Raw genomic sequence first — 284,433 nt, forward strand, 5'->3', positions numbered from 1 at the left:
TTCTTTAGCTACCTTATAAGCATAAGCGTTGCCTAGAACAATGGGATCTGACACCTTTTGATGGCCCTTGCAGTGAATGACTCCAGCTTCCTTTGGAAGTGAAGCAGCCTTGAGAAGGGTTTTTATTAAGGAGGCATTGATGATAGAGGACCCTTGCATAGTGAGGAAACCTCTTTGTGCCCATATAACAGCATGGTGATGGAGGATATGGAAGGCATATTTAGAGTTAGTATAAATATTGACACGTAGTCCCTTTGCAAGAGTGAGGGCTCAAGTTAAGGCAATGAGTTTGGCTTGCTGAGAGGTAGTGCAGGGGGGCAGAGTGGTAGCCTCAATGATAGATGTGGAAGATACTATAGCATAGCCTGCCTTAGCTGGTGAGTGGTGATTAGGCCTGGTGGAACTGCCATCAATAAACCAAGTGTGATCAGGGTGAGGAACAGGAAAGAAGGACATATGGGGAAATAGGGTGAATGTCAGGTGGATCAGAGGGATACAGTCATGGGGGTCAGGTGTGGTATCCGGAATAATGTGAGAGGCCGGATTGAAGTCCAGGCCAGGAACAATGGTAATTGTGGGAGACTCAACAAAGAGTGAGTATAGCTGAAGGAGCCAGGGGGCAGAAAGTTTATGCATCAGGTGTGAGGAAGAAAATAGATTTTGGAAGTTATGAGAGCTGTAGAGAGTCAGTTGAGCATAGTTTGTGATTTTGAGGGCCCGTAAAAGTATTAGGGTGGCAGCAGCCATCGCACAGAGACATGATGGCTAGCCTAAAACAGTAAGGTCAAGTTGTTTGGACAAAAAGGCTACAGGGCACGGTCCCAGTCCTTGTGTAAGAATTCCTACTGCACAGCCCTGCACTTCGGCTGTGTGTAATGAAAATGAGTGGGGAAAGGATTTAGGGTCTATGGGGTCAGCTAGGTTTCCTTTTGTGAGTTTATATAATGGTTTTTTTAGGATAACAAAATCAGGTATCCAAAGGCAAAAGTATCCAACCATGCCTAGGAAGGAAAGGAGCTGTTGTTTTGTAGAAGGGATTGGGGTTTGAGAGATCAGTCAGACACGATTGGCAGGGATAGCATATGTGTTTTCATGAAGAATTATGCTGAGGTAGGTAACAGATGGAGAAGAAATTTGAGCTTTGGAGGGGGATGATACCCAATATCCTTTGGAGAATAAATGTTGAAGGAGCAGGAGGGTGTCTTGTTGAGAAGATTCAAAGGAGGGGCTACAAAGTAGAAGGTCATCAATATATTGAATCAGGTGAGAAGCAGAGGGGTGGAAAGAAAGTAAATCATGAGAAAGAGTTTGGCTGAAGTAATGAGGGCTGTCCCTGAAGCCTTGCAGCAGTACGGCCCAGGTAAGCTGCTGGGACTGATGGGTGTCAGGGTCAGTCCAGGTAAAAGCAAAGAGAGGCTGGGACAAGGGGTGCAGGGGAATAGTGAAAAAAGCATCTTTAAGATCAAGAACAGAATAGTGAGTTGTGGAGGAAGGTATTGAGGACAAAAGAGTGTACAGATTGGGCACTACAGGGTGGATAGGCAAAACAATTTGGTTGATAAGGTGCAGATCCTGAACTAACCTGTAAGACTTGTCCGGTTTTTGGACAGAAAATGGAGGAATTGTAAAGAGGGTTTATAGGTTTTAGAAGCCTATGCTGTAGCAGGCAAGTGGTAACAGGCTTTAATCCCTTTAAAGCTTGTTGTGAGATGGGATACTGGCATTAAGCAGGGTAAGACTGATTAGGTTTTAATGGGATAGTAATGGGCGTGTGATCAGTTGCCAGGGAGGGAGTAGAGGTGTCCCATATTTGTGCGTTAAGGTTGGGGGATATGAGAGGAAGACACAAAGGAGGCCTTGGGTTGGAAGAAGGGTAGCAATGAGATGTGGCTATAGTCCAGGAATAGTCAGGGAAGCAGATAATTTGGTTAAAATGTCTCGGCCTAATAAGGGAACTGGCAGGTGGGGATAACTAAAAAAGAGTGCATAAAAGAATGTTGTCCAAGTTGGCACCAGAGTTGGGGAGTTTTAAGGGGTTTTAAAGCTTGGCCGTCAATACCCACAACAGTTATGGGGGCAAGGGAAACAGGCCCCTGAAAAGAAGGTAATATGGAGTGGGTAGCCCCTGTATTGATTAAACAGGGGATGGACTTACCCTCCACTGTGAGAGTTACCCGAAGCTCGGCATCCGTGATGGTCCAGGGGGTTTCCAAGGTGATCAGGCCGCATCAGTCTTCAACCACTAAGCCGAGCAGATCTGGGAAGGAGTCAGTCAGAGAGCCTTGGGCTAGAGCTTTAGGGGCTCTAGAAGTGGCTGCCGGGAGAGCTGGGCAGTCTGATTTCCAGTGGGTCCCTGCACAGATGGGACATGGCTTGGGAGGAATTCCGGGCTGCGGGCATTCCTTGGCCCAGTGGCCAGATTTCTGGCACTTGAAGCAAGATCCTGTTGGAGGAAGTCCTGTAGGAATGCTTGACTGCTGCGGCTTAGGCGTGTGCGGCTTAGGCTTGTGCAGCTTAGGCATTTTGAAGTTCTTGTGTGCTGGAGGTGTGGCTGGGTTTTGTCTCATAGCAGAGGCAAGTAATTGTAACTCAGAAATGCGTTGCTGTCTGGCTGCCTCCTCTCTGTTATTGTACACCTTGAAGGCGAGGTTGATTAATTCCTGTTGTGGGGTTTGAGGGCCGGTTTCTAATTTTTGAAGCTTTTTTATAATGTCAGGAGCTGACTGGGTGATAAAACGCATGTTTAGAATGAGACAGCCTTTTGACCCTTCAGGGTCTGTGTCTGTAAAGCGTCTCAGGGTTGTTGCCAAATAAGCCATGAACTGGGCTGGGTTTTCTTCTTTACCTTGAGTAGTTTCTTTAAGCTTGTCATAATTAACAGCTTTGTAAGCTGCCTTTTAAGCCCTTCAACTAGGCAGGAAATCATGTAATCTCACCTAGCTGTACCTGGGGAATCTGCCTGATAGTTCCACTGGGGATCCTCTCGGGGAACTGCTCTAATGCCTTCCTGAAGGTCTGGCTCGTGGAGCCAGTGGTTGTCAGCGTGAGATTGGGCCAGAGAAAAAACTATTTCCCGTTCACCCGAGTCATGGCATCAAATTTCATGCGTGTCCATGTGAAGAGACCACCAAACAGACTTTGTGTGAGCAATAAAGCTTTTTAATCACCTGGGTGCAGGCAGGCTGAGTGCAAAAAGAGAATCAGCAAAGGGAGAGATGGATGGGGCCGTTTTATGGGATTTGGGTGGGCAGCGGAAAATTACAGTCAAAGGGGGTTGTTCCCTTGCGGGCAGGGGTGGGGGTCACAAGGTGCTCAGTGGGGGAGCTTCTGAGCCAGGAGAAGGAATTTCACAAGGTTAATTACTCAGTTAATGTGGGGCAGGAACAAATCACAATGGTGGAATGTCATCAGTTAAGGCAGGAACCGGCCATTTTCACTTCTTTTGTGACTCTTTACTTGCTTTGGGCCGTCTGGACGTATACGTGCAGGTCACAGGGGATACGATGGCTTAGCTTGGGCTCAGAGGCCTGACAGCAGTGTCCCTTCCTGGGCTCAAGCTGCACAGCTTTGTCCCTTTCCACTCCTCCTCATGCACCTCATATCAGTAGGGAAAGCAGCAGCCACATCACAGTCAACCAGCCCCAGGGGATAGAGAAACCTTTCTTACACCATGTGTACCATCTCCAGGCCCAGACCTGGGCCCCTCTGTACTGGGAGGCAGCTCAGTGAAACTTCAAAGAAAAGCAAATACTATCCCATCCCCAAAGTGGGTGTGCACACATGTGTACATGTATGTACGAACCCATGAACATACCAGTGCCTAGGCGGTGTCCCAAGTCCAAAATCAGTATTTTAAGATTATGTTACAGGGTGATTAATCTCAGAATCCTTTCTGGTGACTGATTTTGCAACTGACTGCTCAGCCTGCCTGTATTTGGGGTCTATGTAATGAACAAAAACAGAGAAAATATGAAACAGCACCTTGTCGGCCTTAGAACTCAGTTGGGTGATGCCAGTCTAGTGCAAACTAAGTGTACTGACCAAAAGGCGGATAGCAGCCAGACGATGGAGTTGTGCCAGCTGGGGGCAGCCAGGAGGGCTGCATGAGGAACATGGAGCTCCACCAGGACTCAGAGAGTGAGGAGGGATTTGTGCAACAGAAGATGGACAGAGGCTTTTTGTTGTTTTGTTTTTGGGTTTTTTTGTTTGTTTGTTTTTGAGATGGAGTCTCACTCTGTTGCCCAGGCTGGAGTGCAATGGTATGATCTCAGCTTACTGCAACCTCCACCTCCTGGGTTCAAGTGATTCTCCCAGCCTCAGCCTCCTGAGTAGCTGGGATTACAGGTGCCCACCACCACACCCAGCTAATTTTTGTATTTTTAGTAGAGATGGGGTTTTGCCATGTTGGCCAGCCTGGTCTCGAACTCCTGACCTCAGGTGATCTGCCTGCCTTGGCCTCCCAAAGTGCTGGGATCACAGGCCTGAGCCACCATGCCTGGGCGAGGCTTTCAAATAGAGAGCCAACCAGGATACCAAGAGGAGGCCGAGATGGTATCACCAGCATCTGGAAGCAATTTATTTTACTAAGCGCATCTGTTCTCAAACCTAACTGGTGTCTGCTTACCTGGCAGAGTAAGGCCAAAACGTCCACACCAAGGTTTGCAGCAGATGAAAGGAAGGCATTTATTTGCAGGGCAGCAAGTAAGGCGAATTGGGCGGTCACACTTAAAACCCCAACTCCTAGATGGCTGTCAGGTAAGGGTTTTTAAAGGCAGGGAGGCAGAGGTTACAGGCAAAGTCATAAATCAATACATGGAGAACATACATTAGTTTGACCTAACACAGTGGGACATCTCAAAACAGGAATCCACAGGTCAGAAGTGGATTCAAAGATTTTCTGATTTATTGTTGGTTTAGGAAGGATTGCCTAAAAATGTGGGATCAGCAAAAAGGGATGTTAGCTCTGGCTGGAGGATGTGACTTTCTCCAGGCCCCTCAGGGAGAAATTTAGAACAAAGAAGAGTGGTCAGAGTCCAGGCATCAGTTTCCCCTTACCTGAAGTCTAGGTGCCAGCAGATCCATTTGGTGGGGATCCAGGTTTCTGAAAAACAACTCAGTGACCTGTGTTAAGATGTTATCTCTAGTTTCTACCAGGGAACCAAGCATCCCATGATTCTAACTTCCTTGGCTATGGTCTTAAGCTAGTATTACCTTCTTCCTTATCACATTTACTTCTCAGGGAAAGCTAGGTGCCTGAAATTTCCCTTGAAGGAAAGGAAGAAGTTTTTTTGTTTTTTTGTTTTTATGCTTGGGGGAGCCCATAGGCTCCTAAGAGGTCCCTGTTAAGTCTCACTTCCATTCAGCAAGTGATAAAAATCCACGTGCATCTGTGTCATCCTCTCAGGAAGCCGTGCATTTATGCATCCACGTGGCATCTGTGGACCACCACCAAATGTGCACCAAGCATGGTGCTAGGCCCAGGAGGGTACAGACAAGGAGAGAGATCTTTCATGGATGGGAAAGTTGAGTCTCTGAGACTGACTCATGCAAGATCAGGGTCTAAGTGGTCAGGACTGGAGGCCAGGTCAGCCTAGCTTCAAGTGCTATACCCTCTGCATAAAACTTATTATGGTGGAGGAGGTGGGAGGGGGACCTGGTAGAGTGGGATGCCAGGCTGATTGAGGAAGTCATGCGGATTAGGCTGAATAGGCTGGGCTTATGTGGGTTGAGGGGACAAAGATAATGTCCTGGGCTGCCCTGATCTGGATAAGGACTTGTGGTTTTCTTGAAAGGTGTCCTAGAGCTTCCAGGAGCTGCTGAGACTGAGGAGTTGGCATCACAGCAGCAGGGATGAGGAGGAGGTGGGAGTGCAGGTGGTGAAGGTGTGTATGGCACTGTGGCTGGTGTTCAGGGGTGACTGTGTCTCCTGAATGCTGATGCCATCCCCAAGGCATTTGTAATCAGCCCATGAAACCTGCCCTGGGTCTGAATCCATGAATACATTTATAGGTCATCCCTGTTCTTCAAGTGCTGGTGAATGGTCCCATAAAACACATCTGATTACAACCAGCAGGGCTTCCCAACTCTAAAACCCCTTTTTATTTTGAAAACAAATTCTTAAAATCATTCCTTGATGAGGAAAGTACCCATGCTGACATTTCCAAGGGTGGATAGTGGAGGAAGGAGTTCCTGGGTGTTCCTGCAGCTGTGCCAGGGCTCTGGCAGCCTTCTGGGACATCATGCAACTCTCCTGGTCCTTTTTCCTCTCCGTATCTTAGCAAGGAAACATGCATGCACATTCCTGTTTCTCAAGGTTGCTGTGAGGATAATTAGTTTACATTCATCTGTCACCGTGCTCCCTTTACACCCAGCATCTGAGATTGTCTCTAATTATTATGACAAATCTCATGGAGCCCGCTGAGAGATCTGAGCCATCTCTGGACTTTAAACCCACGTGTGGCTTTTGTTTTCACTTGGTTGCTATTGGCTCCAAAGTTTATATCTCCCTCCAGCACCTCTCTCCAAGGCTGCATGTCTGGCAGCCCACAGGCCAGCCTGACATGATGGTCCTGTGGGTATCTTAACGTTGACCATACTGTGAACACCCCTCCAAGCCTGTTATCCTTCCCTTGGTCCCCCTCCCCACTGCTGGCATCAAATTCATTCAACAAATATTTATGTATTGAGCACCCACCCCATGCAGGCCCTGTGGGGTGCTGGGATGGGGTAAGGGGAAAGGATGAGGCCTCAGCCTTTGTGGAGTCTAGAATCTCCCATTACTTTCCTTCCAGATAGTTCTGGCAAGAAACCAAGAAACCATCTTAGATGTTTCTCTCCCTCTCCTCTCACTCCCAACCAGTTATCAAATCCCCTCAGTATTACTTCCATGACTTTTTAATCTGCCCCTTCCTTTTCACCACTCCAGCCTGGTTCAGACTTCCTTTGTCACTGGAGTGGACCACTGAGAACTTGCTGGCCTCCCCGCCCCCACCCTAGCTTCCTCCATCGTATTGCTCTAACTCCCTTAGGGGTCACTGTCTTCATAATAAAAACCAGACTCCTCCTGACACCAAAGCAACAACCATCTAGACCCAGCCTGTCCTAGGTCTCACTTCTCACCATGCACCGCACACAGGATGCTTCACACACATAGATCTACTCTCTCTGCTGAACCTCTCAGCCCTCCTTGCCTCAGTGAATGCAGTTTCCTCCAGGAGAAACTCCCTTATCCCTCCCCCAAGCCCCCTCTCCACCTACACACATACTATCCCCCTTTCTCCACTGGGTAACATCTACCCGTCCTTTCAGGCTCTATTCAAATGCTGTGATTCTACAAAGCCTTCCCTGATTTCTGGGTAGAAATAATTCATCTCTCTTTCTTCTCTAAATGCTTCATCTGCACCTTTGTGCCAGCATTTATCACACTTTATCCTGTAGTCAGCTGAATGCTGTTCATGTTCTTTTCCCTACGCTAATAATAACAGTCATAACAATAATTAATGCTGATTGATTGCTTGTACTAATCATTTAACATGTATTATCTCATTTAATTCTCAAGAGAACCTCACAAAATAGGTGTGTTATTTTCCCCATTTTGCAGAGGAGGAAGCAAGCTCATGCTATGTAATCACATGCCTGAGGTCACCCAGACAGCGAGATTTGGGCCCAGGTGCTCTGACCCTGGAGCTGGCACCCTTTCCCACTCCCAAGAACTGCCTTCGGGAGGCTAGAGGTCAACAGGCAAGGAGTTCAACTCACGTCGCTGTGCCGCTTCTGCCTCCTTCACAAAGCCAGGCACATGGAGGCAGGACACCGATGCTTATTGATTAAGAATTAAAGATCCATTGGCTGAAGAGTTGAAAGGAGGTAGAGGATAGAAAATAGAAAAAGACATGGGGGTAGAAGAAAAGAGATTCCAGGGTTCCCTTAAACAGAATTCCCTCCTTCCTCCCAGCCTCCTTCCTCCCACTTAAATATTTTTTTTCCTACTGTATTCATTTCCTGGGGTTGCCAATTAAGGTGTTGGCAGGACCATGCTTCCTCTGCCACCTTCAGGGGAGAATATTTCCTTGTCTCCTCCAGCTCCTGGTAGCCCCAGGAATTCCTTGGCTCGTGGCTGCATAATTCTAACTTCTACCTCCATCTTCACATGACCATCTTCCTTCTCTCTCTCTGTCTTCTCTTCTTATAAAGATAATAGCTATATGGGGTGGAAGCCCACTCTAATGACCACATCTTACCTTAATTATATCTTCAAAGACCCTGTTTCCAAAAAGATCACATTCACAGGTTAGAACCTCAACATCTCTTTTGGGGGGATGTAATTCAACCCCAACACTGCCTATTAATCAGATCATGACACATGAGGATATAGGGCTTTCATAGCACCAAGAAAACTGTAATCATCCACTACTGAGATACAAATCCCTGGTTCTGCTTTCTGAGTTGACATCGCCATATGATAAATCCCTAGTTCTTTAAGATGTTTAACTCGTGTCATTTTGAGACACATGAATTGACAGCTGGGGATGAAGACAGAGTGAGCAAGAAGAAAGGAGTGACTGATGGCCCCTCCGGGCTGGATGAGTGCAGCCGGGGCAGAGTCCTGGCTTGGGACAGCTGCTTATCGGAGCTAACCAGGTGTTTTGTACAGCATTAGCCCCACCTGAGCTTCTTGCCCATCTTGGGTTCCACATTTGAGTTGGGTGATAGTCACAGCACAATCTCCCTTCCTCTCCCACCAGGGAAACTGTTTTTTCCAAAGTAAGACTTGTTCACTCTGCATTATCTATCGTTTCCCCACTGTCTGCCTCAGTTTACCCTTCCATCAAATTAGGACACCAAGAACACCTAAATTTAAATGATTGGCATTGTACCTCTTCCATTACAATCCTGGGTGTTCCCATGCATGTCTGTGGGGCTCTGGCTGCCTTCCAAACACAGGTAGCGCTAGCTGCTACAGAGAGCTTTAAGGGCTTTTCTTCTCCATCTGAGCATCCTGACTGCTGTGTCTGGGGCTCTGCCCAGAGTCTAGAAGCTCCCGTGCCTTCTCATAGGGAATGGGGGAAAAGACTGTGAATTGTACATTGACTAGGGAACAGAAACAGTGCTGGGATATTTTATTAAATAACTACAACCCTGTTAGGTTATTATTATTAGCTCCATTTCACAATGAGGAAACTGAGGCCAGGGAAGTTAAAGTACCTTGCCTGCCCTCACATGGCTCATAAGTGGGGGCTCTTTGTACATTGGGGTGCTGTGCCTGGGCTCACAGTGCCAGCCTCCACAGGCCAGCTCTTGCTATGGCACCGCTGTTCATGTTTACAGTTTCTCTGCTTCTGACATTTTGGGTGGACTGGTTGAGCCACTGTTCAGCAGGACCGCAGGAAATACCTGTTCCCCATTCTTCCAGTCCAACCCTGATTTCTGTCTCACACAGGGTCACTGAAGCCACAGGGCTACCACCGTGCTTCCTCCATCACTTTGTATCTCCTTTGCTGCCCCCAACAGGGATTCTGGGGCCAAAGCACACACTGGCTTGCTTAGGCTCTGGTCTCAGGCATAGGAAGAAAGCAAGGAAGACGGTGGGAGTTACCCAGGGCACTGGCTCACATGGACCTCCTCCCTGCCACCCCTCCTTAAGGCTTTACTTAACCAGGTAGTTGTGGGTGCAGTAAGGGAGGCTCAGCTTGGATGACAGTTGAACACAAGCACTGGGCTAAGCTAATACCCACTTATGACCAGGGGCTCCAGAGAATGACTAGGAGGGTGGTGATGGGGAGAGCAACCCTCTGCAAAGAGAAACCATGCCAGGGTGGGCTGTGAGCTCTGCCTGGTCTGCTGGTCACCCTTCATTCCTCTCTTTCTGGCTCCTCCTTCTTCATTTTCTCCAACCCTGTGTCTGCTCTTCTCTCTCTTTCTTGCCCTATTTTATAATTTCTCTCTGTCAAGAGGTCTTTGTCCCTGTCTTTTCATCTCTTTCTCTGTCTCTCCTTCACTTGCTTTCTCCCCCCATCCCTAAACAAAACTTAGCCCCACTGGTCTCCAGGACCAGATGGATTGTGAAATAGGGTCCCCTTCCAAGGAGGAACACTCTAGGCTCAGGTCAAGGCAGGAGCTGCTCACGTGTGTGTGTGAGCACACACACACACACACACACACACACACACAGCGGTAGTCTAGGATGGCACAGGGAGACGTGGCTTCCTTCTGTTCCCACATTCCCTGGGAAGCATCCTTCCTTTTCACATCCCTTCTACATGATGAGTGGTAGTTGGACAAGACGATGTTACACTGTCTAGTGTCCAGCACCGACACTCTGTAATTCTATGGAAATGGGTATAAGTGACAGCACAAGAGGCTCAAGGCCACAAGTCCATGAACTCCTCTTTTCTCCTTGGGGATTCCTGGCAGGGGTCTCAAGTCCCAAGCACTGCAGCCTGTAGGATACTTTCTAGTGTCTCATGTTTGACTTCCAGTTGGACCATTTTGTGGTGCCATAGCCCATTTCCTCTGGGTAGACCTTCACAAATAGGCGAGCAAGAAGAACGCCCCAGCTGCCATGTGCTCAGGGTAAGCAGATCTCTGTCTGTGGCTCCTGAAGAGCACTTGCGCTATCCCCTATACTCTGCACCAGCCTCCCCTCCCCAGAACTGGAGCTAGGGTCTGAGTGGAGAGCTTGCTGAGGGATGTGAGGTAGGGTGGGGGCAGGACTGAGGGAGGGGGCATATGGAGGGACAGACATGAGACAGAAAATGGCAGAAGCTTAGGTACAACCTGTTTCCCTCACAGGACCAACTCCTGCCTGGGGGAGGGCTGGGGGTGGGCAGAAGGACTCTCTCAGCTTTGGGATTTCTCTGGTCAAGGGAGCCCAACCCACCTTTCTAAAGAAAGAAGCCCCAGAAAGGAAGATGAAGCCCAGAGAATCCTTTGCCCAGGATGCAGTATAAATCTCAACCTGCTCCACAGGAAGGAGGAGAAATCTCATTTATAATCTTGATGAACTGGAAACTTAGTAAGCCCAGGCCCGCCCAGATGAGTGCTCAATTAATGAGAGGAGGAGAGCACTGCTAATTCCCTTCTCCTTGGGTGGTTGGAATCGCACCGTTCAGCCCTCCCTGCCCCTCCAGAAACTCCTGGGAAATGGCAACAACTTTGAACATTACACTGGCAGCCCCCACCTCAGTGAAGGTCCTCGAGCAAGTCTGAGAGAGCAGAAGTGACTTCTCTTTCTCCCTCCTTTCCTTCTTTTTTCTTTCTTCCTTCTTTTTCTGTTTTCCTTTCTTCCTTTCTCCCTTCCCCCTTCCATCCCTCCTTCCTTCCTTCTTTCCTTCCATTTTCCTTTCCTTCCTTTCTCTTTTCTCCCTTCTTCCTTCCCTGCCTCCTTTCCTCCCTTCTTTTTTCCTTTCTTCCTTCCTTTTCTCTATCTTCCTTTCTCTTTTCCTCCTCTCCTTCCTTCTTTCTTTTCTTCCTTCCTCCCTCCCATTCTTTCTGTGCAGGTATGTGAGTGTTAAGTGTCTTGGCCAGGTCACTCAACCTTCTCAGATCATCATGCAGGACCCCTCTCCCACCCACATTGCCATTACCACCCTTCACCACCCCCACCATAGGCAACCACTCTATCTTTTGTAGTGTACCCTGAGATTAGATTTGTATATTCATGCCTTTTTAATTCATACACATGGTATTGCATTACAGACTCTGTTCTTTTTACTTTGCTTTTTTTTTACCTTCAGCACTATTTCAAAATGTCTAGCAGAGAAGCTATGTGCAGATGGAGTTCATCATTCTGGCTGCTGCTCAGAGTTTGCAGGAGGTTCTGCCACATGCCACCTCTCTATTCCTCTAACGATGGACACCTGTGTTGCCTCCAATCCCAGCTGCCACAGCATCACTACACAGAACATCCATGTGCATATCCGCAATGGACCCTCATGAGGTCACCCTGTAGCTCATGTCCAGAGTGCAGTTCTGGCTGAGAGAACACGCACAGCCTTGATCTGCCCAAGGACTGTGCGTGGGTAGGCTCTGCATTGGCACTAGGAAAATACTCATTTTGTTTGGTGGTTTTACCTTCATAGACACAGCTAAGCCTAAGAAAATGCTGGAACTTTCCTGCTTGTGGTCCCACAAATGTCCATGCCCCTTCAGGGTCGAGTAGCCCAGTTCCAGGGACACCATGCACACTGTGTTCTTCTGTGTTATGCCCAGGGGGCCCTTCACATGAGTGCAAGTCTGTGGTCCCCATGCCAGTCACTGCATGATTAAAGTTCCTTGGGAGAGGTGAGGCCCCTTGGCTCATCTCTGACTCATCTCTAGAAGTGAGTAACTGCAGTCTTGTCTCCACCAGGGTTGCTCCCCAGCCTTCAAACCCCCTGCCTCCTCCACCTTCACCTTTTCTGTCAAGTCACAGCTCAGCACTTTGATGCCACCACACCACCACCCTGCAACTGGCTCACCCTCCTCAGACTGAGGACCAGCATCCCAGCCTGACTGCCACTGGGTTCTCAGGTGTGTCCCCATCACTAAGTCTCTGGTGGCAGCCAGATCTGAGACCCAGGTAGCTAATCTGTACTCTTGGAGAGACCAGCTGAATGAACAGACTTTTCAAAGTGCTAAAACTTTATTTGTGATAGCCCAAAACTACCACCAACCCAAATCAACCTCAACAGTAGAATGAGTGAGCCTACTGCAGTATGTTCATACAATGGAATACTACATAGTAATGACCAAAAAAGCAAAGAACATCTTGGATAAATTTCACATGCACTGTATTGAGTAAAAGAAACCAGATATTAAAGAGCTCATCCATGGCCAGGCGCTGTGGCTCACGCCTGTAATCCCAGCACTCTGGGAGGCCGAGGTGGGTGGACGTCTTGAGGTCAGGAGTTTGAGACGAGCCTGGCCAACATGGTGAAACCCCATCTCTACCAAAACACACAAAAAAATCAGCTGGGTATGGTGGTGCACACATAATCACAGCTACGTGAGAGGCTAAAGCAGGAGAATCCCTTGAACCTGGGAGGCGGAGGTTTCAATGAGTCAAGATCACGCCACTGCATTCAGCCTGGGTGACAGAGCGAAACTCTGTCAAAAAAAAACCAAAAACAAAAAAAACCTCATCCAGTACCATTGCTTTGAGGTTCAAAAGCAGACAAAACTAGTCTATGGTAATAGAAATCAGAATAATAGTTACTCAGGCCGGGCATGTTGGTTCACACCTGTAATCCGAGCACTTTGGGAGGCTGAGGCGGGCAGATTGCCTGAGCTCAGGAGTTCAAGACCAGCCTGGGCAACACGGTGAAACCCCATCTCTACTAAAATACAAAAAAAAAAAAATGGCAGGGCGTGGTGGCATGCGCCTGTAGTCTCAGCTACTCGGCAGGCTGAGGCAGGAGAATTGCTTGAACCCGGGAGGCAGAGGTTGCAGTGAGCCGAGATTGTGCCACTGCACTCCAGCCTGGGCGACAGAGTGAGACTCCATCTCAAAAATAAATAAATAAATAAATAAAAATGGATAATAGTTACTCTTGGGGAAAGAAGTTGACTGGGAAGAAGAACAGGGGAGTCTTCTAGGGAGGTAGAAATGTTCTGTATCTTGATTTGGGTGATAGTTACACGAGGGTAACTTGACACATGTCAAAATTCAATGAACACTTGAGTAGATATTTATTCAAAGAAGATATACAAATGGTCACTAAAATAAGCACATGAAACAATACTCAACATCACTAGTCATTCAGAAAATGCAAAAAAAAATGTGCAATGAGATACCACTTCACTCCCACTAGGATAGCTATAATTTAAAAAGAAAATAACAAGTGTTGGCAAGGAGGTAGAGAAATTGGAACCCTCATATATTCCTGGTGAGAATGTAAAATGGTGCAACCATTTTGGAAAACAGTTTGGCAGTTCCTCAAAATGTTAAAGATATAATTAGCATGTGATCCAGGAATTCCACTCATAGGTATACACCCAAAAGAATTGAAACTACATGTCCACACAAAAACTTATACATGAATGTTCATAGCAGCATTATTCATGTCAATAATACCTTAAATGTGGAGACAACCCAAATGTCCATCAACTGAAGAATGGATAAACAAAATGTGGTATATCCATACAATGGAATATTACTGAGCAGTAAAAAGAAATGAAGTACTTATGCATGCCACGACATAGGTGAACCTTGAAAACATTATACTAAGTAAAAGAAGCCAGAAATGAAAGGTCATATATGATTCTACTTATATGAAATATCCAACATCCACAGAGGCAGAGGCAAATCCATAAGACAGAAAGTAGACTAATGGGTGCACGGGTGAGGAGCAGGGAAGAACAGGAAGTGACTGTTAATGGGTACAGGATTTATTTTGGGGGTGATGAAGATATTCTGCATTAGACAGTGGTAAAGATTGCACAACTGTGAATATACCAAAAACTACTGAAACTTTAAAACTGTGAATTTTATGATCAGTGATTGAGATTTTAGATCTCAACAAAGCTGTTATTAAAAATTCATTGAGCTACACACTTAATATTTTTCATGTTACTGTATAAAAGTTATACATAAGTAAATAAATAAACAAATATACCTGAAAGAAAATGTTTTTAAAAAATCAGTGCTAGGATTTAAAAAGTGAAATACAGAACAAGGTTCATAATACTGTACTATTTGTGTAAACTCAAAATCATATACATATAAAGCAACACTGCATTTCTATAAGAATTCATGCTAATTCAAAGATAAATGCTAGATTGCCCCTCAAGAAATCTGAATTTCTGCCTCTGAATTGAGTTGTCCTCTCAGTCCCAGATGATGGTCGCTGGCCCTGATTCTCACCCAGACGCCACCTGAACCCATTCCCTTGGGCTGAATTAGGTCCCTGGGTCTCTTACCCATTGTGTATGAACAGGGATCTCAGTGCTGATTGCTGCCCCATTTGCCTTCTGAACTGAACCTCCTCTTGGAATATCTTTTACCTGATCCAGATATCCTGGTACTGGTGATTGTCCTGACCATCCATGAGAGATCTACACGTCCTCTGAGCATGCCAACAGGGACTACCTGGTCTTCTCCAGGGCAACCTTCTGGCTGAGTCAGTCTCCTGAGGCTATCCCTAGCCTGAGGAGTGTCTGCACCTGCCTGGATGGCTGAGGGATGCACAGGGTCCACTGTAATTGATACCACAGTCTGCTTGGTGCCCAGGCACAGAGACCTAGAAAGCAAGAGGTCTGTGTTGATGGCCTGATCACACTGACAGGGGCTAGATCTTGCCACACAGTGCAGCAGACTCTGTCTTTGGAGCATTTGAAATGACGGACACAGCCACTTATCTCATCAAGTGAAAGGACTGGTGATGAGAAACCCCCTGGATTGTCAGATACTGATTTATCTCAAACATCCCTTGAGAAGCTCTTTACTTGCTGAAGACACTGGCAAAATTGTTGTATGTATTGGTCGAGCTTCTCAGTTGCAGACAACAGAATACTCTCTAGGTAGTTTAAGCAGAGAGCAGTTTAGTACAGTTATAGAGAGCTCACAAAATCATTGGAACTGCAGAAGAAACGCCCTCTATGCTCAGTTACTGGAAACAAATACCTGAACAAACCTTAGAACTGGTCCAGTAAAGAAACCTATACCTGTGTCATGGTTGGCAAGCTGCCATCACTACCACCGCCCCCACTCCAACACAAACACACACACACACACTAGCCACCAGCACAAAGAGTGTTCTACCCCTTGCCTGGTCTCTCATTTAACTCACTCCCCAGTCAATGTCTCAGTCACACCTAACGAGAAGTCATATTGGAAGCTAGCAATAGGGTTACTAGCCATCCCAGCTGGTCTGGGACTGGGGGTTTCCCATGTTGCAGGACTTTCAGTGCTAAATCAGAAAAGCCCCAGGCAAAACAGGACAGATTGGTCACCCTAGCTAGGAAATGTAGTGTTTTTGGAGTAAGCACTGGGGAGGTAGGAGTCACACTGTGGGGAACTGTCAAAATGTGAAGAGGAGGTCAGATGATTTGGGCCAGCTACAATGACAGATTATCTCTAAACTTCATGATAAAAATAAATTATAATATTATAATCACCACTTATTGAGTATTTACTATATGCCCTGAGCTTGCTTGCCAAGTGCTTTAGTATTACTGCTATTTATTATTATTATTATTCTCTCATTTTATCTTCACCACAAACCTATGATAGTACATTATTTATCTAATGCTCTTCTAGGTCCTGTTATGGAGCTTACGTTGTTGTGGGAAAAACAGACATTTAAGCTGAGGCATGAGCAATGGGGAGGCAGCCAGACACACAGTGATCTGCAGAAAGGATGTTCTAGCCAGAGGGAACAGCAAGTGCAAAAACCTGGGGACCGGAACAGAAAGGAGTTTTGCCTACTCAGGGAACAGAAGGAGCTCTGTGTGGCTGCAGGAGAGCATGTGAGAACAGGAAGTGGTATACAACAAGGTTTAGGTCTGGTAGACAATGGTAAGGAAGATGGATTGTATTTTAAGAAAAATGAGGAACCAGGGGATGGTTTTAAGCAGGGGAGTGGTATGATTAGATTTTCATTTTATATCCAAGGTCACAAAGCTGGTGAATGAGAAAGGAAATTTGAAGCCAGATATTTATCACTACAGATTGCGTTATCACCTGTTTTCAGCTACCATGCAAGCTGATATCATCCAGGACTCATAAGCAAGCGCCCCTAGTTTGTTCACAAACGCTCATTCTGTGTTGATTTCTCTACAGCAATGATTCTTCATCCGGGGCAATTTGTCCCCCAGGGGGACATTTGACAATGCCTGGAGGTATTTTTGGTTGGTACAACTTGGGGGTAGGAGGTGGTGCCAGCATGGAGTGGGTAGAGGCCAGGGATGCTCCTAAACATCCTACGGTGTACAGAGCAGCCCCACGACAAAGAATTGTCTAACCCCAGATGTCAACACTTCTCTGCAGTAAGTAACAGTCATTTTCTCATATGTACAATGATGGGCGAATTCAAATGAAAGCTGAGGCTCCTTCCAACTCCCTGAGTGTGTATTCTTTGCTTGGGAGACAGGAGTGCTTCAAAGCAGGCAGTGGCCCTCAGCACACATCACAGGGGTTTCTGTGACACAAAGTCTTTCATTCATTCTACCACAAAACCAGGCAAGTCCTGGCAGCATGGGAAGAAAGAAAAACTGCTAGTGAGTGTGGAGTGGAGAAAAACCACTGGTTTGGTTGGACTTTTCACCTCCTAGGAACAGTTGCTGTGTTTCCCAGTGCTCCAGCAGCCAGGCAGAGTGGCAATCAATCAAGCAATTCCTGGCAGCGGGCCAGCTGATGGTGATGGGCCCGGCTCTGCCTGAGTCTGGGTGAGCTCTCCTAGGGCTTCCAAACACTCAAGGCTGGGCACTGAGGCTGCAAGGGTGAGGGGATGACCAGCTTCCCCTTATACACTGCACAATGACATTTGTACATGTGTAGATACTCCCTATAATCTGTACTCTCACATGACATCTAAACACAGTACTCCTACTGCACACCCAGAGTACACTTTTCAATGCCTGCATATCCACACAGTTCCGGCTCTCTCCCGGTGGCCACATGACCAACCCATCAGACCAGACGGTGCATGAATTATAGAGTGGAGATTCCCTATTCACACTATGTTACCAACTTTGGAGGCTGGGTGCACGCACATACACCTTCCATTTCCAAACACCACAGGCTGACTGCACATCATTTATGCTGCAGGAATGCAACATCAGACTCACTAAAACAAATTGAGTGCTTACCATGTGCCACATGCTGTAAGTACTTCTATACATCTTCTCTTTGAGTCATTCTATCTTCATTTGGGTTCCTTGGAAAGCAAACCTTGAAACAAAAATTCGGGAGCAAGTAGTTTAGTTGGGAGGTGATGCAGGAATTACTATGAGGGAATGGGGAGCAAGGTAGTGAGGGAAGAAAAGCTCATAAAGGGTATGTAAATGTAGAAGTCACTGCTCTGGGAAACTGGTTCAAGCCTCAGGGAGACCATATGAAACACTGCTCAGGTTTGTCCCCTCATCAGAGGAGAAAAAGCTTTGGTCCCTCACTGCCTGGTTGGCTAGAGGAATGTAGACAGAACACTCACAGCCTCTGCCACACCTCCCAATACCACTAAGGAAAGTATTAGATAACTCTACTTTAGATGAGGCATCAGGGGTTAGAAGAGGTTAAGCTAACTTGTCCAAGGCAACATGGCTAATGAAGTATGGAACCAGGATTCAAACTTGGGTCTGGCTAACTGCAGAGCCCACATTCATACTCAGTGTGTTAGCTTCCTCGAGCTGCAAAAAAATAAAAAAAAATAAAAAATAAAAGAGTACCACAAAGTACCACACACAGGATGATTTTACACAACAGAAATGTGTTGTCTCACAGTACTAGAGGCATGAAATTCAAGACCAAAGTGTCACTAGGGTTGGTTCCTTCTGAGGGCTGTGAGAATCTGTTCCATGCCTCTCCCCTAGTTTTCTGCGGTTTGCTGCCAATCTTTAGTATTTCTTGGCTTGTAGAAGCATCAACCCAGCTCTGCCTTCATCTTCACATGATACTCTCTCTGTGTTCACTTCCATGTCTAAATGTCCCCTTTTTATAAAGACGCCAACCATACTGAATCAGTGCCAATCCTAAGGACCTCATCTTAACCAACTACACCTGCAATGACCTTATTTCCAAGTAAGACTGCATCCAGAGGTACCAGGAGTTAGGACTTCAACACAGAACTTCTGAGGAGACACAATTCAATCTGTAACACCCTCCATGCCTGTCATCACTCCTCCATACCCTATAGGCCCTTGTTCTGCAAGTCCATTTTTATCCTTTGAGCTTGTCCACTGCACGCTGGACAAAGACCCCTGTAGCTTGTGTCCCTCGCTTTTAATGGCCCTAGCCTTCAGGCGATGGCATGACTAGATCGTGGCCAGAGGGCAGAGGACTGAATGAGATGGACAAAGTCTGGGAGAAGGCCTCAGTGAGGGAGCTTGGGCCTGAGGTCCACCTCACTGTCACCTTAATCACTGAGATTCAATCACCAAATACAATAAAGAAAAGTATTACAGAAATAAAACACTGCCAAAAATCTTTCTCAAATTATAAGTCCGTGCAATGAGCAGTCTGGGTTTATAAAGAACAAATTATGCCAGACAACACTTGATTGTGCCTTTGAGGGAACTAAGAAATTAAGAGATGGGAAGGATGGAAAGGATGCAATACATCTTGATTTTAATACAGCAGTTGATACACTGTCTTGTGGAATTGTCCCTACAAAATTAATTCAAACTGGCCTGGTGAGGAGAACTGTCCCTGGGGTTAAAAACCAGGGAAAAGATAAACAAACAAATAATGATTAGAGGAGAAACCAAAGCCCATAGCCCTAAGGTAGGGAAAGGAAGGAGGGTGACTTGAGAGAGGGGAAGGCAGATTTTGAAATGTGCAGAGGTGCGGAATACGCCTGGGTGTTTGGGGAGCTGGAGAGGGGATGGCCCAGAGAAGGGGGTTGACCAGGAGCCTGACAGACAGTGGGATTCACCAGCGGCTCTACGACAGGTGGGTCACATCACCAACCCAAAGAGACTAGGAAACTGAAGGCTGCGCCCTGGAGAAACCCACAACCTGAATGGAGGAAACCTACTAAAGGCAAGAACAGTTGACTTCAGGCGCAGAGTCAGGTGCTAGGTTTTGCTTTCTTCAAATGTATGACATTTGAAGTGAAGTAGCCCGTTCTTCGGAATCCTAGAATCCTGGCTTGGGCTCAGAATGTTAGAGTTGGCAGGAACCTTAGTGAAGGGGTCCTCTCTGTGCAGACAAGGAGACTCAGAGCCACAAAATGAGAAGTATGTCTGGGGAGCTTGTCAGAAATGCAGATTCATGGGCTCAGAACTCAGAGGTTCTGATTGTCATGGAGTTTGGATAAGGCCCAGGAACCATCGTTTGTAACAGATCAATTAGAGATAATTCTGGTATGTGGATCACATTGAGAAACACTGGCCCAGGAACCATCGTTTGTAACAGATCAATTAGAGATAATTCTGGTATGTGGATCACATTGAGAAACACTGGCCCATTGTTACACCCTGGTCCTGCCCTTCTATTCTCTTTGTTTTTCTTCCTTCTTTCTTTCCTTCCTTCCAAAGTGTTTTTCTCATGTGCCTACTGTATGGAAGGCATTGCTCTAGGTTCTAGAGATGCAGAGATAAAAGGTGACTTCCATCTTTGAGAAGTGGACAGTGAGACTACCCAGTGGAATCATTTATAGAAGCATGAGGAGCTGAGGTCATGTTAAAGGACTCTATAAAGACACCATCAGCAAAATTCAGACAGCGGGAAACTACAGGGCAAACACCGGACTTCCTCAGTAAATACACTACAACGGGCAAAAGTAAGAGGGAGGGAAGATCTATAGATTAAAGGGGACTTAAGGGACATATCAATCAATCATCATGTAAGACCTTATGTGGATCCTGATTTAAACAAATGCTGTTAGAAAGAACTATTATAAGGCAATCAAAAAAACTGGAACATTTGTGGATATTTGATTATTTTAACTAATTATAAGGTATGTTGAGATAGTATTGTGGTTTTTTTAAGTTCCTTATCTATTAGATATAGAAACTAAAATGTTTATGGATGAAATAATATGATGTTTAGAATTGGCTTTAAACTCGCCGTGTGTGTGTGTGTGTGTGTGTGTGTGTGTGTGTGTGTGTGTGTGTAGAGTCAGCAGGGGGGTGTCTAGATCAAGCAAGATTGTAAGATTGTCTATGAGTTACTGATTGTTGAAGCCAATTATGGGGAGTTCATTATACTATGAGGAGTTTATTACTATTCTCTCTGTTTTGCATATGTTTGGAATTTTTATAACAGAGAAAGAAGAAAGATAGAGAGAGGAAGAGAGAGAGAGAGAAGGGAGGTAGGGAATCCTGGCGACAAGTGGTGGATGGAATCGTAGACTGATGAGCACACAGGATGAGCTAGGAAGAGTCTCCATTCTGGCAAGAAGGTTCAGCTCAGAAAAGGAATCGGCATTAACCAGGCCAAGATGCGAGGCAGAAGTATGGAGGAGGCCCGTGTAGATGCAGAGAGAATGTGCCGGCTGTAGCTGTGGAAACCACTGGGGAAGAGCAAGGACCTGACCCCCAGCGCTGAGTGGGTTGGGTGCAGGAGCTCAGGGGATTCTGGTAGGTGAGGGGAGTAACCAAGGGATTTCAAACAAAAAAGACATAGAAAGATACACATTTCATTAGCTCACCTGGGCTTCTCTGTAGTTTGGACCTGGATAGGGAGACCAGTGGAGGGAAAACAAGTTATACCAAGGGGGTGTGGATAGAAGGGGACACTGGAGATGTTTAGGAAGTAGACTGTACAGGATGTAGTGTTTGGAGAGTCTCCTGTGCTTTTTGTTGGATGTCTAAAGGGATGGTGATATCATCTCTCAGCCAAGGCAGGGAACACAGGTGAACGACCTGGTGGGGTAAGAGGTGACAGATTCATCTGGACACCTCGGATTTGTGGGAAAGCCAGGGAGAGATGTTTCACATGCTTTTGGATGTATAGAATTGCAGCTCAGAGGAGAGATCTAAACCAGGGAATGTAAAACATAGCCTTGAGGAGAGGGAGAAGAGGAGAGGAGGGCCTGAGTCAGCGTCTCGGAGCAACACTGGTATCTCAGCTGATGGTAGGGGGAGCCTGCACCTGGTCCCAGTCTCCCAATCCATTCTCTGCCAGCTCCTCTCTTACAACTTTTGCACTTAAGTTTTGGGGTCCACTAGTGTCTGGGGTCTCCTGAGTCAGGCTGACTGGTGGTGGCAGCTGCTTTCTGTTGGTCCCCTCACTGACCATTCCTGCCAGGTGATTCTTGTACCTGCCTGTGAACCAACACTTGCTCAGGAAGCTGAAGGATGCCTCCATCACCAAAGCCCTTTTTCATCACAGTCAGCCCAGCCATACTTGCCTGCATATTATTTCTCTGCTGCTTGCTTCACTTGGGCAGAATGGGGTGGTAGTAACACACCTGTGCTCTAGAGGCCACTGGACCTGGGGATAAGTCCCAGCTCAGCCATCAGGTAGTGCATAGATTCCGTCGTGTTATTTTACCTCTCAAAGTCTGTTTCCTCATCTGCAAAAAAAAGGAATGAATGAGACTTGTACTAGCCTCTTAAATGCAATATGCACAAATAGCACTTCGCTGTATGCTATATAAATGTTGGTTTTGTTATTCTCCTCGTTCTTACAGACCTGCCTGTCTGGACAGTTGAGCAGGCCCTGCTCTGCCCCTGTGGCTCCTGCAGACAGCATTGGTTCCTCTCTTCCTGGGTTACAAGCGCCTGCCTGGCCCTCCGCTTGGATACTGATGTTCTCCTAGCTCTTGGCTGTCTCTCTGGCGTCTCACCAGCTGGGCTTCTCTGCCTAATTCTGAATGTTGGTGTCTCTGTAGCTCCTTGCTCTGAACCAACAATCTTCTGAGAATTGCAGCCCAGCAGGCGTCTCCAGTTATTCTTTTCAAAACATTAACTGTACACATCTATGTTTGTGATACTAATTCCTCTAACTTTTAACTACTAAAGTGATGGAGAAACAAATAAAAGAAGACTTTGCACAGATAGTGCCCCCGACCCCACGTGAACATAGCTGTCATTCCAACTACGGATTGGGGTGGCCCAGGGGACAGGGCTGCTTGGTAAGGCCTGGATGTGGCAAGCAAAGCCACACCTTCCATTCTCTCTGCACAAATAAGACAAGAAAACTCATTTGTGCTCATGGGAGCCAGCCCCCTCCTCCATGATACCCCAGACATTATCCAGATGGCCAGTTTCCAGAGCATTTATTAAACAACCATTTACGGACAGCCCACCATGAGGCAGCCACTGAGTGCTGAAATTGAATTTATTTTCTGGATTAAGTCTCAGGAAAGATTGGAAAGCCTTGTCAGTGAGGCCTCGAGGTAGAATTGCTATGCCTTTGCAGAATAAAATGTGTGCTGTTTTGTGTACTGCTATTTATTGTTCCTCTTGCTTCCTTGGAGGGAAAAATAAGATCTCAGTCCTGTGGGGTGCCGCCAAGCAAGGCAGCTGCAAGGGTTTAGAGATCAGCTTGAAGGGGCAAGAGTTACCTCTTTTTTCTGAGGCCATCTTAATTCACTGCCGTGGTTCATTTAAAGTCGTATTTTAGGGGAAAGGAGAGAGGGTGTTTTTCTGTTGTTGTTTTTAAAGATAAAGTAAGGGATTGATTAGAAGACTTTTTCTTCTGTAGTAGAATCTACAGATCAGCCCCTAGTACGCATGCTCCCTTCTTTTTGCCAACAGAACCCAGATTTCAGCTCTGGCCTCTCATCTAGCATGAGTTTCCCAGGCCCCCCGGCAGCTGGCTATGGGGCCAAGTTCTTTCCCAGGGGATTTAAGGATAAATTATGTCCTGAACTTATGGGTCTTACCCCTCTAATGTTTCAGTGTTGACACCTCTATATCACCCAGACACAGTGCCAGGAACCTGCAGGGACTATGAAGACAAGGGCAATGATCTAGAGAAGCAGTCTGTGACCCTTGATGACCTTATGAGCTGGGCCACCGGCCCACCATGAACCAGCTGCCTCTCTCTGGATGGCCACATAAGAGAAAAGTTAACCCACTGAATTTTGAATGTTTCTTTGTTACAGCAGCTTAGCCTCTACCCTAACTAATACATTCTTTACTACAGTAAAATTGTTAAAGTCCTAAATTCTTTAAGTGTCTTTGTTACAAATTATCAGCCTTCCCCTTCCCTTCACCCCCAAACTCACCACTCTGTAAGTCTCCTCTGCTCTGGGCAGCACACTCGAGAATCCTGTTACAGCTACTTGCAAAGTTTTTGCTCTTTTACATCCTGGCTGCTAGAGAAGCTTTATTTCCCTGCAACACCTTAAAATGTACATGTAAAACAGTAAATGGCTTACTACTGAAAACACAGCTTACCCTTGAGAAGTTCCATTTTTTCATGCCTTGATCTCTCTAGGTCGAAGAGTATGTCTTGGTTATAGAAATTCACGTCAGAGCAGCGAAGTGGCTTCTGTTTAAAGCAGAATGTTTTCAGGAGTGACGTGTCAACCTGGAGGATCTTGGGATCCACTCTTGCCCTTCCTGGCCCCACCTGCAGCTGTTCTGGTTACACCTTCAGGGGTGTGAGAGGATTGTTACTTGATGAGAAGCACCCCACCAAGATGAGAGGTGGGGGGATTGCATAAAGACATATTTCCTTTCACGTTAAAAGAGAGAAAATAAAAGAGCAAGGGAAATCACAGTAATATAATTTTTTAAAATCCTTGTTAGGCAGCACTTCAGGCAGGAGAAAGGTGTTGAGAAATCAAGTAAACAATGACAGCACACCAGGACTCCCAAAAGGCTAGGTGTTGCTTGTGGAAGCCGCCTGAGAAACAGAAAGGACACACTCAGGATAAAAATGAAATAAAAAGTGGATCATGGTGGTGAGAAGAAAGGAAATTCCACCTCTGATCCGCATCTCACAAATGCATAAACTGCTTTATTGTTTTGCTGAGAAGCTCACAAAATGCATAAACCACTTTACTGAAACAAAGACTAATACCCTTGATGGCTCCTGCCACCTCTGCCAGCCCTGCTCAGAGGGATGAGAACCTTCCATCTGCCCTTGGCCCATCCAGACCCTCAACCAGTTTGGGTCAAGATAGCCTGCAAAGTTCTGGGCTCCCAACTGGCCAGCCAGTGGAGTCTGGAAGCAATTCTGCAGCCGTGACATCTAATGCATATGGGGTGAGTCTCACATACACCCATGTCCACTGAGCAGCAGCTTCCCCCATGACCCTCGCCAATCTGGCAAGTAGAAAAACAATGGCTCTGGGCACGGGTTCAAATCCCAGCTCTGCTACTTCCCAGTTGAATGATCTTGGACAAATTACCTAACGGTTCTCTGTCTGTTTTCTCCCGTCAATTCACAAGGCTATGTTAAGGATTAAAGAGATGGTAGATATTAAATACTTGCCCCTGTCTGTGAAATTTCTTTCCTTCTTTTGTGGTCTTTGAGTTCATAAGGCATCTGCCCTGCCCTGAGGCCTGGGTCCTTTACCCCCACAACCCCATTTTCCCGATAGCTCACTTTGCTCCTGTTCCAGATATCCCTTCAAGACTTGGTCCCTGCATCCACCCCAGACCTCTGTGAAGGCTGCCTCCCCTCTTCCCCCACAGACATCCCTGTTATGGTCAGCCTTACAGCTAAGGACACAGGCCATCAGCCCCATCCCATCTCCACAGAGGCTGTGATGCCACCCTTGCCTCACTGAGGCCCAGAGGGGCTTGTGCTGAGCAGGGTGAGCTGAGGAAGGTGCCCAGGCCTCCCCGCTACATGTCAGGGTCCCAGACCTGTTAGCCAGCTTCCAATCCTGCCTTTGCTGCTCTCAGCTGTGAGGCCCTGAAGCCCCTCCCTGCTCTGGACTGCTCCTTACGTGAGATCAATGCACATGCTGAATGTTTGAGCCAGCTTGATGGAGGGGCTCAGATCCCCACTCCTAGAAGAGCTACATTTGAAGTTCCCATTACTTCAGCGAGACACGAGTTTCTCTTATGCTGTGCTGTGACTCTTGGTTTTCTTTCAGTGGGGTTCACTCTGGGGTTCCTTCTTGGTTTCTGGTGGCCCTTGCTCCCCTCCTCAGCCTCTGCTGTTGCGTGACTCATTGCGCCCACCTTCTTCTCCATGATGTCCCCCATTGAGGCTAGGACAATCGTGGCTCGTCAGAGCGATGGCAATGGTCTTAAAGCAGAATCAGGAGACAACGAGTGCTTCTTCCACTCTGGATGAGACTGAGGACTCATTCCCATTTGAATGAGGTGTCACTCAGATGAAGCACCATCCCTGCCTTAGTGGGGGAAGCATGCAGTGGAGAGGGGGACACTAAAGGACCTCCTGCTAATTGCTGCTGTCAGGTATTCCCAGGAGGAACAAGAGCAGGCTTCAAGGGGCAGGGTGGAGCCACCCCCTGGCCTGTCTGCACAAGTGTCCCAGCTCCCCACGTCCTGGCCACTTCCTCCCACTGAGATGTGCTTCATGCTAAGACCTTTCTCAAGTCTGTCAGTCAATAATGAGTGAGCACCTACTATGTGCTAGGCACTGTGCCCTTTGCTCCCCTCAGAAGCCCCACAGGTGTCCACAGACCTTGGTGAAAACCTGCCAACCAGGTGATGATCACAATCTTCTTGCTGCTTCTGGTTTCATGCAGAACTCAATAACTTGCATTCCCAGAGTATTCCAAATGCGTAGTACAAAACGGCTGATCTTGGCCAACATTTTGAGGGGTTATGGAAAACCAAATTGAGACCTGGGAGCTGAAGCAACAGTGCCACGATCCCAGCCCTGGGCTCTTCACTCATTCTGTCTCTGCCTGACATGCTGGCACCAGCTGAGAGGAGCTCCATGTCTCTCCAATTCTGTGCCACACAGGATGTCCCAACATCCCATCTGGTTCCTATCTGACTGTTCAGGATCTGGGAGGCAAGTCACTTTGCAGGAAGTCAAGGCTGTGAGCAAGGATGTGGAGGGAAAAGCCGAGGTGCCAGCTGGGAGCTGAGACCAGACCTTCGCCTCGGAGAGCAACTATCTGGGACAACGCAGGCTCCAATGTCAGTCTAATTACAGGCCTGTCATTATTCATTAGTCCTGTGGAGCGGCTGGTAGGGTGGAAATGAAAGAAGCGTGAAGGGAAGCTGGGAAAGCGGGTATGACCTCAGCCAGGAGGGCCCTGGGGAGAGCAGGGGTGCCAGCCACGCTGACCCAGGCACCCCATACCTCTCATTCCCCACCTCTCTCCATGACCTCCACTCCCCCTCAGCACCCAGAGAGTAGCCAGGCAACATCTTGGTGCACAAGTCCTCTGTTCCTCTCCAAACTTGTGCTCCTGGGTCCTGAGGTCTCTTTCCCCAACCCCCTTTAATTAGGGCAGTTCATTCCTTCACAAATATTCCTTCAATCCCTACTACTTGCCTGCCATTTTTCTAGGCCCTGGGATATAATGGTGTTGGGGTCTGATTTTAAGTGGGGAAGTCTGAGGAAGTGACATTTGAGCAGGGCCCTAATGTTCGGGAGGGGGAGACTAGACCAACAGAAGTGCAGGTGCAAAGGGCATAGGGCAGGCTGCGATGCACTTAATCTGTGAAGGGAAGCCCAGGGATGGGGCAGAATGAGCTAGGAAAGAATGGGAGGGAAGCAAGTCAGGTCACACACAGCCGGCAGAAGGTGAGGTACAAGGGTAAGAACAGGGAGACGGACCACAAGCCGGTGCAATAGTCCCGGTGTGCGATGGTTTTGACTTAGACTGGGTTGGTGAGGAGCGATCTTTCTTAGAGTTTATATTTCAGATACTCTGAACTCAGCTCTCACCACCTCCCTTAGCAATGGCTCCCCACCCCTAAAGCGACGCTGGACCCATCATTTCACGTGCCCTCATTCCAAACGTCTTCCTCATGTGGCTGAGGCTCACACACATGCAACTAGCCACCATCATCAAGGCTGCCAGGCCATCCTCAGGATGGGGGTCCAGCCCTGCAGTGAGGCTGTCTGCCCCTCCTTCCCACTTCTTCACATATTTAACTCAAATGACGCTTACAGAAAGCAACCCGAGACTGTGTCAGCACAGGGCTACCGTTACAGAAGAAGACATCGCAGTTTACCTGTGACAATGAAGAGTAGGTGAACTCTGTGGCATTTAACTAGATGGTTGTATTAAACAGATCATATCACTTTTTTCCAATTATTTAGACTTTTTAAGCAGTGAGCAGGAACTGGATGGTGGCAGAATTCCTGAGGTGCCCACAGGCAGCCTCGCTTCTGGTTATAGAGGAACTAGGAAGCCCAACTGGAGGACTTAGATCCTTTGTGTGTGTGCCGGGCCCACCAGCCAGATGCCAGGCTCCTGAGCTCCCGCCACGCCCTTCATCTCTGTGTCCTCAGCGCCTGCCATAGGCAATGCTCTCACAGTGCCTGCCGAACCAATGGAGGAATAAATGGAGAGATGACATGAGTGCTGCTTTGTGACCCCACCCCAGAACAGTGCCAGGAACACAGGAGAAAGTGAATTGAGGATGGTCAAGATGATTACATTTCACCCATCCTAGTCCCACCCGTTTCAGGGGTCTCCTCTCTGCTTCCTAAGGTGAGAGCCAACCAACCAATCAGGGAAGGGAAGGAGGCTTAGGTGTCAGGGGCTGAGAAAATGTCACCATTACCCTTTTAAGGCAACAGACTACCATGCTTCAACAGGTCCATTATGCGGAGGCAAGCTTTGCTGGGCCGGGCATAGTTTGGACAGTTTTCAAATCATAGGGTGACTGCCTGCCTGGATTGAGCACAGATCTGGCCCTCCTGCAGGATTCCCAGCCCTTGGGCAAGGAGAACGATGGGAAGCAGGCCTTTGGGGGCTTCTCTGTTCCAATAACGATGCAACAGTAACTACTAACATCCAACTGGCCCTCTCGGGCATAAGACGCTGTCATATACGTTCTTTCTTTTGCCTCTCATTGCACCCTGGAGGGAGACAGACAGTGTGGATTGCCCCAAAGGTCCTGCAAGAAGTAAGAGCCAAGACCAGGTTTGAGCTCTGGTTTTCTGAATCCACATTCTCAGCTTCCTTCCCCACTCCACTGAGCTCCCCAGTAACAGTGTGGAGTTCAGAGCAGGAGGAACCGTCAGTGATCATTGATTGTGAGCTCATGATTGCACAGTGGGGGCCCAGGAGGGAATGGGGCCTCCTGCACCTACACCCACCCTTCACACACCAGGCCACCTATGCCTATTTTCCCAGGGGTTTTTGGTCTCTTGAGATTCTGTCCTGCTATCACCATTTTACTTTCTAGACTGTGTTTCCTCTTCACCTCTAAGACAGCTGAGGCGGTTTACAGCTGTTTACTAGCAGTCAGATAGAGGAGGAACTTAAGTGGAATATAAACTATTGAATTAAATTATCCTCTTCAAATGCCACCTGGTACTCACTCTACCTGAGAATTTCAATCAATGCTGGTAACTTCCTGCTCTCTAATGGAATGCACCAGACAAGTTTTTTTGCCTGCCATTTGAGCTGGGCTGCTGCTATGGCAGATGCTGTTACAGGGGACAGAGATGTTCGTGTAGACCGGCATGACAATGCGTCACCTGAAAGCATAGCTTTCTTGAGCTCCCAGCAGTGCCATTAGCAGGTTGGGAAATGGCTTCACTCCTCAAGCCTGGGTGTTAGAGGCAACCACAGGTGGGTCAGTGAGGCCCTCCAGGAGATGGGGGGTGGAGTTCTGTACTTCAGGACACCTTTTAAAGACTCAAGGAAACAGTGGTGTGGGAGAGGAAGAGTAGTGGGGAAGGAAGACAGATTCCCTCCTAGCACCAAAAAATATGGGTAAAGCTCATAACCATACATACAACACCCACTAATTACAAGTCAAAGGGATGGAACGTTGTGCCCTCCGTATTTATAAAACAGAATGTCCCTGGGCTGGGAGTTCCTGGGTTCAAGTCCTGGTTCCAACATTTATTAGCCATGCTGTCAGAAGCAGGTCTCTTCTCTGAGGCTCCATTTCCCTTTTCTGTAAAATAGCTTCCCTGCCTACATTATGGGGAATGCAAAAGCGTTTTTGACAACTTCCAAGTGCTGTACAATTGTGAGTTACGATATATTGGGCGGTGGGAGGGGCCCTTTGAGAGATATCCCTCCGGACCCCCACAGACCTCTTAATCGGCCTTTGGGTCAGGTGAAGCGGGGCCAAGGCCATTTGTATCTTGGAAGGAGGGCTCCTCTGGGACGGCCATCCTGGAAGTGACCTCTGGGAGGCAGCAGAGGAGGTGCTACGGAGCCGCCACAACTGGAGTTCACAGTCCCGGGATCCTCAGGGGACAGGGAAGGGGAAGGAAGCATTGAGACTGAGTTACTGGCACTGTTTCATAGATAGGGAAGTCAATGTGGGAGTTCCACAGGGCCTGCTGGGCCCGCGGTTGTGGGTCACCACCACAAAGCTGTGCCCTGATGCCATTCCTTCCCCAGGGCTTGGGCCTCTTCCTTTCTGCCCTGACCCTGGAAACATGATCCTTCCAAGTTCACTCATCAGCAAAATTTTCCATCCTCAGAACGGGTTTTCCGGACAGGACAAAATATGCTTTTAAGACCTTCTTCTCAAGGGCAATAGAAACTTCCTTACTTACGGCACAAGGAAAAACGAGGCAAAAATAATTACTGAGTGCCTACTATGCGTCAGCATTGTGCCAGCCAGTTTATGCACACTAATCTCATTTACACCACATAGTAACTGGCTGAAGTGAGTTAGCCCATTTTACAGATGAGGAAACTGAGGCACAGGGAGTTAAATAACTTTGACAGGATCACACAGGTGGGTAAGTGATAAAGCAGGGACTCAAACCCAGAGTTCTCTGACTCCAATATGCATGTTCTTTCTACCATGCTAATTACATAAACATGACAGAATGGTCAAGGAGGCAGAGCAGACTCCACAAAGACAAAATGACAAAATATTTGTCATTTCTTCATGCTAGAAACATTTGAATTGCTAAGAAACAGCAAAGATACAGAATAGTTGTAGGACCCAGACTTGGAGTTCTTCATACTAGTTTCCGCCTCCATTTTGGATCTCTCTATAACCAGCTTCCTGTGGCCAGTCTGTTCTTCATTGAGAATCCTTTTGCTTTTGTTTCTGTGATGTTGCCTTTGTTGAGAGTCCTAACGGAGCTCTTCCCAAGATAGCTCTCTGCTTATCTTTCACACCCTGGTCTATGCTTGCTCCCTTAACTCTTGGCAAGCCCATGCTCCTCCAGGTTTTTTTTCACTAGCAAAATTATTTTCCCTTCTTCCTTCAAAACATGATGCTAGAGCTCCAATCTTGAGCTGGGTGCTAGAAAAGGACCTCAGGGCGATAGTGATTACCAGTTAGCAAGCACTTGCTACTGGACAGGATTCATATATGCTGAATGTTCGCATGCAGTATCTCATGTAATTGTCTGAACATCCTTAGGGTAGGTGTTAGTATCTCTGTTTGATGGATTGGGTAGCTGAGGCCCAGAGTCACTGAGTAAGCTGCCCAACATCACACAGACAGCCAGTTCTCAATCTCAGCTCTGTGTGGCCCAGAACCTGTGGCATCAACCCCACCCACAGGGGATGGTCAGGAAGATAAACTGCTTCCCCATCCTCTCTACTGTGGATCTTGATTCTTACTATAAGTTAATATAGATTCTCAATATAATTTAATATACCAAATAGCTGACAGTGGGACTCTGCTGGGAAGAAGAGAAATATGTAATACGTCTGCTAGGATCCTCAGTCCATTTGAAGAGACTAACACATGAAGTGCACTCCATGACCTCCCTTGGGTCCTGGGACATTCTCGTGTGTTCCTTCCCACCTCCCTAATGTTCCCTTTGATCTCCTCCTCAAGCTGCCCTGTTAATGCTGGTGTTCTATAGGGATCCACCTTCAACCTACCTCTCTTCTCCCCCCACATCAGGGCTTAGAGATTTGAATAACCACAAGCAGTGTGCAGAAATTCACCCAGCAGGCTGAGCATTAAACAATAGCTGCTTGTACAGCAACCAAACAAAACCTTTGCCTGGCTACAGGCCTTGAACCATACCCAGCCTGATAAAGCGTCCAAACAAAACAGAACATTTTGGCAAAATCCAAACCATGCTCAGAGCTGCAGGGTTGTTGCTCTTATTTCTATTTTCCCGGGACAATTTCATCTATCGCAAGTATTTGTCTATTATCTACTTCCTCCATGATGATAACCTCTGCACCTGCTGTCTTCAGCCCAGGTCTCTCTCCTGGCTTCAGACTCTGTGCATGTGAGGGCCTGCTGACATCTCCAGCTGCCCCTAGATCCAACTTGGCCAAATTTGAATGCACCATCCTCCATTTCTCTCCATCCTCCTGCCTGTATTTATTTCCCCCCTTTCCCATCCCACTTTCTTACTTTCTTGCTTGGTCTCTCTCTCTCTCTATCCAGCCCTCCAGTACCTGCCCTAGTTCAGGCTGTTGCCCTAGTCCCCTTGAATATTGCTGTAGCCTCCTACATGGGTCCCACCGCCCCCCATCCACCCTTCTCATTGCAGCCTGAGTCACTGACCAAAAATAAAAATCTAGGGCTACCTTCAGCTCAAAATTCATAGCCTGTGGGAAAAGACACAAACCCCTTAGCTCGATATCCAAGCCCGCCCCAGCCTGGCAGCACATACGTCTAGAGCCACCCCAGGTTCTCACTTCACTCTCTGGGCACAATCAATTGTGTGTACTTGTCCTACATAGACCACAGAGCACCACGCTCCAGTGTCTCTAGGCCCACTGCTGCCTCTGCCTGGAGAACCTTCCTTTCCCACCCACCCACACTCTGCCTTTGCCGAGCCACTGCTATATATTTTGAAAACCTACATCAGTGCCACCTCCTCTGAGAAGCCTTCTCTGACATCCCCCAAGTCTGGACCAGGCACCCCTCCTGTTGAGGGGGGCGGCGCACAGTATCTAGTACCATGGCACAAGATTTCAACATTGCTTGTTTACTTGTCTGTGAACCGGAGGGCAACCGCACATGGCAGGCACTGGAGTTGTCCATCCAAAACCTAGGACCTTTTCCTGATTTTATTCAGGCAAGAAATTGCTCAGTCTTGAGGATGATCGTTATTTTTTTTAACTTTTTGAAATTTTATTTTTTATTGATACATAATAGTTGTACATACATTGGGGATACATGTGATCATTTAACACATTTGAATAACTTGTAAAGATCAAATCATCATACTCAGGATATATATTGCCTTAAATATTTGTCTTTTCTTCATGCTAGAAACATTTGAATTGCTGTCTTCTAGCTCCTTTGAAATATACAATAGATAATTAGTAGTTAACCTTTACTGTGAGCCAAGTACTGTGCTAAGCACCTTATGTACATTAAACATTTAATCCTTACATCAACCTGTGAAGTATCATTATCACCATTTTACAGATGGGAAAACTGAGGAACAAAAGGTTAAGCTCCTTGCCCAGGGTTATATAAATCAGAAGTGATGGAGCCATGATTTGAACTGTGGCCATCGGGCTCCAGAGCCTGTGCTCTTAGTGGACATGATAGACTCACTGCTTTTCCCATGAACAGCACATCACAATTGGCCCAAGGCAGCCATTTATGGCATCCCATTCTGGTTTGCCTGTGACTGGTCTAGAAACAGGCATGTGATCCAGATATGGTCACTGGGTTATAATAAGAAGGCACCTGGGCACTTCTAGGAAAGGTGTTCTTCCCCTATGGAAAAAAAAAAAAAAGAGCAAAGTGAAGGTCCCTGTTCTGTCTTGCTTCTGTCTTTGAGCATTAGGATGTTGTTGGGGGCTATGATGGCCATCTTGCCATCTGAGGGGAGATATCACTGACCCACCAAGAATGGTTCTTGATGGCACTGCTGAGCTGTGGACCCTACAGCCTCTAAGGACCACAGCCCTGGACTTCTTTCTTATTTTAGATGAGATAATGAATGCCTGCATTGTTTTGTCAGAGGTGTTTAAACTGGAGCAACTCCATCTTGAATAGAGGCTGGGTAAAATAAGGCTGAGGCCTACCGGGCAGCATTCCCAGACAGTTAGGCACTCTAAGTCACAGGATGAGATAGGAGGTCAGCACAAATACAGGTAATAAAGACCTTGCTGATAAAACAGGCTGCAGTAAAGAAGCTGGCTAAAACCCACCAAAACCAAGATGGCGATGAGAGTGACCTCTGGTCATCCTCAATGCTATACTCCTACCAGTGCCATGACAGTTTACAAATGCCAAGGCAACATCAGGAAGTTACCCTATATGGTGTAAAAAGGGGACGCATCAATAATCCACCCCTTGGTAGCATATAATCAAGAAATAACCATAAAAATGGGCAACCAACAGTCCTCAGGGCTGTTCTGCCTATGGAGTAGCCATTCTTTATTCCTTTACTTTCTTATTAAACTTGCTTTCACTTTACTCTGTGGATTTGCCTCGAATTCTTTCTTGCACGAGATCCAAGAACCCTCTCTTGGGGGTCTGGATTGGGACCCCTTTCTGGTAAGAGTTTAGGCCACTACTGGCTGAGTATTGTAACTTGCAGCCAAACCCATACACCCATCCAATGCCTAAACGGTGCCTGGCACACAGTAGGCCCTTCATAAAGGGCTGTTTAATGAAGGAAATGGAAAACCACGTGAGCATATGTGGCAAAACAGGATGAACTCAAAGCACTACATGAATATGAAGAAAGTTTCATTTTCTTGAGCCTCAGTTTCCTCATTGAGGGGGCTGGGCTCAGTGGGTTCACTTAGGCACCCACTTTCTCTATTTTGAGTACAAGAAAAGATGAAGTTTCAGGTAGGCAGGACTGACAATAAATGTTATGGGAGAAGAGACCCTGGGAATCCCTCACAACTGCACACTGCTTATCCTTGGCAAGCTGAGGGAGCCTGTCAAAGGGCATCACTTTCTGCGGGAAGGTTCAAAGAAACACATCTAAATAGAAGAGAGTATGATAAGGGACTCGCCCAGGGGCCACCCTCTACAACAAAGAACTGCAAAGACCTCTGCTCTCTTGGCCTTTGATTTAACTCAATACAATCTGAAAACATCTGAACGACTTTCTTTGTTCACTATAGAGTCCTGAGGGCCGCCCAGAGGCCTGCCTGTTTATCCACCACAGGCAGCTGGCAGTAACTCAGCAGGCGCAAAGCACACACCTTGCTCTGTCAGATCAGCCACTCAGATAAGGCCACGGGGGTCACTCATGAGTCCAGGGGCATTGGCGTGGGCTCTAAGGCACCTGATGGGGCAGGCCAACCATTGGCCAAGTAATAAGGACCTCTGAGTCCTACTCTGAGGCTTCCCTGGCTCCCTTTTACTGTCCCTAGTCATCCTTTGTGGGACCCTTTAGGAAATTATACATTAGTTCAATGTTCACTTCAATTTCTCAACTAAAAGTCTGTGTTCTGCACTCAGAAACATCTTAGTCAATTGCATGTGAGTATGAACTGAAGTCTTTCTCAGGGCTATCTGCTAACTAAATCTCATCCCCCCAAGATGCCTTTAATGTGTTTGTCTTGCAAGCTTTGTACCAGTTTTTAACCATTGTTTACTTAGGTTTTTACCTATTTTCTAGTTCCCAACTAGACTATAAATTTCTAAAAGACAGAACCCACATCTTCTATCCATACTTAGGATTCAATTATTCATTCATTCATTCATTTATTCAACAAACATCTATTAAGAGGTGGGCTTTGTGCTAGGTCTGAGCTTTCAAAAACGAGTAAGACATAGCCCCTACTTTCAAGATATGAAAGTCTATTTAGGGGAGACAGACTGTCGAAGCAGAGAGTTAGGTCCCCTCCTCATCTTCATCCTGGGGTTCATGTTCCGAGTGTCACAACCCCACTCAACCAGCCTTTATTTGATCTACTCTGAGTAACTCTGTTTCTTGCAATCAAGAGAAACCAATTACGGCATCCTCTAGGGTAAGAAATGCTTAAACTGACTCTTAAAGGATCAGTATAAGGGAAACGAGGGCATGGGGAGGATATTCCTGGCAGAGGGCACAGCACGAGCAACAGCATGAAGGCCAAGAACAGCTTGTTATGGGCAATGCCAAACACATGTGCATTCATTTCTATTTTTGATCCTTCATTGTGGAATGAAAGGCTTTGTCCACAGTAAAGCAGTCCCAAACACCAAAAGACTGATAAAGGAGGTATTTTGGGACTTGCGTAGGGAGGAAAGTCCCTTCCCTGAGCCTGCAAAATCACACTGAGTAAGCAGCTGTCTCCAAACGCCAGTGCTTAAAACCAATCCTACTGATTCACAGCAGCTTCTTTGGTGGCCAAAGATGCACGAGAGAGAAGGAGCAGCCCAACTGCAATGGCCAAAGTCCTGGGAATGAGAGAAATGTCTCAAAAGAGAGAATGGCGAGGTTGAAAGGGACACTAAGAGATTACTTCATTCATTTGAGTCCTGAAGGCCTCACACCAACGTGGGAGAAATGCAGACCTGGAATCCAGCCTTCCATCCCTGGAAAATCCCATGGAAGGTACTTCCTTCTATGCAGAGAAATACCATTTCCCCTGCAATTTGGTACTTACACATAAGAGGAATACAGACTCCCAAAGCTTAGGAGAATGGGGAATATTAATATGATACAATGCTGGGTTCAGTCTACCCTTTAGCTTCCCAGAAAAGGCTGGTTCCAGCATGCAGAGCCAATGACACATGCTCTAAAAAAATCCAGAGCATCTAAACAAGGCAATGTTATCCCCCTTCTTCTGCCAGAGCTCCACTGGGCTCCATCTAGCCCTTCATCTCTCAAGCTCCATTTCTAGGAGCCCACATCTTGATAAATGACTGGTAAGAGTCACTTAATCCCACAGAAATTAAGTGACCTACTGTGTGTAAGACTTTGTCATTGGAGAAGTGTGAAAAGCTCAGATTTTCTTACTTGGGACCCATCCCAATCCCCCGATGCCAAGGGCTTCAGATGTGGTTAGCAAAGACACCCTTGACCCATAAGGACATTCACTCCAAGTTCTGGCTTCCAATCAGCTCAGGGGATTGTCTTTCCATGACCTAAAGTGGCATCCTGCTTGCCTCTCATCTATCAGGAGCCACAGACCTGCTTTGCTTTCTAAAAAAACTGGTGCCCCTGTGCTTACCTTCAGCTTTAAAGATGGCTACTTAAGGGCAAAACATGCTCACTCAAATGTAAGTTCAGTGAGGGCAGTGGCTTTATCTTGTTCATTATTGAACCCCCAGAATCTAGGACAGTGTCTGGCACATTGTTGTTGTTCAATAAATGTCGAATGAGTGAAAGCATTTGTTGGCTGCCTTCCCCAATAGACTGTAGCCTTGTGGTTACCACTGTATCCTCTGTTTAGAACAGCATCCAGCATCTTGTAGGGACTCAACAAGTATTTCCTAAATGAATAAGTAAGTAGTAGGTTACTGATTTTTTTTGACAAATAATTTTTCTTACAATGTATTCAGTATTTATTCAACTAATTATTGAGTTTCTTCCTCATGCCAAGCCCTGAGCCAGGCTTGGAGATCCAAAGATGCTCAGGATAGAGTCCCTGCCTCTAGATAGTCACAGTCTAGTGGAACAGATAAATATGAAAACAAATAAAGTAGAGGCCAGGTGCAGTGGCTCACACCTGTAATCGCAGCACTTTGGGAGGCCAAGGCAGGAGGATCACTTGAGCCCACGAGTTTGAGACCAGCCTGGGAAACATAGAAAGACCTTGCCTTTACAATAAAATAAAATAAATTAGCCGGGTGTGGTGGCACATACCTGTAGCCCCAGCTACTCAGAAGGCTGAGATATGAAGATCACTTGAACCCAGGAGATTGAGGCCTCAGTAAACCATATTCACACCACTGCACTCCAACCTGGGTGACAGAACAAGACTCTGTGTCAAAAAACAAAAAATAACAAAGTAGAAGCCCTTGAATCTGGCAGGACTTAAAACTCAAAGTTTGCCAGAAAATTGAAAATATCAAAATGGAGAATCATAAAAATTCCTACCATGCTGGACAACTTCCACTTGCCCCCAATCCCCTCTCCTCCACCCTCTGTCTGCTCTCTACACTGGGGGTTTCAACTCTGTGGACTGTATCAACGGACTCCTGTTCCTTCTTCCTTCTTGATGGGTTTGTCCAATAGGAGACACTGGTAGAAGCTTGCAGGAAGAAAGAAGGGAGAGGCCAGGGCATTTAATTCCCTGTTTCCCCCCTGCAGCACCTTGGCACACTGGCTGCCTCCCTCATCCCGAAGCTCAGCTGCTGTCAGGAGCCCTTCTGCATTCCCCCAACTTGAGGTCCTATCCTGTGGTTTTCCTAATTTCTACCTACAGTTTTATAAACAATCCTTTTATTTTATTAAACCCTCTTCAAAGTATCTAATTTGAGCATGTAATTTTTTTCCTGCTGTGATTCTACTAACATATACCCCTTCAACATTTTTTCAACTTAAAAAATATATATACACAAACACACGCACACACGTACTAATTCACCTGTTCCTTAAAAGGCCAAGATCTTTTCTTTGGTTGTGGGTCTGCTAGTTGAATTTCCATGTCCTCTTTCATTCATAAACAACATCCATGATGTGTAGACTATGAGTTGCCTATTTCTTTTTATTTAAATTGGAGTGAGAATTTAAGGACACTTGCTAATGCAATTCAAGTGCAGAATATCTTGAGATTTTTGCAGGCTGTTTTCTAATATTTTACAGTTGTTCCACCCACACCTAATTTTCCAGCAGTTTGATTTCATGACTCACATTTAGGGAGCCTTTTTTCCCTTTGAAAATCTCAACATTGACTTATTCATTCATTTCTTAATCAACATCCATTCATCAACTCCTACTCGTCTCAGGCTGTTGGTTGGAACATGAGGCACAAAGATGGGGCCACCATGGTCTCTGTCTTTGAGTTCAGTCTTGAGGAGATACACATGTGACCACACAATAGCATCTCATGAAAATGAGCTTGCTCAAACTCCTTCATGCATCAGCTTTTCCATGTGTCTTCCTGAAGCATTCAACTTTTAGGTTGTATAAAAACAACTCTCACTCTTTTTCCCCTGTACTTCATTGGTCCGTGCCACACTCAGTTAGATCATGCAACTACTATAACAGGTAGAATTAGGCTAGGCAGGTTTGGGAGCTCATGGTTTGTGTCTAACTCAATAGGTAAGAGCAGAAGTGATAGCTAGAAGCCGGTCGACTGTAAGGGTTCACTGGGCCTCAGACATTGATTAGCATGCATCACAGGGTGAGCAGAGAGCTTGCCTTATGCCAGAAGTTTGGGCTTTAAGTAGATGCTATGGTATATATGTTTGTCCCCCCAGATTCATATGTTGAAATCCTAACCCCTTTAAGTGATGGTACTAGGATGTGGGGCTTTTGGAAGTGATTAGGTTATGGGGCCAGAGCCCTCATGAATGGGATTCATGATCTTATAAGAGAGGCTCAAGAGAAACCCCCTCACCCCTTCCCTCTGTGAGAATACAGCAGGAAGGCACCATCTATGATCCAGAAAGTAGGACCTCACCAGACACTGAATCTGCTGCCACCTTGATCTTGGACTTCCCAGCCTCCAGGTTGTGAGAAATAAATCTCTGTTGCTTGTAAGCCACCCAATCTATGGTATTTTGTTACAGCAGCCTAAATGGAATAATAGCAGCAGAGGTTACTTAAGAGAAATGCCACTACACTTAATGTACAGAGTGAGAGAGAGGTATACTAGGATGCATCACATACAAGTGCTAAAATGTATGGATGGCCATTGTTTTGGACTGAGCTCCTGCAGTAAGCCTCAAGAGACCAGACCAAATCACAATGGAACCACTCATGCTAGGTACCGCAAAATCAAACATACCTTTAAGATGAGCTGGTAGGAAGAAAAAAGAAGAGAAGAGAGAAGAGAAGAGAAAAGAGAAGAAAAGAAAGGAAAGGAAGGAGATTTACAGCACCAGGCAGTCTACTTGAGCAGGCATGATAAGGAAGTCCTCTCTGTGAACTCTGTAACTTTGAAATGACCAGTCTGCTTTTTGTTCCTCGGTTTTGGTTTCTTCAGCATTTTCTGCTTGTAAAGCCAACTGCCTCTACTCAGGTCATCAGAGCTGATATCTATTTTCCAGAAGGGATGCTGCCTGATTCATGAATTGCTAATAAAAGCCAATTACACCTTTAAACTCAATTTGTTGAAATTGTATCTTTTGACAAATAATAAGTTTCAAGACATAGAGAGGAAGCTTTCTCAAAGAAGGTGACATGTGAGTTGGTCTTAAAATACCAGCAGGAGTTTGGCAGAGGAGGAAGAGATTCCAAACTTAGTGACAAGCATATATAAAGGTAGTGACAAAAGGCATGTAGATAATGTGTACGCCTATGACTTAAGTGCATGTGGGCACATGAGCCCTAGGACACATATCCAAAGACAAAATGTTCATAGTGGCCCAGCCAGTTTGAACAGAAAAAAAGCAACTAGAAGCTACAGTGGGAGGATGTCTTTTTAAATGAGGAACGATTACATTCTGGAATACTATACAGTAGTAAAAATGGATGAATTATAGCTACATAAAATACCATGGATAAATCTTAAGAATAGGGAAATTGATTAAGATGGCAGAATTTGTACAGTATGACTGCACTTCTAAAAAGTTCAAAAATGTGCAAAACTGAATGGATTTTGTTGTTATGGGTTTAATAAAAATGGTAAACAGCAAAAAGGCCAGTGTGGCTGGAGCAGAGAGAAAGGCAGTAAGAGTGGGAGGATATGGTATCAGAAACATGGTGAGGCAGGCACAATGGGGTTAGGGCCCACTGGCCATCATAGGCCTTGAGGTTTCCCCTGAGTGGAGTGGGGAGCCATTGCAGGCTTTTGAGCAAAGGAGTGACCTGATCCAACTAATGTTTTCAAAGTCTGTATGTATGTCTAAATTGTGTCCATCTATGAAACAAATATATTGCCTACATGATAAAACATATGTAACAAATTAGACATATCACACACTAATATACCAAGCCATAAGCCATTCTTAGGGTGAAGTTCTTTGTTAATGACAGTGGATATACATTCACATTTCATATAGCTTTACTGATAGTTTTGAAATGCAGAAGCTGGCCCTACCACTGCTGTTGTAGTCTCATCACATGGCTGACAAAGGGTTTGTCATGGGAGTAAGAAAATGCCAGTTTAGCTATTTCTCACCATCCACTTGGGCTTGCCTTACAGATACTGTGTTCAACTTGTGGTTTTGCTGTAGGGATATGTTTAAGCAGTTTGTTCTTTTGTGGGGGTTAGTTTAGGTGACATTTGGTAAGGTAATCTGCAGATATTCATCAGGACACCCATATAACAGCAATGCACATGACTGGAAGCAAAGCCACAGGCACCCTTCCTCTCCCCAACTCTCCACCCCTGTCTGCATCTCTGAGGATTCCATGGAATAGAAGGTGAAGTCCTTGGACTGGATGGTTCCTATGGTACCTACAGGCCTATGAACATCAGGTCTGGAGGAGAAAGGCATGTGCAGACAATGCCTTGGTCAGAGGGATAGGTACAAAATCCTCCAAAAGGGATGGTTTAGAGCTGCCATTCAGTACAGATGTCACTAGTCATATGTACTATTATTGAGCTCTGGATGTGGCTAGTGCAAATTGAGATGAGCTTTAAGTGTAAAATACACCTGCATTTCAAAGACCTTGTTAAAAAGAACAGCAAAATATCTCATTAATTTTTTAAAAAGTGCATTTTTAGAGTGCATGTGAAAATAATATTTTTATACTATTGGGTTAAGTTTAATAAATTATTAACATTAATTTTACCTGCTTTGTTTTTGCCCTTTTTTCCCTATTATTTGTTTAATGTGGCTACTAGACAGTTTTTTATTGCATACATGGTTCATGTTTGTGGCTCACATTATATTTCCATTGAATAGCACTGGTCTAGACAGAAAACCAGTTCCCTAAGTTATGGAAAAGTCCAAATTTATCAACATTATCAGCACCTTTTGTTCCAATTGGTCTTGCCCATCATGTTCCCAATAATGGCCCCATTAGGTAAAGAAGCCTGTGGTGAATGCCTTTATGGCACATTGTGAAGGTGGTGCCCTGTGATTCAGGAAGGCGATGACTAATGAACTAGGGCTCTGCCATGTACTTGCCAAGTGACCTCAGAAACATCACCGGCACATTGCTTTCCTTCCTTGTCTGTAAAAATGTGAAGGAAATTAATCATATAATATTCCATCTTTCTGGCTCTGGGTGCCTCCTTCCAGAAGTATTTGCACTTTTAAAACGGAGTCTCTAGAAGGCAATGCTCAACCCAAATTAAGAAATGCCAAATGGCAAAACTTCAGGCCCCAGTGGAGGAGGAGTTTTGGAGTAGAGAAGATCCTCCCGGGTCCCTGCAAATCACAGCTCAGATTCTATGTGAACCTGATAAACATATAGGAACTCACAGGACAGACTGACCCTGTGAGAAGTAGTAGGCTGGGATGGAGATTCCAGATGGGTCTTCATTTGTACCACCAAGCACATGCTGTCGATTTAAGCTGCATGGTCAGGCTATTATTTCATGAGCACATCCTCCTCTGGCAGACACACACACACTTCCATAAGTGCAAACATCCACATGCACACACAATGAGACAGCAGAAAGTGCTTAAAAAAGCAGCCTCCCAGTCCAAGAGGAAAGTATCCCTCACTTAGAGAGACAGAGGGCCAGGAAGAGGTCTCCAGGAGCCTCAGGAAGCAGGTGGCACGCTGCCAGGTCATGCATAGGAGCCTGATCCAAGGCCAGTGAGGCAGAGCAGCAGAAGCCGCAGGGCATCCAGAGACAAACAAATAATGAGCTGGCAGCTCCAAGAGAAGTGGCAAAGCTAACTGCATACCTGACAATGGTAAGCAGTTAGGCAAAATGGAGAGTTCCAGCAGGGAAAAACCTACAGTTATTACAGTGGGCCTGGCTCTGAAAAGTGAGGGGAAAGGGCACTTAAGAAAGGAGAGATTCTTCCCCAAAAATAGCAGCTGTGAGATGGAGAAGGGATGGGTGCCCACATTTGTGCATTCACTTCATTCGACGCCATGTGGACAAACAGATCATTTACAATGCTTTGAACACAGACAGATAAATTAAAATGAAGTTCCCCTTAAACCACCCTTATCAATCCAAGCTTTATCCAACTCCAAATTCTACCTCCTCCAGGAAGCCTTCCTTTCCCAGCAACTGCAGTCATAAATGGTCTTGCTATGAATTTCCAAAGCAATTTAAAGCAGATAGTCAGGGCCAGATCTAGGGGGAGAAATCAACTGAACACCTCACATACAAAAAATCAACTTAATTTAAAATTGTTTATTTTTTGTTCAGAAAGAAAACATTCACCTCTTTTTTAAATTAAAACAGTAAGCATCTAATTTTATGAAATTAGTACTAGATAGAATATATTAAAGGGTAGGAGAAAGACAAAAAGAAATGAGATGGGAGGAAAAGGAAGAGAGTAACAAAATAAGTGGAAAAGGGAGCAGTAGATGGAGGAGAGAGAAAGATAGACAGGAAGAGAGAAACAATTACATGAACGAAGAACTAAAGAAGAAAGAAAGGCTGGAAGGACTTGCTGTACACTCAGAATGTCACCTTTAAAAAGAATATGTATTCTGCTATGGACTTTTTCTAAAAATGTTCATTAGGTCAAATTGGTTACTCGAGTTGTTTAGGTCTTCCATAACCTTATTGATTTTACATCTAGTTGTATCAATCACTGAGAGAGGCATGCCGGAGTCTCCAACTATGATAGCATGTTTTCTGTTTCATCCTCCAGTTCTGTCAATTCTTCCTTTATTTATTTTCAAGTTTTATGGTAGGATGCGTATATGTTTAGAATTGTAATGTCTTTTGGTGAATTGACCCTTTTGCTCTTCTGTAGTATTCTTCTTTTCCCTTGTAACTTTCCATGTTATGAAATCTATCTTTTCTGACATTAATCTAACCACTTCAACTATGTTTTTAAATTATGGTAAACTACACATAACATAAAATTTACCACCTTAGTCACTTTTAAGTGTTCAGTGATGTTTAGTGGTGTTAAGTATATTCACATAGTTGGGCAACCAATCTCCAGAATGTTTTTATCTCGCAAAACTGAAACTCTGTACTCATTAAGCAACATTTCACCCATTTTCTTCTCCCCACAGCCCCTGTCAACAACCATCCTACTTTCTTCCTCTATAAATTTGACCATTCTAGATACTGTATACAAATGGAATTATACTGTATTTGTCTTTTTTGACTGGCTGATTTCAGTTAGCATAATTTCCTCAAGAGTCAACCATGTTGTAGCATGTGTCAGAATTCCCCTCCTTTTTAAGGCTGAATAATATTCCATTGTGTGGCTAGGCCATATTTCATGTATCTATCCAGCTGTCTATGCACATTTGGGTTGCTTGTACCTCTTGGCTGTTGTACATAACGCTGTGAACATGAGGGTACAAATATCTCTTGGGAACTGGTTTTCAATTCTTTTGGATCTATACCCAGAAGTCAAATTGCTGGATTGTATAATAATTCTATTTTAAATAGAACCACCAGACTTTTTCCATATTGGCCACACCACTTTATATCACTTCAGTTATCTCTTGATTACTGTTTGAATGGTACATATTCTCCATTATTTACTTTTAAACTAAACCTATTTGTATTTTTATATTTAAAGTCTGTCTCATAGACAACATAGAGGTGGGATGTTGTTTTGTTGTTATTTTCCACTCTGACACTCTCGGTGTGTTAAGACCATTTATATTTCATGCGATTTTATGTAATTTAACTGACATGATTGAATTTAGATCTATCGTTTCATTAGTTTTCCCTCTCTGTTTCTTGCTCCTGTTTCCCCTTTCCTGCCTTCTCTTGCATTATTTGAATATTTTTAGTATTATATTTTAATATACCTTTTAACTTTTTAGCTATCTCTCTTCATATTATTTTTAATGGTTTCTCTATAAAGTGTAATATACATGGACATTTTTTCACAGTCCATTTAGAATTAATAGTTTACCACCTCAGGCAAAATATAAAAGCTAGGAATGTCCATTTTAAAGTGGCATCCAAGTGTAAAGGCAAGGTAAAGTAGAGTGTGTACTGTTTGTTTAGTACTGAAGTGGTGAATATGAATGCATACATGTTTGAACATGCATATAGTATTTCTGGAAGCCCACGCAAGAAATCCTTAGTAGTGACTGGCTCTGGGGAGGTCAAGGGTTGGAGGGAGGACAGGGATGGGAGCAGAGTTGTTTCTCATGGTAAATCTCCTTGTATCTTCATTTTTTTTTTTACCAAGTTTACCTATTGCCTTCTCAGAAAATAATTTGCAGAAAGCTTTATCCATTTATTATTCAAATATATCCCTATAAATGTCAATAGTGACACAATTGTTGAAGATTTTACAAAAGCTCAAATTCTAAAAAATTTAGAAGTTCTGCTTTTAAAAGAATAATCTAAAGCAATTGAAATTATACTTCAGTGACCACAGCAATCTCTTTTAAAGAGTAAGATGAAGTTAAATTAAAGGTCCCAGAATCTCTTTATAGAGTCACTTCCAGCCTTTCTCATTTCAGTGGATGACACAACATCTAAGCTCCAGTTATTGGTCTTAGTGAATCAGGGCTACCCTATTCTTCTTGCCAGTGATTGAATTACAGCTAAGCATGGGGCCACTGAGACCTGAGAGAAGTTCCACTGGAGCCCTTATGAGAATTCTTGCCCTTAAGATAAAGATCCCATTAAAGACAGCCCTATTTCTGCCTTTGGACATCACTGTGTTAGAATGTGTGGCCTAAAACTGCTGTAAAGAGGTGGAGGCAGAATCCTACCACCTACTCTCTCTTTGTTATGTGACTAATATCTTCCCTCTCTGTTTGATGTTTAAGAGTTTTTTTATTACTTGCAACTGATAGCTTTCTAACCAATATACCATCACTTTTTTTCATGTATTCATTATTCACATCCACATAAGCACTTCTACATGTGAGAGCTGAGATAGTCACCAGGAATACAGTATCGATAAATGCATGAGCCCTCGCTGCCTTCAAGGAGCCTATAGTCATGCATTCCTGCATCTGTCATGTCCCCTGCTTGCACTTGTCTCTCCTGATCATTTCTGACCCTTTGTGGCTCACCTCTATAATATACACACCTAATTGTTTACCTTCTCTGTGAACTGCCATGACTGACAACCCTTCCTCAATGCCATACACACCCTATGCTTTTGTTATAGCACTTTTCAGACTGCCTTGCAATCGCCTCTTCATTAGCCTGTGAGCTCCTATTGTGAACCCCCGAGGCAGCCACAGGGCCTGGATATTAATAATGCTTAGTCAGGCATCTGCTAACTAGCCACCCTAAGGACTGGGGGCACTGTGAAGGCAAGTTCAAATGTTGGGAAGAAGTCACCAGCTATTGCTTAGAAACCAGAGCAGGGGATGCAGGCAGGTCCTGAACTACAAGCCAAAAGATGAGAGAACACAGAGAGGAAGGAGGGCCATATTGGCAAAGGACAAAAACCCCTGTCCCTCTTGGCCCTTCCTCCAAGCCCCAAACTCCTTGACTTCTCCTCCCAGAGGTCACTGCACAACCAGGAATCCACCCAAAAGAAATATGAAGCTTTCATCTGTTTAGCTGTTTGGCTGGATGGGCCCTTGTTTTTATACTCACGGGTCTAGTTAGGTAACACTCTTCCCTTTCACCAAAGTTCTGCAGCCCTCCACCCCCACCCTCCTTGATCTTCAGACATGGCTCATTGTGTTTCTGGCCCTGCCTGCCTCCTTTCTAACCCATCCTTCTTAGTCAGTTCATCAGAAAGTGGTTTCCTGATTGATTCTTCTCAATGGGTTTTCTCAAAAGCCCTTTTAAATTAAATTATATTATTTGTTCCAAGGTAACTAAAGCCAACATAAGCCAGCCCAAGTTCCAGTGCAGCTCAAACAGGTGACTTCTCATATGATGCAAAGGTTCTTAATTACAGACCACAGAATTCACTCTAGTGGATTTAAACACAAGGGTCTTTATTAAGAGGTAAAAACAGTGAAGAAGGCTGAAGAAACAAATCTAGACGAATAGTTCTCAACCCTTGCTTTACATTAGAATTGCCAAGAGAGCTTACAAAAATAAAATGCTCATGTCTTTGTTCAAGCCAATTAAATCAGAATTTGTAGTATTTTTTTTAAAGGTCCAAGTAATTCTAGTGTATAACCAAGATTCAGAGCTATTACTCCAGGCCAATGGGTCGCAACCTTGGCTACATACTGGAATCACCTGGGAAGTTTTAAAAATGCTGATGCCCAGGCACCACCCTTAGAGATTATGACTTAATCTGGGGTGTGGCCTTGGCACCTGCAGTGGTCAAAGCTTCCCAGGTGATTCTAATTAGAGCCTTGGCAGAGCTCCAGTATAGTCTAGGCCAGTACTTCTCAACCTTGACTGGGTGTGTGAATCACCTGGGGGTGTAGCTGATTCTTTAGGAGTGGGCTGGTGCCTGGGATTCTACTCCTGATCTGTGGACAACAGTTTGAGATGCTAGGCATTAAACTGAACTTCCAGGATTGGCTCCCAAAATTACAGCACAGAATCGGGCCGCCTAAGGAGCTGCGGCCTCCCCTGCAACCAGGAAGCTGCGGTATCTGACATCTGCCACCAACAGCTGTTAGCAACAGAGCTAGCACTCCTGCAGTGACACCCACTGGCCAAGTAAATGTCCACACACTCCACCTCTCTGCTCAGTGACTTAGATCCAAATCCAAATCTTACCTGACTACAGCTGCTTGGTGGATCCTAAGGCCACACCCTGAATCTACCTGCAAAAGATGCCTGGGAAACATATTTGCCAGCTCTTCAGTCTCAGCACGCTAGAGAGGGATTGAAACAAGTGTTGAATAAACCAATTAGCAGTTATGAGAACAGTGCCAGGAAAGTCACACTGCCTACCTTACTGAAGCCTGAAAGTCTACCATTTGAAAATAATTTCTTAAAATTAAGCACTGTTGGCCGGGTATGGTGGCTCCCGCCAGTAATCCCAGAACTTTGGGAGGCCGAGGCTGGTGGATCACGAGGTCAAGAGATCAAGACCATCCTGGCCAACACGGTGAAACCCTGTCTCTACTAAAAATACAAAAAATTAGCCAGGCGTGGTGGTGAGCACCTGTAGTCCCACCTACTCAGGAGGCCGAGGCAGGAGAATCACTTGAACCCGGGAGGCAGAGGTTGCAGTAAGCCGAGATCACACCACTGCACTCCAGCCTGAGTGACAAAGCAAGACTCCAAATCAAAAAAAAAAAAAAAAAATAAGCACTGTTGATAAATGCACAAGGTTATCCATGCCAGCAAAGAATTACCAAAGAATTAGAAACAGCCTTAGAAGACTGGCTAATCATGAAGCACCCTTATAGTGGAATAAAACTATGCAGCTAATGAAACAAAAAAATAAAAATAAAAATAAGGCAACTCTCAATGGGCTGATATTGAAGGATCTACAAGGCATATTAAAAAGTAAAATGTAAAAAAGCAAGATGCTATAATTTGTGCAAAAGGGATATAAGAAATACATGTACCTTTATGTTAGTAGGGACCCTCCGGAAGGATGCATACAAAATAGGATTCAGATACTGATTTCAGAGAGGGGAACTGGGTGGTTAGAGGATGGAGATGGACCATAGGCTTGGCACAATACATCTGTCCTACCTTTTGGATTTTGCACCTATTATATAAATAAATACAATCTGCTTTATAAATGAATTAAAATCTGCTCTATGAAAACGCCCTGCAAATTGTGACAGATGCATGCATGAATTTATTCAACACAGATGTACCTAACCCTCTCCCCATTCTGAGCCCTGTCTCAGTTCTGTGGAAGGGCCATGGCATGGTCCCCAAGACTGTAAGACCCCATGCCACAATGTGGTGAGTGCAACCGCAGAGGTGGACACACAGAGCCCCAGAGCACAGAGGAGAGGGTGATTGGTTTAGTCTAAGGGGCCCCGAGAATGTGGTCTATAGAAGGCATTGTTTGAAGGGAGACTTAAGGAAGATGTAAAATTGTGCTTGGTGAAGAAGAACATTCCAGACAGAGAGAACAGCTTGTGTGGTCTGGGGCTTGAGAGAAGGCACAGTATGCTCTGAGCAGTATGAGATAATAAGATGGCCAGAGCAGAGGTCATGGTGTCGGGGGTATACACCCACATGCATCTCCCTGAGCTCCCCACAACTCCCTGTTTGCGTGAGGATATACAGAGCAAATCATCACTGGATGGACTTTGAGGTTGGGAAGCTTTGATCTGAGATTCCCAGCTGTAGAGTGGTTCTCTTCTCCTGACCGAGTCCATCTGAAAAATGCCAAACAACAGGAACTACTAGACTCAGAGGTAGACCCAGCTGCACTTGATTATTGGTTTGCTTAGAAACACCTTGAACTAGGCTGGGTGCGGTGGTTCACGCCTGTAATCCCTGCACTTTGGGAAGCCAAGGTGGGCAGATCATGAGGTCAGGAGTTTGAGACCAGCCTGGCCAATATAGTGAAACCCCGTCTCTACTAAAAATACAAAAATTAGCCAGGTGTGGTGGCACGTGCCTGTAGTCCCAGCTGCTCAGGAGGCTAAGGCAGGAGAATCGCTTGAACCTGGGAGGTAGAGGTTCTGGTGAGCCAAGATTGTGCCACTGCACTCCAGCCTGGGCAACAGAGTGAGACTCCGTCTCAAAAAAAGTAAATTAATTAAAAAAAGAAACACCTTGAACTGAGGCAAAGAAGAAGCTAGACAACCTGTGCTCTTAAAACACTATTGTGAAATTTTAGGACCTTTATCTGAAGAAACTGCTTCATGCTTTGAAGGAGTGATGGGTCCTCCCACCACTGCCCACCGCCCACTCCCAGGTACTGCTGGGTTGAACAAAGGCAGAATGCTGAAGCCCACAGAGATGTCTCTGTCTGCATTCTCTCTCACCTTCCTCTTCTTAGGACCCCCCCTCTGCTGTGGGAGTTTAGATAGAGATACAAGCATTGAGAACACTGCAGCAGGCCAGAAAAGGGCAAAGGCATATTGGACAGGATCATGAAAGACATCATAGAGAGAGCCATTTAGGCTGCACCTGATGGGCAAGAAGGACTCAGGTGGGGAATAGGAGGAGGAGGTCAGGGACAGGGAGAGATGACACCACAAGAGCATGAGAAAGGGAGATGGGAAACACAGAGGCAAGAGAGACAATTTCCAGAGATGGTACATTCACCTCCCAGGCTGCTATAGCAACATACCACACTGGGTGGCTTAGAACAACAGAAACTAATTCTCTCATAGTTCTGGAGGCACAAAGTCTAAAATCAAGGTGCCATCAGGGCCATGCTCTCTCTGAAGACCCTAAGGAAAGATCCTTTCTTGCTTCTTTCTAGATCCTGGTATTCCTGAGCTTATAGAGACATCACTGCAAACTCTACCTGTGTCATCACATGGAAATCTCCTTGTGTGTCAAAATGTCCCTCTTCTTATAAGGATGCCAGTTATTAGATATAGGGCCCACCCTAATGCAGTATGACCTCATCTTCACATGATTACATTGGCAAAGACTATTTCCAAATAAGGTCATACATACAGGTACCAGGGATTTGGGACTTCAACATATCTTTTGAGAGACACAATTCAATACACAACAGATATTAAATAAGTTTCCTCTTCTGAGGAAACTGTGGAAGTTTAGTTAAGAATTCTAAGGATGTCTCCAAGCTCAGAGATAGAAAGTAACAGATCTGCAGGGCTCTCCATAGTCACTGCAGGGGACTTATGACAAGTGCCAGCCCTGCTCAGTTTAGACTTGGATCACAAGCAATGGAAAACGAGTGAATTTCATCAAAGGGTAGATCCTGTCCCTTTGGGGAGTCCTTCAGACTATTCTCAGGATGCTTCCAGCTCCAAAATTCCCCATCTGTACTGCAAGTCAGCCTGACTTTCCCAGGTCATCCACTTTGTGTATCTTCTCCCTCCTGCTCCCTCAGCCACCATCATCACCAGTCCTGTGTGCCATAAACTCAGGCTGAATTTCCTGGCTAATAAACTAGTCATTGCCAACAGCACAAATAGTTTCATGTGCCAACTGGCCATTTGCTTCTTAATAAATGGGAGCTTCTTGAGACAAAATTCTTTAATATGGAGGACAGATTTAGCCCAGTGGGGCTTTATCATGTTCCTTAACCCACTAAGCATCTAGGAGAAGTGGGACCTGACCCTTAGAGTAATCCAGTGCTTTGGGGATTGGCTCCCCAACTCAGGGTTAACTGTGTGACCTAAACAGACCTTCAGGGTGACATGGTGGAGAAAAGGGTATAACCTATTTATGAAAAAGAAAAAATGCAGTAACCCAGGAATCGTCAGGCCTGAGCTTTAGTCCCAACTCTGCTCTCAGTTGCTGTATGATCTGCAGTGAGCTCTCATGTCTGCAAAACTCATTCTAGTAATTATCCGTGTGACCAGCAGCAGGTCCCTTCTCCCTGGGCCTTAGCTCTTCTTCCTCTCAGTGGGGGAATGAACAGAGGTCTCCTCTGGTTATGACATTTATTAGTGGTTTTTACAAGATGGTTTGACTCAAATCATATTTTAAAAATTCTTGTCTGTGCTTGAACACTTCAAATGTTTTATTACTAGATCTACAGTACATAACAAAGTAATTGTGTAATTAAGAGATAATGTCAATGCTGTAGAACAATGTTGACAAGATAATAGCCTTCTGAAACCACATAAATGCCAAAGCAAGTGTACAGACTGATAGGTGGAAAAACAGAAAAACAAGTGGCAAATGGCCCACAAGCTCTTTGCAGTCCATGTTGGTTTATTTGCCTCTTTTCCCAGCTTCTGTCATGACATTCAAGTTCTGGTCTCCATCATGCCCCAGTTCCCAGGCATGTGGGTCAAGACTGAGAACGGCAGGTTTCATCTACGGTAGCTGGTCCCCATCGTCCCTTTACTTGCAGACTCACAGAAAATGAGTCCCATCGGCCCCCACGTCTGGAGGGGCTAGAGGTCATGTAGTTCAGACTCTCCTAGTGCCTGCCATTGCCAGATAAAGAAGATGAGACCAGAGTCAAGAAGGATTTGCTCTGGGGAACTTCTGAGCTGATTTATGGAAAAGAGCTGGAGCCCTGGATTCCTTCCCAATTTGCCACTTCTCCTTACTCTAGCCAGAATGCCTTACTTAGATGCATTTTCTCAGTGGAGAGAAGGGAGCTGCAGGAGGTGGAGAAGGGATGGTTCACATGACCTTGAGGCCCAGAGGCATTTCCCTGCAAGCAGAAGGAGGGGATCAGGCATTGTCCTAACCAGGCAGCCTAGAAAGAGGAAAGTCATGGAGTGATACAACTATGAAGGTCATGAGTGGGGAGGAGGGCTTGTTAGCTACATGTTACAGTATTTGGTTTTTTGTTTTGTTTTGTTTTGTTTTGTTTTTTTGAGACGGAGTCTCACTTTGTTGCCAGGCTGGAGTGTAGTGGCCCAATCTCAGCTCACTACAACCTCCACCTCCCTGGTTCAAGAGATTCTCCTGCCTCAGCCCCCTAAGTAGCTGGGACTATGGGCATGTGCCACCATGCCCAACCAATTTTTGTATTTTTAGTAGAGACAGGGTTTTACCATGTTGGCCAGGATGGTCTTGATCTCTTGACCTCATGATCCACCCGCCTTGTCCTCCCAAAATGCTGGGATTACAGGCATGAGCCACCCCACCAGGCCTAGATGTTACAGTATTAAGAAGGGCTGTGCACCCTTGAATTTGAGGAAAGGTAAGAATGGAGCAAAGAGGGACCGTGCTCCTGGTTCATGGGCATGGAAAGAGGCTAGATCACCCTCTTTTGGAAAAAGAGACCTTATGTGCTGCAAAGAGTACTGGGTTTGGAGCCAGAAGAACTGAGTAGAAGCTAGTAATTTGTTCAGTGACTTTGAATGAATAACGGACTTCCCCTTTCTGGGCTATAGCTTCCTTAGCTCTGAAATGAGGGCAATGAACCCAATCAATAGTGCCCACATACCCTGAACTGAGGCTAATTTCCATTTCCAACTGCTCCCTGGGTGGTTAGCATGATTAGGGGGCTAGCTACTCCTTGAAGCTTCTCCCAACGCTAGCATCCACAGATTCTAGGAAAAAATCAATTGATTCACAATGGTTTTGATAAATTCCTGGATACCAGAGCTATAACAGGGTCCTAAGTATAGTTGTGGGGTTAAGTTGCACCAGACCTATGAGAATAATGTCAGGTGGACATGCAATCCCTTGATCTCCCTGTTGGACACAGAAGCCAGGATAAATGGCCCACAGGTCCAAAGAGGTTTCAGCCCTGTCCTCCCACTCCTCCATGCCTTTGAGCATGCTATTCCCTCCTCCCCACCTTGGCCCCCAACCCAACCCTCCTCTCCTCCCCTTCCTATTCAACTTGGGATACCAACTGGGGAATCTCTGCTGACTGCTCTGAGCTGATTAATTACTTTCTTTGTCACACTGAATTATTTATATTGAGACCTGCCAGGATTGTTTGTTTTCAGATTTGTCTTGCAGATTAGACTTCTTGAGGGCAGAAACTGTCTTTTTGTCTCTCTAAATTGGGTGATGATCATAGTGTCTGCACAGAGTAGGAGCCCAATAAACTGCTATTAAATGACAGATACAGAAGGGGGCAGGGAAGTGCTGGGTAGAGAACGGCAGGTCCCTGGCGAGGGCTCCACCCCTGGTCCTGTGCCCATGGACCTAGGTGAGGACAGACACTCCTACCTTGGCGCCCAAATGTTGCATTTTCCAAGACCACCCTGGCCCGCCACGCCCCCATCCTGTGCCTATAAAAACCACGAGACCCTAGTGAGCACACACACAAGTGGCTAGACTTCGAGAGGAACACCTCGGCAGAAGAAGACACAAGTGTCTGGACATCGAGAGGATGTCAAGGGGAGCACATCGGTGGAAGAGCACATGACAGACGCCGGCACACCAGCAGGCCACTGACCGGCAGAAGGACGCAGAGTTTGGCCAGGGCGATCGGAGAAGAGTCCGGCCAGCCAGTGGACGACTCCAGAGGAAAACCATCTCCTTTCCGGCTCCCCCATCTGCTGAGAGCTACTTCCACTTAGTAAAACCTTGTGCTCCTTCTCCAAGCCCACGTGAGATCTGATTCTTCCAGTACACCAAGGCAAGAACCCTGGGATACAGAAATTCCTCTGTCCTTGTGATAAGGCAGGGGTCTAATTGAGCTGACTACCACAAGCTGCCTACGGATGGCTAAACTAAAAGAGTACCCTGTAACACATGCCCACTGGGGCTTCAGCTGTAAACATTCACCCCTAGACACTGCCATGGGGTCAGAGCCCCACAGCCTGCCTGTCTGTATGCTCTCCTCCCATTTCAACAAGGAGGAGAGAAAAAAAGTAGAATGGAAAGAAGGGAGAGGGCAGGCGATGGAAGGGAATGAAAGGAAGGAAGAAAAACGGTGGTTCCAAACTCCTTTCCCCCTGTGAGGTCAGTAGAGAAACTTCAACCCTCTTCTGTACCTGCATGCTTTAGTTTGCATCCAGCACTCAGCCTCGTGCTGCCCAAGGCCCTTCAGGTCTCTCTTCTCCTGGGTGTGTGGGAGCCCACGTCCCTGCTCCTGTGTCAGCTTCTATCCTTCAGGCGTGAGGGAAGGAAAACATGAAGCCCCCACCTAAGTCTCTGTCCCTAATTCACACTCCTGCCTCCCTCCCAGCACAGAAGCCAAAAGAAATATTAGATTCAAGCACCTTTATTCTGAGAGTGCATCCCCCTTCTTAAAACCATCAGTAACTAGGGGGGTTGGAGGATAATTATCTGCTCTACTTGAAAAACGAAATCTTCCTTCATTCCCTACCAGTTATTAACATGAAATGTAAATACAGCAGCAAATGACCCATTACCCATGGCCTGGGAAGTTCTTTTAAGCACAGTGTCTGCTTTTGCAGGCCATATAATAGAGTTCTTCAGTTTTTGATTTATAAAATCATGATTTCAATGATACCAACCATTATTTACTTGTTTATTATAAAAACAATAGAACAACAATAAAAGAAGTTAAAGGACGCCATTCTTTCCCTCATAGGGAAAGAATGTTTGCTCATAGGCATGTGGTGTTGGCTAGTGGCAATTATTGTGTAATCCAATTTTTTAATCCCATTTTTTTCACCTCATATTAATCCATAAGCATTTTCCATGTTCCTACACAATCTTCATAATTATCACTTTAATGGCTGTTTAATATCCCATCAGGTTGATGTGCCGTAATTTACTTAACCATAACCCTCTTTAGAACATAACCTTTTAAAATATTAAACAGAAAGCTCATCAAGGTTTTAAAATAGATGGGGAAGGCGGTTTCTTGGCAACGCACGTGGCATTTCTCAGGTGCGTATGCGCAGGTTGGAGCTGGAGCCTGGGTCTGAGCGGGCAATGGAAACCTGGCAGGGAAAGGGGAGAGGGGTGTTCTGCTCCCAGACTGCATCTTCCCCTGGGCTGCCAGTGCATGCCTTAGCAGCAGTCACTCACCTGCTTGGAAGCTAATAATATTACTAGTAATAACAATGGCTAATATTGACTGGGCTCTGCACTAAAAACTTTATAAAATGCATCTCATTTAATCCTCACAATCAGCCAATAAAGTGATACTATTATTTTCTTCTCCATTTTACAGCCAAACAAACAGACCCAGAGATTACACAGTGGGCAAGTGGTAGTCCTGCCCCCAGGGAGTCTGGCTTCAGAGTCCCTGCAAGTCTGAGCTCCTCTTTCAGTTCCGCAGCTTCTGTGCACTCAATGATTCCCATCCCGCAAGGCCCTCTGCACAGCTTGGCCAGGCTTGTCCTTACCAGGTTGTATCTGGAGCTTTTTGGGGCTTCATAACTCTCAGCCATGGCCTGGACATGGGTACACAAGGCTTTCTGGACCCACCATTTGTGAGTGACTTGCAGATAACGAGCAAGGGACATACACTGATGACAAGAATGGACTTGGGCAGAAACAACCAACCTGGATATGCATTCTGGGCTCTGGTATTTACTAGCAATGAGGCCTTAGGCCACTTACATCTCTTGAAGCCCCAGTTGCCTAGTCTGTAAAATGAAGATAATAGCATCTACCTCTCAAGGTTGTTGTAAAGATTCAAGGTGACATGTGTGACACACATGTAGTACTCAATAATGGGTACTGTTTCTATTATCTCAGCAGATAGATGAGGAACCAGTTTTAATAAGATAAATTCCTTAGGGTCAGAAGCAAACTCTCCACTTCTACCCAGTATGAGACAGAGAAGAAAAATGTGAACATCAAAGGAAAACGTAAGGGTTTTATTTTCCATCAGCTTCAAAGGTATGGCTAGTAGGGTGATAATAACGATAAAACAACAGTAGTAATACTGACATTTATCGAACATTTACTCATGTCAGGCACTATACTGCCCACTCCACATGTGTTAACTCATTTCCTCTTCAAGCATCACACAGTTGAGGAAACCGAGGCACAGCAATGGTTTTGTGGCTGCCTGTGGTATGTCCACAGTCTTTGCTGCATGGAAAATGACAGTGCATCTAGCATGAGGAGCAAGAAGCCCACTGTTCTGTGCTGAGCAGAGCCCCTTGGAGGACCCTTTTCTGTTCTCAGAGCCCTGCAGAGGGAGGAAGGGGGAGCTTCTGACCAGGACAGGGTGTTCTTGAAAAGAACCACCACAGTGAGTTCCTCCTTGAAAGGACTCCAAAATGTCCAGTAAAGACTCTGAATGTTCCAGGATGGTCCCATTAGGGAAGAGAGGATGTGGGGAGGGCTAGCTGCCCTCCTCAAACACTGGGGCTCCATTTTTGCTACTGGTGCCATCCCTGAGTCTTATTACTCTCTAAAAACCCCACACCTTGCCCAGCATATAACACATATTTGCTACAAGTTTGTTGAGTGAATGAATGTGAAGGACAAGAGTCTGTGAGGTCTCAAGGGGTAGTGTTATAGAATGTGGGGAAGCTACAGGGAGAGAAATCAACTCAGCACAAGGAGGATATGTCTATCCAAGTGTGCAAAGATGGCACGGGTGACATCAGCTGATAGGCAGTGAATCTACTGTTGCTGGATTTACTTCAGGAGAGATTGGAGCAATCACCAACCCAGGAGGCCAGCCATTAGAACACTGAACCACATGACCTTCAGGGTTCCCCGCAGCTCTGGAGTCCTGAGACCTAGATCTCCATTAGTCTCCTCTGAAAACTCTCTCTTTCATTTTCCATTCCTGAGATGGAAAGGAATTAAGAAGCTGATAAACTACTTTTTTGGAGAATATAGTGATAGAAAATTAGCTCTGTGTGTTGAACTGTGAATGCTTAAAGACTGATAATGCCTATACTTAATCCAGGGTGATACATCTTTAATGTCGGCATCATCCCCAGAATGCATTTTATGTTGGGGTGGAGATATCTTGGAGCCACAAACTGCCTTGGACATCTTGCTAAGACCTGAGGCCTTCTGCGCAGTAAATGAGTTACCTGTGGATGTCAGATCAGAGTTTGGTTTAGGAAGACACCTCTAGGGCTTGGATTCCTGTTTGTGAGCTGTTCTCACATCCCCAAAAGGGATGACTGGCAGCAAAGCAGGAGGCCATCTGTATTTGTTTTCTATGCTGCATACCAAATGACCACAAACTTAGTAACTTAAAACAACACCCATTTATTACTTCATGGTTTCTGTAGCTCAGAAGTCCAGGAGGACTTAGCTGGGTTCTCTGCTTAGGATCTCACAAGGCAGAAATCGAGGTGTTGGCTGACCTGGAATCTTCCCTGCAGGCTCTGGGGAAGAATCCACCTCCAAGATCATACAAGCTGTTGGCAGAATTCAGTTCCTTGCAGTTGTAGGATTGAGATACCCATTTTTTATGCCACCTGCCAGGCAGGTGTTGCTTCAGTATCTGAGGGCCCCTCCTCGTCCTTTCCATGTGGCCCCCTCATCTCCAAAGCCAGTGGTGGCACCTCAAATCTTTCTTGGGCTTCACAGCTTCCTAAAGCCCCTTCTGTGACCAGCTGGAGAAAACACTGATTTAGAAGGGCTCATGGAATTGGGTTAGAACCACCCAGGTGATCTCACATTCTGAAAATCAACCAATTGGTAACCTACATTACACCTGCAAACTCCTATTTGCCATGTCATGTAATATAGTCACAGGACTAATGTCAGGGGCAGCTATGATGGGAACAGCATGGAATTCTGCTTACCACACCATCTGAGTAGATGGAGAGTGGTGTGCAGGCAGAGGTACCGGGGAAGGAGAGAGACAGAATGACATTGGGGCTGGTGCTCAGATGTGGAGACATAGGAACCATTGAGCATTCGTGCTTTCTGAGGAAGAATCCACAGACCTAGAGAACCTGTGGCAAGGCCTTTTTTCCTCTGCCAGTGTCTCCCACAAAGCCCCAAAACTGGATTCACAGGTGCCCCTCAAAACATACATGCCAGATCTGGGTCCACCCTATTTCCCAGATCAACCTGGCCAGGCTGAAATGTCAGCAGCAGCCTCAGCCGACACTGCCAACCACCCTCAGAATCTGTGAGGTGGGGAAGGCTGGGGAGCCTGAGACTACCATGTCACTGTGTCACACTGCGGCAACTGCATTCCCCAGTATCACCAGACACCAAGCTTCCAGCTGAGGGCTCCTTCCAGCATCCGCCCCGCCTCCTGTAGGCCAGGTCTCCCTGGGAACCACAGCTGCTGAGCTGAGTCCCTGCCACCCTCCCCTAGAGGCAGGGCCTCCTTGCTTTGTCTCCACACTTGTTGGGGTCCTGGCCACACAAGCCCTAGAAGCATTTTGGTCCCTATTTTTTGGTGAGCCTCTATTGAGAGAGCATGCCACAGCATTCAGTCAGACCCTGGTTCAGAGGTGGAAAATTACACAGCTTAGAAGTAGCAGGATTCTAATACCTGTCCTTGGATATGCTCTTGGGCTGGCTCAGAACCTGGGATGGGAGGGTAGCAACACAGCCATGACCTGGGACTCAGGAAACTGAAGTTCCTGGGCAAGGTGAGAAACACCCTACATTACCTCATGTGCCATCTTTTTAATGTTGGAGAGGAGAACATCCTTCTCTTTGCCTAATTAGGTTCAATTTATAGCAAAGATATGCAAGGAAAATAGCCTTTTCTAACTGAGTTCATGGCAGCTACAACCTCTGGGAGGAAGTGGTTCCAGCAGCTGTTGATGGGCTCACTGCCGTTCACAGCTGCTTAAGCAGCAGGTTGGGAAAAGAGGGTTCTCTAGCTCAGTCTCTCTGGGTTCATCGCAAAACATCTCCTGAATGCTCCAGGAATCAGGCTGGAATTTATCATACATTTGGGGAAAATAAGTCAACCCAGTGAAAAGATTTGCTGCAACCTCTGAGAGTTATAATAGCACAAGAAATGGCCTTTCAGATACAATGGCATAAAACCTGAAGTTTTATAGAAAAAAAAACTTAGGTAGTAGGCATGTTTACTCAGGCCATGCCTGCAAGCTGGAAGGTTTGGTTGCCTTCAGCATGGAGCTTCTCTTTGTGGACTTTATCGCAATTTTAATTGCTGCTTGTGTGGCTGTCTACTTCATGCCTCCTCTTCCTCCCAGGGACTGCAGGCTCCATGAGGGAAGAGATGCTTCTGCCTTTTCACCACCAATCCCCACCAGAAAGCTAGTCCCTGACACAGGAGGCATTTATTAACTATCTGTGGAATAAATAAATGAGAGGTTATGTTCTCTTTAAAGCAGAATAGAAAACCAGAATAAAATTGAACAGCAATTGATCATATTTGGAATGGTGCCAAGCTATCAGTTGCACTTAGAATTTGTATTTCTCTAATTCTTGCTCACAGCTCTAGCATGAATGTTAGTGAATAGGTGGTATTTTTAATTCAAGTGTTGATTTCTATAGAAAAGATGTAATTGCTTGTAATCATGTGCTATTAGATCTGAGATACTGCTAACCCTTCTGAGAATCCTAATCATTTGGGCCAGGTGAATACCGTCCGGCCTCACAGGCATGGTGCCCAAGGAAAGTGACAGCAAATGTCAAAACAGCATTCTATCGCACCCCAGGGATGGGAAGAAGATAGAACCTGGTTTTTGGTAGCAGTTCCAACCTCAGGAGGAGCCAGCGTTTGCTGAAATAGGAACTCACATCCATCAGAGGGAGCGGACAGTGAGGCTTTTAATTGCTGACTCTTTTGAACACTGACTCACAACCTCTCTTTGACTGGGGAAATGTCGAAGAATTGCAGCATCAGGAGGGAAGTCCTTCCCATTTGATTCAAAAGACATCAAGGATATTTTTCCCTTTACCTTTTCTATCTTCTCTTTAGGGGACTTTACGGAAACCAGAATCTCTAATAGAAGTGGGTGACAGTAGATTCCTAGCCACTTTAAAGTCCGTAATGAGACACATTCATCTCCCTTCCTGACCCTCTTGAAGGAGTCAACTAAGTTACTTAATATTCTAATGTCCTTGAGTCCCTTGCTTAGAGAATCTCATTTGTTTGTATAAAGAGAAAATTAAAGCCCTACAGTAGGCCTTATGAAAAATTGCTAGAGCTCTTGAGTTAGATTTGGAAGCAGGACACCCACAAACAATAAATACTCCATCCTCCAACAAACTAGAAACTAACACAGCCCCATGAACATGAACTTCCCCAATTCTCCTCAAACAGCACAGAGCGTCAACAGATGGCCCTTTACCCTTTCCTCCCTTACTTCCTTACCCTGTATTCATAAGTTAAGCCCTTCTCAATCCAGTTAGAATCTTTCTCCAGTATCCTGTGTCACCCACCCCAGGTGTGGTGATGTAAAGATTAAGAGTGTGCCCTCTGGAGTCACTCTACCAGGACAAACTTCCCAGTCCCACCTCTTCCCAGCTGATCGACCTGCAGCCAATTATTTAAACTCTCTAAGCTTCAGGCTCTCATCTGTAAGTTGGGAGCAAAATAGTTGCAACCTCACAAGGTTGCTGTGGCAATCAGAAGACACAATCCCTAGTAAGTAAGCCCTTGAGAACAGTTACCTATTATTAATTCTAAAATGCTCTGGCCAAAACCCAATCCTTTCCATTTCCAAACATGCCTATGTTTTTCCTGCTTCTATGCCTTTGATCCCACCTTTTTTTCCCCACCAGAATGCTCTTCTCCTTCTATCTCCTTCACAGAGCAAGCTAAATGCCTCCATTGCCAAGAAGACCCCACTGTTTCCTGCAGCTGGAGGTTTGCCTTCTTCTTTGGCACACTTTTGGCACTGCATCTCTTCTCTTGGTATCAAAGAGCCTGGCTTGGGAGCAGGCAACCTGCTCTGGAGTTCTGGCTCCACCTCTGCCCAGCCATGGGGGCTGAACAAGTGTTTGCATCTGTGTAATAGGATTATTTTTTATATTATACTAGTTACATAAATAATTTTATCAGTTATTTTATTAACAGTAACTACAGAAAGGATTAAATGAGTCACAAAAAAGCACTTAGTACAGTGCCTGGTGCATTAAAAAGTGCTAAGTATTAGCTTTGATTGTTCTGCCTCTCATTTGCAGGTGTCTGGCATAGAGCAGATTTTGCACAAAGCCTTGCAGATGTTACTAAGGTGACTGTACATCCAAGTTTGCCTGTTGTCCCAGCGTAGAAATTAATAACACCCTCTTTCATCCTAAAAAGTGCCACAGTTTAGCCAATAAATGATCCACCCAAAATATTACCCACTTGGTAAATTGTGTTGAGCTAGTGAAGAAAAGCATGCGTGAGGCTTGTTGACCTAGGACCCATGGCTCAGTTACTCCCCTCACTCCAAATGCAGGACTGACACTGAGAATGCCCCTTCACATGCTCCCTGGCCACACCTCCCCCTACCCCATGACCTCTAGGCACCCTCTGCCTCTAGCCTGACCCTGGCTCTTTGGAATGCTCCACTCCATCAGTGTATCCCAATTACTGCTGCTTCTTCTGCGTCCCTCCTCCCTCTCATCATCTGTACACCTGAAAGCCCATACAAATGTATTTGCATAAAGATGATCATACGTGATCATAGTTTAATGTGATGGGTGAAAAGAGTCTTCAGTCTAACATGAAACAGTGCTTTAACCCCAAAAGAGAAAATTCGGGCATCAGAGATAGGCTGCGGCAGGGGCAGACATTTGCCAGAGGGAGTCACCATAAAACACCCTTTTAATGGATTTGCAGTTATTTTCCAAGGATCTGAATATCTGGACCCATTATCTCTGTGCCCCTGCCTACCCTCAGCTGATGGGGATGGCATCTTTTAGTCTAATGACATATGGCACATGAGCAAGAGTGCCTTTCAGGAACTCCACTCTGAAGACTATGACGATGACCCAGGGAAAAAGGACTAGCTAGTGCACATTCAAGGAGCAGCCATGAATGAAATATGAGCCTGGGGAAAGTGACTGAAGAGGGAGATTCCAAGGGAGCGGGGGCTTCTAGGTGCCCACCTGGAGCTGAAAATGGGACATGGGGGAAGGGTAAAGCTCTGTTTCACTATGATCCAGACTCCAAGAGTAATTCTCATCAGCCAGGAATAAGATGAATTTCCAAGCTCTAATAGCAGAATTAAATTGACATAGCCATATATTTAGCAAACTTCGTATTGAGTGCCTACTCTGTACAAAGCACTGGGTGACTAGAAAAGGGTTCCAGACAATAGTTTCATAGGAAAAGCAGTATGACCCTTTCTCCAAGGATCTTTTGAAGTCATTGTCTAGGTAAAGCAGAAACAAGTAAAGCAAGGGTCTGCAAGTGTTCCATTCAGAATGAGAACCAAACCAGTTGGCACCAAGATTGCAAGTCACTGGGCAAAGGGCTGGAAAAGACCAGTTTTAGGTACCACCCAAGGGTTCTTCGCCCTAGGAAGTGGAGGTTCCCAGGTTATGGAGGCAGGAGAGCAGGCCTAATGGATGGGATCCTTGCAAACCTCATTCGAAAAACAGAATTGAGCACAGAGCATGGTTCAGGGTTAACTCTACCCCAGTTTTCCCAGGAAAGCAAGAGAAAAGCTATGAAGATCAATCAGTGTTGGAAGAGTTAAGCCCCATTCAGGAATTAACAGAGGAATTAACCTGAAGAATCACAGAAACTCATATGACCTGACAACTTTCCAAGCATGTAATTTATCCAATTAAACATTTTATGCCACTGTAACCATACAGGGTTTGTGTTTTCATAACCCCAAAGGTCTTTACTTCTTAGACACTTAGGTTTTCTTCATCTTTCTGCCCAGACACATCTGTCTGTATAATTATATCATCTAAAGCATAATATGTGGTATAATTACATGAAATTTTATTTAATTCTTCATTTTCACTCTATGGTGTACATACTGCTCACAGTTTATATAAGGTGCTTGGAGATGGGGTTCCAGCTTTTGATAAAGCTGCTTTCCTGTCTTTTAGTCACCTCTTTAGGGCCCTGCTCAAGTCCTCTTGTCCACGAAGCTTTCCTTGACCACCCCAGGCCACAATGACCGTTCCAAGTTTCTACAACCCTCATCACTCACTTGACACTTGCCCCATATTATCTTGTCTTCCTAATTTGGTCTTGCATCTGGTAGAGTATGAACTCCTCAAAGGGAAGGACCAAGATCTCCTATTTCTGTTGATCACTTGTAGCATCTGCCCAAATGCTTTGGCACCTGCTGGATCCTCAACCCATGACAAATAGATGCTGATTCACTAGGGCTGGGATAGAAGCCATGCTCCTTTGCAGAGGCACATGTTTTACAAGTTATGCACAATTCTTCTACCAGCCCAACCCAACCAAATCTATAGACAAAGAATGATGTTTAGTTCTGTATCAGTTAGGAGCTTTCAGGTGACAGAAAACCCAATTCAAATTGGCTTAAGCAAAAGACCAAATTAATTAGTTCAGATAACCACAAATCCCAGGAATAGTCTGGCTTCAGGTATTTTTGGATTCAGAGCTCAAGTTATATTATTAGAATGAGGTTTTCCTAACCTCTCAGCTCCTTCTTCCTACATGTTGATCTTCCTCACTTTGCTTCTAGTCTCCTTCTGACAACAGCTTCAGCCCTTACGGTATCTTGATCAATAGAAAAGAACACTGCTATTTGCCCTAAAGTGTCTCATGACATCTCATCAGCTCTGATTTACTCACATGCCAATCCCTGGACTAGTTACTTGGGCCCCAGTGAGGCAGTATGCTGCTGCATGACATAAACCTAGAGGATATGTTCCACCCCTAGAGCCCAGGAATCTGTTTTTAACAAGCCCACCAGATTTTTCTAGTGCACATTAAAGTTTGAGGACCATTGATCACGCGTCTGGCCACATGAGTAGGCGAGAAAAGAACCAAGAGAATGGGGGATGAGATCACTGGAGGCAGGAAGCACAGCATATTTGCTGGAACATCTATATAAATATGGAATTGCTTAAAATGGCATCAGGGCCTGGGGAAAGCAGTGAAAGACCATCAGCTAGGGGTACCACCCATCAAAGAGTAAATTTCACTTATAAGACTCAAAGATACATTTAGACTTTGGTCCCCAGTTAGATCCATCTGACTCGAAGTCATAAACTTGTGAAATCTCAACTTTGGAAAAGACCTTAAAGGTCATCTATTCCAAACTCCATCTCTTTTTTTTTTTTTTTTTTTTGAGACAGAGTCTCGTTCTGTCACCCAGGCTGGAGTGCAGTGGTGCTATCTCAGCTCACTGCAACCTCTGCTTCCCAGGATCAAGCGATTCTCCTACCTCAGCCTCCAGCACGTGCCACCACGCCAGCTAATTTGTTGCAATTTTTTAGTAGAGATGGGGTTTCATCATGTTAGCCAGGATGGTCTTGATCTCCTGACCTCGTGATCCGCCCGCCTTGGCCTCCCAAAGTGCTGGGATTACAGGCGTGAGCCACCGCGCCCATCTCCGTTTGATCCCAGAACCCCTTGGACATCATCCCTTGCCCACTGTTCATCTAGCCACTACACAAGTACTTCCCCTAATAGAGACATCCTTACTGCTCAAAGCAGCCGAATCATCTTCTAATGCTCTAGATGTTTAAAATGTCTTACTCTGTTAGGCAGAAATCTCTCTCTTTATAAATTCCTTCCATCAGTCCTGATTGTACTAGGAATGATACAAGACAATTCTATTCCTTGTTCCAAAAGACACCCCTTGCATATTTGAAGACCGTATTATCCCCCCTGTATTTCTTCTAGCCTCCAGGATACACAGCCCTAGAGATGTCTGTCAGTCATCCTTTGGGTGTTGTGGAATCTAATCCCCTACCTCTCCTGGTTGCCCTCTCTCCTGAAGGTGTTCTAGTTGGTCTGTGTTCCTCCCTCTTGGAGTATGATGCTCAGAACACAACACTCCAATAGTGATCTAATGAGAGAAGAATAGAACCATTGTCTCATTCTAGACACTACTTTTCTATTATTACATCCCAGCATATGTTAGCATTTATAGCAACCACTTCTCAGTGCTTACTTATCATGGCTTTCTCCTAATCTCCTCCCTCTTTGCCCTTGTGCAGCTGCTAGTTTACATCTCTCTCATTATAGACCCTGCGAAGTTTGTTTGTGAGCCCAGGTTTATGACCTTAGAAATAATAAGTGAATTTCAGACAAGAAGAATAAGCTACACAATTCTATTACCACTGCTTACTCATTAACTATTGTAATCTTTTAAATAACATGCCAGGATTTAAAAAATAAAATTTCGCAAACATGGAAGACTTACCATGTACAAATAGTGAAAACATGAGATGAATAAGTGAGGAGGGGAAGGGCTTGCTTTTGGTGGGACTCATGTTTTGGCCAAGGAAATAGAGTGAAACAACCAACCCCAGGAGTGGGTGGCAGTCGCCATGGTTATGGTGTAATGGTAACTCTCATGTCTGCCCCAGGACTGAGGGGCCTTACTCAAGAGCTGACAAAGTAACTGCAGTTGGAAGGGCGTGTCTTATTTCTGCAGTCAACAAGGGAGGAGCCAGGCCTTCCAGGAAGCAGGAGCCGCATGCCAAGACCCAGAAGCATAAGCACCATGTACATTCTGGGAAATGGGGCTGGTCCCAGCTGGTTGGGACCTGTGGGGTCCCCTGTGGGGAGAGTGGTGAGGGAAAAGTGAGGTTCTAGCCAGACTGTCAGGGCCTGGAAGACCATATTGAGTCTGAATTTTATAATGTGGTCTCTGAGAAGAGAATGAAGATCCTTAAAGGAGGAAAACCGGCAAGTGGAATCGACACTGGAAAGCAAGGAGACCAGAGAAGAGGTTGCTACACTCAACTGAGGAGTGATATCTAGAACATACAAGTGTTTCATGCAGATCAATTTAAAAAAAAGAGAAAGAAAGAAAGCAGAATAGAAAAGCAGACTAAAGATATGAACAGACAATTGGTAGAATGGAAAACACAAATAGCCACTAAATATATATAAAGGTGAAGACCTTGTTGGCAATCAGGGAAATTAAAATGAACACTACAACATATTGTCATTTCACAGCCATCTGATGGGCAAAATTTAAAGTATAATAATACTGAGCATTCCTGAACTACTCACACACTGATAATAAGAGTACAAATTATAGGCTTCTTTTGGAAAGCAACTTGTCAACATCTAATGAAGTCGCAGTGTGCACATCATTGCATCCAGGATTCCAAGTCACCATATCAGTCCCATGTGCTCACAGGAGTATATACGAGGATGTTCATTACAGCCTTGCCTGTTACAGCAAAAGAGAATGAGAAAGAGACAGAGCACACCTAACTGGCTGTTATGGGCTGAATGGTGTCCCCCCAAAATTCATATGTTAAAATCCTAACCCCTAGAACCTCAGAGTGTGACTATATTTGGAGATAGAGTCTTTAAAGAGGTGGTTAAGTTGACATGAATTCATTGGGATGAGCCCTAATCCAATATGCCTGGTGCCCCTATAAGAAGAAAAGATTAGGACACAGGTAGGCACAGGGAGAAGATAGCCATCCATGAGCCACAGAGAAAGGCCTCAGAAGAAACCAACCCTGGCAACACCTTGATCTTGGACTTCTAGACTCTGGCATCAAGAGGAAATAAATTTCTGTTGTTTAAGCCACCCAGTCTGTGGCACTTTGTTATAGAAGCCCTAGCAAACTAATACAATGGCCTTCAATGGGGGCATAAAGTTAAAAATAATTAAATTAAAAGAATAAACCAGATCTATGTGTATCAACATGGCTGCAGCTTGACAACATAATGTCACATGAAAAATCAAGTTGCAGAAAGTACAGTCAGTATGATGGGAATTCTGTAACGTGGCTGGGAATTATACAAACTAATTTCAGGATATTAGTCATGGTGGGGAGGGACAGGAATGGGGTGGCAGGGAGGTGGAAAGAGGCTTCAACTGTATCTATAAGGCTTCATATACATAAATAGATATAGAGGTATAAATGACAGAAAGTAAATATTTGCTAATTGTGGTGGTAGGCACATGTTATGTTTTTCTCTGTATTTTATTGTATTTTATTTTTATATATGTTTTTAAATTGTTTTAAGAGGAGATTGGGAAAGGAGTGCTGAGGACCTGAACCAAGGCAGCAGCTCAGAGGGAGGAACTCACCAGCATCTCATTTTCAGAAACTATCTTTTCTCTTCACGTGTTATCTATTCCTTTTCTTCCAGGAGATAGTGTAGTGCTCTGTTCCAGAATGAAGATACTAGCTGCTTTCTTCCCTGGATGAGTCCTGGAAGCTGCAGGACTGGAAGTCATGAGACTTGACTCATGTTTTCCTTTTAAGTTCTTCCAGCTCAGAAAAATGGAAACCTCTTTTAGGTGTTCTCGCTAAAGCCTTTGCCCAAGGGTCCCACCTTTCATAATGACACAGCATGTCCAGACCATGCCCTTGGTGTTGAGCTTTCAGGACTCAAGTCACACACATGTTCATTTTGCCCACAAAAGGCAGTGACGCCAGGCCCAGCAATGTTCCTGAAAAGGGCACAGATGGGTTTCTGGTTCCACCCCTGCCTCTAATCAGACCCATTTCCCTGGGCAAGTCTCTCACCCCTGAGGCTCGGTTTCCCTTCCGTGATACCAGGGGTTTGGACTAGATTTCACCCATCCCCTATGCATCTCACCCTGTTTGTGTGGCGGAAGCATGGCTCTTACAGGACAGGACCCATTCAGGCTTGGCAGCCACCAAGTCAGGCCTCCCCCTGCTGAGCTGCCTGCAAAGTTGTTCATTTATCTTGTCCGGAAGAGGCAGCTCACTTGTGAATCTTGGCATATCAATCAACACATCCAGCAGAGGCATTGAGAGATTCAGAGCCCGCAAAGCATATCTAAGCTTGTTTATGGCTATCCTAAGGGCTGTGCTAGTTGCTTGCAAACAAAATGCTCCAACTCATTGTGGATCTATATTTGGTTCCAGCATGAACATTGTAATCGCTAAAATTCAAAACCAGGCAGACAGTCGGCGCCTTGGGACTTGTTTCTGAGGCTGAACTGGGATATGCCGGGGGTAATCAACCAACTGATCCTTCAATATTTGTTGGCTCCTTGGCCTGTACCTGTTGGCCCCATTGTGACTTGGGCAGAATTTGTCTTTAGTGCTTCTGCTCACCCATCCCCAAAGCCTTTGCACCTCCGGGCCCCTGCCTTGTTTGAGTACCTAGTACTCTCTTCTCCCTCCTCTACTCCAATCACACCTCTCTCTCAGGGAAGAATGTATCCCACTTCTTGATCTCTTGAGCTTGCTTTGTTCAAAGAACATCCTTGTTCCTTTATAAGGACTTCCAGGCAACAGGGAATAAGCAGGTGGCAAACGTATGCTCTTTGATCTGACATCCTTCCTCCACTCCCCACCCATGATTCCCTCTCCACAATGTGGTGGGAATAAATCCCTGCCTTGGCCCTTACTGTCCTGTGGTCAACCTTAAAGCAGGTTGCTCAACTCTCCAAGCCTCAATTTCTCATCCATAAAATAGGGAACACGGTGCCTACTTTCCAGGGCACCTTTCAGGTGCTACTTTCCAGGGCACTTTCCAGGTGCCTACTTTTCAGGAGTGATGCATTAAGGTACATTAAGCCCCTGGCCCTTAGAAGATGCTCAGTAAACAACAGCTATTATAACTGTCATGGGTTTAGAGGAGGGCAGGGGTTCCTTCCAGGGTTTCCAGCTCACATGATGTTAAGCACTGTGTTATGCACTAGGCATTTCAGAGGAAGAAGCTCGAGTTCATGATGTTGAGGACTTCAGTTCTAACGAGAGAGCTAATGCCACATTACAGAAAATAAACAGTGACTAACACATAGCCGCACAGAGAGTAGCAAACCCCCCAAGCATGGCAGAACTAGAGATTTAGGACTCCAGGCCTGTAATGATGAGCCGTGGAATTAACCCCACACTGGGCATCTGAGACTGAGGGGTTCCAGTCCCAGCGCTTCACCCAGCTGCCAGAGAGCCTCTGCTTCTCCATTTTCTCATGTATAAATGAGAGAGTTGGATTTGGTTAATCTCTATGGTCCATTTCTGATCGTACATTCTAAATTTTTTTTAATTCTCTCACTTTAAACAGCTGCCAGCCTGCCTGCCTTTCTTCTTCTCATGAGCTTTGTTTTTAATGCGATAAATAAAACAAAGACTTTTGCCCACATGGAGTTTACATTTTAGGGGAGACAGATAATAAAGATAATAAGCCCAATGTATAAGATGTCAGGTGGTTAGGAGTGCTACGGAGAAAAATTAGGCAGGGGATAGGGGATGATCAGGAGGAGGGTGTGCAACTTAACTGAGGAAGGCCTCCCTAGCAAGTAACAAATAAGCAAACCCCTGGAGGAGGAGAGGGAATGGGGAACAGCAGGGCCAGGGATCCCAAGGATGGTGAGTGGCCTTCACGGTGTGTGCAGGGGGCCTTGCAGACAGTGCTGCAGCACAGACACAGGTGGGCGGGTGCGTGAGCTGGGAGCATGTGGAAGCTCTCTCCCCTCAATGGTGTCTGTCACGGTGAAATAGGAGGTGAGGTCATGAACTGAAAGGACAGGGATGGAGGTGTCAGAGGTTGGAGGAGAGGAGAGAAGCCATGAAATGGCTACCTGGGAGAGTGGGAGCAAGAAGGACAAGGGAAATGCTTAATTCCTTTCTGTGCCTTAAGAAACTGGTTCTCATGACCTAGCTGGGGCACAATAGAGCATTTTTATCCATTCACACATTCATTTGGCTAAATGTGGGTGAGTGCCATTGGCTGGCACCCTCTGAGGCAATGTCAGACCAAGAGACCTTTATATAGGGTCACCAGACCTCCCTATTAGCCCAGGACTTTCCCTGAGACAAAGATTTGAATGTAAGTTATTTATTGGGGAAGTAAAGGTTGGCGGTTAAGGAAAGGAGGAGCAAATCCCAGTGGCCACCGTGGGCAGCTGGGGCTCAGCCCTATGGGGGCCTCCAGGAGACTGTAGAGCACTGCATCACCATCCCCATGGAGGAGGAGAGTGTGCGTCCACCAACTCCTGTCCCTCACTGGCTATGCGCTGCTCCCCACGGTGTTAACTCTGGCTTTTCTAGCCTGCTCCAGTGAACAAAGAAAGCCCCCAGGCTGGCAGTGAGCACCTCAGAGGGTATAAGAGCAGTGAGGGTAAGAAAATATGAGCAGGCATCAGCAGCCTCAGTACCACGCTTGGAAGTGTCTTGGCTTAGATAAAAGGTTATATGTCATCCTAAGTATAAGACACAGTCCTTCCCTTCAAAGGATGAATTTAGAAGGGAGGCTAAGAAAAGTCTTAAACATAAAAAAAAGTAAAAAGAAACCATAAGAGAAGAAACAGGATGGCATAGGCTAAATGCCAAGTGAGTCTAGTCATCAAGGAGTTAGGGGAGGAGGTGACTTCTGGGACCTGGGATGGAGGAGAAGGTGCCTGAACTGGGTGGAACTGGGTGAGCAGGCAAGTAGCAGAGGGCATGAGCAGGGACCTGCTTCACCGAGATGGCTGTGTTTTGCCTTTGTATCCAAAGCTGACACAATGACAGGTGGCTGCTGCTAACTTGGAGACCCCAAGGTGTGGTAGAGAAAGACTGATGCTCATCCAGAGATGCCTCTGGCCACCTGCGCCCTGCAGGTGCAAGGCAGTCTTGATTTGCAGCTGAGGCTGCTGTTTGGGAAGCTGTCATGGTTCAGAGGCTTTTCTTCAGGGAAGCATAAAACAAAGAAGGAGCTTCTCGCAGGTTGTTATAAAGCAGTCTCAAAAATATACCTCTGATTTCCAGCCTTCCTGCACAGGGCAGCTGCTGAAGACACAGCCATGATTCACTCCAACAAATGATCTCAGCATCTTTCTTCCTGCAACACTGTAGAAGTTTCGGAAATTTGGCCTGTGGTTCACTCCTGTTCTCCAAACTCTGAAGCGTGGGGGTAGCTGAGCACTTGGATTCCGTATTTTGATGAGGATGAATTAATTCGTGCACAAACACACAATCACAGACCTACCACTTGGGTTGGGTGTTCTAATGAGGGAGGTGATTGCATGATGCTGAGTCAGGACAGGGTGGCCCTAGCCTAATTGCCTTCCATTCTAGGCCTGGAGACCAGTGTCTGCTGTGCTCCTGAGGTGAACCCTCTCCTTTCTCCAGCCACCTCCTCCTGTCCCTTTACCGAGATGCAGACTCTCCCAGGTTCCACCTTTCAGTCCTGTTCCCAAACTGCAATAGCTCTCCCCAGAATTACCACAAAAGCCAAAAATCTACTCATCTGCTTCCACACACTTCTTCCCACCCTGTGTTTGGGGAATAAATTGTTCTCAAACACCTCTTTGTTCTTTTTGCCCCATATGGTTCAGGAACATTCAATGGCTCCCTACGACCCACAGAATAAAATCCACATTCAAACAGAAGGCCCTCCACCAACCAACTTCTGCTCCCTGCTTCCCACCGTCTTAGCTCCTTACATCCCAAGACAGCCTATCTGCATTAGCCAAGTCCCTCAACTTGCTCTCCCTGCAAGACTTGCTAGTTCTGACTTCCCAGATTTCTACTTTCACATTCTCCCTGCCTTCAAGAGGTCCCTCCCCTTAGCAAATCCATTTCCATTGCTTGAAGCCAGAAGAGGTGACAACAGTGAACTTTCCCAAAGACTAAACACTCACTGCACACTGATCACCATGACTAATCAGTGTGCCCTTCAAGTCAGGACCCACATACTTGATGATTGAATGAACAAATAAAGAAGCCTTCCTGGCTAGGCCTCCCTGTTCAGATAATCCCCCTTGATACGGCGAGTCTCAGCATGAGTGGGTAGAATAGTTACAGCTTGAGTCGTTTCCCCTTACCCCACAGCCCCCTATATGTAGCAATTTGCAATTTTGCTGAGGCAGATTTTAGTGTCTTGCTGTGAGGCTGATGCTTAAAGTGACTTAGCTAGAGAGAGAACCCTACAGAGCATTCAGCCTCCAAATTTAAACTCGGTTCTGTTTTACTCTGCTCATCTGTCACATATGCAGTGGTTGTCAGGAAGTAATTTCAGAAAATGTTTTTCCTCCTGAAAATGACCAATTTTTTTCCCAAGGGAAATAGAAGACTTTGGTAATGGTGTAAAGGCAGTCCCCTTGTGGTACTGGCAATGCTGGCCTCCTTTTTGATTTGACTGTAGGCTCCCCCTCTGTTTGGTTCATATTGGCTCCTCAGTGCCTGGCACATGGAAAGTGTTCAATGTTCATTTACTCTATGTGTAAATACATGAGTGGGGACTGTACTGTGCAACTGTGCTTCAGAAATGTAGTTCTAGACAGGAATGCATTTCAGGGAAAAGCCAGGAAGCTGCACAAACATTTTAGCATTCAAAAACATGAGGATTTACAATGTTTCCCAGATAAATCACTCATGCAAGCCCACAGCTTCTCCTGCACATGGCCATCTGCCCCATTGGAATTTCCTGCTGTTCTTTCAGGTGCACGTGGTTGTGTCCTCAACTTAAACAGATTCTTGAGGGCAGGCACTTGGTGTCGTGTCTTCATGTCCCTCACAGAGCTTGAACAGTGCTGGCAAGATCACAGAAGGTGGAGAGTAAATGTTTGCTGACTAACCAATGGGAAGGTTCCCTTGGGAAAGGATGGATTTGCAACTCTGCCCATGGGCCCTAGAGCCACCCATGTGGTGCCCCTTTCTCAGGGAGCAGGTGCCTACCCCTCCCCTCCTGGAGTAGCCACATCAGGGCAGCTCTAAGGCCAAGACTACCTTCAGCAGTACAAGAATCACAGACTGTTAAAAATGTCAGAGCTTACAGGCCACCTCATTCAACCTCCTTGTTTTTCAAGCGAGGGAACTCTGAATCCAGGGAAAGGAGCTAATTCTGTCTCAAGCTCTCAATGCCCAGTGCCCGCTTATCCTTCCCACACAGGATGCTCCTTCCTGTTGGCCTTCTCAAGCCTCCTTGCCCCTCTAAGACTGCTGAGGCCCCCATTGTCCAGGAGGGCCCAGGTTCACATTAACCTTGCACACAGGAAATAGTTAGTGAATATAGCTGTGGAATAAATGAATGACCTCTACAATTAGAGTATCATATCCTGGTATTTTTGAGATGAGAAACCACTCTGCCTCTCACCTGCAGCCCTAAGCTTCCCTGAGGCTTCTGGGAGTTCTGGTTGGACTGATGAGCTGGAGGTGAATGCTAAGGGGGACCTTATCTGCAACCTACACGCAATCACTCACCCCTCTTCCCATATCCTGAATTGCCTACAGACCCACAGACAGGCACCAGGGCTCCATGATTCAATGGTTTTAACTCGAACAGCATTTGTTATTGTTTTTCATTTTTAATTTTTGTGGTATATAATAGGTATATATATTTATGGTATACATGAGATGTTTTCATACAGGCATGCAATGTGAAATAAGCACATCATGGAGAATGGATTATCCATCCCCTCAAGTATTTCTCCATTGAGTTGCAAACGATCCATTTACACAAGTTATTTTAAAATGTACAATTAAGTTATTGTTGACTACAGTCACCTTGTTGTGCTATCAAGTAGGAGGTCTTGTTCATTCTAACTACATTTTTTGTACCCATTAACCATCCGCACCTCCCCCACAGCTCACCACTACCCATCCCAGCCTCTGGTAACCAGCTTTCTACTCACTATGTCCATGAGTTGAACAGTATTTATATTGTGTTTCTTCTATGTTCCAGGCACAGAGCCACAGGCTTGGGTCCCTTTACATGAAATTTATAGTCCCTCACTGAACGTCCCTGTTTTGGACAGAAGAACCATCTCTGATTTATCACTCTGTCTTGTGAAATACAAAGAAATAAGGTCTTCAAGTTACCATGTCCATTTACCCACCCCAGACATCCTCTCAACCAAATCACTGTGAACTTATCATGGAGTTCCAGTGCCCCACCACAAAGAAGAGAAGGAAGAGTAGAAAGGGTTTGGCTAGAGTTTCCTGGCCTGGCTTTTCTATTCTACTGGGTAGACCCTCATGGGGCCCAGAGGCTCAGTGACATCTGCCCTCCTCTGGCAGTCATGTAGGATGGAGACACTCCAGGTACCAGAAGGGTCCCAGCTAAAGGAAAGTCCAGTTGTACAGCCCTTAGAGAGAATCTCCTAGGCCTCACTGGAGAAAGATGGCATCACCCCAGGGCTCCTGCCTGAGGACCAACTTATTCCAAGGCCTTTACTTAGTAGAAGAACATATAACACCATTATGTAACTTTGAAAAGTAAAATCCATGTTGATTAATAAAAGTGACTTTTCCAAAGCTGTACTAACGTGTGCTCAATTTCAAATCCATTTCCCTTGCTTAATAGACTGAAAAGGTTTGAGGGATGACTTTCAATCAGGGTGCTTTGTCATGGTCCCCAGAGAAACTCTTCTCTTCAGGGGCCAGCATGGAGGAGGAGAGGCAGGGATTGTCTGCTTTCTCGGCATAATCTAGATTCTACAGACCCTGGACACTCTGATATCAGTCCTATGGTGAAGCAGGAGAAAAATTGAGACCCTCTGGCAACATGTCTTATCTGGGGATGATAGCTCTCCTCCAACCTCATCCTAGGGGTTCTTCAAGAGGACTTCCTTGAGAGCAAGATGTTGAAACTATAGTAAAACAAAACAAACCCAAACACACCATGAGCTGAAGCTTTGGAATCCTAAACTCTGGCTCAGGTCTCCCATTAACTTGCCATGTCTCCTTGGGCAAATAGTTTCACGTTTCTGCACCTTAATTCCCCCATCTATGTAATGAGAAAATCTAACAAGATGAGTGGTTCTCAGTTGGGAGCTGATCCCCACCTAAGTGGTCGGGGGAGGTCACTACAACTTGTGGGGCTACTGGTATTTAGTGGGTAAGGTCATGGATCCTAAATGACTTACAATGCATAAAACAGTACCCTATGATAAACAAATTATCCCACCCAAAATGCCAGAAGCAAACTCACTGAGAAATATTGAATTACATGATGTTCTGAGGTCTTCCCAACTTTGACAAGTCTGTGATTCTAAGTTTTAACTATCCCTGTTCCACCTCTCTTTCCTTGCTTTCTCCATGTAGTAAATATCTACCAAGTATCTTTCATGTGCCAGGCACTATTCTATGTGCTAGAGTGGTCGGTGGGAGCAAAACAAAGTTCTGGCTGCCATGGAGCTTATATTTTAGTGAGGAAGACAGATGAGAACCCCAGATACAATAGACACATGATCTATTATCATGTCATGAGAAGTGCCATGGAAAAGGCAAGCAGGGTGGGGGAGGATAAAGATGGGGCATGCAGGTGCTATCCTCTGTCAGATGGTCAGAGAAAGCCGTCTCCAACAAGTGACTTTTAAGCAGAACTGAAAGACGTGAGGAACAAGCCATATGGACATCTGGGAGTGAATGTTCCAGGGAGAGGACATGTGAAGACCACAACAAGTGAGTGAGCCTAGAGTATTTAAGCTTCAGCAAGGGGGCCAGTGTGGCTGGAACAGAGAGGATGAGGGGGAAAGTAAGGAGAAGATGAGATCGAAGACGGTATGAAGGTCAGATCATAGAGCACCTCTGCTAAAAGTCAGCATCGGCATAACCTGGGAGCTGGTTAGAAAGAGTCTCAGGCCTCACCCCAGACCTACTAAGTTAGTATCTACATTGATCAAGGTCCCCAGATTCTCAATTAAGGTTGAGAAGTGTGGTTGTAAGCAGCGGGTCTCAACCCTGGCTGCTCACCCGGGAAGTTTTTTAAAATGCTGGTGCTGGGATGGTTTAACATATGCAAGTCAATAAATGTGATACATCACATAAACAGAATTAAAAACAAAAATCATATTATCATCCCAATAGACATAAAAAAGCATTTGGCAAAATCCAGCATCCCTTTATGATTAAGACCCTTAGCAAAATTGACATAGAAGGGATGTGCCTTAAGGTAATAAAAGTCATCTATGACAAACCCACAGCCAACATTATACTGAACAGGAAAAGTTGAAAGCATTCCCCCGAGAACTGGGACAAGACAAGAATGCCCACTTTTACCACTTCTGTTCAACATAGTACTGGAACTCCTCGCCAGAGCAATCAGACAAGAGAAAGAAATAAAGGGCATCCAAATTGGTAGAGAGGAAGTCAAACTGTCACTGTTTGCTGATGATATGGTTGTATACCTAGAAAACCCTAAAGACTCATCCAAAAAGCTCCTAGATCTGATAAATGAATCTAGTAAATTTTCAGGATACAAAATCAGTGTACACAAATCAGTAGTACTGCTATACGCCAACAGTGACCAACCTGAGAATCAAATCAAGAATTCAACCACTTTTACAATAGCTGCAAAAAAAATTAAACATTTAGGAATATACCTAACCAAGGAGGTAAAAGACCTCTACAAGGAAACTACAAAACACTGTTGAAAGATATCATAGACGACACAAACAAATGGAAACACATCTCATGCTCATGGATGGGGAGAATCAACATTGTGAAAATAACCATACTGCCAAAAACCATCTACATACAAATTCAATGCAATTCCCATCAAAGTACCATCATCATTCTTCACAGAACTAGAGAAAACAATGCTAAAATTCATATGGAATCAAAAAAAGAATCCACATAGCCAAAGCAAGACTAAGCAAGAATAACAAATCTGGAGGCATCACATTACCCAACTGCGAACTGTACTACAAGGCTATAGTCATCAAAACAGCATGGTACTGGTATAAAAATAGTCACATAGACCAGTGGAACAGAATAGAGAATCCAGAAATAAAGCCAAATACTTACAGCCAACTGACCTTCAACAAAACAAACAAAAGCATAAAGTAAGTAAAGGACACCCTATCCAACAAATGGTGCTGGGATAATTGGCAAGCCACATGTCAAAAAATAAAACTGGATCCTCATCTCTCACCTTATACAAAAATCAACTCAAGATGGATCCAAGACTTAAATCTGGCCAGGCACGGTGGCTCACAACTGTAATCCCAGCACTTTGGAGGCCGAGGCAGGAGGATAATTTGAGGTCAGGAGTTCGAGACCAGTCTGGCCAACATGGGGAAGCCCTGTCTCTACTAAAACTACAAAAATTAGCTGGGCATGGTGACGGGCACCTGTAATCCCAGTTACTCAGAAGGCTGAGGCAGGAGAATTGCTTGAACCTTGGAAGCTGAGGCTACAGTGAGCTGAGATCATGCCACTGCACTCTAGCCTGGGCAACAGAGCAAGACTCCATCTCAAAAAAAAAAAAAAGACTGAAATCTAAGACCCGAAACCATAAAAATTCTGGAAGATAACATTGGAAAAACACTTCTAGACATTGGCTTAAGCAAAGACTTCATGACCAAGAACCCAAAAGCAAATGCAACAAAAGCAAAGATAAATAGATAGGACTTAACTGAACTAAAAAGCTTCTGCACACCAAAAGAAATAATCAGCAGAGTAAACAGACAACCCAGAATGGGAGAAAATTTTCACAAATTATGCACCCAACAAAGGACTAATATCCAGCATCTACAAGGAACTCAAACAAATCAGCAAGGAAAAAAAAAATCCCATCAAAAATGGGCTAAAGACATGAATAGACAATTCTCAAAAGAAGATATACAAATGGCCAAGAAACATATGAAAAAATGGTCAACATTACTAATTACCAGGGAAATGTAAATCAAAACCACAATGTGATACCACCTTACTCCTGCAAAAATGGCCATAATTAAAAAATAAAAAAATAATAGATGTTGGTGTGGATGTGGTGAAAAGGGAACATGTTAAACTGCTGGTGGGAATGTAAATTAGTACAACCACTATGGAAAACAGCATGGAGATTCCTTAAAGAACTAAAAGTAGATCTACCATTTGATTCAGCAATCCCACTACTGGGCATCTATGCAGAGGAAAATAAGTCATTACACAAAAAAAATAAAATAAAATAAAATAATTTAAAAAAAAAACACTTGCACATACATGTTTATAGCAGCACAATTCACAATTGTGAAAATATGAAACCAGTCCAAATGCCCATCAATCAACGAGTGGATAAAGAAAACTGGTACACACACACACACATATACACACCATGGAACACTACTCAGACATAAAAAGGAATGAAATAATGGCATTTGCAGCAAACCAGATGGAGTTGGAGACCATTACTTGAAGTGAAGTAACTCAGGAATGAAGTGAAGTAACATTGTATGTTCTCACTTATATAAGTGGGAGCTAAACTATGAGGATGCAAAGGCATAAGAATATGATCCAATGGACTTTGGGGACTCAGGGGGAAGTGTGGAAGGTGGGTGGGGGATAAAAGACCACACACTGGGTACAGTGTACACTGCTCAGTTGATGGGTGCACCAAAATCTCAGAAATCACCACCAAAGAACTTTTTCATGTAACCAAACACCACTTGTTCTCCAAAAACTATTGAAATTAAATGAATAAATAATGCTGATACCCAGGTCCCATCCCAGACCAATTAAGATTTCCTGGTGGTAGGTCTAAGTAAATATATTTATTATAAAATCTTCCCAGGTAATTCAAAACGTGCAGCCACGATCAGACCACTGGATCACACATGTCCACACCTTTCAGCCTCACTAAGCAAACTCGGTGAAACGGATGAGCCTCTGCAAGGGCGTGGATGCCTCTGCACTGGAGCTGCTTGCTGCATTCTCTGTCCCCCCTGCTGACTGTCAGGTCCTCAAAGATAGGGTTGTGCAGCCTTCACTGCTGTGTCCCCAGTGCCTAGCCTGTAGGATCTGCCCCGTGCATAGCTGTTTAAGAAATAGATGAACATTTGAATGACCAGAGAGAACTTGCCTGCCACACCCAACCTTACCTGTCACATAGGATTCCCAGCTGGGAGCTTTGGTGACTCCAGCCCCATCTGGGAGGGATGCTTCTCATGGTACCTCTCCTCCTCCTTCAGACAATGGCTCCCTCAACCACTAACAATTCTGACTCCATCTTCTCCCCTTGGTGATTCAGGTAAATGGAACCTTAGACCACTGGAGTCTAAGGTACCTTTAGAGGTCGTCCCTGCCCCCACCCCCCGACATACACACACACCTCTCACACAGAAGAAGAGATTACAGAAGAAGAGATTCCAGAAAGGGAAACTGACTTGCACAGAGGCATAGAGCAAAATGAGCAGCAGGGCTGGGCCTTGATTGCCATCCTCCAGCTCCCAGTCCAAAGCCCTGCCCACTGCCCCCCACTTGCTTCTTGGCCTTTGCATCCCTCTTCCATGTCCCCTCTTCACTTCTTCTTAATTCCCTGCCTGCTGGCTCCAGTCTCTCTTCCTCCCTTATTTCTCACACCAGAGCCAGATCTAGATTGGCCAGGAGCAGTGGCTCACACCTGTAATCCCAGCACTTTGTGAGGCCGAGGCGGACAGATCACCTGAGATCAGGAGTTCGAGACCAGCCTGGTCAATATGGTGAAACCCTGTGTCTACTAAAAGTACAAAAATTAGCTGGGCATGGTGGCATGTGCCTGTAATCCCAGCTACTAGGGAGGGTGAGGCAGGAGAATCGCTTGAACCTGAGGTGGAGGTTGCAGTGAGCCAAGATCATGCCACTGCACTCCAGCCTGGGTGACATAGCAAGACTCTGTCTCAAAAAAAAAAGAAAAAGAAAATCGAATGGAGCCTGAAGCTTGTACAATTTTAGGATCCCTTGTAAGGAAAACAGTACAATATTATGAACACGAAATAGGGTACAAAAGTAAATATCTTAAGAAACACATTAAAAATTAGAAACTCCAAAAGCTGACAAATACCACAAATGTATCTACAATGCAGAAAAGTAATATCCTATCATTAACTGCTTGTCACAGCCCTCTAATACTAAACTTATAATTTTATACATTTGATGACTGGGAGAATTTCCATCACCAGCTAGCTTCTGGCTCTATACTCAAACCTTGCTATTCCTCCACTACCCACATTCTTCTGGTGCTGGGTGCCATGGGTTCCATTTGCATGGTGAGGCAACTTGGCCTACATCACTACATAGGGTGTAGGAGCGCCCCTGGAAGCCATTCCTACGTGGGGATGGTGTATTAGTCCGTTTTCACACTGCTATAAAGAACTTCCCTGAGACTGGGTAATTTATAAAGGAAAGCTGTTTAATTGACTCACAGTTCCGTATGGCTGCGGAGGCCTCAGGAAACTTACAATCATTATGGAAGGCAAAGGGGAAGCAAGCACCTTCTTCAAAAGGGAGCAGGAAAGAGAGGGTAAAGGCACAGAAAAAGCTACCATTTATAAAACCATCAGATCTGGTGAGAATTCACTCACCATCACAATAGCAGCATGGGGGAAAATGCCCCCCATAATCCAATCACTTCCCTCCCTCAACACGTAGGGATTATAATTCTTGATGAGATTTGGGTGGGGACACTGAGCCAAACCAGATGGGTAGCAAGATGTGTGGAAATGACTGTGAGCCATACCTATAACCCCCTGAACCCCAATTACATGCATTTCCAACTCAACACTGCATGGCAACTTGAAGGCCACCACGCAATAGAAAAGGCTGGAGGGAAAACTGCCATGAAGAGAATCAACAGTCATAACTGACTGTGGTTTTACCACCATTTGCACATTTTACAGAAACATAGGCCCCCGCGTAAACGTCCCCAGGGCTTTGGAAGGGCCAGTGCAGCTGAGGGCCCCAAAGCCTAAATCTCACCCGCTTCAAGGTAAATCTGCCTCAGCCTTTACCCAATTTGCCCTCCTCCCCCTCAGGAAGGAGAATTTCCCACAGAGAGGACACAGAAGCACAGATTTTTTTTTTTTAGACGGAGTCTTGCTCTGTCGCCAGGCTGGAGTGCAGTGGCACAATCTCGGCTCACTGCAACCTCCGCCTCCCAGGTTCAAGTGATTCTCCTGCCTCAGCCTCCCAAGTAGCTGGGACTACAGGCGCCCGCCACCACACCCGGCTAATTTTTTGTATTTTTAGTAGAGATGGGGTTTCACTATGTTGGCCAGGATGGTCTCCATCTCTTGACCTCATGATCCACCCACCTCGGCCTCCCAAAGTGCTGGGATTATAGGCTTGAGCCACCGTGCCCGGCCAGCACAGATTTTTAAATGTGTATGTATCCAGTTGCCAGGGCAGCTGGAACAAAGTACCACAGACTGAGTGGCTTAAGCAAAGGAAGTATATAGTCTCACCACCTGGAGGCCAGAAGCCTGAGATCAAGGTATGGGCAGGGTTGGTTCCTCCTTAGGGCTGGGAGGGAGAATCCATTCCAGGCCTCGCCCAGCCTTATACATAACCATCTTTTCCCTGTGTCTCTTCACATCGTCTTCCTTCTATGGGTGTTTGTGTCCAAAACGTCCCCTTTTCAAAAGGACACCAGTCATACTGGATTAGGGCCTATTCTAATGACTTCATTTTAACTTGTTACCTCTGTAAGGATCCTATCTCCAAATAATGTTACATTCTGAGGTAATGGGGGTTAGGACTCTAATGTGTCATATGGTAGGAGGAGGACATGAGTCTACACATAACAGTGAAGAAATGCAAACTGGTATGTGACTCTCTGCAGAAAACTGAGGGAGATGGAGAGAAACCCAGAGAGACTCACAGGGAGGGAGAGAGCTGTTACCTTGTTTACATTTTGCATTTAGAAAAATTACCTCATTAGCTGTCTGTCTGCATCCATGCCCAGCTGCAAACACTAAATCAATCATTTGGGGATCAGGTTGCCTTTCTTGGACACCATAAATGGCACATTTTTGAATCTGTTTTGATTTCAGTGGCTGTCTCAAATGTCAAAATGATGGAGAGGACAGAGAGACTGAAATCTGAGGACAGATAGAGAAGAGGAGACTTCTTCAGGCTGGAAGAATCAAGACTGCAGAGTATGTGAAGGCCCAGAGAGGATGAAACAGAAAACAAGGACCGGGCCCTAACCCTGGATCAGCCCATGAAGGTTGTCCACTTTGCCTCTGAGAGAGGCAGGTTAGGGACAAGTAAGTACTATTTACCCAGGAGGCAGTGAATCTAGGGAACTCCCAAGAAGTGACATAAGGGCTGGGCGCGGTGGCTTACACCTGTAATCCTAGTACTTTGGGAGGCCAAGGCGGACGGATTGCCTGAGCTCAGGAGTTCAAGACCAGCCTGGGCAACACAGTGAAATCCCGTCTCTACTAAAATACAAAAGAAATTAGCTGGGCGTGGTGGTGTGTGCTTGTAGTCCCAGCTACTCAGGAAGCTGAGGCAGGAGAATTGCTTGAACCCAGGAGGCAGAGGTTACTGTGAGCCAAGATCGCACCACTGCACTCCAGCCTGGGTGACAGAGCAAGACTCCGTCTCTTAAAAAAAAAAAAAAAAGGAGTTACATAAGGGAAAAATATCAATTCAAGAGGAGGTTCCATACATTATTGGATAATAAAGATGCAGGCACTCCATATTCTGCCTGAGTGGTCTCCTCTAATTTGTTTCTGGAAGTCCCCAGAGGTAACTTGCAGGTGCTCAGGAGCAGGTAGATCCTGAAGCAGCCTGGCCCTTGGAGGGAGGTTCACAGGGTCCTTCGTGGACCCTACTCTAGATGTTGAAGTCCAGCTCCCGCTCCCTCAGGACTCAGGAACAAACTCCGTGGGGAGAAAGCGGAGATTAGCCATCATAGCCCTGCACTGTCCTGCCCCATTTTAGTTCCTTCCTCCTGTAGCCAGAAGCTCCTAGGCCTACTGGTTCCTGCAAACTGAGCCCTGGAGGAAGCCCCAGGCCTCAAAATCTGCAACCAGCTGCACTCTGAGACTAGACTGGGCTCTTGTGGAGACCCAGCCACAGGAAAAACCATGCTTACTTCCCAGGGTTCTCTTGAGGATCACTGCACTGAGAAAGTTATCAGTGTGGCAGGAATGAAAGCCCCATTAGCATTAGAATCAAAGGGCACCTGAAAAAAGACAAACTGAGCTTGCAACTCCAAACAATCATCATTACAGCAAAGCACTCAGAATCCACCCTATCTACCATACAAGTATCTAGGCTGTGTTTTCTTAGGTCAGTTTTGTTTTTAACTGTGTAGTGAGACCCATTGCTGAGTCATAAAATCAGTTTAATGAGTCACAACCAGCATTTGAAAAAAATAAAACAGACTAAAAATCAGAATGCAGCACACAGATAGAGCTTGATGAAACTTGTGTTTCTTTTACATATATGTGCATATGCACGGAGACAAAATGTAAATGTTTTTCATACTGTGACTTGAGGTTAAAAAAAGAAAAAAAGGTTGAAATGCACTGATCTAGAGTATAAGCCCCTAGAATAGTTGAACCTGAATGCCAATGTGCAGCAGAACTAGCTGGGGAGTTTGTTAAAATGCAGATTCCCAGGCCCCACTCTCCAGAGAGTGTTGAGGCTGTATCTTACAGTGGGGCCTGGGACTCAATGTTTAACAAGCTCCCCAGGCGCATGCAATACATCTGGCCTGTGGAACACAATTCAGGAATCACAGTATGAGAGGAAGAAGCCATGTATTTGGTAGGACTGTAATGTAGAAAGCCTGAGTGACTCAGAAAGATGCTTGTTCCATCTTAACCCAGAGACTGGAGAAATAGGCAGAGGAGCAGGTATCTGGGCAGGGAGTCGGGGTGACATCAGTATCTGGAAGGATTCGTCACCTATAGACCATGCTTGTTGTAAATTGTGCTTATAGGATTCATAGCCAAGCACAGGGAAGGGATAAATACCTTCCCATCAGATGGGTTTTACTTAACCCTATGTATTGTGACTTACTTTCCAGTCTGACTCTGGCATAACATTATGTGACAAAGAAGAAAATCAAAATATTTTACCCCAAAACATGTTTCTTCACCGTATTTTGAAATGGCCCTGCAAAGCCGTCCTTGGTGGGGGAAAATCTGCATCTGTAAAGAATCTGTATTAACACAGTTAGATCTTTTTCTTCTAGCCATTCACAATCCTCCTAAGAGATTAACTAAGAGTCTAGCATCTTTTAACAGTCTGAATAGGAAACATTTGTCATCTATGTCTCTAAGGGCGGCCACTATAAGACTTCAAAAGAACCTTGGTCTCCACAGTCCTTTATCTTAACCTGAACATTTCCATTCTATTAATCCTAGGTCTTTAGACAAACTCAACCAATTGTAAACCAGAAAATGTTTAAATTTACTTATAGCCTGGAACCTCCCCCCATCCTTCGAATTGTCCTGCCTTTCTGGACCAAACCAATGTATTTCTCAAATGTATTTGATTGATGTCTCATGCCTCCCTCAAATGTATAAAACCAAGCTGCACCTCAACCACCTTGGGCACATGTTCTCAGGGTCTCCTAAGGGCTGTGTCACGGGCCATGGTCACTCATATTTGGCTCAGAATAAATCTCTTCAAATATTTTACAGAGTTTGATTCTTTTCGTTGACACTTTCATTTCTTATATGTCGTGATTCTAAGAGCATCAGGATAGAGGGAGAGGTTGGAAGACAGATGATCTCAATCACGTCTGCATCAATTAGAGTAGTACTTTTCAAAGTGCGGATCACGGCTTATTAGTGGGTCATGAAATCAACTAAGCACTTTGAAAAATAGAATAGAATGCAACATAATAGATAACATCATGGTGTGTCGCTTATAATAAAGATGTTTGATTGTCTACTGCCATAAAACAAAACAATCCAAAACTTAGCGGGCTTAAAACAACATTCATTTGTTCATGATTCTGCAGTTTGGCAGGGCTCAGTGGGGACAGTTCATCTCCGCTTCATGGGCAGCAGGTGGGGTGGCTTAAATGGGGCTGGAAGATTGATTTCCAAGATGCCTCATTCACAGGGCTGGCAAGTTGTTGCTGGCTATCAGCTGGGAACTCAGCTGGGACCTTGGTGCTTCTCCAAGTGGCCTCTCCGTATGGCTAGTTTGGGCTTCCCACCATATGACAGCTTGGTTCCCAGGGGAAGCATCACAAGAGTAAACCTTCCAAGAGGACACACTTTCCAATAGGCTAGAGCTTACCAAGCCTTCATTTGGAGGCTTGGACCCTTGCTAATGTCTCACTGGCTGAAGCAGTCCAGATTCAATGTGAGAGGGGACCACAAAATAGCACAAATACTGGGAGATGGGGCTCATTGCTGGCCACAAGGGTAAGCATATTTTCTTTTAAAGGGCCAGGTACAGTGGCTGGTGGCTGTAATCTCAGATACTTGGGAGGCTGAGGCAGGAGAATTGCTTCAGCCCAGGAGTTTGAATTCAAGACCTCAGTGAGCTATGATCGTGCCACTGCATTCCAGCCTGGGTGACAGAGCAAGACCTTATCTCGAAAAAAAAAAAAAAGAAAGAAAGAAAAGAGGGGTGTGTGTGTGTGTTTTGCAGTTGTATATCTGTATAAGTAATGGGTAGCAATGGAAAACATATTCCTAATAGTTAATCACAGTTCAGAAAGTTTGGGAAACCCAGTAGCAGAGAGCCTTGGGACACAGGTAGAAGAAAAACTTACTTTCCTTGGTTTCTGTTTCCCTGAGACTTCTCTGTATGTCTATCCCTACCTGTCCATTTTCCTAATAACTTCCCCTTTTTCTTCTTTCTCTTTTATTCCTTTCTCCCCTTTTCTCTTCTTTCTCAGCCCTAGTGTCTCTGTCACTGAACCCTTTTTTTTACATATCACCTTTCACATTCAAATATCTCCTGCAAACATATGCACACACAACCTTAATATAAGCTGGGGTCCCATGCGACCCATTCTCTGCACAGCATCACATATAAATGAGCACAGTCCAGTTGCCAAAAGTAATTTTGCATTTATTTCAATTTTCCTGCAGCTCCTAAAGAATATTAACAGAGATCCTATATAAATTCCACAGACAAACTGTGAAATTCCTTTCTCTTTTCTCACAATCCCCACCTGGCAACCGCTCTGGGGCCCTTCACTTGTCAAACCCACAAAACTCTCAACACTCACTCAGCCCAGCAGGCATTCCCCAACCACCTCCCTCCACTCACTCCCTCTTTCTTACCATAACTCACCTTAGCCTCTCTGGTTCTAACTCTCCCCCCTGTGTCTTGATTCTGTGTCACAAAATATCTGAGAACGCGATTGAAAAACATTGAACTCAAAGAGGGAAGGAAAGACAGAATCTGAAGGAACAACAAGATTCTCTTTCGTTACAACGACTTGATGAGTTATAAATTTCAAAAAATGTGGTGTCTTAGAAAAAGCCCTGAATGTTGAGTCAGGAGAAATTTATTTTAGTTCTGGCTCTGCCGCTAATTAAATGCATAACCTTTGACAAATCATTCAGCTTCTCAGCCTCCAGCTTCCTGATCTCCGTGATAAGTAATGATCCCCATTTCTGACAGTGGTTGTGAGGACTGAACAAGCTGCTGTGTGTGATGTGCCTGGCACACAGCAAACAAGTAAAAAGTGAATTCCCCTTGTGATTCCTCACCTGTAGAAGAGGGCAATGATGTATGCCTTGCTCACCTCATAGGGTCTCTCTAAGGATCAAATTAGAAAATGCATGCAGACACTCTTTATAAACCACAAAGCCCAGTAATGATAATGTATGATATTTTTTGCACTTTATTGAATGCAAAAATCTCATCCTAGTCATATGTGTGCACAATGCCTTTTTCATTACAGGGCTCATAAATAGCTAACATTTCTGTGTGCCAATTATAATTATAAAAATGTAGGGAAACTACCCTTCTTCACTTCCCACCAGCACCAACAACAACATACACCTTGAAGTCAAGGGAATTCTCCCTTCAAGTTAATGAAAAAAGACTTTGTTATTTAACCCAAGTCTGAGGGAAGGGAGCAAAGGTTTCTTAAGCTCAGTAGTTCTCAAAGTGTGGTCCCTGGACTAGCAGCATCAGCATCCCCTGGAAAGTGTAAGATGCAAATTATCGTGACCCATCACAGAGTTACCTACTCAGAAATTCAGAAGGGTGGAGCTCAGCTATCTATGTTTCTGATGCACCCTCAATTTGAAGTGTAATAAGGTCAGAGGAATGGCAGCAGAGTGGATGTGACTCTCCTATGCAGATCTGATAAGGTTTTTGGCAGGGAAACCAGCCCTTGTGGTGTACGATGGTGTACCTGTTTTTAGACACTTAGGGACAAGAAAATGAAAAATTCCAACTGGAGCACAGTATAAAGGAGCACCAGAAGGGGTTCCTTCCCCTCTGTGATAGACTGAATGTTTGTGTCCCCCTAGAATGCATATGTTAACATTCTCACCCCAAGGAAATGGTATTAGGAAGTGGGGCCATTGGGAGGTAATTAGGTCCTGAGGGTGGAGCCCTCATGAATAGCATTAGTGCCCTTATAGGAAGAGACAGAGACAGCTTGCTGCCTCTGTCTCTTCTCTCCACCATATGAGGATACAACAAGAAGACATCTGTCTGCAAACAAGGAAGAGGACCATCACCAGATACCAGATCTGTCACTCCTTGATCTTGAACTTCCCAGGCCTCAGAACTGTAAAAAATATATGTCTGTTGCTGGGCACAGTGGCTCACACCTATAATCCCGGCACTTTGGGAGGCTGAGGCAGGCAGATCACAAGGTCAAGAGATCGAGAACATCTGGCCAACATGGTGAAACCCCGTCTCTACTAAACATACAAAAATTAGCTGGGCATGGTGGCGGGCACCTGTAATCCCAGCTACTTGGGAGGCTGATGCAGGAGACTCACTTGAACCCGGGAGAAGGAGGTTGCAGTGAGCCGAGATTGCACCCCTGCACTCCAGCCTGGAGACAAAGCGAGACTCCATCTCAAAAATAAAATAAAATAAAATAAAATATATATATGTCTGTTGCTTAAGCCACTCAGTGTATGATATGTTTGTTATAGTGGCTGGAGCTAAGACACCCTCTTTCCTTGGGCTCAATGCTCTCCCCCAATTCTTTGGGAGAAAAACAGCTGTTGCCTAAGAAATGTCAAGTGAGAGAATGGCTTTGATTCACAGACCATGCCAGGGTGATGAAAACTTATAAGACAGAAGCATGATCATGATGAGGATGAGGCAAGTGAGGCATCCAGGGTGCAAAATTTAAAGGGCACTTACTTCAAGTTTGTACAAGTGCAAAGTCAGGAGAAGAGAAACCTTCTGCTTGGAGGGGTAGAGAGTCCTGAAACCTGCGAGGTCAAGACTGGGGCAGGGGGGTTACATGAGGAAAGAAGGGGGCATATTTATGGGACACTCTGGAAACATAAGGAATATTCATCATGGGCCATCTCAAAAGAATAGGCACCAAGGTTTTCTCTTGCGTGGTCCAAGGGGACAAGTCTACTGGATTAGAGGGCACAGAACCCATTGTCCAGCCCCTCTGCCAATCCTGTATGCTACAATTGTCACTGAAGAGCTTGATTAAAGACAGATGGTTCTTCTCTGAGTGTGCATTTATGTGCATGTGTTTCATTTCAACCAAGGCAGTAACAGGAAATGAAGTACAGCCATGGTTGCCCCATCGGTGGCAGGCAATAGTGATATCTTCCATGTGACAAAGCAATCCACGCTGATATGACCACCCAGCTGGAGAAATGGCATGCAAGACTAACATCCTCGACTTCCCACCACCCCAGAGGGAAGCTACAATTATACTGTGTGGGTCAGAAGAAAGGGAGGCAAGCATTCATTAGGTAACAATAATGATGGTAATAATAATGATAACAAAACCACTTTAAAGACTACCACTTAACCAAGCACTTATCATGTGCTCAGTTGCTAGGCACTGTGTTATCACCAAATCTGTCATCCCACACAGTAGCATGTCCACTTTGATCAGAAGTACATGAGCTGGGTCACTACACTGCTTGACCCAGGAGCGTTATTCAATAGACTACATAGTCTGTAGCACTGTGCAATGCCCAATCTGAGGGCCTTGGATGGCCTCCCTGAGGCTGCGACTCAAAGATGTTAAGTGACTTGCCCAGGCCACATAGTCAGTTGGTGACAAAGCACCACCTGTGTCTGCTACAGACCTATGTAGAAAAGAGGCCATTTTGTCCCATGGATGGGCATGGGAGGGGAAGGGAGACACCAGCTACGTAAAGATGGGAGAGTAAGGAGGAAAAGACAAGCCAGTGAAATCGTAGCAGCCAGGTATCAGAGGTAAGTAGCAGGCAGCCAGTGGCCCTCAGAGTGAAAGTGGAAGAGGGGATCAAAGGGTCCTCCCTGGCCACTTCCACCTACAGGAGGTCAAAAATGGAGAGAGGGAAAACAGGTTGATATCCTGAACCTTATGGGGCTGGGCTTCATCCATTCCTTTCATGAATATGCACAGACACATGTGCAAACACACACATACACTGAGCTGTACCATGAGCAAGGCACTGTGCCGAGTGTCAACAATTTTAAAAGATTTCACCCAGCTCCTGCCTTTGAGGAGTGCATGGTCCAGAGGAGGAAGCACGTGATAGCAGTGTAGTGTGAATGGTGCTGGAATAGGCTGATGGAACCTCATGAATGCACGGAGAACAGAGGCCTGGTGCCACCCAGTGTGGACGAGAGGATGGCATAGCAGGACTAAGAGGTAGCCAGGAGCCAGCTCATGAAAGGCCTTATATGCTGAGCCAATGCTATTGAGATTGGACTTTGTCTTAAGAGCAATGGGGAGCAACTGAGCAGTTTTGAGCAGGACAGTGGAATTATAGAATTTATTCTTTGAAAATATTCCTCTGGCTTCCGTGTGGAGGAAGGATTAGAGGTGGGTGGCCAGTGAGGGCTTTGCAGTTATCCAGCTTAGCAGGATGGAGCACTGCCAACCCAACCAGAGCAAATGGGGAGGCCACCAGCCTCACCCTGACCCTGGACATGCCCACCATGATGGGAAGACACAGACTGTTCCACAACAACCCCTTGGACCCCAGCCCAGCCCTGGAAGAACCATGTACCTTGACTGGCAGGGAAGCCTCCACTCCGGGCCTGGGCACACATGGGAGGGTAGGGCCCCATGCTTGGTATGGGCTCAGGCTAGCGCTGCTGCCCTGGAGTCAGAGCTGTGTAGAGAGGGGCAAGCCCCACTCCCAGAGAGAAGGAGCCACATGCCGTGATGGCAGGTGGTCGGTGCAGACCCTCAGCTGTTGGGGGAGTGGTCGGGATGCCTGAAATGTCTGGGACCGAGGTTCTGGGTGCAGCCTGGAGAGTTGGGGCTGTGCGTTCTTGTTGCCATTGTTACATTGGCTCATATTGCTGAGTCCTTATTCATTAGGCTGTTGGGTACTTTTAGACACACACACACACCAGTCTGGAGCACAGAGAAAACTGTCATAGGCACTCAAAATTAGAGCAAGTTAGATAAAGGGGCCAGTAAGTACAGACCTCACATGCCCCCAGTGGTGGATTCAGGGGTCACTGATTCTATCCATTCCTACAGATGAACAGGATAAATATACCTCCGACCCCGTCCAGTTTTTCTATCCCATTTAATCACTCCTCAGCTGAGAAAGCCAGAAACTCATTCCTGACGTGGCTGACAAATGCTGGGGAAATCTTTGGTTTTCTTAGAGTGAGCCTCTCTTTGTAACCAGAGAGCAAGAGAAGGAACAGGGCCTTAAAATCACTTCAAGTGGCCTGTGCCTGATCCTGAGGTCCAGAGAAGGAGAATGACTTATTCAAGATCACAGTTTAATCATACATGCCTTTATCCATTCACTCAGCAAACACAGTTCAAACACCTACCACTTGCCAAACCTTCTAGATAGTTATTACCAACATAACCAAGCAAAGTATATGGAATGCCAGATGGCAATGGGTACAGGAGAGAAAAATAAATTGGACAAGGGGATAGACAGTGCTTTGGAGGTAGAGGCAGCTTTAAGTAGGGTCACACTAGAGTGAAGATCGCAAGGAGGTGAAGCTTATTCTGGGGGAAGAATATTCTAGGAAAAGGGGACAGTGAGTGCAGAGTCCCTAAGACAAGGCATGCTGGGGCGCCGGAAGAAAAGCAGAGGATGGTGTAGCTGGAGAGGAGGTAGCCAGGAGGTGAGTTGTAGGAGATTAAGTCAGAGATGTGCGAGGTATGAGGGAGAAGTTCTTTTGTAGAGACTTCACCTTGACTCTAGTCGGATGGGAGCCCATGTGGGCTCTGAGCAGAAAAGGAACAGCTCTGACTTAGGATTTAGTTGGCTGCTGTGCTGTGGATAGACAGACAGTTGGCAAGCCTGAAGTCAAAGAGTCCATGTAGGAGATCCAGGCAAGAAATAATGGTTGCTTGAACCAAGGAGGCAGTAGTGGAGGTGGGAAGAGGAAATCACACAGAGTCTGGCCAGATTATGGAGGTAAAGGCAACAGTATTGACTAAAGGACCAAATGCAAGATGTGAGAAGAACAGAGTCAGAATGACCCCAAGGTTTTTGTCCCATGCTGCTAGAAGGAAGACGTTTCCCATTAGCCATGTTGGAGGATACCACAGGAGAATGGGTCTCTGTTTGAGCATCTTATTCAAGATGCCATTCAACATCTAGTGAAGGTGGACAGGAGACAGTGGACACAAGTCAGGACCTCAGGGACCAGGTCACAGGCAGAGCTAGACCTTGAACTTCAAGATTCACAGATCACACTGCTTCTGACTGAGGAGTGACAGAAGTGCCAGAGCAATCTCACCAGCTCTGGAATGTTCATCACTTGACGGCTGGGCTGGCAATGAAGAAGCTCCATGCAGTCTTTGGGACAACACTGCACCAAGAGACCACAGCAACAGGGGAGCTCGCAGAGTAGAACACTGGCATTCAACCCAAAGCCTCACTGTTTCCAGATACAAGTGAAGGTAAATTCCCTGCCCCTCCCCCTGCCCCACCACATTCATCCATCCTTGAAGAACTCCTGGGAGCTCACTGGGAAACTCACTGAGCAGTGAGTAATATGGTTTTGCTTAAGCCTTGCTCAAGTAGCAGAATAAGCAAGTTTGACTAAAATTCTCTAGATTCACAAATCCCAAAGCCCTAAACTACAGAAAACAGACTAGTCAAGAGAGAGGAAGCTGTCTGCTGGCTATTTGTGGAGCATCACCCAATCAATGAACAAGTATGCATAGACTGCTGGGTGCAGAGGGAGGGGTGTTTAAGGGATGTCTTAATCGGGTTTTCCAGAAGCAGATCCTGAGACAAGGATTTGGTTGCAAGTAGTTATTTAGAAAGTGAACCCAGGAAGCACCAGTAGGAGAATGAGGAAGCAAGACAGGTAATGAATGTATTAGTGAACTGATCACCACTGTGAGCAATTAGGCTCAATTCTACTCTAGGAGGCTGTACAGAATGTATCTCAGGGTTGTCCCACCAAGGGGCAAGGAAACTGAGGTACTTATCCACTAACTCTCTTTTGTTGTTGAGTGTTCTTCCCACAAACCTTAACTTCCAGGCACTTCCAGTTTGTCCCTTTATTAAGCTGACCAATCTCCTGAGGCCAGAGAAAGCCTTCCAGCAGAGACCAGCAGGTGTTTCCAGTAGGACACTGTCTGTGTGTACTGAAACCAGAGTGTCATAGGGAATTAGAAGGACGCAGCACCAACCATAATGGGTTTCACAGGAACTGCCTGGTCTCCACAAATAGGGACTCTAATTTTGGTCTGGATTCTAAGAACCACCTTCACCCCAGTAAATAGGACTGAGATGACTTTTATCATTCCTGTAAGCAGAGATAGAAATGCCAGAGCAAAGTCTCATTGGTCCACACAGAAAGAAGGAAGCCTCGGTGCTCTTTAATTGGAGACCAGAGCTGTGGCAATTCCCAACCAGTGTCAGAATTTTGCAATGTGTTGGAGACAGGCAGCCCTCCCTAGGAATCTACTGAGAGACCCAGATCTTTGGGCCCTTAGTGAGTGTTTGAGTAAATAGGTAAGCAGTGGCTGCGGCTCAGGCAGGAGGGTCCTGGAAGTTAATGTCCCAGCACAGAGCTTCAGCCCAGACCACAGTGCCAACATCCTAGCCCTTCTGGTTAATAATTATCCCTAATTCCTTAGCGTGGGAGGCCTGGAGATGAAAATCACAACTCTCCATGTCCTCATCAGTCTGTTGTATGTGCATGTGTACCAGATACCTACATGCAACCTCATGAAATTCCAGACATTCTCATCAACAAATCCCTTTGTCATCTTCATAAAATCCAAAGTTAAAGGGCCCACCCTAAGAATTGTGACTCATAGATTCCTGGATGGATCAACTCTATGTGACTATTAGAGCTAGTTTTCTCATGCCCATATTGGGCAAAACCTGGTAAACAGCACCCCTGTCTCTCCCTCCCCAAAATTCTGTCTGGATGAGCAGTCCCTTATGTAACAAGCTAAAACCTTTACAACTGACCATATGTCAGGAAACAGTAAGGTGTTTACAAGATACATGAGAGGGGAGTCCCTGTCTTTCAAGAGCTCCTGAGTCCTGCCAATGAACACCTTAAGTACCTGCCCTTTAGGGGATACTTGCTGAAATCATTCCTTGAATAGAATGTTAGAATGGCAGAATGACAGTGGCTGCCACCGATAGGTCAGAGCATTAAGGACTGGGTCTTTTGACCGACCCTAGGATCTCTCTTCAGTGGAACTCTGCCCCCACCAACCCTATTCAGCCTCCTCCTCTATGCTCAGGCAGCTACTGCTTCTCAGCCATCAGTACAGGCTACCTCATTCAAGTTGAATTTGCAATGGCTGTTGTGGTTTTTTGTTTTTCTGACCATGTGGGGAACTCTCATATAGGCTTTGGAATTATATAGTCCTGGTTTGTCCAAAGCACTCTCCACAAACAGGCTGTGTGACCTTCAAATAGCTGCTTAACCCCTCTAAGCCTGTCATCTGAAAGTAGAAATGATAATGATAACATTAGAGTAAACCACATGAAAGTGTCTTTGTAGGTTAAAAATTGTTGAATATTGGCAGTCTCATAGGTTCCACCTAAAACCTTTGTGGGGTTCTGGGGAAGATTCGGTAAGAGAATATATGTATTACTGCTAGGGCCTCAGATCTAACTAGTTTAGGACCACAGAAGAAGGTCACGTTCCCCTTAGTGTCTGAACCACATCTCCTGTCAAATATCTACAGGATAGGAGTTCGAAGTCTATTCTTACAGGATTCCCAGTGATTTCAGGAATCCTTGTGGCCTCTTATTCCCTCCCTTGTGTTCCCCTCATAAAGATGTTGATGTTTATTGTGCGTTTACTCTCTGCCAAGTATTGTGCCAGGCTCTTTGTACATAAACATCGATGTACCTCTCTACCCATGTGAGGTGGGTGCTTCTACTATCATCCCCCTTTCACAGATAATGAAACTTTAGATATGAGCTAAGAGGAATGAAAAAATTAAAAATAAAAAAAAAGCAGATAAGGAAACTAAAGTGCAAAGAAGCAAAATGTTTTGCCAAGGTCACAAGGACCTCAGGGTCCGTATGGTTGTAAGAAGCAGACTAGGCCCTAAGGTTTCTTCCATGTCTGGCATCCTAGGGGGTTAGGACTGCCACTGAGATGCTGAACAAATGATAAGGCAGGCACTTCCCCGACAAAGAATTTGTGTTGGTGGCAGGAGGAGAGAAGAAAGCTGCGACCAGGAGAGCTGAGCCAGGAGCTTTTGCCCACCTCATCATCTAAATGAGCATCAGACTCTCAGGTGTTGCAGATAAAATCCCCTGGCATGTGATCATAGGTGACATCTACCCAGCGCTCATGATGGTAATGCCAGGCACTACTCCAAGCTCCTTACATGATCAATCATTTAACCCTCACAACCTTGGGGTCTAAACAGTACTGTTAGTCCCATTTTACAGATGGGTAAATTGAGGTATGGAGCTGTTAAGTCACTGGCCCAGGATCACACAACCAATAAGTGACCCAGCTGGAGATGGAACACAAGCAGGCTGGCTCCCAAGTCCATGACGTGAACCATACCAGATACTGCCTGTCAGAAGTGTAAACAGCCCTGTCTCATAATCACCTCCTTTGATTTGGAAGCCTAGACCAGGGGTCAGCAAACTATGGCCTGAGAGATTCAGAGCTAAATCTAGCTGACCAACTGTTTTTATAAATAACATTGCATTGAAATACACCCACATTCATTTATTTATTGACTGATTTGCAAAAAACAAGGGCAGCAGTGAGTAGATGCAAGAGATCATAGGCCTGCAAAGCATAAAACATCAACTTTCTGACCCTTTATAGATAAAACTTGTTGACCCCTGACCTACAGTATGCACCTAAGGTGTGTCCTATGTGTCCTAAGATGGCTCCGACACTTGCTATGTGACCCCAGACAAGTTGCTTTCCTGAATCTCCATTTCCTCATCTGTAAAATGTGCTTGTGGGAATTTGGTGAGGAAGTGTGTGTATGTGTAAGTGCCTGACCCAAGGCAGGTGTTTGATAAGGGTTTGCAGCTATCATTGCCAATAGTATGATGAAAATTATGACTGATTCCTATGATATCACTGAAGACAGGGCAGAGACCTTTATGGCCACTTTATGGGCAATGAAACCCTGGTGCAGAGAGAGGATATGGTGAGAGGCAGAGCCCAGGTCTTCCCAGTCCAAGTCCTGCACTCTGCTGCCTCCTTTCCCCCGCCTTCCAATCCATAGCTGCCCTAGTCCTCATTTATGTTTGCCAGCGTGCGGAGCAGCCCTTCTGTGTTTGTGAGTTTTCGGCATCTGTAAGTACCCACAGCCGCACAGAGCTCGCCAGCACAGACATTTGTCAAAGATGACATGCCAGTCATCCATGCCACCGGAGACAGTGACAGATGCGCTCTCCAGCCCCACCATCCAGGCAGTGGAGGATAGATGGGGCCTTGGCACCGGCGCCCGCTCTTGGCCTGGCATGTGCAGGGAGCTGCAGACCAGGCAAGAGACAAATTGCAGCCTGGTCAGTGGGCAGGAGGCTCAGTGTGCATGCAGGCAGATGTGGCTGCAGCCTGCCCCTGAACCAGACACCTGCCTGCCCTCCCCAGTGTCCTAGACCTGCCCAAATCTGGTGTTTGCTTAAGATTTGTATGTGGTCACTGATGAGGAGGTGAGTGCTCACGGGCTTTGGGTTGTTTCCAATAATAATAGTGACAATGGCTGATGCTAACATATGCTGCTCTGCTGTTCTAAGTCCTTAGCATACATCGAGCTCTTTAATCCTTAGCCATCCGGTGGTGGAGGTACAGGAAACTGAGCCTAGAGAGGTTGGAGGCCTCTTCCAAGTTCACACATTAAGTGGCAGAGGCAGGAATCAAATCCAGACACTCTGGCTCCAGAGTTCAATGCCCCTCAGGACTACTGTCTAATATTTGAGAGCCTGGAGTGGAGGAAAAATCGTGACTAGGCAAAGGATTCAGGTAGGCAGGGCTCACCACTAACCTGAGTGGACAGGAACAGGTTGCCCTGCCTCAATTTTTCCACCAGAAAAAATGAGCAGTGGCTGCTATTGCAAGGCCCTGCAAGGTCCCAGACCAGCTCCAGGGCAGGCCTCTCTGTTCTTCTGGGACCCTTGGGCACTAGGTCCTCTGCCGACACACATTCACTCCCTCCGCCTAATAATCCCAACCCAGATCCCCTGGAGTATCATCTCGTAGTTCATTAAACCATCACCTCTGTGTCCCTGAGGCAAGCTTGCAGTCTGTTGAGATTTTGTAGGGATGTTTATGGCTAGTGGCAGCAAAGGGAACAGACCACATAAAACAAAAAGAGACAGTATGAGCTCTTAAAAAGTTTCCAAAGTCTGGCATAAAAGCTCCCACAGGTGTTTCATTCATACAAATGACCAGCTTCCCTCCGCTCTGGATGAAGGGTTTGGAAAGACCAAAGTCTGGTTCAGTCCAGCCAGTCTCCTATTGTGGGACCTTCCTTGCGAAAGTACCCTTCTTTCTCTGAGCCTTGGTTTCCTTGTCTGTAAAATGGGTATAATGATAGTACCTATCTCATAAAATTATTGTGAGGATTAAAACACAAAAAACACTTAGAACAGGGCCCGACACAAAGCGAATGCTCAACAAATGCCAACTGTTCTCATTCTCTGGTTTTTAGTTTCCTCAGTGGGAAAATGAGGAGGTGAGTTTTGTGCCAGGTATGGGCTTCTGGCTCGAACATTCTGTGACTTCATGATGTTCCTAGGGTGCTTCCTTGTCTCCTCCCACTTGCCTGAGTCTTTCTTCTTTGTTTCTGTGAGCCCCAGCCAATTAGTTTACTCACAAGTGTAGGGTAGAGAGAACTACACAAACAGGAAGTGTTACCACTCATACTCACAGTGGTGAATCATTCCAACCTTCCATCAAGTGGATCCACCTCCATTGGTCGACACAGCTGGGGAATCTGAGCTACTGTGGCCAGAACTCTGTTGACCACATCCTGCAATGACAGACCTCAGAATCCTTCCTGAACCTTCCATGGGAAGGAGTCTGTGACAGCCCACCTGTGTAGACTGGGCCTCATCAGCCTGAATTTGCTGAAATAAGTAATTCCAGTTTCCCTGAATTCATGCAGAGGGCACCCACGCTGGGAAGGAGTTTCTCTGGCTTTTCAAGCTCCATAAACACTTGAAAAGTCATTTTATTTTTCAATCTGTGGGCAGGATGCCACCAAACGAGGAAGCCTCATTAAACAGACCTTGAAGGCTATTTCTTTGTTGTTTTTTTTGTGGGAGTGGGATGAGGTTTGGTGTTGGCTTTTTTTTCCCCCACTGATGCTTTTTGGATAAACACATAAATCAGCATCATCTATATTCATTAGATATCGTGCCTTGTTCAGTACAAAATTACCCCTGTTTTGCATGACTTTCCCCCCTTGTGATTAATATAAATGACTTAAGTTAATTATGTTTCTCTTCATGGAAAAATGTATTTGTCAAAGTGCTGAAACATCAATAAAAAATAAACACTGTCATTTGAAGAAGGGCTCATTTGCAAATGAGTAGCTGGGGTGTGGGGAAAGGAATGGACTCACCCGTCTGGAGGTGTCATTCTGATTGAGTAGGCACACTTCATATTTACTAACAATGACAAAAGCATTTTTCTTAGTTAAGCACTCACAGGTCCTGATGAGGTAGACTGATGTCATCATTATTAACAATAATGACACCTCAGGCGTAGAGAAAACAATTTTCCTTACTAGAGAAAACTAACGCTGGGTATTTTACCATCCAGACCTCCAAAACTAGGCCCAGCATGGGGACTTTGCAGGAATAGACCAAGAGGCAAATACAGATGATTGGAGTGGGAGGGAAGAGAAGTGAAGAAAAGCAAACCATGGAGCTGGTGTGGCATCTCAGAGCAACATGGAAGCTTAGGGATGAGACAGCACAAACACCTCCCTGGGCCAATGACAAGACTAAGAACCAGAGAGGGGACTTGCCCCTTGGGTAAACAGCATATTAGTGGCAGAGCCCAGAGAGAACCCAGGACTCTTGACTCCTAGACCCCCACCCTTTCCCTGCACTCTGCTGCCTCCCTTGCCACCAGGGATCAAAGGCTCCCCCTCACTTGAGTAAGTGGTCAATGGCACCAGCAAGGTGCAGGGGCTCAGACTGCTGGACAGTCAGGGCCCCAGGGAAATCTACAGGTTACTGACTTTTTTCATGGTATCTGGAATAGCCTTTCCCCACACTGACTGTCTTAGTTTGGGTTTCCTGAAGGCAGACCCTGAGACAAGATCGTAGGTGCTGGTGGTTTATGTAAGAGGTGAGCCTAAGACACCAAGTGAGGTGGAGAAGTGAGACAGGGAAGGGAGAAAAGCCAATACAGGGCACATGTATGAGGGGGTTACTGCTTTGGACACTTGGACTCACTCCCCCCAGGAGTGACTGCAGAGAATATGCCTCTGAGTTGTCCCGGTGCTGGACAGGGAAGCAGAAATATTTATTTACTGACCTCTGGGGACTTTAATTTCCAACCCCTCTGGGTCACCCTGTACCTAAGCTGAGCAAACTCCCATAGTACCAGAAAAACCCAGAGATCCAAAACCCTGAGCAGGTGAGTGGGAAGCGCTAGTGGGCACAGTCACTGTCTATGGCAGATGCACGTGAACCTGGAGGTGGTATGGGGGGATGTGGGTGGGGCAGGCATGTTATCTACTACATCACCCTTATCTAAGTGCTCCCAGCCTTCCAAGAAATCCCCCCTCCAAGTAAACATGATCATCTTGTCTTCTGATGGTCAGAAACCATTCATCTGGCCACCTTATTTTACTTATCTTCTTAAATATTATTTCTGTCACCCTAAATATACTGTAAAGCATTCAAGGGCAAAATTAAGGCCATTATCATTCTGTCATTCAACAAATACTTACTGAGCACTTACTCTGTGCTGGACTATCTTTAAGGTGCTAGGAATATAGCATCAAAGATAAAGAAAATCCTTGTCTTCAAGGAACTTGCATCTTAAAAGTAGAGCTAGACAATAAACACATAAATAAATGCTATAATTTCAAGTGGTGATAAGTGGCTCAAAGAAAAAGAAAGCAGGGTAAAGGGGATAGCATAATGGAAGTGCAGTACTCCTGGGGACATTTGAGCAAAAGCCTGAATGAAATACCGGAGTAAGCCATGTAAGAATCTGGTGGAATGGAATTCAATCAAAGAGAATGTCAATGCAAAGACCCTAGGGAATAACAGGAAGGCTGGTGTGACACTCAGCGGAGTGAAAAAGAAGGTGGTAGGAACTGAAGAAGGGGACAACCAGATCGTCTAGGACCTTACCTTTAAACAGTGCCTGGCACAAAAGAAAGGTACTCCAAGCTGACTGGATGGATAGATGGGTGGATATAACAGATGGAAGGATGGAAATAATGACAGACTAGTGGATGAAGAAAGAAGAAAACAAAGCAGGTTCTATAGGTAGAGTGTGGTGCCAATGGTGCATTCAAAGCCAGACTTTGCAGAAATAGCAAATATTGAACCCAAAGTACCCAATGAGTAGTTATTAGACCAAGGAAGCAGTTGAAGGAGAAATGTTCCTCTCTGGGCTTCAGCCAATGAGAATCCTAGAAACCTGAGTGTCCTTATCTTTCTTTACATTCCCTGCAGAGGCCCAGCTTCTCCCCTGTGGTGAGTATCCAATAACATTAAATGGTATTACAGTGGATTAATTAAACTTTGGTGGCTGGAAGCTAGTGAATCATTCCCTCCACCACATATTACCATGTTTACTCATCAGGGCTCCATTTTTAATAGCGGTCTTTTAATTAAAGCATGTCACCACGGTCCATTAGGGAAGAATTTGGAGGATGAGATGTGCATGTGGGTGCAAGCATCATTTAATTCAGCAGTTCTTTACTGAGTGCCTACTATGTGCCTGGCAAGTCTTGAGGTACTATGAGAAAATAAGGTGCAAGTGAAGGGCTTCAAGGAACTTACGCGATCAAACAAAGTGAATTCACACTCACGATCAACTGAGGAACATTGGCATATTAATCATTGCTTGCCAACTAACCAGAATTCTTTATTAGTAACTTCTCCCACCTAGTTTAATTTGGAAGAACCAGGCCAATCATAAGAAAAATTCTGGGGCTTTTCGTTTTCAGCAAAATATCCAGGGTATACTGTGGCCTAGACCCTGATGCAGTCATATATCTTTGGGAAAGCCTCCTAAAACTTCTGAGCCTCAATCAGTCTCTTCAAGAATAAAAGCAGAGGTTGTTCTTATCCAGAAATTCTCTAGATTCCAGCTGTAACATTTTCTCATCTGCGACCCTCCAAATCTCCAGGCCCAGACCATGAGGATGGGTTTTCCAGAATGGTGGAAATTTCATCTAAAGTCACTCTAAGATTTTTACCCACCAGAGAAAGATCCTTTTCATTACATTCATGACATTTTGTTTTCTGAATTTTCAAAGAGGACCAAGAAGACCTGTTTGGAAGTAGGAGTAGTTACAATGCATGCACTATGTGTGCACTTAGATGAGGAGGAACAAACCACATACTGCCAGAAAAGCAGGCTCTATTCATGGGGTGACTGGGTAAAAGGCATTGGAACTGGACCCTAAAGACTAGGTAATAGTTTGAGAGTAGGAGAAATGGGGGGAAAGAGCCAATTTTCAGCCTGATTCTAGCCATGTTCCAAGTATGGGTCCCCACTTTGCAACTGCATGACAAGCTCCCCCAGGAGGAGGGACCAGGTCTCTTTTTCTTTTGTCTGAGATTCTTCCTTCCAGCTCTTCACTCCTTAGGCGAGCTCAGCCAGTCTCATAGGTTAGGGCCCACCTGTGTGATGATGACTCCCACATTTCCATCTCCAGCTCAGCACCTCTCTGCGGAGCTCTCTATTCAGTCAGCTACCTGCTTGGCACAGCACTTAGAGGCTTCAAGACATCACAAACAACGTGGACAAAATGAGGCTCCTATTTCTGTGTCCAGTCTGTTGATCCTCATTCTTCAGGTCTCAATGTAGGAGTCACTTCCCCAGAATGTAAATATATATCTTACCCCAGAATGTGTGTGTGTGTGTGTGTGTGTGTGTGTGTGTATATATATATATATATACACACACATATATGAATATATTTGTTTATATATATTTATATATACATATATATGAATATTTATTTATTTATATATGAATATTTATTTATTTATTTATTTATGAATATATATTTATTTATTTATATATATATTATATATATGAAGGAGGGGTCAGGACCTCTCCGATCCCTCTTCTATAAACACCCTAGGTTTTCCTTCACAAATGTTGTCACATTGTCAGGAAATCTTTGTGTTGTGATATCTTTTCTGTGAGGTATTTGATGAATGGTTGCCTGTCTTACTGGATTTTTAAGTCCCATTGGGCATAGATCAGCCCCCATTTACTCACCACTGTCTCCTGAGTACCTGGGACTGTGCCTAGAACATAATAGGCCCCCAGTAAATATTTGTTAAGGGAAGGCATGGGTTCCCCAACCCCAGCCAGTGTGCAAGATCCATTTCCGCATACCACTGGCACACAACATTCAGGCACTGGGAGCCGCACAGTGACGGAAGCTTGAACATTTTCTTCGTGTCAAGTTCTCAGTAAAGCTATTTTCTCACATTGTCTCATGTAATTCTTAAACCACCCTGGAAGGAATAGGTTTTATTGCTGTTTCCATTATATAGGTGGGGAAACATGGCTCAGAGGAAAGTGGCATGTCCAAGATCACACATCCTGCAGGGGACAGACAGACCAAACCCATGTTTTCACCAGCCTCTCATCTCACAAACAACACTAGGTTTGTTAATACCTGGGAACTCTGTGTAAGCGAGGTCCCTGGCTTGGTGTCAGAAGACCTGGGTTTGAGTCTTGACAATGTCCTTTGTAAGTAGCTTAAGGTAGCTCCTCAGTTCCCTGTGAGACACTGCACACAACATCCTTTAAACTGCCTTAAGAAAAACAGCCCTACAAATGAAGACTCCATTGCCACTCCCTTTGAAGCAGCTGCTCTCAGAGTCCTCTGCACTGCCTCATCTGAATTGAACTATCTCCCCACCTTCTCGCAGAATCAAAAACTAGAGGCTGCAGGCTGAAGAGGGCACCATTATTTTGTTTAACTCACAGAGTATTTAAAACTTTTTTTTAAGTTGTTGGGTAAATTCTAACAGGTTTTCTTCAGGGTCCAGATTTTTACCTTCTCTTGAAAAATTAGAAGCTCCTGCAACATCAGTCCCACAGCTCTGCACATCATTGACTGGCATCAATTGGTTGAGCCAAGAGGTAGCCATGCTCTCTCCCCAGTGTGCCACTATCCCTACCTGAGGCTGGGAATCAGGTGTCACTTACCTTGACATCTGTTCCCTTATTTTTCCAACAATGGGAATACATTTTTCTGCATTCATGTCGCTAACAGAACTAGGAAAAGCAAGCCTGGACCACAAGGATAGTGCAGTGAGAGATAATGTGAGTATAATTCTTGATGCAAGTGAAGAATAATCATGAGTTCAATATGGTTAAGTGCATGTGTTTCAAAACAACACAACCCAAACAAGATTCAGCAAAAATACTATCCCCCAGCTCTATTTTGTTATGTTGCCTCTATGACCCCTGTAAGATTTTGAATTTCAGATGCTTGCTTCAGTTAAATAAAGAGTTTTCTAGATGAAGGCATGCAGTAGGTCTCTAACACTGAGCCACTGCCTTGTCCCTCTCAATTAACCTTTGTCTTTAAGTCCCTGTCTAATGCCTACTAGTAGCTAGGTCCCTGAGATTGTAAAGACCCCAAGGCCCCAGGACCCTGAAGAGCCCAGGAAGTATCAGACCAATGAACCAGACCTGAGGTCTCCTGTACTCTTCAGCTTCTGAACTATAGGAGAATCCCAAGGAAAACAGGGCAACAACAACTTATAATAAATAGTAATACTGCCAGAATCCTATTTGTATTTACCAGTTTGCAAAGCACTCTCATTCATTCAACAGTCATATGGCAAATATAAGTTGAGGCTCTATTACAGATCTAGGCCCTGTGGGCGTGATGTTATACTTGGTAGTCAAGATCCCTGACCTTAGGAAGCTTCCAGTCTGGCCAGGAAACATCAGAGAACTAACATTTCTATAGCACTTTACCATGAACCAGTCACTCTTCTAGGTGCTTTACACTGAGTAACTCATTTACCCTTCATAGCAATTCTAGGAGATAAGTACTGCTGTTTTCCCCATTTCACAGATGAAGAAACTGAGGCTACAGAAGTTAAGTAACTTCCTCAAGCTCAGTGGTGGAGCCAGCCATCTGACCCACAGAAGCAAGTTGCTGGAGGCAGGCTTTTGGGACCACAGACTGGGAAGATGATATCTTCACCAGTGAAGATTTCCAAGGCCAACATCACATGGCCAAATTGCATCACCCCATGGCCCTGGGCTCTTCTCCCTGTTCACACTAAAACTCAGAAACATTTATTCATGGGGGGAGTAGTCAGCACACTGGTTGCTCAGGTCTGAGAATGCCAGGGCTGAGCTAGCAGGGTTTGCAGGTCCCAAGGCAATTTGCATCTCCTGTTGGAAGTCTTCCTCATCAAAGCAACGGAAATCAATGCAGTAAATAGTTATAATGAACTGACCTGCTCACACTCCCTGTCTCTTCCTGAGGAAGAGGAATCATGAGAGACACATTGTTTCCAAATCCTTCACCTCTTTCCCCCTCGCCTGATCCTCCCACAGGGAATCCTCTTTGCTCCTGTCAACAGTGTTTGAGATGTTTCAGAGTTTTTATTGGATCTTCATTGTAGCTCTGTCTGTGAGGATTCAGTGAAGCTAAGATTTAAGGGCCAGAGAGAGTTGAAACTTCTACCAAGCATCAGCCATGGCTGCCCTGCTTTCCAGAGTACTGTCCACGGACCTCTGGGCCTCAGGGACTAGAGAATGTCAGGGGACCATCTCATTTCATACATGTAAAAACTGAGGCACGGAGAGGGCAGGACCACCCAGCACAGGATCAGCACACCTCTCCAACATCAGTACACCCCACCTTTTCAGGCAGATACAGGAATCTCCTCCGCAGCAAAGTGTTGATAGGTGGGAAGCAGTGCTGTGATGCCCTTAGCTTTGGCATCCAAATGCTTGAGTTTTAATGCCTGACCCACCATTTCCTTGCTGTACAAGACCTTGAGAAAGCTAATTAACCTCTCAGTAACTGTTTTCTCATATATAAAACAGGGATGAAAATAAAAGTATGTGCTCCATTGAGTTGTTGGAAGCTTTAATAAACACAGGAAAAAAATTAGAATTGTGTCTACCATGTAGTAAGTATTCAATAAATGTCAGTGACTATGCCCATGATGAATATGGTGAATATGATTATGATGATCATGGGCATTATCCCTGGTGCTAAGAGTCACTTCTACAGGAGTTTAGCTTGCCCTGACCTAGAACATTGAGGCAGGGCATGAACTCAATGTTGCACTGAGAACCAGTCTAACACAGGAATGTTTTCTCTGTTTCACAGGTGTCAGTCATGTTCTCTGGATAAATGATAAGATTGAAAGTCCTTGAAGGCAGGAGACAGCCCCAGATATCGTTTTGTTGTCTGACACAATACCAAGCACAAATGATGTGCCTAAATCCTGGGTCTTTAACCCAAGGCCATCTACATATGCCCTGGGCCTGCCAGCTCATGAAAACCAGCCTCTGTGGCAGTTGGGGTGCTAAGGAATTGCTCCAGTTGAGCTTCACTGGTTTTTACTCTTGGCTGTCATGCTTGGATCTCTTGATTATGTTCCATCAGTTCACCCCCTGCCTCTGGGCTGAAAGATTTGGTGTTCTTTCTAAGTTTTCTTGCATGATTTGTGGCTTAGAACGTCTTTCCCGTACATCTCTAGCCCTTTCCATCTCAAATGTTGACTCAGATTATTGGCTCAGGGCAAAGCCACTGGCTCCAGCTCTTAACCCTGTAGAATCTCACCTATCCCTGGCACCCAACATAGACATCCACCCCTTCAACTCCACCAAGCTAGGGAGTAGAGAGTAGTTGTCTTTTCCATCCATTCTCTCCCTTCCCCTCCTTGTCTAATTTCTAAGAGTTAAGAGTGGGCACTTTTCCAACATTTCCGTGGTTACGGGTAACTATGTCACTCAATCCTGGCCACATGAGGTGGGACACTAGCCCACTGGAAGAGTTTTCTTCTTAATAGAAGAGAGAAATCTGTAAGAATAATCCCCCACTGTTCCTACCTTGGGTGCTATTATGTGAGGCCTTGATGCTTGAACCTGTGGCAATGATCTTGCAACATGAGGAAAGGGTCACAAGAATTGCAGAGATACTGACTGGAGCCCTGAGCTGTTAAATAAACCAACTCCAAACCAATGGGAATGGGGTATGGAACCACCAGTCTCTAGATTTTCTGTGACAAGGAACAATTAAGCTTCCATATTTCTTAAGCCTATTTTAGTCAAGAGCTCAGTTAGTTGCAGGCAGAAGCATTCCAAAGTTTTATCAAGTAAGCATCAATTTGCCTATCACAAACTTTATCAAGGTGTTGGTAGATTCTACCTTGTAGACATAATGTGATCTACTAGGAATCTATGTAGAAAATTCAAGAATCCAAGAATTTGGGAGAAAACTTAAAAGTCGTCCATATCTGACATATAGATCAATGGAATAAAATGGAGGGTCCAGAAACAAACTCTCATATTTATGGTCAACTGATTCTCAACAAGGGTGCTAAGAAAATTCAATGGGGGAAATAATAGGCTTTTTGCCAAATAGTGCTAGATAACAGAATATATCCACATGCAAAATATGAATTCAGAACCCTATCACACACCATATAAAAAAATAGCTCAAATGGATCAAATATCTAAATGTAAGCACTAAGACTACTAAACTTTAAAAGAGAATGCATGTATAAATCCATGACCTTGGATTAGGCAATGGTTTCTTAGATATGACACCAAAAGCAATCAAAGAAAAAGACATATAAATTGGACATTAACAAAATTTAAAAATGTTGTGCTTCAAAGAACATCATCAAGAAAATTTAAAAAACCTTGAATACTGTATATATTTTCTCCAAAAAAGTTACACAAATAGCCAATAAGCTCACAATGTGCTTCTCTGCTGAGCCCAGAGAGAGCAAGATACTACTACTCAACTAGCCCTTTAGACAGCCACCACAAACACATACGAACGGGCACATGGGATGAAATGTGTTTACCATTCCCAATCTAGGACAACGGTACCCAAAGGAAATGTTGGTGACTATGCCCATGATGAATGCTTATAAACCAACATTTCCTTTGTTTTGTAAAACATTTGAAGCCATGTCCATGGACACAGAGGAAACCATGACGGCACCAGAATGTCTATTTCTGTCCTTGAGATGATGCTAAGACTAGGATATCCCTGTGTCTAGGAACTCACTACTATTGTACTGGTGTAGCTCAGTCCATCTTTGAGGAACAAAAAGAAGTTCTATTTTTTTATTTCAACTTTTATTTCAGATTCAGAGGGTACATGTGCAGGTTTGTTGCAAGGGTATATTGCATGATGCTGAGGTTTGGGGTACAATTGAACTCATCATCCAGGTAGTGAGTATAGTACCCAATAGGTAGTTTTTCAACCCTTGCCCCTCTCCTTCCATCCCTCTCTTGTAGTCCCCAGCATCTAGTGTTCCCATCTTTATGCCATGTATACTCAATGTTTAGCTCCCGCTTATAAGTGAGAACACGCAGTATTTGGTTTTCTGATTCTGTATTAATTCTCTTAGGATTATGGCATCCAGCTGCATCCATGTTGCTGCAAAGGACATAATCTCATTATTTTTTATGGCTGTATAGTATTCCATGGTACATATGTACCACATATTATTTATCCAATCCACTGCTGATGAGCACCTAAGTTGATTCCATGCCTTTCCTATTGTGAATAGTGCTGTGATGAACATACGAGTACAAGTGTCCTTTTGGTAGAATATTTATTTTCCTTTGGGTATATCCCCAGTAATGATATTGCTAAGTTGAATGATAGCTCTATTTTTAGTTATTTGAGAAATCTCCTAACAGCTTTCCACAGTGCCTGAACTAATTTACACTCCCACCAACAGTGCAAAAGCATTGCCTATTCTCCGCAACCTCGCCAACATCTGTTGTTTTTTTACTTTTTAGTAATAGCCATTCTGACTGATGTGAGATGGTATTTCATAGTGGTTCTTATTTATATTTCTCTGACGATTAGTGATGTGGACCATTTTTTATATGTTTCTTGGCCACTCGTATGTCTTCTTTTGAAAAGTGTCTGTTCATGTCCTTTACCCACTGTATAATGAAGTTGTTTTTCACTTGTTGATTTGTTTAAGTTCCTTATAGACCTTTGTCAGGTGCATACCTTGCGAATATTTTTTCCCTTTCTGCAGGTTGTCTGTTTACTCTGTTGATAGTTTCTTTTGTTGTGCAGAAGCTCTTTAGTTTAATTAAGTCCTACTTGTCAATATTTGTTTTTGTTGCAATTGTTTTTGAGGACTTAGTCATAAATTCTTTGCCAAGGCCAATGTCCAAAAGGGTATTTCCTAGATTTTTTTCTAGGGTTTTTATAGGTCGAGGTCTCAGATTTAAGTCTTTCATCCATCTTGAGTTAAGTGATAAGTGCACACAAATTAAGGTTTTTTTAAGTATTTTTAACTTTTTTAAAGTATTTTTTAGGTATTTTTAACCCTTATTTTAGATTCAAGGGTACATGGGCAGGTTTGTTACATAGGTAAATTCATATCACAGGAGTTTGTTGTATGGATTATTTTGTCACGCAGGTATTATGCCTCGTACAAAACAGTTTTTTTTTCTGCTCTTCTCCCTCTTCTCTTCTTCCACTCTCAGGTATGCCCTGATGTCTGTTGTTGCCCTCTTTGTGTCCATGTGCTCTCATCATTTAGCTCCCACTTATACGTGAGAACACGTGGTATTTGGTTTTCTGTTCCTGAGTTAGTTTGCTAAGGATACTGGCCTCCAGTTCCAACCATGTTCCTGCAAAGGGCATAGTCTCATTATTTTTTATGGCTTTGTAGTATTCCATGGAGTATTGTACCACATTTTCTTTATCCAATCTACTGTTTAGGTTAATTCCATGTCCTTGCTACTGTGAATAATGCTGTGACAAACATACACATGCAGGTGTCTTTATGGTAGAATAATTTACATTCTTTTGCGTATATACCCAGTAGTGGGATTGCTGGGTTGAATGGCAGTTCTGTTTTTAGCTCTTTGAGAAATTGCCACACTGCTTTCCACAATGGTTGAACTAATTTACACTCCTACCAACAGTGTGTAAGCGTCCCCTTTTCTCTGCAACCTTGCCAGCATCAGTTATTTTTTGACGTTGTAGTAATAGCTATTGTGACTGGTGTGAAATGGTATCTCACTGTGGTTTTGATTTGCAATCCTGTAATGATCAGTGATGTTGAGCTTTTTTTATATGCTTGTTGGGCACACGTATGTCTTCTTTTGGAAAGTATCTGTTCATGTCCTTTGCCCACTTTTTAATGGGGTTGTTTGTTTTGTTCTTGTAAATTTGTTTAAGTTCCTTACAAATGCTGGATATTTTTAGGTCTTTGTCAGATGCATAGTTTGCAAATATTGTCTTCTATTCTGTAAGTTTTCTGTTTACTCTGTTAGTTTATTTTGCTGTGCAGAAGCTATTTAATTAGATCCCATTTGTCAATTTCTGCTTTTGTTGCAATTGCTTTTGGTATCTTCATCATGAAATCATTGCCTGTGCCTATGTCCAGCATGGTATTTCCTAGGTTGTCTTCTAGGGGTTTTATAGTTCGGGATTTTACATTTAAGTCTTTGATCCATCTTGAGTTGATTTTTGTATATGGTGTAAGGAAGGGGTCCAGTCTCAATCTTCCACATATGGCTAGCCAGTTATCCCAGCACCATTTATTGAGTAGGTTTTCCCTCTTGCTTGTTTTTGTCAGCTTTGTCAAAGGTGTGCAGCCTTACTTCTGGGCTCTCTACTCTGTTCTATTGGTCTATGTGTCTGTTTTTTACCAGTACCATACTGTTCTGGTTACTGTAATCCAGTAGTATAGTTTGAAGTCAGGTAATGTGATGCCTCCAGTTTTATTCTTTTTGCTCAGGATTGCTTTGGCTATTCAGGCTCATTTTGGTTCCATATGAATTTTTAAACAGTTTTTTCTAGTTCTGTGAAGAGTGTAATTGGTAGTTTGATAGAAATAGCATTGAATCTATAAAAATTTCTTCAGGCAGTATGGCCATTTTTACAATATTGATTCTTTCCACCCGCAAGCATGGAATGTTTTTCCACTTGTTTGTGTCATCTCTGATTTCTTTGAGCAGTGTTTTGTAATTCTCATTGTAAAGATCTTTTACTTTCCTAGTTAGCTGTATCCATTCTTTAGGTCTTTTATTCTTTTTGTGGAAATTGTGAATAGGATAGCATTCTTGATTTGGCTCAGGGCCTGGTTGTTGTTGGTGTATAGGAATACTAATTATTTTTATATGAATACATTGATTTTGCATCCTAAAACTTTGCTGGAGTTGTTTATCAGCTTAAGGAGCTTTGGACTGAGACTATGGGATTTTGTAGATACAGCATCATGTCATCTGCAAACAGAGATAGTTTTACTTCCTCTCTTCCTATCTGGGTGCTTTTTATTGCTTTATCTTTCCTGATTGCTCTGGCCAGGACTTCCAATAGTACGTTGAATAGGAGTAGTGAAAGAGGGCATACTTTTCTTTTTCTGCTTCTCATGGGAAATGCTTCCAGCTTTTGCCCATTCAGTAAATGTTGGCCGTGGGTTTGTCATAGATTGTTCTTATTATTTTGAGGTACATTCCTTCAATACCTAGTTTGTTGAGAGTTTTTAACATGAAGGGATTTTGAGTTTTATTGAAAGCCTTTTCTGCATCTACTGAGGTGATCATGCGGTTTTTGTCTTTAGTTCTGTCTATTTGATGAATCATGTTTATTGATTTGTGTATGTTGCACCAACCTTGCATCCCAGGGATGAAGCCTACTTGATCATGGTGGATTAGCTTTTTGATGTGCTGCTGGATTTGGTTTGATAGTATTTTGTTAAGGATTTTTGCATCAATGTTCATCAGGGATATTAGCCTCAACTTTTCTATTTTGTTATTGTTGTGTCTCTGCCAGGTTTTGGTATCAGGATGATGCTGACCTTATAGAATGAATTGGGGAGGAGTCCCTCCTCTTCAATTGTTTTGGAAGAGTTTCAGTAAGAATGGTACCAATTCTGGTAGAATTTGGCTGTGAATCCCTCTGGTCCTGGACTTTTTTTATTGGTATGCTATTTATAACTGATTCCATTTGAGAGCTTGTTATTGGTCTGTTCAGGGATTCAATTTATTCCTGGTTCAGTCTTGGGAGGGTGTATGTGTCCAGGAATGTATCCATCTCTTCTAGATTTTCCAGTTTGTTTGCATAGAGGTGTTCATAGTAGTCTCTGATGGTTCTTTCTATTTCTGTGGGGTCAGTGATAATATCCCCTTTGTCATTTCTAATTGTGTTTATTTGGATCTTCTCTCTTTTCTTTATCAGTCTAGCTAGCAGTCTATCTATTTTATTATTTTTTTCAAAAAAAACTAACTCCTGGATTAATTGATCTTTTGGATGGATTTTTGTGTCTCAATCACTTTCAGTGCAATATGATTTTGGTTATTTCTTGTCTTCTGCTAATTTTGGGGTTGCTTTGCTCTTGCTTCTCTAGTTCTTTTCATTGTGATGTTAGGTTGTTAATTTGAGAACTTTCTAACTTTTTGATGTGGGCATTTAACGCTATAAATTTCTCTCTTAACTCTACCTTAGCTGTGTCAAAGAGATTCTGGTGTGTTGTATCTTTGTTCTTGTTAGCTTCAAAGAACTTTTTATTTCTGCCTTAATTTCATTATTTAACCAAAAGTCACTCAGGATCAGGTTGCTTAATTTCCATGTAATTGTATGGTTTTGAGTGATTTTCTTAGTCAAATTCTATTTTTATTGCTCTGTGATCTGAGAGAGTGGTTGGTATGATTTTGGTTCTTTTGCATTTGCTGAGGATTGTTCTATGTCCAACTGTGTGGTCAATTTTAGAGTACATGATATGTGGTTATGCGAAGAATGTATATTATGTTATTTGAGGGTAGAGAGTTCTGTAGATGTGTGTCAGGTCCATTTGGTCCACTGTTGAATTCAGGTCCTAAATATCTGTGTTAATTTTCTGCCTCAATGATCTGTCTTATACTGTCAGTAGGGTATTGAAATTTCCCACTATTATTGTATGTGAGTCTAAGTTTCTTCGTACTTGCTTTATGAATCTGTGTGCTCTTGTGTTAGGTGCTGCATATATATTTAGAATAGTTAGGTCTTCTTGTTGAATTGAACCCTTCACCATTATATAATGCCCTTCTTTGTCTTTTTCTTTATTTTTGTTGTTTTAATGTCTGTTTTGTCTGAAATTAGGATCACAACTCCTGCTTTTTTCAGTTTTACATTTTCTTGGTAGATTTTTCTCTATCCCTTTATTTTGAGCCTATGGGTGTCATTGCATATGAAATGGATCTCTTGAAGACAAGATATTATTGGGTCTTGCTTCTTTATCCAGCTTGCCACTCTGTGTCTTTTAATTGGAACATTTAGCCCATTTGCCTTCAAGGTTAGTATTGATATGTGTGGATTTGATCCCGTCATCATGTTGTTAGGTGGTAATTATGTCAACTTGTTTGTGTGGTAGCTTTATGATGTCACTGGTCTGTGTACTTGTGTTTTTGTAGCGGCTGGTAATAGTCTTTCCTTTCCATATTTAGTGCTTCTTTCGGGACTCCTTGTAAGGCAGGTCTGGTGGCAATGAATTGCCTCAACTTTGCTTGTCTAAAAAGGATTTTACTTCTCTTTCGCTTGTGAAGCTTAGTTTGGCCAGATCTAAAATCCTTGGTTGGAATTTCTTTTATTTAAGAATGTTGAATATAGGCCCCCAATCTCTTCTGGCTTGTAGGGTTTCTGCTTAGAGGTCCACGTTAGTCTGATGGGCTTCCCTTTGTAAGTGACCTGTCCTTTCTCCATAGTTGCCTTTAACATTTTTTTCTTTCATTTCAACCCTGGAGAATCTGACGGTTGTGTCTTGGGGAATTATCTTTTTGTGAAGTTTTTGCAGGGGCTCTCTGCATTTCCTAAAGTTTAATGTTGGCCTCTCTAGCTATGTTGGGGAAGTTCTCACGGATGATATCCTGAAATATGTTTTCCAAGTTGCTTCCATTCTCCCCATCCTTTTCAGGGATGCTAATGAGTCACAGATTCAGTCTCTCTACATAGTATCATATTTCTCAGAGGTTTTATTCATTCCTTTTCATTCTCTCTTCTTTATTCTTGTCTGACTGTCTCATTTCAGAAAGCCAGTCTTCAAGCTCTGAGATTTTTTTCTTAGCCTGGTCTATTCTACTGTTAATACTTGGAATAGCATTATGAAATTCTTGTAATACATTTACAATTACCAGCCCTGTCAAGTCAGTTATGTTATTTTCTATACTGGCTATTTTTTCTGTCAGTTCCTGTATCATTTTATTGTAATTCTTAGCTTCCTTAGGTTGTGTTTCAACATTCTCCTGACTGTTGATGATCTTCATTTCTACCCATATTCTGAATTCTAGTTCTGTCATTTCAGCCATCTCAGCCCAGTTAAGAACACTTGCTGGAGAACTAATGTGGTTGTTTGGAGGAAAGAAGACACTCTGCGTTTTTGAGTTGTCAGAGTTCTTGTGCTAGTTCTTTCTCATCTGTGTGGGCTGATGTTCCTTCAGTCTTTGAAGTTGCTGACCTTTGGATTTTTTTTTTCTTTTATCCTATTTGATGACCTTAGGGGTTTGATTGTGGCATAAGGTGGATTCAGTCAACTGGCTTCATTTCTAAAAGATTTTAGGGAGCCAAGTCTCAGCTCAGGACTCCTGGGCCACATTCTCTAACTCTGGGAGACTGGTATTGAGCCCCAGCTTTGTTCCCTGACTCCTCGAGGTTAGGAACCTGATGCACTGGGGGGGCCAAGATGCTGCTGGACCACTGGTCACAGTGCTCTGGTGGATGGTGCCAGCCAAAGCACTTCACAGGGCAGTGGTAGTGAGCTCTGTCCTCATTTGCACATGCCAGTAGCAGTGCAGTGGCAGTGCAGCAGGGTGCATGCTCAGCTGCAGCAGGGTGTTAGTGGGTACTGGGGTGCTGGCCTCTGTGCAAGTGTTCACAGCAGCAGCAGTGGCAGCACAGCTTGGGGTGGGCCCCACTGGACACTGGGCAACTGTGCATGCATTAACACCAATGGTGGTGTTAGCATGGAGACAGGGTGCTAGTGGGGGCAGGACTGTGTGTACCCTTGTGCACGTACATGAGGGCAGCAGTGGCTACCCAGGGTGGGGACGGGTCCACTGTTTCAGCTGGGGTCAGGCATTGGCAGGCAAGGCTAGCAGGCTTCATGCCTACTAATACTCTGACAACAATGGCAGTTGGGGGGGCAGTGCACTCAAGTCAGCAGCAGTGGCATGTCAGGGTGCCTGCACACACATATCCTTGTGGAGAAGGAAAGGCAAAGTCCACCTGCACAAGGTCCACATGTGCTGGCAAAGTGATGTGGGGAGACCCTGGGTGAGTATATACAGGCAAAGTGGCACAGGGGAGGCTACAGTAGGGGAAGAGCAGGGGTGGAGTTAGTGTGTGTCCACGGGTGGCTCTGCTGGAGCACTCTGCCGGTCAGGTACAGCCTGCCAGCCCTGAAGCTATGATGCAGGCCAAGGCAGTACCTGAGGGCTGCACTGCAAGCAGTTGTGGCCAGGCTGGGGCCTCAGGAGAGGCCATCAGACTAAGGGGTGCTCAGATCAGACTAGTCCTGTCTCATGGGCAAGACCACCCTGCAGTTCCAGTCTAACAGTTCCCCTAGGGCTATAGTCTCTTATGGCAGCAAGTTGAGCCTAAGAGGATGGGCATCCCTGGCCATGCTTCACTACAGATGCCCCTACACCAAACCCTCTGGGCTCCACACTACCTGGAGTTCTTCCCCATCTCTTCTCTAAGCAGCAATTCCTGCCAATTCAAGTGTCCATGGTAGTCGAGTGGTCACCTCCTGGTGGAATTCCAGAGGCCCAAGGTTAGAGCAGGTTGCTCCTTGCCTGTTGAACTCACCCCTTCATGCAGGCATCATTGAGGGGCAGGAACGAGTCCCAGTGTGCAGAAGCCCCTTGCAGGGTTCCCAGCTTCCTCCTGCTTCAGCCCAGCCTCTGTGTCTTCCTTATATTCACCCTGAATGCCTTCCCTCTGAAGACATGCTAGGAGTGCACCAGTCTTCCTGATATCCCAGTCTCTCGGTGAGAGATGTTCCTCCTGGCTGTGTCTAGTCAGCAGCCATCTTGGAGCTAGTCCTCTGAGCTCAGTTTCATTCTTCTGCATATGGATAGTCAGTTACTCCAGCACCATTTATTGAATACGGACTTTCTCCATTGCTTATTTTTGTCAACTTTGTCAAAGATCAGTTGGTTGTAGCTATGCAGCTTTATTTCTGGGTTTTCTATTCTGTTCCATTGGTCTATGTGTCTGTTTTTGTACCAGTACCATGCTGTTTTGGTCACTGTAGCCTTGTAGTATAGTTTGAAGTCAGGTAATGTGATGCCTCTGGCTTTGTTCTTTTTGCTTAGGATTGCTTTGGATATTTGGGCTCTTTTTTTTTTTGGTTCCATAAGGATTTTAGAAGTTTTTTCTAATTCCGTGAAAAATGACATTGGTAGTTTGATCAGAATAGCATTGAATCTGAAGATTGTTTTGGCAGTATGGACTTTTTAAAGAATTGATTCTTCCAATTCATGAGTATGGAATGTTTTTCCATTTGTTTGTGTCATCTATGATTTCTTTCAGAAGTGTTTTGTAGTTTTTCTTGTAGAGATGTTTCACTTCCTTGGTTAGATGTATTCCTAGGTATTTGTGTGTGTGTGTGTGGCGATTGTAAATGAGATTAGGTTCTTGATTTAACGCTCAGCTTGAACATTATTGGTGTATAGAAATGCTGGTGATTTTTGTACATTGATTTTGTATCCTGAAACTTTACTGAAGTCATTTATCAGTTCCAGGAGCCTTTTGGCAGAGTCTTTAGGGTTTTCTAGGTATAGAAACATATCATCAGTGAAGAGAAATAATTCGTCTTCCTCTTTTCCTATTTGGATGCCTTTTATCTTTTCTCTTGCCAGATTGCTCTGGCTAGGACTTCCAGTACTATGTTGAATAGGAGTGGTGAGAGTGGGCATCCTTGTCTTATTCTAGTTCTTGAGGGGAATGCTTCCAGGAAAAAGTTCTATTTCACAAGCAATCAAAGAAATGTAAAACAAAGCAATGAACATTTGTTTTTCATCCATAATATTAACAATTAGTTAAAATATAATATTCAGTGGTGGCAAGGGTATGGTAAGATAGACTCAAGTTCTCACTGGAATAAAATGTAGTCCATCTGTAGAATAAAGTTGAACAATGTGCTCTTAAACCCAGGCATTCCATCCTTATTCTTATCATAAAACTCAGAGATTAAGATGGGTGTTAATTATATAAAGTCATTAATCAAGATTCTTATTGTACAAGCCAGTAATTGAAACAACTTGTATATGCAGCAAGAAGGGAATTGTTGACCTTATGGAAGAGTAGAATGATAGATGCCAGCAGCTGGAAATGGGTGGGGGGAATGAAAAGAGGTTGGTTAATGGGTATAAACCTACATTTAGACAGAAGGAATAAGTCCTACATTTAGGTAGGAATAAACCTACATTTAGATAGAAGGAATAAGTCCTAGTGGACACAGTAAGGTGACTATAGTAAACAATTTATTGTATATTTCAAAATAGCTAAAAGGGAAGACTTGAAATGTTTTGAACACAAAGAATTAATAAATGTTTGAGGTGATGGATATCCTAAATACCTTCATTTGATCAGTACACATCACATGCATGTATCAAAATATCACATGTACCCCATAAATATGTATAATTATCTATGAATAAAAAAAGAAAAGAAAGAGGGGAATGGTTACATAAGTTATAATATACCTATATGCTAGAATGGATTTTGAAATAGTTGGATGGCATCACCATATAACGTTACATTTAAAAACCAGGGTTCCAGCCAGGCATGGTGGCTCACACCTGTAATCCTAACACTTTGGGAGGCCAAGGCAGGCAGATCACCTGAGGTCAGAAGTTCAAGACCAGCCTGGCCAACATGGTGAAACCCCGTCTCTACTAAAACTATAAAAATTAGCCAGGTGTGGTGGTGGGCACCTGCAATCCCAGCTACTCAGGACGCTGAGGCAAAAGAATCACTTGAAACCAGGAGGCAGAGGTTGCAGTGAGCTGAGATTGTGCCACTGCACTTTAGCCTGGGCGACAGAGCAAGACCCTGTCTCAAAAAGAAAAAACCAGGGTCCAACATTAAAATGTACATGATTTCTAATTACATAAAAATCTTTGCTAATTCATAGAAATGTGACTGGAAAGAAATACAACAAAGCACTGATAATCACAGTTACTGGACAGTGGGATGAACAGTAATGCATATTTCTGTCTGTATTCTTTCCTATACTCTCCACATTTTCTCAAATAATCATGTTTTCTTTTTTAGAGGAAAAACAGCATTATTACAAAAAAGAAAGGAGCCAAAGATCTTAAGTCACCATGGCTCCTTCTATTGCCCGCTGAGCTGTGTCTCCCAAGCTCACTGACCTTCAGAGGCTTTGTTCATAAAATAAGGACAATGGTATCTAAGAGTCTTCACAGAATTGCTGTGAAGATAAAATAAGAAAACGACATGCTTTGTAAATTGTAAAGCATTGTACAAATGTTAGCTGTTACTAACATTATAACACAGAATTAATTCCAATAATCTGAGAGAAGAGAAAAGAAATTCATAATAAGATACCTCAGGCTTTGACATAGGAACTAGGAAAATACAAGAATAAGCTAAGAATAGAAAGAAGTAAAACATCCACAGGAATCCTGGAGAATGTTCACTAGCATATCTCAGGAAGCTCAGAGAAAACATTTAACAAGAAGCCAAAAAAAAAAAAATTCACAAGGCAACCAAATATTAACAGCACTGCTTGGCTAACAAGCCACACATGATATTTTGTCTTTAGGTTTTTTAGCTTTCTGTTTTGTTTCATTTTGTTTTTTCAAGTCTTCTGAAAATTGAGAAATGATCAAGTTGGGAGAATGGAGGAGTTCACTCATTGTGACAGGCAGATAAAAATTAGAGATAACTTAGGTCAAAATCTATTGAAGAAGCATCTTGCTCCAAAAGTCAAAATCAGCACCCAGAGGGAGAAAACTGGAGGACAGAGAGGGCACTTAATGATCACAGGGCCAGGACTGGACTCAGAAATGACAAGGACCCAGCAAAAGGATTCAAATTCTTTACCTTGCAAAGGAAAATGCCTGTGGCCACTCGTTGCTGCCCACTCCTTCCTATACAAGACTCTCCTATTCTTGCTTCTTGAGTGCTCACCTGTCCCACTCCCCTGCAGCTCCCTCTCTGACTTCCCTTCCCTCCCCACTCCACACTGTGCCTGCTCTAAGGGTCCTTTTTCACTCCCTGCTCTTGCCTATCCTCCCTGTTATTTCTCCCTGTTCTAGCTAACACCTTCAAATCTACATCTTCATGCAGGATCATTTCTCAACCCCCTTACCATCTCTCTAAATGCCTCTCAGACACACACCCCCAGAAGCCTTGCTGCCCCTGGAAACTAAGCCTGCAGCCAAATGCGTCTTCCTTTTTTTTTTTTTTTTTTTTTTTTATTATACTTTAAGTTCTAGGGTACATGTGCACAACGTGCAGGTTTGTTACGTATGTATACTTGTGCCATGTTGGTGTGCTGCACCCATTAACTCGTCATTTACATTAGGTATGTCTCCTAATGCTATCGTTCCCCTCTCCCCCAACCCCACAACAGGCCCCGGTGTGTGATGTTCCCCTTCCTGTGCGTCTTCTAAAAAAAATGCGTCTTCTAAAAAAAACGCAAACAAACCAGTGAAAGTGGGTTCAATGTATCCTTACTTGCTAGTCCTAATAACAATTCTGCTAGAAACAATTTCCTCTTGTGCTTCTTCTTCTCATCCCAAACTAAACTGATCATGTCCCAAATACTATTAATACAATCTTTCATATTTTTTTCTACCAGGCCCTTCCACCTGCCCCCATCCCAGTCCAGAGATTGATAGGTCACTGTGGCAGCTTTCTGATTACCTTCTCATCACTGCATCTCCTCTCCCCAATCACTTGTAAATGCCACTGTCAAAGGGAGTTTTGCAAGACAACACTTTCTCCTCACTTGGATTCTCCCAACAAAGGCTTTCAATGACTACCTTAAAGGCCTATTAGATAAAGAACAAATGCTTTTCCTAACATTCAAGCTCCTGAGTCCTAGCTAAGGGCTGGATGGATGGAAATGTCTTGGCCAAGTTCAAGGGTTGGGCCAAGATGGTGGCCAACATTAGATTTCAAGCATGAAGGCTAGGGATACCAGTTGTCATGAGTTAATTGTGCATGGGCAGGGCTGTTAATGGTCAAAAAAAGAGTCAAGTCTTGGGAAAGAATATAATTGTCAACATTTGAGCATAAAGAACAACCTCCCAAAGCAGAATCATTCCAGAAATGGAAAGGAACACAGAGATGAGAGGCAGGAGGGTGGGCTTCAGAAACAAGGACAGAAGCCAAAGTTGGGGCCAAAGAGGCCCTTCCCATGGGCAGATCAGAAGTGTGCTTGCTCAGAGCCCAGGAGGCTGAGGTTGGGCAACATAGTGAATGTGAAGCCAACTCTGTGGAGCACTTGCTCCCCACACAGTGCTCACTCTTCTCCATAGAATAAGGCAAGCTGTAGCTCTGAAAAAGTCAAGAGTGTAGCTTCTGGAAAATTAACCTAAAAGTATAGAAGCCACCCAAAGCATAGAAAGCATCCATTCATCAACTGATGAATGGATAGACAAAATGTTGTATATCCAATACAATGGAATATTATTCAGCCATAAAAAGGAATGAAGTATGTTGCATATTGCAACATGATAATACCTTGAAAGCATTTTATGCCAAGTGAAAGAAGCCAGAAACAAAAGGCCACATATTGTAAGATTTCATTTATATAAAATGTCCAGCATATGCAGATCTCTAGAGACAGAAAGTATCACAGATTGGTGATTGCTTAGGGCTGGGAAGATTGGGAGGCTAATGGGTAATAATTAAGAGGTATGGGGTTTCCTTTTGGGGTAATAAAAATGTTGTAAAATTGATGGTGGATGAATGTACAACTCTATACTAAAACACATTGAATTATACACTGTAAATGGTAAATTGTATGTTATATGAATTATATCTCAATAAAGCTGCTTTTTAACAAAGGTGGCAGTTGGTTCAAAGTAGACTTCAATTCTACACGACCAAAGAAAGAATCAAAAAATAAGTCAGCAAGGAAAAAGTGAATTTTATAACACCTCTATCCTGGCAGCTTGTGGAAAGCCCAAAGACGTGCTATGTAATCTTTTCTGTCTCCATTGCGAGATTATTTTCTTTTCTCTGCCCCTTGGTGCTACCTCTGCAGCTTATACATATTTCTGTTTCTCCTTCAATAGCAATAGATTATAACTGTTGGCCACCCTGGCTGCTTCCCTACTGCACACTGTGGCTCTCAGAGGACTGAGACTGTTCCCTATTGGCTCCTATATCTCTAGTCCCTGGCACAAGATTGATGCTGACTAAATAACTGTTGAATTGATATTAATGTTATAAATCCTGGTCCCTTTTATCTAAAAAATCTTACTATCTGATGAGAAACTAGTAACACTAGTTGCTGATGAGGAGAACTCAGTAGTTAGGGAGAGGGATGGGAGAGAAGCATTTTGCACACCCTTTAGTACCTCTGGAATTTCATGTATGTCAATATGTCACCTTCTCCCCAGATAAATTAATTTAATGTTTTAAATTGTTTAAAAATATATCATTTATTAGCAAAGACACAGAATTCATGCATTTGACAAAACAGAGAACTGTAGAATGTGACAAAGCTCTCAGGAGAGCAGACTCAGACAGCAAACTCTTCAGTGGGAGGCCCAGGGGAGTGGAAATCAAAGTCCCCAGGAGACCAGAGTGGAGAGAATTATAGCTCTCTTCTCATAATTCTAAGGAAGCAATTGTAGTTCTCCATTCATTCTTGGTAATGACATCAGGGTTTCTCTGCCAGCCTCAACAATCTCACCACTGCCAGTCTCAAGGCTGATACAGATTCATCCACATCATGTGGCATTCACATCCTTGCTGCCATGCCCACCTGTCCACTCAGGAGGACAGCTGCTGCAGCCAGAAACTGGGAGAGAAGACCTCATTGCTGGGCAGAATTACTCACTAACTAGTACAGCATACGAAGACCACCCTCGCCACACAAGGAGAGGCACACCTGGAAGCACTGGAAGAGAGGCTAACCTCGTCCCCCATGCCCTTTCCTCCTTTCTTTGAAGGTTTTTCCCCTCTCTTGGGACCACTTATGCACCTTAAGACCCCTGGACCCTCATGCTGCACCTCATTGTCCCTAAGCACTGACGCACATCACAGTGAGAAAATAGAAAATAATGGGACCCAAATGTCCCCAAAAGACACCAGCCCTCACAGGGAGCCAGCACCTGGTTGGGGTACACTTTGAAATGGCCTGTAGATGTCTCAGCCTCTGCCTCCTCCAAGTAAGCACCCTGAAAGCAGCTCTGCAACTCCTCACCATTCATCACCAGCCCCCAGCATAGTCCCGGTACATGACAGGCAGTATTTGTTGTTTAGCTAACAATGAATGAGCATGTAGTAGTGCCATGCACTGTTGCAGTTCATTTAATCCTGACATCAGCCTTAAGAGGCAAATGCTATTAGTCCCATTTTACAAGTAAGTCACAGAGAACTTGAAATCACTTGCCCAAGAGCCCACAGCTACTAAGTGACAGAACCAGGACACAAACTCAATCGGCTACAGAATTCTTTAGCTTAACTGAAATGCTCATGACTCATACAAGAGATATTGAAAGTGTGTGTGTGTCAGGGTGAAGGTGGGCAGGGGCAGGGGTAGAAGGAAGAAAGAGAAAGACAAGAAAAGAAGGGTGGTAGGCAGGGAGGGACAGAGGAGGAGAAAAAGTGAGGTGGATGGAAGGGAGGCCACTAGGTCCCGGGCACAGGCTTTCCACCTTGAGAGGCAGCAACTCTATACGGTCAGTACCCTACAGTCCAGAGACTGACCCAGGTTGAACAAACTCTCAAGTGACTGATGAATAAGCCAGAATATCAATCAGTTTATTAGTTTCAGAGAGAACTATTACTTCCAAGAAAACCAGAGTCTCACGTCCATTGGTGGGAGGTCAATGTACATGGGAAAAGGATCAGCCTCATCTGAAGCTTGCGTGGAAAGCAAGGACTCGGTGCCAGAGAGCCACAGGATGATGTTAATGGCTTGTGTCAGTGAGTTATGATTGTCTGGTGCTCCCTGCTCCTCCTAGACCCATCTGTCAAGCAGAGCGGATGTTTCTGTCAGCCAGTCGGGACCCCTTGCTTTGGACAATGCCGGAAAAACACTGACAAATTACTGCTCCGTGGCATCCCCTTCCTCTAGACCATGCACAGACCACCCCACTTTGGTTAATACATTTGTTTCCCAGACGAGGCACATTGTGATTGATTAGATTTCACAATTGATTAGGTTTCACAATCCCAGATGTTTAACTTCATTATGCATGGATTCTTCTTACTAACATAATCTCAGAGGACAACCATGTTCTGAAAAATAAAAAGGGGAAAAAAACAGGACTTATTCTCAGGCCTGTTGCTGCTCTCATCCTCTAAGTTGGCTCTTTGTCTCAGAAAAGGGTCCAGTTTGTGTCTTCACAGTGTGAACAAATTGGGAACTGGTTGGGAGGGGGACATGATGGGATGGGATGAAAACCAAGCCTGGATTAAGGAGGCTGACTCCACTGCAGAGGAATGAGCTTACAGCTCAAAAAACTGTGATGCTACTCTAGTTAGTCTAATTTAATCCTAGCTGCTTGTGAAGGCCATGCATAGGCTGCCTAGCTTATCAAATTTCTCTGGTACAGTACAAGACCTTATAACCAGTAGCAGAATTTTTTGGTGTCACTACTAAAAGTCATATTTAAATTTACCAAGCACCTTCTACATTGTAGATGTTGTGTCAAACTCTTACACGCATGTGTTAGTTAACCATTGCTGTGTAACAAATTATCTTCCACGATTCAGCGTCTTAAAACAACATGCATCGACTGTCTTGCAGTTTCTGTGGGTCCAGGCACAGCCTAGCTGGGTCCTCTGGCTCTCACAATGCTGCAGTCTCATCTTGAGGCTGGACTGGGAAAGACTCACTTCCAAGCTCATGTCCATGATTATTGTAAAGATTTCTTCCCTCTTGAATTGTTGGACTGAGAGTTCTCCTCCTCAGGGAGCCCCCATGAGCTTTTGGCTGGAGACCTCCACACTTCCTTACTATGTGCCCTTCTCCATAGACCATCTCATACCATGGCAGCTTGCCTCATTAGACTGAGCAAGTGAGAGGGCAAGGAACAGTACCAGTGACAGAAAGAGAGAGAGAGAGAAGGAGAACGCTAGCAAGAAAGAAGTCACAGACTACAGACTTAACCATGGAAGTAACAACCCCTTACTTCGCTCTATTCCATTTGTTAGAATCAAGTCACTAGGTCCCATGCACACTCAACGGGATGGGATACAGAGGGGATAAATACTAGGAGGTGGGGATTGTTGGGAGCCAGTCAGAAGCACATGACCTCCTCAAGGCAACCCTGTGAGATAGATGCTATTCCTGTTCTATGAATTTTCCAGATGTGGAAGCTCAGAGAGGTTAAGTCAGTTGTCCAAAGTCACATAGCTTGCTGATGGTGGAATCAGATCTCACATACGAATCTGATTTTATAATCATTCACTGAGTTCAGCTTGGTCAAGTGATTTTCCCATAGTGGTCCCAATATCCTATCAAAAGAAGGTCACTCATTCTGTCAATGAGTAAGGTTGGTTGCCTCTAATTTAGCATGAGACTAATTTGAAGGGAGACCAATTTTTGGTGGCCACTAGCATCAGGACCAAGATCTGGGCCTTTCCAATTCTGGACTTTGAATCTCAGACTTGCTGCAGAGATGTCCTGTGCTCCTCCTCCAACCTGGCTCTGTCAACACAAGGCAGTACCTCACTCTTGGTCACTGCCTGGTTTCCCTTCCCTATTATTGTAGCTGATGTTTGTATATACAGTATTCCCCTTAGCAACCTGCCCAATGACATAACCCTGTAGCACCAGGCATAGTTCAATAATGTCTCATAAACACTTATTAAACACTACTTTGTACCATGAATTGAGTGATGCAGAGAAAAATCAGACATTGCACCTATCCTCAAGACAGTCACAAAGTGTCTTGATTCTAGCATTGTGCCATCCAATACAGTAGCTACTGGTTACATCTGGCTACCAAGTACTTGCAATGTGGCTGGTCTGAAATGAGATAAGTTGTCACTCTAAAATAACAGTGGATTTCAAAGACATATGAAAAAAGTAAAAATATCTCATCAATATTTTTATATTGATTGTAAAACAATAATATTTGGGGTATGTTGAATTAAATAAAATATACTATTGAAATTCATTTCACTTCTTTTTAGTTTTTTTAATGTGTAATGTGGCATTCCACATCGGACTCACATTTGTGGCTCTTGTCACATTTCCCTTGGACCACCCTGGTCTAGAGGCAGGGAGTCACGTGATACCCACAATTCCCATTTATTGAGGGTTCACCCTGTGCCTGTGTTCCACATACTCTCTCTCTACATGGAACACAAGTTATTTCATCTAGTCCTCATAATAAACTCATGCAGTAGACATCATTATTTCCTCTTACCACTAAAGCGGAGGCTCGGTGGACTGAAGCACCTTGCCTACAGCCACACAGTAAGTGGGTGAGCAAGACTGAGAAGCTATGGGGCTCCAGAGTCCATCAGAAAGAGGAATACACACCTGTGCTGTTCAGAGTGATGGACGCTGGAATGGAGCCACATGGGGAACCCAGGAGAAAGCATCCAACTCCACCTTGGAAGGCCAAGGAAGACCTCCAGATAGACATGACGCTTAAGCTGAGTAAGCCCAGAATAAAGATATCCACGAAGCCAACAGGCAGGAGAGAGCTTTCCCAGCAGAGGAAGCAGCTGGCGTGAAACCCCAGAAGCATGAAACTGCGTGGTGCATTCAGGGAACAGTGTGGGTTTGACATAAGAAAGTGGAGGGAGATAAGACGAGCAACATAAGCAGAAACTTTGCAGTAAAAGAACTACACACCGTGCAGAGGGGTTTGGACTTTGTCCTGTTGGGTCAGTAGTCTCAACTCTGGCCGCGCATTGGAATCACCAGGAGAACTTTTTAAAATACCAATGCCCAGGACCCATGTCAAAGCAATTAAATCGGAAGATCATAGGAGATGGTGATGAGGTGGCCCAGGCTCCAGAATTTGTTAAATACTCTCTCCAGCGATTCTAATGTGTGGCTGGGTTGAGAAGCTCTTCATAGTATTAGGAATTTGCGGAATAGCTTTAAGAAATGAAGTCAAATGATCAGAGTTTTGTCTTAGGAAGATCATTCTGAGGGTTGCATCGAAAATGAATTATTTTCCATTCTCCAGTAACTCTGGAAGCCGGGAAACCAAGCGGGTTTCTACTGAAATAGTCCAGGTCAGGGATGCTGAGGCCTGAGGCCACGTAGATGAATGGAATGGCTGTGGGGGTTGAGGTGCGGAGCCCCCTGAGAGAGGCCCCTGCTATGGTTCTGACCACCTCCAGCCTCAAGCACTTCCAACTGCCTCCTGCATCTCTCCCACTAGGTGTCCCACAGACATCTCCAGCTCATCACATCCTCATTGGAATTATTACATTCCCCCAGAGCCTGTTCCTGCAGGTTTTCCTAAGGTTTCCTTCATTCCCCTCATGGCTCCCTAGAAACCCTCCACCCCTCCAGGTCCATCATCAACTCCTCTCCCTCTCTCCCCTCTTTTCCCACATCCAATCAATCAGCAGGTCTTGTTGCTTTTATCCTCAAAGACTGTCAGAACAGCTCTTCCCTGTCACTCCCCAGCCCCTCTCTTATTCAGGCTCTTTCATTTATGGCTTGAATCCTTGTGACATTCCCTGTGGCAATCGCTACTGGATTTGGATGTCCAAAGCCATTTGAAACTCTGATTCAATAGGTCGGGTGTAGGGCTCAGGCATCACACACATGCACACACACACACACACACACACACACGCACACACACAAAGAGATATAATCTCCCAAAGTTATTCTAACTTCGTTTTAGATATGTGGTTCTAAAAGTATGTCCTTGTACCAGCAGCATCAACATACCTGGGAACTTGTTAGAAATGAAAATTCTTGGACCTCCACCCCAAGTCTACTGAATCAGAACCCTGGGGGTAAGACCCAGAGAGCTGTGCTTTAACAATCCCTTCAGGTCATTTTGATGCACATTCAGGTTCAAGAATCACCTATCCAAACTACTCATGGAAATCTCATTCCCACTTGCTAATGATTGATTTTCAGTGTGCACATAACCCAGTTCTGGCCAATGAAACATGAAAGAAAATCTTCCAGGAGGGCTTCTGGAAAAAAAATGTTTTCTCCCTGATAGAAAAAGGGAGCCATATTTTAAAAAAAGCTCTTTCTCCAATATGTATACTTTATGTGAGTAATAGGACCTGTTCTCATGTGAGGCTGTGATGCTTGGAGCTATGGCTGCTATCCTGGGACCATGAGGAGAAAGTGGAGAGGATCACAGGAAAGCTAATCCAAAACCTGATGTTAAACTTTCAAATTAATCAATTCTGGAACTTCCCAATCTTCATATCTGATGCAAGATCACTGTCATTCTTATTTAAGCCACTCTTAGTTATATACTTTCTTACTTGCAGCCAAAAGCATCCTGACTTCTATAGCCTCCTGACTGTTATCCATAGTTCCAGGCTCTTCCCTTCAAATCTATCCTACTGTGAGAAACTGTGAAGGGTCTTAGATTTTACCCTATCTACAGGCTAACAACTGAGCATGAACCCTGGTGAAAGGCATAAAACTTCTTGGTCAGAGGCAAAATATTGTATTACTCATGGTACAGCAAGCACCATGTTTGCATCAGTTCCCCTTCTTCTCAAGTCACACAGGGACAACACTGTGGGCCCATGTGGTACCTACACACCCAGTGGGTTGCATTACAGGAGAAGAACCCCAAGCCAAGGGCCCAAAAAAGCAGTAAGCAGCAAACAACAAATAGGTTCTCCTCCTGTCCTCCCAGGTAGGGATGGTTACCTTGCCCTACTTAGTCACCTTTATGACCAGATACAGAACTGCTCAGTATCGAGAAAGAGACAAACCCTGCAATCTGAGACATTCAGCAAAAAAGTGCAGGGAAGTTCAGAGCTCATAGTGAACTGCCTTTCCAACACCGTGTTTATCTTCCAGCTAGAGCTCCCAAATGTCCATGGCTGTAGTCACCTAAGTCCTTGCCTCAGATACCAGCAGAGTCTGAGCTAGCTTGAGCCCTTAATCATCCCTTCTCATTTCTGGCTGAAACCTATCACACCCTCCAAAAAAGACTGACTATGCCCCAGCGGCTCAAGGATACTCACCAGGCACTTTCTCTTACCTCCGCACAGAGTCCACTTCTTGTCTGGCATCACAGTTTTCCAGACTTTCATCTTCCACCAGGCCCCTCCTCTCATCTGCATCTCTTTGAATTTATGCTTCAGTGACAGTCTCAGTCTTGATTCCCCTTTTGGTCCTACGTGCCCAGGGTTCTGCATTTTCCAGGGCAGTCCGAGTCTACTTTGTTCTCTCACCGCCAGCACCCTGGACTTCCACCAGTCCAGATGAGAGTTCAGACAAGCGGCTCCCTGTTGCCTCCTAAGCACATAACACTCCTCACTCTGGAATCAAAGCCCTACATGCCCTCCTCCAATTTCCTTCTCTGAAATTATCTCCAACTATCCCTCTACAGTCTACACACTCCCCAGGGTTCCTGGACTATGTGGTTTTCTCCATCCCATCTGTTGTTTTTCCCCTCTAGACCTTTCCTCATGATCTTTGCTGGATTTAGAATGTGCTCTTCCTCCCCACTCTGCTCCTGGGGAAATCCTATCCCTCCCTCAGGCCCATCTGAAATGAAGACTTTGGTAAACCTCTGTACGGTTCTCTCCCTGCTGGCCAGGCCCTCTGCTTCTTTTCAACCCAGGGGCTGTGAGCTTCTCTTACAGTTCTCATCTTTCCAGTCTTCTGTGACGTCCTCCCAGGCTGGTCTCATTCCTGCTGCAAAATAAAAGCTCACAAAAGCAGGGACTACTTGATACTCCCTTTTGTCTCCCTTTCTGACCTGAGTACTGTTGCTAGCTCTGTTACTAATAGTGTTCTCCCCTAAATGCGTTTGAACACCATGACTGCTTTTTCCTAACTAAAGCAAATGAGAAAGCCCTGCTGTGAACTGCATCCCCGCCATGCTAGTCCATTTTTCTGCTGCCTTAGATACCAGAGGAGGGATGAAGCCTTCGTGTCACTGAAACTGATGTCACTTGTTGAGTCCGCCAAAGGGCAAATAGGCAAAATACAACTCTATAGGGGAAATATGTTGTGATTGGGGGTGTGCAAACTACACAATCTCCCAAACAGTGTGCTGAGAATTGATTCCAGGTATATCTGGATACTTCAGCCCTTGCAGTAGCTAGGTGGGGCCTGGATTGGGCTGAGCCTAGTGGGCTGTAAAAACATCACTTTTGTGTATTTATGAAAATAAAAAGGATTGAAAGCCTAGCTTTAGGGATGTGGAATTCCTAGCACCAAAGGGCCTAGCATCTTGAGGGTCTAATCCTGCAAAGGTTTAGACTGTTTCACTCATAAGCACCAAATAAAGGGAATTGTCAATGAAATGAAGATAAGAATGAGGAGTTGAGAGGGGGACAGGCTATGCTGAAAAATGTGATGAAAGCTTGTGTATGGATTGGGACTAGGATGGAATGGCTCAGAAGAAACGAGATGGGCATAGGTCTAGCATGAATTGTGGTAAGAACAGGAGGCAATGGGTTAGAGAGGGAGTTAATGGAATTTGCGTGAGCTGGAAATAGGGTGGATGGATAGGGGAGTAAGGCTCCACCCAGAAAAACCCACCTGGCTTCCTCAATGTTTCCTTTCCTCCATCCTTCCCAGTACCCTGATGGATAGCTTTGCACAGATAAATTTTGTTCCCAGCCCATGTCCAAACAATATCACAAAATCAGCCCTAGCCAGTTGTTTCTGTTTACAGCCCTGTCTGTGATTGATCCAGCTCTGGAAAAGCCCATTTATCATGAGGAACCAAAGCTTCATGGCCTACTGTCTATTTTGTTGCTTTATTCCCTAGCACTAAATGGGACTTCAGGACCTCCCACTTGTTCCAGTACCCAATGACATGCCTATATTTCCACACTCAGTTTGCCCTTCCCTTCAGCCCCTCTAGCTCTCAGCCTTCCTGGGACCTTAAATAAGTCACGCAGCTCCTTTCACCAACTCTTTTCTTGTTCTCGTTACTTCTGGGCTCTTCTGCCTTTCTATCTCGTCTCCTTCTCTCAGCAGCTCACTGTCCTTTCCAATTTCAGCTGAAATCAGATTCCTTCTCCCTTGCCTTTGCTTTCCCACCTCCCATGGCCTCTCTTATCATTTATTATTTAACTCAGTCACCATATTATGTATGCACAAGAGCCATTTCTGAACATGGTCGGCATGAAAAAAATAGGACCCAAAGCAGAAGCAAACACCTCTTCCCTATCAGTCTCACAGCTCCATTGTCATCCTGCTCCAGTCCTGAGCAAGGTCCAGCGAAACAGCCAGATCTGGCCAACACACCCTCAAGCCCAATTAACTTCTTAGGTTGGACACAGGGAAAATTTCCAGATGGCTTTTTACAGATATCCTTCAATTTATGTAAGAGATGCCTTCCTGGAAGTGGATGTTTGAATGAAATTCCAAATGGAATATCAGGAGGGTCAGGCACACAGGATGTGTGGTTCAGAGACCCAGGTTCTATTCTTCTTGAGATGGAGTCTCGCTCTGTTGCCCAGGCTGGAGTGCAGTGGTGCAATCTCGGCTCACTGCAACCTCCACCTCCAGGGTTCAAGCAATTCCCTGCCTCAGCCTCCCAAGTAGCTGGGATTACAGGTGCCCACCACCACAACCAGCTAAATTTTGTGGGTTTTTTTTTTTCTTAAGTAGAGACGGAGTTTCACCATCTTGGCCAGGCTGGTCTTGAACTCCTGACCTCATGATCCACCCACCTCGGCCTCCCAAAGTGGTGGGATTACAGACCTGAGCCACCGCGCCCTGGCCTCCAGCTTCTATTCTTTAATAGCCCTCATTAACTTACTTCCAGAACTTGGGCAAGACCTGTAGCTTCTCTAGATCTCAATTTCCCCATTTATAAAACAAGGGAGCCAGACTATATTTCCTCAAGTTTCTTTCAGTGTGAAAATTCAAAAACTCCTATTTTACTTAATGATCCACATGATTCCATTGGAGATCCTTCCTACAGTTAAAATTCAGCTCTCTCCTCATCAATAGGTCATTACGGAGCATGTGCTATGCTGCTGCGCCTCATTAGAAGGGAATGTAGATTAACCTGGTGAAGCCCTCCTTTTATAGATGAAGAGACCAGAGCCCAGAGAGGAGAAGCACCTAATCCTGGGGTCACACAGCCAGTGAGAGGCAGAGTCAGTCTAAAATGTACAAGTCCTGGCCTGAGACTACTCTTTTTTTCCTGTGTGGTGTTTTAAGCATGACTGCAAATATTTTTATCCTCCTTCCATCAAGAGGTAGATCTATGTCCCCTACTTTCTTTTTCTTTTTTTTTTTTTTTTTTTTTGAGACGGAGTCTCGCTCTTGTTGCCCAGGCTGGAGTGCAATGGCACAACCTCAGCTCACCGCAACCTCCACTTCCCAGGTTCAAGCGATTCTCCTGCCTCAGCCTCCCAAGTAGCTGGGATTACAGGCATGTGCCATCACACCCAGTTAACTTTGTATTTTTAGTAGAGATGAGGTTTCTCCATGTTGGTCAGGCTGGTCTCAAACTGGCAACCTCAGGTGATCCGCCCACCTCAGCCTACCAAAGTGCTTAGATTACAGCTGTGAGCCACCACAGCAGACCTTGTCCCCTACTTTTTATTTGAATGGGTCCTTGGCACCTCCCACCAATAGTACATTTGGAATGAATGCTATGTAACTTCCAAGGCAGGGTGCATAGAAGGCCATACAGCTTCAGCCTAGCTCTCAAAGGACATTTATTTTCTCTCAGAGCCTTCATGTAAGAAGTCCAATGGGTTGGGTGCTGTGGCTCACGCCTGTAATCCCAGCACTTTGGGAGGCCGAGGTGGGTGGATCACCTCGGAGGTCCGGAGTTCAAGACCAGCCTGGCCAGCATGGTGAAACCCTGTCTCTACTAAAGATACAAAAAAATTAGCAGGATATGGTGGTGCACACCTGTAATCCTACTTACTCCGGAGCTGAGGTGGAAGGATCTCTTGAATCCCGGAGGCGGAGGTTGCAGTGAACCAAGATTAAAACACTGCACTCCAGCCTTGCTCTGTCTCAAAAAAAAAAAAAAAAGTCTAACAATCCTGAGAACTCCATGCTCTCTCAGCTGAGCCCACCCGTAAGCCAGCCCAGCCCAGCTGCCAGACATATGAGTGAAAAAACTATTGGAAGTGGATCCTCCAGCCCCCAGTGGTTGAAAGCACCCCCATTCCAGTCCTCCCCTGAAAGATCCACCTCTGTGCTTTTTTCTAACTTCTGACCCACAGAATTTGGGATCACAATAAAATAGTGGTTGTTTCATGCCACAAAGCTTTGGAGCAGTTTTTTACATCGTCATAGACAACCTGAAGAACTAGTAAACTCTCATGTTGGCTAATATTCTTGGGCTCCCTTCCCCCAGGTGACCAATGCCAGGAGTGTGTGACTTGCAGCACATGTGCTGAAGGTGGAGAGAGGTAGCCTCTGCCTCCTCACACTGCACATCCCCTCACCTGCCTCCAGTGTGGTCAGTTCACATAGGCTTTCACTCCTCTGCCCAGGCAAAGTTCTCCTCTCTCCTGCCACGGTCCTTTGTTTATATCGTGAGTGCAGGCTTGTCACACGGATAGCAACCAGATTATTTATGTTTGTCTTCACTAGACTACAGGCTCTAAAGGGACACAGCTGTATTCTATGCATTTCCCTGTGCTGAGGCCTAGCACCTAGTGGGCGTGAAATAAATACGTGTGGAATGAAACTGTCAAAGACCATGTGACCAGCTGGCCCTGACCCCCTGCTAACAAGCAGCAGACCCAGAACCCCTTTCTGGTTCTCCTCCAGGCAGGGCACAGTTGTTTCCTATCTGAGCAGGCTCCATTTGCTTCACATCAGCCCAAGAACAGGGAATGGGAAATGCCTTGTGCTGCAGGAGGGAAGACAAAGTAAGCCAGAGAGCACTTGGCCATCTGGGGCTGGGAGCGGAAGAGAATGGAACCATTCTGGAGAGCCAGACATTTGTTTTGTAGTTGTTGCCTTTGTGAATGTACATGTCCTGAAACCCTGGTTAATTTTCTTGTTCAAACATTGGTTTAAAATTGCTGGCTCTAGGAGAGATACTGTCCTTCAGCAGGTTCTGTTATAAACTTTGCAACTCCAAGGTCTGATTCAGCAGCAAGCTGGAAAAGTTCCTGGTTGCTAAGAGACCAGAGAGCAAATTAGCAGCTCACAAAAGACCCAGCTAAGACCAGTAAAAAATAAGACAAACGAAAACAAGGTAGGAAATGGGCCTCCTCAAAATCAAAATAAGGTAAACAAACTGGCTAGGAAAATGTCTGATTGGAAAAGACAATTATAAGTATTCTTCATGCTGAAGTAAAATGCACTATAGGTAGCTAAACTCTATCTTTGTCTTTTTGTCACTTGAAGAAAACAGCAGGGGAGCCCCTTTCTAGTCCTGAAATTCCGGATCTATGAGTCAGAGGGAAAAACAAACTGTCCCAGTTGATAAGGAGGAAAGAAAAAAGTGAAATAGGCTGCCTCTTTTATGAGCTCTCCCTGCCAGGACGGTGAATGGGCTACCTGGGGTGGTGGCCCAGAAACATTCCTGCAAGCAAACAAAAGCCTCCCCCCAGGAAAGGTTTCTGATCACTGCTGGTCCAAGGCTCAGCCGCAACAGAGGGCTCTGACCCCCACAGGACTTGGCCAGACACTTCAAGATCCCATCTGGCAATCAAGCATGAGAATTCAGGTACTTGTAATAAGAAGGGGCAAAGAGAAAAGTACCAAATAGGTCCCAGGTATTAAATATTTATTTTGTTAAAGTGCCTCTATAGCTATGATTTTTAGTAATTTCTTTTCTGGTCAGACAATCTAGTAAAATATTATATTAAAATTATTTTTAATCAAAAACAGAAAAAAGCATGCCAATCACTTACCTCTGATGGAAATTCATTCTCCAAGACACACAGTTTTCCTAAGAACCTACTGCTTAGCTGGACAAAATAGTAGGAAAATGCTCCAAGTGGAAATTACCAGCCTCTTGAGGGAGGAGCTTGAAAATCTTAAGTGATCACAGAAAAGTCACAGTCATCTGGGTTTTGGAGACCAGAGAAGAAATGAAGAAGGGCAAAAAAAAAAAAAAAAAGAAAAAAAGAAAAAGATGGGGTGTGGGGAGGAAGATGGGGAAACATGGAGCTACAAATTGGGAGAAAATTAAGGCAGCCAGTAGGCATATGTCAGGGAGCTATGGCGTGATATGCCTAAGAACTATGTGACTGAATAGCCTCCACTTATCAATATTTGTTGGACAGCAAAAGGATTTCAGAATATGATGGATCCAACAAGCATGAAATAATCTTTAGGGGAAAAAATTACAATTCCCCACATGGCAGCTTCCTTCAGATCTTTTCTGACAATCCTGTTTGTCAGATTTCTAAATCGCATGCAACTGCTATATTTTAGGCAGAGCTGGTATCTTCCTGGAAAAAGACCGTCCCAAATATTCAGTGCCCCTCCCTGCAGGAGAAATAGACACCTCCTTTCTGATATATGCAGCTCTGGCCAAATGACTTGCTTTGGCCCATGAAATGTGAGCAGAAGTCACATGTGTCACTTTGGAGTATAAGTTTTAAGAGCTAGCACGTGGTTCTCTGGCTTTTCTCTTGCTGTCACAATGACCAGAACATGTTCCAGATAGTGCCTTATCCAACAGGCTTGGTCCCCAAGAGAAGAAAGCATGGAACAGAGCTGTGGCTGGATTGCAGTGGACACGTAGCCCAGATGAAAAATAAGTTCTGTTGTGGAGTTACCTGCAATTGCAGCAAAACCTAGCCTATGTGACTAATATACATGGCCCACGGGACTAAAAGGTGGCCAGAGTTGCCCCTCGCCCTCATTCACATTTTCTCACTAGCTGGCCACAGTCTCACCTTGAGAGGAAAGTCATTATGCTCCAGGTGGCTTTCTTAGAATTCAGATATGTTGCCTGACTGACCCAGGAAATCAGGGCTGGCAGCCCTGCTGCTGAGCGTGGTTCAGTACCCAAGAAACAGGCAAAGATGGCGCACGGAGCTGAGAGGAGACAGAACCATGAACTTCGAGTTGGAAATGCCAGGTTGGAGCTGGCTCACCAGTTCTAATTTAACCCAAAAAGAACAAACAAAAAACAAAACAAGCAAACAGAAAAAAAAAAAAAAAACACTAGACCTTCTTATTCCTACCTTTAGAACTTTAGAGAGTGTTGATATTTAAAAAAAAAAAAAAAAAAAAAAAAAGGCAAACAAACAAAAAACTGACCCCCAAAGCCAAAAGAAATAACATGTCTTTATTGAAGAAATGTCCATTCTTCCTTCAAAGCCTCTTTCCCTTAACAAACGTGGTATGCACAGCAAAATGGAAAAGATGTCAGCCTCCACAGTACAGAGGAGGTGAGAAGATCTGCTTCCCAGCACACTGTGGAAAGGCAGGGCCTGGAGCAAGGCTGTGACCTCAGCTGCACATCTGGGTCCTAAGACCACTGGAGGGAGCTGTGCTGAGTCAAGGTTAGAGAGCCCTTGGCAAGCAGATCCCCGGCAAGGCAGCCAAGTCAAAGAGGAAGTTTGAACACTTAATGGGACATCAAATGGGATTTTCCCTGCAATCTCAGAACTTCTGCTAAAAGCCCTAAAGTGGATAGCAATAAGTAAAAGTGCCCCCGCAGTCTAAAAAGAAAGTGATCAGAGGATACCTGCAGGATTTTCTCAAAGATGAGTGATCCAATCCTCCCATCCCACCTCCACCACCCCAAGAGAATACTAGAAGATTTGCGAGTCCATTGAAATAGGCGCATTTCTAAGAGTAGGGAGTTGTCAGCCTAGTAGGAAAGGCTAGGGTGTTTCTCCATCCCTCCCTTTCCCCATGAAGGCAGGAGGAAGATGTTTCTCCCATCCTCAAGTGAGGCACAAAGATCCAAGAGAACAGCAGGGAGGTCAGGAGGCCTTCGAGAGGGAGAGAGTGAGTCCAATACCCAGCTGGGTGCTGGCTGAGCCACAGAAACCAGTAGGCTGACATGGTGCTCCCCAGACAGGAGCTTGGGGCTTGCCCTTGCCCCCAGGTTCTGGAACAGGGAGGCTGGCACCTGCTTTTTGTCCAGAGAATTGTAAAGGAATGTAGGAAGCTGGCTGGGCTGGCTTGCAGTGGCAAGTACAGAGAGGGCATGAGGTGGGCATCCCTCTCATCTGGGCCACGTGACCACTACGGAATGTGTCCCTACTCTAGGTCTGATAAGACTTCCTCCTAAAAGGGAAGCCCAGGAACTAGAGGCAAGGTGTGGGGGAAGGTGGTAAAAAGCAGACTAGGCCACCTCTCCAAGGCAGACCTAGCTCAGGCTTGAGCTGAGGGATGGGGAGGGGAGAAGCATAGTGCTGGGTATGAGATTGAAGTTTTGATTTAGCCCGGCCACGACCTTTCAATGCTTGAAAGTGAGGTGAGGCAGCCAAAATAAAACTAGTTATTATAACTGAAGGTGACCAAAAAGCTGTGGGCTGTGCCTGAAACAACGTCAAGGGATGGTCCAGAAATAAGGAAGAGAAATGCAACAGAGAGCTAGAAAACAATAGTTGGAGAAAAATAAAGCCACCTCCTGATTGTACTCCATGGAGTCACATCGGTCAAAAAACCAATTACAATTGGAGGGAAATTCACCAGAGAGAGAAGTGCTGTCTAGAGAGTAACTATGATTGGGGAGAACTGCCCAAAGACATTCCATTCTCCATCTCATTAGAGTATGCATTCTCCAGGGTGTGAATGCTCCCAAGTGCTCCCAAGGGGGTGGAAATTGGCTGGGGTGGGGGTGTGAAAAATCTTAGATGTTTCAAAGTTTTATGACCCTCCAAAGTTTAATCCTGCCCAACAAAATAGTATGTAATTATTTCTTAATTTATGTTTACTATACATTTATTTATCAATACATATCTTATCTCTCTATAAATTTATATTATTTTATGTTATTATTTAAAATAGTGTTTAGGATAGGGAAAAAATGAAAGGAAGGGAATTTTTTTTCCTTAGGGGAACAATGCTGAAGAAAAGTCTAGAAACATTGAGTTAGAGAGAAACACAACATTCAACCTCAAACCAGAACTGGTGTTTGGATAAAATTTTTCTGGCTCCAAGTAGAATTGCTTTCACTGAATTTGTTTTGATATCCTACCTTTTGAGGGCTTTATCCTCTGCTTCACAAGGTGTCCTTTTCATAGGGACCCAGAAGAGAACGTTCTTTCAGGTTTCACTGTAAAGAAAAGCAGTGCTTCTTCTGGATAAATGGTTTGTTTATCTTTTATGTTTTATCTTTTATGAGATTTGTTATGCACATCTCAAATTAGATCAAGTTTCCCTCTTTGCTTCAGCCACAGGGGAGCTCAGGGCACCTTTTGTAACCACTGCAGGACTGGGCCATATGCATATCTGGGACTTTGCCTTATCTGTGCTTTTAGTATTTTTCTACTTTTAACTTTGCCCCAATTCCCTCAACTGTGTTTTAACTCTTTCCTATTTCATGTATTTTTATAAGCCCCCTACAATCCTTTGTGGAATATGTGGGATATAAATATGTAAAGAGGAACACTACCTCTCCTTCCAAAGTTTTCTTTCCGCCCACTCTTATTAAGTCTGTCCTTATACAGTTGCTTTTCTTTTTAACTCAATGCACAACTAAAAGGTATTCTATTGGGTTTTATCTTTTTCTTAGTTTTCCAGGATATTAAGATCATCTTGAAAACTGATTCTGTAACCCAACATGTTTGCCAACTTTGTGTTATCCATAGTGTTGAGGACCATACCTCCCATGTCTTCATCCAAGTCATTGATAACAATGTTGAATGGAACAGGGCTAAGACAGACCCCTAAGGTATGCCACTAGAGACCTTCTTCCAGCCAATATCAATGCACTAATCCCCTTTCTCTTCTGATATGGTTGAACCAACGATTAGCCCACCACATTTCTGCCATCTGTCTTCTGGCTAAGCTACTTGGTCAAACATCTCTCTGACCAAGGAGCCTCTGCCTACAGCATTCCTTAGACCTGTTACTCTTAATATCGCTCCCCAAAAGGAAGTAGGCTGACACTGGATGCCGGGAACTCAACTCTACTGCAATTGTGTGGCTGCCACCTCTGCACTGGAAATTTGATACTGGATCCCAAAAATAAGAAGCCTGAGTTGCCAGCTGCATGAGTAAAATGAATACACCACCCAGAGCTATGTGTTTCCAAATCAAAGTCTAATGTAGGTTCTCCTCACCGGTGGAGCCTGGGTCACATGACTGGCACCAGCTGCAAAAAATACTAAAAATCTCAGTTCTCTGGATTCTGCCTTGGAGCAGCAGTTCCCATATGTCAGGAACTCTAACAAGGATTAGAATGATGCTCAAAAAGTGCTAAGCAGTCAGACATGACGAATGTCCCTAGAGCCCAAATGGTGGGGGGACATGGCTGCCCAATGAGCCCAGGCTCCATCCTGCAGTTCTCAGACCCTTCTCCAAGCTCCTAGGAGAGGAAAGCCAGTGGGCTAACCTTGGACGGGGTGCTTTCCAGAGACAGTCTCAGCTAGTTTGCAAGGGGTCAGGCAGTGCTGTGAAGGCTGTCGGTGCCCTCCTGATGTCCCCTCAGGGCATTTGATCCCCTCCTGGTGTGCTTCCACCTGAGTCAGCAGGCACCTGAGTCTCTGTGTCAGAGGACTGTTCTCGGGCAGCCTCAGCCCTGGGAATTCACATCCCCTAAGACAACCCTCAATCAATATGATTGACAACATAAGGATTAAACATTCTCCAGCCTTCTCCATGATGAAACAACTCTGAAGTGTGACTTACACCATTAACAGACATCCCCTGTGGGACTCTTCCAAAGTTACCCTCGGGGACACTTTGCTTCATACTCACTTCTTTCCCTTCTTTCTTCCAGTTCCCTACGACCTCTGGATTTTCCCTGGGAACACACTTCCTAACACTTTCACACAAACCTTTGCCTCAGGGTCTGCTTCTGGAAACCAACCTAAAACAGGAAACCATGGCTGCCGGAAGTCCATGGTGGTAAATCGGGAATTACTAGAGAAGGAATGAAGAGAAGACCCCAAACGTGTCCGTTGTCCCCCTGGTTGGACCCCCTCCAGACCACCTTGGTTCTGAATGTAGAAACTTAACCTCTAAATATCTGCCCAGGCCCTGCCCTGGTCCAGAAGCAGAGCTGGAACTCAAAACCAGTTTTGCTGAAGGTGTGCACCTTCCCAACATCCACTGGTGAGAACATCCCAGCACACTGCTCTGTAACTTCCAGAATTCATTCCTTTCCCCTTTTTGAATGTCAAGAGCTCATATGCCCATCTCATGTCATTGAGCGCAAATCCCTCCCCTATAATTTATCAAAGATTGATGACAGTGACTCTGAAATCTCATGTCAAGTCCCTCCCAGGCTGCACGACATAATTCATCAGGGTCAGAGCCCTGAGTTTATCACAGCTGCTGCTACCGGCTTTACTGCCTCAATGCCTGTCCTTGACTTCAATCCCCTCTTTGCAATGTTTGTTCTACCCTTTTCAATTGGAAGACCACTTTCCTTACTGGAAAAGAAGGAGGTAAAATCATAGTTAGGCAGCACAGCCCTCACTTTACCTTCGGCGAATGTTAAATCATTTTCTCCACGCAAATCTTTCCCTTAATTTTTGCATGTAGAACAGAGAACAATGGGGTTCCTCAGAGAGTTCAGAACCCCTAGCTCATTTGAGACAGTAGATTTTCCTACCCCACTTCTTACAGGTGGGGCCACACTGCTGGATTCAGCCCTTGCCCTCTGTCACTTAGGGGACGCTGAAGGCTGTTTTACAAAATGTGAACCTTCATGGCCACTTCTGAATCCTAAGCCAACTGTTTTCGGACCCAGGCTGCTTCTTCTCCTGCTGACAGCTGTCACTCCTTTATTCCCAACCACCTCTCTACTTAAGAGCCTGACTAAAAGTTTTTTTTTTTTTTTTTTTGAGACGGAGTCTCGCTCTGTTGCCCAGGCTGGAGTGCAGTGGCATGATCTCGGCTCACTGCAACCTCCGCCCCCCAAGTTCAAGCGATTCTCCTGCCTCAGCCTCCCAAGTAGCTGGGACTACAGGAGCATGCCACCATGCCCGGCTAATTTTTGTATTTTTAGTAGAGACCAGGTTTCACTATGTTGGCCAGGCTGGTCTCGAACTCCTGACCTCCTGATCCACCCACCTCAGCCTCCCAAAGTGCTGGGATTACAGGCGTGAGCGACCGCGCCCGGCAAGAGACTAAAAGTTCTTAATTATAGTCCCTGGCCCATACTTTGAATTCTCTTGGCTTTTATTCCTGAGGGCAGGCCTCATGAAATCACCCCTTTCCATCACTTTAAGGGAAGGACCATCCTGCCTCATCCTCAGGAAGTAACATTTTTCTGCAAGGTTAGCCACCAACAATTGCCTTTAGGGTCATCAAATTTTTGAGACTCTCAAGCCCAGAAGATGCCCTGGTTCCCTGGCTTCTAAGCCTCTTGCGTCCCTAATTTCTTACTACAACTTACCCTTCCATTCTTGCACTATTTTTTTCTAATCTAGCTATAAGAGAGATTCACTTAGTTTCTTTAGCTAAATTTCCATTTTTCCTCTTCAGCTGGATCAATGCTATTTTAAAACAACAACAATACCAGGAAGAGTAAATGAGAATCTAACGAAAATAGTTATCTGCAGGGTGTGAATAGAAATGTAGAAATGTAGCAAAAGGGCTAGGGATCGGAGGGAGACATCTTCTAGTATACCGTCTTATATATGTTTGATTTTTCAATCATTTAAATGTTTTTACATGTTTAGAAACAAAATTAAATTACCAAGAGCGAAAAAAAACTAAACCTAAAGATGAGTTTTAACAAAAGCAAATGAAACCTAATTCTGTATCAAATCATATAGAAAAATTCTAATTCAAAGAATTTGGGACACAGTACCCTGACTATACACCCTTAATGGAATATATTCTAAAGAGAATAAACACCACAAAGATGCCTTAAACCTGACTGAGTAGGTTTGTTCTTAGTAGTATAACTGGTGCAGTAACTCTGAAATGATTTGTGTGTGTTGTAGAATAGAGAAAGTTAATGAATATGTTGGCATTTTGAGAACCAAGTTCTCACTGTGAGAGAAAGAACACATGAATAGGGATTGTGGGAAGGGAAGGAAGACCCTGGGGTGTTGGATTTGAATTGGAAGTATCAAAGTAAATACAAGATTTCTTTTTTTGAAAAAGTATTTGCTAGCTCTATCCACTGAAAGAGCCTAGAAATAACAATGCTCCAATGGAATGAGTGCACCAAGCACCCAGAATTTGGTTTTTTAATAGTGTTCTCCATTGAAAGGAGCCAGGAGCCTTGGGAGAAATGACTGATCCGATTCTGGAGCAGAGACAGTACAGGGTAAGCCTAGGATGTCAGGTTGCGCTAAAAATCAAGAAAGTGCTCAAATTCTAATGGTGACATGTCAAAGGAGCACGGGAGCCAAACTGAAAGGGCTCCCACCAGGCAAATTTTGGACAATTTGAGTTTTAATATTTGTAATTAATTATGACACATGGATTTTTTTTAAGTTCCCCAGTTCATGGTGATATTCAAAAGGGTGGGGAAACTCTTCTTCATGAAAGAATGCCTGTTAATGAAGTAGAATGATAGAATTAGACAATTACCATTTTACAACGTAGTGAGTTACTCGGCTAAGAATCATCGGTGTATTCTGTTACCATTGAATAAAAGGTTGGTGAGATATTCATGCAGTTCAAATATAACCCCTTCAGATTACTTAGTAAGTAAAAAGGGGCAAGGGTGCAATGGAGAACAGTGGTGGACACCACTTAACCAAATGATCAAACTCAGCATCTAATAACGGGACCAACTGACATGAAATGGCAGCCAATTTCTCTACAATAGAAATGGCACGGATTCTTCAAAAATCTCAGGAAGGACCGAGCACAGTGGCTCACGCCTGTAATTTCAGCACTTTGGGAGGCCAAGGCGGGTGGATCACTTGAGGTCAAGGAATTCAAGACCAGCCTGACATAGTGAAGTGAAACTCCGTCTCTACTAAAAATACAAAAATTAGCCAGGAGGTGGCGCACGTCTGTGGTCCCTGCTACACGGAAGGCTGAGGCAGGAGAATCGCTTGAACAGGGAGGAGGAGGCTGCAATGAGCCGAGATCATGCCACTGCACTCCAGCCTGGGCAACAGAGTGAGACCCTGTCTCAAAAAAAAAAAAAAAAAGAAAGAAAGAAAAAAGAAAAGAAAAAAGAAAGTCAAGAAGAATTTTAAAAAATGATCTATTCTAGACTCAAGGATAATAAAGACACATGCAATGCATGATCCTTGAATCAAGGAGGGAACTACAAAGGACATTGTGGGGACAATGGAGGATATTTGGATGTGGATAGTATATGAAATAGTGCTATATCAATATTACATTTCTTGAATGTGATATGGTATTGTGAAGGAGAGTATCTTTAGAAGAGATGTGCTGTAGTGTTTAAGAGAAAGTATTATGATGTCTATAACTTAAATGATTCAGATTTTTTAGAAATATATATATGCTAGGTGTGGTGGCTCATGCCTGTAATCCCAGCATTTTGGGAGGCCGAGGCGGGCAGATCACCTAAGGTCAGGAGTTTGAGACCAGCCTGGCCAACATGGCAAAACCCTGTCTGGCAAAACCCTGTCTGTACTAAAAATACAAAAATTAGCCCAGCATGGTAGCACATGCCTGTAACCCCAGCTACTCAGGAAGCTGAGGCCTGTAACCCCAGCTACTCAGGAAGCTGAGGCAGGAGAATCATTTGAACCTAGGAGGCAGAGGATGCAGTGAGCCGAGATCACGCCATTGCACTCCAGCCTGAGCAACAAGAGCAAAATTCCATCTCAAGAAAAAAAAAAAAAAAGAAAAAAGAAAGAAACATAGATAAATAGATAGATAGATAGATAGATAGATAGATAGATAGATAGATAGATAGATGATAGATAGATAGGCATAGGCATAGATAGAGAGAGAGAGACATGGCTAATGTAAGTGAAACGTTCCAGGTGTTCATCGTACTCTTCTTTCAACTCATTCATAGATTTGAAACTTTTTGAAATTAAAAATTGAAGTAGGAGAATGCTCTGGCTTCACCTCAAACCATTTAAGTCAAAATCTCTAGGGGTCAGCCCAAGTTTCTTTTATAGCATTTCTCCAGAAGTGTTTACTGTGCATCCAGGGTTGAGAACTACTGGCCTACCTGATTCATGATGATGTCCAGGCCCTCAGACCCTGCCTCAGCCCCCAAGGACCCTGAAAATAAGTCTCTTAAAGGTCACAGGGGCATCTGAGTCTCCAGCAGGCCCTTGCAGCCCTGAGTCAGTAGCCCAGGCTAAGGAGGAGAGAGTAAAGAGTCTTCATAGAAGTGTCTGCTTAGCATAGGAACCCTGACTGCTTTTAGGTCCTTCTGGCTTCCTCCTGCCAGGCCTCTCCCTTCTCAGAGGCCCCTCTGAGATAACCCTCATTCTGCCCCTTCAGGCTGCCTCTGAAAACCTCAGGCCTCTCTTCCTCCTCCCTTGTTCATAAGGCCTCCAGCAAGGGACCTTGCATGGCACGCCCTCAATAAATGAGTGCCAGGTGAGCCGAGGTGGGCTCACTCACACTGTGCCTCTCTCACTGTCACCCTCAGGGGGGAGGAGGAAAAGCCCATATCAAACATGGGCAAAGGGTTTTACTTTGTCCAAAAAAAAAAAAAAAAGCAGAAGCTGAAGGTCAAAGAAGCAAAGAGAGTGGGAAGGACTCTGTTCTTTACAAAGAACAGAGTCATGACACCTCACACTGGACCCTTGCTAGGTGTAGGTGCTGTGGCCGCACTGAATCTGTGTTATCTCATAAAATCAACAGCCTAGCCTTATGGGGTGGGTCATACTGTCATTGTCACTTCACACCATGTGTCCCCAGCATCACACAGCTGGAACCTCAGCAGTCTCGGACCAAAGCCCACACCTCTAGCCATGGTGCTAGACTGCCTACATAGGACTTAAGGAGGAGAAGGAAAGCAAGAGCCAATATTGATGAGGCGCCTACTAAGATGATCTTGTTGAATTCTCTCTGCAGCCCTGTGAAGTCAATCTTATCTTCTTTTGATGAAGCTGAGCAAATGGACTCTGAGATAAAGTAATTTCATTCCATCATGTTGAACAAGCCTAAAATGTATCATGATCTGCATTGTCTTCTGTATGAATGGCAATCTCTGGAGTTGTGCAACCCAGGATCAAGAGTGACTTGCCCAGGGCTATGCTGCCAGTAAGGGATGGTCTCTGGATTTGGAAGCAAGGTCTCTCAGACTTTGGCCTCCCTGGAAAAGCCCTGCTGTCCCCTCACCCCCACCACCTCAAGTGTTCTGTTACCAGACATCTCTCCGCAGGGATCAGAACCTCCCTTCTGCAGGGAGAAGTGAGTCTTCCACTGCGCTGCCATCAAGGAGGTGTCAGAACCCTGAGCTCTTCTAGACAGACCTCAGCTGTTGAACATGTGAAGAACATGCCTTTCTGCAGATGATGAAGTGGGATGTTGGGGATGAGAAAGCAGAGGCAGAAAAGTCTGAGGCATGCCCCCCACAATTCAGCAGACTGTGGGGTAGTGGCACTCATAGCTAGGATGACCAGCTCATCCCAGTTTTCTCAGGACTTTCCTTGTTTTAGCATTGAAAGTCCCACATCCAGGGACAACCTTCAATCCCAGTCAAGGGAGATGGTTAATGTCTTGGTCAGCTTGAGCTGCCATAACAAAATCCCATGATGGAATAAAACAACAGACAAATTTCTTTCTCACAGTTTTCCAACATCGAGGTGCTGGCCAATTTGGTTTCTGTTGAATGCTCTCTCCCTGGCTTGTAGAAAGCATCTTCCTAGCGTGTGCTCATGTGGGCTTTCCCTGGTGTGTGCACATGGAGAAAAAGTAAGAAAAAGAGGGAGAACAAGAGACAGGAAGAAAGAGAGTGCGCTCAGGAGAATGCTCCAACGTCTCTTCTTAAAGGACATTAATCCTGTCATGGGGGCCCTACCCTCATGACCTCATCTAACCCTAAATACCTCCAAAAGTCTATCTCCAGATACAGCTACATTGGGGTTTCAACATTTGGATTTTGGGTAGACACAGTTCAGTCCACAGCAGTTGAATAACCTACTTGCAGCCAAATCCCTCTTCTCAACCCCTGGTCCCCGAGATGCCCAAGGGGAGAAGGCTATCTATTCTTCCAGAAACCCACTCAGCCACAACAGCTAGTAGATGAATACCTTGCACTGGAGTTTCTGGTTTTTTCCAGATTCCAGGCCTAAGGAACCCTAAGTGGTGCCTGGCTTTCGTTTCCAAGGCAGAGTCTCCTAAGAGTGGGCTGGGTAGGGAGGGTGATCCTCAAAACTCCTAGTTGCTATGGATAAGGTTCTGAGAGACCACACATCTGTACACAAAGTCACACCCAAATGCTTCTTTTGTGGGCCTTTCCAGATGCCCCAGTCAAGAGGGAGAAAAGGCAAGGAGGCTGTGCATAGACCAGGGCTAGAATCCTGGCTAACACTCACAGCCTGCATAACTTCCCCGTGCCTCAGCTTTCTTTCCTGTAAAATGGGGATGCATTATAAGGGTTAGAATAAAATGGGTTTCAAGTGTTTGGCACCTAGTAATTGTTCAGTAAATGGTAATCATCTTTATTTCTCTCCTGCCTACCTTGCATTCCCTCCATTCCCCCTCCCCTACCTTTCCCATTTTTTCATTCATTCAACAAGTACTTATTGAATAACTACTATGCTGTAGTCACTGGGGATGCAGGAGTAAATAAAACAGTTTCTCCCTCCAAGAAACTTACATCACGGCCTGAAAAAACTAAAAGAAAAATAAATATGAAAATAAATATGAAAGTGACATTATGTGATGGTTCACTTTAGGTGTCAACTTGACTGGGCTAAGGGATGCCCAGATCTTTGGTAAAACAGGATTTGTGGGTATGTCTGTGAGGGTGTTTCTGGAAGAGATTAGCATTTGAATTGGTAGCCTAAGTAAAGAAGATCCGACCTCACCAATCTGGGCAGGTATCACCCAATCCCTTGAGAGCCTGGATAGAGCAAAAAGGTGGAGGAAGAGCAATGTCCCTCCTCTCCCTGAGCTGGGACAACCATCTTCTCCTTCCTTTGAACATTAGAGCTCTTGATCCTTGAGCCTTCAGACTCCAAAACTTACACCACTATCCTTCCTTCTCCCTGGTTTGTAGGCCCTTGGCCTCAGAACTATACCACTGGGTTTACCAGTGAATTATTATTTACCAGTGAATTATACCACTGGCTTTCCTGGGTCTCCAGCTTACAGACAGCAGATTGTGGAACTTCTCAGCCTCCAAATTGCGTGAGCCAATTCCCATGATAAATTTCCTCTTATATATACAGATGGTCCCCAACCTTCAATGGATCAACTTATAATTTTTCAGCTTTACAATGAGTTTATAGGGGTGTAACCCCATCATAAGTCAAGGAGCATCTGGACTTATAATGGTTCGACTTTTGATTTTTCAACTTTACAAGAGGTTTATCAGGATATTAAATACATTTTGACTTACAATATTTTTGACTTACAATGGGTTTACCAGAATGTAGGCCTATTGTAAGCCAAGGAACAGCTGCATCTAAATATATCCTATTGGTTCTGCTTCTCTGGAGGACCCTGACTAATACAGACTACGATAGAGGTGGGAATGGAGGCCAGAGGAGGCAGGAGAGTGGATGAATCTGCAGCCCAGATTCATCTAGAATGGATAAATGGAAAGGGATGAAAGGGATGGAAAAAGATGGAAGCCAAGAGAGAAAGAGATCAGAAACATAAATTTTGGAACCATCAGAGTCAAGATAGCCTTTAAAGCCAGAAGTAGATGAGATCAATGAGGGAGCAATGGTAGACAGAGAGAACCTCTGAGGTCTGCAGGGCTCCAACCTTCAGAGGTTGAGGAGACAAGGAAGGACCCCTAAAAAGGGGTCACAGCTAGAGACAGGACATTGAGGGAGAGGGCATCCTAGAAGTCCACACTGCAGAAGATCTGAGGGGAAATGGGAAGAGAGGTCTGGAGAGAGCAGTGTAGACAGCTCCCCTACAGTGGAGTGTGTGCCTGGGAGTCGGCATCCCAGCTGCAAGGAGAAGCCCCAAACGGTATGGCCATGTTTCTTTTATCTCTGGGTCTCCCCAACACACAGTAGGTTCTCAATCAAAATCTACTGAGTTGGCATCAGTTAGATGTCCTGTTTATGGCTGAGGCAAAGTCTGGAGATTTCCCCTACCTCTCAGGCCCTCGCTGCAGGCCTCTGACACTCCAGGGATAGCTGGCAAGCCCACAAGGCCTCCCTGAGGGTCCTTCTCTCTCAGAAAATATCAGCACATGTGTCCAGCAGGGCCTTTGATGGCTTCACACAAGAGGAGAGTCATGTGTGCATTCCTGGCTCTCTGGACAAGAAATAAATGTTCAGGCGGAGAGGGAGAACTTGGCTGAAGTGGAGGAGGGAATTGAAATCACTGAACAAAATAACAGCAACACCAATAACAACCATTTATTGATCTCCTGTTCTGTAGCAGACGCTAGGACAAATGCAGGGCATTTGTTGACATTGTCTTTCATCTCAGTCCAGTTCAGTCCATCTCCAGTTACCTGGTGAGGGAGGGGCTGCAAACCCCACCCTACAATGAGTTACCCTGCTGCCTGAGGCCACATACACAGTAGCTCCAAGGCTGATGTTCCTCAACCACTGTGTGAAGATTTATCATTGAAGAAAGGAGAGATGGAGGTAGGAATAGCAAAGGCTAAAGACAAAGCTACCCCAAGCAGCAGCATCTCCTTCCATGACTTCAACTCCACTGACACCAGGCTGACCTGGGCTTTCCCTTTGCCTTTCCCACCATCACCTTTGCTAGCTGGTGGGACTTTCAGGCCAATGGGTTACATGTTTAGAAACAAAATTGGGCAGTGGGCTGGGGCCAGCAACCACAGAACCTTCCTCCTCAGCCATTGTCATTAAGTAGGCAGAGATTTCCTGACCTTGTCAGTAGCCCTCTATTAGTCCATTTTCATGCTGCCAATAAAGGCATACCCAAGACTGGGTAATTTATTAAGAAAATGAGGTTTAATGGACTCACAGTTCCACATGGCTGGGGAGGCCTCACAGTCATGGCAGAAGGCGAGAGGCACATCTTACGTGACAGCAGGTAAGAGAGGAAGAGAGCCAAGTGAAAAGGGTTTCCCCTTATAAAATCATCAGATCTCATGAGACTTATTCACTACCATGGAACAGTATCAGGGAAACAGCCCCCATGATTCAATTATTTCCCACTGATTCCCTCCCACAACACATGGGAATTATGGGAGCTACAATTCAAGATGAGATTTGGGTGGGGACACAGCCAAACCATATCAAGCCCCTCAGCCAACATTTTCATGGTGGCAGCTGCTCATGAAGTGTAATCTAAAAGGACATAAAAAACATTCATACACACATACACACACACATACATACATATACACACACAAACATTCATCACACACTCAAAAAATCTCTCCCATTGGCTCACCTCAGCACCTGAAATTCTGCCAATTTAAGGTCCTGTGGAGACCAGAGTAGTTGTTATGTTTATCAATATGTGTATACTCACTGCACTTCAGGGAAGCTGGAGTTTAAAGGCTGGAGGACTAGGACCAAAGAAAGAACAGTTGTGCTGGTGGAGAGAAAAGGAAGTGAGACAAGCTGAGCCTTGCCAGAGAAAAGGCAGCCAGGATAGTGCAGAAGAGGGAAAGGTGGAGGCTCCCGAAGGGATGGAAGCCAAGCATGGAAGAGGAAAAGAGTCGGGTCTTTTTCTGCTCTCCTAAGAGTTCTGGTTTGGTATCGTGGTTGCGAGTGTGAGATCAAACAACCAGGCCGGGAGCAGTGGCTCATGCCTGTAGTCCCACCAGGCTGGTCACCTGAGGTCAGGAGTTCAAGTCCAGCCTGGCCAACATGGCGAAACCCCGTCTCTACTACAAATACAAAAATTAGCCAGGTATGGTGGTGGGCACCTGTAATCCCAGCTACTCGGGAAGCTGAGGCAGGAGAATTGCTTGAACCCAGGAAGTGGAGGTTGCAGTGAGCCAAGATCACACCACTGCACTCCAGCCTGGGTGACAAGGGCAAAACTCCATCTCAAAAAAAAGAAAGAAAAGAAATCAAACAACCAAGGCCCAAATCCCAGTGGTGTCACTTGCTAATTACGTGGCTTAGGAAATTACTCAATCCTCCTATCTGCATCCTTAAAATGGGAAGAATGACAGTACACATCTTGAAGGGTGATCTTGAGGCTTCAGTGAGGTAATCCATGCAAGGACCTTAGCACAGTTCCCAGAATTGAATAAACACACAGTAAATGTTTAATATTATTATTAATATTTAACTGAAGTCTGCGGCCTGTTTCCACCATCAGCTCCTCCAGCCATGAGTTGGAGTCTGCCAAGGATTTTAGAGTTCATTGATTCTCTGGATGTGAATCATTGTAAACAGATAGATTGGTGTCTTCTGTTTGGAGACAATATCTCCCCTTCTTCCAATGGCAGAACATCTGGTGACTTCCCAGGAGATAAAAGGGTGGAGTACAATAAAGGCCAGAAACCTGGTTCTCCCTGAGGGAGCAGAATGAGAGGAATAGGTCCCGGTGGCATATGCTGCTTTCCTTGACCTTGGCACCTGTTCCAAGCTGGCAGAGTGCAGAGGAGGGAGCACTGGGGACACAGAAATTGGTGTAACTCCTACAGACAGCAATGTGCTCATAGCTCAAAATTTTAAACGCGTGTCCCCTTGACCCTAAATTTTGGTTTCTAGGATTTTTTTTTTTACAGATATGCCCCCACATACAAAATGATGTAAATGCAAAGTTATTCACTGCAGGATTTGTTATGACACAGAGACTGGGAAAAAAATCTAAATGTTCACACTTTACTGAATATATTATGGTCCATCCATACAATGGAATATTATGCAACAGTGGAAAACTGTGAAGAAATGTCTATAAACTGATTATGAAAAGATCTCCAAGATCCATTGTTAAGTAAAACAGCAGGGTCCAGAAGAATGTAGAAAAAGTGAGAAAAAGTAATATGTATTCAATATGCATAGACTATATATTCAATATGTATAGAATAACACCAAAAGAAAACTCAAGAGATGATAATATTGGTCTCTGAAGAAGGGATCCAAGAAGCCAAAAGACAAGATAGTCACTGACTTTTCTTTCATATATTTTGAATTTTAAAATGCTGAAGACAACTAAATTTTGTTTACAAGCACGGGACTTGGAGTCAGACAGACCCAGGTTCAAAACCCAGATCCACTGGCTATGTGATGTTGGGCAGGTCACTTCAGATCACTTTAATCTCTTTGAGCTTTGTTTCCCATTTGTAAAACAAGGATGAGAATAATACCTATATCACAGGGTGGTTGTGAGCATTCACTGAGATGGTATTTTTAAAAATATCCTATGTGGAGACAGGCATGGTGGCTCACACCTATAATCTCAGTGACTCAAGAGGCTGAGGCAGGAGGATCGCTTAAGCCCAGGAGCTCGAGGTTGCAGTGAGCCAAGATCACACCACTGCACTCCAACATGGGCAACAGAGTGAGGCTGCCTAAAATAGAAAACAAAACAAAATGGGGAGGTAGCTACAGCAAAGATGACTTTTAATAAATTTTTGATGAATCTGCATTTATTCCCTTCTATATGCCCAGGAGAGCATTATAAGGTAAGGTTCAGGATTGCCAGTAGATGGAATAAAGAGAAATGAAAGTAAATATCTATCTTACAAGGAGTGGAGGGTGGCAGGTCCCTCAGTGCATGTGTGCTGAGGAATTCGCATCACTCACATGTGCTGAAGAGTCCATCCAGCTCACCGTTTATAATGCCAGGGTTTGCGGGGGGCAGTCCCCATCACCAGGTCATTGGATCCTCACTGAGGACCCTATGACATGAACAAGCTGGAGACTCCTGGTGCCATTTTACAGATAAGCTCTCCCAGGGAGCTGCATGATGGGCCTAATGTTATTAATCGAACAGACATGAGTGGAGAGGCAGTAGGTCAGTGTGAAGTGAGCATAGGTTCTGGGAAGAAAACAAGTTCTGGTTGGCCATTTAACTGTGCTGAGCCTCAGCTCCTGCAGCCACAAAAGGGAGATCATAACACCAGCTGCAAAATGTTGTGTGAATCAGAGCTTCAGGCACTGTGACCAAGACACGGGAAAGCTCAGTCAATGGAAGCTATGATTATTTGTGTGGGATTATGATTGGAGGAAGGCAGTGGGGCTGTGTGCCCCCAAAAGTGCCTTAACCACTCAAAAACAGAATCTCTGCCATGAAGGAGTTCACAGTCTAATAAGAGAAAGAGACAGATCATCTCTATTCAATAAAGTTCCCCCTAAATAAAAATATGGTTTACATCAGTTAGAATGACGATCATTAAAAAGTCAGGAAATAACAGGTGCTAGAGAGGATGTGGAGAAATAGGAACACTTTTACACTGTTGGTGGGACTGTAAACTAGTTCAACCATTGTAGAAGACAATGTGGCGATTCCTCAAGAATCTAGAACTAGAAATACCATTTGACCCAGCCATCCCATTACTGGGTATATACCCAAAGGATTATAAATCATGCTGCTATAAAGACACATGCACACGTATGTTTATTGCGGCACTATTCACAATAGCAGACTTTGAACCAACCCAAATGTCCATCAATGATAGACTGGATTAAGAAAATGTGGCATATATACACCATGGAATACTATGCAGCCATAAAAAAGGATGAGTTCATGTCCTTTGCAGGGACATGGATGAAGCTGGAAACCATCATTCTCAGCAAACTATCGCAAGGACAGAAAACCAAACACCGCATATTCTCACTCATAGGTGAGAATTGAACAATGAGAACACTTGGATACAGGAAGGGGAACATCACACACCGGGGCCTGTCATGGGGTGGGGAGCGGGGAGGGACAGCATTAGGAGATATACCTAATGTAAATGATGAGTTAATGGGTGCAGCACACCAACATGGCGCATGTATACATATGTAACAAACCTGCACGTTGTGCAGGTGTACCCTAGAACTTAAAGTATAATAAAAAAAAAAGAAAAGAATGTTCAAAAAAAAATACGGTTTACACAAGTGTATTCCTGTATATCATGGTCTCATTATAGGTGTAGTGCCAGGTGTTCCCATCGGCCATGATTAAAAATATCAAGAGGTGGGTGTCAAGGAGTGGAAGGGTGGGAAGGCCGGAAGCAAAGCAGAGAAGTTTGCAAAGATCCCTGCAACGATAAATGAAGATGGGGAGGAGTCAAATGGGGCCTCCAAGGAGCTTCCTTTGCGAGGCATTGGTGAGGAGGGAGTGCAGTGAGCTGTGTACGAGAGGCTGAAGCAGGGACCTGGGCCTAGGGCACCACAGCAAGCATCTTAGGGAGGGGGCTGACAACTGCAGCCCCAGGTGTGCTGATAACATCACATGCTAGTCCTACTTTCCTACTTTATTTTTCTTGCGAACCTTAATTATTCCAGAGACTGAGTCAACAAACAACCCTGAATCATAAAGTCAAAAGGCCTTCACAAAAGGATGCTGATATTAGCACATTGTGAACTTACTCTGTTGGGAATGCGATCTTTCAGAACAACCCAGGAGCAGGGTACTATTTTCATCCCACCCTTCTACAGACGAGGAAGCAGACTCAGAAAGATTCATTCATGTCTGAGGTCACACAGCCAGCCAGGGGCGAAGCCAGGATTCAAGCCAGGTGTGTCTGATGAAAACACTCCTGCTCTTCCTCACTTCACTGTAGGTTTTGAACATACTTTTTTTGCTGCTGTGAAGGAAAATAAATGCAGATGTGGCAGCAGTAGTATATGAATCTATGCATGTGATAAAACGTCATAGAATTATGTACAAGGCATACTAAAAAAAAATGAGTACTTGCAAAAACTGGGGAAATCCGAGGAAGATCTATGATCTAGTTAATTGCATTGTGCCAGTGTTTGTTTTCTGGTTTTGATAATGCACTGTAATTAGTCAGATGTCACCTTTAGGGCAAGCTGGGAGATGAGTCTACAGAAGCTCTCTTTTTGCAATTTCTTGTGAGTCTATGCTTTTTTCGAAGTAGAAATCTGGAAAAAATACATGTAGAAATCTCCTGTTGAAAATACAAACAGGGCCAGAGTAGGACCAAGGAGACTCAACAGCTCCTAGTAAGTAAAGAACAGCACCAGGGCATTACCAGGGCAGTAGGAGCCTTCATTCCAAACGTTAAGAATTACAAAATGATACAGCTGCCCCCTTACTTACAGGACTCTTGTATAGCTTTATTTTAGGGTAACCCAAGTTTTCCAGATTCACCTGGCTACAGGGGGGGCTCACCTTTACAGATATCACTCATGTTTCACCAATCTTTCCCCTCCTTGCTATGACAGAGCTTCCAGCCCACCCCAAACCTCACCCACCCAGTCACTGCTGGGGCCCTCTGGAGGTGTCTCACACAAGCCTACTGGCCAGATGCTGTAGTCTGCTGCTCACCTGCTACCCTGTCTGCAGGTGCCCTCTGTGCCCAGAAATTCCAGGGTGTTGCGTCAGCAGGGCCCCTGTGCCAGGCACAGAGGTGACTAGGGTCTGTGCCCAAGAATGGCCTCTGGATCTTAGCAAACCCCAACCCAATTCCACTGGACTCCCCTGGCCTGAAGCTTCTCTGCATTCCACACAGAAAGTGGGTGGATGCCCACTGAAGGTCAATCTTGATTGCCTGGCACCAAAGCAGGGCAGCATATGTCCAACAGAGCCCTCATGAAAACTGCTCCCAAATCCTCCACTCTGAGGTTTAGAGATGTGTGCAAGGTTTTGAAACACAAATGCAGTTACAGTAAGAGCTAACATTTACTGAGCATTTACTATGTGCCAGACCAAGCAATTCACATGGGTAAACTTGTCTAATTCTGATAGATAGGTAAGCTGCTGCCACAAAGAGACCCATCAATAATAACCCAGTGGCTTAAAGAAGATAGAAATGTAGTTCTCTCTCACATAATCTGAGGGAGTCCCCCTGGTCAGCAGCAGCTTTGCTTCAGGCAGAGTCCACGGCCCAGGTTCTTTCCATCTTGTTTCTCTGCCATCCCCCAAAACGTCCTCAGCCTCATGGTGGCAGCTGGGTCATTGCCATGCCTGTTTGCAGACCAGGAGGAGAGAGGCAGCAGGCACGAGGCATGCTGATCGCCCCACATCACTGGGCCTGGGACTCTCATGCACCACTCCACTCACATTCTGCTAATGAGAACATTCTGCAGGTGAGAACTTAGTTACACAGGCTCACCTAACTGTAGGGAGTCTGGGGAGATGGGGATATGTGTGCCCGAGCAATTCTTTTACAGTGAAAGAAGAGAAAATGTGTTCTGGTGGACCATTGTCCCTCCACCACACTTCCTCACAGGTATGACCAAAGATGTTCAGAATGGTTAAATGCTTGCCCTAGGTAAAAACTATCTAATCTGATAAGTTAATTTTAACCAGTGAAGTAGACCTGGACCCCTTTCAGATAAAATATGCGTTTTGTGTGTTTTAATAGGGATCCAATGGAGATGCAAAACTTAACCCAGAAGCATAGCTCTAGCGGGAGATACAGGGTCGGGGGTTTGGCAGGGCTTTTTGAGTGGCATCATAGTCCGGGCTTTAGAACGGGGAGTCTTGAATGAGTCCAGGTCCTTCATATGGGAAAACCACTAAAAATCTCAGCCCTCAGCTCTGAGACAGAATCCAGGGTGATAATGGATGTGGCACAGCTAGTGAGCTGCAAGTGGCTGTCACATGTAGGGGGTTATTTTTTATCTAAGGGGATCTGCACATCCCACCACCAAAGCTGCCTTTTGGGAAGGTAACAGGTGACCCTGTCCAAGGTCTGGGCTGAGGATGAACAAGTTTCCAAAGGTGAGCTGCAAGGAGCTTGACAGGAGTGTGTGTGTGTATCTGTGTGCATGTTTGTGTTCGTGTGCACACATTTGTGTGCATGTGTGTGTATATGTGCAAATGCACACGAGCAGCTTCAGCCAGCTGAGCAGCCAGTCATTTATTCATATGGATGACTTGATTTTTGATTGAGTTAACAAGTACTTATTAAACACAGTTTTGCAAAGGCCTGCAGTAAATTGGAAGCTATACAGGAACCCTATAAGTTTTTACAACCCTGCATTCTTCAAATATTGGAATAATATAAAAGATAAGTAGGGAGTAAGAGGAAGGAAGAGCAAACACTAGAGAAGGAGGAGCCATGGGAAAGTGGGTTAGAAGAGAAGGAGGAGGGTTGGTTGTCCTTCTGGTTTCGAAGCACCAGTGGGTCCATTCACCAATGAATACAAACCAACCTATTGTGCAAATTATTAAACTACATCATCTGTCCTAGTCTGAGCTAATATTCACTACAATGGCTCATGTTGCTGAGTGCTTACTAAGCTCCAGGCACTATACTAAGTGTTTTATATATTCTATCTCATTTAACCCTGACTACCCTGAGGACTGGCACTATTATTGTGGCTCTGTTATTAGCCTATTTTATGGGTGCAGAAATGAAGGCAGACAGATGTTAAGCAACTGACTCAAGGTCACACAGCTAGTAAACTGCAGACTCAGGCCTGTCTGATTCCTAACCTAACCACCATGTCTAACACTTGTTGCCCATAGGCCTCAGTCTCCTCGTTTGTGAAATGGAACCACTACATCCAGCTTTGCTTGCCCTATGGGCTGTTGCAAGGATCCACTGAGAAGTGATTGCCAAGGTGCACTGTGAACTTACAAAACCTAATGTAAAAGAATCAAACCACATTGCTCCAAGTTTTGCTAAGATGAATCTACCTTAGGATCATCTAGAGAATAAAACAGTTACTAGCAACCAAGATTAAATTAAGCCTCCTCTGTTTGGAAACAACTTTAGAGGAAGGATGTTGTTGATTTGCCTGGCAGAGAATGGTTCCAAGCCTAAGAGCTCACAGTTGTTTTTATCCCAACCGCCTTATCAGAATATTTAGGAATCAATAATGTAGTGGCATGCTCTGAGGATTCTCAAGAAGTCCTATGGCGAGCCCCACATGCAGAAAAACTAAAAACCCCTGGTCAATAATCAACACCAACTTGCCAGCCATTGACTGGGTCACTGTGGAAGTGGATCCTCCAGCCCCAGTCAAACCTTCAGATGACTGCTGCCTCATGGAGTCCCTGAACCAGGAACTGCTCCTGACTCCTTGAGCCACAGACACAGTGAGAGATTATAAATGACTACTGTGTGAGGCCACTAAGTTGGAGGGGTTGGTAATTTGTAATACAGCAATAGATAATTCATACAGCACCTATGATACCTTGTGACTTAAGTACAAGGTTATTGGGTATTAACCAAAATTCTAGTTTTCAAGCAAGAGAAACTATTCTGGTACATGTAAGCCAAAGGGGAATTTTCAGGGAGGGCGTCAGGGCTCATCAAATCCAAGAAAAGACTGGAGACTCAAGTGTAGGATCCTCTGGCAACAGAACTCCAGCTCCAGTTCAGGGAGAGGAACAGCCAGGTTTCCACACCTCCATGGCTCCAGAGAGCCACTAATCATTCCACACATCTTGATTTAGTCCGTTCAGACTGCCATAAAGAATACCAAAGACTGGGTGGCTCAAACAGCAAACATTTGGTTCTCACAGTTCTGGAGGATGGGAAGTCCAAGATCAAGGTTCTGACAGATATGGTGGCTGGTGAGGGCCCTTTTCCTGGTTCTCAGACCACCATCTTCTCATTGTATGCTCATGTGGTAAGAAGCAGAGAGAAAAGAAGCAAGTTCTCCTGTGTCTCTTCTTATAAGGGCACTAATGCCATTCATGAAGGCTCCACCTTCATGACCTAATTACCTCCCAAAGGCCCCACTTCTGAATAGCATCTTATTGAGGGTTAGGATTTTAACAAATGAATTTTGGGGGCACACAAACATTCAATCCATAGCACAACCTCCGTGTACTCACTGAGGATTCAGTGTCTAGAGTGACAGAGACATTGATCATGTTCCAGCCCCCTGACTGCACCAAGGGTGAGAGAAAGCATCTGCCCCTTGGTATTATTTCCCTCTGAGACAAATCCCACTAGGGAAAGATGATTCTTGAAAGCAAGTCATGGTGCTTTTAGAGAAGGGGATGGGATGCTCTGCAGCCAACATCAATAAATGCCCAGCCAGTGGTCATTAGATGGTGTTACAAAGAAGAAGGCCTTGAATAATACTGAACCAGGCTACGTGTAGGCTGTGGGCTTTATAGTCATTAATCCTCACAATAATCTTAAAAGGAGGATGATATTATCCCCGTCATCCAGACAAGGAGGCAGAACCTCAGATACATTAAGTAACTTGCCAGAATCCACGTGGAAAGTGATGAAGCTGGCTTCTAAGTTAAAGTCTATGGGGTTCCAGAGTCCTTACTTGTCCCACATAACCAGGCTTCCAAGAAGGGCCTCAAGGGAATGGAACCACATTCTTGCTTTGATGAAGTCAAATAAATTAAAAAGAGTTTATTAAGGGAAAGAGACAGAGACTGAAGTAAAGGGTTCACCTGATCTTCTCCCAAGGAAGAATGTGCCTGAGTCATATCTGACTGGCTTGACCCAGAAAGAAGAGGGTAGTCACAGGCAGAAAGGAAGGACAACACAGGCACACAGAGACGGGCGGTCTCCAGAACTCAAAACTTCCCAAGGGTTTACACCCTGTGTACTGAACATGGTCCGCTTCTGCCACCTAGCCACAGATGGTCTCCTCAGCCACAGCACAAGAAGCCCAACTGTGGTGAAAGCCTGTGGGTGGGTATGCAGCAAGCACAAGCCACATGTAAAGGCTTTCCTGGTAAATTTCCAAGATGACCAATGCCACTGAGTCCTCTTCTCTGTCATGTGCCTTCTTCATATTTATCCGAGATTCCCAGGGACAGGATGGCCAGCTCCTCCTTTAGATTAGGGAGGGTGGGTCCTTCCCCACCCCCATCTATACTCTCTGCCCCACTAAAGAACTTTTCTATAATCCCATCTTCACCATACTCAGCATTTGCCAAATATTATTCTTCATTTTCTAATTGTGTCTTTTCTAGTTTGTTTGGAAATGAAATCTGGTTTCACCTGAAGGTTGAGAGCTAATATGAAGCATATTCCTGCCCTTGGGCTAATATCTTTATGACATCATGACACTAACCAGCTAGAACTGACTTAGTTTTTGTTGGCCAGAAGCCATAACATCTCTGCCAACAAGAAACTAGCATAGGCTGGATTAAAGTCAGCATGAGAAAGATTACCTGAAGATAAGAAAATAAATGAAGGCCCACCATGCTTCTAAGCACATAGTAAATAGTCAAATATGTGCAGAGGAGATGCATAAACATATCTGTGCAAGGCTTTCAAAAGGATCAGGAAGACAGGTCTCACAAAAAAAGCATTTCCAGGCTTTGTATTTTACAGACCAATATTTTTGTGTTTTGTTTTTTATTTTGGGGAGGAAAATCCACACAGGATTATTATCTTTTTACTTTACCAAGTAGAGACATTTTAATAAAGCTTTACCATCCTTTCATAAGATAATAGACCTGTTAACACAAGCCAAGTATGAAGTATAATCACAGAATAAAGGACAGTCTTTCCAGGGAAAAATCATCGGCACACTGGATACGGGTCTTTGTTTTACACTATATAGTCCCTCTCTGGCTAGTTTAAGCACAAACAATATATTATGGAGCCCAGATAGATAGTTCACAAATCACTGGAAAGGCTGTAGGGATATACTCCAAGTTGAATTCCATATTAACACCCCAAACTATGCCACGTAACTTACCACTGAGGGAGCTGCTGCCACAGCCGCTGACCACTCTAGCTCCTCAAAATGAGCACCAGCTCTGTGCCCTGTTCAGCTCCCTCCATTATTCCAAATTACCCCTCCATATTCCAAATCAAAGTCCTGCATGAGTCCCAGCTGATTGGCTGAACCTAAGCATATCTAGATCCCCATCTGCCAAGGAGTCTGGGAAACGTAGTTTTAGTTTTCAGCCTCTGCAGTACAGGGAGGCACAGGGGCTGGAGAAGGCATGGAGTGAACCAGTTAGCCACTGTTGGTGAGCTTTTTGTCAGACCACAGCACTTCTAAAACATGTCAAGGTCTAAGCCTGGGTTACAGAATCACATTTGGGTGTACTGGCATGAGAGCCATCCTAAGGAATGTGTGCAGTCACGCTTTATTGAGAAGATTCTGAAGGTCAGTGGTCTTACACAGGCACCTTATCAAGGTTCTGACAGATATGGTGTCTAGTGAGGGCCCTCTTCCTGGTTCTCAGACCACCATCTTCTCATTGTGTGCGCCCATGTGATAAAAAGCAGACAGAAAGGAAGCAAGCTCTCCTGTGTCTCTTCTTATAAGGGTGCTAATGCCATTCATGAGGGCTCCACCTTCATGACCTAATTACCTCCTAAAGGCCCCACTTCCTAATACCATCTTATTGAGGGTTAGGATTTTAACATATGAATTTTAGGGGCATAGAAACATTCAATCCATAGTACATCCTCAGTCTACTCTGCTGCCAGAACCTTGATATGGCACCTACTGAGTGAATGGCTGTTCTTAAGAAGGGAATTTGCTGCCTGAGGCTACAGCATGACCACACTCTGACTGTAGTAGACATCTGTCATATTTGTGGCTTCTCATCAACTTTTGAGTAGCTTTCCCGTATCTGGGGATATTCTCATGTAATAAGTCTCATCTCCCTAATATTGAAGTCAGAGATCGAGTCAGAGTTCAGAGCGTTCAGGTGTCTTTGCAGCTAAGATTCAGGGATGTGGTCTGAGCTCTCACAACCCAAGGCCTCCACTAGAGATTTGATTCAGAAGTGAGTAGCATAAAGAGCAGGCAGTGCACGGAGCTTCTGTTTTTGCTGGCATGGAAGGCAGCAGAGGCCTTAGCTTTCAGAAGTGGTGGTGAGGGGCCGGGCACAGTGGCTCACGCCTGTATTCCCAGCACTTTGGGAGGCCGACGGGGGCCAATCACGAGGTCAAGAGAGCAAGACCATCCTGGCCAACATGGTGAAACCCCGTCTCTACTAAAAATACAAAAAGAAATTAGCCAGGCGTGGTGGCGGGCACCTGTAGTCCCAGCTACTCAGAAGGCTGAGGTAGCAGAATGGCGTGAACCCGGGAGGTGGAGCTTGCAGTGAGCCGAGATCGCACCACTGCACTCCAGCCTGGGTGACAGAGCAAGACTCCATCTCAAAAAAAAAAAAAAAAAATGTGGTGGTGAGGTCTGGTTCCTGCCTCAGAAGTAGCATCAGTGGTGGTGGCAAGAGTGGCTGCAATAAAGTCAAGTTCCTGGTGTCCAGTGCTCAGTAGCAGCAGCCATAGTAATACCAGTTTCCCTCCATGATCTAGCCCTACAGCACAGTTTAGGGCATTGTTCTTGGAAACTTTACCCCAAATCTATTTCTCCACCCTCCAAATGATTGTTTGTCCTTCAGTTTCCTTTATTAAATCCCATCTGCCTCAACTAGCCAGAGTGAATCCTGTTGTCAGCAACCAACAACCCACTTGATGTGCTAGATAAGCCAGGAACACTGACCCTGAATCTACTGCCTCTACACCAGGCTGCAGTGTGAACCATTTCTGCAACAGAGAGTATCGGCCTGAACCTCATCTCCCATTGCCTTCTTGAGTCAGGTACAAAGAAGGATGGGAGGAAAGCGTACTTCCTTCTGACTCCCAGCTTTCCAGGAGCTCCTACAGAACAAGAATGTTTCTTCTTCACTGGATTGTTATCACCAACAATTTGTGCAGGGCTTAGCACAGAGTAGGTATTCAGCAAATGTTTGACGAATTAATAAATAAGTGAATGGTAAAAACACTATAAAGTTATACCCAGCTGGATTCCTAACCCAGATCTGTGCTGTCCATTAACAGTACCCACTAGCCACACATGGCCACTAAACAACTGAAATGTGGCTAGTGCAATTGAGGAACTGAATTTTTATTTTATTTCAGTGAACTAAAATTTAAAAACTGATACCTAATCCCATTTTTGGAAAACTTTTGGCTCATTTGTGTATGTAAATGTACATTTTAGCTATAAATTGTATAAAAGCTGAATACAGATGAAATCTTTCCAATGAAAAATTAGCATACAAATTGAGATGTGGTGTAATTGCAAAGTATACACCAGATTCCAAATAATATAAAAAAGAATGTAAAATATACTATTAATGTTATATTGATTACATGTGGAAATAATATTCTGAATATATTAGGTTAAATGAAACATTAAAGTTGACTTCACCTATTTCTATTTACAATTTTTGATGTGACTACTAGAAAGTGTAAAATTATATATGTGGCTTTCATTGAATTTCTGTTAGCACAGATCTGAACATTAGCATAAATATTGCTCAGTGGTCAAAGGGGATGCCAAGGACACACATTTCCTCTGAGCACTAGAGGCTCCAACCCCACAGACCTAGGCCCAACCTTACCCTTTCATTTCCCCATCGCCTTTCCCCAGACTCCAAATCCAGCAGGAGGAAGTGTAGACGTGGGCCTCTGCAACATGTGAAAAAGCAGAAATCACAAACGCAGTGTTTTTCAGCAGGTGATTTAGGCAACTCTTCATCAGGGAAAGGGCTGGAAGTAAGGCCACAAGCAGTGATCAATTGTTTGCTATTTGAAGGCAATTCAAAAAGAAAAAAAAATCCCCAAGTGAACGTTCCTTGGGTGACCAGTGTGCCACCTCTGCATAAGTCTATGAAATCAAAGGCCCTGGGACAGCCTCTAATATGGTAGCTTCATTCCAAGGAAGAGTTTAAAGCACAAAGAAGAGCTGTTCTAGTTAGTATGAGTCAGGGCTAAATGTTAAGTCTCCTGATGCTCACTGGGGCACACCATCTCTCAGCATTAGGTGCCAATACATAACATGCCAAATGGGTTTGATGTGAGAAAGGAAGTGTCTGCCTTATAGGAATCACTTGGCCTGCATCTACCCCAGGATTTCCAAGCCTCCCTTTGCCAGCACTGGAAACGCATTTTGAGAAATTGGAGTTGGGGCCAGAAAGCATTCTATTCCCATCACTGGAATCTGTGTGGCTTCTATTTGCAACTCCAGTAGATGTGAAACTCTTAAAATGATTTTTTCCAGGGTAGGAAGGAACACAATGATGTCTTTGGCTAAACAGTGCCGGGCTACTGCACAGTTCAATCCTGAGCTAAGTGAAGGGGGAAAAGTCCGGGGCACTAATCTGGCGTGACTGGCAGCACCCGATGGGGTAAGGAGGACAGATGAGAAGGGTAGGAGAGGACTGGTGGGGATAGGGGAACAGGGAAGGGATGGAAAGGCCTGCTTCTGAAGGCTTGCATCTAACAGAAAAGGAAGGGAACCTCCCTGACTTACCATGCGGGACCCAGGTAATTTTCATACTGGAAGCACAATCTACAAAATGCTTCCCTCCAACCCATCCCCATAGGTACAATTTTACCAAATAAAATCATTCATACTCACATCCAAATTTGCCAATCTGAGCAAAATATAGTTAGTAACAAAGGAAGGCAATTTTCATATTTTATCATTCATCATAGAAAAAAAGCTTTAATATTTTTTAATTAAATACAGAAGAAAATTGTGTTGCCAGAGAGATTGTTTGCCTGCCTTTGAACAAATTAACAACACCTGTTTGCAAACAAAAGAATTTCCAGAATGGAGTCAAACCCTTTATTCTCTGTTCAGGACCCAGCCCATTCATGTCTTTTGTATACAGTATCAAACACATAGTAGGTGCTGAATAAGTATCTGCTGACTGAATGGGGTGCCTCTTTTATCCCTATCCTTTATTTCCCAACCCTAAACTGGATCTTGATCCATGGGGAAAATATCCCCACCCATCCATTCCTAGAGTAGCCCTGTCTCTTTCAACAGTCTTTGATACATAACATTGGTTTAGAGACATATGCCTGAAGGGAAAAGAGGGAGGGTTTCAGGCAGAGAAAGAAACACACAAAGACAGGGCACAGAGACTAGGCAGAAACAAAAAGATCTAAGACAGAGAGAGAGAGTAACTGAAACACAGGTGCAGAGCGGGAACAACTGTGGGAGACAGGGACAGAAAAACCAAGTCAGAGAAACTTAAAACGCACACCATTGGAGATAAAGAGATAAAAGGGCTGGGCCAGAATGATCATCTTGAAGTTTCTACTCAGCTTTAATGTTTTCTGATAGAGAAAATGGCAGAGAGAGAGGAAGACACGGCCTAAGCAGGAGGATAAAGAGACAAAGGAAGTTAGTAGAGGCAGAGGCAGCCAGCCAGGCGTGCCTAGCCGGGAAGCCTGGTCCTACCCCGGCCTCACACCCACGGGGATGGGCTCCCATGCCCACTTTCGGCTCCTACCTTAAGTCCAGCCACCCTCTTCCCCTACCCGCCCCTAAAGATCTCCAAACCACTCGGCAAATCAAATCCTCTCTCCCCAACATCCTCCGTGAAGCATTCTCGCTGCTCCAGCCCGCACTCAGCTCTTCCCCTCTCAACTCCTAAAGCCACACCCACCTCCCCTAACCACAGGGCAGGGCTGTTTTCGAGTTTGCCCTTGGCTCCTATGAGCACATCTTGACTCCTGCAAAAGAACTGTGTGCTTGTCAGGGCTCCAGACCCTACCTCCTATATTCCAGTATTCTTCATGACACCAGCCCAATGCCCGGTCTTCCTAAGTGCTCAGTGAATACTTTAGGGCCTGACCGGCCCTAAAGTGCACGCGGGGACCGTGGCCGTCCCCTGGTCAGTTTGGCAGGCTGGCCACGCTGAGGCCATCTCCTGGGCTCCTGCGCCCTCTGCCGGCCAGGAGGGGACCCGCACGCGGGACAGCTCGCGGCCGGAAGGGCGCGCCTGCTGCTGGGAGGCTGGCGAGGACGCGGGCGGCCCTGGCACCGTCCGAGGGTTCTGGGAAGGGTGGTGGGCACAGCCAGGAACAGCTGCTGTGTTCCTCTTAGGCGTAGGAGAACAACCCCTCTCGCCCCTACACCTCCTCCGGCCCTGCCCGCTGGGCGCTCAGAGCTTCTCGTCCAGCTCCAGGCCCTGGTTATCCCGGGCGCCCCCGCGCTCGGGGCCTGGGCTGCCGCCGTGTGTCCCACTCAGGTAGTTCTGGATGGCGGAGGCGCAGTCTAGCCGCTCCATGACGGTCATGAGGTAGTGCAGCTCCTGCAGGCTGCCGTTCTGCTCCTCAAACAACTCCAGGATGGCCGCTGCGGGGCTGCGCTGGCAGGACAGGAACCTGGCCCGAGGTAGGGGAGGAAGAGAAGGGTGTAGGAGCAGGGAGGGGCTCCCCCCCTGCTGCAGGCTCCCTGGGCTGCGCAGCGCAAGGTCCGTCCCTTCCCCATCCTGTAGCTTTTGTCCTTGTCCTGCTCTTGCCTGCCTTCCAGGGCACAGGAGGTGGGAAGCCCCAGGGCTTTGAAACTTGAGATTGTCCTGGCTTGGAGGCCAACTCTGACCCCTACTCCTCTCTAGGCTTCAGTTTCCTCTTATTAAGATGAGGGCTTAGACAAGAGGACCTCTAAGTTTGCTACAGTTCTGATGTTCTGTAATTGCCTTCTCTACCTCCCCCACTCCAAATACACCCCTAGCCTCCCCCTAGCCTCCTAACTCCCTCCTTCCTCCCTCTCTCCTAGGCCACAACATCCTGCTCACTACTAAGGAAACAGTTGCTGTAAACCATGGCTTTTTATCACGACTCTCCCGTCCACTAAAACCTTCCAGAGTCTCTCACCTCCTAACCAGCCCACGCTCCATGAGCCTTTCTGGCTCATCCAGCACCTGGCCTTGCCCTGTCTTTATGCTTTCTCTCCTTTCTCCCATCCTGAACCCCCTTAGCTCAGGCCTCTCTCTTTCTCGCCTTGCACACACTACACCCACAGCCACCTCTGCTACTCCCCAAAACAAAATGGCTGATCTCTTCCCCATCACTTCCTCCCTGAAGCCCTTTCTAGTTCACCCCTCCCAGGTGGAAGAGAACATTCTGCATCCCTCAGTTCAGACTTCTGGTCATAACGCCCGCAGTTCATTATTATTCTTGCTTCAGCTGTTTTCTGTCTCTCTTCAATGTGTTATACAATACTGGATTCTTACAGGAAGGCACAAGGAACACTTGCCTTTATTTTTCAAGCTCTCTGAACCCTTTACTAGTGTGTGCGCTCCTAGGCGCCGGGACCATGCCTCATTCATCTTGTATCATAGTGCTTAGCACAGTTTCCAGGGCATAATAGGTACTTGATAAATGTTTAAATGAATGATTTAAAAATCCACCCTGTAGTTTGCAGACCAGCCTGGCCAACCTGGTGAAACCCCGTCTGTACTAAAAATAAAAAATTAGCTGGACATGGTGGCGTGTGCCTGTAATCCCAGCTACTCGGGAGGCTGAGGCAGGAGAATTACTTGAACCCGGGAGATGGAGGTTGCAGTGAGCCAAGATTGCGCCATTGCACTCCAGCCTGGGCGACAGAGCAAGACTCCGTCTCAAATAATGATAATAATAATAAATAAAAATCCACCCTGTTTTCAGGGTCCAGCTCTAGCCCCATCACCAGGATAAAGTCTTCCCTGACCGCTGCACTCATAGTGTAGTTTCTGGAGCTTAGCTCAGTATTCTCCTGCTTTCTGAGTTCCTTGACAGGGATCATGACTGCACTGTCACCATTATTGATAACATTTATTGAATTAACAAGTGTCAGGCACCCAGCTACATGCTTTACACACATTATCCTATAATCTGTCTTGCTCCTCCTCAGGGCATAGCATGGCAAGCACTCAACATGTACCAAATAACTTCCATGTTAATGGATTCACTGTTAAATGTTAATTGAGCACCTACTATGCACCAGGCATCATTCTAGGTACTGATGATACAGTGATTAATAGAGCTGCCCTTTTATGGGAAATAGGGTGGACAGTAGCCATTCTCTGACTTTTAAGTCACTCCCTTGCCTGTGATCCAGTCTCCAGAGTGTCCTGAGGAACCCCATTCCAGCCCACCCTCCTCTACCATCCACAGACCTCACCCCTCTTCCTACCGGATCTTCATGCCGCAAAGCCCCAGGTGGGAGGCCAGTCTGCGCCAGTCATTGCCGGTGATGCTGTTTGGCTCCAATAACATCCGCAGCTGCTCAAAGAGCTCTGGGGGCAGCCTTAGGCAGGGAAAAGGGTGTTCTTGGAAGAAAGGGACAAACAGACCCACTCTGGTTCTCCCATATGCACCCTAAATGCTGTAGTCACCCTGTGGGTGCCAGGGTAGGAACCCAACATCCCCCAGGCAGCAGCCCAAGCAACCCCCGTCTCACCTATTGCATGGGGGCGGCTGGGAAACAGGTGGTGGCGCTGCCCAGGATTCCTCCTCTGATGCCTGGAATCTGAGGATTTCCATATACTTGGTCTCCAAGCCCTGAGTCAACACAGGGCAGGGAACACACTTAGGGGTCACAAGCCATCCCCCTGAGTAAGAAGCTGGAGTCCTACCTCCATTCCTCATGTCTCTCCTTCAGTCTGTCACTCAGAGCCACCTTACCAGGAGATACAACCCTGCTCCACCCAGCACCCTCTACCCACTGTCTCCCTGTGACTTCAGAACCGCACCTTCAGCCTTATGTTTGCCCCTGAGCTCTTTGGGAACTGGGACATGAAGACCAGAGTGCAGCCTGAGCCACCAGGGGAAGTCCTGGGTGGGGCCGTGGAGCAGTGGGAGGTCATCCAACCATAGAGACACTGATCTCAGCCATATGTGTACCTTCCTCCATTCCAACCTTCCCTTCCTCTTCTCCAAGTGACAACAGGGTATCTGCCTGCCCTCCACTAAGGTGCCACTATGGTTCCCCAAAGACTCTCAACTCCGATTTCTTCGCATCTTCCCTTGGTGCAGCAGGAGAGGAGAGATACCTAACTCCCAGCCTGCCTACTCAAGACCCTCTTCCTGGTCACTTCCCACACTGAAAATACAAAACATCATCTCTCAAATCCCACACTGAAGATACCAAACATCATCTCTCAAATGTAGACAATCAGCCTAGAAAGAAACCATATCAACTTGATGCCCCAGTTCTCTGAGTTGGGAGAAGGGGTTAAACTAGGGTTTGGTTCTTTTAGCTTCCTGCTGGATTCATCCACCGATAGACAAGGAGAGTCAGGGATGAGGGTAACTTGGAGCCCAGATGATCTCAGCCCCTCAAAGAGCTGGTATGGGGGCTCTATGGAAAGTGCCATCTTTACCTATGTGATTAAGACCATAGTTACTGGGCACCAGACCCTGTGCCCACTTTGCCTAGGATTTCCCCCAGGCCCTGCCCTTCCTCTGCCCCTCAGCTCCAACTCACATCCTGGAAGGTGTGCATGGTGACAATGATCTCATTGGTTAGTGCTGAACAGTCCTCATTCTCATCGGCTATAAAGAGAAGGTGACAGCGTGGCCAGTGAGTGAGGAAACGGCCTGGGGTAAGAGCAGGAGAAGGTAAGGGACTCTATAGTAAGACTTGGGAAATCTGAGGAAGCTGGGGTCCAACACTCCATTTTTCTCTCTGCAAAGATCTGTGTGGCTCCTGGCCTTTCAGGGAAGGTCTGTGTGCATGGCTGCATGGGGGTCTGCAGAGCTCCAGGGTTACTGGGAGGGAAGGAGAGGAGACAGGATGGGAAAAGAGAGGGGAGGAGGTACACACAGGGCTCCCGGACTACCTGCTTTTCTCCGGAAGCAGAAGGAGCGGAAGGGGCACTTTCCATGCCAGATGTGGAGATGGGGAACCAGCTGGCAACTGCTGTCATCCACATTCTCCCAACCTGGTGAGTAGGCAGACAGCAGAGGGCCTCAGAGAGTGGGGCCTTAAACAAGTATTGAAGGGGGCTGTGGGGAGGCATGAGGACAGAACAAAGGCAGGAGGGTCTCAAGGGAATGGGAATCCCCAGAGCCTGGGCTGGGACCCCAAGAGGGCCCTTGCACTATAAAAGCCTTCCATCCTTTCCTGCTTCTGTGGGGTATAACCCCTCTCCTTCCCACCTGCCACCTGGCATCACCCTGTCCAAGGAGTGAGTGGCAAGGGCTCAGTAGACAGCAGAGTGGTCAAAGCCCTGGGGGCTCCATGAGGCTACTGCTGGCCCAGAGGTCACAAACAGACTTGGGGCCTGGTGTGGTGGCTCACACCTATAATCCCAACACTTTCAGAGGCCGAGACGGGTAGATTACTTGAGGTCAGGGGTTCGAGACCAGCCTGGACAACATGATGAAACCCCGTCTCTACCAAAAATACAAAAAAATTAGCCAGGCATGGTGGTGGGCACCTGTAATTGCAGCTACTCAGGAGACTGAGGCAGGAGAATAACTTGAACCCAGGAGGCGGAGGTTGCTGTGAGCCAAGATCAAGCCACTGCACTCCGGCCTGGGCAACAGAGCGAAACTCCATCTCGGGAAAAAAAAAGAGAGAGAGACTTGGGATCCCCAGATCTCCAGATGTCCAGGGGAGGCCCAGAACCCTTCATTCCTGTGGGGCTCCCGATCATCCTATCCCACAGGCCACTGCCTCCCTCACCCTCTGAGATGTACGTGAGCTTCAGGCACTGGTCGCCCCTAGCCCCATTGAAGTCGAAGAGCTGGCAGGGCCCACGCAGGCGCCCACCATGGGGCTGCTCGTTGGTCAGTGCCCACTGCAGGGCGCAGGGCGTGTTGTTGAGGAAGTAGATACGCAGTTGCAGATGGGACTGTCCTGGCACCAGCGGTGAGCAGAATACGGCCAGCTGCAGCCATTTGCGGGCTTCGCGCCCCACAGGTGCCTCCAGCACACAGGTGTAGAGGCTGCAGAGGGAGCCAGTGGCAGGCACTAATGTGCAGGGAAGGCTAAGACACCAACACACTGCCACCAGCCTCCTGCCACCTGAGGGGCCTCTGTGGGGCCTTCAAGGAGGTTCAGAGAACACTCGAGGGGAGCACTTAGGGAGGAACTGGTAGGTTGGGGATGAAAAGTGAGCATGTCACAGTGACTGGTGACTGAATGGGGAGGAGAGCTGGCAGGGGAGAGAGGGAAAGTGGGCTCAGGGTGACCATGCTTGGGAGGGCACCCGCACATGGCCCTATTCCTGTCAATGGGTGGCAAGGAGGCTGGGAGGCAGAGGACCTAGGACTCTAGAAAGACAAAGAGAAGAAGGACAGAGATGGAATGGAGTCTTAGAGAACTGGTGCTAAGCCTGGGGACAGTCCTGAAAGGGGCACAGTGTAGAGAGAGATAATTTGAAAGACAGAGAGAGATGGGAAAGACAGGTCCCTCTTAGATGGAGAGATGGTGCTGAGTCAGACACTTCCAGACAGACAGAGAGACAGCAATGGGATTTGCAGTCATGGACATGATTGATGTGAGAAAAACTGCTACAAACATTAGGACAGAGGGGCCAGAAAGAGACACCAGGGGATAAAGGATTTGCAGACCATCTTCTATACAGAGAGATGAAGATAAGGCAGACAGAGAAAGTGGGCAGGAAAGACAGTCCTCAGAGAGATGGGTGTGGGAAGACAGGCCAATGGCATGTGCCTACCTGAAGTGGGAGAGGTGGATGCGACACTCATCCCGGGAGGCGTGGGCCCCCGGCCGCCCCAGGGGCCTCCATACCTTGGCATCCAGCAGGGTAGTGTTGCTGCTGTAGGTGCGAGCATGGCTGGGCTGCTCGGCACAGTGTTTGAACGTGAGAGTGCAAGGCTTCAGGAAGGAGGCCCCATGGGGGCCACATGCCACCACAGGGCTTACCAGCCCCTGGGCTTGGGACAGCGATGGGGCGTCCGACAGGTCCCACACCAGGATCAAAGACACCCGCTCCTGGCGGCCCACAGCCACAGCACCTGGCAGGGAGAGGGAGAGCTGAGATGGGCCTGGTAGGCAGGCACACCCCTGCCCCTGAAAGAGGCCAGGCCAGAGAGAAAGGAGGTGGGGCAGGAGCCCAGGAGAGACCCCCAGCAGGGCACACAGGGAAGTGGTATGAACAAGAGTAAGACGACTGTGGAGCTGACTTGTAGTGTAACCCTAAGCAAGACACTTCCCTTTCCACCCAGGCTGCTGCTAGCCCATAGTGTGCCTTGTGTGAATTTGCAAATGGTGCTCTTCCCTCCCTTTACTAGAGAATTGTCACAGCATACTGATTCATTAGAACAAGGCACTTTACTTCCACCTGCCAGGAAGTTGTCCCAAAAGATATGTAATATGTCCATCCCTGAAGTCAATAAAGCTATACTCAAAATATAAACAATTATCAGAAGTAAAAGGTGTCTATGAACATTGCTCCCTCAGATGTGGTGACCTAATGTACAGTCTGACCAACTGTATGCGGAGATGAGAGCCAGGAGCTGTTACCTGGTGGGATGAGCAAGGAGATGCCTGTATCCTGGAGCATCAGGCAACCGCCGCGGTGATCCACCTCTCGAGCCGAAAACACCAACAGTTTGTGCATCAACTGGCGGACCATGGTCTGGCCTTGAGTGGGTGTGTGTAGCTCCTGGTAGAAGGCAACCATCTCTGGCAGTGTGGCTGGCAGGTGCTGCCTTGAGACCTCATTTTCTAGTTGGGGGGTAGGCTGGGACACTGGTTCCTCTTGACCATTCAGTGTCCAGCAGGCCCCCAGCAGCCTTCTAGGGCAGTGCCATCGAAGGCATTGGGCCAGAAGGAGGACACTTGCCACTGGGACCCCCACCAGCAGTAGGAACTGGGAGGGTTGGAATGAACTCTCCTGGGGGCACATTCGCCTGGTTACTCAATGCCGCTGGCTCTCCTTCACCCCTGTGCCAGCCAAAGCCAAAGGCCTGGTGGGGAAGAAGGGGTCAGTGTCAGGGTAAGCCCTTTTAAGTTGTGGAGGTCAAGGCTTGGCTTACACATAGCTGCAAGTTGTCTTCATTCCAGCGCACACTGCACACTTTAGTCACACCAATTCTTTTAACCTGTCTCTCTTACTCGAGAACCTACCCTGGCTCCCCGTGACCTAATACATCAAGGTAAACTGTTCTGAAGCAGAGTGAGCTTGGGTTTACAGTTAGAGAACATGAGTTCAAATGTCACCTTGGTCACTGTGGCTGGGTAAACTTATCATATTGATGTAAGGCAGGAGAGCCCCAAAATTGGGGCTTAGTTTGGGAGGGTTTGTGGCTTCACCTAGGCAAGAATTCAAGGGTGAGCCAGTGGTGTCAGACAGCAACTTTCACTAAAGTGGCAGAGTATAGCAGCAGCAGAGGTATGCTCCTTACAGAGCAGAGCTAACCCTAGGCAGTGTGCCCAGGGTAGCAGCTCTGGGGCATTTCTGCCATCATATTTATGTCCACTTTTAATTACATGCAGTAAGGGGTGGGTTATTCAGAAATTTCTAGAAAAAGGAGTGGTAGCTTCGGGTCACTGCCATGGAAAGGGGCAGTAACTTCCAGGCATCGCCATGGCAGTGGTAAACTGTCATGGCACTGGTGGGCATGTCTTATGGAGAGGTGCTTTTGGTGCCTTTTCCCTGTTTCAGCCAGTTTTCTATCTGGCCTGGAATCAAATCCCACCTCCTGCCTCAATACTGCTTAATGTACCTCAGTTTCCTCATCTGTCCAAATATCTACCTTGATCTACAAGTGCTGATACAAAAAAATCTATAAGTGGAAAAAGCAAGTCGCAGAGAGATAAAATATTCTGAGCTCATTAATGTGAAAAACAAAACTGCATATAAATAGATACATATTTATGGGTGCATATATGGAAATGTAAAGGTATAGAGAAAGGTCTGGAGCAGTGGTGTACAATAAAAATGTAATGTGAACTACACATGTAATTTTAAATTTCCTGATGGCCACATTAAAAAGAACAGGAGAAATTAATACATTTTATTTAACCCAATATATTCAAAATGTTATTTCAACAGGTAATCGATATAAAATTATGAGATATTTTTACTTTCTTCCTTCATACCCAGTCTTTGAAATCCATGTGTAATTTATATGAACAGAACAGCTCACTTGGGACTGGCTGTATTTCAAGTGCCCAGTAGCCACGTGTACTAATGAATCCGGTCTTAGACTGTGCAGGTCTGGAAGGACACACCCCCAAACTATTCCCATGAGTCACAACAAATTGAGAAGGTGGAAGGTGTGAATAAAAACTTTGTATTTTTTTAAATCCTTTTCTCTGTACTTTGAATTTTTCACATCAAGCATGTAGTTTGTATTAACTTTGTAATTCTTTTCTGAAGCTATTAAAAGTGGGGAAAAAGTGCCTCTTTGTGTAATGGTGAGGATGGCATAAGGTCATGTGAAAAGTATTTGTAGATGAGAAAGCACTGTCCAAATGTATGTGTTTCTTTATGCCCCTCCTTCTGCCAGAAAGGCCTGAAGGTAGCTCACAGGGATAGGCAACATACAACAAGAACAACAAAAGCTAAAAGTGGAAGCAAAAAAAAAAAAAAATGAAGAAGACAAAACACAAAGATGCAGCCCTACAGTGAAGCTGGAATGAGGCAGGGCAAAAGCATACACTCACCTCCTGCTCACCTGGCTACCCAGCCAGGCCACAGGCTGAGACTTCCCAGTAGCTCTTCCTGAGGCCCTCCAGAACCCACCTCCGCCTCCTCCTACTTCCCCTCTTCCAGCCCCTACAATTTCCAACACGCCTGCCCTGTAGCCTGCCCAGGCTCCCCACACCTGCTTAATTCTAGCCTCTGGCTTTTGCTCATGCTGTTTTCTGTTTCTCCACTCACTTGCTCTCCCCACTTGTTTCCTCTCCCTACGTGGATCCTCCCATTCAATAGTGCCTCCCGCTGGTGCACCGGCCTTTGACAGCCTCCAGCTCGCGAAATCTCTCTCCACAGCCATCCCACCATACTGAGTCACTCTTGATTATGTGCTGTCATGTGTGATTTTCCCACTCAAATGAACATTTTCTAAGCACCGGCTGTGTATCGGACACTGTGGGAAGTTCAATCCTGCCAAAGATGACGTCTTATTCCGCTCTCAAGGAGCTTCTGCAGGAATGGAATTCATTGGCTTGGTAGCTGAGTTCTGTGAGGCACAACGTCCTCCTTCAGAGCCCTGGGAGGCCCCTCTGGTTGACTCACTAGAGGCTGCACTGGAAGAGCTTCCAGTATCCAGTCCTCCCCACGCCCTTCACTTGCACTACCCACCTGGAACTGAGGCTTGGCCCACCTTCTTCCTTCCAACCTCAGGACCCATGAAAACTGAAGCCCCTTCCTAGTGCCTCTTAGACCAGGGCAGAACCTCCACTGTATCCTCAGGATTGAAGACTGGGGCAGTACCTGTTTCTCCCATGTCCTCACTGAAAGTGTGAATAAGAAGCGGGGGTTGGCATTGTTCTCTTTGCCTAAAGAGCCAACCCAGCAGACAATGCACCAGCCTTTTTCAACCAGGCATCCTGGAGGGCACACAGGTGAATCAGTGAATTGGCAGTGTCCCAAAGCTGATGGGAAGGGGGTTGGAGCAGCAAGCTACCGTTGATGTCCCATCATTTCTTTTGGTTCTTTCACATTAGTAATAATTATAATTCCAACTGTAATAACAATAGCTAACATTCGCAGAGCTTTACTCAATGCCACTGTGTTAAAGCACTCTCCATGGCTTGTCTCATCTCATCCTCACAGCAGCCTTAGGAGCGAGGTGTTATTTTTATCTCCATTTCACAGATAAGGAATCCGAGCTTTCTCCCCACAGTGAAGATGGATAGGGAATTACTAAACAACTGAAGACAGGCAGGAAGGAGGAGCAAAGACGAACAAGGACTTCCAGAGATACCCCCTTTCTCTCTCCACCCCTTCTTTTCCCCAAGTATCTTCCTTTCCTTCTCTAGAAGAAATAAAGTTGGAAGAGAAAGAAGCAAAAATGAAGTAAAGACAAATAGAAGGACCTAAATTTACATCCTCAGTTATGTGGTAATACCCACCCCACTACACCACACCCCCACCTACCAAGGTACCAGTGGCAGGGGATGGAATTGCTAAAGGGATGAAAGGAGGGGCCCCAGCTCGCTTACACAGCAGTAACCTTCCTGGGGCCACCAAAGACCAGAGTCCAGATCCCCAGTGAGGTGCACCTCACTGGGTGGTGCAGTAGAGTCCCCTGGCTCAACCTCCGACCCTGGAGAAGTTGGCATGCACCACTCCCAAAGCCCCACTGGGCCTCTCCCAGGGTGACTGCTCTTCCAGGCTGCCCTGGCCCTCACTGCATCCTCCCTCTGGCTCCAGAATGGGGAAAGGTCCGGAGTCTTGCTGAATGGCAACTATAGCACTGCAGCCATTCGAGTGTGACTTGGGGCATCCCAACCCCATGCCTGGACTCCTCATTACCCACTCCTCCAGTCTGTCTTGCTCCAGACCCCAGATCACCCTGGGTAGCGGGTCCCCGAAACGAGAGTCCTTTAGAATGCTGCCATCACCTGTCCCTAGGCAGTTGCATCCTCCAGCACAAAGATCCAAACTCCTGCTGCAAAGTTCTGCTCATACCCTTTAAGAAAACTCTCAACCTTTCCTCCACCTCACTGGTTCTCCCTGTGCCTCCCCAACACCTGATAGATGTCCAGTTACTGCAGAACATAACAAGTACTGGGATGGATGGTCCAAACCCAAGTCATGAATGGCATTTGTTAGTATAGTAGACATTTCCGCAGGACACAGAATCATCCCAGTGGTCCTCATACCCATTGGCCAAGTCCCATTTTCCTCCCCTCCTCCAGCAGAGGGTCCCTACACTCCAGCAGGCAGGCTAAGCTGGCCTGGCTCCTCCCCCGAAGCTCCAGGTAACCCCATCACAATGCCCATCCCCTCTCCAGCTGCCCCAAGGGGGTGCTCAACTTACCGTCTAGGAGCTCTTAGAGGCTGCTGGCTGGTCCAGTTCCTTCTCCGAGAAACAAGGGTCAGCCAGATTCAGTCGGCAGGCCAGCAGACAAGTGGAGGTGGGCGGGGAATCCAGGCAGGAGTGGCCTGGCATTTCCTGGCAGAGCCCTGCCTCCCAGCTGTCTAAAGAGGGGTGAGGGAGAGTGTCCCTGTCTATTGGCAAAGTCCAGCCCAGGTAAGGGATTAGCTGAGGATCCCAGAAGTCAGTGAACTTTCCAGTCTAGGTCTGGAAGGAAGGAGGGAGGCAGGGAGACAACCTGGGTGTAGGTGCTGCACCTTGAAACCCCTCCTTACAGTGCCCTCTGCTGGTGAGTGGCTGTCCCCAGCCAGAGGCTATTATTAAAATAGCAGATAGGAGGAGGAGGGAACCTTCATCTGAGTTTCTTAAACTATAATGTGCACAACAGTCACCTGGGAGATCTTGTTAAAATGCAGGCTCTGATTCTGTAGGTCTAGTATGGGGCCTGAGATTCTGCAGCTCAAAGAAGCTCCCAGCTGATGCCAATGCAACCGGTCCAAGGAGCTTAGAGAGCATCTAGTTCCACCCGCTCCCCACACAGAGAAGACAGTGGAGCCACTGAGACGGTTAATGACTCACCAGTTGCTGGTGGACCTGAGATGTACCCATATTTTTCCTTACACAAGGTGCTTTCTACTTCCCCCACCCAAAGTTGGCAGAGACACTGCCGGTTGGGAGACAACTGAACTTTGGGGCCATTTGCCATTCTGAGTTCTTAAAACTCTGCCTAGGAGCGGTGGCACCACAAGAATGAAAACTCCTTGTGGAACTTTTCCCATGTTTTCGGCTGTCTCCTCAGCTCCTGGTACAGCCTGATAGATAGAAGGTGTTCAATAAACATGTCTTGAATGAATGAGTGAAGCAGTTGAGAGGGAAAAGGATGCATTTTGGCTCCAACTGGCCAACACTGAGCCCAGGTGAGCCACACGTTGGGTATGTAATATTGGGCAAGCTACTTAACTCCTCTGAACCTCAATTCCCTTGTCTGTCAAATGCAGTTAAGAATATCTACCTTGTGTGAGATAATAATTGTCATTATTGAGCTAATAAATGTCAAATGCCCACCACAGAATGGGTGGTCAATAGATGGTAACCGTTGTCACCAGGGTCTGGCCTCCTGCAGTTGAGGAGGCATGGTGAACGCCCCCCCAGGCCCCTAGTTATCATCTCCCATAGAAAATAAGTAACTTCCTCTGCTTTTGTCTCAGTTAATAATTCTCTAGCCTCTTGTCTCTGACTGCAATGCCCTCCCCTCTGCTTCCTTCCCTGGTGGAGGTGAGAGGGTGGAATAAACCTCCCAGGGGAGCCCAGTACCCCAAAGTGCAGAGATGGTAGAGAGCGGGCAACCTGGGAAGCAGACCTCATGCCTAAAGACAAGCCAGGAAGGGGTGCTCAGAACTTTGATAGGGAATGAAAGGAGTGGGGTAGGGGTGTTTGTCTTTGTTGAACAAAGCTCTGTCTGAGTCACACAGGAGGCTGGACTTTGCCAACAGACAGGGACACTCTCCCCTACCCCTCTTTAGGGCGGCTGGGAGGCAGGACTTTCTGCCAGGAAGCGCCAGGTCACTCCTCCTTGACTCCCCACCCACCTCCACTTGTCAGCTGCCTTCTCCTCTGAGTCATAAAGTCCTAGGGGTTTGTGAAAGATCTGTCAAGCTAGGGTTCTAAGCCAGGAAGGTCATGCCAACCAGGAGGCTATAACCAGGGGCTGTGTTCATGGATTATGAACTCACTTCCCAAGCTAGTTCTTGCCACTCTTGGGGACAATCCCAATTATAAGGAGGCTCTGAAGAAATGTGAAGGCTCCTACCACTCACTCCCATGGCCACAGAGCTGGTTCATGGGATGCAAAGACCACAGGCATCAACAGCATTATAACTGGGGGCTGAGCTGTCACAGGAGGGCCAGTGTCAAACCCTCACCACAAGCCCTCAAACATTCCATCAAGGGGTAGCCTCCAGAGGCCAGGCACCAAGGAGGGTCTGGCAGACCAGAGGGGCTCCTCCTGAGAGGAACTCTTTGGGGCCATGAAACAGCAACTTGGACTTCCCAGCCAGTGTCACCACCCTTCTCATCTGAGAAAGGCAGATCAGCAGGGAGCACCACTCCACCCTCCTCCCAGCCCCACCCTCCTCCCAGCCCCACCCTCCTCTGCCTTCCACACATCATATGTCATCAGGCCCCCCGCCTGGGAGGTGTGCTGCCAGAGGTAAGGGGAGCACAGGCCTAGGAACCAGGAGGCACTGGGAGAGGCAGGTGTCAGGAGAAAAGAGGATGGGGGCAGGGAGGGGCAGGGAGGGGGCCTCCACCACTGGACAGAAATGTAGAAAAACAGGAAGGCAGAAGATGAGCAAACGGACAGTCAGGAGCACAGAAAGACAAGTAGAAATATGCACAGGTGGGCATGCTGCTCAGCTCTGTCCCAGAACCTCCAGGACCAGTGTCCCTGACCCTTGACAGAAAAGGATGGATTAGGGCCAGGCACAGTGGCTCATGCCTGTAATCCCAGCACTTTGGGAGGCCAAGGCGGGTGGATCACCTGAGGTCAGGAGTTCGAGACCAGCCTGACCAACATGGCAAAACCCCATCTCTACTAAAAATACAAAATTAGCCGGGCATGGTGGCGCACGCCTGTAATCCCAGCTACTAGGGAGGCTGAGACAGGAGAATCACTTGAACTAGGGAGGCAGAGGTTGCAGTGAGCCGAGATTGCACCACTGCACTCCAGCCTGGACAACAAGAGTGAAACTCTGTATGAAAAGAAAAAAAAAAAAAGGATGGATTAGATAGTCAGTCCAGAATACTGAAAATAATCAGATTGTTTTCTCTCCTTCAAATCTGGTTAATCATGGGGGGAGGCTGAAATATCATGAACAAATGAGAAGAATGATATTTGTGGGGCCTTGGTGGGGCCTTGGCTGGAGGAGGGTCTGTACATTGTCCCACATGCAAATGACATGCAAAGCAACATGCCACCTTGGCAGCTTTTTAATCAAAGACCAGGCAGTTGTTTCCTTGAAAAGTCAGGCCACAAGAAACCTGGATGCTTGTGCTTACATCCTGACACTCTGGGAATGGAAAGATGGAGCAGGAAGCTCATACCCCATGGCTCCAGGGGTAGAAGAGAGCTAAAAGTTCAGAAAAAGGAATCCACGGTGTCAACAGGCCAAGTTTGAATTTGGGCAGGAGATCAGCCTGGGTGGGCCCCATGAGTGTGCCAGTCTGATATGGTGAGATAAGCCTGGGACAGATGTGCTGCCGCATTCGTGACTAGAAAAGAGTCCCCAGGAATTTCTGGCTCCTGCCTTCAGATTGTGAACTTTCCAGGTTGGTAGATCAGCTTAGGTAGAACAGTTCTCGGTGAGGGCCAGCTACATACCTGGCTAAGCGCTGCCCACTGCAGAAAAGCTCATCACCCGGGACCTGATCTCCAGGACTCAGAAGCACTTGGAGGAAGGCCTATTCACTTAGAAGCAGTTACCAGTGCTGGGCAGTGTCCTCCAAGTGCCAGAGGAGTGCTGTGGAGAAAAGAAGTCCATGGAAGCCAGGAGATGGGCAAGGTGTGGCCTGGGGTTGGAGAGAGCTCAGAGGTACAGGACTGGAGCTGGGCCAGGGAGAGAGGAAGGACCTCCGTGAGTAGACCTTCTCTGAGGGGCTCAGGCCAGGAAATGAGTCAGGTTAGGAGGCAGAGACAGACGAGGAGCCGCAGGGGAAGGCTCATCACTAGCATGTTCTCTGCCTCCCCAGATTTTGCCTCTTCAAGGTGAATGCGGCTTCAAGGGGCTATCTTTGTGCTCCTGCCCCACCTGGGGCCCATCCTGGTCTGGCTGTTCACTCGTGATCACATGTCTGGTTGGTGTGAGGGCCCGAGGATGCTGTCCTGGTGCCCATTCTACAAAGTCTTATTGCTTGTACAGACAGCCATCTACTCTGTCGTGGGGTGAGTACTTGTTTCTCACACATGGCCCTGGTACCCAATGGGGTGGGAACAAGTCCTCTATATCTGAATTACTCCCATATATTGGCCTCCAAAGGTAGGCGCTTTGTCTTGCCTCTCACCACCATAGTGGGTCCTCCAGAAAGTAAGAAACCCTCTATGCCTGCCTGGGGTTCCAGTTAGCCCTTCTTCCACCCTCTCTAAGTCTCCCCAGCCCCTCCTCCACCTCACCATGCCCAGCTCCTCCCACCAACTCCCTCCCTGGCCCTTACATGATGCCTAAACCCATCTGCCCCCATTTCAGCCCACAAGGGTATCCAAGAGTCCTTATGCCAGAGAGCCTCCTCCATTTGCCACGGAACCTCCTCCCACTGAATGTTTTTGCCACCATGTCTCCACAGCTATGCCTCCTACCTGGTGTGGAAGGACCTGGGAGGGGGCTTGGGGTGGCCCCTGGCCCTGCCTCTTGGCCTCTATGCTGTTCAGCTCACCATCAGCTGGACTGTCCTGGTTCTCTTTTTCACAGTCCACAACCCTGGTCTGGTAAGGCACACAGTGCTCAGTAGCAGAAGTAATGTGGGAGAGGGTGAAACCACCTGGCTCCAGAAGCACATAATTCAGCAGAGCAATTGAGTGCAGGCAGGTAATGGGTGGGCAGACTTCTCTGCACTCCCATGGTGTGCACAGAGCCCCAGGGACTGAGCTCGTTGCTGGGCTGGGTACTGCAGAAAGGTGGAGGTGCTGGTTCTCGGGCAGCCAGCTGACCCCCGGCCTCTATGCCCAGGCCCTGCTGCACCTGCTGCTGCTGTATGGGCTGGTGGTGAGCACAGCACTGATCTGGCATCCCATCAACAAACTGGCTGCCCTGTTACTGCTGCCCTACCTAGCCTGGCTCACCGTGACTTCAGCCCTCACCTACCACCTGTGGAGGGACAGCCTTTGTCCAGTGCACCAGCCTCAGCCCACGGAGAAGAGTGACTGAGGCCCTAGGGCATGGGAGAGGAGGGACGCCCAGGGTGGGGAGGAAGAGTCTGCAAGCAGGGCTGTGGAGTTAGGGTTCACCCCAATGGGACCACCCTCCTGGGTCCCCTGGTGCCGTTTTTCCTTAGAAATCAGAGAAATGGGAAAGGGGGGGAAACTGATTTTACACTTAAATAATAAAATCCTATTAGTAACTCTGAAGGTATGATGTGAAGTGTGTATTTGAATGCATAATATGATGACTAGGGCGGCAGAGTGGGATAGAAGCTTCTGGACCTCTGTGTGAGTGTGTGCGCGTGAATGAATGTGTGAAGGCCCATGGGGGAGGGGTGGGCACACCAGCTCGCCTCCATTCACATGCCTCCCCACCTGGCATAAAGATTTAGCACTCAGATGTTTAATTACCTGAAAAACAAAAGGCTTTTTAAAAGTGACAAAAAAGCCAAAACAGAAAAATACACCTTAAAAAAGGGTACTAGGGGGCCAGGAGTGGTGGCTCACACCTGTAATCCCAGCACTTTGGGAGGCCAAGGCGGGTGGATCATGAGGTCAGGAGTTCGAGACCAGCCTGGCCAACATGGTGAAACCCTGCCTCCAAAAATACAAACATTAGCTGGGTGCAGTGGTGAGTACCTGTAGTCCTAGCTACTCAGGAAGCTGAGGCAGGAGAATCACTTGAACCCGGGGAAGAGGAGGTTGCAGTGAGCCGAGATCATGCCACTGCACTCCAGCCTGGGTGACAGAGTGAGACTCCATCTCAAAAAAAAAGGGGGGGATACTAATTATACATGTTAAGGTTATATAGTATATATTATACATTAATTTATATATCAGATTTATGATGCAATATCTAGTTATAACATATACTATGGTTGTATGATATATATGTTATACATCTCTGATAAATAAGATTATAGACCTTCTTTTTTGCTTTCATACATTCCTATGCTTTCCTTATTTTACATCAATTAATTACTATTAGAATAAGGCAAAGAAGATTGAAAAAAAGAGATTAAGCCTCAGGGTGCTGACAGGTGAATCCATAGGAGCTTCTTGTTCAGCCTTCTATCTTGCTTCTCTTTTTCTAAACCTTCTTAGTGGCTTTTTAATTTTTGACTCCTCCCTTCTCTGATTTTCTTCTGTCCTTGTTTCAAAGCCCTGATGGTGGCAAGGAGTGACCGCCCTTGAGTAAGCCTCCTCAAATCTTTAACAAGGTCAGCTGGAAGGCCCAGACACCTTGCAGTAGGGGGTCTCCACCTGCTGCATGATGGGGATCACCAGAATTGTTTAAAAATCCTCATCAGCCTCTCCAGGAAGGAGGCCTGGGCATCAACATTTTTAAAACTTCCCAAGACCTCCTCAGGTGCAGCCAAGGCTGTACCACAGCTGTTTGGAGCTATTTAAAAAAATGCATGTTCCTCAGACCGCACTCAGGACCCATAAATGAGAACGTTGCGGGTGGGCTCTTGGCATCTTCAGATTTAAAACCTCCTGAGCACTTCTGTCAGCTGCTAGCTAGTTTGAGTGCTTTGGGCACAGATCGTTTATCAGGGCCCGTTTAGCCTTGACACTCTGAGGTTTTGTGAGCTGAGTTTTAGAGCTGAAACAAACTGTATGCTCTCAGGTGAGAAGCCAGTAAGGCAGCATAATTTGAGAAGAGGAGTGGCTCTTTCCAGAGCTCACCCAAGAGAGGGAGTCTGCAGCCTCCCCTCCTCCACCAAGGGCATGCTCAGCCCAGTGGGTCAGGTCACAGGCACCCCAGGAGGACACACACAGTGTCCCACCCACCTTTGTATCTCCAGCCCCAGGACAGGGCAGAGCACAGAGTAGGTGCTTGTACGTTTTTATTTGTTGATTAATTGAACGAATAAATGAACACATTGTTGTACTTTAAAAACAAATGCTGACCAGCACCTGCCGCCACCCCTACCCCCACCCCTACTCTGGAACAACTGAAAAAAGAAGGGAAAGGCTTTAATCATTTTGGAAACTCCTGGTTCTAATGTGCAGCCAAACTGAGATGTGCTGCTGCAGGGTATTGCTTCTTACTGCTTCTCAAAGTGTGCCCCAGAGACCTCCTGAGACACTTGTTGGGACTCCAGACCCATGAAATCAGGTCATCTTGGGGAGTGAGAGCAATAGGGTATGGTGATTTGCAGTTCTGGCCATGGAGTCAGACCAACCTGGGGTTGGATATTGACTCTGTTATCTATTAACTGGTAACCTGGTGCAACTTCTAGCTATAAATACTGATGGACAGAGGATAGGCTCGGAACCCAAAATACATGGGTTCTTACCCAGCTCTACCACCATTGTGTGATCTTGGCAAGTGGGCACCCCAGACATTATCTTCCATTATCATTATTATCATCTCATAATAATATATGCATTGTAATATTTGCTACCAATTTTATTCATTACCAGCTAATTCTAGAAGTTAGGTGGAACCTCCAAGAAGATGTATGATGCCTAGGGTATTACTTTGACCTCCCCAAGGCAAGCTGGAGCCACTAACCCATGCCTCTAGCTTAGGACTTAGCCCTAGAAGAAAGCTTAATTTGGGCAGTGTCCCAAGCCCTGGGCTAGCACGACCGCCTGATACAGCATGAGCCAAGCTAAAGAGATTTTTGGCCATGTGCAGAAACTCAGCATGAAAGGGCAGAATCCCAACTCCAAACTCTTATCCTCTAACTCCAAAGTTGTCCTTAAAATCCTCCTCTGCCCCAGCTCCTTGGTTCCTGGGTGAAGGGAGCCCCTAATCCCACAGTCTCCAACCTCCCTGGGGCTCTTATCTTTCCCCTTACCCCACTTCCCAGTTCAGAGCCCAGCCTAGTGGACACCTGCCTTTGCCCCTCCTCTCTTGTTACTTAAGAGCTGTGCCTAAATAGACTTGGAGCTGCCTCTTCTCTTTGCAAGTGTATCCCAAGCTTCCACCATTCAAATTATGTGCACATTTTTGTTCTGAGGCAGTATTTTTCCATTTGCCTCTGATTTGGTTGAGTCGGAGACAGACAAGATCATAAGGCTCTGCAGATCTCCCGTCCAGCGGCTAGAGAGGCACTAGGTAAAACAGCAGACCCAGGAGGTGGCATATCTCATTCTATTGTATCCTAGTTCATCCTTTCCTCTTCTAAACCTTCACTCTTCCTCACTTTGCCAATTTCTGCAGAATGGAAACATAGAGAGGCTAGGTGAGATGGCAGAGTGGTAGGTGTATGTCTAGTGGTCAAAGATTGGTCAGCTGGGCTAGGAACAGGGCAGAGTGTAGGATGTATTTATTCTGCACATCTCTGGCCCCTCCTACCTACAGGCAGGTAGAGCTGCTGCGCAGGAGATGCCTAGAGGCCCCTGAATGTTGTCAGTCCTGGGCCAGGGCTCCAAAGTCTCTTTTCTTTTGTGAATGGCCACTATCTGCTCTGTCGCTTGGGGCTCCCCTGTACCCCAAGCCCAGTTTCAGAGTCTTCCCAGAGGTCCCCTTTCTTGTAGTTCCAGAAAACAAGCACACAATCCTTTTGTTTTAAGGATTTTACTGCTGATTCTCATTAGCAGCTTACAAGGTACTCAGTCCAAAGCCCAACTTTGCTGAGAACTCCCTCAGATCTCGACCTTCCTCTTGTATCCTCAAGTAGAGCCCAAAAAAACATTTACTTGCCTCCCAGACTCCTTCTCCCCCCACCCCCAAATGTTGAGGACACTCCATACATTTAGGCTCTTCTTCTGGTATGGAAGCCAGGGGAAGCCATCCCTGGTCACACCAGGGCCTTGATCATGTTCATCAGGGCCTCATTTGTCCCTTTCCCAGGTCGCCCAGCCCACACAGAGATTATCCGCTAAGACAAGTACCAGAAAAATCCCCCTAGCGTCCACTTGCACCTACTCTAACACATTTCTCATTTTAAGGGCTGAAATTCCCCTCTCAAGTTGATTGTAGTTTGTCACCTCTTCCCAGTAGGTTCTTTGGCCTTGCAAACACCCCTTCAAAGAGGAATACTATTAGTCACCTTAATGTACATGATCCTTATCAGATCACTTTCTTTAAAGACTGAAAGTGCCAGCCACGGGAGCTGGGCAGTGCCAGGAGTAGCCACTGGAATGGAAACCATGGTGACCAGGACTAAAGTCACCATTTTACCCAGGGTGGTGTGTCCCACATGGCAAAGCAAGCATTGTGTCCTGTACAGAAGACTGTAAACTCTGTCCTGCCCTGTGATTCTGGTGCCTTCTCCAATCCCAGCCTCAGACTCTGGGAGACCCTTGGCCCCCTCCCCTCTTCATTGGCCAAGGCTGCTCAAAGCCCTGGACACCTCACGTTTATATCAACAGAGCAGTTGCTAGAGGAAGCAGCCTCCCGCCCTCCAGAGGGGTGTCTGGTGCCCGAGCCCTGTTGTTTGTGTACCTTGTCTCAGTAGTGACCAGAGGGGCAGGCAGGCCTGGGCTGTGTCTCTGGGGCAACGTACTGTTGGGGTCCCAGCTGTCCCTGCACATAAAGCACCGACTCCATCAATGCACCCCTGAGGTATCCTCTTTCAGGGAGTGAGAATTTAAACCTTCCTCTGGTGAGGCTTCTATTTTCCACCAGCCCTGCTCCTGGCCTCTCTGCTCCCTTCCCAATGAGGGCAGCTCCACATCCAGCCAAGATCCAAGGAACAACCATGCCTGACCCTGTCCTCTCCTTCTCAGCCACCTCCTAGAATCTCTGAATGTTTTCTGAAATGACCGTGGGAAACAGGACAGGGAGAGGCATGCTGCAGCGTATCCCAGGCCTAACCCAGCTCCTTTCAGCCACTGCCATCCCAACAGAAGGGGGCAAGGGCCTGCAGAGACAGGCTGGGAGGATTCCAATTTTGGTTTCCATCCCCAGATACTAGCTGTCTGGTGTCTCTTTACCTGTACCCCCAAAACACAGATACACACACACACACACCCCTCATGTACCAATTACTCCCTAGAGTCTGTTTTTCCTGCAAGAACTCCTTCTCAGCTTCTTCAACTCCCACTGGTCTCTGTCCTTCCCTTCTCCCAGAGCTGGGCCTCATGGGTGCTGGCAGCAGTTGAGACTGAATGGTGAAGGAGGTAAAACATGACTCTGGAAGCACATGGCTCTGCCCTCTCTAGCTGCATCACCTTGGGCAAGTCACTTAACCTCTCTGGTCTCAATTTCCTCACCAGAAAAATTAGGATAATAATAGTACCTACCCCAAACATCCTTGTGAGGAATAAATGAGTTAACCTACATAATATTTTAGAGTAATGTCAGGCCAGCAGCAAGGACTGTGTTAATGTCAGCTCTCCTTGTTACTAAATTCCAGGGAATATGACACAGTAGGAGAAGCATGGAACTTGGGAGCTGACAGATATGGGTTCAAATCCCAGCACCCCACTGACTCCACATGTGACCTTGAATGAAATACCTTACTGCCCAGTATCCTCCTGTGCAGGAGGGGGACTACTGATAGAACCTTACCCAATAGGGTTAACACTGGGTGTGGGGTGTGCCAGCCCTGAAGAGTATAGAGGCAGCTGTAGGGAGAGGAGTCAAGCTCCTGGAATCTGATCCCCCAGATTAGTTGCTGCACTCTGGGGTGAGCAGAGTAAACTGGTCTGACTTGGAAAGAAGAGCCAGAGACCAGCCAGGAATTCAGGCCCCCAGGAGGTGCCATAAATAGCTAGAGCAGATCAGAGGGCCTCCAGGGATGGCAGGCTGGGAGACGGGGAAGGCTCAAAGGAGCAGTGAAAAAGGAAGCTGTCAGTCATCAGTCTGGGGGCAGACCCAGGACCCTCTCCCAAAGGTCGAAGGGAAAACTGTCTATAAGTAAGACAGAAGAAAGGGGTCAACTCTTAAGGACCAGCCTGAGACCACCTGGGCACCATTCACTCTGAGCTGTTGGGAGAGGCAGGAAATTCTCGACACGCCATTCACCTGTGGTCTTCACAAGCCCACTCGGCGCCCTATTTTCTGCCCTTTGACCATTTGGAAATAGAAATCAATAGCACAGCCTGTGTCACAGATGGGAAAACGGAGGCTCAGAGATGTCAAGTGATTTGTCCAAGATCACACAGTGAATCGGGCTAAGATGGGGATATGAACGTAGAATATTTTTTGCCTCCTAATCCAGGGTTATACATGACAGCCAAAATAGAAGGCCCTGTCCTCAGGGAGGAAGTCTTTCTTGCAGGGGAACAGTGAACTGAAAGGATCCATCCTCCTTGCTTTCCTCCCCAAGACATTTTACTCTTCCTCCGTTGATCCAAGCATATCACCCTAGCTGGGCCTGGGAAGTGTGAGAGGGATGCACATTTATAATGCTTCAGAGATGTTTCATCAAAGGTAGCTGTGCGCAGCCCTGGGAATAGGCTAAACTTGAACTTGGGCTCTGAAGACCTGAACTCAAAGCCCGTGTGATCTTATACAAATCACTTCACCTTTCTCAGCCACAAGTCCCTAACTTGCAAAATGAGGCCCATAATTCACACCCATGTGAGACTGGTGTAAGGACTAAATGAGATAATGCATGCTTGAATGCTTGATTAATGCCCCAAATATGATAAAAGCTGGGATCCCCTGGTGAGCCAGCACCTTATTTATCTCTGTACTCTTGGTATTTACCACCGCACCTGGAACATAGGAACCTCTGATAAATGTTGACTGAACAAGAAAATGAAGTAAACTCTTTACATTTAAACGTGGTATGTTTGTGTGATAACAACATTCTTTGCAGTTTATCAGCTGCCACTGTCTTTTTATTGTGGACACAGGCACTATTATCTCTACTCAGTGCTTTATTCCCCCCGAAAAATGTTTGAAAAAATAAGATCCAGATAAAAATGCTTTCAGTGGCTGGGCGCGGTGGCTCATGCCACCCAGCATTTTGGGAGGCCAAGGCAGGCGGATCACGAGGTCAGGAGATGGAGACCATCCTGGCCACATGGTGAAACCCTGTCTCTACTAAAATTACAAAAATTAGCTGGGCCTGGTGGCACATGCCAGTAGTCCCAGCTACTTTGGAGGCTGAGGCAGGAGAATCGGTTGAACTCGGGAGGCGGAGGTTGCAGTGAGCCAAGATCGTGCCACTGCACTCCAGTCTGGTGACAGAGTGAGACTCCATCTCAAAAAATAAATAATAATAATCCTTTTAGTAGTAAATCCAAAAGGTAGGGGACCATATAATTTATTGTCCACAGCGGGACACCTTTGGGAGTAAAGGGGTGCTATTAGTAATTATGTCTGGACAACAGGAAGAAACCATGACTGGCAAACCAAAATGCTGGGCATCACACTAACAGAGCACTCTGCTGCTCAGACTCTCTGGAGGAGTGAGCCCTAAATCTTCCAAACCATCTTGACTCCTCTTCTTTAGTCAGACCCTCCAAAGGGTGCCCTACCCTCTCATCCCCACCAGCCAAACCCATTTGGAGCTGTTTTCAGATCCGTTCCCCAGTGTTCTTAGGTTCCTCATTTTCAACCTACAAGTGACCCTGACCCCTTCCTTCTGCTTCCCTGAGAATGGCCTAGAGTGTTTGCACTGCTCCAAACACGAAGACTTTTGCCTCTGCTAAGTACCCATCATGAGAGCTGCAAAAATCATCTAGCCATCCTCTGCTGCTGTTCCGGCTCAGGGTCTTTTCTATGGGCCCCCATCATCTCTCTCTGGCCTCAGTAGGCTTCTCACTGGTCCCCTGCCTCTGCTCTTCCCAAGTGCTCAGACCACCTGTCTCACCTGTTCAGAGACAATGGCTTCCCACCTCAGTCTGAGAAAAAGCAAGGTACTTATGACAGCCCATAAGGCCCCAGTCCCTTTTACCCTTGTTATCTCTCTGGCTTAATCTCTTAGAACTCTTCAGTCACCCAGATGTATGTCCTCGCTAGTTCCTCAAACACCCCAGGAATGCTCCCTTCTCAGAGCCTTTGCTCACGTTGTTCCCTTCCTTGGAACGCTTTCCTCTTAGACAACCAAATGATTAGTTCCCTTGCCTTCTTCACGTCTTCTTCAATTGTCTCCTTTTCAAAGTCCTTCACCCTGGCCATCCTATAAGTACGTAACCCCACCTCTTAGCACTTCCTGTTTCCATTTCCTGTCTTTTCTCCTTGGCACTTGTCATCACAAAATAGACCATGTATTTTACTTACCTTATTTGTTGTTCAGTTCCTCAAGCTCCACAAATCATCACAGCAGGGATTTTCATTTGCTTTGTTCTTTTGCCATATTCCCAGTACCTGAAACAGCACCTGGCATAGAGTAGATACTCAATAAATATTTGTTAAGAAGAATAAAAGACTGACTGTGAGGGCACATAGCATGGAGGTTGAATATTTGGCCTGAAGTACAAAAGCCTGCATTTTAATCCCGGCTCTGCACACTTCTGTGACTCAGTTTACCTGTAACTTGGGATAATACACATCGCCTCCCATGGCTGTGGCAAGCATGCATCTGATTTCATTTAAACCCCTAAACCCACTGCCTGGCCTGTTTCAAAATCTCTGAGCTAAGTAAATGGCAGCTATTGTTACTCAGGGAGGCTCCTGATCGATTTGACATTACATTATGGCTTTGTAACAGGCAAATCAGCACCCACCGCTTTTGAGTCATAACTCACACACTTACTCCCCAAATTGTCAGTTTTGATCCCACCTCTGCCAGGACCCCTCCTTTCCTGAACCCACGTTCCCCCAAAGCAAATGGCCTGGGTCTTTTTGCAGTCAGCCCCTTTCAACACACATCTCCTCCTGTTTAAATCTCAGAAGGCCACCCTCCTAAATCTCAGGATGCCTGCCCTGGGGCCCCTTCCACACTCTCCCCCAGTGGAGCTAGGGAATTTGGGTGGGAAACAAAGGGGAGAACATAAGGTGAGCTGAGAGGGAGAGGGAGAAGAGAGCAGGCCAAGCCATACCCACCTGCCAGGTTCCTGTCTTTGCCTACTGATAAATAGGGGATACTAATGGCCAGATTTTCCATTCCCCCACCCCAGCACCCGCTGTCACTCAATTAAAAAAAGATAGAGGGAGAGAGCCTGGGGGAGGGGCAGGAGGCCTTGGCTATAAAGCCTGTGGCTAAGTGGGGAAAGCACGAAGCCTGGCCTGCTGGGTCCTTTTCCCGTCATCCCCAGCCAGATTTAGCTGCTGACAGCTGCTTGGGACTCTGCCGCCAGGGCCTGGCCCAGACCTGCCTGCCTCTCTCCTCTCCCTCAGTGACTCCTGAGCCACAGCCCCTCCATGGCCCAGAAGGAAGAGGCTGCTGTGGCCACTGAGGCTGCCTCCCAGAATGGGGAGGATCTGGAGAACCTGGACGACCCTGAGAAGCTGAAAGAGCTGATTGAGCTGCCGCCCTTTGAGATTGTCACAGGGTAAGCCTCAGATGTGGGTCAGGGTTCTGCTCCCTAGAAGAGTGCAGCCTTGGGTTAGGCTGTGGAAATTCAGGATGGTTATATTAGGCGTCAGGGACAGCTACAACCCTGCAGCAGTGAGAGTGCACCAGTGGGCCCGGCAGGGGTGGTAGGGGACCCAGCAGCAAATTCTCTTGGCTTCTCAGGGTGACACCTTGGGCTCTCTAATCAGGGAGAGGTAGGAGGAGCTCCTTGGAGGCAAAAGCCCAGAGAATAAAACCACCCTTCAGGCCTCCTGGTATTGGGATGGCCACCTGCCTCTCTGGGTAGAAGCTTAGTCCCAGGGAGTTTGGCGAGGACAGAGGATGAGACTGGCACATCTATATGTGGCTCCGTTCAAAGCAACCCTTCCCCTCAACTTCTCTGTTCCTGAGTGGGTCTCTCCGCTAGCCATAGGCCTCTAGCCCTTTCTTTAGAGCTTCTTCCTGGAGTAGATGCTCCCAAGACAGGAAAGATAGATCCATCCTTTCCCAAGACTCAGAAGCAGCTTTTTTCTTATTAAATCTTTTGAGTCTCCTCAGGGGCTGTCCCACAGAGAAACAGAGAAATTACATGCAGATAACGCAGCCCAGGAGCTTATGGACACAGGAGCTGTTCCAACATGCTCAGGCATTGCCTGGAGGAACTGGGACCCAAAGAAAAGGGTCTACAGACTGCAAGGAGGGGGCTGTGTGCAGGGTACCTCTGTCTTATCCAGATTATGCCATCTCCAGGAATAAAACTAAGTAGTCTTCTTCCTCTTCCCTTTCTATTCCTGTAGTGGAAGACCCTTCTAAATCCTGAGCAAAGAATAAAAAGAGAATCTATGAGGCCATATTTCCTCCTTGAACCAAACGTTCCCTTCATGGGGTCTCCAGGAATGACCACAGGCAGAGTGGGTGCGAGACTAAGAGAAGTTTCAGGAAGAAAGGAGGCATGATGCTTTCAAGGGGGAAAGGAAGCCCTGAGTGGCAATTTGGACTTGATATTTCAAGCTTGACAAGTGATTTTCCAGTCAGCCACAGTTTTAGCACTTATAACATGAAGATCTATAGTAGTAAGGTCCCTTCCAGCTCAGATGTTTTCTGATTTTCAAGAGAACCTAAGGGAAAATGCATCCTATTTCCTGAGGCAAGAGTAGCCCCTGAATTTCCATTTGCCCATGCCCACCCAACTAATCTCACCCTCATCCTAGGATTAAGGGAGCAGCTGGGCACAGATTAATATAGACACAGGGAAAGCCTAAGGCAGCCTGGCCAGGAGAGTCCTCAATTCCAGTGGCTTTCTTATGGAAGGAGAGCCTTTTTCTAACACCTAAGCATGCTGGTATACGCTATCCTTAGTCATACACACACGCGTGTGCACACTACACTCTTGTGTGGCTTTCCAACACAGAGGGAGGGTAGGTCAAGAACAGAATTAGACTATGTTTGTTCAGCTGAACATGCTTTGGGGGTCCCAGAGCAATGGATCCTGAAGGGTTAAGTCCACTGATATAACTTACATTTGTCCAGGGCTTTATAATCACAACATAGTTTCATGAACATGAGACCATTCAACACTCAGCACAAAGGTAGGAGAGGGAGATATATTATTGCCACTTTACAGAGGGGGAAACTGAGACTCAGAGAGATTGAATGGTATGTCCAAAACCACAGAACTGGTAGGTGGCACATCTTCTTACTCCCAGCAAAGTATCCTTTCTACTGGTTTCTTATTCATTCTGGATCCCAGGTTTCCCAGAGCTCCACGTTATCTCTATCTGGGAGGTAGTGAGGACCCAAGGCTCAGAAAAAGGGGCACAGAAGGGGCAACGTTCTGAGCATTCTGTGAACAGTTCAGGTGGGAGCAGAGCGCTGAGTGTTTCCTGGCCACAAGTAACAGCTGTAGAGAGCTGTCTCCTGGGCCCCTCTGGGTAAACAGATGGCTTAAAATAGCCCAGAGGTGCAGCTGGGTCTGTGCAGGGAGAGGGTGAGGGAATAGCTTTCCTCTCCTTCCCTCTTGAGATGCATTCCCCCCAGGACTCCCTCCTGGAGTCAAGGGGGTCAGCAAAGCAGCTTTTCTAGCCTGGTCTCCTATAGGGAAGATCTTTAGTGCTCCTTATATTTGGGCCAAAAACTAGCAGAAGAGCAGGTAGCTTTTCCGGAAACAGTCCGACATGAGGAGGGTAGCTGGTAGGAAGGAGAGATGCCCAGCTCATAGCGATTCTGGTTGAATAGGGCATTCAGGATAGAAAGCGGAACTGAGCACATTAACAAAATAACATGGTAGAATGTTCTGGAAAAGGGCCTAAGCCTGCCGTAGCGTGCTGAAGCCAGTTCCTGTTGGTTCACAAGTCTCTTCCCTACTCTGCATCCAGTGATATCACCTCGGGAGCTTGAAATCTCTGTAATGGGAGTACTTACCTTATGGAAATCAGCAAACTTTAGAAATTGGGGATTCTTCCTTCTATCAGAGAGATGAGTGTTACACTTATCAGCACACCATTGAAAACCAGAAACCTCTGAAAGTGAGAGGAAGAGCAGTGGGAAAGGGATCAGGTTTGGTAATGCTTAAGACGGAGCTCTGAAGGATACAATTTGAGGCCTGGAGAAGGCATCATATGTATCATACATCAATTTCCTTTTTCTTTTTTGGAGATGGGGTCTTGCTTCTTGCTCTGTTGCCCAGGATGGAGTGCAGTGGTGCAATCACAGCTCACTGTCGTCGCAACCTCCCGGGCTCAGGTGATCTTCCTGCCTCAGCCTCCCAAGTAGCTAAGACTACAGGTGCATGCCACCACGCCCAGCTAATCTTTGTATTTTTATAGAGATGGGTTCTGACTGTGTTGCCCAGGCTGCTCTCAAACTCCTGGCTTCAAGCAATCCTCATGCCTCAGCCTCCCAAAGTGCTGGGACTATTGGCGTGGGCCACTGTGCCCAGACTAGCTTTGAGTGTCTACTGTTGTCCAAAACCTTAGAAGTTAGATTACTCACTCTTTCAGGTGAGGAAACTAAGCCTCAGAGGGATTAAGTCATATGGCCAAAGCTTGTTGATGGAGTAGGATGTGAACCCCAGGACTGTCTGACTCCAAATCATCACACTGCATCCAAAAAACCAGAGAGGATTCTTTTTATATTTACTGAATAAGAGTTTTTCATTTACTGCCTGTTTCCCCTGTTAGTATTTAACCTCTATGAGGACAGCACTTTGTCTTTTTCACTGCTTTATCTTTAGCACCTAGCTCCTGATAGGTACTCAATACGTATTTGTTGAATAAATGAATGACCTAATGAATAAGAACCTTTTGGGTGGTTCTTAGGCTCTCTGTCAGACAAGACAGGGAATGAACTGGGGGAGGGTTTCTTGAGGACAGCAGCTCAGGGTGTATGACGATCCAGCAACACTAGATTTAGGTAAGAATTCCCCTGGCTCATGCCTGCTTCTGGACACAGCACGTTTTAGTAGAGCTCTGGGGCACGAGAGCTGGTTGTCTCCCCAGCTTTCCAACCCAGTGAGAAGTGACTGTGGCTCTGCCTGGCAGCACCCTTGATGTGAGCTTGGCTTTGTCTCTAGTTATGTTGTATATGTTTTTACAGAAAGCAGAACCTCCTATCCCAGGGATTATTATGGAACAAAGATAAATGGCACACAGAGTGATTCTTCTTCTAACCACTTCTTTAGCTACCAGTAGTTTACTCTAGCCATGTAAGGAACACAGAGAGGCAGTGTCCAGAGGAGAAGGGTGAGATAAGGAGTGAGGGGACTTCGACACCAGTTAACACCAGCCACAGCCCTTTACCCTCACCCTGGCCTCTGGAGCACGCTGGGTGGTGTGTCACCAAGAAGAGAAGGCAGCGCACTGACTCTGGCCAACCTGCCTTCCACAGAGGGTTGGGGGCAGGTCAAAGCTCAGGTGTGAAGACCATGCCTACCAGGGAAAACAGGCAAGTTCAGGGTTTCCCTTGGGCAAAATCCCATCCAGTCCCACAGTCTGGAGTTCCCTTCTCAGCTCTAGGGAGTCAGGCTGCTAGAACCCTCTGCTCCTGCTCTTACTACTCTTTCTGATTATGCCCACTCCTTGGTATCCGCTTTGAAAAGTGGTCTGAGAAAGCAGAAGGCCAATGAAACCAGCAATCCTCCCTCTTTCACGCCAGTCACCAACAGGTCTAGTGAGGGAAAGCTGAAACAAGTCAACACATAATTACCTATGAGTAGATTTTTCCACTCATGGATTATTCTGGAGCAAATGTTTAATCTCAGTCCAGCTTCAACTGCCCTCTGGGTTGCTTCCTTTCACAGTATAGATTTACGCTTAGAAAATTCAAACGTTTTGAATGTGAACCTGAGAAAAATGTATTACATTTACTCACATCCCTTCTCCCTCCATCAAGCAGATTATCTTCCCAATTTTTTTTCTAGATATTTGGACTCTCTGTTTCCTCCCAAGTGAACTGAAATGTCCAGTAGCCTGGGTCTAAGCAGATGAAGTGTGACTGGTCTTGTTTGGAGAAAGTATGAGGAAATGGTGCTTAACAAGGTGCTATCAGAGGCTGGGGAGAGGGAATAGAAATCAGGCTGTAGGTTTCTACGCATGAGGAAGTGACTGGATCAGGGAAAGAAATCTACTACCAGCATCTCTCTCCTGACCACCACCCACCACCACCACCCCACCCCACACACACACACACACACACACACACACACACACACGTTTCTACGCATGAGGAAGTGACTGGATCAGGGAAAGAAATCTACTACCAGCATCTCTCTACTGACCACCACCCACCACCACCACCCCACCACACACCCACACACACACACACACACACAGGTTTCTACGCATGAGGAAGTGACTGGATCAGGGAAAGAAATCTACTACCAGCATCTCTCTACTGACCACCACCCACCAACACCACCCCACCACACACACACACACACACACACACACTCACACACACACACACCCCCACCCCTTTACCAGTAAAATATTTTCTGGGTTAAATGTAAAGGGCTATAGTTAAATATGATACTTAGGCCTATCATGCTACTTAAAAAAAACTGCTGGTGATGATTTAACAAGTTAGGTGTCATTATTTCCTTCCTTCCACTAGTGGGCATAATAGTGTTAATTTATTCTGTGAGTCTACAAAATTGCCCAAGATGGCCATGTTGTCTAGTTCCCTGGAGAAATTCCAGACTTCTACTACCTCTGTTCTCCTGGTTTCCCCCCAGGACGTAGCTATTTCGGTCTGTGAGAGGCCTAAAGAATCTCATCTGACCTTTTTGCTCCTTCTAGAAGACCAAGAAACCCATTCAGAAATCAAGCAAGTTTAGTCTCTGAGCAAGCCCAAGGGAACGACTAGGAACCAAACCTTCCCTGCCTTTCCTTTGCTCCTTGAAAGCACTTCTTTTCCTGAGGCATCTAGTCCAGAAGGCCCTGCTGAGGGACAGAGTAGATTCTAGGGCTGCTGGCCAGAGGGGTTGGAAACCCGTATTTATAGAGAGATGACCTTTCTTCCTCTCCCTTGGGTTTCAGGTTTCTTTGGGTCTTCTCCTCTTGCCTAGGGAAGAGGAGGAGGGGAAAATGTCAGAGCTTAAGAAGGGCAGAAAGAAACAGTCACCTCACAACCATCAAAGCCAATTTGCAATTGCATGCTGGGCCAAATTCACACTGGCCTAAATTCATACTTTCAGCTGAGCTATAGGGAGCTCCAGAAGGAAAAGAGGGACCACACAGCAGCTACTGTTTAAGCTTCCAAGCTATTTGAGTAGCCATGAATACTTGCCAGGGTTCCACCTGATAATCCATCATATAGGTGGCCCTGGATTAGACTTGGGGAGTGGGGCAAAAGGTCTTGAAGAGCAAGTTTGGGCAGGAACGGTAAGCTCTGAGCTTCTCAAAAGCAAAAAGCCACTCCAGGAAGTGAAGGGACCATTTGGCAACTGGTAAAGTTGAGGAGTGGTCTGGTGGGGTGAGTACCTTTGGGGAGCACTCACTATAAGTGAACGCCTGACAGGGATTGAGAAGAGGAGCAGGGAAACATCAGGCGATCCATTCTCCTAAAATGTTAAGTAAACAATAAACACCTCCAACTAGGGACACAGGGGCTTAGAGAGCTAAGTATAGTACCTGATGGAATCCTGGGGCTGGGTCCTCAAACACATCCATCTCCACAGTGGAAAATGAACCTGACAGCACGGGACATGGAAACTTGGGTGGATACATTTTGGTGATGGGTGGGGGTGAGGGAATCCTGCAGGGAAATAAGTCAAGTTTACTCATATCTTTGGCATCTGCTGCTCATCCCTAGGCAGCCAAGGCCCTGGGATACCAGGGATTCCCCTGCAGCCCAGGGAGTCTGTTGACTTCTTTGGGGAAAGAGAAGAGGTGGAGACAGGCAATAGTAGAATTAATGGTGCCATAGGTATCTCTTGGGGCAGGCAGAGAGATTACATTTTTAAAAAGGAAAACATTGAATCTTTCTAGCTGGTACTCATCTCCTCCTCTCTTGACATTTTTCATCTCTCCTATTAAAAATTCATTTTCTTTGGACTTCAAACTTGAACAAATCTTGCCTATTTTAGAAAAACACACACATACACATAAAAGTAAAAACAATCTTCAACTCTGATGTCTTCTCTGGCCCTTCTCTTTTTTCTTCTCCTTGTTATTACCAAAATTTTCAAAATTCCTGGACTTTTCCTGCTGTTTTCATTTCCTAACCATCCATCTCCTCCTCAAAGGCACCCACACAATTCATCACCAAGTTTAGTGTCCTAAGATACCTACTGGACTTGTTCAATTTGAGGCTTTTCCTCAGCTTCACACTATCTGCCTATTGCCAAGACTGTAATCTTGCATGGACATCATTTTTATTGTTTTCCTTCTCAAGAACCTGTAACAATTCTCTACTGCCTCCCGAATCAAGGCCAAACTTTCGAGAACCTTCATAATACTTCCTTTACTGTACCTATCCAATTTTAGCAGTCTTATAATGTTCTCAGCTGTTTTATTTACATCTTCTCTGTCCAGCTGCAATCTAGCTGCTAAATTATAAGCATCTGGAGGGCAGAGACCAAGTCCTTTAAGATTTGGAGGTGACTCAATACTAAATACAGGCTTAACTATCCCAAGATACCCTTGAGTAGTCTGTCCTCACAGATAAAAATTCTTGGACACTTAGCATGTGACAATCCCTTTACCTGAAAGTAAACAGACTTGAGAAGTAGTCACTTGAGAAGGAGAGCATGTTATTGCAAGTTTTAGGCCATTTCATGCCAAGATGCAATTTACATGAGTTACAAGGAAGAGAAAAAAGCATAAAATGCTCTGCAAAATCTTTGTTTTGCTCTGTCATGAGAAATTTTATATGCTTGCTACTTACCTGGCCACTTATTGGAATCATCCAGAGAGCTTTTTAAAAATACTGATGCTTGGACCACCTCTCCACATGTTCTGATTTAATTGGTTTGGCATGAGGCCCAGGCACTGACATTCTCAGTCTTCTAGGTGATTCTAAGGTATAGGCAGGTTAAAGATTCAGTGATTTAGAAATGTAGGGGTATGTTGTGCTGGAAGAGTGATGGTGGAGACAATGTCCTAGTAGGGTGACCAAAATGCACACCTCAGTCCAAATTCTCCTCTCCTTCAGATAAACCCTTCTGGATTTTTTAATGCTTTTTTTTTTTTTTTTTTTTTTGTCACTGATGTTACCACAGACAAGACCTATTTATAGTAAGAGTGAATGCATTTCTGAAGTACTGACCTGGAAGAGCTACCTACTCTAGGCTGGTTCTAGAAACAAGAACTTATCATTCTTTCCTGTCCTTTTGTCTCCTTGACCTACAGAGAACGGCTGCCTGCCAACTTCTTTAAATTCCAGTTCCGGAATGTGGAGTACAGTTCCGGGAGGAACAAGACCTTCCTCTGCTATGTGGTTGAAGCACAGGGCAAGGGGGGCCAAGTGCAGGCATCTCGGGGATACCTAGAGGATGAGCATGCGGCTGCCCATGCAGAGGAAGCTTTCTTCAACACCATCCTGCCAGCCTTCGACCCAGCCCTGCGGTACAATGTCACCTGGTATGTGTCCTCCAGCCCCTGTGCAGCGTGTGCTGACCGCATTATCAAAACCCTTAGCAAGACCAAGAACCTGCGTCTGCTCATTCTGGTGGGTCGACTCTTCATGTGGGAGGAGCCGGAGATCCAGGCTGCTCTGAAGAAGCTGAAGGAGGCTGGCTGTAAACTGCGCATCATGAAGCCCCAGGACTTCGAATATGTCTGGCAGAATTTTGTGGAGCAAGAAGAGGGTGAATCCAAGGCCTTTCAGCCCTGGGAGGACATTCAGGAGAACTTCCTATACTACGAGGAGAAGTTGGCAGACATCCTGAAGTAGGGCAACTGGGCTTTGCCTCACGTGAGTTTTCCTGGTGCCATGGCACCAACACTTTATTATGTTAACTCCAGTAGAAGGTGTGAGGTCAGGTAGAATCTGTGATATGTCTGATTTTCCTTTGGAAGGGTTTCATTTCTCTGCTTTTGACTGGTTGCAAAAATAGTTTAGAACATGTCTCTTTCCTCTGAATCCCTCTCTAAACTTTTCCCTCCCACACTTTTGTATCAAAGTAACTTTCCCCTAACTTAGAATACTCAAGGTTGACAGGAATCCTAAAACTTTCATGAGGCAAGATGACGTTCTTTGGTAAGATTTAGATGGTGCAAGCACCTGCTACTGAACCACAGCAGAGAAGATACTGAAATCCTCTGAGTATGCCCCTGTGTACATGTCAGGGATTACTAATTCCAGACATCTTCTAGATGCCTCACTCCCATATCCACTGGCAATCTTACCATTCCATTTTTCTCTAATGAATGTTTTTTAGTCCTTCAGGGACAATTTTTTCACTTATGGTAATTTTGAAATTCCCCAAATGGACTGGTATTTAACTTGTTTTAAGCCAGACCTGCTTTCATGTTTTCAAACAAATGGCTACACTTTGAAGGAGACCAACAATTGCTGTGTGAAAATACAATACGGGAACATTTTCCTTATGTTGAGAAGACCTCAGTAGAATTCATGGAGGATGTCGAATGCAGGAATGGGGATAATATAGCAACAAGCTAGTCCATGCAGGAACATTTAAAGAGTTAAAAAGACATTTGTAAAGTAGGCAGCAGCTCAGAAGTAACCTCTTACAGATATCAAGAGGTGATAGGAGAAAGATTAGCTATTTAAGCAAATAATTAGGACACAATTAAGGCCAATTTGGCCTCTTGCTGAGGGTAAATTAAACTCTAACAGAAACAGGCTAATTACCCTCAGGAAAGAGGGCTAAAGGATCCTTTACTATCTTTTTTACATTTAGTCTGATTGAGTTTGCGCCTACAGAAATGCTATGACGAAGCCCCCTTTGCAAGGCCCCAGTTACTGATCAAAATCTTCCAGTAATAGAGGAGGGGTACTCACGACACTCTTACCCAACTTTAATCCTGCAACAACTCACATATTACTAAAACATGAAAACAACAAGCTTCCATGAAGATAATTTACTTTTGGTCTCTCTCACTCCTAACACCCTTAAGAGAAGATGTCGCTTCATAGACACGTTTAGGAAATATCAATGTTCCAGAGCTTGATGTTGGCAGGTGTTTTCTATTAGACATGCACATGGGCACCTGATCATTCTCAAGCTGAGCATTTGCCAACCCATGAAGATACAACTTTCAGCCATTTCTTTTAAAAAGCAGGACCCAGTCACTGAAGTCAGTGAGCCTATGATAGGGTATACTGTGTGGTACTCTGCTCACATAAAATAAGACACTTTATAGTGGTGAACAGTAGTCAAAACAGATTTCTGAGGGTGCCCTCTGAGAATATAAAATTTAACTTTTAGAATTCCTTGAAGATTTTGTTAGTGTATGTACTATCACTGTAATTATAAACCCAACATAGATTCTACAGACTAACCGGCAGCTTAAAATTTAACCCCAGTATATTTTCCTTTCAGACATCTTTCAGAGTCAAGGGCCCAGGTGCCTAACTAGCAAGTCCTTAGAGCTTTTTTTTTTTTTTTTTTTTTTCAGTGATTTCAAATATAACTGTATTATCTGGACCCATTAACATGCTTCCCTGTCTTCTATTTGAATTGCTCATGTTTGTGAAGGGAAAGGTTAAGATATATCAAGTTAAAAAAAAAAAAACTGGCATGAGATAAGAGTGTAATCTAAAAGCCCAAAAGAACAACCCTGCTTAATTAAAATAATCTTGAGAAATGAGCATTTGTTAAATAAAGTGTCTTATTTTACATACTTATTTCATCTTTCTTTTTTTTTTTTTTAATGACAAAATAGTATTTAATCCTATATTTAGTCAAAAGACCAGAGTTAAACCAGATCTCTTCTGGGGCTTTTTCTGTGTAAACCACATCAAAACATGAACGAAAGACTGGCTTCTGGTTTAGTCAATCCTGGTAAATTTACCCAATCCTGCAAAGGAAACTATGGAGGAGAAATCCAGGGACTTGTTGGGAAGGGCACACAGAAACCTTAGTTCAAAAAGAAACTAGTCATTGTTCGGGGCCAGCAGAGCTCTCAGTAACACATTTTCTTTGTTTGTTTTACCAAGGTATTCCTGCTGCCACCAAGAGACAGCAATGACATGTACAGCCATCTGGGACATGCCTGTCTTCCTAATACCATTTGGAGCTGGACAACATTTGACACCAACCAATCATACTGGACAAGGCCCTTAGAGGACTTGAAATATACTTCTCATGCTGTAGTTTATTTAGGCTGTGACTCTCTCTCTAATGCTGCTCTCGGGAAGGACGAAAGTGACCTGCAAGGAGAGAAATGCAACCATACATGGGCTCCAGTCAACTATGGGACTGAAGGTCCTAATTGCTCACCCAAGGGGGCTGCTTAACACAAACAGCCTCAGACCCGAGGTTTAGATTTCTGAAATATGCATTTTATGTTAAGTTGGGTATTTTTTTAAAAAAAGAAAAACAGCAACATTAATAAAAGAAGTGGTGTGTTTTTCCCGTGGCCAGATTTTTAAGAAACTTGAACATCTGGAAGTTGCCACAGACAAGCGAGCTAGTCCAGACACAGGGACACTCCAGGCTATGAACCAAGCCATGGTTAAACCAAGACTTGCCTAGACAATGCAGAATAACTCTCCCATACAGACTTCTTACGACAATCAAGTGAGGGCCTTTCCCTTCTCTGAAGGCAAGTAATAGGGCAGAAGGTGGAACAAAAAGCATGAGAAATCTAAGGTAGCCACATCCCAAATGCCAGTTAATAAGCAACTAGCTTCTTTATTAGAGAGGAGCGGGTGAAAAGTAGTAGTTTAATGTTCAGATATACAATCATTTAAAAGTATTCAATACATGGTGTTTGATGGTAATGGCAGGATGATGTCAAGTCTCTCTTTTTTTTTTTTTAAAGGTTTGTTTGAGTCCTATGTGGAAGCAAAAATTCACAGGTGAATTTCCGGGTGTTTGCCAAACTCTAACTAGGTTTCCAGGAATAATGTGTTCACTCTGATTACCAGGGCATGCCTCCTTTCCTCAGGCTTCAAGTGTGATAAGTCGTCGGAATTTGACCCAAGACTACTATCGGCAAATGACAAAGTGCTTTATCACATTCCTGCTAAGTCCCAGAATTCCACTTACAGCCAATCCTGAATGAGACTAGGTTTTGTCTAAAGAATCAAGGCTCAAACGCCAAGAAAAAAATAATAATAATAACCATAATCTCTTTAAAAGTAAAGGAAGCCTAGAAAATCCATGTTTTGACTTGTGTTAAGGTTTACAGATGGTACTCAATTTACAATGGTTTGTCTTGCAATTTTTGGACTTTACAACGGTGCAAAAGCCATACACATTCAGTACACCCTTCAACTGAACTCAACTTAAGATGGGGTTACCCAGACATAGACCTAAGTTGAGGAGCATCTGTAATTGCAGAGTTAAGCAAAATATTTTAAGTTTCTTTAAGTTTCTTATCCCCCACTCTCACTTTCAATTTTGTGTATTTAGATAATCTCTCCTTCCTTTTTCCCTTCAACTTTATGTGGACAAAAGCAATGCTTCAAGAAAAGCCTCAATCTAAAAGTTTGATAATGAACTTGACCCTCCACTGCCCCTACCCCAACAACATGAAGAACTTGTCTGTTCCACCTAGAAATACAAAAGTGAAATACTTTTTTGAAACTGTTGCCTCTTATCAGGCTGATATGTGATAAGAACACAGTCTAAAGTACAAAGATTATATTTAACCAGTACTTTCCTGGTGTTTTAACCAGCCCCTTCTAAAATACAGTTGTTCTTTTATACTTGGGAAAGCAGCAAGTCCTGTGACAGACCCAAAGTCACTCTAGGGAGAAAATCAATAGCAAGTCTGGCTGTTTTAACTCTCAACACCACTGTAAGGGAAAACAAGAAAATGTCTAGTTTCCCGAATAGCTCTGATACTGAACCATTGGCTAAATCCATGAACTTTATTTTCCTACCATGACCACAATAGACGACTGGTCTTTGCAGCTTCGGAAGAAAAGAGGACTAATATTTAGACCCCAGCTGGCTGCACATCCAAATCTTCTATGGAGGTTAAAAACACAAAAGTGGCCATCCCACTCCACCACCAAATTTTTTTTTTTAATTGAGATAGGGTCTTGCTCTGTTGCCCACACTGGAGTGCAGTGGCACAATCACAGCTCAATGCAACTTCAACCTCCCAGGCTCAAGCCATCCTCCCGCCTCAACCTCTAGAGTAGCTGGAACTACAGGCCTGCACCACCAGGCCCAGCTAATTTTTAATTTCTTTTTTTTTTGTAGAGACAGGGTCTCGCTATGTTAACCAGGTTTGTCTCAAACTCCTGGGCTCAAGTCATCCTCCAGTCTCAGCCTCTCAAAGTGCTGAGATGACAGGTATGAGAATTTTTTGAGAGGAAGTGGCCTTTATTTTTTTAAAGAAGACTCATAAGGATTTTTGACAATCACTGATTTATTGGGTCACTAGTCTGTGCTAAGTACTCTGCCAGGCATTTAACATACATTATTTCACTTGTTTTCATGATTAAATTCAGGCAGGTTCAATCACAGAAACCATGCAGTGGACAAAAGAGAGAAAAAGTTCACCATGAGGAGATTCTAAAAACCTGCCTTTTGACTTGTCTATTTTTATCTCTTATTTCTCACTTTGCTTCTCCTCCCGCTTGGACCCTTTGTCTGACTGTTTGAAATTAAGTTGCAGGTGAACCCTCCATTACCCATGTCCAGAACAAATAGACATAAGCACAGAACCTCACTAACTCCCCAAATTTTTATTTTTCCATTTTTATCACCACAAATTTCTTGGTAACAATGTAGAATTTAATTTTGTAATTAAAACAAAAACTCTCCCCTAGGAGGAATCTGATGACATAAGGATAACACCAAGTTATGTGCACAAACGACAAAAAATGCCAAACTAACTGGAATGATCATCCTTCCTGAAATTTCTCTTAAAAAGCAGAGAAGTAGAACCAATGCTGCCACCTAGTGGCCAGCCAAACAAATCAGGTAGCATACTGGAGAAAAAGGTCATAGTCCCGACAATCTGGTTTCCCTGCCTATTATCAAGCCACCTAACTCCTTACTTTTCCACAAAAAAACACAACCACATATCTTAAGCAAGCCCTCCTCCACAGTCATAATCCAAATACTTGAATACAGCAACCAAAGTCTGTCTTGTTAAACACACTACTTCTCATGAAACTTTCCTCTGCCTATTTTAAGGTAGGTTTGCCCGGTCCTATGGCCCAGTAGAGATGACACAGGAGAACACGGAAACATCCAAAATGTTCACTGGTTCAGAGTGTGTACACAGTAATTTTGATGTCTGTTGCCTCAAATACCTCCTCGATCATCGCAGATACATTTTCCCATTGCAGACGATCAAGACCACATCCAATCCTGAAAAAGACAAAATATCTCCATTGATGGTAACGAAAGTATCTAGGAAACTGCTCCTCTCTTTTAAGCTATATCCACTCAAAGCATAAAAACAAATAATCTAGTCTGACACCCTTATGGGCAACCATGGTAGGAGTTTGGAAGTCAATTCTTGTTGTGAGTCACCGAAGACCATTCCTAGACAGCTCTAACATCCAAAAACTATCACTTCTGTTTGCCTAATAAGATACTACTTTCCAACTATTTCATGCTACATTTAGAAATGTGTAACTGTCATGACATTAGAGACTCATTATCCCTCTATGACTACTGACTAAAATTGGCTGTGGATGGATGGTGAAAGGTTGGTATTTTAAAAATGCACTTATGGTAACAGAATGTTAACGAAAGTAAGGAGAAGAGGAATGAGGTACAGGATCTGCAAAAAAGAAAGTCAAGAGGGAATGCTGGGAAATGGTAAGATAGTTGCAATCCAGGAGTAAGGTCTTTGCAACACCCTGGTAAGAATAAACTCAGTCCATAAAACTCTACTACTTGGCACCTTCCAAGATGTTACTCTAGTGATCCTCAACACGCCTAGGGAAAAAAGAGACCTAAAATTGGTAATTTCATGTCATAATGTGATAATTAAGTCCATAAGGAATTGTGATTAAAAAAAAAGTTTCTGATATGTATGTACACCATAAATATATCAAAGACCAGTGTAAAATAAGGGACATTTGAGGCCATATGCAAAGTAATGTGGGGCGCAAGATAAAACTGCATGTATGCTCAGCATTGACTCAAAACTACCAGGGTGACAGGAAGAAAAGAGGTGAGGCCCATTTCCTGAAAAGAAAGCAAAGGGACTACTGAACCCTCAATGTCATTCCCTAAATTCCCAATAGCTAAAGTCTAAGAAGTTACATCAGGGACAGATCCTCTGGCTATTACCCATACTGACCAAAACAAGTGTGCAGTATAAAAGGGAATGATAATTTACAACTTTCTTGACGCAAAGTAATAGGTTTGGGAGATGGGAAGTGGTCCAAGAGGAAAACCACCATTGCTCAGTCTTGATTCTTTAGCTTACATTGCTTTAGGAATAAAGGCCAAGCTTCAAGCAGAGGGTGCTGAGAATTCAACAAATGTAGCTGAATGACAATGGTCGCTCTCTGCTAAGCAGGCTGAGGCAGATGTATATTTCAAGGTAATTGTCCTGATTCATTCAACTCAAGCTAGAAAATGGCTGTGCCTTAGTCTAAAGCCAGACAACTGGTTCACTGGTGGTTTTACAAAATTTTGACTTTTGTCCACCTTTAAATCTATATTTTGGGTTAAGCTTTTAAGTTGTTTGTCTTTGGGTAAGATAGTAAACCCCACCAATCAATTAAATCTCCATTTAGGACCATGGATTTCCTTGCCTGGGCATGGAGAGGTCAGTGACTCCATTCTTCAGACAATGAGACTTCATTGCCTCTAAACTCTTCTGTAAGTTTTCATAAGTTGGCTTGTGCGAAGCCCTTTTCTTTGTAATCTGAACACAAAGGATTCAAACTTTCATCATCCCAAAATGATAGCCAAAGAAAAGTCATCACATTCCCCCAACATCCCAATAATTAAAAGAGTAAGCACATTTTTATAGAATTAGTCTAGAGCAAGGATGACAAATGTCATATTGCCCTTTCCACACTGTTATGGGAGACCTTCAAGAAAATCCACTAAATAGAGGCTGAGAAACCCAGACTCTGCCACGTAGCAATCTTTCCTTTTCCTAGGAAACCCATGAGATTAGCAGATGATGCCTATTGTCAATATTTTTAAGCAAGGTAGGTGAAGTCTCTGTGCCACTTCCAAGAGATAAGCTGCATATCTCTAACAGGGAAGAAAGCATACCACCTGAAAATTCCCTGCTAAAAGCCTCTACTTATTTAGAAACTGTGCTTGCTTGCTTTTTGTCTCTCTACATAAAACAACAGAAAAAACTGGTAGGGTCCCAAAGTAAAACCACTGGAAGCCACATAAGCTTTAAGGACAGAATTCAAAGGGGCTAGGACATCTCCCCACTCAGTTTGTCATCCAGATCAGGCTTGTAGTGGGTTAGCTGTAAGCTACCCACCACCACCACTAAGGAAGCCACACCCTTTCAGGGACCAAATGCCATCCTGGACTGTTGAAGAACCCCACATTCAGGCAGTAGTTAGGAGAGGAGCTAAGTATTATTTGGGACTGCACTTATTATTTTTTGTTTTTATTCACCCCCTTGCTATCAGTGTGCTATTTGACATGGAATAAGAGAAAAGCTCCTTTGGGAAATCTGTCTCTTGAGACATTATTGTTTTTATCTCACTCTGCCTAGGAAATATAGTATGGCAGGCATTCCTAACTTTTGCAAGTCTTAGAACAGGCCTATGGTACATGATACACGACTTTCCCACAGAGCTGGGATGCAGCCTCACATTTCTTTCTAACCCAGTGCTCCAAGTAGCCGCCATCACTGGACTGGAGTTGTCATAAGATAGGAAGCTTTTTGACATTCTTAGTTGTCTAGAATAGAACATCATGATCAACACAAATGCAGTGCAGCCCATCTGTTCACAAATCCTTAAAATGTATTAAGAACTGGCCCTGAAAAAAAAAGGAATTGGCCCCATCTTACCAAGTAATATATATATCGCCCATCTCTCTTCAGAACAGCCACTTCTCCAGATTTCTTTTCTAAGAAAAAGTTATTTAATAGTAGAAATGAAAAAGAAAACCAAACACTGATCTCTAAAGATTTTAAAATGTTTACAGATCTGAGTTTACCTCAGAACTAGAATTTTCAACACTGAAGAAGGGAATAGGGAAGACCTATTGTCTCCCACAAACACTTTGCTTTTTATCAGCATTCCCAAATACTATATTCCTTAACTTAACAGCTTTCTTACAGTCATGTTTCCTCACAACCCATCTTTTGTACCACTACTACTTTTAAATATATCCTCATTTGTCCACAAACTTTCTCTATTGCCTTGAAATTGTTTTATAGTGTGTAGTTTTTTACTTGCCAAATGTGTATTTACTCAATAATTATCTTTTTACATACAAAGAGCTGTATAAGGCATTATGAGGAATACAGATATATAAAAAAGGAATTAATTATTACAGAGTTTTCAATCCAGAGAAGATATCATCATTCCAAATAACTATAATACAAAGCAGTAAGAATTGCTTTTGTCTAAGGCTAAGAATCACTGTGGACACTGATGCTGTTAAGCCTGGAATGTGGTCGGAGAAACTGTTGCAGAAGCTTTACATAGGATTCTAGTGCACATTTCTGGTTTAAAGTGGCCCGTAGAAAGTGATGGGAGGGGTCTGTAAGGAAGAAGAGGTTTCTAAATTCCTCTTTGAAGAGAAAGCAGAATATTGGTAAGTAAAGGATCTTGAATGCCAACCTATAGACTAAGCATCTCAGAGTTATTTCAAGTTTCAGAGAAGTACAGTAATATCGTCAAGAAAGTTTCATGATACAAGAGGAAGAGATTAAAAACCTTCACAGGAGTTGGGTTTTGATATGGTAAACGTCTAAACTAGAGGCCATTCTTGGGGAGGAAAATCTTAAAAACATTTGGTTCTTAGGAATCCCCTCTTTACACGCATATTTTATTAAAGTGTAACAGATTAAAAGGTGCTCTAGCCAGGGCAAACCAGGTAAGTGGTTTCCAAAACTCACGTTGATTTAAAAGTTCTTGCACCCCTCCAAATTTCTTCTTAAAGAGGACAGCTATCCCAGCGCCCATGCGACAATCCTCACTGATACAGTGGGCTAAAGAGTCTGTTTTCGGGCATGCAAAAAGGTCTCCTTTCACATAAGTGATCTAAAAAATGTGCAAAGGAAAAGACAATGTTTTATTAGATACAGTAAAATACTAAGCTATTTTTCTGTATTTTGTGTCCCCCACGACTACCTCTCCCGGCACCCCTTCCTCCAATCTGATTTAAAGCCAAACCAATTACAGCATGTGTAAAAGGAAAGTAATGGATGATCCCTGCCTAGAATTTTGAGCCTTTTTAAAGTAAATCAGCTAGAGAGAAAAAAAGATAATGCAATCATTAATTTAATTAAAAAGTGTTTATGCTTTTGACCTCCATTATTACGAATTTCAGTTCACCAATAAGTCAATAGTTGTTACGCACTCTGCTTCCTTCTGGATCTTCATTAAGGCTGCTGGCCATGATACTGAGTCGCTATTTCCAGAATTTAAGTGTTTCTTCAGCTATGAGAAGGGAAAAGGAAGTAAAAATGCTTAGGCAGCCTTAGTATATAATATTCTGATTGCCCTGTACAACCACTTAATAGGCTTTTTTCCCCAACGTTTATCGATGAATGTGAGTTTGTTCGGCCCCTGGGACGTAATACAAAACCCTTCTGGGGCAAAGAGGAAGAACGCTTAGGTTCGGAGGCTGTCTCGACCCGCTCTCATTTCGTGCTTTCCTGGAGCGCCCCGCTCCGTCAGCGGAAGCAAAGCCCATCCCTAAGACACGCCTCCTCCTTTCTCCAGGGCCACTCCGGAGCAAGGCCGATTTAGGACGGTCTCCTTTTCTCTGCACGACGCAAAAGTATTTCCCCAGTGGGTCTGGCTTAGAAGAAAACAGAAGGGACTTGGCCACAGTCCCGTTAAGCCGCAACCACAGAGTGTACAGGGTACTGGCGTGCTGAGCCCCAGGCGTGGGGAAAGGAAGGCGGCCTCTCAAGGAACGTTCACCCCCCACTTTTTTGGGGGGTGCGTGGGAGAAGGAAAGAGTCTATTGAAGCCTCCCATTCTCTGTCTCCTACCCTAGGGCGGGTCAGCGAGGACGCAGTCTGTCCTGGGGTCCTATGGGAGGGTGCGGGGAGGCTCGCTCAAAGCCCCAACGTACCCAAGTCACCCTTCACCTGGAAAGGAGTCGGTTGTTTGGAGGTCCCCGCCCCGCGGGGAAGGGCTCCGGATCCGACCCTGGTAGGTGGGGAGCAGCGGACCAGCCCAAACGCGGAGCCAATCCCGCCAAAGCCCTTAATTGCACGCATCTAAGATGGCCGCCCCCGCCCGGTAGCGGGGCGGAAACGAGCCCCTCTAGCTTGCTAGCCGAGCCCACACTCTTTGGCGAAGGCCGCCGAACTTCCGGCAGTAAATTCCGTGGTTTCCCGCCGCCGCCCGCGCATGCGTAACGAAACTGCCCCACGAGTCGGGAAAAGTGGCGCTTGCGCATTAGCCGCAGGGGTGTGTCCTAGTGGCCACTTGGAAAGGGGTGGGCAGCTGGCAAAGGGGCTAGTTAGCGCCTGCGTAGTACTAAGCTCAAGGCAGCGTTTTGAGTTGAAGGGTCTGGCGCGTCTGGAAAGCGCCTGCGTATTCCTTTCACTGGGGGTGGTGTCAAAGCGGGAAGGTGGGCGTGGCTTCAGGGAACGCCTGCGCGTTGCTCCTCCGAAGGGGTGGGGCGATCCCTGAACTGGAGTTAGTGGGCGTGGCCTCAGAGGCGCCTGCGCGGAGGCGGTTGGAGGGAGGCCCGATTCCCCTTTGTTCGGGTTCGCCATTTTGCTAGGCAGCGGCAGTGGCGGCGGCAGCGGCGGCTGGAGCCTCTGATTGGGTTTCGGAGTCCGGTACTGGAGCCAATCAGCGCGGGCAGCGAACCGGGGGAGCGAGGCACGGTGAGTGTGAGGAGCCAATATCCAGCGGCCCAGAGCCGGCCCCAGCGCCCCGATTGGCGGGTCTCGCTGACCACTCAGGAGAGGCCCAGGCGCCCGTCGAGCCCGGGGAGTCGAGCTGAGCCTAGCCGAGCCGGGCGGCCAGCGGCCCCGGCCCGGGGCCTGCGAGCGCCTCGGGGCACTCCCGGCCGAGGCCTGCAGGGGCCGCCCCGCGCGGGGATGGCGCCTCGGGGAGCAGGCACCTCGGGGCTCCGACCCTCGCAGGGTGCCAGGGCCAGTTGGGAATGCGTCCCTGTTCCCCGACTCAGGCCCAGGTTCTCAGGCCCCAGGCCTGGGGCCACGAATGGCCCTACACTAGGGGACACATGCGCGCCCTGGGCCTCGGCGATTTCCTCCTGGTCGTTCTGGCCGCAAACTTAAACCTGCCCTTGCACTCTCCACTCTCCGGCCCTTGGGACAGGAAGCCTCCCCGGGGCCCGCGCCCCCCGCTCCCCGCTCCCAGCGAGCCGGGTCTGTCTTATCTGCAGCCCCTCTAGGTCGGGAGGGAGGCCTGGGGAGGGTGCGCGCCGCGGCCGCGGGGTCCCGTGTGCGGCTGGCAACGGGGCTGGCCCGCCCACGCCTCGGAGCCCTATGGGCCCGCCCCCGCTGTCTCCCTGGTGGGGAGAGGGGGCCGTTAGTTCGCCCACTCCCCCTGCTCCGCCGCGCCCCTCCTCCCAGCCCGCTCCGCCCGGGTCTCCGGCCCGGCGCCGTTACCACCCCTTTTGGCTCGTCATTTCCTCTCTTCCCCGCCCCGTTCGCAGTGGCAGGACCGCACACCTCCGTCTTGGAGCCCAACCAAGCGGTCTCCGTTTCTTGTCCGGGCTGTAAGACCAGTCCATTCGGTGCCTGGAACCTCACTCTTAGAAGATTGATACCCTTGCGCATTCTTTCCGGAGGCTGCACAACTTGCTGTTCATATTACTAATCTTATCCACTGCTCATTTTGTGAAATCTCCCTCCCTTGGGAATATAGTACAGTTTTGGGGGTTTTTTTTCCCTTTGTTTTTGCCTTCGCCTTTCTATGTTACTTTGTGTCAGGCTTGACCCAGTCCACTCATCTCTTGGTTTATGTTTTTCTGATACACTTTCAAGTCCTGTGTTAACGTTTTCTCAGCAGATGTTTAGAAACTAACAGTGTTGTGGGGTTTTCCTTAGGGTGAGAGGTTGCTGTTGGCAACCAATTATCCAGCAGTTAGTATATGCCAGGTATAATCCGTGTGTTAGGGAGGGAGTACGTAGAGGTCAATAAGAACTGTGCCTACCTGATGGAAATTGACAGGTGAACAGGTAGTTAATACCTAACGGTTAGTGCTATAAAGGGGCCAAGTTCAGTTGCTGTGAAGTATCCATGCGTGAGCTAGCCTCCGTGAAAGGCTTATCACCACCGCACTTTTGACTGGCCTTGAAGAATGATGGTAATTCTTCCACAGGAAAGATGGAAGAGCTTGCTCGAAGAGAAGAAAAGCATGTGCAGAGGAATCAAATTACACTGTTGGAGGCAGGAAGATGGGATAGGGAAGTGGGCAGTAGTTGTGATAGTTTAGGGGGGAAAGCCCAGTTGGTAAAATACTTGTATATCTTGCTAAGGAATATTTTGGAAACAGTTATTATTTTGTATGGAGGTTCAAGTAGAAGGGATCTAGAGCTATATTTTTTCCTAAGATTGAAAAAACGAGTTTCTGACTTGTTTATGGGTTCTGCCCCGTGATAGTGGCTGAGTTCTTTGGGGATGAAGAGGAGACTTGTCCTAGGACTCTGAAAATTATTTTTACTCATGTGAATCATCTAGTGCATTCCCTGGCACATAAAGGTCTTAAGTATCTGGTGCCCATTTCTAAATTCACATTTAATGTTATACAACTAATAGGTTTCAGAAAACTCGTATTCCAGTGCTCTTTCATTACTAAAACTTCGGGGACAGGTTTTATTTTCACTTTTTAGGGTGAGTTTTTCATTGTTGCTTAAGTGATTTTCTTAATTCATTTGATTGTCACGTTATCCGCATTAGCAGATGAGATGATAGAGCTTAAGTAGTCTAAAAAACATGTATATTTGCCTTTGGAACGTTTTTTTGTTTGTTTTTGGATACAGGGCTTTCCTCTGTCATCCAGGCTGGAGTACAGTGGCGCAATCGTAGCTCACTAACCTGGAACTCCTGGGCTCAAGCCATCCTCCCTTCTTGTTCTCCCAAAACGTTGGGATTACAGGCATGAGCCACTGCGTCCTGACCTGAAATAGATGTTTTAACCTTAGTATTTAAAAATAGGTATGTTCTGGTCACTTCAAAATCACTAAATACTTTTGCTTGGCATCTTTCTAAAAGGCATTATAATCTGGTAACTTTTTTGCTAAATACCTTACAAGCTTCCACCAGTCTGCAGAAGAATTTCTTTGTCTGACATTTTGAGAGAAAGTAGTGTGGCCCCAAGCTTTTTTTCCTGTTTAGTCCACTGTTCACATGCTGAAATATTTCTGTTCTTGTTTTTATGCTCTCTTGATTTGTAGTACTTCACCTTCCTCCACATCATCACATAGCTAAATCTTTCTCACACTTAAGACCAGTTCATCCTGCAGGCCTCTGATAGCAAAGAAAAAAAAAGTTCAAGTAGTACCTTTTTTTTTTTAAGCCTTGTTGATTTATCCCCAGCTGGAACAAATCTCTGTCCTCCAAATTCCCATATCACTTTATCTCTTAGGATTCCAGTATAGGTTTTTAGTCCATTACTAAACTTAAAGACTCTTTGAAGTTTGAATCTTCGTCAGAGATTTCTTTTTATTTTTAAAACCTTCAGAACAGTGTCTGGCACATGGTACATAATTAGTGGAGAGAAGTGCATTAGAAAGCTCCAATCCAGAAATCTGTAGGATGATGGGGAAGCTGGACAGCCCTTTGTTGTAGTCTAGTCTTTCATCAAGCGTCTATCAGGACCCACTTGTTGAGTTGTGAAAGAAATTGAGTGAGCCAATGCTGGGAATTTTTAAATAATAGAATAGAAAATATCTGCCAGGCATGATGATGGCTCACGACTGTAATCCCAGCACTTTGGGAAGCCGAAGTGGGAGAATCCTTTGAGCTCAGGAGTTTGAGACCAGCCTGGGTAGCATAGGGAGACCCCCTCTCTTAAAAGAAAAAAAAGAATAGAAAATACCAAAGTGCATCTTGTGTTGTATAAAGGTAAATGCTGTTTCATGAAACTTTCATTTCAGTTACATGCTTTATACATGTGTGCACTGAGTTGTGATAATGAAATGTGTTTCTTACTAAGGGTTGTGGTCAAAAAAGTTAAAAAGCTACTGTTCTAGGCTTTGCCTGGTAGTGATTATCAACTGTGATAATCCTATGGCTTTTCATATGCTTACACTAGTTGAGTTTCTGAAGAGGTTTTAGCTTTGGAGTTTGTGTAGGTCCACATAGAATGGGTTCCTAGTAAGTGGTTGGCTAAGTCTCAGCTTTTGCACCTTGGAATAGTGGGGCAAAGAGAATTGCACTGAGAAGAGAATGCACTAGGAAGAGAATTTTCATGCTAGCCAGAATAAACACTTATTATTTGTTTCTCTCTCTTTGAGGAAAAACCATTCAAAACTTTGTGTTAAGAGCAAGAGCTAGACAGACTAAATCTGGCTTAGTTTGTCATAATCTTGGGCAAAGAGGCACTTTGGGAAAGACTATCGAATTGTATTGCAGTCTTGCTAACTGAAGCTCACAGTAGTAGGAACATATGACTTTACTGAAGCCAGTTGCTTATAGCATTAACCATTAACAGTATCAATATCATGATACAGGCTAAATCACTCTGTCATTAATGTGAGAGAGAATTGCTGCTAGATTTGAAGCTGCTCTTCAAATCTTGATACTCTTCAAAGTATAAATTTAAATATTGCTAAATTGGTTCATTTGTATTACCAGAATAAACTAGTTAAGAAGAAAATCTGTACGTTACATATATTAGTCATTATGTGCTTCAAGTTATATTTAGTCTTGTAAAGATGTAAACTTCTGGATATTAGTCAAGGAAAAAATCTCATATAAGAAGGAAATTTGGAGTTGGGGAGGCGTTGAAACCTAAAAGACATTCCTTTCATGATCCTTATTTTTTAAAATCAATTTATTGAGAGATACTTTAGAAACAAAGTATAATAATTTTAAATGTGTATTTTGATGAGTTTTGACAAATTTGTACACCTGTGCAACTGCTACCACAATGAAGATATAAAACATTTTCATCACCCTACAATGTTCCTAAGGCTCCATGCCAGTCAACCTCCCTCTTTCCTGTCTCCCTGTATTCTCCACTCCCAAGGAACCACTGATCCATTTTCTGTCTCTAGATTACTGATGTCTTTTGGAGATTTTATATAAATGGAATCATATATATTCGTTTACATCATAACCTTAATTTTATTAGTTTATAGCCATAAATGTATTGTGTATTAGAGACAAGATAGAATTTAGGGAAGCCTGTTAGTGCCCCTAACAGACTCACAGTCTGGCTGAAAACCTGATTTTCTATTCTATACCCAGAATCTCTGAGGAGCAGACTTAGTCAACCAATTCCAAAGAGACTGGTGTAAAAATCAGAAAACCGGTTTGTCATGTTGCTGATTATATTTGCTCCCTGTTGGCCAATCTATATGTAAATCCAAATTATAGCTAGAAATTTACCTAGCGAGCATTCCATTAGATCAAGGGCAGTGCTTTGGAGAACCATATGGCCACAAGTCCTCTTGCTGTGATGACATAGCCTGTTATTTATGGCTCATAGATTCTTATGTTGTATCCATTTTGGTTATGAGTAATGGGGTTGATTAATTTTTATTTTGATTAAATTTTGTTATATTTTTCCTAACATTCCAACATTCATTTGGGAAATAAGAATTTCTCAAAATTCTTATTCTAGAAATAAGAATTTTCAAGTGTGCAGTGAAATCAAAGGAATTTGAAAATAAACACCTGTATACCTGCCAGTTAGGGTCTATTAACATCTTACTATAATTGCCTTACCAGATATTTCTCCACCCATTCATCCATTTTTTGATGCATTTCAAAGTAAATTTTAGATATCAATACACTTCTTTCTAAGTACTTGGACATATAGTTGCACATATTTTGGTTTCTTCTTTCACACTGTATTGAGACACCTTGCAAATGATTAATTCCACCAGCATGTGTGGATTTATGGAGAGTGGTACTGTACTTTGCCACGATAATGAGCAGCTCAGTTAGGTCACGTCATTTTATTATTCAGATGTTGGAATTTATGAGGGCCTAGTGAAAAATCAGAGAGAAAGACCTATCTACATTTTTGTTTATATATCTGTCCTCCCTCCCATATTTCCAAGATGAATTGCCGATTGCTAACTTATATCATTTTAATTTTTTAATGAAGTCTTTATTAAAGGTTCTCAGATATCATTCAGTTTATCTAATTGTATCCTTATTTTTAAAAGTGGATCTTCAACTCTTAAAGTCTATGAGAAGGGTAAATTTTGCCTACCATATGTAGTGGACCTGAGTAACATGTTTGGTGGGAAGCAATTACGTGTTACAACTTAAAGAAGCTTTATTCTCTAAAGTATATGTGCAAACCTGAAAATCAGTGTTAGGTATGCCTTGTATCAAAGTGATGTAGCTTAACGAGTATCTCTTAGGTGCAAGTATTGCTCTGACAGTATTGAAAGGTAAGGTTGCCAGTATACTGAAAGCATTTTAGAAACGTGAAAATAGCATTATGTTGTTATGATTGTGCCATGTAATCCCAGTTAAAAATGATACTGAATATAAGCATTTCCTATTCTCCTATCCTGTTTTCTTGCAAATAAAGTACAGTGATAAATTATCCAGGTTAATTGTCTGGTAAGGCCTTTATTGACAATCTCACTTTAGTTTCTTTCCCCACCTTTCTAACAGGAGTGTACCTCACAGCCTTCTAGGATCTCCAGAGTGGACAGGAATCTCACTTGGAGGGACCATGGAGCAGTATACAGCAAACAGCAATAGTTCGACAGAGCAGATTGTTGTCCAGGCAGGACAGATTCAGCAGCAGGTATGGAAGCAAAACTGCTTTAAACATTACAGCAATGAAACTGATAACAGCACCACTCAATTGGTTGGTCTATTGCCCTGGGGAATTATTTGAAAGATACCAGATCTTGTGAGATATTGGGTCTGATGGCTTGTGCTGAAATGCCATGTCTAGCCCATGACCACTTAGAATCTACTCTTCATGGGTGCCTGGTTATAGTAAATTGCCTCTTTTATCTCATTTTAAGTAAAAACATCTAGTCTGGTTTTCAGATGGAAATTTGGACTTTAAAATTTTTCTGGATTCTATTTGGTCTTTTTCTCTTCTTGTTTGAGCTAACTTGTGATTTAGTAAGTCTTTGGCCACAACAGACAAACCAACATAGCTTCCAATAAATCTTCTGTTTTTTGATTTGGTCTGCCACATTTTTTATTCAGAAAAGCTCTGGTTTAACATTAGGATAATATTTAGACAGCCATTCTTATGGATAAGACATACTAGAAAGGAATTCCCTGCTGCTGGTTTATTCCTAATTAATAGATTGCTTTCTTGAATTTATACACAGGTTACATTTTCTGATGCTTTATGCTTGGGTTTATTATAGTAAAATTTCACTTTTTTCCCCACCCCAGAAGAAAAAAATGTATTATGTTTCTATTTGACCTTAGGCCAAGATTGATATTTTGGAAATACTTTGTTTTCAAAATGGAATTTAGCTAATATAGAAAAGTAGTAGGGAAGGGAAAGGTAGTATTGATGATGAGTTTTTCCCGTCTAATGATCAAAGACGAACTCCCCTGATAGCTTTCCCTTCCATACAGCTGCTGTGGCTCTGGCAGTTTCCTTCAACTGCCTTTTTAGAGGAAGGGATTCCACAAAGGGCCCTCCATTCACACCAGTGCCCTGGAGGGTGGGTTTTTATTCTTTCAGAATTTGCCATTAGTGGATGTAAAAATAAGGTTGAATCATTGAAAACATGGCTCTTAAAGCAGTCCAGTTGGGTAGAAATAATCTTAGTTTTGAAGCTGGGCATGGTGCTGCATGCCTGTAATCCCAGCTACTCTGGAGGCTGAGACAGGAAGGTTGGCTTAAGCCCAGGAATTCAAGACCAGCCTGGGCAAAACAGCAAGACCCCATCTCAAAATAAGTACATAAATAAAGTTTAAAAAAAAAAGAATCTTAGTTTTGGGACATGAGAGCATTGACGTCATGAAGATGATTTCGGTTCATAGTGATTAATTACTCCTCCTTTCTTGGTGATTGCATTTAAGCCCAGAATTTTTTATGGTAGTTTCAGGGCTATTAAAACCTAATCATTTTTTTCTTGTGAACTCATCTGAGGAGATAAAAAGGGCATTAAACAATTGTGTAAGTAGAAGTGTCAGATTCCTGTTTCTGGAGGGAAAGATTGCATTACAAATCTTTGTGTTAATGATGACAACTGTTTTGAGTTTTTGAGTCAAATTTTTGAGGTCCACTCTGGAGACAAAGGGCTAATATCTTTAATCCTACTACCTTCAACAAAACAGCTTCAATATAGGGAGTCTGTACATTTTGAAAGTCCTTCAGGCTTCCGTCTCTCTCCTCCAAGAGGTAAGGTGATCTGTGTCTTGAACTACACATTTCCTTCCTGACATATTTCAAGCTCTTCCTGTTCCTGTTCTCAGCAGCAGGGTGGTGTCACTGCTGTGCAGTTGCAGACTGAGGCCCAGGTGGCATCCGCCTCAGGCCAGCAAGTCCAGACCCTCCAGGTAGTGGTACCCTCTCTGATTCTCTGTGAGCACTGCATGAACTTCTCCTCTCCTCATGTCTGGTGCTGTTTGTGTTAGGATCTCCAGTAGGAATGGCAAAGTCAGTTGCATGTCTTTGATGCTGCTAACTTGTCTTTGAGGCTTATAAGATGCCAGTTTCCTAATATTTCATGCCAAGTCATATAGAGACCCCGTATCAACTTTCTGAGAATTGGATTTGACTAGCATGTTTCTTTGAGAATGCCTGGAAAAGAAATGGTATAAGTGACAGGAAGAAATTCTTATAAGTGACATTAGAATTTATTCAGGGCTCGGCCGGGCGCGGTGGCTCACGCCTGTAATCCCAGCACTTTGGGAGGCCGAGGCAGGCGGATCACGAGGTCAGGAGATCGAGACCATCCTGGCAAACATGGTGAAACCCTGTCTCTACTAAAAATACAAAAAAATTAGCCGGGCATGGTGGCGGGCACCTGTAGTCCCAGCTACTTGGGAGGCTGGAGCAGGAGAATGGCGTGAACCCAGGAGGCAGAGCTTGCAGTGAGCAGAGATTGCGCCACTGCACTCCAGCCTGGGTGACAGAGCGAGACTCCGTCTCAAAAAAAAAAAAAAGAATTTATTCAGGGCTCACACTCTGATCCAATTAATTGCATGGTAAAAATTTTGTGTATTTGTGTTACAATGGAGAAGGAAATATATACATATACAGACACACATAAACTAGGCTAGGCTGTGCTTTATTTTTATTCAAGGGGCAACTCAACTGAAAAATAATCATTGCACTTGGCAAGGTTTATCTAAGCACTGAATCTTGTTAATCTCTTGTTAACTGCTATTGTTTCCACTACCTTTCCTGGGGGAATAGTGACCTGTCTTATTACTAGATCTGCAAAGATTACCCCAGATACCTCTTGGTTAGGCAGAAGCAGGATGTGCTTTCTGTAAGTCTTAGGTGTTAAAGCCACTGTGATAATTCTTGGTTAATCAATACAGTTCTTTAGCATCGTGTATGGCTAAGTATCCTAAATTGGGTTCTAATTTGGCCAGTTCCTATAAAACACAGGAGTAGCAGCACTAGTCTACTCTGTGTATGTAGGTTACTTTTATTAAAATAACTCTATTTTTGAGAAATTGGCAAGATTTGGGTACCCTACTTTTTCCCTCCATTGAATTAGAAATGATTCAAAGTAGAATCTAGAATGTAGAACTGGCATCTCACTTTATTGCTAGTGCTGCTAAGCATCCAGCAGATAACTACCTCTTATTGTCATCACTTTATCCTTTCAATCCCACCCCTACCCCTGCCACCAATAGTGTTTGGTAATGATGTACAGCCAACTTTGAACATAAATTAAGCCGAAAGAAACTGAGCTTGTAGGCATTCCAAAATTGTGTTCAAATCTCACAGTCCAACAGCTTGTTAATGTTTTTCATGCTTGCTTCATCTTACTCATATATAAAACAGTATTTTGGATTGTCATTAACCCCTTGTGGAATAGGAATGTAACATGCTCTTAACTGTATGGCTTCTTGTTTGATGCATGTGTCTTTGTAACATTTTTCTGTTGTAAATACAGTGAGCTCTTTGGAGTCTCAAATCATTTATCATGTGCACGAATAGCACATCAATTGGGGAGGAAATTAAGATGATGAATAGATAGAAAATTATTAATAGCTGTATCTTAAAACTTGTGTTTCCTACTTACATAGATTTTATTTAAAAGAAGTGGAAACACTTTATGGAAATAATAGAAACCTTTCCTCTAGGGATCTGATTATTTTGGGAGAATTTTAAATAGTTATTTTGGTTATTCTTGCTATATGTATTCTGAGAAATCTTTCTTGATACAGAATATGCAAGCATTTGGTGTAGCAAAGGGGATTTGATTTGGAATGGGGAAATAAGGGAAAGAGATAGCATGAGAGAGTCAGGCTGTAAAGTCCTTAAAAAAGTAAAGTAAAGGTTCTCAATGGACAGTTTAACAAAACTTAGGATTTCAATGTTCCTGGTGATTCTAATACATTAGTGGTGGTGGCAGTGGCGGCGGTGGTGGTGGTGATTGTAGGAGGACCTTACTATCTAACCTACTCATCTAGGACAGAATGATCTGTTAACTAATTGCTGTTACTTGCACATACTTTCATTAAGTGTGAATATTTCAGTCATGAATATTCTGTTCTAAGTAATTTCTGTCAAAGATAGAGTCTGAAAATGAAAATTTTGGACTATTCCATGGATCATTACAGTTTACTTCTAAAGCACTTTTAAAGTGCTTCCAGAAAGCATTCTATTAGGTATTTTTGTATTGGGACTTAAGATGTGACAGAGCACTTGTAGTGACCTGGCTCCTACAGTAGTCTGTTTACTCATAGGAGCTTGAAATTTGTACACTTGACTGCTCTGTGTAATTTCAATATTTGTTGTTGCTTCTGATAAAGCTAAAATAACCATGTGGATATTATAGAGGCCAGTGAGGAATTCCACCATGGAGACTGCAAACTGACCAGAAAGTGCTTTTAAGAAATCTTTAGTAGTGAGTTTAAACAACAAACATATCTAGAATTCACAGAGTAAAATGAGCAGGATAAAGGTATACATTTGACATTTCATTTTAGCTTGAGAGACTGTAGGGAAAAAAGGGTCATCCTCTACATAAGCTTCCAGAGCTGCTTGCTACCCAGCCTCCTAGAGTCATTGCTGGGTACAGTTTGATTTACCTTCTTCACTTTATTTAGAATTTGTACTCAACCACCATCACCACCATCACCTTTCCCTCTCATTGCCTTCTCTCCAGCCTTCACTACAGACCATTCCTGGATTGGTTTAAACAGGCAACTAACCTTGCCATTATGATTAAATGTTTGTCATGGATTTAGCCCGTGTTTGGTGACAAATGCCTTATATCTATTGAGACTTCTCAAAGACTCTGGATATTCTCCATTATGTCTGACCTTAAAGTATTGAGCTTGGCATTTAGTAACAGGATTCATAGATATTTAAAGATAACTTGAGGACTTGAGACATATATTTTCTTAGTCTTTTCTACCTTTTCCTTTTCTAGCAAGGCAGCAGAATAGTTCCAGTGATTGTCTTTTGGTAAAAACCATTTTGTGTCTTATGTTATTTCATTGTTCTTATTTTATTTCATTCTAGGTCCAAGGGCAGCCATTAATGGTGCAGGTCAGTGGAGGCCAGCTAATCACATCAACTGGCCAACCCATCATGGTCCAGGCTGTCCCTGGTGGACAAGGTCAAACCATCATGCAAGTACCTGTTTCTGGAACACAGGGTTTGCAGCAAGTGAGTAATATTTAAAAATATTGAGCAGTATATCAGAGGAGAGGTTTCAAAGAATAGATTATTACAACCTATTTGATAATTGATATTGCATTTAACTGCTTCCTAACCCACATTTTGCATTCAGTTGATTTTCTGCCTTTATAGTACCAGTGATATAAACTAGAACTATGCAGAAATTGGACAGCTCCAGTAATGACTAAGATATTAGGCATGATCTTGAATTGCTGTAAAGTATATGAAGAGGTTAGAATCTAGTTTATAGTATATTTTATTTTAAAAGAAACAAAAATGAGTATTTAGAAAGTTAGAAAAATAACAAAACGAGCAAAAAGTGGGTCCAAATTAATTAAGTAGAAAACTGACGTATAGAAAGGATAAATAAAATCTAGATTGTTTAAGCAGACCAATAAAACAGGTAAATCCAGTTGAAACACTGATTGAGAAACAGAAAACAAAAGTAAGCAAAGATGTAGAAGAGATTAAAGGAAGGCCAGGCGCAGTGGCTCATGCCTGTGATCCCAGCACTTGGGGAGGCCAAGGCAGGTGGATCACTTGAGGCCAGGAGTTCAAGACCAGCCTGGCCAACATGACAAAACCCCATCTCTACTAAAAATAAAAAATTAGCCGGGCGTGGTGGCACGCACCTGTAATCCCAGCTACTTGGGGGGTTGAGGCATAAGATATCTTGAACCCAGGAGGCGGAGGTTGCAGTAAGCCAAGATTGTGCCACTGCACTCCAGGCTGGGCACCAGAGCAAGATTCTGTCTCAAAAAAAAAGAAGAGATTAACAGAAATATGTAGAAATGTTACATACAACTCTGTGGCATCATATTTTAAAATTAGATATTTCTCATCGAGATGGCAAAAAAAAACAAAAAGTCATTATATCCACTGTTAGGATGGATGTGGAGAAAAAGAATTAATCATTATTTTTGGTAATTTAAAACTGTAGAGTTATTTTGGAAAGGCACCTCACTATCTGTTAAATACAATGAATATTTGAGCTAGCAGTCCCACTTCTGAGAATCTGTCCTATAGGAAGAAAAGCATCAATAGTAGGGGGAAATTACAAAGACACTTTTCATAGCATTGTACTAGCAAAAAATAAAATTGCAATCTGAGTGTCCATTAATAAGAATAAGGAAATGGTTGGAATAAATCATAATATATTCATAGGGAATATTGCATCATCATTAAAAGAAATGAACTGTTGACTTGGGGTGGGTTAATATTGAAATATTTTTAGTGGAAATAATTTGCAGAGAAATAGTGTGTGATCTCATCTTTGTAATTCATAACCAACCCCCCATGAGTATATGTTTATAGTCATGGAAAAGAGAGTATGAGATAACTATTAGTTACTCTATCTAAATGTTTATATTGTTTCAACAGTTACAGCAGTCATATTAATGTCTTAGTTTTCTGGAGGAATTTAAGTTGAAAAAAGCAGCCATGATCCCACTGCTCATAAATCAAACTTGTACTTTTTGTGTATTCTTTTGTGTTTTTATGCATAATTTTTGGGCATAATTGTACCATGCATGTGGGGTTGTGTTTTCATTTTTTTTTTTTAATTCTTTCATAATGTTCAGTCAACTTGATGAATCAGAATTTCTAATTTATAAAATATAGTTAAGGATTTTGGTTTTCATTTGCCTTTGTAGGTAAACATTTGGGCACGATAGTTTTATTTTTCAACTGAATTCTCAGGATAATTTCTTTGGATTGGGGATTGCTTGGGTAAAGGGTAAGAGTATATTTGAGCCCACTGGCATATTTTTGCCAAGATAGAATTGTACTTGGGATTAAAAATAGTTTTCACATTTCTCTTTGCATAAATATATGAGGCTTTAAATATCTTTTCAGCATGTGCTTTCCTTGATTCCCTATTGCTATATCCTTTCTGTTCTTCTCTCTTTGCTTCCTCTCCAGTCCCCCTTGCTGCGCCTTCTCCACTGTTGAGTAGAGACAATGTGGTATAGTTAGGAACAGTATACTGTGAGTGTAGTGGTCCAAGCTTTCATTACCAGGTCTGCCATTAAATAAGCATTCTGATCTTGGCCAAGTTATTTAATTGTCGGTTTGCTCATCCAAAAATAAAATTTATATGAGATGATATCTAGGGTTCATTCTAGCTCTAAATTCTGTGATTTTTATGGGGTTTTATTTTGCTATAAGGAACCTTCAAATAGTTATTTCCCTGCTTCCAAGTAGGGCTATAACTAACCAAGCTGAAAAAAATATATTCTGTTACGTAAATAAAGCTCTCTAGGTGAGATTCCATAGCCTCCCTTACAATACTTAAGGCTTTAATCCCCTTTGTATAGGAGTTTTTTTTCTCATTAGTGTTGAGTAGCCATTTTTTAAAGAAGACTACTTCTTAACCTTTTTTGAATTGTATTCTCTATTTTAGAATCCTAGTAAAGCTTGCACCCTCTAAGAAAAAGTAGAGATGTCCAGTCTCATGAAAAATTCTGCATATAATTTTAGATTAAAATCCTTGGCCTGAGAAAGATACTGGAACCAGAGAGACAGCCAAGAAATAGATAGAAGAATATTGGAAGTTGGCATATAATAAAAGTGGTATAAACATATCAATGAAGAAATGGCTGAAGAATGATACAGAAAAGAAACTGATTTCTAATTCATACTGTATTTTAAAAAATATTTGCTAGGTGGATTAAAGATCTAAATGTAGAAAAGTAAACTTGGAAAATTCAAAAGAAAATATAAGAATTTTTATGCTATAGAGAAGGATATTTTTAAAAACAAATTGACTAAAACATAATATGCATTGAAATACATCAAATAAAAGTAAACAAGGTGAAAACTTGGAAAAGATATTTTTAATACATACAACCGAGTTTGTATTCAGAATATGTATAAATAACGTTTATGTATTTATACAAAAATAGGAAAATGGGCGAAGAATATGAATAGATGGAAGAGGAAATCCTAACAGCCAATATAAACTTAGAAATGAAGTTGGTTCACATAACCAGATAAATTTGTTTACTTATTTATTTGCCAATACTTTCTGAATGCCAATTATGAGCTGAGTATTTGGAAAAAATAATTCAGAAGACCTAGGCAATCTATCCCCTAACAAAGTAGGATCCATGAATGTCTCTAAGACATGGAACCCATTGACCTGTTTTTTTCACCTTCCTTCCATCAGTAGTCCTTTTTCCTATCAGCTGGTAGACTTTGTGATAACTTAAGGTTCTAGGCATGTTCTTCTTTCCAGACCAAGGTGGTCCCAAGTTGAAATTATGGATGGAAAGTGACCTGGCTATAAAAATCTATCTTTCTGAAAGTATCCTCCTTCCAGACTGCCATCTATGTTGAAGCAATGCTCAAATAAAAAAAGTTTGTTGATGGAATTAATGGTCAAAGAAGCAAAGAGAAGGTTACTTAGTACTAGCCATGTATTCTGGCTTTTAAGTTTGGGAGGTATTCTTGAATATAAAATACAAGACATTTTGAGCTATGGGGCTCTCCTCACTGCTTTCTCTTTTGCACTTAAAAAAAAAAGTGTTCACTAGTTATATGAAAATAGGATTTTGTACACCCAACATTTAAAGGGTTGTATTGCAGTTTTTTAGTTCCAAAATTTAGAGAAATATTTTTCAAGCTTCTTGTCAGGTTTCTGATAACACTCCTAATAAAGTGGCTATAGCCATTAAAAAAAAGAAAGAAGATAGATTTGGATAGCACACGATCCCTTGCTTTCCATAATTGCTTTATAAGGTTTAGCTATCCAATCCTAGGACCAAATAGGAGATACAAATTAAATCAACAAAAATTTGACAAACATTAATGACAGTAGTGAGTATTGGTAATTGGAAACTAATAGGAGGAATATAATCTGTCACATTGCCTTAATTATCTATTACCATATAACAAATTATCCTAGAAGTTAGCAGCTTAAAACAACAAACATTTGGCCGGTGCGGTGGCCCACACCTGTAATCCCAGCACTTTGGGTGGCCGAGGCGGGTGGATCACAAGGTCAGGAGATCGAGACCATCCTGGTTAACACAGTGAAACCCCGTCTCTACTAAAAAGACAAAAAAAAAATTAAGCCAGGCGTGATGGCGGACGCCTGTAGTCCCAGCTACTCGGGAGGCTGAGGCAGGAGAATGGCATGAACCCAGGAGGCGGAGCTTGCAGTGAGCCAAGATCACACCACTGCACTCCAGCCTGAGCCACAGAGCGACACTCCGTCTCCAAAAAAAAAAAAAAAAAAAAAATTTATTTTATAGTTTCTGTGAGTTAGGAATCCTGACACAGCTGTGTTGGATTCTTTCAAGGTCCTCTCAAGGCCCTTATCAAGGTGTTGTCCTGGGCTGCAGTCACATTTGACTAGAGTAGAATACATTTTGGGTTTTTTCTTTGTTTGTTTTTTTGAGACAGTTACTCGCTCTGTTGCCTAGGCTGGAATGCAGTGGTGCGGATCTTGGCTCACTGCAACCTCTGCCTCCCAGGCTCAAATGATCCTCCCACCTCAGTTCCCCAAGTAGCTGGGACCACAGGCATGTCCTACCATGCCTGGATAATTTTTGTATTTTTCAGTAGATACAGGGTTTTGCCATGTTGCCCAGGCTGGTCTCGAACTCCTGACCTAATCTGCTCGCCTCAGCCTCCTGAAGTGCTGGGATTATGGGCATAAGCCATTGTACCCGGCTTTCAGCATTTTTAATATATATAGTATTTCCTCTGTAAAAAAGTACTTCATCATTCACCAAAATGGCAAGATTAAAAAATAATAATAAAGCACTTTAGAGTGTATTTTATTTTTTTATTTTTTTGAGACGGAATCTCGCTCTGTCGCCCAGGCTGGAGTGCAGTGGCGTGATCTCGGCTCACTGCAACCTCCGCCTCCGGTTCAAGTGATTTTCCGGCCTCAGTCTCCCAAGTAGCTGGGATTACAGGCATGCACCACCATGCCCGGCTAATCTTTGTATTTTTAGTAGAGACAGGGTTTCATCATGTTGGCCAGGCTGGTCTCGAACTCCTGACCTCAAGTGATCCACCCACCTCGGCCTTCCAAAGTGCAAGGATTACAGGCGTGAGCCACCACACCCAGCCCAGAGTGTATTTTAAATATGCATGCTTTTCAATATATATAATCATACCACTGCTATCTTTCATAAAAACCGACATTGATTTGTTAATATCAGGTATCCAGACAGTGTCGAAATTCCCTATTTGTTTCATAAATGGAAAATAAGTTGTGTCTACTTCATAATGGAGGGCAGAGCAGGACTTCTTTTTTCCTCTTCAGAACATTTTCTGCTTTCTAGAGAAATGTGGATAACTCTCGGGGACCAAAGGAGACCAGTGTCAGTAGAGTACAATCCTTTTTTTATGTTCTTTTCTGCAGATACAGTTGGTCCCACCTGGACAGATCCAGATCCAGGGTGGACAGGCTGTGCAGGTGCAGGGCCAGCAGGGCCAGACCCAGCAGATCATCATCCAGCAGCCCCAGACGGCTGTCACTGCTGGCCAGACTCAGGTAATTCCACTAGCTCTGTCACACAGGAGCAAAACTGATTTGGAAGAGTCAGATAACTGAGTCAGATATTTCATGTATAGCATGTATAGTAGAAAAGGGGATGAAAACCATAAAAAAATATATTTTTGGCCGGGCGCGGTGGCTCATGCCTGTAATCCCAGCACTTTGAGAGGCCGAGGCAAGCTGATCACAAGGTCAAGAGATCAAGAACATCCTGGCCAACATGGTGAAGCCCCGTCAAAATACAAAAATTAGGTGGGCATGGTGGCGCATGCCTGTAATCCCAGCTACTCGGGAGGCTGAGGCAGAGAATCGCTTGAACCCAGGAGGCGGAGGTTGCAGTGAGCTGAGATTGCGCCACTGCACTGCACTCCAGCCTGGCGACAGAGTGAGACTCTGTCTCAAAAAAATAATTTTTTTTTTTAAGGACTACATCGTTCTTTGTTAGTATCTTTGGGATCTGTTGAATTGTGTCATTACTTATTTCCTCCAGACACAGCAGCAGATTGCTGTCCAGGGACAGCAAGTGGCACAGACTGCTGAAGGGCAGACCATCGTCTATCAACCAGTTAATGCAGATGGCACCATTCTCCAGCAAGGTAAGTGTACCCATAAGCTTCCCTAGGACTTTTTGGGGCAACTTTTTTGTCCCTTAGACAACTGACATCTTTAGAATTTGAGTGGTGAACTTGACACTACATATTTTTTGGACAAAAAAAAAAAAGATTTCCTCTAGCTCTCCATTGATTGTTGGTTTCTTGTCACCATCTGTGACCAACAGTGATTCCATGTGTAGCAGTTTCTATAGTGGTTGCTAATCTAGGGATTGTGTAAGCTTTTAGGGAAGAAGTGTTTCTAAACAGAAGAATAGAAATAGGGAGTTCATTGGTAAAGAGAGAAATAGATCAAAAATCAAGTTGGCTTTAGAGTGCTATTGCTGCTTATGTTTTTTTCTGGGTCATTCCATTACTTTAAATGACTATTATGTATACAGCACTTTTACTAAGAAGGGTCCTCAAAGAGCCTCTAGTCTAGTAAGAAAGACGTGAACAAATAAATACAATGCAGGGCCCTCATGGAAGTATGTTCTAGGAATAGATAACATAAATAATAGATGTTTGGTCTGGGAGGAGGAGTGCAGAAACTGAACTTGAAGGCTTTTGGAAGCACCTGTTAGTCAAATAGTTAAATCAAAAAAGGACATCTTTGTTAGATTCCATGACTTTGTGATTGCAAATTTGCAATATACAGGATCCAGAGAGTGCACTAACTGTGTGCTCTTGTATTACTCCAGGGAGGCCCTGAACTGGATTGAGCCCAGGCAAGAGCTCAAACAGAATGGTGAACAAATCCTCAAGTGCTGCTATTGATAGTCTGGGGACTTGGAATGCTTGGTTTAATTTTAAGTTTTAATACTACAACTGACTCATTGTCAGTTTGAGATAAACAAAGTATAAGTTTTAAAATCTCTGTCCTGAAGCAGATTGCTCATTATGTACAAGAGCAGTAGGTATAGCTGTAGTCAGACTGACCTGTAGAAGAGGAGGCCTCCAAACCTTTTCACCTTTTGAAAACTGCTAAGGATAGAGTTACTCAAAACTGGGACCTAGACAGTTAATAGAATTTCAAAGATTGTGATTACTTAGATTATATATAGCACACCACAGTGGGAGAGTACTTTTTCTCCCCTTGTGTTTTTCAGTGTGTTTTGCCAGGATCGGTGAGTGTATACCAGATAGAAGAGGGACTAACTATGTTCCCTTCTTTCTGTTCTGTGTGCCTGTTTTTTGTTTGTTTTATGTTTTGTTTTCTTAAAGTTACAGTCCCTGTTTCAGGCATGATCACTATCCCAGCAGCCAGTTTGGCAGGAGCACAGATTGTTCAAACAGGAGCCAATACCAACACAACCAGCAGTGGGCAAGGGACTGTCACTGTGACACTACCAGTGGCAGGCAATGTGGTCAATTCAGGAGGGATGGTCATGGTAAGAAAATGTATTTTTCAGCTTTGTCTTTGAAATTTTCTTGAACATGCAACTTGATGCCTCCTAAAATTTATTATGTTGACCTCTTGGGATTGAGATCGATCCTTAAGGCACTGTCGGTAATCTACTTTGACAATAACATTATGACAAACCATAATTCATTCTGAGCACCTACTATGTGCCAGGGACTATTCACCAGGGACTATTCTAGATGCTGGAGATAAAGCAATGGATAAATAGTGATTTTATGGAATTCTTTTCAGAATTCAAATAACGAAGGGAATTATATACTAATCTTTGAGAAGTGGAAAGTAGTATTGCCCATGATGGACAAAATAAGAAATAAGCTAAAAATTAGAAAGATTGTAATTGATAGAGAAACCAAAAAAAAAGTGTCATGTAAATGTATTGGGAAGATAGGAAGATTTGGGTGGTGTAACTGAAAGCTAAATCCTCATATGTCAAAATAGGATGTTAAAATGCATAAATTAAGAATGAGTAACAGAAGTCTGCACAGAGGTGGAGGAAGCTATGAAAAGAAACAGAACCAACCCTGGCTCAGTGGCATGCACCTGTAGTCCTAGCTACTTGGGAGGCTAATCCAGGAGGATGGCTTAAGTCCAGGAGTTTGAGCTCAGCCTGGGCAATGTAGAGAGACCTCGTTTCTACGAATTGAATGAAAAATAAATAATTTTTATAAAAGATTCAATACAGTTATTCAAAGCGGTTGTATTTGGGAAAGAGCTGTGGGGTACAGGACTCTGTTACTTGTTTTTACCTACATTTAGTACAGTGTTTTGGTGTTTTTTAAGAAAAATTAGGATTGAATTATAAGTTAACTATTATTTTTATAAATATAGGCATTTAGTAGCACTTGGTCTATCTATTTTTGTGCTGTTTTTTTGTCTTATGACTACTGTTCCTGACCATTAGATGGCAGCAGAAATATCTAGAGCCATGGGTGGACATGAATTAGGGCATGGTTATATAGTTTCTCAGAGTGGCACCTGAATCTCCTATGACACAGTCATCTGGGGTGTTTGTTTAAAGTGCAGATCTTTAGTATAAATTTCTCCAGGGATCCGCATTTACCCAAGTACCCTATAAAAATTACTTTTTGTGGCATTTACAAAAAAAATGGATGAAGAGGAACCAAGAAACTGTTTCTATGTCCATACTTCATGCCACCAATAAGCTCTGGTTTCCTGTTCACACAGATGGTTCCTGGGGCTGGCTCTGTGCCTGCTATCCAAAGAATCCCTCTACCTGGAGCAGAGATGCTTGAAGAAGAGCCTCTCTACGTGAATGCCAAACAATACCACCGTATTCTTAAGAGGAGGCAAGCCCGAGCTAAACTAGAGGCAGAAGGGAAAATTCCAAAGGAGAGAAGGGTATGTATAACATTGGGAAGGATATAGGAAAGGAGAATAGCAGGGTTCTACTTTTGAAATTATCTTTTATATGGCTTGTTTTCTCACGTACCTTCCAAACAATTGACGTTAGATACTTGTTGTCTCTTTTGTAAGAGTTAGCATTTGTTATTACTAATATGCAGCTGCAGTTATAATAACGAAAACAAACAGTGGCTTAAATAAGATGTTATTCCTTTTCATACATAAAAGTAGTCCAGAGATAAATTATCCTGGACTGGTAGCACATTTTCACAGTTCTCAAGACCTGTTTCACTGCTTTAATATTGCTAGTGTGCTGTTCATGGTCCAAGATTCCTGCTTAGGCTCCAGCCTAGGAAGAAAGGGAACAAGAAAGGTACCCTTTCTTTTTTTTTTTTTTCCTGAGACTCAGTCTTGCTCTGTCATCCAGGCCGGAGTGCAGTGGCACAATCTCAGCTCACTGCAACCTGCACCTTCCATGTTCAAGTGATTCTCCTGCCTCAGCCTCCTGAGTAGCTGGGATTACAGGTGTGCGCCACCACGCCCAGCTTATTTTTGTGTTTTTAGTAGAGACGGGGTTTCACCATGTTGGCCAGGCTGGTCTCGAACTCCTGACCTCAGGTGATCCACCTGCCTGGGCCTCCCAAAGTGCCGGGATTATAGGCGTGAGCCACCATACCCGGCCAGGTACCCTTTCTTTCAAGGAAACTTTGAAGAAGTTGTGTACCTTCCACTAGCCGGAATTTAGTTACCTGATCACACCTAACATGCAGATAAGGCTAGGAAAGTCCAGCCTGGTGTGGTGGCAAATGCCTGTAGTCCTACTTGGAAGGCAGAGGCAGGAGGATCACATGAGCCGAGGAATTCAAGGCTGCAGTGATTCATGATCATGCCACTGCAGTCCAACAGCAAGGGTGTCAGAGTGAAACCCTGTTTCTAGAAAATAATAATAATAAACTTTAATGCTAGGAAAGTCTTTTTACTGAACACTCATTTGCTCAAACGAAATTTGGCCTGTTATTAAAGCAGAGGAAAGTGTATATATTGTGAAGTGTAGGTGGTAGTCTGTTATTTTTTTTAAAAAAAATTCATACTATAAGCATTCACAGTCTTACAGTAGTTATATATGGTTAGCTATATTACTTACTAGGTGTTTTCTCCAAAGCTTCCATCGTCATTCTAAGTCATAATTGTCCCTTGTGACTTTGATCCCAGCTGTCTTAAACTTTGGAGAATGGAATTTGTGCACTAGATAACTGTGCTGGTTCTGGATAGTATTAATAGTTAAATGGTTTTATTTCTCGTTTTAGAAATACCTGCATGAGTCTCGGCACCGTCATGCCATGGCACGGAAGCGTGGTGAAGGTGGACGATTTTTCTCTCCAAAGGAAAAGGATAGTCCCCATATGCAGGTAGGAAGACATATACATTTTATTCTTCTCTTTATTACCTTGTATTGACTTGAGTTGAAGCCTTCAGCAGTGTCCTCTTGCTATTTTCCTACTCTGGGACTACTCACATTCTCTAAACTGGATGCAATCTTATGTCTCTTTAGATTATCTTTTATCTTAAAACCACTAGGCCAGACTTGGTGGCTCATGCCTGTAATCCCAACACTTTGGGAGGCTGAGGTGGGAAGCCCAGGATTTCAAGACCAGCCTGGGCAACATGGCAAAACTCCATCTCTACAAAAAAATACAAAAACTAGCCAGGCCTGGTGATGCATGCCTGTAGTCCCAGCTACTTGGAGGGTTGAGATGCTCTTCGTCTTTGTCACTTATTACTATTCATTCTTTCTTGAAAATCACACTTTTCTTAATTTTCAAGGAACAAGTTTTATTTTTATTGAACAGGTTTTATTACCCCATCACAAATATAATTTGAATGTTTACTTTTTTCCCTTCTAACTGATGTGAGCCTGGTCTAATCCTCTCTTCTTTGGCTTAGATTTATAAAATAGCTGCTTAATTTGGTTTCCCTTCTTCCACTTTTGTTCCCCTCTAGCCTACTCTCCACATCCTAGTGTGATCTTTTTAAAATGTTTATCCTATCAAGTCCCTGTTCTGCTCAAGCTCCTTCAACCCCTACCCTTTCCCATTTGCACTTAGACTGACATCCAAAGTGCTTACTACTATGCCCAGCAAAGCCTTACATGCTCCAGCTCCTGTCTACCTCTAACTGCATTTCTACTTCTTGGTCTCTATGCTGCTGTTTACTGTTCATTGGTCTACTTCCTGCCACGGGTCTTTGTCCTTAGAATTTTCAGTCTGTATGCCCTTTATCTTTTTCATGCATGTCTATCTCCCTATCTGTTAGGTCTGGGTTTAATTAAATACCCTATCTAGAATAGATCTCTTCTCTCTCAGTATGTTCTTACAACATCTTTTCTTTTTTTGGAGGCAGTGGTGTGATTATGGCTCACTTTAGTCTTGACCTCCCAGCTCAAGTGATCCTCCCACTTTAGGCTCCCGAGTAGCTGGGACTATAGCCACGCACCACCATGCCCAGCTAATTTTTAAATTTTTTGTAGAAATGGAGTCTCACTTTGTTGCCCAGGCAGGTCTCAAACTCCTAGGCTCAAGCGATCCTCTCGCCTTGGCCTCCCAAAGTGCTAGGATTACAGGCGCACACCATTGCACTTGGCCCTTTTCTTTACAGTGTAATAATATTTAAGTTGTTGAATTTTTCAAGATTGTTTCCTTCACTAGACTGTAAGTTGTATAGAGGGTAGAGGATTGTTTCGTTCTCTGTTATATTTATTGGACTTAATTCTATTTAAGTAAGTTGTATTTAAGTACTGACTTAGATGTATTTGTTGGGTTTAGTATCCAGTTCTGAACCAAGCAATCAGTGTTTCTTGAATTAATAGATTCCTCCCATTTGCTGATACTCCATTCTATATTAACATCACATTCCACTTGCACTATTGCAATATCCATCAAATTAATCTCCAGTCTCCTCTAATTGGCCTTATATAGTACTTATACAGTACATGGTTAAAGTGTTTTTTTTAACCTGCCAGTCCCCAGGTCAAGGATGCATGCTATTAATAGTTCTCATTTCTTAACTGCATCAAATCTCAAACTATTTCTGTATAACATCTAAGCAACTTTGCCTTATCACCCCCTCAACAATCAAACTAGGTTTCCTCAGTGTCCCCACACATGAACACTAACAACTCTTTCAGTGCTATTAATCCTCACCTGTAGTGTGAGAGCCCCTCCTTTCTCATTGCTATTCATTCATAACGGTGTATGAATGTGGGCCTGACAGCTATTGTGGCAGGAGGGCATTGTGCCAGGAACTCTCCTCATTCTGTGTGCTAACAATATGATCTTGGTCAATTCAGCCTCTTTTATTTTTATCTGTAAAGTGGAATACTGTTGATACTTCACAGCAATGTTGTAGGGATTTCATTCAGTAATCCACATTAGGCATCTGTGTAGCACCATACCTAGTGCATGGTGAGTTCAGTAAATGCTAGTTGTTTTTGCTCATTGTTCAAGACCCAGTTCCAGTCTTCCATCTCCAGAAGGCTTTCAGCTTTTTCTCAGATCCTGCCTACCAAGGCTTCAGAGCCTTGGTATGGGGGAACTAAAGGTGGTTCTTGCGGAGTGTTGCAAAAAGCTTCCAAGGATTTATCCTTGTGTTAACACGGTAGGTCTTAAGTGAGAAACAGCATATAGAGTTTAGTGGAAAGAAGATGAAATGGGAGTCAGGAGATTTGGGAGTTAGCCCTTGCTGGACTCCTAACTTTCTGACCCTGACCCTAGTCCACGCAAATCACTTTACCCATCTGGCCTTCAGATTTATCTGTAAAACGAGTACATTAAAGTGTATAGATTCTAATGATTCTTTCTAGCCCTGCTAAGTACTCAGTATTTAAATGATGATCAAAAAACAGTGACAAAAATACAGCATGACATGGTTTCTCTGGGTCTTTTCCTTAGACACCTGAATCTGAATACTCTTAACCCTTAAGTATAGAGAACAACACAAGGTTCTTAGGAAAGAGATACACTAACAGCCCTGCAGTGTTTCACCATGGAGTGCAGGCCAGACTTTAAATTATTTTAAGAATAAGGTTTATTGTCTCTTCTTTCCTAATGGGGCTACACTTTAAGCCATGTATGCAGACTTAAGATGTATTACAAGCCTTTGATTTACTTGGTAAAGTTATGTGTATTCTCTTGGGGGGATAAGTAGTGAGAGCCATGAGTTCCTGTTGCTTTTGCAAAGGACTTTAATCATCATGTCATCTTTGTCTCTAGGATCCAAACCAAGCCGATGAAGAAGCAATGACACAGATCATCCGAGTGTCCTAACCCCACGCCATGTGATGGAGCTGATCAAGGTCATGTTTCTCACTGTTCCAGGAAATTGATCAACTCTTCCAATGGGACATTGATGATCACATTCTGCCCTTTACTACAGGACAGAAACCACTTAGTTTTTAATAAGTGGCTCAGTATTACAATTGCAGCGATGCCTGGCAAATTGAAGTTGCAAGCCTTTGTCTTACTCTTTCAGTCAGGACCTATTTCAGACTGTTGATGACATTGACATTTCATGGATTCGGATGATGCAAGGAGACACATGCCACCCCAGCAGTACACAAAGCACTTACCTTGACTGGTGAAGTCAGCCAGCCATCTCAGCAGGGAAGAACAACCTTCTCAACCAAAACTGCAATCAGGAAAGCAGCAGCCCACTCCTTCCCATGGAATCTAGACAGCATTTATCCCTCTGGTGGGGGAATCTCACACTGACTAACTGAATGGACGCTTTGTATTCAGAGATGGCTTCCAGGCAAGGAAGTTCTATCTTGTGATACGGAAACAATAAATTCCTGAGATACATTCTTCCAATCTGTGGTAATAATAAGAATTCCTCTCTGCCCAGATGGTAGGTTGATATTTCTGGACTCTAGCCAAGAAAAAGCTAATTCTGGGGATAGAATGATAAAAGACTCAAGCACTAAAAATATACATTGCCGAATCTCTTTTTCTAGCTTTGAAAAGTTGTGGCCTGCTTGTCCCTCTGTTGACTGGTCATCTGGACCATCGTACTTGCTGTGGCTACTTCTAAGACAATGTAGAGGGTTATTAAACCTTGAAACTGCCTTTCCTAAGTAGAGAACAAGACTATTCAACAACTTCTTTGCTGAAGCACTGAGGAGATTTGTAATACTCCTAAAGGAAGGGCCAAACTAGAGATTTTCAATCATAGACTTTGTGACAGCATTTGGGGAACTAAAAGATTCATGTGTTTCAGCCTAGTGGGAGAGAGTGGGGGAGAGGAAGAGAGAGAGAGAGCATGTATACCCGTATGTTATCATAGAGCACGATTCTCCAGTGGATGGATACCTGGAATGGATCATTAAGATGAAGAGAGTAATTCACATTTACTCTAGAACCTTTAACAAGCACTGAAAGGAAGAAGCCTGAGATTTGATCCTTGACAATTTCTGGAAAGCACTGGTCAGTCACACTGTCCTGGACAGAGTCCAAGTTACCCACTAAAGCTTGAGGTGGATGTTGGCTTCACTCCTGCAGCACAATGCTGGCCCTAGAAAGCGAGCATTTTCATTCTTCCCATGGCAGCTGATTCTTTGGTGCCAGTTTTCATGTTTTCTCCATAGGCCTTGTGCAGAAAGGTTTTCTCATTGCATCCATACTGTGAGAATAAACTGCAGACTGAAAGAAACATGCCTGCAGGGTCAGGAACTGGGCCACTGTTCCCAGAACGGGTTGTGCCTCAGAAATCTATTTCTCTTTTAGATGTTGAACCCTGAGAGAACTAAGATGATATTTCAGAAGAGTTGGCTGCCTTCTCTGGAAACAAGGAAAACCCAATAATTCCGAGGAACATTGGGGGTTAAATACCAAGAATAAAAATTGGTTCTTCTTTGACTTCAGCTTAACTGTATTAAGACAGAAATTAAGCCCTCTAAAAACACCACAAAGAGAGATGATTGTAATGATAGAAATAGAGGTACAGAGCTATGCAAAGGAAACAGGAAGTGAAATATTCCTAGTCCCAGGGATCTGGTAATCGCTCCTGGCTTCCAGATGTCAAAGGACTGATCCTTTGGTAAGCTCACTAGAAACTTCTAGCTCTACAAGAGTTTGGGATATTAATGTTATTCAGTAAGTCCCAAGTTTTTCAGAGAATAGATTACTAACAATGAGGAATTTATATTCCTTGGTTAATTTAGGAGTCTAAGATGCAGAGTTCAGAAAGAAATTACTCAGACCTAACTTTGAGTGCTTAAGCTGCCAACAGTTAGAAGATGCTATTTATTTGTGTCTGTAAGTTTGTACATAGTAATGCCAGCCTTGTTGCTGAATTTTTTATTTGGGGGGAGATGACTTTGAATTTTGTTTGAAATGCTTCAGTTGTCATTTTGTCATTGCATTTCAAATAGCTCATGACCCTTTTCTTGTGGTCACTTTGGCACACCATAGTAGCCCACAAAGTGGGGGCAGGGTATTGACATTTGGATTTTTTCTTTGATACTAGTTCTTTTATTCATTTTTATTTGTGACTGTAGTGATAACTTTACAGATGGAGAAAGAGTGAATGGATGAATGAATAATTGGTTTAATGCCTAGTTATGCAACTTGAGTGCTTTTTTTTTTTTTTGCAGGATAATTTTAAGTGTATATATTTTAACTGCACTGGTACATTGAACATGTCAGTGTCGATGCCACTGGACCAACAGAGCATTTTGTGGCTATAGGGTGCCTGATAATAATGTCTTGATTTTTCTTTGGGATTCAACTATATCGAAGGTTTTTCCCCCAGCAGTATGGGGGCGTACAGGTGATCGATCATTAATGTCATTGCAATTGTTATTTTTTAAAATAAATTTATAAAAATAACCGAAAAGTAATGTGACTTTTGAGGAATCTGCAACTCCTGGGTTCTAGTTTGTGTTTCCAGTGTTGAAATTTTGATCTCCCCCGACAAGACTTGTCTGCATGGACGGTGTCTCTGTAAACAGTATCAAACTTGTAATGTCTGAGCCTCTTAGCTTTATCTCCCCTTAATTTCTTCCCTTTTGGCCCTTCCACCCTGTTGAGGAGATTTTTTCTGTCACCTGCAGGCTGATCATACATTTGATGCTACTACTGAAAGTGTTTATCAAAATGTGATGAAGTAATTCCATGAGGAAAATTAGCCGTTATCACAAAAACAGCCTTAAGTATTGTAGAATTTCAGGTAGTGAAGATGTACTATTTACGTTTTGTTAGATTTTGTTTTGGCAGAAGACCAAAACAAAAGTACTTTTCTGATTGTTAAAAATCCACAGCATGCTCACCTTGTTACTGTTTTACCTTACGGTCGCTGGGAATCTAAGCAACAAAGACTAGAAGCCTCCGATATGCCATTATCAACACACAAGAGACAAACAGCCCGAGGAAGCACTCAATGATGAGAGCAGTAGACCTGCCCTGGCAGATGAGAGAGGAGAAACTCTCCACAATGAAGGAAAAGCACTGACAGTATTTGATAGCTTTAGTCAAACTGTGCTTGAGTTTGGCTTAGATTTATGCCAGTGGAACCTGTCCTTACCAAATTCAGAGATGACCCAAGATTCTACTCTGTGGTATGAGGGAAAGACCTCTCGATATTTATCTCACACCAACGGCTTTATCGTAGGAGCGTCTTCGCCTCCCCCGTTTCCAGTAGAAAAGACAGCTTTGCTCCTTTGAAAGCGCAGACCGCCGCACCTCCAGCCCCTTCTCCCCGGGGAAGTAGGCCCCGCTAAGAATGTGGGAAGGTGGTGGGGCGGCGACTGAAGTCGCTTCCGATTGGCGTTGTCCCAAGGAAGCCTGCGCGGATTGATCGGCGGCAGGCCTCCAATAGAGCCTGCTAGGCGGATTGGCTGCTACGCGGCTGGGCCCTGTTTCCGGTACCTAGGCGGGCAGCCATGGTGACCGGCGAGCGGCATGCGACGCCGCCTCTGTGGCCTGTGGAGGCCCGCTTGGCGGCGCTGCTTCCCGACCTACTGGTCTTTCGGAAGCCTCGGGGATGGGAACCCGAGCTCGCCACGGCCCAGGGCGTCCTCCTAGGCGTCCATGTGACGGGTGAGGGCGACGGCCGGCACTTGCACTTAAGTCTCCTGGCCTGCGGGAGAGGCGGCCGTTGGGTCTAAGCCCCTGGAGGCCTCGACGGTTACAGGCCTAGCCTCCCGCGAGCTAAGGCACAGTTTAACTTCGTGCTGCGGCTTCCTTAGGAAACTTTGAGTATCTTCGTTTTAGCGTGGGAGGACATCTTTTGGGATGAACCGGCTCAGTCCTTGAGCTCACCCCAAAGATGATGAAATTGAAACTCAGAGGAAAGGATTTTTACAGGACCACGCCCCGGGCTTTGAACCCGTTTTTCCCAACCCCGAGCATTTTCTATTAAGCGTTCTGTTTCAATTATTTTATTCGTTCAGTTAATTCGTTCTTGGCGTCATAAGTATATGCCCGCCGTTGTTCTGGCCGTAGCTATCTAGCAGCCACTCCGCGAGTCGTTCATTTAACAAATACTTACTCTGTGTCAGGGATATGAAGATGGGTAATACCAGGTGCCTGTCCTCACTGTGTGAGTGGTTCTCTAGCCAGACATGAGGAGGGATCCTATTGTTTCCCATAGCTAGGCAGCCTAAGAGAGTAGGGGAAAGAGCTGGCTCCAGATGAAAAGGGCACCATCTCCAGCTCTTGGAAGCAGAGAGGGTGGTCCTTTGGATTCCCAGTGGCAGCAGCAACCAACCTGGCCCTTAGTAGTTTCTAAGTTACACCATGTTAATGGATAAAGGAATTACTCAGCTTGAAGGGATCTGTTTCCTTTACACTGGCCTGATGTGTGGGGAGAAAGGGGCCAAAAAGTTTAGGATTTGGAGTTAACATCGTAATTTCTGCTTTGTTGGTCAGGGTTTACAGCATTAATGGACAGGTTCACCCTGACCTACAAGTCGGAACGTGACATGGACAAACTGGCCCATATCTTCAGTTATTACATTAGTGACATCGTGGAGCGTGAGTGATCATTGTAGGGTAACAAGGTGTGGTGCTGGGCTCCTGGGGGTTTATAAAAGAAGGGGGCCAGAAGTACTTTAAAACAGGTACCAAAGGGTCATTCCTTTAGCATCATTCATCTTTGGTTTCTTCAAGTTGCCACTGAAAAGCTAGACCTTTGCCTATTATCTGCTAATCTACCCAGTCTCACATTCTATTGACTCATTGTTCAAAGGGGGGGCAGGAGGAGCTAATTTCCTTTGCACATTTGTATTTTATTTCAAAATAAAGTATTCTCTTCTAACAATAACGTATCTCAAGTGTGTATTCAGACAAAATTTATAAAACATCTTTTTATTATTATATTTTGATCCTGTGAGGAAGGAATAGGTGTTTTCTTATTTTCTGCCATGTATTAAGCTTTTAGATATTTGCCAGATATCCAGTATCTGGAAAAAACTCATTTATGTAGTACCCATGTTTTGAGTACCTACCCTGTGACATGGACTGTAATAGGTGCAGGCAGGGCAAGAACCCACTCTTGAACTTTTTAGTTAGGCCTACCCAACAGAAATTACTCTGACCTTATACCTTTTAGTACTTACGTAACATTCTCATCCTTTACTGACAGTGCCCTGTATGCTTCCGTCCATCATTCTGAGATTCACCAGAATAATTACTTTGAGGCATCTCCGTTAAGAATTTGATTATTTGACTTACCTCTTATCCTTAAGGAACACATGGAAGGTCGTTTGCTTTTTCTTATAGGTTTGGATGAAGGGGAAGATAAACATTCTATATCGTGTATGTACTCTAATACCAGCAACTTCTGGGTACTAGAACTACAGGGGAAAGTAAGACAGAGTACCCTCGTGGAGTTTCCATTTTAGTGGGACAGACAATAAACACAATAATTGTAGCTTATATATTCTATCAAGGAAATAAACATAGTATAGTGGTAAAAAAAAAACACAAAAAATAATTTTAGGGTAGGGGAGTATATGAGACAGGGTGGTCATAGGCTCCTCTGAGGAGGTATTATTTAAGCTGACACTTGAAGGATGAGGGGAACAGCTTGTGAAGAACTAGGGGTAAAGCATTTCAGACAGAATACCAAGTGCAAAGGTCCTGAGACAGGAGAAAGCTCGGCATGCTCTAGGAGCTAAAAGAAGGCCAGTGCAGGCCAAAACGTAGCTCGCAGGGTGAAGAGTGGTTTGAGGCAAGGTTGGGGGATGGTAGCTATGAGACCACCACGCTCTGTAGTCCATAGTGAAGAGTTGGAATTATATATTTCTGTATAAAGGAAAACTGTGGAAAGGTCTAGCAGGGGAGTAATATGATCTGATTAACACTTTAAAGCTGATTTTGGCTACCTTGTGGAGATTGAATGCTGGTGGAAAGTGAATTTAAGAATAGAAGCTGGAAGAGGCAATTGTCCTGGAAAGATGTTGGAGATTTGGTCTAGAGCAGTGGTTCTCAACCTCAGCTGTGGTTGCCTGAGGAGCTTTTTAATTGTTTTTTCTTTTTTCTTTTTTTTTTTTTGTAAGAGACTGGGGTCTCAGTATGTTGCCAAGTTTGTCTTGAACTCTAGAGCTTAAAAGATTCTTCTGCCTCAACCTCTCAAATAGCTAGGACTGCAGGTACCATACCACCTTGTCTAACAAAAAATCTTAATGCCTAAGCTTCACCCCAGGCCATTTAAATCGGACTTTCTTAAGGTTGGCCCAGGAATAAGACCTTTTAAAGTTTCATAGGCAATTCCAATGTGCGGTCAAGACTGAAGATTGTTGGTGTAGAGGTATGGCAGGGGAGCTGTGTGGGGTAGATTAACCTGAAATATATTTTGCAGGTTCAACAGACAGGAGTTGCTAATACGTTGAATTTCAGTGGGAAGTGGTGAGAAAAAGGACTCAGTTTTTTGGCTTTCATAAATGAATTGATCGTGTCATTTACCAAGACAGGAAAGACTGAACATTGAGAAAGAAAATCAAGAGTTCTGTTTTGAGTATGTTGAGTTTGAGATGCCAATAAGTCATTCAAGTGGAGAATGACTCCATTCAAGTGGAGAATCCAGCTATGATTGAGCCTGGAGCTCAGAGAAGAGATCCCTGTTAGAGATGAAAATGTGAGTTGATGGCATAAAGTGGGACTTAAAGTTAAGAACCGATTGAGTTCATGTTGGGAGAGCATAAATAAAGAGAAAGAGCCTTTGGCTGAGGCTTGAGGAACTCCAGGGGAGGATTATGATAAGGGAGAAAGAACCTGAAAAAGAGACTACAAACAGCCAGTGAGGTAGGATATTGTGGTGTTCCTGAAGCCAAAGGAGAGGTAGTGTCTCTAGAAGAAAGCTGCAGCTAGCTGGGTTGAAAATGACAGCTGTCAAGTACAGTGAGGTCAGAGAGGTATTGAATTTAGCAAGATTAATGCTGTTGATGACCTTGATAATTTGAAGTGGTGGAGGTAGAAGTCAGAGTGGAGTAAGCTGAGAAAAAGAATGACAGAGAAAACATTTAAGAGGAAGAGTAAATGGGAGATGAGGAAAATATATATAGCCAACTTTTTTGAGATTTGGGGGTTTTGTTTGTTGTGAATGTAGCAGGAAAAAAAATGGAGCTAATAGGCAGAAGATAAGGTAGAACCAAGAATATGTGGGTTATTTTTGTGTGTTTTGGTTTTGTTTTTTAAGCTATTGATGAGAATATTTCAGTAGAGAGATTAGGAACGGTGTGAAGTTCTTGAGAAGGTAAAAGGGGATAAGATTCCTATCACAAATGGGGTGGCTTTGAAGAGAGCAGGAATTCTTCCATTTTAGAAACGATGTATGTAGGTGCAGATAGATTTGGGGAGAAAATGAAAAGAAGGAAGAAGGAGCCTGAGTCTTGGAGTGAGCAAATGGACAAGAATGATGTCAGGATAAACTCAGTAGGCCATTCTTTTGACCATATATGATTCTGCCCTGATCTGGTTTATATCTGATTTTGACTCATTTTCCTCTCTCTTCCTTACTTGATTTCAGATGTTCTCTGTTTTGGAGGGGATATCCTAAATATCACAGGTATTTTTTTAGTTTTTCTGAATACTTAAAAGACTGAGTGAGGAGGACTATATTTAGGTGGAATTCAGCATATTGGTTTATTCAGCATTGTTTGATTAATAGGTACTGGACCCTGGGGATACAAAGATGAGGAAGACATAGTCTGTGCCTCAAAGGATCCCCCAGTCTAATGGAAAAGCTTTGCCCAAATTAAACTCTCACATGCTTTGCATTTTTGTTTAGATTGAAGGACAGCAAAATAAGTGCCAATAAAGCGTTCTTGAGAAAACTAATGAGAAATTTGGTCATTAATAGCAGAAGCTAAGCATGAGATGGGGAGGAGTTAAGCATGTCCTATCTGGAGAACTCAGGATCACTAACAGCTGTATGCCCCGGAGTTGGCCTGTCTTCTTATTTAAACATAATAAAACCAGCCATCAAATTAGATATGAACTTGAACCCACATTTTATGAATCTTTTGCTAGTACCTCTCCTCCTCTGTTAGTATACTGGTGGAAGGAAGATTACCAAAAATATCCTTAGGATCATTTAAACTTCTACCTAGTTACGTTTTTACTGAATGATTTTGAGGATCTGAAGCAGTATTTTAACCTAGCATAATGTATACAGCCAAGAAACCTTGCCTGATAACTTACTTGATATCCACACTGGGTCAAGTTGATCTTCTGCATTACTGGGACTTTGCCCTGGACCAAGTAAGTCTAGATATTTGGTCCCCATCAGCCTATCCTGTGTGTCTGCAGGGAACATGCTCCTGGCACTCTGGAGAGTAGAACAAAATCAACTGAGTGACATCATTACCTTGGTGGCAAAATGCAGTCTGGAGATACAGGAGAAATTTGGGATCTATCATACCAGGGAAGGCCAGGACCTGCAGTTAAAGATAGGTAGTACCTCCTAAAAGAGTGATCCAGTTGGGCAAGGGGGAACCCACTATAAAAACCTCAAAAGATAAATGATAAACTGGGAAAAAATGTTTGCAATTCATATAGACAAAGGGTGAATTGCTCTACTAGGGAAAGAGCACTTAGAAATCAAGAAAACAATAGTACTCTTAAGAGAAAAATTGGACAAAGGACATGAGTAAATTGTATATAGACAAGGAAATGCATGTCTTTTAACACGTAAAAAGATGATCAACATTCATAATAAGAAAAATGCCAATTGGAAGTACACTGACTACCTGTCTTACCTATAGATAGGCAAAACTTCAGATGCTGGACAATGTACTCTTTGGTGAGTCTGAGGAATGAGCTTTTTCTTACTGTGAGTGAACAACGGTATAAGGTGATTTGGCAATCTTTATTTATTTTTATTGTCTATTGTATTTTTTATGTCAACAAAAACTAAACCATATAAAAATATATATTAAAAAGTCTTGTTTTCACTTATATACCATCTATACTATTTACTCTTACAAGTGCATTTATTCCTTAACCTAGCAATCCTTCTGGACATCTATAGGTATACGTTCACACATCTGAAATGTTGCATGTGCAAGGTTATTGATTGTAATATGGTTTGTAATTTTAAAACATTGAAAACTATTTATAGGAGACTGGTTAAGTAAATAATATGTATACTCAATAAGATTACCTGCAACTTAAAAAAAATAAGATGTCTTGATATGGCAGTATCTCCAAGATACAGTTAAGTGAAAAAAAGTAAGATACAAAACAGCATGTTTAGTATGCTACCATTTGTGTAAGGAGGAAAATAAGAATTTTTCTTATTTGTTTATATCTTTTTTTTTTTTTGAGATGGAGTCTTGCTCTGTCACCCAGGCTGGAGTGCAGTGGCGCCATCTCAGCTCACTGCAAGCTCCACCTCCCGGGATCACACCATTCTCCTGCCTCAGCCTCCTACTGAGTAGCTGGGACTACAGGAGCCTGCCACCACGCCTGGCTAATTTTTTTGTATTTTTAGTAGAGACAGGGTTTCACCGTGTTAGCCAGGATGTTCTCGATCTCCTGACCTCGTGTTCCGCCCGCCTCGGCCTCCCAAAGTGCTGGAATTACAGACTTGAGCCACCGCACCTGGCCTATTTGTTTATATCTTGTATAAAGAAACACTGGAAAAAATATATAAGAAACTAATAAAATTACTAATATCAGGAAAATAGTAAAGATGGTCATGTAGGTAGAAGCAAGATTTTAAAATACATATTCTTTCATATAGTTTAGTTTTTGAACTATGTTATTGCTTGACAGAATCAAAAATATAATACAATATAATAAAAATTAAAAAGCTACATACAGGGGCCAAAGTTTCACCAATGGCAGAGTCAGGATTGGAGGCGAAGCTCAATATACAAAGCTCCTTCACAAGGGTTCAGAAAACTCCTCAAGGGCAAAAGTTGGCTCCAGCTATTCTTTTATGTTTTGAGGAGCAGTGGTAAAGGATTATATTCTGTCTTATATGGCATCTCTTTTGTCCTGCCGTCTTTTTTGTTTCTTTTGGTTTTTGTTGTATTAAGGATAATTGATACTATACATTGGCATATTTATACACTTTTGAAACCATCACCACAATAAAGATAGTGAACATACTTATCACTCAAAAAGTCTCCTCGTGCCCCTTTGTACATTCTTCCACTACTCTCCTTCACCATCTCCAGACAGACAAAATGTCCATCTCCAGGTGTATTATATAAGAGAAGGAAATCTGGGGGAAGAATTTTTTTTTTTTTTTTTTGAGATGGAGTCTCACTCTGTTGCCCAGGCTGGCATGCAGTGGCACGGTCTTGGCTCACTGCAACCTCCGCCTCCAGGGTTCAAGCAATTCTTCTGCCTAAGCCTCCTGAGTAGCTGGGATTATAGGTGTGCACCACCACGCCTGGCTAATTTTTTTTTTTTTTTTTGTATTTTTAGTAGAGACAGGGTTTCACCATGTTGGTCAGGCTAGTCTCGAGTTCCCAACCTCAGGTCATCTGCCCGTCTCAGCCTCCCAAAGTGCTGGGATTACAGGCGTGAGCCACCGTGCCTGGCCGTAAGGTATTATTTTTAAAGGTTAGCTCACCTAAGACTTCCGCAGCTGAGGGCAGTAACAAGATAGGCATGATGCACAGAGCCATGTGGGGATTCCAGACCCCTCCTGTTGCATAGTTTCCCAGTTGAATTTGACTCTTCTCCATTTATCTCATTTTTTTCTGGATAGGTCTACCTGCAAGTCGGATTTCCCAGGTTATTGTTGGAGATGAGCGGCAGCAATACCTCTTGGTGATTGGGCAGGTTGTAGTGATGTCCAGTTAGCTCAGCGTTTGGCTCAGGCGAATGAAATTGTCCTATCCTGGAACTGCTGGATGCTTTGCAAGCAGTATATGTTTGAAGTGGCAATCATGAGGGAGGATGAAGCTGTGAAGGTAGGAGGCTAGCTTCCTGTACTGCCATTCTGAAAAGGCCTTCCTAGTACACAGCGCAATGCTCTGGTAGTGTTCACATATTGCCTGGCCAAACCAATGACCATTGGAACTCAATTTAGGAGGGAGGCTGGGAATATTCTCCTATGAAGATAGATGAGGTAGAACAGTGAGGCTGAGGAGATAAAAGGCAAACAAGGGCAATAGAATCCTCAGCCTTTCTTGTGTGGGGGCACAGAATTAAACAGTTTCCTTTCTGTAGTTAAGAGATATGTGGATCATTGATCCATTTGATTTTGATGAGCATTTTGACAAGTGCCTCAATTATCTACCACATTACCGTACGAGTGCTGGTAAGTTACTTTGTCCTTCCTACCTAAGCCCCAAATTTTAAACATTAATTTTCCACATGGCCAGGGACATTTTGTTTTTCTTTTCTCAGAGACTCTTAAGAACTGCACTGGAATTGGATCCACACTCTGAACTTGACCAAAAGCTGCAGAAGCACATAATGAAAAACCTTTTGAAGAAGCTTATTTCCTAGTTCTTGAATCCTCATAGAGTCTCTCTCTCTCTCTCTCTCTCTCTCTCTCTCTCTCTCTCTCTCTCTCTCTCTCTCTCTGTGTGTGTGTGTGTGTGTGTGTGCATGCACATGCATAAACAGGTGTACAATTATAAGTGACAACTTTTTTATATTTATCCAGTTAATCTCCAGCAACCCATTGTAATTCCAGCAAATTTACCCATCTGTGCCAACATAATACTGTGATGAACATGTCTTAAACCTTTAGTTAGATTTCTCAGTCCTAGAAAGTAGAAGCCATATTTGTTCTTTAGTTTGTTCTTTAACAATTTAGTACACTGTAAGAAGGGTATAGAGTGTATGTTTGGTAAATATAAGTTGACTGATTGTATATATATGAATATATGTGAATTCCTTAGTAAGAGATGTAATGACTAATGGATGTGTCAAATTAATTCTTAGAGAGTAAATCTTGACAGATTTCATCAGTGAATTCTGCCTAAAGTCAGTTTTAATTCCAAGTTCATTGGTTTGTATATCTTCTATACTGAATTTTCTTTTAAGTTTTTGCTGAGACCCATAAGTTGTTTTCTCATACATACCATGAAATACATAATTAAAAATGCCTGAACATGATGTTGATAGTTGAAAATACAGGTAGGTAACTCAATGTGTCTTTATAGATTGATGAAGGCCAGCCTATAGAGTATGTATCTGAATTCCGTACGATGACTCTGGTTTTGGTCAGCCTAGAGTTCCACAGGACAGCGTGGATGTTGCATTTGTGTCATCTTATCCAGGAGGCTGCCTTATACATCTCCACAGTCATTGAGAAAGGGGGCGGCCAGCTGAGTCGGATCTTTATGTTTGAGAAAGTAAGTACAAGGGAACTTGACCCATCAGCATTAAAGGTGAGTGAGGAGTAATGGTCTTGTACAACCAGTTGATCTCCCACATAATGCAAGTGTAAGTCAAATTCCCTGCTACTTATTTTGTAACAAGCTATATTACATTAAAACTTCAACTAATGTTAATTAAGGAATGGGATGTTCCTTTTTTTTTTTTTTTTTTTTTTTTTTTTTTTTTTTGAGGTGGAGTCTCGCTCTGTCGCCCAGGCTGGAGAGCAGTGGCGCGATCTCAGCTCACTGCAAGCTCCACCTCCCACGTTCATGCCATTCTCCTGCCTCAGCCTCCCGAGTAGCTGGGGACTACAGGCGCCTGCCACCATGCCCGGCTAATTTTTTTTTTGTATTTTTAGTGGAGACGGAGTTTCACCGTGTTAGCCAGGATGATCTCGATCTCCTGACCTCGCGATCTGCCTGTCTTGGCTTCCCAAAGTGCTGGGATTACAGGCATGAGCCACTGTGCCCGGCTGGGATGTTCTTGTTAATTTAATTTTCAAGGTTACTGAGGGTTACTCTCCATGTCATTTTTTATTGAATTCTTATTGAAGAATCCTTGTGAAAGCATAAAGAATGTTTTTCTGGTTCTATTAGTAAATTAAATGTAATCAAGTCTTTGTCAGATAATTAAAGATCTTGAAAAAAAGCAGAATCTTAACACTTGACATTATAGGTGAAGAAAATGTGGGCACATAGACTCAGCTCAAGGTATATACTAGAAATTAAATTTTTGAAAAGTTCTTGATAGCAATTTTTCTTGTGTTTTAAATTTCAGTTCTTTGAATAGTTAAATCAAGATTTTTGTTAATGTCTATGTTGCTGGCCAGGCACGGTGGCTCACGCCTGTAATCCCAGCACTTTGGGAGGCTGAGGTAGGCAGCTCACAAGGTCAGGAGATCGAGACCATCCTGGCTAACACGGTGAAACCCCGTCTCTACTAAAAATACAAAAAAATTAGCCAGGTGTGGTGGCGGGTGCCTGTATTCCCAGCTACTTGGGAGGCTGAGGCAGGAGAATGGCATGAACCCAGATGGCAGAGCTTGCAGTGAGCTGAGATCGCACCACTGCACTCCAGCCTGGGCGACAGAATCTCAAAAAAAAAAAAAAAAAAAAGTGTATGTTGCTGTGGCCCAGCATTTCCATTTTATGAATCATGTAGAATCTGATATTTCCAACAGAAGAGTGTTCAAGGATAGGGTCTGGGTTCATTCGGTGGAGCTGGTTTAGTTTAGGCAAGCCACATTCCTTTCCCAGGTAAGTGTCTCATTTCTTTGTTTGTCATCTATCCCAGGGCTGCATGTTCCTCTGTGTTTTCGGCCTTCCTGGTGATAAGAAGCCAGACGAGTGTGCACATGCCCTGGAGAGCTCCTTCAGCATCTTCAGCTTCTGCTGGGAGAATCTTGCTAAGACCAACTGAGGAGGAAGGTGGGGCAGAGAGGAGCTTCTCAGGCCCCAGGGGCTCTTCAGGCAGGGTAGGAGGCAGTAACAAGTGGCAGGGATTCAAGTAGTCCAGAATCTGCCTAACTCGGAGGGAACATGCTAAGGAAAGTGAGCAAACAAGATCTATTAAGAAATCACTAGATACAGATCTCTGTACTGGATACCCAGGGGAAATAAAGATACATTCCCATTCAGCGGGTCAGGAAAAGGGGAGAAACAGAACAGACATACCAAGATTCGAGAACACTGCAAGGGAACAAGCAAATGTGTAAATTAATGTGATGCAAATAACATGCCTGTGGAGAGGATGCAGAATAAAGGCTGCCTGTCTACGAGAGAGTATGAGAGAAGTTGTGGAGAAATTACCTAGATAGAAAGGAACCACAGCTGGTTAGCACTCTCTTGGCTTTCATTCTGGGTCTTTCCCAGATCTTATTGCTTTTTCTGGACCTTACACTGAACTGATCTCCCTCTTCCACATCCACGCCTCACCCAACCACCTTTCACAAAACCTAACCCAGATGAAGGTATAGAAAAATCTATTTTCCCACTAGTTGCATTATGATAAAGTTTGTTGGAAGTTTTCAATTGACTTTTTAAAATAGAAAGCTATGGAGAAAGTGTATACATGAATGAATTTTAAAAATAGTTACTTCCAATGTTAACATCGAATCAGATTGGTTTGCTTGCCACAACTTATTCAAAATGGATAAAAATTATATCAAACATGTACATAGTACTTTAACATTTATAGAATACTTTAGTATATGCTACCAATGTGAAAATTTGTATCCCTCTTTATTTTTTACTTTTTTTTAGAGACAGAGTCTTGCTCTGTTTCCCAGGCTAAAGTTCCGTGGCACAATCACGGCTCACTGCATCCTCAACCTCATCCTTCCAAGTAGCTCAGACTATAAGCACACGCCCCACACTGGGCTATTTTTTTTATTTTTAGTAGAGACAAGGTCTTGCTGTGTTGCCCAGGCTGCTTTCGAACTCCTGAGCCCAAGCGATCCTCCCACCTCGGCCTCCCAAAGTGCTGGAATTATAGGTGTAAGCCACTATGCCCAGGTCCTCTTTTATACATGAGGAAATAAAAGTCACAGAAGAGAAGTTACTAGCATATAACAGAGCTTGTAATGAAACCCAGATCTTCAGTCTTCAAATCCTGTGTTGTTTCATTACTTATCCCCCACCTGCCTCTTATAAAATGCAAATGCTCCCCCAAAAGAATAGAATATGCTATTAATGTGATATAATTATAGATACACGCTCATAGAATGTTACTATTGGAAAGGAATTTAGAGATTATCTGATCCAAGCCTTATTTTAGAGATAAGAAAGATGCTACAGTTGCTTAATAGATACTCAGACTCTGCCCAAGGCAAATACATGTTAACACTTCTTTCAGGTTTGGTGGGATCTGCAGATACTCCTATATCCTACCTCCCAATCTTATCTCCAGGGTGGAAATGCTGGGCAGTATTAGTCAGGGTTCTCTTAGAGGGACAGAACTAATATATATATGTATATATAATTATATATATTATATAGAACTAATATATATATGTAATATATATTATATATAAATATATATATATGTAAAGGGGAGTTTATTAAGTATTAACTTACATGACCACAAGGCCCCACAATAGGCTGCCTATAAGCTGAGGAGCAAGGAGAGCCAGTCCGAGTGCCAAAACTGAAGAACCTGGAGTTTGATGTTTGAGGGGAGGAAGCATCCAGCATCGGAGAAAGATGCAGGCTGGAAGGCTAGGCCTGTCTCGCTCATTTCACATTTTTCTGCCTGCTTTATATTCACTGGCAGCTGATTAGATTGTGCCCACCAGATTAAAGGTGGATCTGCCTTCCCTAGCCCACTGACTCAAATGTTAATCTCTTTTGGCAACACCCTCACAGAAACAACGCAGGATTAATACTTTGAATCCTTCAATCCAATCAAGTTGACACTCAGTATTAACCATCACATGGGCCATCCCTTCCAGTGCTGGTCTGTTCTGTTCTTGAAGTTTGTATTGACCTATGGCCTTCAAGGTCCCACCCTTGGCCCTTACTCTTAAAAGAGTCATTTCTTTGTCCTTTAGAGACTGTCTTAAAATTCCCTTAAGAATGCCTTCCATCACTCTTAGGCTGTAACTTGGTCATTTCCATCTTATTTAGTTTAGAATATAATAGATGTTAAGAACTAGATGGGGTATTAGAGTTCATCAAATTTGACCTCTTTAAAGAAACTAAGATCCAGAAAGGTTATGCTGGTAAGCCAAACAGATGTCAAAGCCTCAAAGCTAGGTTTCAAGGTCAGTGATTTTTCCCTCGAAGATAATTACTAATTCAATATCTCCCAAAGTGTGTTTGGTAGAATGTTATTACTCCCTTAATATGCTCATGAAAAAAGAAAAGATTTTCATCACCAAATATGTTTGGGAAGTGATGCAAATTATATTTCCTTCTTCAAGGTTCACAATGAACATTAACATATCAAAGGTTCTGAGTAGTGCTATGGGAAAGAAATTTGTTATATTTAGTTTTAGTCAGCATTTCCCAAATTTACTTGGTCATCAAACACTTTTCTCCAGAAAGACCTATAAACATCCAGAGGAACTAATGTTCTAAGGAAGATATTTTTGGAAATGCTGAGCAGATGCTAAAGCTTCAGAGGTACCTACGTGGCCTCGGTAGCAGATACCATTGCTCATTTCTCTCTGCATTACATGAGCTCTCAGACCCAAAACTACTTTCCATGCCTTCTTTTTCAAAGACCCTGTTCACCTTGAGATATCCTCTGAATTCCTCTTCCTAATCTGAGAAATAGCTCCAGCTTTTAGCTCATTTAGAGGAAAGATGATTCCATGCATATTTCTTCAGGATATTTTTGAGACATAGGGAGTGCAGTCTCAGAATATCATTATTATGGTTTTTCAGTACCAGAAATACTTTATATACAATGACATATATCAAATAAAGAGTACATTCTTTATCAATGCAGAAAGGTTTTAAAGGAAAGAAGGAATATGGATTGCCGGGAAAAACAAGGAGGAATTATAAAGTATAATAGAAAGAAATAAGAAATAACTAAGTGATAAAAGTATTATTTGTTCATTATTGACTTGCTAATAGCTGAATTTCTGGCATGCATAAATGCATTCATTCAACAAGCATTCCTTGAACACAGTTATGAGCCAGGCACTGTGCTAGGTGCTATGGACATAAAGAGAAATAAGATTTTACCAGTTCAGCTAAGTAAACAACTAACTTTAATACAACGAAATTAAAGTGCAGAAATAAAATGCTACAGGAGTTACAACAATGTGCTATGGGAAGAAGTGGTTAATTCTCCACAGAGGTACCAAAGAAATCTTGACTATAAAGATGACTTTTGAGACAGGTTGAGAAGAAAAGTAGTTCAGCAAATGGAGAAGGTGGGAAAGGGTATTTAGGCAGAGGAAGCATCATGAAATTTTAAAAGATTTTCAGTCTTGCTCTTCATATGGCAGCAGAACTGACAGCATGGTCTTGTCTTAAGTGTCTCTTTTTTTCACCCTGGGGGCAGTGAGCTGAGTGAATGAATGGTAAGAGACTTTTTTTTTTTTTTTTTTTTTTTTTTTTTTTGAGACGGAGTCTCACTCTGTTGCTCAGGCTGGAGTGCAGTGGCACAATCTTGGCTCACTGCAACTTCTGCCTCCCGGGTTCTAGAGATTCTCCTGCCTCAGAATCCCTCAACTGGGATTACAGGCACACACCACCATGCCCACTAATTTTTGTATTTTTAGTAGGGATGGGGTTTCACCATGTTGGCCAGGCTGGACTCTTGAACTCCTGACCTCAGGTGATCCGCCCACCTCAGCCTCCCAAAGTGCTAGGATTACAGGCATGAGCCACAGCACCCAGCCAAGAGCCCTTAATCCTGTCCTTTGAGGAAGACAAATAATTTTGATGGCTTAGGAGGTAATAGTGTTAACATGATTGCTACTTCTCATGTTGTCTGAACCACTGAAAATTGTTTATAGATTTAATGTGACTATGCCTCATTGCATAATCTTTCTCCACCTACATATCTTGTTACCTGTCACATGAAATTTTCATGTCAGTGAGTAAATCTACTTATTTTGTTATGTATGAGTTGCTCCTTGCCACCTTTGGGCTTTTGCCTCACCTAGAACAGTATATGTCCTCTTTTAAAATAATTCATATGTCTAATACTCTTCCATCCCTAGAGAGGTGAGACTACTTCTCCCATTACCTCTCTCTAATCCAAACACCTCTCTTCACATCTGTGCTCTAGCCGTCTTGAAGTACTTAGTTTTGCATGACCACACAAGGCATCTCAAAGCCTTTACCTTTTCCCACCAGACAGTACCACTCCCCCACTTTAGCAATTTCTTCAGCTTTCAGGGTCCGACCAAATGTCCTCTCCTTTAAGAATACTCTATCTACTCTTCAGTGTGAATTAGTGCATCTGTTCTGTTTGCTCTGCTAATGTGCTATATCAATCTCTAATATGGAGTATTTGTCTTGCTGACATATATAAGTATCTCTTCCCCTCCCTCAAACCTACCACCCTCCTCCCCAAACTTAACTTCTCTAGGGCAGGATATTTTAAACATCCAGCCAAGTACTCAGTACTATGCACACTTCTCAGTGCTTAGTGAATGAAATGAATGTATGTATGCATTAATGAATTTTTAAAATATTACTCATTAAAAAAAATTTGTTCCAAATGTTAATTTACTTCAGAAAGCCTTCTGTCTGCAGTCCTGACATTCTGATCACTCCTTAACTGTGACATTCTAGCATTATTTGATCTATTAATCCTGTATTGATATCTCTTTATCTACTTTCATTTTTCAGTTTTATCTGAGACAACATGGTATAGTAGAAATAATATCAGTCTAGGAGGCAAGAGGCCTGGATTCTCATTCTGACTTACTGTTCGTTTTTGCTATATAACTCTGGGAAAGTTAATTAACCCCTTCAATTTTTTTTTCTCAAATGGTTTTTAAATATTTGCCTTACCACAGATGTAAAATTTTTTTTTTTTTTTTGAGATGGAGTCTCACTCTGTTGCCCAGGCTGGAGTGCAGTGGCACAATTTCCACTCACTGCAAGGTCCGCCTCCTGGGTTCATGCCATTCTCCTGCCTCAGCCTCCCGAGTAGCTGGGACTACAGGCGCCCACCACCATGCCTGGCTAATTTTTTGTATTTTTAGTAGAGACAGGGTTTCACAGTGTTAGCCAGGATGGTCTCGATCTCCTGACCTTGTGATCCACCCACCTCAGCCTCCCAAAGTGCTGGGATTATAGGCGTGAGCACCGCACCTGGCCCAGATGTAAAATTTTTAAAAATCTTTTACTGGCCAGGTGTGGTGGCTCACACCTGTAATACCAGTGCTTTGGGAGGCCAAGACGGGTGTATTGCTTGAGCCCAGGAGTTTGAGACCAGCCTGGACAACATAATGAAACCCCATCTCTCTCAAAAAAAAAAAAAAAAAAAAATTAGTTGGATATGGTGGTGTGTGCCTGTAGTCTCAGCTACTTGGGAGGCTGAGGTGGGAGGATCACTTGAGCCCAGGAAACGGAGATTGCAGTGAACTGAGATCACACCAATGTGCTCCAGCCTGGGCAATAGAGCAAGACCCTATCTCAAAAGAAAAAAAAAGAAAGAAAATCGTTTACTAATAACCCCCAACTAAAACTAAAACTCCTGAATTAGGGGAACCATTCTGTTTCTTTTGGTTCTCTCCCTAATATTCAGTACTTTGTAGCCCTCATGTTATATAGACTGACAGCAACCTCTGGCCTTTTCCATTCTAAGCTCTAAAACTAGACTTCTGGATCTGGGGAGTGGCAGATCTAGTGCCTGACTTGGAGGCTTCTGACTGTATGTTTATCCATTGTTGCTTTTCAGATCCCTAGATTTGTTTCCATCAGTATCACTAATGGACCAGTATTCTGTGGCGTGGTTGGAGCAGTAGCAAGACACGAATATACAGGTAGAATAGGACATTGGACTGTTATCTTTGTGACTTAAGGGAGGAAGGTGGAAGACATGGCCCAAAAATTCTCCACCTGTCTTTCTGACACAGTTATTGGCCCAAAAGTGAGTCTTGCGGCCAGAATGATAACTGCTTATCCAGGTTTGGTGTCCTGTGATGAGGTAACATATCTAAGATCCATGCTACCTGCTTACAACTTCAAGAAACTCCCAGAGAAAATGATGAAAAACATCTCCAACCCAGGGAAGATATATGAATATCTTGGCCACAGAAGATGTATGTGAGTATCATTGTGTGATAGTTTCATTCTCATCTCTTACAGAACAATAAGTTTTTGATTACATGAAATTGGAAAAAAAGATGCTGCTAGTACTGGCATGCTGGAATAAGACACACAAAAGGAGTGTTTAGTGTCTGAGAGATTTAGCTTTTATGTTTAGCTCTTAGCTAGTTCTTCAATGAACATCCTTTTCTCCTACAGGAAGAGAATAGCAATAGGTCACTAACCCAGATCTTCTTTGTTCTTTTTTTCTTTGTGTACTTCACCATTCATTTACTTCCCCGAGCCTGGAACAATCAATAATATTCCCTCTTTACTCCCTCTCCCCCAAAATTTTTAGTTTTTAAAAACCTTTTTATTCAGAACTCTGTACCTCCTTAATTATCTGAAAGTATTTGCTTATGAAGACAGCTGTTCCTAATCTATTTTTAACAGATACATTTCACTTTGTTCTTTTTCCCAGAATGTTTGGAAAAAGACATTTGGCAAGAAAGAGAAACAAAAATCACCCTTTGTTAGGTATGTTTTCTTTTGTAACTTAAATCATATTTGTTTCAGTTATAGACAGCTAAATGTGATTTAAAAAACAAAACAGTGCAAGACTAAATGCTCTTAAGCTTTATTAAAAAATAGAGAGCAACCTTCTTAGTGAAATTATATTTATTTTGAAGAGGATTTACTATTTCTTTTCCATGTCAAATATTCAAATTTCAGGTGAAGTCCTATAACTGCCTGAGAAACACCAACATTTAGTAATAATCTTTGTAAGTCAGAGTTTACCTATTGAGATCGGAACAGCTTATTGTGGATCATCTTTAGAGAAAAATTCATAATCCTTAGAATAGTGAAAATAGCACCAAGACTGTTGTCACCCACGCTATATATTCCCTATCTTTGTATTTATTTTAGTCTATACTTATTAGTCCATTACTTTTACATAGTAGTGACAGATTTTGAAGACTAAATTGTTATTAAGAAAATTTTTACAAAAAGCTAAGAGACACCCGTGTCCACAAGGTGCCTAATTTTTCTGAATGTTACTACTTAGGCTCTGGAATAAGCCCTCAAGACCAGCATATATTAGCTCAGAATTGATTTTTTGGAAAGAGATATGAAGCCCCATCAATGAATGAGATTCTTCTGGGAATTCTGGAGGAAAAAAGCCATTCTGAGAGTTAGATTTGCAAATTGATTCAAATCAATAGAGTATCTACCAAAAAGCCTGCAACAATCAATAATGTTGATTATTGTTATCCAGGAGTGTTAGGTGCTCCCTGTCTCTCTACAGACTGGGAGAAAGAATTGGAAGCCTTCCAAATGGCACAGCAAGGGTGTTTGCACCAGAAGAAGGGACAAGCAGTTCTGTATGAAGGTGGAAAAGGCTATGGAAAAAGCCAGCTGTTGGCTGAAATAAACTTTCTGGCACAGAAAGAAGGGCATAGGTAAAAACTCCTGCTTTCTGACTTAGTCAGAGCCTACTTCTCTTGGGGCCTCTTTCTCTTGTTAGTGAGACTCTTGTGTCATTAGATTCAGCATTCTTGGACCGGTGAAGTTAGTAACCTATGTGTCGTACAGGGGACTCCTGATGACCATAGTCATATTCACCAGGGTGTTGCCATTGATGCTGAAGGAAGCAGATTCCAAGCAGTGCTTCTATGCCATCCAGACCCTCATGGCCATCTTCTTTGAGATTGATACATGCCCAGCCTATTACCGGCAAGAGTGCCTACAAAGACAGCTTTGTGGGATAGTGGAAGAACAACTTCACTGCCTTTTTAGTGACCTCTTATTTGTGAAGGTAATGAAGGCAGTGGCTTTCTGAATTGGGTTACTGTTATATTTTGTGGATAGTCAGACCTAGGATTGTTTTCTAATCTAATAACCTGAGGATATACATATACATATATGGTAGGACCAAGATGTGAAATTCTTTCAACACCAAAACTCAGGCTTTCTCCTTTTGAGGAGAGTGAATTCTAGTATTGAACCTGACACTTAGTAGTTTTATGTCCTAGAGCAAATCACTTAGCCTCTCTGAGTCATAGCTTTTTCACCTGTGAAATAACAATTATATTACTGTATGTTTTTATGTGAATTTTAAAGGAGATGGTATATGAGAGATTGCATTGTATATTTTAAAGTACTAAATACATTAAGGTGGCCCTCACCAGTGGCATATCCCCAGGAATTATATCCACGTGTTCTTGAGTTGGTTCCAATTTCTTTATTTTTTTAACCCTACCTTCCTGTTCCCTTACCACAGAATATATCATTTGAAACCAGCATCTGGATCTCAAAAGCCTTCAGAGGTCTAGGGTTTATGGGGTTTCCAGTAGTGAACAAGCTAAAAATTCACTGGTCCACAATTTGTTTTATTTATCCTCTGTCACTTCTCCTAATCTACCCACCCTGCAGAGTATTTTGGAATGGAACACTAAGATCTGTCTAATCCCTCAACATATCCCTCTCTTAAGATAGGCCTTGCTTGGGACTCTAAACCCTTGCCTACGTAGATTAGCAGTCATCTCACTTTGGCTCTCAGGTTCCTGATAGTTCATGTGCCTCAGCCTAGCACAGGAAACAATGTTATGTGATGTGTGTTGCATCTTGTTCTGACAAGTCTCATGTACAGATTCATCCTGGTATACTTGGAATAACTGGGGTACTGGAGCTGCCCAAACTGTCATTGCTAAGTTCAACCTGTCATTTACTCCTTAGTCATAACCCTTTAAGGGTTTTACTAGAGTCTGGTATGGAAAGGAGATAGATATCTGTCTCTAACCCTTCATGAATTTCGAGGTTGGCTCCCCTAAAGTGGTCATCTCTAATGTGCAATCCCTTACTTACCTCCCTGCAGCTACCCTTCACAGGTGCTTTGGAAACCCACTTTATTGTGAGGTCCTATGCCAGGACCTTCTCTCTAAGGACGTGTTGCTCTTTCATGTCCTACAAAAGGAGGAAGAGGAAAACAGCAAGTGGGAAACCCTCTCAGGTAAGCTTAGCTTCCCAGAGTTCTACCCTGGTCCAGCTGCTGAAGCTCATTCTCCAACATGACATTACTTGGCCTTTACGAGGTACATACCTTTTCCTTGCTAACATTGTGGGCCACACTAGGCCTTCCCAGATAAGCACACTGTACAAATCTTATACAAGTAGGGTGAAAATACTCAAGATTTGCTTCAGATAACTTAATCCAATCAATCTACAATAGTTCCTTTTATAAGCAGCCCAAGAGGTAGGGCTAGGAAATTACGATTTATAAACATGAAAGTCCAGAAAAAAGAATTGTACACTATTGATGAGAAGGATGACTTGAGGATTTGGATGGGGGATGGGAGAAGGGAGGAAATTAGGAGAGGAATAAAGGGTAGAAGTATGTATAAAAGCAGAAGGCATCCCAGAGCTGTGATGTAATAGAAGCAAGAGCTGTTATAAGGTGAACAGGAATAGTGATTAGTTGTAAGATACCGATTGGTACAGAGAATGTTGTTAGTTTATAAGAGAAAATTAGAGAACAGGCAGACAGGTGGGGTAAAACACTTTAAACCATGGTACACTCCAGTCATCTTCATCCTTTAGGTTTTTTTTTTTTTTTGACTAAATTATTATATTTTTGTGCCTTTAAAACTACAGTCACTGAGAATGGTGCTTTCCTCAGTCATAGCCTGTTTTCTTTATAGCCAATGCCATGAAATCCATAATGTATAGTATTTCTCCTGCCAACTCTGAGGAAGGCCAGGAACTTTATGTCTGCACAGTCAAGGATGATGTGAACTTGGATACAGTACTTCTCCTACCCTTTTTGAAAGGTAAGTCCCTTGAAGACTTCAAGTGAACCAATTACAGATATCATTGCAATTAGTGATTTGGTGAGTAGTTGAGTATAGGTCTCTCATTATCATTCTGGCTTCATTTCTTCTAAAAAAGAAATCCACCTTCTAGAAATAAGTTCTGGCATTGCCTGAAGAGCTCTTTGAAGACTTGTAATGCTACTTGAGTAAGGTTTTACTTAAGCGAGCTTATTGTTCTCTTTGGGGCTGACTGATGACCTGGAAAAGTTTTCCAATTATTTAATACAAAATAGGTCGTGAGTTTCCCTTTGTGCATATTCTTGTTCCAGAGTAGACAGTAAGCAAAGAAGATGATGTTGCTAAGATTTAAGAAAATCCATGGTGTTAGTGAAGATACAATGTTATGCACATAGCAAGAGTTTAATAAAAAAAGAGTGCAAAGTAGAATGACTGATGCCATAAAGAATAATGAAACTATCAGAATCAGGTAGGCATAGTTGGAGAGGGGATGTTCTTCTTAGAAATGAATTTTTCTTATTTTAATATTTAATTCAAGTGTTTGGTGGGCAAGGTACTAATACTAAGCCTTCTTGAGGAATATTGTAATGAACAGCATACCTTCAAGTAAAGTATGGTCTTGTTGAGAAAATAAGACACACACATGAAACAGCAGTTCAGGACACCATGGTAGTTAAGGGCCAGGGCTCTAGAGTCAGAAAACCCTGGGCACCATGGGCTCCTGCACTAACCAACTATGGAACTTTGAATAAGTTAGTCAACTTCTCACTCATCAGTCAAATGAGGATAATAATAGTCCCTACCTCTTGGGGCTAGTTGAGGATTAAATTAAATAAATTATGGCACATAATAAATATTCCATGACTGTTAGCTATTATATTATAAGCTTTTTACTCTGAAGGTTTTAGGTTCAACTAGACAGTTTACACTGATAGAACTATGATAGACCATACTTAACAATGGCTTTTCTTACTCAGAAGGAAATACAGGATGCTAACAGGACAACAGCAGGTACTTTTCTTCAGTGAGAGTTTTTACAGGAGTTTACATAGCACTCCAGGGGCTATTCTCTGGAACCTCAAGTAATAGCTCAGCTGTGAGGAATGAAACCATGACTCATGGGTGCTTAGAGGCCTCATGGACCAACTGAAGGCCATATCTCTTATAATGGCCCGAACAGGCATCACTTTCAGGCTCTGCAAGAGGCATGACCTTTTACAAGAATTATTATACCCAAGGAAGCCCAAATCTGTGGCTTGCCACCAGTTCATTCAGTTTTCCCAGTCCAAATTCAGTTTCCCAAGCAGAGGTTGTTCTTAGCATAAGCAAAGAAGTTTGGCTAAGTGGAGAAGGGAGGATTGAGGTGGGAGCAGTAGACAGGGGTAGATGAAAAGTTTTCATCTTTATTTAAAAAAAAAACTGTACACATTTTCAACATGATATATTCTAGATTTGTAGAAATCTTGTTCACTGCTGATTGACTGATTGATTGATTTTGGCAGAAATAGCAGTAAGCCAACTGGATCAACTGAGCCCAGAGGAACAGTTGCTGGTCAAGTGTGCTGCAATCATTGGTCACTCCTTCCATATAGATTTGCTGCAGCACCTCCTGCCTGGCTGGGATAAAAATAAGCTACTTCAGGTCTTGAGAGCTCTTGTGGATATACATGTGCTCTGCTGGTCTGACAAGAGCCAAGAGCTTCCTGCTGAGCCCATATTAATGCCTTCCTCTATCGACATCATTGATGGAACCAAAGAGAAGAAGACAAAGTTAGGTAAGGAAGGGCTGTTCCCTTTTTCTCAGGTCTGAACAAAGAGTCCCTGTGGGGGTATCTGTGTTCAGAAAGGCCATCAATATCATATATCAAGGGGTTCTCTCATTCGTTTGTTTAAAGATGGAGTTTTGTTATGTTGCCCAGGCTGTAACTCCTGGGCTCAGTGGGCGCATACCACCACACCCAGTTTGAGGGTCTCTCTCTCAAAGCCTATGGCTAAGAAACAGAGAGAAAATTATCATTTAAACCATGAAAGAGCCATGGATAGTGAAAAAATATCCTGTATTTTCAGACTTGTCTTCATTTCAGGAATTCTAGCGCCTTTTTAACCCAGGTGTTGGTATTTGTGTTTTGATTTTTGGTTCTGAAAATATTGACATAATCTTTTATTGGCTTCTAGGTGCAAAGAATGAGATAAAAGGATAAACCATCCCCAATTTTAGAAACTCACAAGGAAGACAAACACATGTGGCATTGAAACAGACATGAACAAAGCAAGATATAAATAGCTTGCAATCTCGAATTATCCACATGAAAGAATAAGATGGTAGCATGGACTACCCAAAGCACATAGAATTCACAAATACTTTCCCTTTGAGTTTGAAATATGTTTGGGCCCTATATTTGAACAGAGAATTTCCTATGATTTGACATTTGTAATAATTTGAAGTAAAACCTCAATTTAGGAGAAACAATTAAGAAATCAGTGGTAATCCCAGCACTTTGGGAGGCCGAGGCGGGCGGATCACGAGGTCAGGAGATCGAGACCATCCCGGCTAAAACGGTGAAACCCCGTCTCTACTAAAAAATACAAAAAATTAGCCGGGCGTAGTGGCGGGCGCCTGTAGTCCCAGCTACTTGGGAGGCTGAGGCAGGAGAATGGCGTGAACCCGGGAGGCGGAGCTTGCAGTGAGCCGAGATCCCGCCACTGCACTCCAGCCTGGGCGACAGAGCGAGACTCCGTCTCAAAAAAAAAAAAAAGAAATCAGTGGTATAGAAGTACAGGATTTTTTTGTACCACTGATCATTTCTTCTCTGTTGTACTTTATACAAGATATGGTCAGTATCACTCTTAGAATGGTGCAAAATTTTTTATACAAAGGAGGCAGTAATATTAGCTTAGAGTTGTAAATAGAATTTTCTTACACACTAGCAGCCATGTGCTTGGGAGTTTGCCATATTGAAGCACAAAGGATTATAAAGGAAAATCTCACTTAGATTTTCCTAAATTTCAGATGGTGGGTCAGCCTCTCTTCTCAGGCTACAAGAAGAATTATCCCTACCACAAACTGAGGTGTTGGAATTTGGAGTGCCTCTGCTACGGGCAGCTGCTTGGGAGCTCTGGCCCAAGGAACAACAGATAGCTCTGCACCTTGAATGTGCCTGCTTTCTCCAAGTTTTGGCCTGCCGCTGTGGGAGCTGCCATGGAGGAGACTTTGTCCCCTTTCATCATTTTGCAGTTTGTTCTACTAAGAATTCCAAGGGGACCTCTCGATTCTGTACTTACAGAGATACTGGCTCAGTGCTAACACAAGTGATCACAGAAAAATTGCAGCTGCCTTCTCCCCAAGGTAAACCCAGGAGGCAGAAAGAATACATGGGTATTCGTGTACTTGGAGTTCTTCATCAAAAAGTTGAAATCAGATTAAAGGAGAAAAGTAGGTAGAAAGAACCACTTATTTATTCCTGAAGTACTAGAGATTAAAAAAAAATGTAATCTCAGAGTTAAAAACTACCTTAGAGATCATATTTGTTTTGATTGGCAATCTTGGGCAAGTTACTTAACCTCAATCAATTGGGGACATAATAATACCAACTTCATGGGCTGGGTGCAGTGGCTTACACCTGTAATCCCAGCATTTTGAGAGGCTTAGGTGGGTGGATCACTTGAGGTCAGGAGATCAAGACCAGCCTGGCCAACATGGTGAAACCCCCTCGCTACTACAAATACAAAAATTAGCCAGGCATGGTGGCAGGCGCCTGTAAACCCAGATACTTGGGGGTCTGAGGCAGGAGAATCGCTTGAGCCTGGGAGCCAGAGGTTGCAGTGAGCCGAGACTGCGCCACTGCACTCCAGCCTAGGTGACAGAGTGAGACTCTGTCTCGAAATAAATAAATTAATTAATAAATAATAATATCAACTTTACTGGGTCATTGTGGGGATTAAATTAGTTAAAATATATAGTGTGCTCTGAACAGTGCCAGACATGTGGTGATTGCTCAATACCCTTTAGCTATTGTTTTGATTATTACTATTATTTTTCAGCTCAGTACACACACATTGAGTCCTTATGTGTATCAGATTCTATACTAAGGAATATGGTGTGAATAAGCCTTGGTCTTTGCACTCTTGAAGCTATCTGTTTTGGGGGTTACTATAGACATATAGATAGAGAATTCTAGTATGGCATGGTAAAAGCAATGAAAATGAGAAGGGGCCATTAACTCAGCCAGGGAAATATGTCAGTGAAGATTCTCCTTTGAAGTAGATCATGTCAGAATTGCATCTAGAGGGATAAGCAGGAGTTAGCTACCTGAAGAAGGTTTTATTAGTTAATAGATATTCACCATATCCTGTTAAACTGCATCCCAGATGAGTTCATTCATCTTTGTTTAGCCTTTTCAGTTAGCTTACATTACAGAACAGCTCATTGTCTCCAGCTGTCAGAAAGTTTCTTCTTTCATCAGGATGTAAGCTGCCTCGTTGTAGTTTCCCCCATTTTTCATAGTTATATTCTCTTCCATACTTGAAGATAGCTATCAAGACCCAACCAAGTCCTCTTTCCCTACTTTGATAAAAGAGGAGTTGGTTTGGTATTGGGGGTGGGGTGGATGGTATGTGGAAAATGATAGATAGTTGTTGGCAAAAGGCTAAAATGAGGGATTTGGTGTATGATACAATTCCTCTTCTAGCTATAGCATCATGACTATGAAGGTGGACCAATGACTTGGAGCAATTAGTCATTGGTTGATGAGCTCTATGTGCATTTGCACCTGTTGTGCTTTCCAAAGTCTGGTATTGTGAAGAAATTGTGCTATTGTTCATATTTCCTGTGTGACTTTTTTGCTTTTAAGAGGTCAGTTTTGGCCAGGTACAGTGGTTCACACCTGTAATCCCAGCACTTTGGGAGGCCAAGGCAGGCAGATAACAAGGTCAGGAAATCGAGACCATTCTGGCTAACACGGTGAAACCCCATCACTACTAAAAATACAAAAAATTAGCCGAGCGTGGTGGCAGGCACCTGTAGTCCCAGCTACTCGGGAGGCTGAGGCAGGAGAATGGTGTGAACCTGGGAGGCAGAGTTTACAGTAAGCCAAGATCGCGCCTCTGCACTCCATCCTGGGCTACAGAGCAAGACTCTGTCTCAAAAAAATTAATAAATAAATAAATAAAAAGAGGTCAGTTTTGTTTATTTATTTATTTATTTATTTTGCTTTGGATTAGACAGCCTGGTCCATCTATAGTAAAAAGGCTCAAGACCTTCTCAGCCCAGCAGAACCTTAAGGAGGCTTCCCAGACCCAAGGCCTTTGTGCATTGCCATTGCAGACCAGGCACTGCCTGATTCCAGAGGGTACTGTTACAGAGGCTATGATATGATGGTGCCTCTTGGAGTTATGTACTGCAGTAGAGCTGCCAATATCCTCAGTTATCTTAGCTGTGATTTAACATTATTATCATCAGCAAGCCAGTCCTTTTACTTAACCCAAATCCTCCCTAAAACAGTCCTCTTAGACTCCTTATCAATCCCACCATCCATGCTGTGAGTTCCAATGGGTAACATCTGAACATCATTCCTAATATTTGCTGTTGTGATCTATTAGAAGGCAGCTTTAGAAGAAGAGTCAAATCTTTAGGATAAAGGCTAATTAAAAGCCTGCTAGGTAAAGCTGGAAAGCTCTCTTGGTCACTGACTAGGGAACTGTGGTATCTTATACTGTCACAATTTTCTTCACTTGGTTTTAGCCTTTACACTTCACTCCGATCTGGTCATGAAATTGATCCATATGTATTCAAGGATTTCCACTATTAGTGATAGCCAGCAAACCAGGATAGACACATTCTTTATTTTTCCTTCATTTTGAAACTACTGAGCACCTCCTTCAAAATCAGAACTAGTTTAAAGGTTTGGGAATGAAGAGAGTTATTATTTGAATCACAAGTAGTTGTGAAGGAATTTACAAACTACCATCCTAATTTTGTGTTGTAAACTGCAGAAGAAAGGTAGTCAGGAATTTAAAATGTCCTCAGTTCATCCAAACATGGAGAATTAATCATATTTTTTTCTCCCTACAGATAGTTTTCAGTTCCAGACAAAACCATCCAGAACTCAGGAGGCCTTCTCAAGTGAATGCTGCAGGTAGACAGAGATGCTGAGGGTGAACATGGAGGGACCAAAAGTGACAGAAAGATGACCATTAAACTGAGCCACTTATGTCACTTGCAGATGAGGAGTGGTGACTCTTGTACTCAGTATTAAGGTTAACAGAGAAGATTTGGAAAGGCAATTTTTGATTCTCTATAGGGAAATTATTTCTTTTTTTTTCTTTCTTTTTTTTTTTTTTTTTTGAGATGGAGTCTCTCTCTGTTGCCCAGGCTGGAGTGCAATGGCATGATCTTGGCTCACTGCAACCTCCGCCTCCCGGATTCAAGTGATTCCCCTGCCTCAGCCTCCTGAGTAGCTGGGATTACAGGCATGTGCCACCACACTTTGCTAATTTTTGTATTTTTAGTAGAGATGGGGTTTCACCGTGTTAGCTAGGATGGTCTCCATCTCCTGACCTCATGATCAGCCCACCTCAGCCTCCCAAAGTGCTGGGATTGCAGGCATGAGCCACCACACCCGGCGGGAAATTATTTCTTTTTATTTTATTTTATTTTATTTTATTTTATTATTATTGTACTTTAAGTTTTAGGGTACACGTGCACAATGTGCAGGTTAGTTACATATGTATACATGTGCCATGCTGGCGTGCTGCACCCATTAACTCGTCATTTAGCATTAGGTATATCTCCTAAAGCTATCCCTCCCCCCTCCCCCCTCCCCCCACCCCACAACAGTCCCCAGAGTGTGATGTTCCCCTTCCTGTGTCCATGTGTTCTCATTGTTCAATTCCCACCTATAAGTGAGAATATGCGGTGTTTGGTTTTTTGTTCTTGCAGTAGTCTACTGAGAATGATGATTTCCAATTTCATCCATGTCCCTACAAAGGACATTAACTCATCATTTTTATGGCTGCATAGTATTCCATGGTGTATATGTGCCACATTTTCTTTTTTTTTTTTTATTTTTTTTTATTTTTTTATTTTTTTTAATTTTTTTTTTTATTATACTCTAAGTTTTAGTGTACATGTGCACATTGTGCAGGTTAGTTACATATGTATACATGTGCCATGCTGGTGCGCTGCACCCACTAACGTGTCATCTAGCATTAGGTATATCTCCCAATGCTATCCCTCCCCCCTCCCCCGACCCCACCACAGTCCCCAGAGTGTGATATTCCCCTTCCTGTGTCCAAGTGATCTCATTGTTCAATTCCCACCTATGAGTGAGAATATGCGGTGTTTGGTTTTTTGTTCTTGCGATAGTTTACTGAGAATGATGGTTTCCAATTTCATCCATGTCCCTACAAAGGACATGAACTCATCATTTTTTATGGCTGCATAGTATTCCATGGTGTATATGTGCCACATTTTCTTAATCCAGTCTATCATTGTTGGACATTTGGGTTAGTTCCAAGTCTTTGCTATTGTGAATAGTGCCACAATAAACATACATGTGCATGTGTCTTTATAGCAGCATGATTTATAGTCCTTTGGGTATATACCCAGTAATGGGATGGCTGGGTCAAATGGTATTTCTAGTTCTAGATCCCTGAGGAATCGCCACACTGACTTCCACAATGGTTGAACTAGTTTACAGTCCCACCAACAGTGTAAAATGTTCCTATTTCTCCACATCCTCTCCAGCACCTGTTGTTTCCTGACTTTTTAATGATTGCCATTCTAACTGGTGTGAGATGGTATCTCATTGTGGTTTTGATTTGCATTTCTCTGATGGCCAGTGATGGTAAGCATTTTTTCATGTGTTTTTTGGCTGCATAAATATCTTCTTTTGAGAAGTGTCTGTTCATGTCCTTCGCCCACTTTTTGATGGGGTTGTTTGCTTTTTTTCTTGTAAATTTGTTTGAGTTCATTGTAGATTCTGGGTATTAGCCCTTTGTCAGATAAGTAGGTTGCGAAAATTTTCTCCCATTTTGTAGGTTGCCTGTTCATTCTGATGGTAGTTTCTTTTGCTGTGCAGAAGCTCTTTAGTTTAATTAGATCCCATTTGTCAGTTTTGGCTTTTGTTGCCATTGCTTTTGGTGTTTTAGATATGAAGTGCTTGCCCATGCCTATGTCCTGAATGGTAATGCCTAGGTTTTCTTCTAGGGTTTTTATGGTTTTAGGTCTAACATTTAAGTCTTTAATCCATCTTGAATTAATTTTTGTATAAGGTATAAAGAAGGGATCCAGTTTCAGCTTTCTACATGTGGCTAGCCAGTTTTCCCAGCACCATTTATTAAATAGGGAATCCTTTCCCCATTGCTTGTTTTTCTCAGGTTTGTCAAAGATCAGATAGTTGTAGATATGCGGCGTTATTTCTGAGGGCTCTGTTCTGTTCCATTGATCTGTATCTCTGTTTTGGTACCAGTACCTTGCTGTTTTGGTTACTGTAGCCTTGTAGTATAGTTTGAAGTCAGGTAGCGTGATGCCTCCAGCTTTGTTCTTTTGGCTTAGGTTTGACTTGGCAATGCAGGCTCTTTTTTGGTGCCATATGAACTTTAAAGTAGTTTTTTCCAATTCTGTGAAGAAGGTCATTGGTAGCTTGATGGGGATGGCATTGAATCTATAAATTACCTTGGGCAGTATGGCCATTTTCACGACATTGATTCTTCCTACCCATGAGCATGGAATGTTCTTCCATTTGTTTGTATCCTCTTTTATTTCATTGAGTAGTGGTTTGTAGTTCTCCTTGAAGAGGTCCTTCACGTCCCTTGTAAGTTGGATTCCTAGGTATTTTATTCTCTTTGAAGCAATTGTGAATGGGAGTTCACTCATGATTTGGCTCTTTGTCTGTTATTGGTGTATAAGAATGCTTGTGATTTTTGTACATTGATTTTGTATCCTGAGACTTTGCTGAAGTTGCTTATCAGCTTAAGGAGATTTTGGGCTGAGACAATGGGGTTTTCTAGATATACAATCATGTCATCTGCAAACAGGGACAATTTGACTTCCTCTTTTCCTAATTGAATACCCTTTATTTCCTTCTCCTGCCTAATTGCCCTGGCCAGAACTTCCAACACTATGTTGAATAGGAGTGGTGAGAGAGGGCATCCCTGTCTTGTGCCAGTTTTCAAAGGGAATGCTTCCAGTTTTTGCCCATTCAGTATGATATTGGCTGTGGGTTTGTCATAGATAGCTCTTATTATTTTGAGATACGTCCCATCAATACCTAATTTACTGAGAGTTTTTAGCATGAAGGGTTGTTGAATTTTGTCAAAGGCCTTTTCTGCATCTATTGAGATAATCATGTGGTTTTTGTCTTTGGTTCTGTTTATATGCTGGATTACATTTATTGATTTGTGTATATTGAACCAGCCTTGCATCCCAGGGATGAAGCCCACTTGATCATGGTGGATAAGCTTTTTGATGTGCTGCTGGATTCGGTTTGCCAGTATTTTATTGAGGATTTTTGCATCAATGTTCATCAAGGATAATGGTTGAGAAAAACTTTTTTAAAATACCTTTTTTTTTGAGATGGAGTCTCCCTCTGTCACCCGGGCTGGAGTGCAGTGGCACCATCTCGGCTCACTACAACCTCCACCTCCCAGGTTCAAGCAATTCTCCTGCCTCAGCCTCCCAAGTAGCTAGAATTACAGGCATATGCCACCACGCCTGGCTAATTTTTGTATTTTTCGTATACATGAGGTTTCACCGTGTTGGCCAGGCTGACCTCAAACTCCTGACCTCAGGTGATCCGCCAGCTTCAGCCTCCCAAAGTGCTGGGATTATAGGCGTGAGCCATCACACCCAGCATTTTAATAGCTTTTAAGTGCATTTTATATGTAGCATATTTATTTCCAGCTATAAATTTGTCTTGTTAATTATTTTAGCCCAGATGATATTAAAATGAATATACATTTCCTAACCATGTACCTCCTGGGTCTCTAATGCTTATCAGTGTTCAATGTCCCTACCTGGAGTTCACCAGCCACTCTATATACAGTTTTCCATCCCACTTATCTAACTTGATTTCTTATTGTTTTCAAACAAAAATCTATTCCACATGAACCACTCCCACACTAACCTGTGTGTCTTTGCTCACACAATTCTCCCTTGTTAAATGCTGAGTGACCTCCACATCTCTCTACCTATTAATATGTTGACCATCCTTCAAGGCCCTCCTCAGTCTCCACTTTTTTAGATCATTATAACTCAGAGAGATCTGACTTTTGAGCTCAGCGTGCCTGTGAAAAGTACACTAGATCAGTAGTCAGAGTGGTAAGCTCTAGTTTTGGTTTGGCTTCTCAATAGCTACGAAGCTATATGTAATCTCTCTGAGCCTCAATGACCTAAAAGAGGTAATTTTTGCCTGCCTGAATGACAGGGTTGTTGTAGGATTAGATGATGATATATAAAATAATATTAAAATGTGGTATTAGAAAATTCAAAAATGCTAACAGAAAAAATGTATTATTATTGCTTTGTATCATTTTTATGTTTTATTTAATATTTAGTTGTTATTTAACTATTCAAGTGTGGTATTTCCCCATTTAGATTGAGGTATTTAGATTGGCTTTCAGCTTTTAAAAATTCCTAATAGAGCTTTGCAGTTACAGCTGTAGTCCCTGACTTTTAAAATTTTATGGAGTAATGGAGGAGAAGGATAGGCAAATAATTAATGAATGATACAGGAAGACTTCCTGGAAAAAGTGACTTTGAGACCCGGTAATGCCCCAGTAAAGGTGGCCACTCTCAGTTTTTCATTTTCTTTCCACAAAGAACAGAGGAAGAGTTCCTAGATCAAGTGAAGAGGAAGCTGGCTCAGACCAGCCCTGAGAAAGACCTGTTGACCACAAAGCCTTGTCACTGTAAGGATATCCTGAAGTTAGTGCTCTTACCCCTCACCCAGCATTGCTTGGTCGTTGGAGAAACCACCTGTGCATTTTATTACCTGCTGGAGGCTGCGGCTGCCTGCTTGGACCTGTCAGATAATTATATGGTGAGCAGGCTCTGTAATCTGCCCTTCAGCTGAGCCTTTTACTTTGAGAATGTGATTGAGATCTCTTACAATCATAACCATGAGTGAAAAGTGGAAGAAAGTAGGAGAGAGAGAAGAGCTAGAAAGGATTTAGGAAAAAACATGCAGTGGGAATGTGGTAATGGAATAGCACCAACCTGTGCCAGCACTGCCCCTGACTCTTGCACAAGCAGTCCAGCTCCCGTTTCTAGCTTGAAATCCAAATCTGTTTCAAATTCTGATCTTGACCCTCATCATAACCTTACTCCAGCCTTTGCCCTAATCTCACCCCAGCATCATCCTAATCCTAATCTGGTTTCTTTATCCCTTGCCCTGTTTGGAGGCCTTCTTTTATTTGAGGAAGGCAAGCAGTCTTCTGGGCCAACCCTCAGCATTTTCATTTTTGAAAAAACAGAAGGTGAAGATCTGTCAGTTTGAGGAGGCCACTTTCTGCCGTCTTCTGTCAGAGGTGAGGGCAGGGAGTGACCTTGAAGTGCCGGCTATTTCTCCTTGAGGGTTACCCTATTATTTCTTTTAAAATCTTTTCATTGTTTTTTGTGTATGATTATAAATGTGATAATGTGATAAAACGTTTATATACATTTAAAATATAGAAATATGTAATAGGTAGAAAGTGAAAGAGCTCCCACTAATCCTACACCCACCACCATAATTAGTAATTGTGTGCATGTTCCACCAACTGTATACAAACAGCCATATCATTGTTTTCCATTTTTTTATAGGCTCATATTCTACATTTTCTTGCTCCTGCAGCTTGCTTTTATTCTTAATAGTACAGACGGAACATATTTACATTTTGGTATGCATACTGATCCACCACATAGTTACAACTGCCAAGTATTCCATTGGCTAGATCATAGCTTAGCTCTTCCCTTCTTCAGGTGCATTTAGGTTATCTCTAATTTGGGGATTATTATAAACATTGCTACAGTGAATATTCTTCTTAAGTATCTCTTTCTCCCCTTGTGAGAGTGTTTCTGTAAGAGAAATTTCCAAAGGTGGCAATGCTAAGACACAATTTTAAAATTCACAAATACACTACCAAATTGCCAGCCAAAAATATTATATCAATTCAAGTTTTTTCCATTTCCTCATATCCTTACTAAGATCAGATACTACCAGTCTTTTCTAACCTTGCTAATTCCTAGATAAAGTTATATTGTTTTAATGTGTTTCTCTTAATTAATAAGATACATCATTCTTCTAAGTTTATTGGTCATTTGTATTTTTTGTAAATTATCCATTCTTATTCATTGAAGTAGATATAAACTAATTTGCTCATTGGAGTATATGTAAACTAATTTTAATGTAAACCTTAAGATAATTGGGTTAGGAGAGTAAACTTAATGTACATAATGTCTTGAAGGCCAAAGGGAATATTAGAGTTGTCACATTGTTGCATTATTTATGCTTCAACCAAGAGGTCTTCAGAGCAAAGTTAAATAATTATTCTTTCCCTTTATAAGAGAAAGTTATTGTACAGTCCTCCCAAGATTGTTCTTTGTTCTAGAATCACGTAGACTTTATCACTTTCTTGAGGGATTCAGCCTTAGAATGTGAAGATACAGGATAACTTCAAGGTAGTTCCCCAGCTCCCACCCCACATCTACTATGATTCAACCTGTTTAGGAAGAGAGATAAAGGATTTGGTGATATTATAGATGCTTTCTATGTCATGTGAGAGCATCTGAGTCTCCACTCAAATGACGATCCCTTCTCAGTCTAGCAGCATCACATTTTAAATCACAGCCTTCCTCTACTGCCCACTGACAAATGTGTGGGAGATGAGAAGGGAGGATACTTTCTCCATAATCCTATTTTCTAAACCCTTTACTCACTTATGGCCATACTGGTGCTTGTTAGGGTGACTGCTAACCAGGCTATGCTCTAGCTCAGCTCACTCTAGCACCTCAGTAACCCCAACTACACATCTCAAAATGAAAGAGCCAGTGTGTTATATCCAAAACCTTATATTTACATTAATTCTTCTTTTCCCATCTCCAGGTCTGTTTCAACATGGGACGTATCACTTTAGCCAAAAAATTGGCTAGGAAAGCCCTTCGACTGCTGAAAAGGAATTTCCCTTGGACCTGGTTTGGTGTCCTTTTCCAGACATTCCTGGAAAAGTATTGGCATTCCTGTACCCTGAGCCAACCTCCAAACGACCCTAGTGAGAAGTGAGAAGTCTTCCTAAAACTGTAGTTAACTAGCCTGAGCTTTGCCTTTTTGACCTAAAACTACTCTTTTTCTATCAAGTAATCTTCAAGCATCTAACAGACAAGCAGATAACAAGACATGTAACAGTCAGCATACATATATATATGCATGTAACAGATAAGTGTATAACATACAGTTCTAACTCTTCCACCTTACTCCCCCAGCCAGTTACATGTAGCAAATAGGGATTCAAAGAATGAATCTTTTTTTGAAACCTCTCTCTGAACTTTTCCCGATCAAGTGGGATTAATCAAAATGGCATATGAGGTTAGGAGTAGTGGGATCCAAGGACTATTTCTGAATTTGAACATCTGTAGATGGCCCCATGATGAGTAGATTGGAGCTCTTATAGGGAGGGAACGTTGGGCATTAGTAAAGAATAAGGGTGTGCTAACCACCCTGTGCCTCACAACAGTAAGAAGAATTTGGCAGTCCTGCAGCAGCAGGTGCATTGCCTCTCCCTACTCTGGCAGCTCTATAACCTGGAGGCCACAGCCAGTAGCTACAGGTTTGCCTGCCTGGCTACTCTTATGCAGAAGAATTCAGCTGATGAGTTTGCAAATGAAGCCCAGGTAAGCAAGTCCTTGCTTTACCTTTGGACCTCACTCAGAAACCAAGTTCCTGGTTTTAGCATGATTCTCCAATAACCCAGACAACACTGTTCAAGCGAGGTTTCTCAATTTGCAGTTTATAGATGGGTTTCCAGGTATGAGATTATCTGCGAACTCCCTGAACTGAATGCAGAATTTTATGTGTATATTCAAAAGAACCTTTGGGGGTTGGCAGGAGGAAGAAAAGGGGTCATAGCTCTCATCAGATTCTCAAAGAAGCCTGTTATCTAAAAAAGATTTAAAACTGCTGACCTAGGAAAAAACAAAAGGAAATGTGTCTTCCTCATTTTAGTGTCTTATCTTTCTCTCTGTCTTATCCACATATTCAACAATGAACTATTTGGTGAACACCTATTATAAGCCAGGCACTGATCTTGACTCCAGGGAAATATAATAAGTAAAATATAGAGTATGTTAGGTGATAATCAATGCAGTGGAGAAAAATAAAGTGGAGGCAAGGGGATATGGGGTTCTGTGAGGTGAGGGGTGGGGTATAGTTTTGAACAAGGTGGTCAGAGAAAGCTTTGCTGAGCAGGTGACATTGGAGTAAATATCTGAAAGAGGCAAGAAAGCCAGGCTGTCTGGGAGTAGAGTATCCAGGCAGAGGGCACAGTGAATGCCCAAGGCATACACTCTGTGTTTGAAGGACAGTGTGACTGGAGGGGAGGAAGAGGAGGAGAGTGAACCAAGAGATGAGGTCAGAAGGACCAGGAAGGGGTGGGATGGCAAACGGTGCAGACCTTAGGCCACTGTAGGAGTTTTGGCTTTTACTCTGAAAGAGATGGGAAGCCATTAATGGGTTCTGAGAAGAGGGGTGACAGTATCTACTTACATTTTAATAAGATCATTCTGTCTACTGTGTTGAAAGTAACCTGAAGGGGACAAGGGAGGAAGCAGGGAGACCAGTTAGGAGGCTAATGCAGTAATCTAAGCAAGAGATGGTGATGGCTTGGATTATTGTGGTAGGGAAAAAAAAGTTGGGGGTGGTCTTTTGTCAAAATAGAGCCAACAGGATTCACTTATGGATCAGTTCTGGGATGTGAGGGAAAGAAAAGAGTCAAGGATAATCTGAAAAGTTGTGACCCGAACTTCTAGAGGGACAGAGATGCTCTTAATTGGGATAGGGAAGTCTGCAGGAGGAACAGATTTGGGGGAAGATTTGGGAGCTAGGCTTTAGACATGTTTTATTTGAGATGCCCATTAGACATCAAGGTGGAGACAAGTCTGGTGAATATGAGTCCAGGTGAATACTCAAGTCTGGGGTTCATGGGAGAGGTCTGAGCTGGAAATAGACATATGGGAACCATCAGTGTGCAAATACTGTTTAAAGCCACAGGACTGGGTGAGAACACCAAGGGAATGAGTATAGAAAGGAGAAAAAGTCCAGGAACTTTGTTAACAGCTCCAGTGTTAAAAGGTCAGAGTGGTAAGGAGAAACCAGCAAAAGAAACAGAATAAGTTGCCAGGGAGATAGGAGGAAAACCAAGAGAGCATGGCATCCTGGAAAGTTAGGGAAGACAGTGTTCCAAGAAGAGAGCACTATTTCAAGTGTGCACATAGTTATATAGAGCACTAACTATTTCAAATGTGCACATAGTTATATAGAGAGATCTAGGCAGCAGCCCTGAAGAGCTCTATGGAGCAAATATCAGAGGTCTTAAATTAGAAAACAAAGAAGAGGGAGTTTAATCAGTGTTTTGAAAGGGAAAGTCATGGATTGGAGAGGAAAAGCAGGAGCATGTAGAGAAAGTGGTTTGTTTAAAGAACATGCAGTGAGAATGATCCAATTAGAAGTGTAGGGGTGAGAAGGAGCATGTTTTTCTAGCTGGGTTGGAGGCAAGTGGTGGGATACCAGGAGTTTAGACTGGGTGAGCAGCAGGGCACCATAATAGGCTCTTACATAGGAAAGGATCAAAATGGAAATGTCACATGAATATACAATGGGAATATTTTGCCCTGTGTTTGTTTCCCTGCATGTTGTCTCTACCTATGTGGAGCTCTCTCAGTTCTCCCAGAGTGTGGGCATCAAGGACAAGTGGCTGCACTGTGAGCAGATGGCCATTCAGAAAAGCAGTTTATGTTGGTTCTCCAGGGAGGGGTTGTTGGCCACAGCTCAGCTCATGCAGGCCCTGGCCTACACCAAGCTCTGCCTTGGTCATCTTGACTTCTCCATCAAGCTGGGTAATGGGACTTAGGGATGGTGGGTCTAGGGCTTTTAGAGAGTACATGTTCACAGCTAGACCTCACATGGTGCTCTTAAACCTCCTCAGGTTTTCAAGCTCGTGAGATATGCAGACACCTCCAGAAACCAGCTCTGGAGAATCTGATTCTCTCAGTTCTCTTCAGATCTGCATTTCTGAAGAAGTATTAAGATCATTTTCTGTCATTTGTATTTGTTTCCTAAGAGGGGTGTGTATATTTTCCCAGAGAAGTTTGGAGTGGAGAGGGAGATGCTGTTCCATTTCCACACCCTGGGATATCCTTCCCTTGGCCACTCCAGACACATTATCTTAAGTGTGGAAGAGTCAGGAGTGGAAATGCAGAGTCAGAGCTACTATATATTCCTCAGTACTTGGGTCTCATGGACAAAGTTTCTTCAAAAAAAAATCTGCAGGGAGATAGAGAATTGCAGCAGCTGAAGACTCTGGAAACTGCCTCAGAGGCAATCTCCCACCTCCTTTGCCTAGAGATGGGTCTGATCCCAGGCTTAGATATTCTCTTTATAAATAGAGCTATGAAGAGATTTAAAGGATGTTAGGCTGCTTTGAAGGTGTAAGACCCCTTCCTTTCCTACCCATCCTCCTCACTCCCTAGCTGGTCCCAGTGGCTCTCTCTCTCGGCAGATTTGGTCTGTGTGTCCATGTACTGGAGAGTCAGTGGGCGCTCATTTCTCAGAGTTATGATGTCCTTGGCCTGGCCTGCTTTTACTCTGCTTGCTTAGATCTGCTGCTCTATGGAAAAGGTAAATCTTGCGCAGGTCTCTGCTGTACTCCTGAGGGATTCAGACCTCAGATGGGGCTCTAGGTTTGGAATACAGGCAGTCATGAACCTGTCCCTCAGGCATGGCCTCTGCCCCTGACCTCTGGCTCCTTAAAGTCTGGGAACCATGTTGTGATTCAGGGGTGTCTGCCTTTGGGGTCTTTTTTCCTTCCCTGTATCACATACCTTCTATACCCTGGTTCCTACACTGATATTATATACTAGCGTGGTTACCTTCTCTGTCCACAGGATTGCTGTGTCGGCCCTTTAGTGAGTGTCTGCGTTTCGTTCAAGTCTACGAGCACAGCCGTGTTCTAACCTCTCAGAGCAATGTCATGCTGGGGGTCCACTCCTCCCTGGCCATGTGGTAATGTCTTACTCAAGGGCTGTGGAAAAGGATAGACATTTATGTCATTTAAGCTGTCTCTCCCCACCAGACAGGACTTTTGAACCTCTCTAACCAACTTTTAAAGACCATTCACCTCCCATACCCTCCCATCTTATTAGAAGGGCTCTTGTCCTTTAACAGGTTTTGGCCTATAGGTCAAGGGTTACGTTTAGGGTTACATTTAACTGCTAGAGTAACCCATAGCAAGGCTGAATATAATTGGTCTCCTTTTAAGTTTCCTTGTATGTGAGTTAGTAGCCTTGGTCACTTTCTAGCATCACAATTCTGATTGTCCATGAGGTCTTAGAGCCTTAAAGAAGTGATGATTTTAAGCAAAAGTCATGGTGGGTAAGCAGCGGATATTGCTGCAAGCTGTTACTCTTTTCCTCCAGGTTTGCCCAGGAATCACAGTGGGACCTGTTTAAGCACTATTTCTCCAACGCTTGCAGTTGGTGAAAAGAACCAATGCCTCGCTATTTGGTGCACATGGCTTTGTCCGATTCCTAGAATGCCATGTGTTAATGTTACAGAAAATGCCAGAGGGTATCTTCATGCATATTCCTCTAGAGCTTCACAGCCAAACCCTTGAGGTACCTGTTTCTCAGCTGTCCTTTGACTAACACCTGATTCACTTAGTTCTACCCTATGGTGCTCTTTCTACCACCTGCATCTCTTCCTTTTTTCCCTTTTACTGGCTCTGTTTCCCTTTACTCTTTGAATCCTTTGTTTCTCCACCTAGAAAGTTTCTACCTACCTTATGTATCCTTCCCGATATTATTGCATCTAGTTCTGGACTGGGTTTCTTAACTTTCCACCTTTGCCAGCTGCTACCCAGTATCATTAAAATATTAACATTTAGCCTTGCTCAATGGACCTGTAGTCTATGGTTCAGTCTATAATTTGATACAGCTCCCTCCAGCCCTTCTGAGTCTAAAACACATTCCAATTCCTCTGTTTTCCAGGCTTATTTTGCCATCAGTAACTCCTTCCTGTTCCCCCAGCCATGAGTGAATATGCTGAATGAGGACCTTTGTAAGTTCTGATGAAGTAGCATGTTAGGAGAATGAAGCACTAATCCCAGAGCTAATGGACCTTCCTTTCCTTTCAGTACTGTAAGGAGTTCTTCTCTCAATGTGTGACCTGCCCTGTCTATCACCAGTGGGTATCTGAGCTTAAGGCCTCTGTAATGAGATGTGAAAAGAGAGAATTGATGTCCCTGACTAACAGCATCAGACCTTTTGACACCTGCTTGACCAGGATTTGGATAAAAGGAGAATTTCTGCAGGAAAATAACTCTTAGAAAAGAAACTTAGGAATACAGAGTAAGCATTTCTTCCTGGAAGCCTTGTGTGAGAGACATAAAGACAGTCTCAGATTCTTACTCACAAGCAGTCAAAGGCTGCACCTCTGAAATAAAAAGGGACACACAGATGTAAGGAGTTAGTCCTTGCTCCAGAGGTAAGTATAATCCTCTTCCTAGTGCTAGGCCCTGCCTGGACAGATAGGAATCCCTTCTATTGTTAAACAGCAATTTCTTCAGCTTCTCTCAGCTCTTTGTTTCAGTATTGGTAACTCTTTGGCATAGAAAGTTCTTCCTTGCTTTTAGCCAAAGCAGTTGGGTTGTTTCCTTGAAGTAACTGGATGGTCACTAAGGAGAGAAAAAGGTCTTAGAAGTCACAATGTAATGTCTATGAAGGTGAATGATAAGATTAGGCAAGAAAAGGAGAGGAAAGAATATAGTTCCTTTCCTCAGAGGCCTGCAAATCTTCTTTCCCATGGCTGCTATTTAACTTTGTAATTGCTGAGGACATTCTTTGTATTTGTGACATTCTTTGTGTTCCTTCTTTCAGGATTTGACAGAGTGGCTGATGTCAAGGAGAACAAGGATGCAGAAGAAACTCAAGATGTATGTATTAAAACAAAAGAACAATAACCTGAAGGGACCATGATTCTGTTATTGTATATAACACAAGGAAATGCCCCAGATTCTCCTTTAAAAGATATAATGTACATATTAAGTATACTAGCCTTTATAGTTACTGCTATCTACATGTTTATCAAAATAAAAGACTATTTTTTTCTAAAACATGCCACTTAGATTTTTTTTCACTCTTAAAAGTCATTAGCACAACTTTACCAGAAGTTACAACCAGGAGTAGACGGGAGGCCTGGAAGGCTTTAAGATGAACTGATTCCATCTTTTATAAGGTGAGATCCATTAGCAGATGAAAAACTATGACCCTAATAAAGAAATTGCCATTACTTAAGGAAGGCTGGTAGTGCAGTGCCTTGGTGTTGCCCTCTTTTGGCACAGATATGGTAATGGGCTCCTAAGAAGTCAAGGAGTCTTTTGAGAGGTACAAAGGGCTGTGGGAATCCATTTCTCCTTTGTGCTATGTGATTTGGGCATTCCCAGGTAAAATTGTGAAGTTGCCAGAGTATGTATTAACTTTAGCTTTCTTCCTTTTTCTTCTCTTTGGAGTTGCCATCTTTGGCCTTTATCTGTTTGATGGTGTTTCTTCTGCTGAGTATGATCTTCCCATTGATTTCTTACACTTTATAACTCAATCATCTAGTGTCCATAGAGTGAATTTGCTAATGTTATGATAGCTGCAATTTGTTATTTACTTACTTGTGCTTGAAATACATTGTTTAAATCCTTTATCAACTCTGTGAGGTAAGTACTATTATTATCCCATATTACAGATGAAGAAATGGAAGGCTAGAAAGAGTTTACCCCAACAAACACAGCCACAAAATGGTAGATCTGAGCTTCTAAGTCAGATTTGATTCCAGAGATTATGTTAGGCTATGCAGGCTTTCATGGGAACTAGGCTTTCCTGTACCCAGTCTTCACTATTCTCTTCAAATGGCCAAGATCAGAACTTTAAGGACAGGAAGGGAGAAGTTTATGAAAGGGAGGCCTGTACTTACCCTTTAAATCATGCAATCTAATCTATACATTTCCTCCTTCCACTTTTCTCCCTCTTGCTACCTTTCTTTTTCCTGTCCCTCTATTCCCTTCATCTTCCCCCTTGCATTCCTCCCATCTTACCCCTTCCTTCCTTTCTTTCTTCTTCTAACCCACTTTCTGTCCTCCTTCCTCATTCCTTTAAATTTCTGGGAGGTAATATAGAGTAGCAGTCCAGACAAGGACTCTGGAACCAGATAGACTGGGTTGAAATTCTAACTCTGCTGCTTATTAGCTGCATTCATTTGGGCATATAATTTATCTTCTATATGCCTCAGTTTCCTTTTCTGAAAGGAAGTTTTCCTTTTCCTTTCTAGAAAGTTTCCTTTTCCTTTCTAGATGGAGTTAAAATATCCTCTTGTCCTAAAAATAGGACAAAAGACTGTCAATGTGAAGATTAAATGACTATAAAGCACCTGGCATATAGTAAGCACTCAGTGACTAGTAGCTATTATTATTGGTTCAGCTTTTATATTTAAAAGTAGATGTTACATTTATGTGGTACAAAATTCAAGAGAAACAAGTGTGTAACAGTGAAAAACTCTTTCCCATCTCTGTCTTCCAGACACCAGTTGCCCTCCCCAGAGATAATCAGTGTTACCACTTCCTTGTGTACCCTAGCAAAATTATACTATGCACATGTAAGCAATAGTATATAGTTACTGCATCCTTCTTTCCCACAAATGGTGGTGATAGGTAATAACACCCTGCACTACTTCATCCTTTTTTTTTTTTTTTTTTTGGCATTCCCTTTTGGCACTTTTTTTATTAAGATAAAATTCACCCTTTTAAGGTATACAATTCGGTGCTTTATAGTATATTTGTAAGATTGTACAATCATCACCATTATCTAATTCCAGAACATTTTTATCACCCCAAAAAGGAACTCTGGTCCCATTAGCAGTCACTCCCCATTTCCCCTTCCCCTAATCTTTGTTAACCACTAATATATTTTCTGTCTTTAAAGATTGGCCTATTCTGGACATTTCATATAAATGGAATTATTACACATGGCCTTTTCTTTCAGTTAGCATAATGTTTTCAAGGTTCATTTATGGTGTAGGGTTACTTTTTATGGCCAGGTAACATTCCATTGTACCACATTGTGGCACATGATGCCACATTTTGTTTATCTGTTCATCAGTTGGTGGACATTTAGGTTGTTTCCAGTTTTTAACTATTGTTATAAATAATGCTATGGTAAACATTCATGTACAAGTTTTCGTGTGAACATAGGCTTTCAATTCTCTTGCATATATACCTATCTTGGCGTTTCCAGGAATTGTCAGGTCATACAGAAAGTCCGTGTTTAACTTTTTGAGGAACTGTCAAACTGTTCTCCAAAGCCTCTGTACCATTTTACGTTTTCACCAGCAATGATTGAGGCTTCCAGTTTTCCACAGCCTAGCCAACACTTGTTTTTGTTTGTCTTTTTTATTATAGCTATCCTAGTGGGTATGAAGTGGTATCTTATGATTTTGATTTATATTTCCTTAGTAACTAATGATGTTGAGCATCTTTTCGTGAGCTTACTGGACACTAGTATATCTTCTTGGAGAATGTCTATTCAAATTATATGCCCATTTTTTAATTGGAGTTTTTGCCTTTTATTGCTGCGTTTTATGAGTTTTAAAAATATATTCTGCATACTGGACCCTTATTGGATTTGATTTGCAAATATTTTCTCCAATTCTGTGAGTTGTCTTTCCACTTTCATGACAGAATCATTTTGCAAAATGAAAGTTTTTAGTTTTGATGAAGTCAGTGTATCTATTTTTTAGTTTGGATCCTTGTGCTTTAAGTGTCATATCTAAGAAACTATCAACTAATCTGAGGTCACAAAGATTTACTCATGTTTTCTTCTTTGACTTTTTTGTTTTAGCTTTTATATGTAGGTCTTTGATTTATTTTGAGATAATTTTTGTATATCATGTGAGGTCATGTTACAAAATCATGCTTTTGCATGTGGCTATCCAGTTGTCCTAGCACCATTTGTTTTTTAAAAAAATATTCTTTCACTCATTTAATTGTCTTGACACCCTTGTTGAAAATCAGTTGATCTTAAGTGAATGGGTTTATTTCTGGCCTCTCCATTTATTCTATTGGTCTATATGTCTATCCTTATGCCAGTACCATACAGTCTTGATTATTGTAGCTTTATAGTAAGTTTTACAATCAGGAAGTGTGAATCCTTCAACTTTACTCTTCTTCTGCAAAATTGTTTTGGCTATTCTGGGTCCCTTGCATTTACATATGAATTTTAGGATTGGCTCATCAATTTCTGCCAAAAGGACAACTGTAATTTTGATAGGGATTGCATCAAATCTATAGAATAATTTGGGAAGAGTTGCCATCTTAACAATACTAAGTCCTCTGATCCATGAAACTGGGGTATCTTTTCCATATATTTAGGTCTTCTTTAATGTCTTTCAATAATGTTTTGTCATTTTAATGTATAAATATTAGTCTTCTTTTGTTATATTTATGCCTAAATATCATATTCTTCTTGGTACTATTATAAGTGGAATTGTTTTCTAAATTTCATTTTTGAATTATTCATTGCAAGTATATATAGAAATACAACTGATTTTTGCGTATATATATTTTTCTTTTTTTCTCAGACAAGTTAGAGAATGTGTATTGATTTTGCATCCTGAAACTTTGCTGAACTTACTAGATCTAAGTTTTTTTTTAGATTCCTTAGGATTTTATATATACAAGATCATGTCATCTAAAAATAGATGGTTTTCTTTCTTTCTAATCTGGAATCCCTCTATTTCTTTTTCCTCCCTAATTTCTCTTTCTTAGAACCTTTAGTACAATGTTGAATAAACGTGGTGAAGAGTGAATATTCCTGTCTTGTTCCCAATCTTGGGGGGAAAGATTTCAGTCTTTCACCTTTTAAGTGTGCTGTATGCTTTTGATAGATGGCCTTTATCATCTTGAGGAAATTCCCTTCTATTCCTAGTTTGTTGAGTATTTTTGACATGATATGGTGTCAGATTTTGTCAAATGCTTTTTTGGCATCTGTTGAGGTGACCATGTGGTTTTTGTCCTTTGTTCTATTAATATGGTATAATATCATATTGACTGATTTTTATATGTGAAATCAACTTTGCATTCCTGGGATAAATCCCACTTTGTCATGGTGTATAATACTTTTTATTTGTTACTATATTATATTTGATAGTATTTTGTTGAAGATTTTTACATCTCCATTGATAAAGGATGTTGGTCTGTAGTGTTTTTGTTTTTGTTTTTGTTTTCTTGTGATTTCTTTGTCTGTTTTTTGGATTAAGGTAACACTAGCCTCATAGAATGAGTTAGGAAGAATTCCCTTCTCATTTGTTTTTTAGAAGAATTTGTAAAGGGTAGGTTTTAAAATTCTTTCAATATTTGGTAGCATTCACCAGTGAAGCCATCTGGGCCTGGGCTTCTCGTTGTGAGTTTTTTTAATTACTAATTTAACCTCTTTACTTGCTATAGATCAATTTTTTATTTCTTCTTGAGTCCATTTCAGTAATTTGTGTCTTTCTAGGAATTTGTTCATTTCACCTAGGTTATCTTAATTTGTTGATATACAATTGCTCATAGTATTCCTTTATAATCCTTTTTGATTTCTTAATGCCAGTAGTTCTCCCTCCAATTTCATTCTTTATTTTACTGATTTGAGTCTTTTTTTTTTTTTCTTGGCTAGTCTAGCTAAAAAAAGGTTTATCGATTTTGTTGATCTTTTCAAAGAACCAACTCTTGGTGTTGTTGATTTTTCTCTATTATTTTTCTGTTCTCTATTTCATTTCATTCATTTCTGTTCTAATTTTTATTACTTTCTTCCTTCTGCTTGCTTTGATTTTAGCTTGCTCTTCTGTCTAGTTGCTTCAGGTAAAAGATTAGGTTGCTGCTTTGAGATCTTCTTTAATGTAAGTGATTAAAGCTATAAGTTTCATTCTAAGCACTGATTTTGCTGCATCCCATAAATTTTGGTATATTGTGTTTATATTTTTATTTATCTCAAAGTGTTTCTAATTTCCCTTGTAATTTCTTCGTTAACACAGCTGTCATTTAGAAGTATGTTGTTTAATTTCTACATATTTATGCATTTCCAAAATTTACCCCTGTTACTAATTTCTAATTTTATTCCATTATGGTAAAAGAACATATTTTTGTCTAATTTCAATCCTTTTAAATTTATGGATACTTGTTTATGGTCTAATATATAGTGTATCCTAGAGAATTCTGCATGTACACATGAGAGGAATATGTATTCTACTGCTGTTGGGTGGAGTGTTTTATAAATGTCTGTTAGGTCTAGTTGATTTATTGAGTTGTTTATGTCTACTGTTTCCTTGCTGATTTTCTGTCTACTTGTTCTATCCATTTTTGAAAGTGAGATTTTGAAGTCTCCAACTATTATGGTTTAATTTTCTATTTCTTCATTTAATTCTGTCAGTTTTTGCCTCACATTTTTTGAAACCCTATAGTTAGGTGCATATATATTTATAATTGTAGTATCTTCTTGATGGATTGACCTTCTTATCATTATAAGATATCCTTTTTGTCTCTAGTGACAATTTTAGTCTTAACTCTATTTTGCCTGATATTTGTATAGTCATTCCAGCTCTCTTTAGCTAGTTTTCATGGTATATGTTTTTACATTCTTTCACTTTCAACCAACTTGTGTTTTTTAATCTGAAGTTTTTCTCCTATAGGCAGCATATAGTTGGATCATGTGTTTTTAATCCATTCTGCCAATTTCTGCCTTTTAATTCTGTTTCATCCATTTACACTTAATGTAATTACTATAAAGTTAGATGTATGCCTGCCATTTTATTTGTTTTCTATTTGTCTTATGTCTTTTTTCCTCTCTTCATCAACTACCTTCTGTTGTGTTAAACAGATAATTTTAACTTTAGATTTATAATTGTTACTCTATGAAGTTCTCTTTTAAATCGGATAGATGGGGAGAAAGACATTTTTCTTAAGTAAACATTCCCTCTATTGATGCAAGTCTTTGGTTAATTTCCAGAGTTCTGAAAAAGTTGATTCTGAATATATTTGCCAGTTTTCTTGTTTCTTGTTGCTTTTTTCTTTTTTCTTTTCTTTTTGAGAGAGAGTCTTGCTCTGTCACCCAGGCTGGAGTGCAGTGGCACAATCTCGGCTCACTGCAACCTCCACTGCCCGGGTTCAAGCAATTCTCCTGCCTCAGCCTCCTGAATAGCTGGGATTACAGGCATGTACCACCACACCTGGCTAATTTTTGTATTTTTAGTAGAGATGGGATTTCACCATATTGGCCAGGCTGGTCTCGAACTCCTGACCTCAGGTGATCCACCTGCCCCAGCCTCCCAAAGTGCTGGGATTACAGGTGTGAGCCACCATGCCCGGCCTTGTTGCTTTTTGGAGGAGAGAATTTTCAGAGGTTCTTACTCTGCCATGTATCAGTTTTAATGTGTGAGTTCTTTTATGGCTTCTGAGTTTGGTTCATTCTTTAAAGGGCTCTTTTCTCTCTAAAATTATTTTAACTATTCCTCAACAGTCTTTCAACTATTTTTTAGGCCAACTTTATCAAAATAGTATTTACATATAGGGAAATGCACCCGTTTTAGTGATAGGTTTTTGACAAATATAGATACCTATGTAATCACTAGCACAATCATGATAGAGAACATTTCAACCAAAAAAGTTATTTCAGGTCCCTTTGTCATCATTCCCATTCCATCAGTACTCCCAGCTTTGGCACAAAATACTCTCATTATTTTTTTCATTGTCTTTGTGTTATTTCTCCTTTGTCATTTTTTATTTCACTCTTCTTAAGTTGCCTAACAGTGTCTCTTTAATTTCATTTTATTTTAAAGAATCCGTTCTTTTATGTATTATATTGTCTTTCTCTTTTAAAATTAACTGAGTAAGATGCTTAAGTGTTAAGAGTGTGAATTTTCCTCTGAGCACTTCTTTAACTGAATTCCAAAGGTTCTGATATAAGGAGGTCATCTCACCATGTTGCCTGCATTTGCTTTGCTTTATATTGCATGTGTTTCTTACTCTAAAATTTTGAATGGCAGTATTTTCATCTTAGAAGTTACTTTTACAACTATGACTTTGGTTGGTATTCGTAGACTTCCTATCATGATCAATGATGGGATTTTTGTATTTCCTCTTCCTCACCACTCAATTGATTGTTATCTTTCTTAGTATTTTCCTTTGTACTCAAAAGTAAAAATACACTTTTTACTTCTGTCATGTTCTAAAAAGCTCTAAATATATTTAGACCATGGTGAGTTTTTCCAGAGGGTTCTTTTTAGTCTTTATTCTGCCCTTTTTTCTGCCACCTCTCCACTCCCCAGCAGGCAGTCCCTAGTCATTAGTTGATTGGTGGGCAAATTGGAGCCCAGGGCACACCGCTTGTCCTTCTTCCTGAGGTGCTTAGGCTAAGCTTAGGGCCCCTCCAGATGGTGAAAACCTCTTTATGCCTAGCTATTTGTGATTGTAACAAGACTGGGTTACTGAGCATTTCATCCCAATATGGGCAAATACATACATCCCTCAGTATCTGTGGAGTATTAGTTCTAGAACCCCCTGTAGATAACAAAATCCATGGATGCTCAAGTCCCTTTTATAAAATGGTGTAGTATTTGCATATAACCACACATCTCCTCATACACTTTAAATCATCTCTAGATTACTTAAAATACCTAATACAATATAAATGTTATATAGTTGTTATACTGTATTGTATAGGGAATAATGACAAGGAAAAACTCTGTACATGTTAAGTACAGACATAACCATTTTTTTCTAATATTTAAAGAAATATCTAATGTTTCTTTTTTTCTAATATTTTTGATCCACGCTTGCTTAAATCTGTGGATACAGAACCCATGGGTATGGAGGAATGACTATATTTTCAAATTGAACAGTTTCAGAAGAAATTCTGGCAAGTCCTTAAAGGCTCTTTCAGCCCTAGCCTGGACTAGCTTTCATTTATACTTGACCATGGCCATTCCCTTACCATTCCCTTTTCCCTCCCCTCAGTTCATTTCTCCATGGGGCCCTTCCCGGGCTCCAGAGTTTAGACCAAAGGAAACAGTGCTACCAGATGACCACCTAGTTAAGAGACAGCCAGCTCTGATAAGACTGATGTCTGTAAAGGTCTTCTGGTGCTTGAAAATCCTTTGTCCTGCCAGGGAACAGACTTGGTGTCTATTTCCATTTCTGTCCTTATTCCTATTTCTTTCCAGTGCCATTTCTAACACACCATTTGTCCTGGGTCTCTTTTAACTTATCATTAATCTAACACCACCCCCGCCCTATCATATGCTTTCGCATCATGTCACATATTCACAAGGTGCAGAGCAGAAAGGAGAAGAGCTTCCTTGACTCAAGCAAATGAATCTATACTTGGAGGCATCATGAGATAAGCAAAAAATACTTCTGAAGAAGACTTTTCAGCGTCCCTTGAATCAAACTGCATTGTAGTGTTCTGACCAGGGAAGGAAGCCATTTCCCCACTGACGAGAGACAGGAGATCATACAGCACAAAATTTAGACCAGAGTCTTTTCCATTCACAGGCCAAGCAATTAGTCAAACTTGGGCAGTTTCCTTTCCCATTCAGCCATTAAGAGTTTGCACATCATTATTAGGGTTTATTTAGCCCAGTGTGTAATGGTAGAAGAACCAGTGGGGGAGTTGGGTGCAGGGAGGTCTTCCCCAAGACATCTCAGTCATGTCTGAGCGTCACTTTCCCTAGTAAAGTTAGGACATTGGATTAGATCTTAAAGTCCCTGGTTGCTCAGATATCCTAAGGATCCTAGGGCATGAGCTGGCTGGATGGATGCACAGAACCCCTAGGGATGGTCCTCATGAGTTTAAAGTGTGATGAGCAGCTTAGCTGGATGGAGTCTGATTGTTAGGTGGATTCTGGGCTGGCCCACACGAGGTCCCTCCACCC

The 284,433-nt window shown here is 43.9% G+C and overlaps 6 protein-coding genes, 1 long non-coding RNA gene and 1 pseudogene across 30 annotated transcripts in view, besides 19 other annotated features; 4 read left to right on the top strand and 4 right to left on the bottom strand.

Moving 5' to 3' along the window:
- Positions 1-13,651: 13,651 nt before the first annotated feature.
- LOC101929555 (uncharacterized) lies at positions 13,652-158,046 on the bottom strand. The gene is made up of 6 exons (NR_110873.1): positions 157,912-158,046; positions 37,367-37,464; positions 23,986-24,181; positions 21,990-22,154; positions 17,788-17,869; positions 13,652-15,218 (listed from the first exon to the last, which is right to left on the bottom strand). It is a non-coding gene; the product is annotated as an uncharacterized LOC101929555 (long non-coding RNA).
- Positions 34,267-34,778: an enhancer, noted in NCBI's record as "OCT4-NANOG-H3K4me1 hESC enhancer chr6:40867240-40867751 (GRCh37/hg19 assembly coordinates)". NCBI's record gives its function as "activates a minimal SCP1, AML or CMV promoter by ChIP-STARR-seq in naive H9 embryonic stem cells {active_cell/tissue: H9 hESC(naive)}" and the evidence as "EXISTENCE:reporter gene assay evidence [ECO:0000049][PMID:30033119]".
- Positions 34,779-35,289: an enhancer, noted in NCBI's record as "OCT4-NANOG-H3K4me1 hESC enhancer chr6:40867752-40868262 (GRCh37/hg19 assembly coordinates)". NCBI's record gives its function as "activates a minimal SCP1, AML or CMV promoter by ChIP-STARR-seq in naive H9 embryonic stem cells {active_cell/tissue: H9 hESC(naive)}" and the evidence as "EXISTENCE:reporter gene assay evidence [ECO:0000049][PMID:30033119]".
- Positions 52,759-53,461: an enhancer, noted in NCBI's record as "OCT4-NANOG-H3K4me1 hESC enhancer chr6:40885732-40886434 (GRCh37/hg19 assembly coordinates)". NCBI's record gives its function as "activates a minimal SCP1, AML or CMV promoter by ChIP-STARR-seq in primed H9 embryonic stem cells {active_cell/tissue: H9 hESC(primed)}" and the evidence as "EXISTENCE:reporter gene assay evidence [ECO:0000049][PMID:30033119]".
- Positions 53,462-54,162: an enhancer, noted in NCBI's record as "H3K4me1 hESC enhancer chr6:40886435-40887135 (GRCh37/hg19 assembly coordinates)". NCBI's record gives its function as "activates a minimal SCP1, AML or CMV promoter by ChIP-STARR-seq in primed H9 embryonic stem cells {active_cell/tissue: H9 hESC(primed)}" and the evidence as "EXISTENCE:reporter gene assay evidence [ECO:0000049][PMID:30033119]".
- Positions 65,376-65,670: an enhancer, noted in NCBI's record as "tiled region #12741; K562 Activating DNase matched - State 8:EnhW". NCBI's record gives its function as "activates a minimal TATA promoter and a strong SV40 promoter by Sharpr-MPRA in K562 cells {active_cell/tissue: K562}" and the evidence as "EXISTENCE:reporter gene assay evidence [ECO:0000049][PMID:27701403]".
- Positions 82,736-83,030: a silencer, noted in NCBI's record as "tiled region #875; HepG2 Repressive non-DNase unmatched - State 22:ReprW". NCBI's record gives its function as "represses a minimal TATA promoter and a strong SV40 promoter by Sharpr-MPRA in HepG2 cells {active_cell/tissue: HepG2}" and the evidence as "EXISTENCE:reporter gene assay evidence [ECO:0000049][PMID:27701403]".
- Positions 83,871-84,723: an enhancer, noted in NCBI's record as "NANOG-H3K27ac-H3K4me1 hESC enhancer chr6:40916844-40917696 (GRCh37/hg19 assembly coordinates)". NCBI's record gives its function as "activates a minimal SCP1, AML or CMV promoter by ChIP-STARR-seq in naive H9 embryonic stem cells {active_cell/tissue: H9 hESC(naive)}" and the evidence as "EXISTENCE:reporter gene assay evidence [ECO:0000049][PMID:30033119]".
- Positions 118,274-118,797: an enhancer, noted in NCBI's record as "OCT4-NANOG-H3K27ac-H3K4me1 hESC enhancer chr6:40951247-40951770 (GRCh37/hg19 assembly coordinates)". NCBI's record gives its function as "activates a minimal SCP1, AML or CMV promoter by ChIP-STARR-seq in naive and primed H9 embryonic stem cells {active_cell/tissue: H9 hESC(naive and primed)}" and the evidence as "EXISTENCE:reporter gene assay evidence [ECO:0000049][PMID:30033119]".
- Positions 118,798-119,319: an enhancer, noted in NCBI's record as "OCT4-NANOG-H3K27ac-H3K4me1 hESC enhancer chr6:40951771-40952292 (GRCh37/hg19 assembly coordinates)". NCBI's record gives its function as "activates a minimal SCP1, AML or CMV promoter by ChIP-STARR-seq in primed H9 embryonic stem cells {active_cell/tissue: H9 hESC(primed)}" and the evidence as "EXISTENCE:reporter gene assay evidence [ECO:0000049][PMID:30033119]".
- Positions 131,738-132,411: an enhancer, noted in NCBI's record as "OCT4-NANOG-H3K27ac-H3K4me1 hESC enhancer chr6:40964711-40965384 (GRCh37/hg19 assembly coordinates)". NCBI's record gives its function as "activates a minimal SCP1, AML or CMV promoter by ChIP-STARR-seq in primed H9 embryonic stem cells {active_cell/tissue: H9 hESC(primed)}" and the evidence as "EXISTENCE:reporter gene assay evidence [ECO:0000049][PMID:30033119]".
- Positions 132,412-133,084: an enhancer, noted in NCBI's record as "OCT4-NANOG-H3K27ac hESC enhancer chr6:40965385-40966057 (GRCh37/hg19 assembly coordinates)". NCBI's record gives its function as "activates a minimal SCP1, AML or CMV promoter by ChIP-STARR-seq in naive and primed H9 embryonic stem cells {active_cell/tissue: H9 hESC(naive and primed)}" and the evidence as "EXISTENCE:reporter gene assay evidence [ECO:0000049][PMID:30033119]".
- Positions 158,047-161,660: 3,614 nt separating the features above from the next.
- UNC5CL (unc-5 family C-terminal like) lies at positions 161,661-173,987 on the bottom strand. The gene is made up of 9 exons (NM_173561.3): positions 173,928-173,987; positions 169,456-169,901; positions 168,647-168,947; positions 167,650-167,912; positions 166,802-166,903; positions 166,447-166,514; positions 165,421-165,521; positions 165,154-165,267; positions 161,661-163,361 (listed from the first exon to the last, which is right to left on the bottom strand). Exons 2-9 carry the CDS (start codon positions 169,838-169,840, stop codon positions 163,139-163,141), a joined length of 1,557 nt encoding a protein of 518 aa, NP_775832.2. The 5' UTR covers positions 169,841-169,901; positions 173,928-173,987; the 3' UTR covers positions 161,661-163,138.
- Positions 162,475-162,544: an enhancer, noted in NCBI's record as "active region_24498". NCBI's record gives its function as "activates an Ori minimal core promoter by ATAC-STARR-seq in GM12878 lymphoblastoid cells {active_cell/tissue: GM12878}" and the evidence as "EXISTENCE:reporter gene assay evidence [ECO:0000049][PMID:35858748]".
- Positions 162,615-162,814: an enhancer, noted in NCBI's record as "active region_24499". NCBI's record gives its function as "activates an Ori minimal core promoter by ATAC-STARR-seq in GM12878 lymphoblastoid cells {active_cell/tissue: GM12878}" and the evidence as "EXISTENCE:reporter gene assay evidence [ECO:0000049][PMID:35858748]".
- Positions 162,955-163,064: a silencer, noted in NCBI's record as "silent region_17171". NCBI's record gives its function as "represses an Ori minimal core promoter by ATAC-STARR-seq in GM12878 lymphoblastoid cells {active_cell/tissue: GM12878}" and the evidence as "EXISTENCE:reporter gene assay evidence [ECO:0000049][PMID:35858748]".
- Positions 173,988-176,151: 2,164 nt separating the features above from the next.
- On the top strand, positions 176,152-179,103 carry TSPO2 (translocator protein 2). Of its 4 annotated transcripts, none has more exons than XM_011514396.3 (4): positions 176,152-176,193; positions 177,732-177,924; positions 178,323-178,464; positions 178,706-179,103. In XM_011514396.3, exons 2-4 carry the CDS (start codon positions 177,752-177,754, stop codon positions 178,901-178,903), a joined length of 513 nt encoding a protein of 170 aa, XP_011512698.1. In that variant the 5' UTR covers positions 176,152-176,193; positions 177,732-177,751; the 3' UTR covers positions 178,904-179,103. The 4 variants fall into 4 exon arrangements, with proteins under 4 accessions (XP_011512698.1, NP_001010873.1, XP_011512699.1 ...); NM_001010873.3 differs by lacking the exon at positions 176,152-176,193 and adding an exon at positions 177,233-177,544; XM_011514397.3 differs by lacking the exon at positions 176,152-176,193 and adding an exon at positions 177,233-177,311.
- Positions 179,104-187,967: 8,864 nt separating this feature from the next.
- Positions 187,968-199,657, top strand: APOBEC2 (apolipoprotein B mRNA editing enzyme catalytic subunit 2). The gene is made up of 3 exons (NM_006789.4): positions 187,968-188,244; positions 196,094-196,658; positions 198,867-199,657. The coding sequence occupies exons 1-2, from the start codon at positions 188,114-188,116 to the stop codon at positions 196,635-196,637; spliced, it is 675 nt and encodes a 224-aa protein (NP_006780.1). The 5' UTR covers positions 187,968-188,113; the 3' UTR covers positions 196,638-196,658; positions 198,867-199,657.
- OARD1 (O-acyl-ADP-ribose deacylase 1) lies at positions 199,538-232,553 on the bottom strand. Of its 14 annotated transcripts, NM_001329684.2 has the most exons (8): positions 232,479-232,553; positions 210,243-210,464; positions 210,033-210,115; positions 206,362-206,441; positions 205,898-206,042; positions 204,842-204,900; positions 203,607-203,719; positions 199,538-202,203 (listed from the first exon to the last, which is right to left on the bottom strand). In NM_001329684.2, the coding sequence occupies exons 4-8, from the start codon at positions 206,398-206,400 to the stop codon at positions 202,101-202,103; spliced, it is 459 nt and encodes a 152-aa protein (NP_001316613.1). In that variant the 5' UTR covers positions 206,401-206,441; positions 210,033-210,115; positions 210,243-210,464; positions 232,479-232,553; the 3' UTR covers positions 199,538-202,100. The 14 variants fall into 14 exon arrangements, 13 of the variants coding, with proteins under 13 accessions (NP_001316613.1, NP_659500.1, NP_001316615.1 ...); NM_145063.4 differs by lacking the exons at positions 210,033-210,115; positions 210,243-210,464; positions 232,479-232,553 and adding an exon at positions 207,085-207,122; NM_001329686.2 differs by lacking the exons at positions 210,033-210,115; positions 210,243-210,464; positions 232,479-232,553 and adding an exon at positions 207,002-207,122.
- Positions 207,141-207,350: an enhancer, noted in NCBI's record as "active region_24500". NCBI's record gives its function as "activates an Ori minimal core promoter by ATAC-STARR-seq in GM12878 lymphoblastoid cells {active_cell/tissue: GM12878}" and the evidence as "EXISTENCE:reporter gene assay evidence [ECO:0000049][PMID:35858748]".
- Positions 207,381-207,430: an enhancer, noted in NCBI's record as "active region_24501". NCBI's record gives its function as "activates an Ori minimal core promoter by ATAC-STARR-seq in GM12878 lymphoblastoid cells {active_cell/tissue: GM12878}" and the evidence as "EXISTENCE:reporter gene assay evidence [ECO:0000049][PMID:35858748]".
- On the top strand, positions 207,740-237,169 carry NFYA (nuclear transcription factor Y subunit alpha). Of its 2 annotated transcripts, NM_002505.5 has the most exons (10): positions 207,740-207,850; positions 213,795-213,930; positions 215,577-215,663; positions 218,812-218,958; positions 224,345-224,476; positions 224,970-225,075; positions 226,294-226,460; positions 227,678-227,851; positions 229,162-229,263; positions 232,123-237,169. In NM_002505.5, exons 2-10 carry the CDS (start codon positions 213,856-213,858, stop codon positions 232,174-232,176), a joined length of 1,044 nt encoding a protein of 347 aa, NP_002496.1. In that variant the 5' UTR covers positions 207,740-207,850; positions 213,795-213,855; the 3' UTR covers positions 232,177-237,169. The 2 variants fall into 2 exon arrangements, with proteins under 2 accessions (NP_002496.1, NP_068351.1); NM_021705.4 differs by lacking the exon at positions 215,577-215,663.
- Positions 207,811-208,440: a silencer, noted in NCBI's record as "silent region_17172". NCBI's record gives its function as "represses an Ori minimal core promoter by ATAC-STARR-seq in GM12878 lymphoblastoid cells {active_cell/tissue: GM12878}" and the evidence as "EXISTENCE:reporter gene assay evidence [ECO:0000049][PMID:35858748]".
- Positions 208,471-208,630: a silencer, noted in NCBI's record as "silent region_17173". NCBI's record gives its function as "represses an Ori minimal core promoter by ATAC-STARR-seq in GM12878 lymphoblastoid cells {active_cell/tissue: GM12878}" and the evidence as "EXISTENCE:reporter gene assay evidence [ECO:0000049][PMID:35858748]".
- On the top strand, positions 235,800-275,601 carry ADCY10P1 (ADCY10 pseudogene 1; annotated as a pseudogene). Its single transcript, NR_026938.2, has 23 exons — positions 235,800-235,944; positions 236,776-236,880; positions 239,876-239,914; positions 243,071-243,275; positions 243,715-244,670; positions 245,989-246,122; positions 252,064-252,148; positions 252,242-252,431; positions 252,895-252,950; positions 253,690-253,873; positions 254,007-254,229; positions 255,289-255,423; positions 256,112-256,240; positions 256,552-256,709; positions 257,743-258,015; positions 259,251-259,586; positions 262,311-262,374; positions 267,060-267,279; positions 269,951-270,107; positions 272,123-272,327; positions 273,375-273,492; positions 274,622-274,835; positions 275,364-275,601. The product of NR_026938.2 is annotated as an ADCY10 pseudogene 1 (transcript).
- Positions 239,022-239,222: a silencer, noted in NCBI's record as "peak5800 fragment used in MPRA reporter construct". NCBI's record gives its function as "represses an SCP1 promoter by STARR-seq MPRAs in K562 erythroleukemia cells {active_cell/tissue: K562}" and the evidence as "EXISTENCE:reporter gene assay evidence [ECO:0000049][PMID:32103011]".
- Positions 275,602-284,025: 8,424 nt separating the features above from the next.
- TREML1 (triggering receptor expressed on myeloid cells like 1) overlaps positions 284,026-284,433 on the bottom strand; it is a 6,144-nt gene continuing 5,736 nt past the window's right edge. For 5 of the 6 annotated variants that reach the window (XM_017010825.2, XM_017010822.2, XM_017010823.2 and 2 more), the window contains one exon: positions 284,026-284,433. This exon is cut by the window's right edge and continues 251 nt beyond it. Coding sequence is in view for 4 of the 6 variants with exons in the window: in XM_017010822.2 (XP_016866311.1) it covers positions 284,370-284,433 (64 nt within the window). In the remaining 2 variants the exon portion in view is untranslated. The other variant, NM_178174.4, reaches the window with a different exon arrangement.

The sequence above is a fragment of the Homo sapiens genome, chromosome 6 (genome assembly GCF_000001405.40).
Source record: "Homo sapiens chromosome 6, GRCh38.p14 Primary Assembly".
Lineage (NCBI taxonomy): Eukaryota > Metazoa > Chordata > Mammalia > Primates > Hominidae > Homo > Homo sapiens.

Coding starts and splice junctions, on each gene's coding strand:
- UNC5CL (NM_173561.3), bottom strand. CDS start 169,840: ATGTGCCCCCAGGAGAGTTCATTCCAACCCTCCCAGTTCCTACTGCTG. Junction 167,913..168,646: donor ATCCACCTCTCCCACTTCAG/GTAGGCACATGC, acceptor CTCCCTCTGCAG/CCTCTACACCTGTGTGCTGG. Junction 165,268..165,420: donor CAGCCGCCCCCATGCAATAG/GTGAGACGGGGG, acceptor TCCCTGCCTAAG/GCTGCCCCCAGAGCTCTTTG.
- TSPO2 (XM_011514396.3), top strand. CDS start 177,752: ATGCGGCTTCAAGGGGCTATCTTTGTGCTCCTGCCCCACCTGGGGCCC. Junction 177,925..178,322: donor GCCATCTACTCTGTCGTGGG/GTGAGTACTTGT, acceptor ATGTCTCCACAG/CTATGCCTCCTACCTGGTGT. Junction 178,465..178,705: donor CAGTCCACAACCCTGGTCTG/GTAAGGCACACA, acceptor CTCTATGCCCAG/GCCCTGCTGCACCTGCTGCT.
- APOBEC2 (NM_006789.4), top strand. CDS start 188,114: ATGGCCCAGAAGGAAGAGGCTGCTGTGGCCACTGAGGCTGCCTCCCAG. Junction 188,245..196,093: donor CCCTTTGAGATTGTCACAGG/GTAAGCCTCAGA, acceptor CTTGACCTACAG/AGAACGGCTGCCTGCCAACT.
- OARD1 (NM_001329684.2), bottom strand. CDS start 206,400: ATGGCCAGCAGCCTTAATGAAGATCCAGAAGGAAGCAGA. Junction 203,720..204,841: donor GGCGATATATATATTACTTG/GTAAGATGGGGC, acceptor CTTTGTGTTCAG/ATTACAAAGAAAAGGGCTTC. Junction 202,204..203,606: donor ACTGACCTCTCCATGCCCAG/GCAAGGAAATCC, acceptor TGTCTTTTTCAG/GATTGGATGTGGTCTTGATC.
- NFYA (NM_002505.5), top strand. CDS start 213,856: ATGGAGCAGTATACAGCAAACAGCAATAGTTCGACAGAGCAGATTGTT. Junction 215,664..218,811: donor AAGTCCAGACCCTCCAGGTA/GTGGTACCCTCT, acceptor ATTTCATTCTAG/GTCCAAGGGCAGCCATTAAT. Junction 227,852..229,161: donor AAATTCCAAAGGAGAGAAGG/GTATGTATAACA, acceptor TTCTCGTTTTAG/AAATACCTGCATGAGTCTCG.